A 288,358-nucleotide genomic window follows, 5' to 3' on the forward strand; every position below is an offset into this window, starting at 1 on the left:
ACCCTTGAAGCTGAAGTGACTTCTCCAAAGTCACAAAACTAGTGAGTGAAAAAGCAAGGACTTAAACCCAAGCCCTTTGACTCCAAAACCTGTGCTCCTCCAATGAAATGATGTTTTATTTAATTCCTAGTAAAGTGTCATTTACAAACAAATTAGTACAAAAAGTAAAACAGCTAAATAATATGTGCTGGGGGAACCTGAAACCCTCCCAGGGGACAGTAGGAAAAGTAGAGACCTAGCAGAGTTGATCAGCACTTCAGCAATATCCCATAAGTGAGCTGGACCAAGGCACTAGATCCCAGGGAGATAAACCAAAATGTTGCTTGGATCAATGAAACCAGAAATGTAGGGGGCCAAGCTGACAAGAATGAGCAAAACAGGAGATGAAACTAAAGACCACAGTCTGCTGGATGGATGTCCTTCTGTCACAGCCTGCCCTTTCTATATATTTAGGCCCCATGAAAGTCATGAAATGTAAAGATTCCATAGCACAAACAAACTAATAACTTCCTAACACTCCCAGAATATTGGCTTTGTAGTGTCCTGTGGATACCTTAACACTGGAATCTCCAGTTGGCAGCCAGTTTATCCATTCATCTCTGCCCACAGATCTTAGTTCTGTGCTAAGCACATATTGTAACTGTACTATGCAGCAAAAAAAACAAAAACAAAAAAAACAATCCCTGCCTTCAATAAGGTTATGATGTAATAGAAGAGACAAATCCTGGTCAGGTTTTTGTTTTATCATGAGGGTTTTTTTTTGGAGGAGGAAGAGAAAGAAGTGGAGGAGGAAGAGAAAGAAGTGGAGGAGGAGGAGAAAGAGGAAAAGGAAAAAACATTTATATAACACTTTAAGTTTGGCAAAGTGCTATACATAGATTATCTATCCTCATGACAACTCTGCGAGGTAGGTACCATTGTTTTTCCCATTTTACAGATGAGAAAACTGAGGTAGGCAGAGATTAAATGACTTGCCAAGGATTGTACAGACATTAAATATCTCAGGGAGGGTTTGAACTCAGGTCTTCCTGACTCCCAGTCCAGTCTCTATCCAGTAGCCACCCAAAAAGTTGCCTCTTTTTCACATCATTTGTAAAATGTAAAAGCAAACTGGATAAACTGTTTAGTCCCTTATAGCTCACAGTCCAAGGCAGCTAGGTGCCATATTGCATAGGGTGCCAGACCTGAACAATTCACTTTCCTCACTTCAAATCTAGCCTCAGATTCTTACTAGCTGTATGACCCTGGGCAAGTCTATTTGCCTCAATTTTTTCATCTGTAAAATGAGCTGGAGAAGGAAATGGAAAACCATTCCAGTATCTCTGCCAAGACAACTTCAAACTGGACCATGGAGCATCAGACATGATTGAAAAGCAACTGAAGTTCACAATTCTGTGATCCTACTTGCTACAGAGAAGTGGATTTTTATTTTGTATGAGGAATCACTTCCCAATATTTAGAGCTCTCCTTCAAATAAAATTGGCTATCTAACAAAGTAGTGAGTTCTCCCTCACTGAAACTGTTCAAAAAGGCAACTTCTGAGTTTTCTTCTCACTCTGAGATTCCATGCTCTTTGAAAGCAAGAACTGTCTTTTAGATATTCCATACCAACTAGGCCAGTGCTAAACTCACAAAATCTGAGAACTGTGGCATCAAAGACATTCAGAAGTCTAAAAAATATGTTCAAGCTTTTTATGCACAACAATCAATACTTCCAGAACAAGAAGAAAAGTTATTGATTGAAAAAAAAACTGTTCCATCACACATCTGTGATGAAAGTCTGCAATTCAAAATCCATAAAGAATTGACCCAAATATATTACTGAGTCATTTCCCAATGGATCATTGATCAAAGCATATGAATAAGCAGTTTAAAAAGAAAAAGGATGAAAACTGTCAACAATTATATGAAAAAAGTTCCACATCCCTCAAAAAGAGAAAAATATAAATTAAAAACTAATGTTTATACCTCATACCAATCAAACTGACAAAGATGATAGGAGGTAGAAATGGTCATTGCTAGAGGGGATGTGAGAATACAGGAACACCTGTCACTACAATGAAGCATCGTTGGTGGAATTTGAGATAAAAGATCAACTTTTGAAAAACAATTTGCATTTATAAAAGAAAAGTCACTAAACTGCTTATATCCTTTGATCCAGCATTTCCACTGTATTCCAACAAGCTTCTTACCAGTCATCAGAGGGCCATCTCCAGTAGTCCTGATTTGTATGAAATGGGTCTGGAGAAGAAAGTGAAGCTGGTCACTTTGCATAGCCCTGCCTCACTAAAATCCAATTCATTTGCAAGTCATGGTCTTCTTTGAGAACAAAGGATTAAAAAGAACAACGACCAGTCATCCTGCCACTTGATCCAGAGACCCTGGAGGACATCACCCTTTTACCTCTGGAACTCTCTTTCTGGGGCACCTGCTGTCCCGATTTGTGAGTGAGGCATGTATTGTAACTTGGGTTGTTCCAACCACGCTTCACTCTATACTCTGGCCAGCTGCTGACTAGCTTCCTCTGCTGACACAGAGCTAAAAGAGTGCAACCAGAAGAATAATATACATAATGACTAGAATGATGACAGTCAATAGACATTTATTAAATGCCTATTATGTGCCAGGCTCTGTTCTAAACACATACTGTCACTGTACTATGAAGCATACAAAAAAAAAAAAATTCCTGACCTCAATAAGATTATGATCTGATAAAGGAGACAGAATCCAAATAAATATGTACAAACAAGCTATATAAGTAGCTTTTATAAACAGGAAAAATGGAGGTTAGGTAAGAAGATTTTATGTGTGTGTGTGTGTGTGTGCGTGTGTGTATACATCTTCCTATAGAAGATAGAAGAAAACAAAGAGAGCATTAAATAAATAGACCCCAAGGTTAATACAATGACCAGGGAAGCTGATCTGAGAAATGCTTATTCAAGCATACTTCCTAACTTTCTTTTAAGAAATATTCATCCTTGAATGTGGGAGAGTTGGAACATTAATTCATTGTTGGTGAAGCTGTGAGCTGATCCAACCGTCCTGGAGAGCAATTCGAAACTATGCCCAAAGGGCTACAAAAATGTGCATACCTTTTGAGCCAGCAATATTGCTTCTAGGACTGTATCCCCAAGAGATCATAAAAATGGGAAAGAGTCCCACATGTACAAAAATATTTATAGCAGCTCTCTTTGTGGTGGCCAAAAGCTAGAAATCAAGGGGATGCCCATCAATTGGGGAATAGTTGAATAAATTATGGTATATGAATGTAATGGAATACTATTGTGCTATAAGAAATGATGAACAAGAAGACTTCAGAGAGGCCTGGAAGGACTTATATGACCTGATGCTGAGTGAAAGGAGCAGAACCAGGAGAATTCTGTGCACAGCAACGACCACAGTGTGTGAGAGCTTTTTCTGGTAGACTTGGAACTTCATAACAACGCAAGAACTTAAAAAAAATAAAATAAATTCCCAATGGTCTTCTAAGGCAAAATGCCTTCCACACTTAGAGAAAGAACTATGGAATTCATTCACAGAATGTAGCAGATCATGCTTGTGTGTGTGTGTGTGTGTGTGTGTATTATGTTTTGATTTGTTACATGATTTCTTCCATTTATTTTAGTTTATCTACACAACATGACTATAGTGAAAACATATTCAATAGGAAACTATGTGTAGGTCCTATATAGAATTGTATGCCATCTTGGGGAGAGAGGGGACTGGTGGGGGGTATGTAGGGGGGGAATCTAAGTTTTATGGTAGTGATTGCAGAACATTAAAAATTAAAATTAAAAAAAATTTAAAAAAAAGAATTGTTCATCCAAATGTTCCATGTGCTATCAGTCTTCTATTGTCTTAGACTATTTTAAAAGGGAGAGTATAGGGGAGGATAGCTGTTGTTTACTGGTGAGTAGTTGTTGTGTCTTACTTAACAAAATACATATTTTTAAAAATTAACACAAAAGTTGCCATTTTCAAGAAAATTAAGAACATATAATAAACTAAAAGTCATAGCTATGTAAAAGCCTTACAACTTGAAGTAGGTTAAATGTACTAATTCCTTTTTGTTTATACTTTATAATCATTTTTTCTTTCTTCTTTCATATTTTAACAGTCTTCAGTGTCAAAATATATTTTAAAGACAATAACAAAATATATGCTAAAACACAGTAATTTAAGGAAGGAGAGAGAGTATTAACTAAAGGAATCGCAGAAGGTTTCATGGAGGAGGTAATGTCTGAATAGTCTTGAAAGGAGAAGAGAATTCTGAGAGGTGGAGGAAAGAGTAGGATGAGGTGCAGAGTGGAGGGGGAGGAATATCATGAAACAAACAAACAACAAAAAAAACCAGGCAAGATTGCTCCAATTTTTCATTAGCCAAGCTGGAGTACACACTTGTTTAGAAAATTGCAAATACCCTGTACAGGAAGAAAGGAATAAGCATTTATATAGTACCTACTATGTGCCAGGCATTAGAAATACTATCTCATTTGATCAAATTATCTTTCATATATATATATATATATATATGTATATATATATATGTATGTATGTATGTATGTATATATACACATCAATGAACAGGTGTTAGGATATCTGTTAGATCCATATTTTCCCACAATGCACATCTTGTCAAAAATAAAATAAAACAAAAACACAAATCGCTATGGAGGTAAAGACATGAACATCAGAGTTACTTAAGTGTGGCTTAATTGAACTGGCTTCAGCAGCTGGACATCTTTCTGGAAGTAGCAATAGCTGGACAACATTATACAGCTTGAGACAAAAGACAAGACATTCCATAGGAGCTGAAATATATATTTCTTTATTTCAAGCCTCATGAAAAAGGGCAGTTTTAAAATAGTCACCTAAGCAAAGCTGACTTCTACACTGGCTTATACAAATACAAGAAGGCAGCACATAGAAATCTGAGTTCAAGTTTTGCACGAGCATATAATATATGAAGAGTTAATGAGAATATAAGAGGTGGCCCTGCATTGAAGTTCTAAGTGTTTACATGAGCTGGCTTCAGTCTTGGAGGGAATTCTTACAAATCCCTTCATTTGCCTCATGCCCCCATAAAGGATTTTCCATGGAAACCTCAGATTCATTTGGCTCATTTTATACTGGCAAGTGACAGGAATCTTATACACTTAATACATAGATGCAAATTGGATTGAATTATTCTATGTCTAAGTCTTGTCTCCTTAGACACAAGAATCCCTTCAGTCCAGAGCCTATGTCTTTTCCTCCCATCTCCCTTACAGTGAGATAAAGTCTCACACACATATAAAGGGAAAGAGAGAGAGAGAGAGAGAGAGAGAGAGAGAGAGAGAGAGAGAGAGAGAGAGAGATAAGTGGGACTAAATGGAATGAGAGGTAATACAGTATGGTGGAGAGAATGTTTAACAAGACATCAGGGTTCAAATCCCAGCTGTGTCATTTACTCACATTGAACCTCAGCTTCCTTATCTGTAAAATGGGAATGTTAGATCTGTTATACCTACCTCCTAGAGCTTTTGTGAGCATCAAATGATATCATGTATATAAAATATGGTGCAAACCTTAAATCATTTAAATAGTGCTATTTGTTATTATTACTTATCAATGAACGGTTTGTTGGATTTGTGGGGGTTTTGGAGAGAATTGAAGGGTGGGAGGGAAGAAAGGCTGGAGGCCAGAAAGCCAGACATGACGTTTCTATCACTTGACTACCTCCACTGTAGTTTATGGAGCCCTATGGCCATGGGTCTCATGGATGCCCAATCTCCTATCCTCCCATCTATACTTAAATTTCCAGCCCCTTTTCCAGAGGCTCCACCAAAAGAAAGCCCACATCTAGTATCATTTCCACATTTTAATTTAATTTCAGGGTCCATTTCAGATTAGTAATTAAAGACCCAAAAGCTGTTCAGTCTCACCAATACCAGTTCAGCTTTTTGGGGTCTAAAACTCCTCTTTTGGTCCTCTTCTAGTTACTGGTTCCTAACTTCCCCATAGGACATCATCTAAGAGCCATGGAATGTCAGGACTACAAGAAGCTTGAGAACACAGAAAGTCAGAGCAAGAAGGGTCCTACAACTCCATCTCTAGTTCACTCTCACTGTTGTGTTCAGTCATTTTTCAATCTTGTCTAACTCTTTATGACCCCATTTGGGACTTTCTTGGCAGAGATACTTGAGTGGTTTCCCATTTCCTTCTCCAGATCATTTTACAGATGAGGAAACTCAGGTAGAGTTAAGTGACTTGCCCAAAGTCACATAGCTAGTAAATGTCTGAGGCTGGAATTGAACTCAGATTTTCCCAACCATAGGCTGAAACTCTTTCTACTGTGCCACCTGGAATTCTGAAGGAACTGTATACAAACATTTTCAAGAATAAAGCAGTATTAAATAAAGTTTCAAATAAGCAGACAAGGTGTCAGCGTCACTATCCCCATTCTATTGATTCAAAAACCAAGTGGAGGAATGGGAGAGAGTTATAGAAAATGACTTTCCCCTGGTTGCTTTTGGCACCAGGAGCCCCATTTCATTGTTGTTTAGTCACTTCAGTCATGCCTGACTTTATGACTATCTGGGGTTTTCTTGGTAGAGACACCAGAGCAGTTTTCCATTTCTTTTTCCAGCTCATTTTATAGATGAGAAAACTGAGGCAACCTGAGTTAAGTGACTTACCCAGGGTCACACAGTTAGCAATTCTCCAAGGCCAGATTTGAATTCAGGTCTTCCTGACTCCAGATTCAGTGCTCTATTCACTGCTACACCTAACCTTTTCTTATAACAAAACCTTGCAAAGATTAAGATAGGGATGAAGTGGAGGCTTTTTTAGCTAACTATACAGTAGAGTTGTTCAGCTGTGAGCTCCTTAAGGAAAAGAATGGTTTTTTGTATTCTTATGTATTCCTAGCACTTAGCACACAGTAGGTAATATTGCTACTGGCACACAGTAGGCACTTAATAAATGGTAGTTCACTGATCAAGTCAGGGGTACCATTCCATTGAAAAAAATACTTCTCTTACTGACCTAGTACATAATAACTCCTTTTTCTTTCTTTCTTGGCCTAAAATTCTCACCTCTCTGGGGAGATGGTAAACAGTTCTGATGGTCTCCAAAGAGTTCTATGTCTTTGATATTAATTTATCATTTTATAGCACTCTCAGCTTTCTGAAATTTTTTCCTCAAAATAATCATCTGAGATACAAGTATAATTATTCCATTGTGCACACAGGAACAGAGAAGCTCAGTGACTCTCCTAGCCAGTCAGGTCAGTTAGACCCAAAGCCCAGGTCTTCTGACTCCCCAGACCACTGTTTATTCCACCAAATCACCCTGCTTCTGAAAAAGATATAAAATACTGAGCTCTGGGAAACGATGTGATCCTGAGTGCCTTGGGAGGATGACACTGAAATCTTCCACTCTATGTATTAGTTCATAAGGCATGTGAGGCTTCTCTTCTGTACCTGCTTCAGCAAAAAGACTAAGGGAAAATGCCTGAACCAAAAACCAGAGAGACCTGGACATTACAAGATAAAGGGATCAAGACTACCTTAGCTGGCACAGGTGGTAGTTACCATGTAGGGGAAACAAACAGCAGCAAGAAAAACACGCAAAAGGTCATAGGAAACAAATTCAATAGGGAAACCAGGCAGGAAATGCAGGACTGTAGTTGTTTATATACCAATGCACAAAGAATGGTTAGCCAGCAAACTGATCTAAGGTTCCTAATGCAAGAAGGTAAATTTGACCTCATGTTGAGACTCAGTAGGAAGAAACAAATGACTAAAATACAACCCTAGAAGGATAAATTTTTAAGAGAAACATGATAGGGAAAAGGAAGGGAAGAATTGTCTGTTAAGATAGTAACCATTAGAGGAAGGCAAATTGGGGGAAGGGGTTATCAGAGTGCACAGTGTCTTGAGGGGAGAGATGGGGAGAAAATTTGGAACTCAAAAATCTTGTGAAAATGAATGTTGAAAACTAAAAATAAATAAATAAATTTAAAAAAAAAAAAAAAGAATGAGCTCCACAATTCTGAACTTGTATAGAAACTATAAGCATCCCTCCAAGACTTCACTGAGGAACTACGACCTGAAACTTTTTACTCATCTGCCTTCATCACTAGAGCTGTACCTATCTATGGATGCCATAGCTGGGCTCATTACCCATGATTAGCAGTCCTGATCCTATTGACACTAAATTCCTATTTATGAAGGAGTAAATAATACCCCCACTACCTTCCAAATCTTGCTGCCTATTCTCTCATTTTCATTTACTTTGACCCTACCTTTTCAATGGTGCCCTCCATATCTAATTATCCTTTCCATTGTGCCCTCTGGAACTCATGTCCCATAAAAAACAAACTTCTATTCATTTTAGATCTCTTCCTCTTCGATTTTCAAGTGCTATAGAGACATGACATTTCATCTTTAGCTATCCTTTCTAATACTAGTTGCATACTCTACATGATGCTGGTCCCAGAAAGAATGTTGGAATGTTTCTTATTTCCCATTGCCATTTCTAGATTCTCACTCTACCACCATTACTTGGTAGCCTCTTCTCTGAAGTTCACTCCGTTTACATTCACTCCAGTTCAGATCTTGCTGACCATTATCTACTGTTCCATAGGACATTGTATTTCCTTTCTAAATGAGGTCAATGTCTGACAGTCTTCTTCTTCAACCCAACTCCTGCCCTTACACTGATGAACATCAGCATACATAGTGAAATGTTGTCAAAATTATTAACTTCCCAGTTCTTCAATCTATTCAGTTCACATGGACTACTTTTTCCCCTTACCTCACCTTTCTACAGGAATAGAAATTCCTTTGATCTTGCCATCATGCATAATTGTTCCATTTCCATGCTCAAGAACTCTCAAATTCCTTTATCCAATCATAATCTTTAACCATTCCATTATTTTTTCCTGAACTTTACTCTTCCTAAACCTATTGTTCACCTTCACTATACCTCCAATCCCTCTACCCCTCAGCATTTTGCCAAGGCCATTAAATTTCTTCTGACTATACTCTCCTCCCTTCCCATTCTTACCTTTTTAGTTACCATTTCCCCCTTGTCCTTAAACTCTGACCTTGGATTAATCTTACTCTTGTCTACCTCTTCTCCTACACATATGCTTCTGAAAAGAATTGGAGGAAGTCACATAGCTATGTGGACTGTATCCACTGCAAATTTTTGTGATCTAATCTCAACTGGGCTCTTGCTACAAGGCAAACCTTTTACTACTCTCTAATTATTTATCCTCCTCACCATACCAGTGATTACAATCCTTTTCTTCTCTCCTTAAGTCTTCAATAGCACTCTCCCCCTTCTCAGCTAAGGATCTCAATTCATATTTTACTGAGGAAAATCAAAACCATTGCTAGGACCTTTGTCCAACTTCACCAAACCCTGTGACATCATTTTTTATTATTTTCTGCTTTATCTCTGATGACAAGGTGGCCCTTCTTACTAAGGCCAACTCCTCTATATGAACCCTTTAGCAATCCCCCTCACTTTTGAATCTTTGGTTTCTCTCTTCCTCTGTCTATAAACATGCTTAAGTCCATACTTAAAAAACAACTATTTAAACCTTATCATCCCTCATTACTACTAGTTATACAGGATCTCTCTCTCCCTTTTTCAACTAAACTTGAAAAAACCTACCCAAATTCATTGCCTCCATTAATCCTCTCCTCTTATCTAATCTTCTGTAGTCTGGCTTCCAACCTCATCATTCAACTGAAACTGCTTTCTAGAAAGCTACCAATGATCTCTTATTTGTCAAATCTACTAGCCTTTTTTCTCAATTCTCATACTACTTGACCTCTATAACGATGAATTCTCCTCTCCTCCTGGATACTACTAACTTTTTTAAATAATAAATTTGTTTACTTTTAGTTTTCATTTCCATAAGTTTTAAATTTCCTCCACCTCCCTCCCCTCCCAAGACAGCATGCAATCTGATATAGGTTGTACATACACATTACTTCTAACTTTTTATACTGCATTCTTGTTTCTGTTTCTGCGTCTCTGACTACTCCTCCAGAATACACTTTATTGTATTCCATCTAAGTCACCCTCTAACAGCTTGTAGGTCTAGGATCTCTTCTCAGTCCTCTTCTCTTTTCTCTCTACACCCTATCACTCAATGACCTCTTCAGATCCCCTGAATTTAATTACCATCTCTGCACAGATAGTTCCCATATCCATGTATCTAGGCTTAACCTTTATCTGAAAATTCTGTATCATATCAACAACTGCATTGGAAATTTTGAACTGAATATCACATGAGTATCTTGAACTCAACACACTCGGAAAAAGGATTTATCATTTTCTCCTCAAAACTCAAATGAAATATCTGTAAAGCACTTTTTTTAAAAAACTCAAAAGAGGTTAAATGTATAAAACACTGTGTACAGTTCCTGGCACATAGCAAGTATTTAAAATAAATGCTTTTCCCCTCCCTTCTTCCAAACCTCCCTATAAAGGACACCATGTTTCTTATCATTCAAGGTTATAACTTTGGTATCATCTTAATCTTCTCAATCTCATTCACCCTACATATCTAAACAGTTGCCAAATCTTATTATTTCTACTTCTAAATATTTTATATATGCCTCCTCCTCTCAATTCACATAGCCACCAACCTAGTTCATTTATTGCTTGGTCTACTGAAATAACCTTCATCCAATCAAAGTAAACTTTTATCTGTTTTTTTTTATGTGTTTTGTATATATTGTACCTTACATATATATGTACACCTTCCTGGCCCAAATATGAGCTCTCTGAGTTCAGGAAAAGTATTTCTTTTGCCTTTGTACTCCCAGCCCCTTAGAAATGCCCAGCTTATGGTAAGCATTTAATGTATTAGCAATTGATCAACCAACTTGATTGATTGATGTACACCATTCATTGATTGAATAGCTTCTTAACTTGGTAATTTTATCCTTCAAAGGGTAGAAGTAACAAGTAGAAACTTGATTCTGGATCTAATTTTCACCAATAAATAGAAATTGGATGAATGGGAAGTTTGGGAGAAAGTGTACATTCTATCCTTGAGTTTTTGATAGAGGAAGAAAGAAAAATCAATGACCTCTATCCTAGATTTTGGTGAATAGATTACAAAGGATTTAGAGAAAGAATAGAGAGGAGGAGCCTATTAACCAAAATTCTATAAAGTAGGATGGCAAACTATCAAGAATGAAAGATGGGGGGCAATTCTGAAGAGGAGAAAAAGCAAAGATTTTTTTCTAAATAGAGAGATGTGATTGCATAGGGAACTCACTTGAAAAACTGATTTTAGGGAACATGCCATACTCCTGGGTACAGCAGCATTTTGTGGAATTTTATCTCCAATTGCTAGAATTGTTAGTTAAAGCTCTATAGACACCAAATCATTTTCTGATTCAGTCAACCCTGCAAAATATATCAAATGTTTAAAAATAGTACAAAATATTACGAGGTCACTTAAAGCTGGGACAATCAGAGAAAGGTTCAAGATGAAAAACAAAAAGGCATTTGATTTATCTGTTAAGAGTGGATAAGCTATGTCAACTCATAGCAATTAGGAAGGCAGGCATTCCAGACATGGGACATAGCATTCTACCATGATGTTATCCTTCAATTCACATCCTTGCTCGCAACTCAAGGTTTCCCATTTGCAAAAGTAAGAGTTTGAGCAACATGACCCCTAAAGTCTCTTTTCAGCCTGGAAATTCTAAACTTCTATGATTCTATTGGATTTCACCTGGGAAGGAATCCAAGTTACCAGCCATGCTCTTGAGGTCTTTATTAAAGAGTGTTGTTCTAGCTCTCTACCCTTCCCCCCAGCCTTCATTGTTATTCCAGCCCAAAAGGCTTTTCTTTTTCATTGTCCCTGAATGCTGCTCTTGCTTAAAGGGGTGGGAAATAAAGTAGGACCATATAGCAACTCAATTAATTCTGCATCTACCACTCTAACAAAATCAATTTAGAGCATAGGCATGCGGCAATGCTGACATCATAACACGGTAATTAGAAACAACTTTCATCTCACCGTTTCCTTTGAAGACTGTAATAGCAATTAATTAAACATGCAACACTGCTCTGAACTTTCCCATTGTTCATTGAGGAAATTGGATGAGACGCTAGAGATAAGGGAAGGGGAGTAAAGAAAGAAGCTGGGTTTGACCTCCAGTTTAAATGCCTGCAGAAATCAGTCAGGAAGCATATTCTTTGGGTAAGTCCTAGAGCAGGAATATTGTTTTCTCTGGGACATCATTGTATCTTTTTAAGATGTGAGGACAAAGTTTTCCAAAGTCTTGGCACCCTACAATGAGGTCCATTTTACCACTGGTGTTTTGCGATTTGGGAATGTCCAACTACTAAAAGACAATGGTTGACAAAGAGGAAAGATAACAAGAACCAGTCCTTATCCTCAGTTCTGCCTCATTCCGCAATCAAGGCCCACAGGGCAGAACCAGCATGGTGCAATATAAAGTACACTGACTCTGGAATCAAAGGACCTATGTTCAAATTCCAACTCTGGTACTAATTATCTGTATGACTTTGAGCAAGTCATTTGGTATTCCTGAGTCTTAGTTTCCTCATCTGTCAAATGAAGAGGTTGGAAGAAATGGTTCTGTGACCCCTCAAAGATCTAGACTGATGAGCCAATTGGCTGTTACTCTTGGAGACAGGTTAAGAGACTTTGCAAGTGACCACCAAGATTTCATCTTCCAAGCTTCTTTGAACTCCGTAACTGAAGTCCTGAGACCCATAACCTTCTCAGTCATTGATCATGCTTGGCTCCCTGAGTTCAAAGACTCAGTGGTCCTAATTTTTGATTACTCATCCTCCACTCCTGCCACCATCACTATGTCCTTTCCTAGCACTTAGTCATTTTTTTCCCTTCTAACACCATCTAACACCATTAGAAGTAAAATGGGACATTTTGAAACAAAAATACTGCACCCTTAATGTCCACTTCTAGGTAAATTTGATTTCTATCAAGAATATATTTTGTCAACTTGCTTTGTGGTCAATAAATTCAATTTGATTAATTTTACCAAACATATTAAGCATGAAGTATGTGCAAGGTACTAAACAAGATGCTGGGGACACAAATACTGCACCCTTGATGTCCACTTCTAGGTAAATTTGTTTTCTATCAAGAATATATTTTGTCAACTTGTTTTGTGGTCAATAAATTCAATTTGATTAATTTTACCAAACATATTAAGCATGTAGTATGTGCAAGGTACTAAACAAGATGTTGGAGACACAATGGCAGAAATGAAAAGTAGTATCTGTCATCAAGGATCCTGTATTCTCCTGGGAGACAAAACATGTAAATAGATAAGTACATAAGATAATTTGAGGAATAAGGAAAGACCTAGAGGCCTGACAGTTCAGAGCATTAGGAATAGATGGGCTGTGGAATGGATGGTGAGAACTGGTTTTTCTGTAAATGGGTGGGGAGGAGGGACCTTCAGCAGGTAGGTAACCCATTGGATAGAGCACTGGACCTGGAGTCAGGATAACCTGAGTTCACATCGAGCCATAGACACTTATTATTTGTGTGACTCTGGACAAGTCACTTAATCTCTGTTTGCCTCAGTTTCCTCTTTTGTAAAATAAGGATATTGATAGTACCTACCTCCCAAGGTTGTTGTGAGGATTACATTAGACAATAATTGTAATTAAATAAGATAATAATTACTAATATGCCAGTGCTTGGCACATAGTAAGTGGGTGTGTGGGGGTGGGTGTGTGGGTGTGTGGGTGTGTATAAATGTTAGCTGTTATTATTATCCACAGTAGCTGAAGGGCTGGCCCCTGAGTGGTTCATTATTTGCATGGATGAGATATAGTATCCCCAAACTTCACTACTTTCCCCCGCCCCATCTAGCCTGGAGGAATTGCCACACGTTAAAAAGGAACAAAGGCAAGATTTGATGAGAACCTAAAGGATTTTTTTTTGCCTGGGATAAGCACCACAAAATTTGTCAACACTTTGTATTCATTTATCTGTGTACGTGTTTCACAGTTTGTTGCTTGACAAATAAGGAAGTACAAAGAAGAACCCAGGGAAAGGAGCTCATCAAAGAAAAATGTGATCAAAAAAAGAAGATAGGCAAGAGCAAGGGAGAATGGATGAAATGTCCTGTTTGTGCCACTGGTAATCTCAGGATGTCAGAAAAAAATCAAAGCGGCCCCAACCCAGTATCCTGGGTAAGCTTTCTTCGTTAAATTTAGGGGAGGATATGTACAAGATGTACAAGCCAGCTTGATGGCTTGGTGGATAGAGCACTGGACCAGGAGTCAGGAAAACCTGAGTTCAAATCCAGCCTCAGACACTTACTAACTTGTGACCCTAGGCAAATCATTTAACCTGTTTCCCTTAAACCACTGGAAATGGAAATAGAAAATCACTCCAGTATATTTGCCAAGAAAACCCCATGAATTGTATGATCCATGGGGTCACAAAGAGTTAGGAATGACTGAACAACAACAATGGAAAAGAGTTGTGCAAGGTAGTCAGCATGAAAGAGCAGCTATCTACATGAGTGATGGGTTCATCCATCTCAGAGAACACACAGCCATTTAAGGAATTGAGGATTTTAGCGTACATATTATATCCCCTTCGGTAGAATGAAAACTCCCTTGAAAAAAATATCGTAATTATCATCAATTAATGCTCGCTATTTTTTAGCTGAAACCACTGGTGGGGCAATTGGCTCAGAGCGTCCCTTCAATGGTTGGTCAGGGTGAGGATGAGAAGGAGCAAGATGCTGCCCCAAGTGAGCAAAGCAGAGACTTCAGCACAAGGCCCTAGGGTGCAGGAAAGGTGGGGTGGGGTTGGGATGAACTCCCTCCAGCCTGCAGTCTGGTGGCTTCCTCTTTTAACTAATTTTTCTTGCCAGCTGATGGCTGAGTTCTGAAGTTAAGCTGCCAAGGACTAGAGATGCTGTGGGTCCATCTAAATCGAGACCTGGTGCCCTGGAACAACGCCACAATGACCCTGCTATCAGAATCCCTCCAATTGCTTGAGCCCTCCCATTCAGGTTACCTGGATTTGAACTGCTTTGTGCTTATTAAGTTTATATTTACATATATAGATATAGATGTACCTCTTCCCCTTTAAAATGTAAACTCCTTAATAGCACTCACATTGTGTTTTAAAGTTAGTAAAGTGCTTTATGAATAGGAGCTCATTTCATTCTCACAGTGCCCCTAGGAAGTAGGTGCTGTCATTGTCCTCAGTTTACAAATAAGGACAACTGTGTCACACAGTGGTAAAGTGACTTGCCCAGGGTCACAAAGCCAGGAAGTATTTGATGCCATATTTGAACTCAGGTCTTCCCAATTAGGTTCAGTTCTCTGTTCACTGTACCCGTCCATTGTCTGACCATGTTGGGAGTGAAGGGAAGTGGGAGAAGGAGGAATGAGGGACTGAGGGGAGGGGAGGGGTTGTTTCATTCTTTGTACTTGTATCCCTACTGCCTAAGATAATATCTGGAACTTAATCAATATTCGGTTGATTGACTGATCATAACTCTAGGCATACATAGCCAGATAAACTCAAGTAAATGAGTGACCATATCCACTTGGGCTAATTCTTCATGAAAAAGTGCTGCCAAATCCTCTAAAAATAATCCATCAAAGAAATATAGTCCATGCCAAGTCCTAACTTGTTGTCCCAAAGGAGTTGATTTCTTCTGGCAAGGTCTCCAGCTTTCATTGGAACCAGCTAATCTGTTAGACGGCAATCTCAAATTGGAATAAGACATCCAAAAGCTTCTTGGACTCCTCAGACTACTCTTTGACATTATCCAAGAACTTATTTTCTGTGAGGTAGTGGGTGGCCAAATGGGCAGCTGGACCTGCTAGATTGTATACCAAGAAGGCCACACTGTTAAGGTCTTGGGGAATCCTTCTGGGCTAAATAATTTTCAATGGGCTAAGGATACTGGGAGCTTCTTGCCAGGTAGGTGAAAGACTAAAATACACACAGGGCTAGTTAAAAACCAAGCATTGTAAATGGGGTTCAGATTCTAGCTGGTTAAAAGAATGAAAGACATCTATTAAGCTCTTCCTATGTGCCAAGCATTGTGCTAAGCACTAGTAATACAAATACAAAAGTGTGGCAAGTCTTGTCCTTGAAAAACTCATATGGTATTGGAGAAAATAACATTTATAGGGGAGCATTAGACAAGGGGAAAGGAGTTATGGTCTGGTGAGTAAGAGATGTTCAGCTATGAAACGCATTGACAGGAATTCCTGAGGCAATGGTAGCACTTTGGTTCTAGTTGTTAGAGAAAGAAGAGAGAGAGAGAGAGAAAGAGGGAAGGAAAGAGAAAGAGAGGGAGGGAAAGAAAGGAGGAGGGGGAAAGGACACATGGATGGACAGCAGCAGGGCAGAAAATGGCCAAAGTGAAGATGACATCTTCCCAGAGAGACCTGATCCACATTCCCCGGAAGTCTGTTTCATTTGTTGCTGAGACTCAGATGTCACCCAGAACCCTACATCAGGGAAGTGAGGTAAGGAAGAAGCTAGCAGGGTAGCAAATGTCTTTGCTGTCAACCTAAGGATGTAAAAGAATATACTTGAAAGGCATTGGCCAGTTCAGGTATAATCCCTGGACAAGTAGCTGAAGAGTCTGACTCATGCCAATGACTAGTGTCTATGACTCTTTGTAGGTCAACCCACATGTGTGTTTTCTTCCCACCTACAGTTAGTGTGGCACAGTGAGAAGAGCACCAAGAGAACCTAGTTCAAGTCCTACTTCTGACATTGTGATTCTGGGCAAATCACTTAACCCCTCAAAAGCTTAGTTTCCTCATCTGTAAAATGGGAACAATAATACCCATACAACCTATCTCACAAAGTTATGAAGTTGAAATGAGATATGGTACTCTTAAAAATGCAAACCTTAAAGCATTATGTAACTGTCCGATGCTCAGTGTCTGGCACAGTGTGAACACCTAATGACTGCTTGTGGGTGCATTCATTTATTCATTAAGCAAACACTTATTAAGTGCCTACTATGTGACTGCTATGCACTGTGGGCAGCTAGGTGGCACAATAGATAGGGTGTCAAGTCTAGAGTCAAGAAGACTCATCTTCCTGAGTTCAAATCCAGCCTCAGACACTTACTAGCTGTGTGACCCTGTCCAAATCACTTAACACTGTTTGCCTCAGTGTCCTTATCTGCACAATGAACTGGAGAAGAAAATGGTAAATCATTCTAGTATCTTTGCCAAGAAAACCCCAGATGGGGTCAGGAAGAGTTGGTCATGAAAAAAGACTGAACCACAGCATGTGCCAGGAATTATCTTGGGTGCTGGAGCTATAGAGACAAAAACAAAACTTTTCCTGCCCTCAAGGAGCTTTCTTTCTACTGCAAAAAGCCATGTGGATATAGATAAATACAAAATGCACACAAAGTATTTGGAGAGGAAGAACACAACCTTTGGGGGGTTCAAGAAAGACTTCACCTTAAAAAGTGGCCCTTGAGCCAAGACAATCCTAGAAGGAGCATTGAAGATTTTTGAGAAGGGGAGATGAAGAGGAAGAGTATCAAAGGCATGGGGGAGAAAAGTGCCAAATCAAGAGCAGTGTGCCAGGCCTAGGTCAGAATACATGTTTGGAAACACTTGAGATTTACTGTCATTTTCTTAGTCAATCAACAAACATTTATTAGGTGTCAACTCACCAACACTTATACCTGAGAAGTGACATCCAAACTCTACTCAGATGTTTCCAATGAAAAAAATTCATTGCCTTCAGGGCTAGCCTGTTCTCATTTGGACCTTTTCAAGGTTAAGAAGTTCCTCCAAGCCTTGCATCCTAATTTCCCCTGGGCCAAGGAAGGACAGGTACTACATCCTCTGCCCTCTTCTGCTCAACACACATTACAGCCACATTTGGGAGCTGTCTGATTGGCCTCTCTAAACCAAATGGATTAGACTCTTTTTTTCTATGCACAACTCACTCCTAGCCAATCAGGCAGCTGAGTTTGTTGAGTCGTCCTTGACTAACTAGAGGCTTCTCTAAATTGCCTCCCACCATCAGACAAATAAGCAATGCAAATCAATAAATCTGACATTTCCCATCACCTCACAATTAGAACCCTTCACCTAGACATAGAGGTCACCTCCAAGGTTCACAAAAACAATTCAGTCTTCATGAAGAACAATAACCCTTTCCAACTATGTAGGACTTGATAATTCTCAAAGAATTTTAACAACCATCCTCTCACTTGAGCCTCATAAAACCCCTGTGAGAGAGTCAAGACAAGGATCATTACATCCATTTGACAGAAGAGGAAATAGAGATCCCTGGAAGTTAGGATGGGTGTCTCATGTGAACCATGAAGGACTAGGGAAACCTAGCCCACCTTCCTTAGAGTACTGAGTGGGGGAAAGGGTCTTGTAGATTCCCATTGGAGAGGAAATTTACATTCTTGCTATCACTCTACATCCCTCCTAATTTCAACCTCTAGAAATTGTAGAATTTAAGAATGTCAGAGCTTAGAGATCATCTCGTTTCTTGTTCAGTCCCTCATTACCTCTCTTCTAGGCTATAATGCAACCCTCCTAATTGGACTCCAAGCTTCCAATTACTTCCCTTTCCTATCTATTGCCTACAAAGCTGCCAAACTAACAGGAGTCATATAATACATAATTCTTGCTCCTGGAGTGAACTCAGGTGGCTGTAGGGACAGACAATACAAAAGAAGACCATTATTGTGTGTGGTTGAAGTAGAGACAGAGGTCATAGAAGTCAAGAAAGTTGAGAACCTGGGATGCCCAAGTTATCCAAAAGAAGCAGGAGTTAGAACTAGAGACTAAACTTACTGAAGAGGAAGAAAAGCACCTGGAAGTCCATAAATGAACAATTCAAAGATCTGAGCAGGATAGAGGTGGGGTGATTGCTGAGTGGCAATCGCAGAATGGGTGTTTGAAAGAATTAGTGGGTAACAAGGAGCGGGGAGCAACTCCTTCCGGCTTTGAATGTCAGAGAGTTTGAGAGAAGGAGCAGTTAACCTTAGAAATGCATCTCTTTCCTCAAGAGAGATATGTCTCTAGGTTTTAATGAAGCCCCACAAGATGGAAAGAATGTGTAAGAAAGAGAGTTAGGATCATAGATTTAGAGTTTTAAATTTCCTTAGAGACCATCAAATCCAACCTCCTCATTTCACAAGGAAGGAAACTGAAGCACAGAAAAGTTAAGGGATTTGCCTAAATTAAATATTTGTCTCAACTAGCAAATTACTCCAACTTAGGTCCCTTTGTTCTAAATCCACTTTCCACTTCACCACAATAGAGGGGGTGTCGAGAGGATGCTGAAGAAATGGATATTAGGGGAAGATAGGAAAGGGATGAGTTCACAATTTGGAATAAGAGAAGAAAGGGGTCACTACAAGTGGCACTGATTCTAGATATCCTTATCCTCACCACCACCACTATTGTCATCATCATCATCATCATCACTAGCACCTATTATATGCCAAACACAGTGCTAAGCACTTTTACTAATATCTCATTTGATCCTCACAATAGATGCTATTATTATTCCCATTTTGTAGAAAAGGAAACTGATGCAAACAAAGATTAAGTGACTTGCCCAAAGTCACACAGTTCCTAAGTGTCTGAGGCTGAGTTCAAACTCGGGTCTTTCTGACTTAAGTACCCTAACCACTGCATCACGAAGACATCCCACAAGGTAATAATACACAGGCTAAGAAGCCTACTAGGTCTGCAAGACACCCAGATCCTGGTGAGAAAGCAGTTAGAAAGAAGGATATGATGACCGCACAGCCTGGAGCATGCATCTGAAGCAGATTAAGGGAGCTGATGAGGAAGAAAGCTAATGTTGTAAGAAAAGGCAGGAAGTAAGTTCCTCTGGGAGAATGAATCCCATCTTCTGGGATGTCAGAATCTTGGGAAGAACCCTGCCAACTTGCACCAAGTCTTGTTCTATCTAAAAAATGTATCTGTCATTTGCCCATCCCAAATTCCCAGCTATATAAGCATGGAATCAGACATAGTCGCATTTCTTCCTCTTTCATTTTCTCGAATGGATTCTCTACAAGACTTCTTCTAGAAGTGTCCACAAAATAAAAATCCCTGGGGAACATTGGAGCATTGAGTACAGACACACTCCAGTACATGCATTCTCCAGCCCACCAAGTCTCTATGGCAAAGTCTAGGAACAGGGAATGAGAAGGGAAGCCAGCTAAATTCAGGCTACACTAAGATCCAGTCTTACCCATCCAGCCATGGCAATAGCCTGAAGATCAAATCTACAACTCTCTGTCTCTTTCACGATGACTGGATTTGGGTTCCTTTCAGTCAGATCTATGGTTTCTGATTCACTCCATTAACTGTAACTGGAATCATCAGAGATTCTAGCATGGGGTTTGAATTCATTTCTCTAGTAGCAAATGGCCATTGGGATAGTGGCCTGGCCTTTGAAGTCAGGAGCTGCCAGTGTCATTTGATCTACCTAATATTAAAAGAGATTATCAGAGACCTTTTGGGTTTGCACAAGCCAGGAGTGGAATATGTTTGCCTTAATAAATCTTTTCAAAGGTCATTGGCTTTCTCAGGGTATCTGCCCGGCTCTGTAGTGAAACTATCAGCTGGATAAGGGGTGAAGGTCAGATGAAGGTAGTGAAACTCATAGAGGGGAGTGACTTGGCCATAGTCACACAATTAATAAGCAAATGAACAAAATCTCAAACTCTGGTCACTTAACACCCAAGTCCAGAGTGCCATCTACTATGTTGCACTGCCTGTCATAGGACCATAGATGTTCATATGTGTGTCTCAGTATCTACCTATGTATGTATGTTGGTATATCTATGTGCTCATCTGAGGCTGGTGAAATGGGCTTGTTAACCCCTAAGATCCCTTTAAACATCAAATTTTGTAGGATTCTATAATTCTGTGGCCCCCTCAGATGTCACTTCTTCATGCCCTGCACCCTTTCCAAACAACCCAATGTTGTTGTACACCATTTCTTTTTTTAAATGAGGAAAAGCAGTGAGATCCTCAACCAGAGGTTCTCCTGGTTAGGGTCAGCCCTACAAAGAGGCAACATATATGGGTAATTTGGGGAAGATGTCAGGGCTTGAAAGTTTCCCATGACCACAAAAGACCTAATCATTCTCTCAGGATCTTGAGAATCATCTATTCACCACAAACATTTATTAAGTGCTTACCTTGTGCCAGGTACTGTGCTGGATGCTAGAAATACAAATACAAGAAAAAATAATAATCCTTGCTCTCAACGAGCTCACGTTCTGATGGGGAAGCCAAGACATAAAAAGAAAATTCAAAAGGGAGATACCCAATGCACAGAGGCCATAATGGAAAAGTCTGGAGACGTACATGCTGATGAGAAATTATGCATTTAGAACTGCAAGCAACCTTGGAAATCTAATCCAACTCTCTCATTTTACAAATTAGAAAGCCAAGGCCAGAGAGGTTGTAACTTGTCCAAGGTCACACAGGTAATGCTGTTACAAATTGTCCAGTTGAAAATACCTAACATCATGGGAGGGACAACACATATAGTAGATATCAGTTACCAACTCTACAGTGAATGGATTTGTTCTCAGCCTTGGTCACCCAACATGTTCTTGAGGGATGGGTAAACAGTCGTTCAGGATAGAGTAAAAGGAGAGAAGAGGTATGAACCTGGGACACTTACAGTTGAGGAAGACAAGTGGATTGGTTGCCTTCTGATAGCACTGTGGATAGCCAGGGGATAAACACTGAATAGTGGTAAGGCCTCTGATCTACAAGTCCAAGAAGCTGGGCATCAGAAGACTTGAATTCTACTCTTGGCTGTGTTATTGTGACTGTTTCTTTTCCTTTTCCTTTTTTCCTTCCATTTTCATTCTCTGGGCCTTGGTTTCCTCTTTTGTAAAGTGAGAGACGTAGAGACTAATTATTCTCTAAGGTCCTTTCCAAGTCTTAACATTTTACGTTACTCTTTCATCCCTAACATTCTGTGATCTCTATTATAACATTCTATACTTTTAGGTACATTCCAGTTCTAATCTGTAACTCTGTGAATTTTTATAAACATGATGCAGGGAGTACACATTAGAAACATGAAGAAAGTCACGTTGGGATAACCAGGCTGCCTGAAGGAGGAAAAAATGGAAGGCCAAATAATTTTTTGGCACTCCTGACCCCAGGTGACTCCCGTCAGCAAAGTCCTCTGCATCAAACACCTGAATATTGCTACCCATCACCCTTAATAGCTTACTGTGCATCCTAACACAGACATTCAAAACTATGGAGACACCAAGTAGGGCTTAGAAGAGACTTGTCTCTCCATAACCATAATTCTGGAATAGACTCCAGGATCTCTCCACAATTAATTAAGATCTCAACACCCCACTCTCCAAATGTGATTAATAATCCCCCCCCCCAAAAAAAGGAGAAAGAAATCTAGAGGGGAAAACAATTTCTTTTGTGGAAGTTTCTTCTTTTGGCCCTAAGTTTGCCAGATTTCCTTGACTTTTGGCTCTAGGTAGGCTAAGCCCAGAAGAGGAAAAAACAACCAGTGAATTGATGTCCATGTAACAATAAAGATGGACTATTACATGACCCTGCAATTCACTCTCCTTTTGAGAATCCAGAGTATACAAGGGGATGAAGCCTTCCAGGAAAGCCGCTCCATTTTAGAGTAGAGAGAGCAATTGCTTGCCACGGCTATGAGAACATTTTAAAGTTGCTTTACACATGTGAGTTTCTCATTTGGTATTCACAACAACCCTATAAATTTTTGTTTTAGTTGCTCAGTCGTTTTTCAGTCATGTCCCACTTTTCATGACCCCATCTGGAGTTTTCTTGGCAAAGATAGTGGGCTGGTTTGCCATTTCCTTCTCCAGCTCATTTTCCAAATGAAAGACTGAGGCAAACAAAGTTAAATGAGTTGGCCAGGGTCACACAGCTAGTAAATGTCTGAGGCTAGCCTTGGACTCAGGTCTTCCTGACTCCAGTCTCAGTCCTCTCTCTACTGTACCACCTAGCTGCCCTAACTCTAAAAATTAGATGCTGTTATCATCCCCACTTAACAGATGAGGAAACTGAGGCTGAAAGAGCCATGTCTCTAAATCTGCACACCTCACATTTCTTTTGAGCTACTACAATTCTTATTTTGCTCATAGAACATAGTGTCTTTGATACAGGAATGTCATTCTGGGCGGTCTTGTACCAATGTCTCCTGTATCTCATAATCAATTCCAAAGGCCTTCAGTGGGACTTTGAGAGTGTCCTTTATAGCTTCTTCTGGCCTCCATGTGAGTACTTGCCTTGTGTGAGTTCTCTGTGAAATAGTCTTTTAGGCAAACATATATTTAGCCTTCAAATAACATAGCTAGACCTGTTCAGCTCCAGAAAGGACCTCAGTATTCAGTACCTTATCATGCCAGGTGATCTTCAGAATGTTCCTAAGACAATTCAGATGGGAGCAATTCAGTTTCCTGGAATGGCACAAGTATACAATCTAGGTTTCACAGACATACAACAATGAGGTCTATACAACGGCTCTGGAGACCTTCAGTTTGGTAGTCAGTCTAATACTTCTTCTCTCCCACCCTTTCCACATATGGATGATGCAGTGCTGACTGGTGGAGAACCTATGTTTTTCTGATGCTAATTGTCAGGCCAAAATCAGTTCAAGCAGCAGAGAATCTATCCACACTCTGTTGCATCTGGGCCTCAGAGGCTGCACTGAGTGCACAATCATCTGTGAGCAAAAAATTGCATGCCAATTTTCCCTCCACTTTAATCTTGGCTTGTAGCCTTTTCAAGTTAAATAATTTACCATCAGTGCACTGCTGACCATGATGATGCTGTTTTCATTTCATTGAAGGCATCTGACAACATCGCTGAAAACGTCATGCTAAGAAGCATGGGAACAAGTATACATCCTTGCTTCACTCCATTGGTGACTGGAAAGTACAATAGAATTGTCCGTTCTCCAGAACCTGTGCAAATATGCCATCGTAAAATTGACATACAATATTGACGAACATCTCCAGGCAACCAAATTTTGCCATGATCTTCCCCAAACCCCCATTATTGACTATATCAAAGGACTTGGTCAAATGGATAAATGTTGCAAACAGACCTCTGTTCTTCTCCTGACATTTCTCCTGGAGTTGCTGGGTAACAAATACTACATTAACTGTTTGCTCCTCAGTCCATTCTGAAGCCACACTGGTTCTTGAGTAGATGAACATCATCCAGGTGAAAAAATCAGCCTTTTGAGAAGAACTCCAGCAAGAATCTTGCCAGCAATGACTAAGAGAGAACCCTCACTGTGATTGTCACAGGACAAACTATTTTCCTTTTCCTTTTTAGAGGTGGACAATGGATGCATCCTTGAACTCCTGGGGAATAACCTCCTCTTGCCATATAACCCAGAAGATTTCAGTCAGCTTTTGTATGAGCAATGGACCCCATGCCTTGTAAAGCTTAACTGAAATAAAATTGGCACCAGGCACTTTGCCATACACGAGAAGTATAACTGCACTCAAAACTTCTTCTTCAGTAGTAAGTGACCCTTGCCGTTATTATTTCTAACTTCAGCACATCAGTGATGATGGTCTCCATGTCTTCATAAAATTTTTCTTTGACTTCATCAGGGTTTGTCATGGTGGGAACATACACACTGATGCTGGTGGTATGGTGCTTTCCTACAAGTGGCAATGACAAAATCAGAAGCCTGTCATTCACTCATCTTGGGAGGCATGCAAGCTTGTTGACTAGATTAGCTTTGATTGTGAAACCTACACCAATTTCATGGTACTTCCCATTGATGTGGCCACTCTAGAAAAACATGGTTCCAATTCCAAATTCAGTAAGCTGGCCTTTGTTTGCCAAACTTGTTTCACTCAGAGCTGCTCTTTGGTTGCAATACCTGCTGAGTTCTCTCACCACAATAGCTTTTTGTCTTTCAGGTCTACTGGATTTCATGTTGTCCAGAAGTATGTTCACATTTCATGTACCAATGGTGAGTGGAATCATTTTCATAAAAGTCTGCGTGTTTTGACCACAGGGTAGGATCCCTCCCTGCTGCAGTAAGCAGGACAGGGCTAAGTTAAGTAATGCAGACAATTTGTAGGGTACATTTTCTAGTCCCTTTCTCATGCCAGCTGGTGGTCCTTAAATATGGTCCCTAAAATGTGGTCCTTAAAAAAGACTGCTCAGACACCTAAAAGGCTGCCAAATCTCACTGTTCCTTCAGTCCAGTAAGAAAACAATCCTATAGCCTGGGCCATCTGTGCACAGGGTTGTGACTATGCTCCCAGTGTATCCACACCGGTTGTTTCATCACTTGCTTGTTGCCACGGGACTTTGAGTTAGATTAAAATGGTAAAATGGTATGGGTTATGTCTTTTTATTTGTGTATAAATTGGATTTAAGTAAGATAGAGTTGTGCAAATTCATCAGCCTCACTCTGTCTCCCAGAATCATTGGAGTACAGCATCAAGACAAAAGTCAAGGTGACTGGCAATGGGTCATGATGCAGTGGTAACCTTGATATTTTTAATGTCTAACAAAGCTCTAAGTTATCCACAGTGCTTGCTTCATCTGCCTTCATAACTGCTAGAATAAATTCTTCTCATCTGCCCATTCCAAGAGGGGAAGTCTTAACATAACTGGGATAAGCACTCCACTAACTCACTGATGCATTTAAGACCCTTTGGTTACTCTCAACCTGGTGTATCCCATCTGCCAAAATAGCATACCAAGGTGTGGCTGATGCTCATGCTATAGCCTCTTGGAACCTAGCTAGGGAAGGGCATCTTGGGTTCGTTGGAAAGCTTGGGTTGGAGCTCACTAGGTGTCAGTTAAAAAGATGATTATAAACACAAGGGGCCATGAATTAGAGCCAAGGGAAAGAGTACTATCAGCTTTCCTCTACTCAGACTAAGTCAAATCTCTTACCAACAGGTCTAGGAACATATCTATTGAATTAATGAATTAGTCAAATGCATTAAATTAATGTACATCTTATCCTGACCTTTAGATCATCTATAAACGAGCAAACCAGGCCAGAATTCAGTATCATTCCAGTGGTGAACCAGGATACAGTGGTTCCAGACAAGTGCTTGAAAAAGAATTGCTTGAAGGGATGAGAGGAATAAAGAAGAAAGGAAAGGGGTTTTGTCTTCCCTGCCCCTGACCTACCAGTCTTGACCAGAGGAGGTAGGAGTTTGTGATTTTTTTTTAAGGATATGAAGATATGACCTTTGCATCATGATCCCAGAAATGCCCCTAGGACAACAATGATTGGTGGCAGTGTCTGTATCATGATTAAATGTAAATGACATACTGAGGAAGGCAGCTTACTCTACAAGGATCCTAGCAAAAAACTAGATCACACTGAAGGGGAACTTCATGAGGACCCCAAAATGGGGTATAAAGCAGCAGGGTGAAATTCAAATAGAAATGAGGGGTCAGTAAATCCTACATAAAGATCCCTGAAGGTACCATTTTCACTTAGAAAACCACATATTAACATTATCTATGTTTTATTGTATTTTTTAGCAAAACTTTTTGTTAAATATTTCCCAATTACTTTTTAATCTGGTTTAGGTTGCACTCAGGAGTGTTGTTGCAGACTGTGTGTTTGACATCTCTGATGCTAAGGACTTCCAGAAGGTGTGTGTTATTCCCTTTGACTCACATGCTCTAAGTTTGAGCCCATTTTCTCCTGGACTCTGTAAGTACTTGTTGGAAAATTTATCCCCAATTTAGGGAAATATTTTGTTCCAACTCTCCTATCTATATGACCTTAGTATGTACCTGTTTCTAAAAGCTAATTAAGTCTGGCTAATTAATATCAACTAATGATAATCAATGGAAAAACACACCAATGAGGCCCATGAGCTAAAAACCTATCCACTTCCAGTCTTATAAGATTCCTTAGAATCCTGAAGAAAGCCCTAGCAACTTCCCTCAAAGGACCTAACCTGCTTGTAGTCTGCTCTCTGCCCTAGAAAGGAAAGTGAGGTAGAAGCCCAAAGCCTAGACCCCTACTCCCAGGATCCGTCCATCCTCTTGTCTATTGGCTAATAGGGTACTGACCTGCAGCACTTAAAGATTGAAATACTCCTAGGTAATAGGGTAGGGGAGGGAAAACTAGTTTCCTTTGCATTATTCCTAGACCCCTTAGCAAGAGATCTGGTTTCATCTAGGTGGGAGAGTGCCAATACCACTCTTCGCCTTAGCCCAGTGTCCTGACCCCTTGTGTTTATAAACATTTTGTAACAAAACCACTAGTGAGTACTGATCCCAGCCTCTCACCAGACCCAATATGCCCATGCACATTTCTATTCTACATTTATGTATATTAAACCCACATTGCCACATTTACCTGACCCCTCCAGTTATTCCTGAAGATGCCTACCTTCACACCTACATATACTCATGTCCTTCCTGAGACCTTCAGTCTACTCTGACCTCTCCCTGAGAGTTAGAGGAACATCAGCTCCTTTTCAATAGATTGGTGGGATTGGGAAGAAAAATGAGTTCTTATGTCCTATATTAAAGGATATATAATGTTGGAGTAGGTGGAGAGCCATCGAGTAGGAGGAGGTAGCAAGGTCCCCTCAGGCAAAACTGTCTGTCCCTTGATTTCTCTAAGTCAGTTTTTTTAAGGGATCCACCATTTTGCCATCCTTCACTTTGGTGAGAGTCATTCCATTTCCCTGAGTCTATCTCTGGTTGTGCCCTTGTTCTAAAATAAAGGGGATTATACTAAATACAAAAAAAAAGTTAGGTTGAACATCAATGCAACCAACCAAATATGCTGTAAAAACTATTTGCATTTTAATTAATTTCAATGCATAAATTATCATAACAATTTTTTTCTGTCATTCCCTTTACGTCCTCATTAGGAATCTTCTTCCAATCATTCTTATTCATTTTCCCACTTTTATGTTCATAGTTGTTGTCTACTCCATTCTTTCTTTTTCACTTTCCTTTATTTCACAAACACCTTTCCAGCTTTGTTTGCCTCGTACTTGTCCATTTTTGTAGCAATATTCCATTACCTTAATGGACCACAATTTATTCAACCATCCTCCTACTGTGTGACATTTAAGTCGTCTCCCAGGGGTTATTTTTACCATTACTTATGATGCTGCTAAGAAAAGCTTTGAACAAATAGCTTATTATCCGTCTTTATAACAAAACCACACATACCCATTTCTCTAGGTCTCTGACTCAATGTTCTTGTCTCATTACTGTCTCTCACTTTCTTTTCCTCAGTATCCCCATGTGTCTCTCTCTGTGTTTTTGTCTGAATTTATCAGTGCCTCAGATAAAGACATAGATGGCATTGTCTATGAAGTTTTCCAATGACACAAAGCCAGGAGGGACAGCTGACACATTGGTTGACAATCCGGATTCAAAAAGATCTTAACAGGCTTGAACTCTGGGCAAAATCAAACAAGCTGAAACTTAATGGTCAGAGAGTAAGTCTTCTGACAATAAAAGCTCACCTCTGATATACTGGCTGTGTGATCCTGAGCAAATCAATTGACCTCTCAGTATTCTAGGCAACCTATCTAAAATTATAAGTTGGAGAAAAGGTTCCATCCAGTATTGGTAAAAAGGAGTTTACTTACCAGGGAGGTTCCTACAGTATAGGATCCATGACAATGAAATAATTAACTATTTTCTTTTGTGTTATGTTTTGGTTTGGTTTGGTTTTTCTCATGGTTTCTCCCATTCATTTTAATTCTTCTATGCAACATGACTAATGTGAAAATATGTTTAATGAGAATGTATGTATAGAACCCATACAAGATTGCACGCCATCGTGGAGAGATAGGGGGGAGGGAGGGGAGAAAATTTAAGCCTTATGGAAGTGATTCTTGAAAAACTGAAAACAAATAAATTAATTAAAGCAAAGAAACAGTTAACATAGTCCTTATCTATACAATAAAATCTTACATTTAGTCAAAAAAATAACAGCTTCAGCATCACACTATGGAAAAGGTATCATCAGAAAGACATTTGTCTGAAAGCTATCTGGGAAAGTTTAAGCTTAACACAAATTAACAATGTAATGTGGCAACCAAGAAAACCATTGTGCTCTCAGGCTACATTAGGGCTAGATGATAGTGCTCCTGCATGCTGCCCTAGTCAGGCCACAAGCAGAATATGCTGTACAGTCCCAGTTGCCATATTTAAGAAAGCTGGAAAGCATCCAGAGGCAGGCAACCAGGATGGTGTGAGGACTGGAGAACATGCTCTACAAAAAAACAGTTGAAGGAACTGGGGATCTGTTAGCCTAAAGGAGAGAAGAAGAAAAATCATCTTCAAATATTGAAAGGGCTATTGTATAGATGAAGAATTAATTGTAGTTCCTATTGAGTCAAAGTGTCCTAATTGGAAGTGATTTCTCCTTCTTCAGTTCTTAATAGCACATTTTCTGCATTTCTAAACTAGTAGTTCCGTGGCACCAGGACTCTGTCTATATTCCTCCCTGGATCTAGCATAGAGCTCTGCTCATAGTAGGCACTTTCTCCATGTTTTACAATATTACTTTGTTGTTTCATAGCCATATTATGCATTGGGAGAGATCTGGGTTGAAATCTTATTTCTTAATCATATTGTCTTAATTCATTACATTTAATTAATGAATCAAGTCTATGAATTAATCACATTTAGGCTTGACCTCTGTTTCCTTATCTGTAAAGCAGAGATTGTAACAATAATCAAACTACTTCATGGCATTATTATATGGGTAAAATGAGCAACTGTGTTGTCAAGGACTTCGCAAACTTTAAATCCCGACATAAATGTGAGCTATAGAAACGTCTCATGTGTTATTAATTAACCTCACTTTCAGCCTTTACATACAGTTAATTTATGCCCACCTGATCTCCCTATCAGAGTGTAAATTCCCTGAAGGTCAGGGACCCTATTTCATTTATCTCCTTTTCTTTCTTCTCTCACCAATGCTGAACAAAAGTATTTGAACATAACAGGCGCTTTAAGGATTGGCTAGGATAAAGAATGCAAAGTGCTTTGTTAACCTTAAAGACTCATCAGCTGTTCTATATCATTGTAGTATCGAGTGATCCTAGTCAAATCAGAAGCGCATTGAAATTGATTTGTTGGCTATGGACAAAGATGGCAGTCTGTCAGATGACCCATTATGATTAATAATAGCTGACTTTTATATAGCGTTCACCAGGCACTATGCTAAGCACATTATAATTATCTTATATGAACCTCACAACAACCCTGGAAGAGAGGTGCTATTGTCACCCTTATTATACAGATGAGGAAATGGAGGTAAACAGTTTGCCTAGGGTCACACAGCTAGTAAGTGTCTGAGGTCATATTTTAAGTTCGGTCTTCCTGACTTCAGATCCAGTGCTCCATCCTCTGAGCTACCCTGCTGCCTGTCTTATTTTTCACCATCTCCAGCCTCACCTCACGTTTAACCCTATTGCCCAACCCCCTATCTCCATCCCTATCCCAGAGGCAGTTTTCCTCCCTCTCACTGTTCCATACAGAGACAGCATGGTGAAGTCAACCAAAGGCAGAACGCTGAGTCTGAAAGTTCTGTGTTTGAATCTTGTTTCAGATTTTTGCTAGCTGTGTGGCTCTGGGCAAGTCAACCAATCTTTGACCTTGTATTTGACATGGTTATTGTGAAAAAAAAAAATGAGATAATTTCTGTTAAGTGATATATCAATGTCAATTTAGTAATATTTAGCCTATTTTATTCCCTTCCTCTTAACATTCACCAGGACCATGTTATACTCATTCTCTTCCTAGTTCAAGTTCCTTTATAGTTAGGGCTCTATGCCTGTTGCCTTTGATTTGATCCTAATTCCTAATTCAGGTCAGAGCCTCAGCCCTGATACTGGTAATAAGATGATTCCCTAGGTCAGGCCCCAATGAACACTTTTCCTGACCCTAGACTGAGAGCCCTGTCCCTGGTCCTACCCTGTACCATGACAATGGCCCCACTCTGAGCCCTGATCAGGACCCCACTCTGAGCCTTGACCCCAACCCCTCTCTGAGCCCTGGCCCCGGCCCAACTCTAAGCCCTAACCGTGGCCCCTGTTCAAGGTCTGGCCCTAACCCCAGAATGAGTCTTGATCTCATAAGGACCTGCTCTAAATCCTTACCCAGGCCACAGATCAAAATCTAACCTCTTCACAAAGCCCTAACCAAACGTTCTTGACCACAATCTCAAACTGAACTCTAACCTCATAAATTGTCTTACAAACATGTATTATGAGTCACATGAGGGACTAGGTAGGAAAAATGTGTATAACTCTCTTCAGCACTTGCTAAGAGCTTATTCGTGGTCTAAGGATACCCAGATACTCTCCTGAAAGAACAGCAGGTGTGGTCCCACAAAGTCTGAATCTGAGTAACAGCTCTCCCTATTTAAAAATAAACAAAACACCTTTTCCCAAGCCACTCCATAAAAAAACTGGCACCCCTTCTCCCACCCAAGAGCTGTATCCACCTCTGCGTTTACTGGTTTCAAACCTGTCTACAGAGCTACAAGATGGATCACCTCTGGCAAAACCTAGCTTTCTGTTGCTAAGAAAAGATACTTTGAGTTCCCAAGCAGTCATGACTCATGGAAATTGTTGATTGGAATGATTTTGTCCATGACAGGTCACTCAGGCTCACAACAGGGATAGAAAGAATTATTCTCTTTCCTGAAAGGGCTCAGAGCTCCAGAGGAGAAGGCCCAGGGGCCCAAGCTTCTGAAGAAGGGAGACTGTCCATCAATCTCACAGTTCCCCCCATGGGGCCTGCCCACTCATCTGTGCTAACTCTTTCAGGAAATGGCAGTGATGGATTTCCACTGCACCACCTAGCTGCCATCCTCTATGAGGATGAAAAGACATGACTAAAGCCTGAGAGAGCCCAGATGTGGGAGCAATTTTGGGGGAAACTAACAATGGCTGATCATTGGAGATGATAGAGATGGAGTTTTAGGGAGAAGAGTTACCTGGGAAACAGAAGAGAGTAGGTTAAGACTGGACCTTGGAAAAAGGCTAGTCATAGAATCCTATCTCCTCTGATGCCTCATTGTGAGATGGAGGATACCCTGGCTTCTTCGATTATGTCAGCAGAATGCCAGCTCTGGCTGGTCCTACAAAGCTGCAAAGATTTCAAGTATGGCAAAGGAATCTGCATCGGTTGCCTAAGCACCAGCAGAGCTAAACTCAGAACGGCACATCTCCAAAGGGATGGCCAACAGATCTCTTTGTCTTGTAGCCGCAGTATCTACAAAAATCACAGTATCTACAAACATCGGCTGATATTTGGAGGAAGTTAATATGTGTTCCCATGGATGGAATTCCCACACTTATGAAATCATAACTCCCTGAACAATTACAGTAGAAACTTTGTATCCTAGGATCCCAGAGCTCGACGGGACTTCAAGGGCCATTGCGTCCTGAAGCAGCAACTCAAACCAAGACAATAAACTTATATTATGCATAGTATTGAACTAGATGATGGGGATACAAAAACAAAATGTTTTTTTTTTTAGATCTTGTCCCCTGGGAGCTTATATTCTACCAGATCACATCCCTAATATCTCACAATTGGTCATTCTCCTGCTTTAAAGGCCCCCTGCCATGGAGAACACACTGCCCCTCAGAGGCAACTGATTGTTTCAGGGAAGGAGAGTTCTGAATAGTAAGACGTTCCTTATACTGGGCTAAAATTAGTCCCCTGCATTTCCCTTCCTCCCCCATTATTCTGGTCTCTGGGGCCACAAATAGTTTATCAAATAATTCAACCCCAAGATAGCCCTTCAGAGATTTATGATCCTGTAATCTCCTTTCTTCTGTCTTTACTTCTCCAGGCTAAACATTCCTAGGTCCTTCCTTGGATGTGGCAAAACTTCCAGTGCTCTAATCATCCTATTTTCTTCCTGGATATACTCCAGAATCAGTGTGATCTGTCAAAATGTGGTGCCCAGAATTGAAAACAATGCTCCAGATGTGGGCAGATCAGGATGCAAAGACCTCCTCCCTTACTCTGAACACTGTGCCTCTGTATCTGTCTCTATCTCTATCTGTCTCTCTTTCTCTCTGTCTCTGTCTCTCTTTCTGTGTGTGTGTTTCTCTCTGTGTGCGTCTTTCTCTCTGTCTCTCTGTCTTTCAGTCTCTCAATCTGTGTGTATCTGTCTCTCTGTCTCTGTCTCCCTCTCTCTCTTCCGCCCCCCCCTCTCTCATCTTTCCCTCACCATTGCCCTCCAGAGATGACAAAATCTAATACCTTCCTAAGGATGAAAAGAGGCTTGCCTCCACTTCTTAAAAATTTGTTAACCTTCCTTTTGATTTTATCCTTCATGACAAACGTGGTTAACCATTGCATTGCTAACCCATGTGTTTCATTACTCAAATGCAGCTGAGAAAGGCCAAAAGGGAATTTCTGATAGAGGAGAGAAAGATTTTAATAACTGCAGTATTTTGACAGAGCATGATTTTTTTCCTATCTGGAGGCTTGGAACTGAAGAAAAGTGAATCACTGACTCATTTTTTACAATATCCCAAGGCAGAAGGGACACACACCATGATTTCTATCCAGGCAATCAGTTAGGGGTCTGGCTGAGATGTGAGATAGGGGATCTGTGCCTGTTAATGAAGATAGGACCTTTGCCACTTACCTTCTCATTGTTTTCCTCAGTCTGGAAGGAAAACCACTCCCCTAGGCTGTAGAAAATGAACCAAGGGAGTGTGTGGAGAGAAAGCCAAGCCTAGGCACAAAGAAGTAGATGGGAGGAGTAGCTTGACCCAAACAACAGTGGAATCAGACTTAAAAAGGAGTAACAGTCTTACTCCCTAGTACAACATAACATGATGGTACCTCACCACTACTAAACAAATCACTGATAAATACTTTGGGCTTAGTAGAACCAAGAATGAATCTCTAGGGAGATCTCTCCTCCTGGTTAACATCCATCTATTGATCTTTGGGTCTATGTGACCACTTCCATATCCACTTAGCTGAACCATCATTAATATCACAAAATTCAGCCAACATTTCCTGAGCACCCCATTCCCTTGGACACTGGGGAGACACTAGATTTTGTTTCTCTATTTTGTCCACAAAAATAAAATGAGCAATTTTGTCAAATGCATGATGACATCCAGTTATGTTATGTCTGGGCCATTCCTATGATCTACCAACCTCATCGCTATTTGGCTCCCCACCCAATGGTTTCCTTTGGTGCAATTGTGGGCCAAGAAAAAAACTGCAGTATTCCTTTGGTACATGTACCATTCAAGTGGTCACCCCAACATAATCAATCAGTGTCTTCTTGGCCCATCTACTTAGACTGTATGATGCTTTTTTCACCGTTAAATCCTCTTAAATCATTCAAAAATGAATATACTGCTCCATTACCAATGTCATCAAAAAAATTCCATCACCAAGTCCCATTTCCTCACAAGGAGTCCTTGTATTCTATCTATGTATAAACGGACCTTCATCACTCCCTTCCAAGAAAAAAGGCCTAAAAGTGAATGAGCAAATAAATATGCCTCTTACTCTTTAAATCTGAAGCTATCTCCACTGTGGAAATAAAGAAGAGTTTGAAGGCCTATCCAAAACAGGCCAAAGATCCCAGCTGGCTCGATAACCCCCCAAAATGGGGAGCTCGCTAGCTTTTGAAACAATTCATTCCTTTGTAGAAGAGCTCTTGATTAGAGTTCTTTCTATTGAACCAAAAACTCTCTCCTTGTAACTTCCCTGAGCTGGCTCTTGTAGGGACCACACAGACCAGCTCCCTCTGCTCTATGACAGATGGCAAATATTTGAAGGCTGCCATCAAGGATCCCTGAGTCTTCTCTGCACTAGCTCCAATACCCCATGTTCCCTGCACTAGCCCTCACAGGACATGGTTTTGTATCCTCTTCTCCATCCATCTGACCCTAACCTGAATAACTTGCCAATGTCTCTAAAATGCTCCTTCCCTGCTCAGGAAATGGTCAGTCCAGCAGAGTCCACTTATGGGTCACTGGTTAAATGCTGCTTTCGCTGTGGGTTGATGGAACTCTTGCAGAATTCCATGGAGAATTGAGATATACAGATAATTGAGTAACAATTGAATCTGTTTAATCTCTAACTCCTCTCCCATTAGCTCCAATTAGTGCATCGGAGTGAACTAATGGGCGTGCCATGGACTAACTGCCTCCCTTGTTACTCAGCATGCTTATATTTGTCTTTGGACAGTAGGGTTGGTATTTGATGTTGTTTTCCTTTCATTTTAACTTATGTGAGTCAAAGCCAAAACTAGGGAGGATGACTAGAGACTCACCCTAGGCCACTGGAATATAGAGGGCCTTGCCAACAGGTAAAAATTACAGTTTGCTAACAAGAATAATTAGTTCAATTAAAAATCAATTGGATCATCATCAGCTTTCTGGCCCACCTTTGCCCCAACAGCCACATCCCAGGTTAGCTCCTTCCCAGAGTGACTCTTCTCTAGTCTCTCTCCTAGTGGGAGATTCTCAAACAGTGGCTTCTTGGTGCCCAAGAGTATCCATCTTCTCCCCTCCTCACTCCATAGTCAGGATCCTAGAGTCTTTTCCCTTGATAGTGTTCTGATATTCAAGGTTTTCTACCCTAATGAATATCTTTAAAACATGATTTAAGAGTTAACTTGAGGTACATTGGGTAGCATCAGAATTGTTAGGATTCTGGGATGGGTTCTAACTCTCCCATCAACCCCAAAAGACAAGTGTTTCTTCAGATCAGGAACTCCTTAGAGAGAGAGGCTTTATCTCCGCTGTGGTACCAGAACTGCCTGAGATCAAGTACCAAATCACATGCCTCAGACCCCAAAATGCCTAAGGTCAAGGTAAGTGGTCTCCCCTTCAGACCAACTGATCCTTGAATAGGACTTCTCCTTCTTTCCCCCTCTACACCCCCTTATGTGATCATGACTGCTGGAAAATTAACAATTTTTAAAAGCTACAATGATTGAGCCATTTTCCAATCATTTCCCTTATGATCCAAGAGATATAAAAAAGAAACAAGGGACAGCCACTTCTCTGTAGAATTTTCTTATCTGTAAAAATAGGCATAATATTTGCTCTTCAAGGCTCACAGTGTTGTTGAAGAGAGAGTGACATGGAAATGGAAGTTAACAGAATTAAATTAGGAGAGACAAATCAAGACAGTGTGGGCCTTTAGAAGGAGAAAATAAGAAATCAGAGGAATCTGAACACAAAAGGAAGCACACTGACGTTGTGATAAACCTAGATGCTAAGAGGCCAGAGTCAAATTAAAGAGCTCCTGTTTTTAAGCTTTACAAAGCCAACCCTGGGAGGCGGTTAGTACAAATATTATTGTTTTCATTTTGTAGACTGAGGCTGGGTGAGGTGATGGGATTGGCCAATGATTACAGAGCTAGAATCCCAGCTCTGCCACTTCACTACCCCTGAGATCTTTGGTAAGTCAAATCACTTTGCCAAGCCCTAGCTTTCCTTGTAGAAGAAGGGGACCTTATTAAACAATCTGGTGTTTGAAAGGCTTTCTCATGGAGAAAGCACTAGACTAACTCTGTCTGGTCTCAGAGGGCAGAGCCAGGAGCAGTGGTTAAATGTTGTAGAGAGGTAAACATAAGCTTGACATCAATAGAGGAAATCTTGCTCAGTCAGAGGTGCCTCAGAGCAGAATGGACTGCCTCTGGAGGCTTGGGGTTTCCCCCTCCTTGAAGGTCTTCAGAGAGAAGAAGCTCAATGACTACTTATCATAGAAGGGATTCCCTTACATATGGTTTGGACTTGATGACTTCTGAGCTCCTTTCTGCTCTCAAATCTCTGAAGTCACTTTTAGCTCTCTAAATGGAATGATCCTAAAAGGATATGGAATGGGATTTGAATCCAGGTCTCTATTCATTTCAAATCTAGCTTACTTTCCACTACTCAGAGACTCAAAGTATGGGACCAGAAAGTCTTAGATCCAAATTGATACTGAATCTCATTGTATACCATTCCCAAGGGCAGGATTATTTCTTGGAGGTTAAGGGGGAGAGGGGCAGAGATGGGTTTGGGGAAATAAATTTTGGTTCAATATAAAGAAAAATTTTGTGAAACTCAGAGTAGTTCATCAACCAGATGATCTGCCTTGGGTAATAATGGCCTTCCTGTCATTGGAAGTGACCTAGCGGAAGATGGAAATTCTGGAGATATTATCTAGAATGAGATGGAAGGTAATGAAGAGAATAGGGGTTTCTAGTCTTTACCAACTATGATATACATACAAATTTCTATGGTGCCACAGAATTACCTCAGGTGGTCTACACTGCCAGATATGGTGCCAGCCCACCAGACTAGTGTATGATCTCAATAGCAAAAGAATATTTAAGAAGCAGCATGTTTAGATGTAATTCAGAGTCACAGAGATCCTGGGTTCGAATTCTGGTTCTGCTGCTTGCTCCCTGAGGGAATGATTGCCTGTCCTCAGTTCCCTTATCTGTAAAAGGAGGAAGTTAGACGAGATGATCTCTGAGGTCCTTTCCAGCTCTAACCTTCACTGTTACCAATTCCCTCCCCCCTCAGATATTCTAAGTTCTATGTTTTCCTATGTTCCAAGGTCCCATCACCTCTAATAATCTGTGTTCTTACATCTCTCTAAAGTTCTGGAATCTAAGAAGAGCTCTGGGACACAGTAGGGAGGAAAAATATTTATTCATTTTCCAGAAGACACTATCTCAATCTAGGCAATGCCTCTGCTACTCAGTGCTCTGGCTTAGACCAGTGGGGGCCCAGGCCTGGCCCCTTTCCCATCTGGGAGTCCAGGGGTAGGGAATTTATTGGGCCCTGGGGCTGGGGCCAGGAGGACCACTCCGGGGTGTGGGGTGGCCCCACTGCCTGAGTTGGCGTAGCTCAAGGCCAACTGTTCCAGTCGCCGCTTCAGTAGGAAGGCTTGGGCTGTTGCATGGAGAGGGCGGAGCAAGGCAGGTGGGGGTGCCCCAGGCCGCAGGAGGAAGTCAAAGCCTGTTCTGTCTTGGGGGTCATAGAAGAGGGGACCCCGGGCAGGGTCAGGTCCAGGTGGCCAGGAGTAAGGGAAGGGAAGTGTAAAGTCCTCAGTCAGCACCCGGATGGCGAAGTCATCCTCCTTGCCCAGTGCTCGGTAGGCACGACCAATGCCACGGAAGTGAGCCTCCCAGAGCTGGGCATCGCCACCATAAATGTCCGGGAATGGGGGTTCTTGGGGGGCAGCAGGACCTGAGGGAAGCATGGGTGGAGAGTGGAGTGTTGGCCAGGAAGGGAAAAGCTATTGATCCCCACAACCTCATACCCATTACAGAATGTTAGACTTTCATAGGATTCAGACCTGGAAAGGATCTCTAGAGATCATCATGCCCAACCCTCTCATTTATCAGAAAAGTAAACTGAGGCTAAAAAAGGGTACCCAAGGTCACACAGTTAGTAGCAGAGCCAAGATTCACACCTGGGTCCTCTGATTCCAAATTCAGGGCTCTTTTCACTACCCCATCTAAGTGCTCTCCCATCCATGACTTCATATGATCCTTGATGAAAGGGCTGAAGGATAGAGATGACTATCCCCATCTTACAGATGGGAAAACTGAAGCAGTAGGCTGAAGTGGGAGAGGCAGTGTGATGCAGGGAAAATAATGTGAAGTAGATGCAGAGAGACCTGAGTTCATATCCAGACTCTGCCACCAGCTGTATGACCTCGGGCAAGTCTCTTCACCTTAGTTTTTTTCATCTATAAAATGGCAGGGGAAGATGATAGCTGCCTTGCTCACTTCATGGGAAGGTGACCCAGATGAAATGGGTTTGAAGCACTGCATTTCTGTAACATATTCTTTTAAAATACTTTCCTCAAAACAATTGAAGAAGTAGGAAGGCCAAGGAGTAGTGCCATCCCTATTTTACAGATGAGAAAACTGAGGCTGGGCTAAATGGCTTTCCCATGGCTTCCCAGCTAGGAAGTGTGAGAAGCTAAACTTAAACAGAGATCCAAGGCCAGGGCTCTAACCATTTTGTTACACTTCCATTTATATAACTGCAAGAGTTATGCCGATGTCCAGCTGTGTTTTAATCTCCCACACCCTCCAAGAACCCTTCTTTTTCCTGCCCCCAGATCCCCCAAGTCTGTTCTCCTGGCCAGTTTCAGATGCTTCCAGCCACAACTGGCTTATATAATGTGATGTGAGGTCATGGCCCTGGGGCTTCCTTCCTCCCAGCAATTCAATGTAAGCTCCCCCTGCCTACCCACCCCAATGCTGTCTTAACCTGCATCTGCTGCCACCAAGCCTGGGATCAGAGAGAATCAGGCAGAGGTCACCTAATCCAACCCCTTCATTTTAGAAATGAGGAAACTGAATTCCAGAGGGGTGGAGTTACCTACTACACATGTAGTAAGAATTTAGAGCCAGAATTCAAACTCTGGTCTTCTGATTCTAAATTCAGTGCTCTTTCCACTATCCATAGGGAGGTTGTCTCCGGGAGGTTGTCTCCAGAAGGTCCTTGAAAATGCAGATGTGTTCCTTGGAAAGGGATTGAGGGCTGAGCTGGGAGAGAAGTCTAAAGTTGCCACTCTAGTCCTCTCCCATTAGCACATCAGGGTGGATCAGTATATCTGAGCAGAGCAGGTTGGGAGCCTGGTCTTTAGGGGATAAGATACTAACTTTGTGATCTGCACAACCTTGTCCAGAATTGGTCCTGCTTCTCAGCTTCCTTTTTTCCTTCCCTCCTCTCTCCTTCTTCTATTTCCCCTTCCACTAAACAACTGGGTAATTGTCAATGAGATACCTGCCCTTCCTGGCTCTCTGTAAGATGAGCCATTTGGGCCAGGTGGTCTCTAAAGTCCCTTCCTAATTAAATGTTCTGTGATTCCATGGTTCTATTCCCCCACACCCACTCCCAATGTGCCACATGCCCACCCTTCCTAAAGACCTGTCATACCCGGAGTGGCAGGAGGTGGAGGCAGCCGGCCAGGGCCAGGGTCTCCAGAACAGGGAGAGGCCATGTAGACAGGCAGAAGCCTCTTGGGGGTGGGGTGCTTCGGGGGGGAATCCCTGTTTACCTGGGCACCTTGGAGATGAGAGTGGAAGGGAATTCTGAGCCAAAGCTAAAAGAGAACTTCACAGTTAAAGAGATATGAGCCAATCTAAGAAACAAATCTAATACCTGCCTGTCTTTCCCCTTCATTGCTTCTTCAAATCCTTCCATCTTTTAAGGCTCAACTCCCCCAGGAAGCTTTCCTGACCTCTCACCACAGACCCTGCCCCAGGTCCAAGGATTTAGACAAGAATCAAATCTAGAGCCAGGCCAGACCTCAGAAAGCCAACAAGTCTAAACCCCTCATTTTACAGATAAGGAAACTGAGGTCTGGAAAGAGGGGAATAAATGACTTATCTAGAGTCATAGAGCTAATAAGTGTCTGAGGCAGGATTAAACCTTGTCCTCTGACTCCAGATCCAGCCCTAGGAACTAAAGTACTCATCTGGCCCTTGCTTGATATTCTATTCTATAAGAATAACACAGGCCATCCTTGGGCCTGGACCTGAAGCCTTTCCAGCTTGGTGGGACCTGCTAGGGCTTCTGCTCTGCTGATTTGATCTTCAAGAGTCCAAGTTCTCCTCCAAGGTGGGTAGGTAGGTCATCACCACTGGAAAGTGCACCACTTTGGGAAGCAGAGGACTTGGGTTCCAGCCCCAATTCTATTACTTAATACATGTGTGACCTCAAGCAAGTGCCTTCCTCTCTCTCTCTGGGCTTAGTTTCCTTATCTACAATGGAAGGCTTGGACTGGATGACCTCTAAGGTTTCTTCTAGCTCCAAATCAATAACCTTGGGATCTTATGTTCTCAGAGAGTTGCCTTGAGCATTGAGAGCTTAAGAAACTGCCCAAGGTCACACAGCTAGTAGGTGTCAGGGGCAGGATTAAGCCAAGCTTTCCATTCACTAACCCCCTCTCCCCTTCAACAAACATTAAAATGGCAAAACCTCACATTTCTCTGAAGTTGTATGATCTAGAAAAGACTAGTTTAGAAGAACCCTTTATGAGGAAATACAAATCTAATGAAGTGATTTGCCCAAATCCCATGCTGGGACTCGAACGCAGGTCTTCTGACTCCAAGTCCAGGTCCTCCAGAACAACACAAGGCCTCAGATCATGCTAATTATTCCATGTTTCCCCAGCTACATTGGCAGTTTTCTCACATCATAATGTTTTGTCTTGCCCATTGACCACCTTTGAGTTATTTTAAAAGTCTCATTCCCAGAGAGTGGAAGAGAAAAGCCTTGTATTATTATTTTTTTGGTGGTGAAAAATTACAAAAACAACATTAGGAAGGGGAAAAAAGAGCTTTTCGGAGCAGCCAATCAGGCTATTAGTCATGCTAAGATTATACATCTTGCCCCCTCCCGGTGACCAACAAGCAGAAAAAGAGCCAACAGACCTTTATAAGTATTTCTAAAGACATTTCTTATTTAGCTGACTGGTTGCTCCTGATTGGGAAAATGGAAACAGACTGCAAAAGATTTAGAAAAGAAAATCAAGAGAATTTCAGGGATAAAAGGGAACTAAGAGATCATCAAGTACAATCTCCTACTTTTATAGAGGGCTAAGATCACACACATTAGGTGCAAAGGCAGGACCCCTGCCTTAATTTAAATCAACAAATGTTTATTTGGGGGTCTAGTATGTACAGATCTCAGCTCTCAAAATTGTAGACAAATACAAAGTGGAAATAAGGCATAGTCACTAAGTGGAGGAAGCTAACAGTATTGTAGGGGATGAGAACTGAGAAAAACCCATTGGATTTGTTGATTTGGAAGGTCAGGAAACTGACACTTTTAAGCCTGGGTCCCTTTTTCCTGATTTTGAAAAAGAAAAACACAATATGGGAAGTGAATCATTAATTTCATAGAGGGTATTCAGGAAAAGGGTTTGATTCCCGTATCACAGCTTTTAATATCAGAAAGATGAATTCTTTCCAAAGAATGGAGAACAGATCACAAAGGTGGAGAAGAAATAAAATTGGCATGAAGCTCAGTGACCTATCAAATCAGGAGAGCTTTGAGTGGAATTCTAGGGGAGGTAGGAAAAAAAATCTCAAAAATAGAAAAACAAATGGAGGACAACTGACTAAGAAGTTTTCAGAGAATGAGATTTGCTTTCTGGACTAAGGATCAAGACATAGGAATGTTAGGTTCTTGACCAGGGATGGAGTACATCAATTGTGGTCCAGGAAGAAAGTATTTGCTCACAAATTGGCTTATCTGATTAAAAGAACTTTAATCTACAAGATAAGGAGGAGGAAGAAGAGTCTCCAGACACAGCTTCCAGACCAGATATCCATAGCAAGTAACAGGAAAGACAGAAGAGAAAAAAAAGAACAGTAAACATATTCACTAATACAATCAGTGATAGAGATGAGGAACAGAACTTTGGCAATTGATGGTTTTGACATCACTAAAAGTTTTAATTTGTCTGAGATAGTGTAGAGAGAATTCCTATTCAGGTACAGGTGGGACTAGGTGGTCTTTCATGTCTCTTCCAGCTCTAGGAACCTAAGATTCTGTGACCCTAGCTCATTAAGTGACCATGGAGAGATCACTGTCAGTAACACTGTAGGGTTCAGAGTGGGATTATAAGGGACCAAAGAACAGAGATAATGGTTAGAAGATTGGTGGTATCTACTACAGAAAACATGAATGGAGAGGAAAGAGATGTGACTTGAGCTGAAGGATCAAGAAAAAGCTTTCTTGGGAGTAGAAAGACAGACCAACTCTAGCTCTCCCCCCAAAGCCCATAAAATACCTGTAAAAAATGACTCTAAACAAATTCTAGAGCAGCAGAAGTCACAAAACAATACAGTGAAAGAGATTTCCAGCCCAAGACAGCATGGAAGGATCATATCATACTCAGAGTGGAGTGCAGACCACAGAGCACAGCCAAGCCTTGGCCATATGGCACCAGCAGGGACAGGACTGGAGCAGGCTTCAGGTCACTGAATCCCAGGCAGCAGCTGCGGTTCCCAGATTCCTCAACCCACAAATGCCAAAGACAGCTTCAAAGGTCAATGAGAAAGCCCTTTCACCTGGGTGAGAAGGGAACACTGTCTGGCCCTGGCCACAGGGCCTCAGTCTCTGAGGCAGTAGCATCCATTTTAGGAACCCTCAGCCTAAAACCCCTGGGGGTAACGAGAAGCTGATCTGGATCTCAGTCCTGAGTCCTGGCCCTGGGGTGAGGAGGAGCATTGGAGTGATGGAGCTGGAGGCAGTTGTGGAGAGGGAATTCTACTTGCAGATCCTGGGCAGAAAAGTTTGTGGCTGCCCCCAGACTAGAACATAGGCTAGGAGCAGGGTAAACTCCTCTCCCTTGACTGTGCCACCTTGGAGGAACTGAGAACTTACAGGTGCCTAGAGTATACCCACCACTTGACAAAGGACTCAAAAGTCAAGTAACTGGCTCAGAAAATGCCCCAAAAAGGAAAAAAATAGGACTATAGAAGGTTACTTTCTTGGTGAACAGGTACTTTCCTCCATCCTTTCAGATGAGGAAGAACAAAGGATACTATCAGAGGAAGAAACCAAAGTCAAGGCTTCTGCATCCAAAATCTCTAAAATAAATACACAATAGTCTCAGGCCATGGAAGGGCTCAAAAAAGATTTTGAAAATCAATAGGAGAGCTGTAGGAAAAATTGGGAAGAGAAATGAGAGAGATGCAAGAAAATCATGAAAAGTGAGTCAATAGCTTGCTAAAGGAGACCCAGAATAATGCTGAAGAAAACACCACCTTTAAAAATAGACTAACCTATATGGCAAAAGAGGTCCAAAAAGCCAATGAGGAGAAGAATGCTTTAGCTCAATGGAAAAGGAGGCTCAAAAGCTCACTGAAGAAAATCGTTCTTTAAAAATTAGAATGGAATAGATGGAAGTTAATGACTTTATGAGAAACCAAGAAACCAAGAAATGACAAGACAAAACCAAAAGAATGAAAATAAAGTATAAACATATAAACAACATATGAAATATATATTCATATATACATAATCATATATAAAAGCATACTTACATATAAAATACATAAACAACAAAGTATAAATACTATAAATACAAGGCAACCTGGGGGTAAAAGAAATAGTATCTGGAAGTGTCCGCACATCTTCCTGCAAAGATGGTATTTGAGCTGATCCTGGAAGGAAACTTGGGACTTCACAAGGCTGAGGGAAAAGAAGGCATGCCCTGCAGATGGGGACAAAGAGCTTTGAAGTTATGGAGAAGAAAGATGGAATGTCATGTAGGGGACATAGCAAGAATGCTAGCGTGGGTGGATCATGGTGTATATGAAGGAGAAAAACATATAATATGCCTGAAAAGGAAAATGGGAGACAGATTGAGAAGAGCTTAAATGCCAAACAAAGGAGTTTGTACTTGATTCTGGAGGCAATAGGGCTATACTGAGCTTTATTAAGAAGGGAGTGACATGGTCACTTCCCATAAAATTTAGGAAAACCATTTTGATGGCTCTTTGGAGGGTGGATTAGAGAAAGGAGAGACAAGCCTAGGAAAACAAATAGGAGGCCAATGCAATAGTCCAGATGAAAGATACTGAGGCCTGAAGTGGAGTGGTAGTTGGAGAAGTGGAGAGTAAGAGATGAAGGAAAGATAGCATGGTGCCCTTAGAATAATGATGTTCTATTCCCCATTTTTGGGCCTTAGCACTGACTGCCCCTATGCTTCAAATGCTCACCCTCCTCACCTCCACATCTTGGCATCCCTGACTTCCTTCAAGACATAGCTCAAATCCAGCTTTCAGGAGACCTTTCTAATCCCTCAAGTGCTAGTGCCTTCCCTTCTGGGATGAACTCCCAGGTACTCTATATGGACACCGAGGTGGCACAAAGGATAGAACATTGGGCTTGAAATTGGAAAGACTCATCTTCCTGAGTTCAAATTCAGCCTCAGACACTTACTAGCTGTGTGACTCTGAATTTAACAGAGTTTAACCCTGTTTGCCTCAGTTCCTCATCTGTAAAATGAGGTGGAGAAGGAAATTGCAAACCACTCCAGTATCTTTGCCAAGAAAACTCCAAAATGAAGTCATGGAGAGTCAGATGTGACCAAACAACAACATGATGCTTGTATGTTCCCTTTTATTTACATGTTGTCTCTCCCATTGGAGTATAATCTTCTGAAGAGCAGAGATTAATTTTTAGCCTTCCTTTATATCCCCAGTACTTAGTACAGTGCATGACACATAGTAAGTGCTTAACAGATGGACACTTATTGATGGTTTATTGACTAATTAGATATGAGAGCTAAGAGGGCCACCATCATTTAGTCCTGAGTAGGACTCCCAGGTCCTTGACAAGTGATGTTGATGAACTCTGAACTCCTGTGACAGGAACTCACCACCTCCTGAGGCAGCCATCACTGTAGAACAGCTCTAATTATTACGACATTTTTCAATTCCCTTAAACAAACATTTATTAAATGCCCAGTTGGAACCAAACCATCGTGCTCAAGGCTGCAGAAACAAAGATAGATATGACCCAGGTCAAAGGGATCTCTCTCTCTTCAGCATTCTCCTAAGACTTTGCCTGGATCCCCCTTCACATTTAGTTCCCTCTCCCTCCTGTCATAGATATATGTGTATTAAACGGTAAGCTCCTTGAGTCCGAGCTCTAGGCATCAGTCAACCACTCAGCATGCATTTACTCTGATCTAGGCTTCTAGGCTCAGCCTCAGAACCCAGTCCTGGGGGGAGGGAAGGAAAGAGGATAAAGGCAGATAGGAGAAGGAGACCTAGTCCTTGACCTCTGGAAACTCAAAATCTGGAAAAGGAGATTGGATACCCACTCAAGTGTGATGTGGTTAAAAGAGCATGGAATTTTAAGTCTAGAGAGCTGGGTTCCAGTCCTGACATGGTTACTTACTAGCTTTGTGATCTTAGACAAGTCACTGGACCACTAAGCCTCAATTTCTGCACCTGTAAAAAAAAGAGAAAAATACCTTCTCTCATTCCATCAGGGAATGGTATGTATATCTGGTACAGGGATCACCTTGCTAACAGTCTAGCACTTTTAATGAATCATTATTTGATTTGCAAATATCTCCTATCTGGGAGAAATCAGTTTGTCAGAGACCAATTCCTCCTCCTATATAGGGATTATTATAAGGTAAGCCCCCTCCCCTCCTATAAACCATAGAACACTATTCAGTGGCAAGCTATTATTTTGTTATTTCAAAATAAGAATAAGCTGAGGCTGCTAGGTAGCCTCTGTAGATTGAGTGCTAGCCCTGTAGTCAGGAAGACATGAGTTCAAATTTAACCTCAAACACTTATAGGAGGGTGACTCTAGACAAGTCACTTAAACTCCAGCTACCTCAGTTTCCTCATCTGTAAAATAGGATAATATTAGCATCCACTTCCCAAGGTTGTTGTGGCCATCAGAAGAGAAAATATTTGTAAAGCACTTATCACAGTGTCTGCCACATAGTAGGCACTTAATAAATGTTTTTTTCCTTCTACTCCCCTCCAGAAAATGGGAATTGTAATCCCATCTCTGTAATTTATCAGCTGTGGGGTCTAGGAAAAGCCTCTTGACCTCTTTGGGCTTCAATTTCCTTATCTATGGACTAGATGACCTCTAAGGTCCCTTTTCTCTGTATCCCACAGTCCTAAATTCCGTTGTTCATTGTTGACTTCCCGTTCCTCCTTGAGGCTCTCTTTCCTCCAGGTTTTGGGGCACCCTCTGTCCTCATTCTCCGCCTACCCTTCCATGTGCTTCTTCTCAGTCTCCCTTGCTGCATCCTCATCCAGATCATGCCGTCTCACTAGTAGGATCCCACAAAGCTCTGTCCTGGGCATTTCATATTTCCTCCATCAAGGAATCAGCTCCATCAGCTGAGAGTCTCCCTTTTCTTCCCATACTTACCTCAGCCTGTTTCCCTGCCTCAGAGTCAAGCTTCTAAAAGAAGAAAAGGGCTGCTTTGTTGTACCCCATCTTGTAAGGGAAATGATCATGTGCTGGGATCAAAAGGCAGGAAAGAAAGTGGAGAAACAGCCCAGATCATCCATATTAATAAGTAACAAGACAAATAAAAGAGATCTTGGAGCTCCAAAAGGCCAATCCCCTCCTTTTACAAAGGGGAAAGCTGAGGTCTAAAGGGTATGTGACTTTGCCCAAGGTTACACAGGCAGTTAATGGCAGGATGGGAATAGAACCTTAGTACTTTGATACTCAGCTCCAGTCCTATCCACTGTACCCCATGGACGCTATTCCAGTCTAATCCCTGTTGGAATGGGGTGAAGGCCTCCTGAGAGGCAAGGACTTTCTCAAAGCCTGGACTCTCTCCTTTAAGACAGTTGCGCATTTCCAGATTTGGTGCAGCTGTAGTCCCAACCCACTCCTCAACCTAGCCCTCTGTCACCCTTTCTCTCTGTCTTTCAGAGAAGAGTGAGGAATAAACCACCTGTATTTGACCCCTATCTTCTGCATCCACCACTGTCCAACCCACTCCAGGATTTCTCATCTCTAGCTAATCTGCTGAGGCTGTGATCACTCTGAAGGCTGCCAGTGACATCTACTGGAGACTGGGAAGATGAGCCTGGCTGATGTCCCTCCAGGCTGCTTCCTTCCCATGCTGGAGCTGTCAGCAGTCACTGGATGTCAGAACTAGAGAGAGATACAAAGACAAGCAAGATAGAATGATGAGGCTGAAAGGGGCCTTAGAATATAGACTTGGCATATCATAGCAGGAAATAAAAACTTAAATCATAGAATATCACACCTGGTAAGGACTTAGTTCCTAGAATGTCCAACATAGACATCTAATACAATCCCTTGAATTTAAGAAAGTAGGAAACCAGGGCCCAGAGATAGGCATTAACTTGCTTAAGGTCACACAGGAAAACAATGACCAATTCACGATTAGAATTGAGGTCTTAATGGAAGTGTAGGCTTGCCAGCCACTCATGACTCCAAAGAAACCAGGAAGGTTTCTCCGCCACCAAAATATCTTACCCACGGATCTGTCAGGGTACTTGAAATTCTATCAGAAATTCATTCCTTTGAGTTTATGTTTTTAATTAATGTTCAAGGACAAGAAATGGATGAAAGACAGGTTTGACATCCTACCATACCCACCCTAAGTCAGTAAGGTTAGGCCTGAGGGTTAGAGCTAGGTCTGGGTTCATAGCAAAGGTCTGTCTATGATAGGATCAGGCCTCAGGCTGGATCCATACTTAGGGCTTAGTCTGAGTCCATAGCTAGTTCTCAGTCTGGGGCCAGGGTTAGAATTTGATCTATGACCAGAATTAGGGATCAATCTGAACCGAGGGTCAGGATTCAGGCAGGATCCTGAGTCAGGGTTCTGTCACTATCTGATTCAGACGAGAGTCAGGACCTGGTTTCAGCCTGAGACCAGGCTCAGGGCCATGTTTCAGTCTGGGACCATAGTAAAGAGTTTCAGGGGAGTTCATTATAATAGATCAGATCCAACACTCTACCATCCCCCCAAACACACACACACACACACACACACACACACACACACACACACACACACATACATACCACTCCCAGTCTACCAATCTATCAGTTTGTCTCAGGACAGCACAAGACCCTAGATAAATCTGATGGGCTCAGATTGGGGGATGGGGATCTGGATCTCTTTGAGGGATTAGCTCCCTTTGAGGATGTTGCATCACCATAGCAACAGTGAGACTTTTTTTTCCCCTCAGGTTTCTCTGTGCCAGTTGCAACTCTTGCTGTCTTCTCCTGCCTTAGTAAAAAGAGCCAGTTCCTGTCAGATTCCATGGGATTCCCCCAGGGACTGAGACCCATGGCTATTTTCCCTCATTGCCCTTACCTCTTCAGGGAGGAGTATTGAGACATAAGGCAGAAGTCCTTCGAGAGAAGGAGATTTGGGGAACGCTTCCAGCAAACATCCCTGCATAACACTGAATACTTTGAACACTTTCAGGCATCCCCTCAAACCCCTAGAAAAGAGGCAGGACTGTGTTCATTGTTTCCATTTCACAAGTAGGGAAACTGAGGCCAAGATACAGGGAAATGATCACAGCTTCTCTCAGGATCCTAGGTCATGTCAAAATTAAGCTTAGAACTCAGGCATCACAACTCACCTTTTCTTTTATGTTCTTTCACATAAACCCTTTGCAGTTTCTCTCTTTTTTTCCATTTCATGTACCCCTTTGCTTTCCATGCTCCTCATTTGACATGCCTGGTGCTGGAGAAGCATCCTAGCAGAGGAGGTAGAGGGTCAGACATGAATTTGAATCAGGAAGGCCCGCATTCAAGTTCTGGCTAGGATACATATTAGTTGTGAAATCCTGAGCAAATCACTTTTCAGTGCCCCCTTCAATAAGATTATAAATTGCAGAAAATTTGAGGTCTGCAACATTTCACACTATATACCAAGATAAGCCAAAAAGGGATAAATGGTTGGGACATAAAGGGTGATATAAGTAAATTATGGGAGTGTAGGAAAATGCACCTGTCAGATATAGGGATAAAGGAAGAGTTAAGACTAAACAAGAGATAGACAAGATCATGGGAAGAAAAATGGATCATTTTAATTACATGAAATTACAAGACTTTTGTACTAACAAAACTAACACAGACAAAATTAGAAGGAAAACAGAAAACTGGGGGAAGAGGGATTTAAAGCAAGTTTTGTGATATATATCAAATATATATATTCTCAAATATGTAGGGAACTGAGTCAAATTTCTAAATATAAGAGCCATTTCTCAAATGATAAATGGTCAAATGATATGAACAGGAAGTTTTTAAAAGAAGAAATCAAAGCTATCAATAGCCACATGAAAAGAAATCATTACTGACTAGACAAATATAATTAGAATAACTCTGACATACCACCTCACATCTATCTGACTGACTAACATGACAGAAAAGAAAAATAACAAATGTTGGAGGGGTTGTGATAGAGTTGTGAACTAATCCAACCATTCTGGAGAACAACTTAGAGCTACACTCAAAGGATTATAAAACTGTGCATACGCTTGAATCCAGCAATACCTCTATCAGGTCTGTATTCCCAAAAGATAAAAGAAAAGGGGAAAGGACCTATTTATACAACAATATTTATAGCAACTCTTTTTGTGGTGGCAAAAATTTGGCAATTGAGGGGGGATGCCCATCAGTTAGGGAATGGCTGGATAAGTTCTGGTATATGATTCTGCTGAAATACTATTGTACCATAAGAAATGAAAAGGGGCATGGTTTCAGAAACATCTGGAAAAACTTTATGAACTCATGCAAAGTGGAGAGAGTAGAAGCAGGAGAATATTGTACACAGTGATGGCAACGTTGCAAGGATGATCAGCTGTAAAAGACTTTGCTATTGTGATCAAGACAGTGATCCAAAACAATTTCAAGGAACACATGGTGAAAAATACTCTCCATTTCCAAAGAATTGATCAATTCTGAATGCAGATTGAAGCATACTTCCTTTGCTTCACTTTTCTTGGGTGTTTTTCTCTATGTTTTCTTTTGCAGCATGGCTAATATGGAAACATTCTGAATGACTTTGAAGAGGTTTGGGGGTGCCGGTTTGGGGATCTGGGACCCCAAGAATACCGAAACAGAATCTACTGGAATGAATTCATACACTCAAGCCGAAGGGTACAGGTGTCTTTGAAGGCTATGGATGGAAAAGTGTAGGCAGTTTACCAGACATTAAAGGGATTGTCAGAGGCATGGACCTTGGAGATCTGGTGCCAAAAAGAGAGTCCTTGGGTCAGAATCCCCTATGTCTACTCTGACAAGGGAACTATAGAATCAGACCAGCAACAAGGGAAAATTTTCTTGGAGGTGGAGTGGCTAGGTTACTTTCAGAGACATAGTCTTAGGGCTTTCAGGACTCCAGGTCCCACCAACCCATCAGCTTCACATATATAATCAATATCATATTACATGTCTTCTCAAGAGTGGAGAGGCAGGAGGGAAAGAGAATTTGAAACTCAAAATTTTGAAAAATGAAAGCTAAAAAATATTTACATGTAATTGAGAAATATTTCATGAAATAAAATAAAATATTTAATGAAATAAAAATATGAAAAAGGAAAAAAATTGCCAGTTTGCATTTGCACAGGTAATTCTTTATACCAATGAAACCACAAGGCTGTTAAAAAAACTTGTAATCATGTAATCTTGTAACCTTTGTTCCAAACAGGCTATTACACACACACTCAGGTAAGATGTACACAGACATAATTAGTCTAGGATAAAGATTTTGTGAGAGCCAGGAAAACACATCCCATGTGTAAAATATGTAGTTTACACTTTGGATTTAGGTATGCATTTATGTATTTAGGACCCAAACCATGACAATTTATGACTGGAAGAGGTTTAAGAATTCTTCTGATCTGACCCTCTTCCCATGTTACATATGGAAGTGACTTGGACAGGTCACTCTAATAGAAAGCACACATCTGGGATTTGAATCCAGGCTTTCTAACTGAATCCTATTGGGTTGTTATAATTGAAAAAGAATTTAGAGATCATAGATGCAAATCTTCTCATATCACAGATAATAATTTTAGTAATAATAGCTAGCATTTCTATATAGCACTTTAAGATTTACAAAGAACTTTACAAGAGTTATTTCATGTTATTCACACAACAACCAGGGAGGTAGGTGCCGTTATTATCCCCTCTTTACAGGTGAAGAAACTGAGGCAGAGGTTAAGTGACTTTTCCAAGGTCACACACTGTAAGTAACTGGGGCTGAACTGAGGTCTTCCTGACGCCAGATTCAGGACTCTATCCACTGTGACACCTTACTTCCTCTAAATAAGAACCTCAGATATGAAAGAAGAAAAACGGAGAGGGACAGGGAAAAGAGTAGGTAGGAAGGAGTTTTACATCTCAACGCATCTCTTCCAAAAAGCTTTCTCAGATAAATCCCACTCTTCTCAGAACATTCCTTTTTACTGAAATTACCAGCAGCACTTAGGTACACATGCTGAATTGCATAATCCTCCTCTTGTAAACACATTTCCTTAGCATTCATGTCATAGAACCATAAACCATTCAATCTGAAAGAGTCCTTATAATTACTACTCCTAATCTCCCACTCTATTGATGGGAAAATAGAGGCCCCAAGAGAGAAAGAACCATCCCCAAGGTCACAGTGCAAGTTGGTACAAGAACTTGGACTCAGACTCTAGCTCCTAATTCCCACTCTGATGCCTTTGCTCTCAAATTCCCCTTGTGTGAGTTTTATTTCATGGGACCTGGAGTCAGGAAGATCTGTTTTCATATCCTTCCTCAGACACACTGACTAGCTACATGAACCTGGGCAAGTCATTTAACCTCTGCCCACCTCAGTTTCCAAATCTGTAAAATGGGCATAATAACAGCACCTACCTGCAAAGGTTGTTGCCAGGATCAAATGAGATAATACATAGGCCTTGTGAAACTTAAAGCTATATAAATGCTAGTTATCATTTTCACTATTATTAATATCATGTATCATCATTACTGTTGTTTTATGATAATTATTATTTTATCACCTAAGCCAGACTGGGAACATTCTGAGAGCAGGGAGTTTGTCTATACCTTCTGTTGCCTCCAGTGTATCTAACACCATTCTGGGCAAATAAGTGATTAATAAATGTTTATTAAATAGTATGAAAGAAAATGTAATCGGCGCATCCATATGAATTTATTAAGTACATTTTACAAAAATGACCTGATAACAGGAAGGGTAAAAAGATTAAAAATGGGCAGGCTCTGAATGAACTTCTATCAGGGAAGCTATGAAATATACACATTAAAGAGTTCAAGCTTCACATCATGCTTTAAAGTTTAAACAGGGACTTGCCTCAGGTTATATACCTACTAACTGTCAAAACTAATTTTGGAACTTAGAGATCTCTTCCCTACAGGTTCTTTCCTTCCTAATCTGCCATGTTTACTACCTCTCAGTGATTATCTGGGTTTTACAAATGAAGAAGAGGTACCATGATATCACAGAATCATCACTGGACATGAAATTAGGATACCTGAATTCATTCTCTGATTTTTCCTGTTCACAAGCTATCTTGACCTTGAGCAAGGAAGTCACTTTTAAGTACAGAACCTCAGTTTCTCCATCTGTGAAATGGAAGTGATAATCCTTTGGTAACCTACTCACAGGCCGGCTATGAATAAAGTACTTTATGAATATGGCAGCCAGCATGATTGAGTGGAAAGAACACCGGGTCAAGAGACGGTCCTGGATTCAGATCTCAGCTCTGACACATGATTTGGGCAAGCTTGGGCAAATCTCTTAACTCCTTTGAGACTCTGTTTCCTTGCCTATAAAAAGAGGGGATTGAACTAGAAAACCTCCAATGTCCTTTCTAGATCTGAAACTACGGTCTTCTAGACTTAAAGTACCATAGGGGTGTGAGTTGTTATTATTAATTGACTCACCCAAGGTCTCATGGTGACAAAGTAAGGATTAGAGCACTGGATCTTCTGACTTCAGGTTTGTTCTTCTGAAACACTGGCATTGTTTCCCATATGTAAACATGATTTATCCCCTCCTTAAAGAAGCCCTTGTTGTATCCTATCATCCATTCTAGCTGTCATCCTATCTCTCCTCTTCTTCTGGGTTAAACACCTGGAAAAAGACTTGGTATTTCTACTTCCTGTTGACTCACTGTCTTCTAAACCTATTGATGACTTAAATATCCAAATGATCTCTCTATTGCCAAATCTAATGACCTTTCCTCAGTCCTTATCCTGGAGTCCTCTCCACAGCCTTTGATGCAGTTGACTACTTTCTCCTGCAGGACAGTTTCTCTTTTTGGTGTTTTTGTGACACTAGTCTCTCCCTGGCTCTTGTCTTACCAATATGACTGCTCCTTCTTGGGCTCCTTTGCTTCATCTTCCTCCAGCTCTCATTCTAACTATAGAGAGATGATAGATAGGTAGATTGATAGAGAGATAAACAGATAGGTAGGTAGGTAGATAGATAGATAGATAGATAGATAGATAGATAGATAGATAGATAGATAGATAGATAGACAGATACACAATAGCAATATTTTTAAAGGCTCTTTCTAAGGCCCTTTTCTCTTTTTTATCTTCTTATTTGGTCATCTCATCAGTTCTTCTATGCCAATGATTATCAGATATATAGATGGAGATATTAGCCTTAGTTTCTCTCCTTAGCTCTAGTCCTACATCTTCAACTGTCTATTAGATCCTTTGAATTGAATTTCCCATAGGTGTCTCAAACCCAACATTTCCAAAATAGAACTCATTATCTTTTCTCCCCAAACCCTCCCCTCTTTGGATTTCCTATATTCTTGTCAAGGATAGTACCATCCTTGTGGTGAAACAGACCTATGATCTCAGTGCCATCCTCATTTCCTTACTCTTTCACTCCACCTCATTTGCCAAATATTACCATCTCTACCTTCATAAAGTCTTTTGTATGCTTCTCTCCTCTGACACAGAGACAACTCAACTTCTTTCCTGTCTGGTTATTTTCAAGTGCGGAGGCTGTGATTGCTGTAAACCTTTAGATAGAGTTGTGGAGAAAGATAGGAGAGAGAGGAAGAGAGAAGGAAAGAGAGAGGGAGAGAGAGAGACAGGGAGAGACGAGAGAGACCCAGAAAACTATTTTCCTAAGCTACATTGAGCACGTTACTACTGTTGATTCTGTCCTAGCTGTGTTTATTCTTCCTGTCATGAGTAAAGGAATATTGAAAATACAGGGATGTAACCTTGTTAATTTCAAAAGGTCGGGAGAGAATGAGGGGTCGAGGATGACTAAGTCCAGTGAGGAAAGAGTCCCCAAATGACCTCCCTGACCCAACCTAGCAAAGGATTTATACAGAGATGTCTTTAGCTACACTGTATTCTGAAGTGAACTTGGTGGAGGGAATTCTTTGAAGGAAGCATTTTAAGTTTTCGTTTTAGTCTACTTCTTAGGGACTGACATAAGAATTGAGATTGTGTTGCTGGCAGGGATGGGGCAGGAGATGTTTATATTTATGTTTCTGCCTTATCTTCTCAGTAAATAATCCTTTGTGAAAGTGAATTGATATTAATTAGCTAAAAGATAGTGGAGTTCTAATCACTGGTGATTAGTATTGGGAAGAACATAACAGAATGGGGACTAAAGCATTAGAAAAATACTCCCAACCCCTCAGGGGTACTCCTAGCACCCTAAGAAAAAGATATCCTTGCTCTAGGGACCCAACTTGGCAGCGAGAGTTGAGATAAGGACCATCTAGAGTTTATAAAGGCTACAATAAAATCATATAATCCCAGAATTGGAAGGACGTCAGAGACTGATTCAAATTCCACTAGAAGGATGTGAACATTCTTCATGGCACCCCAAAAAGTGAGTAGCCTCTATAACTATGCCTGCAAATACCTGTAGAAAAAGTCCTACCAATTGAAGGACAACTCTCAGGCAATCAATTCAGTGCCACAAAGATTGTTTATTTTAATTTCATAATGTGTCTCTTATTTGTGCCTTCCTTTCCATCTATGAAGCTGCCAAACCTAATTCATTGACCTTATCACCTAAACTATTGCAACAGCCTCCTGAGTGGTCTTCTTAGTTCTAGTCTCTTCCCTCTCTTCTCCTCCACATGGAAGCCAAAGTAATCTTTCTAAACCACAAGTGCTCCCCTCACTCCTCTGTTCAAAAACCCTCAGTTGCTCCCTATTGCATCTAGTGAGAGACGTTTCCTGTGAATATTTAACAAGTAGATCTTTGGGTGAGGAGAATATACATGACGTCTTTTTTTAAGTTTAATCTGTACTATTAAGCTTTCTTCATCATTTTATTTTTAAATATAGTTTATTTTTAGTTTCCAACATTCACTTCTACAATATTTCGAGTTCCAAATTTTCTCCCCATCTCTCCCCTCAACCAACGCCAAGACAGCATACATTCTGACTACCCCTTCCTCCAATCTGCCCTCCCATCTATCACTCACATCCCGTCTCTTATCCCCTTCCCCTCTATTTTCTTGTAGGGCAAGATAGATTTCTATACCACTTTGCCTGTTATGTCTTATTTCCCAGTTGCAGGTAAAAACAATTTTTAACATTCATTTTTAAAACTTTAAGTTCCAACTTCTCTCCCTTCCTCCCTCCCCACCATTGAGAAGTTAATGTAGGTTATATACGTATAGCCATGCAATACACTTCCATAACAGTCATGTTGTAGAAGACTATTTCCTTCCATCATATCCTGCCCCCCCCCATTTATTCTGTTCTCTCTTTTGACCTTGTCCCTTCTCAAAAGTGTTTACTTCTAATTAACCCCTCTTCCTATTTTCCCTCCCTTCTATCCTCCCCCTCCTTGTTTATACCCTTCCCCCCTACTTTCCTGTAGGGTAAAACATATTTTCAAACCCAATTGTGTGTGCATGTTATTCCATCCTTAAGTCAAATGAGATGAGAGGAAGGCTCACTCTCTCTCGCCTGCCCCCTCTTCCCCTCCATTGTAAAAGCTTGTTCTTGCCTGTTTTATGTGAGAGAAAATTTACCCCTATTCTATTTCACCCTATCTCTTTCTCCCGATATATTCCTCTATCACCCCTTAATTTTATTTTTTAAATATCATTCCTTCATATTCAACTCACCTTGTGTCTCTGTCTGTACATAAATAAAATCCTTCCAACTACCCTAAGACTGAGAAAACTCTCTTGGTTTGCAAATATTATCTTTCCACATAGAAATATAAACAGTTCAATTTTAGCAAGTCTCTTATGATTTCTCCTTCCTATTTACCTTTTCATGCTTTTCTTGATTCTTATATTTGAAAGTCAAATTTTCTATTCAACTCTAGTCTTTTCATCAAGAATGTTTGAAAGTCTTCTATTTCATTGAATGACCATTTTTCCCCTGATGTATTATACTCAGTTTTGCTAGGTAGGTGATTCTTGGTTTTAATGCTAGTTCCTTTGATCTCTAGAATATCATATTCTAAGCCCTCTGATCTCTTATTGTAGAAGCTGCTACATCTTGTGCTATCCTAGTTGTATTTCCACAATGCTCAATTTTTTTTCTTTCTGGGTGCTTGCAATATTTTCTCCTTGACCTGGGAATGCTGGAATTTGGCTATCTAGCAGTTTTTCTTTTGGGATCTTTTTCAGGAAACCATCAGTGAATTCTTTCTATCTATTTTACTCTCTGGTTCTAGGATCTCAGGACAGTTTTTCTTGATAATTTCTTGAAAGATGTTGTCTATGCTCTTTTTTTTGATGATGGCTTTCAGGTAATCCAATAATTTTTAAATTTTCTCTCCTGTATCTATTTTCCTGATCACTTGTTTTTCCAATGCGATATTTCACATTATCTTCTATTTTTTCATTCTTTTGGTTTTGTTTTATAATTTCTTGATTTTTCATAAAGTCATTAGCTTCTATCTTCTATATTCTAATTTTTAAGGAATTATTTTCTTCAGTGAACTTTTGGACCTCCTTTTCCATTTGGTCAATTCTGCTTTTTAGCACATTCTTCTCCTCATTGGTTTTTTGAATCTCTTTTGTATTTGGATTAGTCTATTTCTTTAAATTTCTTTATCTATTTTAGGTTTTCAACATTCATTTCCACAAAATTTTCCAATTTTCTCCCCATCTCTCCCCCCTCCCAATTGCCAGGCATTCTGATTGCCCCTTCCACCAAGGTGCCCTCCTTTCTAACATTCCTCCTTTCCCTTATCCCCACCTTCTCTCTTGTCCTATAGAGCAAGATAAATTTCTATACCCCATTACCTATATTTCTTGTTTCCCAGTTGTACGCAAAAACAATTCTCAACATGTGTTCCTAAACTTTGAGTTCCAACTTCTCTTCCTTCCTCCCTCCTCACCCATCCCACTGAGAAGGCAAGCAATTCAGTATAGGCTATATATGTGTAGTTTTGCAGATGACTTACATAATAGTCATGTTGGATAAAGCTAACTATATTTTCCTCCATCCTATCCTGATCACCATTTATTCTATTCTCTCTTTTGACCTTGTCCCTCCCTGAGAGTATTTAACTTCTAATTGCTCCCTCTTCCCATGTGCCCTCCCTTCCATCACTCCCCCCACCTTGCTTATTCCCTTCTCCTCTACTTTCCTGTCATGTTAGATAGATTTTTATACCAAATTGAGTGTGCATGTTATTCCTTCCTTGAGTCAAATGTGATGAGAATAAGCTTCACTTTTTCCCTCTCACCTCCCCCCTTTTCCCCTCCATTGGAAAAGCTTTTCTTGCCTGTTCTATGAGAAATAATTTGCCCCATTCCATTTCTCCTTTTCTCCTGCCAATATATTTCTCTCTCACTCCTTAATTTTACTTTTTTAGATAGGAGCCCTTCCTATTCAATTCACCCTGTGCTCTCTGTCTTTCTGTCTCTGTCTCTGTCTGTCTGTCTATCTATCTGTCTGTCTGTCTGTCTGTCTCTCTCTCTCTCTCTCTCTCTCTCTCTCTCTCTCTCTCTGTCTCTCTCTCTCTCTGTGTCTCTCTCTCTGAGTGTGTATGTGTGTGTGTGTGTGTATGTGTGTATGTGTATAATCCCTCCAACTACCCAGATACTGAGAAAATTTTCAAGAGTTACAAATATTATCTTTCTAGGTAGGAATGTAGACAGTTCAACTTTAATAAGTCCCTTGTGATTTCTCTTTCCTATTTCCCTTTTCATGATTCTCTTGATTCTTATGTTTAAAGTCAAATTTTCTTTTCAGTTCTGGTCTTTTCATCAAGAATGCTTGAAAGTCCTCTATTTCATTGAATGACCATTTTTTCCCCTGAAGTATTATACTCAGTTTTGCTGGGTAGGTGATTCTTGGTTTTAATCCTAGTTCCTTTGACTTCTGGAATATTATATTCCAAGCCCTTTGATCCCTTAATGTAAAAGCTGCTAGATCTTGTGTTGTCCTGATTGTATTTCCACAATACGCGAATTGTTTCTTTCTAGCTGCTTGCAATATTTTCTCCTTGACCTAGGAACTCTGGAATTTGGCTACAATATTCCTAGAAGTTTCTCTTTGGGGATATTTTTCAGGAGGTGATAGGTGGATTCTTTCAATATTTATTTTACCCTCTGGTTCTAGAAAACCAGGGCAGTTCTCCTCCATAATTTCATGAAAGATCATGTCTAGGCCCTTTTTTTGATCATGGATTTCAGGTTGCCCCATAATTTTTAAATTGTCTCTCCTATATTAATTTTCCTGATCAGTTGTTTTCCAATGAGATATTTCACATTATCTTCCATTTTTTCATTTTTTTGGTTTTGTTTTGTCATTTCTTGGTTTCTCATAAAGTCATTAGCTTCCATCTACTCCATTCTAATTTTTAAGAACTAATTTCTTCAATGAGTTTTTGAACCTCCTTTTCCATTAGGTTAATTCTGCTTTTTAAAGCATTCTTCTCCTCACTGGCTTTTTGGACCTCTTTTGCCAATTGATTTAGCTTATTTTTAAAGGTGTTATTTTCTTCAGCATTTTTGGGGGTCTCCTTTAGCAAGCTGTTGACTCACTTTTCATGATTTTCTTGCATCGTTCTCATTTCTCTTACCAATTTTTTCCACCTCTCTTACTTTATTTTCAAAATCCTTTTTGAGATTTCCCATGTCCTGGGACCATTGCATATTTATTTTGGAGCTTTTGGATGCAGAAGCCTTGACTTTCATGTCTTCCCCTGATGATAAACATTATTCTTCCTTATTGAAAAGATAGGAGAGAATACCTGTTCACCAAAAAAGTAACCTTCCACAGTCTTATTTTTTTCCCTTTTTCAGGCATTTTCCCAACCAGTTCCTTAACTTTTGGGTCTTTTGTCAAGAGTAGAGTATACTCTGGGGACCTGTAAGATTTTTAGTTCCTCCAAGGTGGCAAAATCAAGGGAGAGGAGTTACTCCTGGCCAGGCTCAAGGCTGAGGTTCAGATCAGCTGCTCAATTTCTGCAGGGGCTTTATCCAACAATTGATACTGACTGTTGCCTGCCTGACCACCATAGCCACCACAGCACACTGCAGCCTGCTCTTGCTGCTGCTGCTATTGCTGCCACCATCACCTGGAACCAGGGCTAGGGAAAAGCCTTCTCACTGACCTTTGAAGTGTCTTTGTTGCCTGTGGTTTGAGGGATCTGCAAACCTCCACTGCTTCCACACCTGAGGCCTGCTCTGCTCCTCCCAGTGCCATGCAGCCAAGGCAAGGCTGTGCTCTGCTCCACATCTGGTGCAACAAATCTTTTCTGTCAGCCTTCCAGGTCACCCTGGGCTGGAAATCTCCTCCTCTCCATCATTCTGTGGCTTCTGCTGTTCTAGAATTTGTTAAGAGTCTTTCTTTACAGGTATTTTATGGGCTGTGGGAGAAGAGCTACAGTGTGTGAGTCTTTCTACTCTACCATCTTGGCTCCCCTTGTTTTTCAGGGTTAGTCTATTTTTAAGGTGTTATTTTTTCAGCATTTTTGGGTACCCTTTAGCAATTACTTGACTTGTTTTTTATGATTTTCTTGCATGACTTTCATTTCTCTTCCCAATTTGTCCTCTACGTCACTTACTTGATTTTCAAAATCCTTTTTAAGGTCTTCCATGGCCTGAGACCAATTCATATTTTTCTTGGAGGCTTTGGTAGGAGGCTTGACCTTGCTGTCTTCCTCTGGTTGAATACCTTGATCTTCCTTGTCACTGAAATAATATTCTATAGTCTGATTTTCCCCCTGTTTTTGCTCATTTTCCCAGTCAATTATTTGACTTTTGAGCTTTTTGTCAAGATAGTCCTCTACTTCCAGTGGAGGTGGGAGTTGTACTTTCAGTCACTCAATCCCCCCACAGTCTATGGACCTAGAGCTCCTGAAACAGCTGCTGTCACTGCCATGAGCTCCTCCACCCCCTCTGCTGCCCTTCTCACACAGGCTCAATGGGTGTTTTCCACTTACCTTCCAATCTGTGTTTTGGGGTTGAGAAGTCTGGAAACCACCACAGCTGCCAGTGATTCAGTCCCCATGAGGCCTGCTCAGACCCTGTCTGTGCCGATATGGCCTACACTGGACTGTGCTTTGCTACCAGCATGGTATGATAGACCCTTCCCTATGATCTTCCAAGCTGTCTTGGGCTGAAGATTTTCTTTACTCCATCATTCTTTGAGTTCTGCAGCTCCAGAATTTGTTTAGAGTCATTTTTACAAGTATTTGGCTGGGTTTGGGGGAAGAGCGCTAGCTAGTCTCTGTTTTCACTCTGCTATCTTGGCTCCACCCCCTCTTCATCACTTTCTTAAGTCTAGATGATCAACAAAGCAATAAATCATCTTTACTTATAGAAGTTGCTGATTTTCAAAGTGTAAATGCTCACACTGGAAATTTAACAATCAGCCCTCTAGAGCCAATTCAAGCTGTCTCAAGCACACCTCTGCCTCTAGAATAAAATAGAACTCCTCAGTCTGACACTGAAGGCACTACATAGTCTGTTTGAAACCTGCCTTTCTAGAATTATTTCACATCATTTCCCTTCATGTACACAGTGTTCCAGGCAAACAGGATTATAAACTGTTCTTGAACTTTACAGTCTCCTGCCACCATAATTTATACAAATTTTTCCCATAATAAGGACAAACTGTCTCTTCATAACTGCCTCTTAGAATGTTTCTTTTCCTTCAAGACACAACTGAAGGACCAACTCCTCCATGGAGTCTTCTCTGATCCCCACAGTGATTAATGACCTCTGTCCCCCTCAAAGAATTACAAACAGTATTTAAAAGATGCAATCAATTACTCAATCCTGAGTATTTATTAAGTACCTAGGATGTACCAAACAACAACAACAACTATGTACCAGATGCTGTAGCCCAGAAGCTGGGAATACAAGAACAAAGAATGGAACAATCTCTACTCAATTACACTCTAATTTTGTAAGCTAATTGTGTTAAAATATAGATAGCATATAAAATGTAGATGGTATAAATATATTTAATAAATACAAAATTGACAAAGTAGTTAAATACTATTGTTTGTCCTTTGTTTTCAAAAAGAACCAATGTCAACATGAGTGATGTCTTGATTTGCACATGAATTGGATTTATGTGAGGCAGATTTAGGTGACGGTGTCAGCCTCACTCTCTCTTCTGGAATCATTAAAGTTCAGTGGCAGGACAGAAGTCAGGATGACTGGCATTGACCCAAGATTCAGTAGATGACCTTGATGTCTTTGATGTCTGACCAAACTCTACACATTCCACAGTACCTGCTTCAGTTATCTTCATGGTCATTGGGAAAAAAATGTTCTCATCCACCCATTCTACCAGAGGAAGTCTTCATATGCTTAGGGTAGACATCCCCCTAACTCACCAACAGGTCTGAGGTCCGTTGGCTACCCTCAACTTGGTTTAGCCCATCTGCCAGACAGTTTTACCAGGATGCAGTCTCTGAACATACTACAGCTTCTTGGTGTCGCAAATGAGAAGTCAGTGCCAAGGAGAAACCAAAAGTATATAAGCAGCCCTGAGAAAGGTTCAGCAAGCCCTCACACCAATGGTGCTGGTCCTGCTTTAACTCCCCATATACCCCTAGTTAAATACTAAGGACTTTAGGAGGAAAGGGAAAATTAGTTACTGGATCAGTAAAGGTTTCATGCAGAAGATGGTGTCTGAACTGTATCTTAAAGGAAGAGAGATTCTATGGGGCAGAGGTAAAGAAAGAAAGCATTCCAGGCATGTGGGACCACCAGTACAAAGCCAGAGAGAGAATAACATATGTGAGGAATAGTGAGAAGGCCGATGTGGCTAGACTGCAGAGTGCTAGAGAGGGAGTCAGGTCCATTGAACCTGAAAAGAGCTTTGGGACGGATTATGTAGGATTTTAGAAGCTAACCAGGGAAATTTATATTTTATCCTATAGATAATAGGAAGCCACTGGAGTTTTTTTTTGAACAGGGCAGTCATATGGTCAGATCTGCACTTAAGGAAAATTACTTTGGCACCATTGTATAGAATGAACAGGAGTGATGAGAGGCTTGAGGCAGGAAGACCAATTAAATGGCATTTACAATAATCTAGACTAGAGGTGATGAGAACCTGAAATGAGGTGATAGCTATGTAAGTGGAGAAGGAGTCAAATGTTAGAAATGTTATGAAGGTAGAAATGGCAAGACTTGGAACTATTTAATATTTGGGGTGAGGAAAAATGAGGAATCTAGGAAAATGCTGAGCTTACAAATTTGGGATACTGGAAATATAGTGGTAACTGTAACAGAAAAAAGAAAGTTTGGAAGAAGGTTTAGAGGGAAGGAAATGGGTTTAGTTTTGTGCATTTAGAGTTTAAGGAGTCTGGGATAGTGAATTTGAAATGTCTAACAGGTAATTGGTGATGCAGAACTGAAACTCAGGGGAAAGACTTCGTGTGTGTGTGTGTGTGTGTGTGTGTGTATGTGTGTGTGTTTATCTAGGTGATATATTTTTAACTAAAGTGGAGGGAGAGTTGGTGCATGTTTTTTTGTTCACAGATGATTGTGCACTCAATGCAGTCTCTGAGGCCAAGATGCAACAGAGTATGGATTGATTCTCTGCTGCTTGTGCTAATTTTGGCCTAACAATTAACACCAAGAAAACACAGGTTCTGCACCAGCCAGCACAACAGCATCCATATGTAGATCCATCAGTTACAGCAAATGGAGAAATTTTGAATACTGTGGATAACAAGTTCACTTACTTTGGCAGTATACTTTCCAGAGATGTCTATGTAGATGATGAAATTTATACATATGCTTCTAGAGCTAGAAAATTGTTTTGAGACTCTAAATTAAAGTATGAGAGAGAAAAGGTATTAGACTGACTACCAAACTGAAGGTCAGCCCACCTGTTGTGCTGACCTGCTGTATGCCTGTGAAACTTAGTATACCAACACCATGCCAGGAAACTGAATTGCCTCCATTTGAATTGTCTTAGGAATATTCTGAAGATCACCTGGCAAGATAAGGTACCGGACACTGAGGTCCTTTCTCAAGATCAACTGCCAAGCATTCAAACTCTGCTGCAGAGAGTATAGCTCCAATGGACTGGTCATGTTATTTCAATGCTAAATATATCTTTGCCTGAAAGATTGTTTTGTAAAGAACTCACACAAGGCAAGCACTCATATAGAGGTCAGAAGAAGTTATATAAGGACACTCTCAAGGTCTCTTTGAAGATTTTTGGAATCAATTATTAGACATGGGAGACACTGGCAGAGGACTGCCCAGCTGTATCAAAGAAAGCACGGTGCAATATGAGCAAGGCAGAACTGCAGTAGCTCAAAAGAAATGTGAAATGCACAAATTTAGAGATATCTGTACTCCAAATATTTATTTGGATTATTTTTGCCCCACCTGTGGTAGAGCCTTCCAAGCTCATATTGATCTAATCAGCCACAGTTGGATACCCTCTACCTTGACTCCAACAAAGTGATGTCGTCTTTTAGTCCTCTTTGAGAGCAAAGGACAAATACCAACCAACCAATTTTTCAAGTAGTCATCTAGATAGCAATGATTTTTAAGCCCATAGTATAGAGGATGAAAAGAGACTTGGACAGAATCTTGAGGAACACCCACAGTTAGGGATCATGAGAAAGAGCAATCAGAAAGGAGGGGGCAAACCAGGAGAGAGCAGCTTCCCAAAATCCCAGAAAGAAGAGACTATGCAGGAGAGATTGGTCCATGTCAAATTGGTGCAGTGTCAAATGTAGAAGACAAATCAAAATGGATAAAGATTAAGAAGAAACCAGTTGTGTGCTAAATGCTTAACAACCAGCACACATATTTTAAGTTTAATCTGCATTATAAACATTTTCCCTAATGCAATCTTAAGTCTAGATAACCAACAAAACAACAAATCACTTCCCAGCTTAGAGTGTTTGCTAATTTCTGAGGGATAATTGTATGAGTTGAAATTTTAACAATCAGCTCCTCTGGTACACCACTGGAAAAGTACTTAGGTTTTGGCATTCCCCATAACATTTCCCTCCAAATAACGTTGAAACAATGCCTCAATTTCAATCCTGGAGCAGCAGAGCCAATAAAAGTTTGGATGAAATATTTTTCCCAGTCAAGACAACTTAGGAAATCCACAGGAAGATACATGACATGGCAGCAGGAGTTATCCTGGAGCACACATGACCATAGCACCAACCGAAGGTCTTGGAAGTGGCAGCAGTTGCAGCAGCAGCAGGCAAATGCATTCAATAAGTGGTCAGAAAGAGATTACAGGGACCCCAAACTGGCACTGGGTTCAGAACTGGGTACTACTGGACAACTCTATTGCCCATACGCAGTTCTGAGTCCCATTTCCAGGGTAGAAAGGAGTGCTTGTGGTGAGTCACAAGGAATAGGGATTATAGTTCCAAGTCGAAGAGAAGTATTAGCAACTGCTAATTCTTCGACTTGGAACTCCCAAATTAAAGGAGCAGAGGGCTTAGAATATGATGTTCTGGAAGACAAACAAGTTAGGATTACAGTCAAAATAACCTACCCAGCAAAACTGAATATTATCATTCAGAGGATAAAATGGACATTTAATGAAACAGAGGTTTAATAGTTAGGCCAAAATTAGCACAAGCAGCAGAGCATCAATCCATACTCCGTTGCATTTTGATCTCAGGGTGCATTGAGTGCACAACCATCTGCCGTTTCTGTTTTATGGGTAAGTCCATCCCATTCCCATTCCCAATTATGATTATTGTATATTTCCTTCCATCCTATTTTCTTCCATTTATCCTTCTCTCTTTTTAGCCTATCCCTGATTTTCAGGCATTTCTGATGGAAATACTAGAGCTAAACAGAAAATCTGACATTCAAATACAAGACTCAAGAGAAGCATAAAAAGGGACATGTGAGTGAGAAATTATAAGGGTATAATAAGGCTAAATTGATTACACTACTATATGGGAAGATGATTCATGTAACTAGTAAGAACTTTATCATTACCAGATTGTTAGAAGTCTACATGAACAGAGGGCATGGGTATAATTCAATTATGTGCTCAAAAAATGAAAGAGTAAGAATGAGCAATATAAAAGAAAGGCAAGAAGGGAGAGGAAGGATAAGGAAAATCATCTCACATAAAAGAGGTATTCAAGGAAGAACTTTTACAGTGGAGGGGAAAATGGAAGGGTGCTAGGCAATGCTTCAACCTCACTCTCATGAGAATCAATTCAAAAATGGAAAATGTGTGTGTGTGTGTGTGTGTGTGTGTGTGCGTGAGAGAGAGAGAGAGAGAGAGAGAGAGAGAGAGAGAGAGAGAGAGAGAAACAGTTGAGTATAGAGATTCATTTTACCCAACAGGGAAATAGGAGGAGAAGGGGATAACAGAAAGGGGACATGATATAAGGGAAGGCATATTAAGGGAGGAGTAGTCAGAGGAAAAACCAAAATTTGAGGAGGAAAGGCTAAAAAGAGAGAAGGATAAATGGAAGAAAATAGGATGGAAGGAAATACACAATAATCATAATTGGGAATGGGAATTGGATGGACTTACACATAAAACAGAAGCAGATAGCAGAAAAAATTAGAAACCAGAATTGAACAATATATTAAGACACACCTAAAACGGAAAGATGCAAACACACAGAGTTAAAATAAGGGGCTAGAGCAGAATCTATTACACTTCAGCTGAAGTTTAAAAAAAAAGGCAGAGGTAGCAATCATGACCATAGACAATGCAAAAGCAACAATAAGCCTAATTAAAAGAGATAATCAGGGAAACTACAATTTGTTAAGTGGTGCCTTAGACAATGAAGAAATATCAAAAAACTTTTACAGGAAGTCCCTCCAATAAAAGCTTCATTTCTCAAACACATAGAAAACTGAGTAAAATTCATAAAGATAAGAGCCATTCCTCAAATGATAAATGGTCAAAGAATATGAATAGGCAGTTTTCAGAAGAAGAAATCAAAGCTATTGATAGACTATGAAAAAATGCTCTAAATCACTATTGATTAGATAAATGAAATTAAAGCAGCTCTGCGAGATACTTCCTCACACCTATCAGACTGGCTAACATTAAAGGAAAATGACAATTGCTGGAAGGAATGTGGAAAAATAAATACACTAATGCACTATTTGTGGAGTGTGAACTGGTACAGCCCTTATGGAGAGCAATCTGGAATTATGCCCAACAGGCTAAAAACTGAGCATACCCTTTGACCCAGCAGTATCATTATCAGGTCTGTATCTCAAAGAGAAATTAAAAAGAGAGAGGGAAGGGAAGGGAAGGGAAGGGAAGGGAAGGGAAGGGAAGGAAAGGGAAGAGCCTATATGTACAAAAATCATTTATAGCAGCTCTTTTAGCGGTGACAAAGAATTGGAAATTGAGGGGATGTCCATCAATTGAGGAATGACTGAACAACTAATAGTATACAACTATGATGGAATGCTCTAAGACGTAATATTTTCCAGAAAAAGAACCTGGGAAGTTCTACATAAACTGGCACAAAGAAAAGTAAGCAGAACCAGGAGACAGTTGTACTCAGTAACGGCAATACTTTAATAATGATCATCTGTGGAATATGTAGCTACTCTGATCAATACAATGATCCGATAAAATTCCAAAATATTCATGATGAAAAATGCAGTCCACACCCAGAGGAAGAATAATGAATTTTGACCATAAATTGAGGTATGCTTTTTTTAATCTTTACTTTTCTTACTTTTTTGCAACATGACTAATATGGAAATCGCATGATTTCACAAGTGAAATTGATATCATACTGTTTGCCTTCTCAAAGGATGGGGGAAGGGCTGAAAGAGGGTGAGAATTTGGAACTCAGTATTTTTTAAGTTAAAAATAATTATTTTTTTAAAAAAGGAAATATAGCTAAGAGCATAAACAAGTTCCTCAAGGGAATGTCCTAATTATTTAAGACAAGTTTTCAGGCACTTTCAAATATATTAAAAGCACTCATTTATTTACGAAAGAATTAATATGCTAGATACAAATCATTCTATCTATTTGTTAAAACAATTACCCTAAGGACCTAATTTGCTACACTTTGTAACTCTAGTTCTAGCTAAGGCATGTGTTTGAAAGTAATAAAATACTGACTATTTTAAGATAAAAAATATATATTAAGAGAGAGAGGATGATTGTGGATGCAATTTGCTGGAGAAGACAGGAGTGGATATGATCACATGCACTTTGGGAGATGGCCTCTGGAAGGATAATAACTATCTCTTTGTCAGAGACTTGGAGAAGGGAGATAAGACTGGTAGATAATATAAAAAAAAAAACTTTTGAGAGGAAGAGAGGAGGAGAGGAAGCCACATTAAATAGTTTTAATTTTCTGAATAATGAGACAAGGTCCTCAATTGAGTGAAGGAAGAAGTAGAAAGGTGAAATTGGAGGAGAGAAGAGAGAGTTTGGAATAGCTTCCACAGGGAGTGAGATATGGAGGAATGAAAGAGCTGTCTTGATATGGTGGGCACCCATTCAAATTTGGATAACATGAATTTATAATGTACCCAGTTACCAGAGTTGTGAGACTTCCTCCCATTTTGTTCAACAGCTGTTGGGTAGAGGGGGAAGTAGGTGGTGGTTAATCCAGAACTAAGATTTACATAGAGCAGAAGAGAATGTAGAATTGAAATGGCTAACTCTAAGATTGAGAACAAGATGAAGGAAAGTGAAATAAGAGCAGTTATAATGGTCTGAGAAAGTCCTAAGTGTTAGAGGGATTGGAGGTCTGAATGAGGCAGAAAAATGTGTTTAAGAGAGGTACAACGATAGGAGGCTGTGGTCACATTGGGGAATGATAGAGTTTCTTATTAAAGAAGTGAAATATTTATGGATGGATAATGGCAAAATCTAGGATGAAACTATCCCTATTCATGGCTGAGGTGGAATAAAGAAAGGTTATAGGATTTAAGGAGGCTGGAGGATTAAGAGGCTAGGGAGTCTGAGGGAGTAGCTAAGACAGGAGTTCTTAATTTTTTGTGCCATGAACCCTTCTATGCCAGTCTAGTGAAGTGCATGGGCCTCTTCTCAGAATAATATTTGAAATGCAAAAAATGCATTAAATTACAAAAGAAATCAAAGACTAGTGAAAGTAAGTATGTAAAGTCATGAATCCCCTGAAATCTATCACCAGATAAAGAATTCTGATCAAAGGAGACGTTAAAGCCCCCAAGCTGAAGGGCAGGAACCGAGGAGTAGAGGAAGATTGTGAGTCAGGTACTCAACTACTTGAGGAAGGGGAGAAAATGACCTGGGGATTGGTTTATCTCAGCTACTATCATTCAGAATAGGTGGGATATTTTTTAGTGTATTTCATAAGAGGAAAGATTGTTGAGTAAAGAAGGTAAAGAGAGAGTCTTGAAACGATGATGGGGAGCGAAGAGTATTCTAACTCCTCCTGCAGGAGCAGCATGTTGGAAGGGCTGGAAAGAGCAGGTCTACTTTGTGTTGGAGAGGAAAGCTGGAGAGGCAGTGGTGTCAGAGAGGAGTCAGGTCTTAGTAAGGGAATAATAAATGGAAAATGCGGGAGAAAAAGAATCCAGGAAGAGGAGTTCGTTCATTATGAACAGAGAATTGTTAATTATGGGATAAGAATTCCAGAAGGGGTGGGAAGGATTGGAGTGAGACTTGGGTGGGGTAAGGTTGAGGGTAATGGGGATAAGAAAACAGAAGGAAGGGGCTAGGGCAATTTTCTCCTAAATGGCTAGTTATAGATAACTAGATATGTGACCCTCTTATCATCAACAGTAATTAAAGATAACCATACCTGTAGTGCTAATGTGCCATGGATGGGGGAGTATCAAATTAGAGTGAAACAAGAAACAAATTAGAGAGAGAAACAAAAGAAGCCATTGAAATGGGAAGAATAGTGCCCTGTTGCTGTCCAAGATCCTACCCTCCTGTCAGTCACCTCAGTTGGTAACCCATATATCCTCCTTCACTCCTCACTCTCACTGTCCATATCTAATCTGCTGCCAAGGCCTGTCATTTCTATCTTAGCAACATCACTCATACACCTCCCCATCTCCATCCTAGCCACCAAACTGGTACAGGCCCTCAGCACTGCATAACTGGACTGTTAAAATAGCTTCCTGGCTCTTCCACCTGCCTCAATTCTCTCTCCACTCCAATCCATTCTCCATTCAGTTGATAAAATGTTCTTCCTAAATCTAAGGTCTGATCATGCCACACTTATATACACCCTCTACTCAATAAACTCCACTGGTTCCCTTCCAGTATCAAATTGTTTTAAAATATTCTATTGGGGCTTTTAAAGCCCTTCACAACATAGCCCTTCCTGATGTTTTCCAGTTTTTACTCCCATACATGCACTCTACAATCCAGTGAAACTGGTCTTCTTTCTATTCCTTCATCTTCCAGTTCCTTGCCTTCGCACTAGCTGTCCTTCATACCTGGAATGCCTTGTGTCCACCTCCTGGCTTCCTTCAAGACATAGTTCAAAACCTGTCTTCTGAAAGAGGCCTTTCCAGGTCCCACTTCATGCTAGTGTCTTCCCTCTGAGATTACTTCCAATTTCTCCTGTATATATCTTGTATGTACATAGATATTTACATACTGCCCCCACCTCTACACCTCATAAACTACTATGATCTCCTTGAAGGTAGGAACTATTTTTATTTTATTTTATATATATATATATATATATATATATATATATATATATATATATATATATATACATATATATATACACACATATATGTGTGTGTGTATGTGTGTATGTATATGTACACACATAAGTATATGCATAAACTCACAGTCTTTCAGATAGCATCTGGAATGTAGCAAGCACTTAATATATGCTTCTTGACTTGACTGGACTGGCAACAGTATTACAGATGGCAGATGATTACAGAAGCTCACTTTCACTGAAGGGTGTCCGAGAGGCAGCTAGCCTGGGCTCCTTCAGAAATGGACTGATGGAGGGTGGTGGGCAGATATCCTCCTGGCTAGTAGAGGGTACTGAAGTAGCTGGATAGCTGGTAGTTTGACTTTGACTAAGGCTTGTTGGATGCAGGTGCTCTTGTTGTTCCTTACTAGTAGAGGGTGGGGAAGGGTAGAGGTGGTGGGCAGTGAGCCCTCCAGCCCATAAAGGATACTAGTCACAGAATCACAATTATAATATTTAATAAATGAAAGGGACTGTAGCAACCACTTATTCCAACCCCTGCCCCAATGTGGTTATTCAACTTCTTGTATACAGCTTGAATCATCTTATAATGACTTGCCAGTTTACATGTTGTATTCCACTACTCCCTCACTCTGAGTGGAAAGTAAACTCCTTGAGGGCAGGTATTATTCTGGTTTTTTTTCTTCTTTGTATCCCCAGGGTCTAGTATAGGAGCTCTGGAAAGGGGAAACATGACCACTTCTGGTTAAAGGTTTAAACGGGAGCAAGACAGGAACACTAGTATAATTAAAGGTTAAATATGATATGGGTAAAGGAGAGATCCCAACAAAGAGCTCTCAAAAAAATGATGAGGGTGAGATTCTCTTTAACTAAAGGTGATCCAGGAGGGCTCCTGTGCTCAAATGGCACCTAAGCTGGGTCTTGAAGCAATTTAAAAGAGAGAGACAAGATGTAGGAGAAAAATTCGGTCATATCAAACTGAAATCATCTTCCCTCTAACTTCTACATTTCATCAGTTCCAAAATCAGAAATCCCATCTAGACAGGGGCTAACCCACTAGGTTTTAGAGGAGGCCGAACTGACTTTATCTTGATTTAATCAGTCTCTGAGTGAAAAGAAATATGGTGTAGTGGATAGGGAGTGAGCGTTGGAGCCAAGAAGACCTGAGTTCAAGTTCTCTCTCCACATGTTGACTGTATGACCCTAGGCAAGTCACTGAATCTCCAATACTATTTTTTTGGAAGCAATCGGGGTTAAGCAACTTGTCCAAGGTCACACAACTACTAAGAGTCTGCAGTTAGATTTGAATTCAGGTCCTCCTAACTCCAAGGCTGGTGTTCTAGCCACCTACCTGCCCCAATCTCTAAGACTCTTAAGTTAACAAGGTGAACAAGGTGCCAATTCACTTGGTAGAGGAAGATCCTTTATCCATCAGTTCCCAATGTCAATGAAATCAAAGATTCAGTCCCAGTTCCTATATTTCTCCTTGAACCAGAGTGAAAAACAGATAGGTAGAATAAGTAATTCATTTCTCAAAACCTTCACTCTGGGGTTTCTCCAAGGAGGCCCTGCATTTCTGCCTGTGATGAGAGAGTTATTAGAGTTTCTTTGTTTCTTGAGCATAGAAACTGCCTGGTCCATTCAGCCTCCAGTCCCTATTTCCTTATACTCATGCCTTTGGATCCTGCTGCTAATCTCTGTCTGATCCTTTTGTCCCAGACCTTGACTCCCTCCTATCTCTGGAATGAGACAAGTCAAACTGATTTCTTCCCAGCCTGGCTAGACTTCAGGGAGTAAATAGCCATATCATTCTGAGAGTATTCATCTGCAGTTTTGTACATCTGGAATGCAGCCCTCTGAGTTCAACATTTTATTAAATATTGAGGAAGCCAAACAGTGATGCGAGACATCAGCTAAGATCTTTGCATGGGGAGGGGGAGGAGGAGCAGGGGGAGAATCATCAGCTTTGTTTCCCAGCAGCCTAGTCATTCCTGGTTCTTTCATAGGAATGCCATGATTGGCAATTACAAGGTGACCTCAAGGGCGTTGTGGGGTGTAATTGACTTTTTCTCATTATGGCTCCAAATAAGAGCCCATCAGTAGTGAAATACGTGAGGGCTGGTAGAAATTGTGAATATAACTCAGTCTTCTACCACCCCTGGATCAACTCAGGCCCGGAGTTCAGTCTTCATCTCCAGGGGGTAAGAAGAATTTCACCAGGAATTCTTTTCTCAGCCAAGGATTAGACAGTGCTTTGAAACCTCCTCTCCTTCCTTTTTCCTTCTATACTGATCCTTTCTGCATAACCCAATTTATCTTGTATTTGTATCTTGCAGCATGGTGGTTAGAGTCCTGGGCCTGCAGTGAGGAAGATGAATTCAAAGCCAGTCTCAGTTACCCACCTAGCTGTGTGCCTCTGCTCAAGTAACAACCTAAGTTTCTTCAGTGGGGATAATAGTAGTACCCACCTCTCAGGGCTAATATGAGGATCAAATAAGATAATATTGGTAAAGCACTTAGCACAATGCTTGGAACATTCTAGGTGCTTAAAAATGTTTGTTTCTCTCCTTCTTTCCTTGTTTCTTAAACTGTGATGCCACTCCCAAAGTACCCAAAAAAAAGAAAGATAAGAGAAACCATTGTTGTTGAAGGGATTTAACGGCAATAATAGTTATTACAGATAAAAGCTTACATTTATGTTCATAGGATCATAGATATGGAGCTGAAAGGGACCTTAGATGCAAGCCATCAAATCCAAATCCCTCATTTTATAGATGAGAGAAACGAGTAAGTAACTTGCCCATAGTTACACATCTAGTAAGTGTCTGAGGCAGGATTTGAACTCAGGGTCTTTCTGACTCCATATCCACTCATTTACTAAACACCAGTCATGTGTTGAGTACTGTTCAAGGTACTGAGTGATATCGTAAGTTTAGATAAGACATAATCCTTGCCCTCTTATGGTCTCATGGAGGATATGACTTGTATGCTACATTACCCAATTACTTTATTATACAACATTGCCTTGTAAGTGCATCCCACTGAAATGGGGTAAACAGTATTATACAATGTCCTGGAGATCATTACCAGCAGGAGGAGATCAGAGATGGCTTCTTGGAGAAAGCAGCATGCGAAGCTTTAAAGAATGAGTAAGAATTCGATAAGAGGGGAGGGAGGACATTCCCAAACATCACATGATGCTCTTTAACCTTTATTCACAGGCAGCAACATTACTAATATTATTCCCATTTTCAAATAAGTAATCTGAGTTTGACGTACTAGGAGACTTGACTACGGTCATATAGCTTTAGGTCAAACAGACTTAAAGAACTATTCAACAGTGCAATGGGATGCCTTATAAAGAAGAGGTGAATTCCCCAGCTGGAAGTGCTCAGGCCAAGGCTATATATGGCTAATTGTCATGGACATTCTACAGAAGATTACTGCCTCCTTATAAATTGAACTGAATGACACAAGACAGCATAGGGTCTTGGGAAGGGTGCTAAATTTGAAGTAATGGGATAGGAGTTCCATTCTTAACTCTGGTGCTTAACTACCAAATGAGTCTGTGAATGAGTCATTTAGGATTCCTATACCTCTGTTTCCTTATCCATAGAATTAAGGGATTGGACTAGATGACCTTGAAGTTAACATCCAACTCTATGTCTATGATCCTCTGACCTTAAGGGTCCCTTCTTCCCATAGTATTCTTACACAACCAAAGATTGACAGAGCTGAAAGGGGCCTTCAACTCTACTAGGAATCAAAAGGCCTGACACAAACTAACTGTGTGATTTTGGGCAAATCATCTCCGCTGTCACTTTATAAAAATGGCAAATTCAGACTTAATGATCTCTTTGATCCCTTACAGTTTTAATAGCCTAATGCTCTCTCATGCTGCTGGTATTCCCATATCCTAGCCTGCCCCTGCCTTCGGAGCTGCTTGAATGATGTGTTCTCACTTCCCTGATTTCCCTGGCTGCCTCTCACCCATTCCCAATCAGTGTTCAGGCATTTGGTTTTCCTATCACTTCCATCCCAAGTTCCCAAAAGGTTGCAGATTCATTATTCATTCATTAATTCAACAAACATTTGTTTGAATGGGAAGCAGTGTAATTTGATTCAAAAGGTATTGAATCAGAGGACCTGGATTCTATCCCAGGTTTTTCGTTTACTGCCTATGTGACCTTGGGCAAGGAACTTCCCTCTGAGCCTCAGTTTCTACATCAGTAAAATAAAGGGAATGGGCTGGTAGACTTCTAAAGTGACTTTTCTAGCTCTAATTCCTATTATCTGTTAGTTTTCTCTTCTGCAATGCAACCACCCCAAGCACCTCCAATCATTCTTCATACTGGAGGACACACTAGTAACAGCAGCCCCTTCGGAAATGATATTTGCTAAGAAAGAAGAGGAAATCAGGTGAATAAAGCATCTAACCTGAGAATCAATCAAAGGTCTACAATAAGACCTTTAAAATCTTAATAAGTAATTGTAGGAAAGTCATCTCCAAGCATAAAATGCAGCAGAATTCCATTGATATGTCAGGATTCATTGATGTCATCAAAGAAACAATCATATTGATTCTTTTAAAAAATAAAATAAAATAAACTTTTGGAAATTGTCGAAAAAATCCCACTCTTAGAAAAGAACCTAGTCCATTAATGCTGCAAACTATCTCTGCTCTGGATAAATCCCTCTTCTAGCCTAATTCCCACTCTCCCTCCTCTGGATCACTCCTCTTGCCCCATGTCTGGAATCTTTCTCGTTAGAAACGTCCATCTTCCACACAAAGTTCATCTACTGATGCAAACCTGCCTATGAACTCAGAGACAGGAAGCCAATCAGAAAGTCATGAGTAAGAGTCTCCAGTCCTCTCTTTATAAAACACCCCTACTCAGCTTCCCCATTTCAGTGTGACCATATTGTGTGGGACTGCCTAGATGTCCCCACAGAAGATCTGGAGGAGCAACCAGGAAAAGAGACCCCTGCATAACTGGGCGATGTATTCTTGGTCCCACTTCCTGTCTTCCCTTCCCATCGTTCTTGCCCCTGAAGTTTATTGCCTTGCTATGGGCAGCAAAATCCACCCTAAGCAAGGTCATTATCCCCCTTTGATGTCAGCAGGTTAGTTTTCTTTTTTAAGACTCCTCAAAGCAGGGGAAAAAAATGAAAGCAATTACAAAGATCACATCAACTTCTAATGGACCTCAGAAGTCAACATATGGACCATCTAATTCAATTACCTCATTTTAAAAATAAGAAAACTGAGGCTCAGAGAGTTTGTTACTGTAACTGGAAGAGGCAAAATTTACTCAGCACTTTGACATCAAATCAAACACTTTATCTATCTCCTGCATGATACTGCCCACATCTATACTTGGGGATAATGAGGTCACATTAGCAGGAAGTGGCGGGTTTGAACCCAGACCCCATGACCTTAAATCCATTGCCCTTTTCCATTGTATTCTTATGACTCCCTGCCAATGGAACGTTTTCTTTGCCTTAAAAAAAAAGTAAAGCAAGTGGGTTGTATTAGATGAAAATTAAAGTCCACCATCTGCATCTAACACTTCAGACATTCTGATGTAGCAATGCTGAATAACGCAGCTTGTCAATGCGGTACCAAAAAGTAGAGCCAGCTCTGGAGGAGACTTAGTGGGGATCTGGAGGCAACTAACCTTATTCCTGTATTTCTTCTGCCCTCTGCTGGTGTTACTTGAAATTTCCATTTCCAAAGAGAAGTTTTTTGACCTCCTTTGGATTGATGAATCACTCTTTTTAACTTGGCTTTTATTGAGCACCGTCTGAGCACCTAGCCCTGTGTTAGCTATATTGAAGGAAAGCATGAGAAAGAAGAATGGCACAGACATCTAGAAAGAGGCTGGAAGACCAATAGGGAGGCTATTGAAAAAAGTCCAGCTGAGAGTCAAATATGAGGACAGCTATGTGGTACAGTGAACTGAGCATTAGGCCTGAAGTCAGGAAGACCTGAGTTTAAATCCAGACTCAGACACTTGCTAGATGTGTGACCCTGGGTAAGTCAATTAACTCTACTTGCCTCAGTTTCCTCATCTGTAAAATGAGCTGGAGGAACAACTGGTAAGCGATTCCAATACCTCCCAAGAAAACCACCAAAGCAGTCATAAAGAGTCACATGTGATAGAAAAATAACTGAAGTACAATAGCATCATTGATTTGGGTAAAGATATGGGACACAGGTGAGAGGTGTTGTGAAGGTACAATCGGCCAAGTGCAGCAAGATTAGGGAAGTTATGAGAGAGGAGAGGGAAGAAGAATCTGATTTACTGTTGAAAGTGGTGATTCAATTAATAGAAACATGAAGTTAGAATGAGGGTTGATTTGGAAGTTTCAGGTACTAAGGTGGAACAGTGGATAGGGCTGGGCCTGAAGTGATGAAGACTCATCTTCCTCAGTTTAGATCCAGCATCAGACACTGAGCAGCAGTGTTAAATGGGGCAAAACATTAAACCCAATTTGCCTCAGTTTCCTCATCTGTAAAATGAACAGAAGAAGGAAATGACAACCCACTCCAGGATCTTTGCCAAGAAAAACCAAAGTGGGATCACAAAGAGTTGGACACATCTGAAACGAACGAACAACAGATTTGAAACAAAAGAATAATGAGCACTGATTTAGACAATAGCTAGCATTTATATACAGCATTTTAAGACTTATAGAACACTTCACATTTTGTGGCTTGATATCAACAAAACAACACAGCAAGGGAGGTAGGGGTTATTGTCATCCCCTTTTTACAGAAGGGGAAACTGAAGCTGAGAGGTGGAGTGACACTGTTTCTGTAGAATTTGGGTCCTATTGACTTCAAGTTCATTATTCAGACATAATATCACCTAGGTGGGACATGCTGAGTTTGAGATACCTATGGAAAATGCAAGTGTGCAATCACTCTACTTGCTAGTATTATAAGATGACCAAGAAAATATGGAGAGAAATCACTAGGGAAAGATACCTGGCTCCTCTACTGGGGCTGGGAAGTCATGACTCCCTTCCCAATAAGGGAGAGAATAAAGACTGACATCTGACAGCGATGTCACGAAAACTCACTGAAGAAAGAAGGGTATGAGTATCAGAGTATTCAAAGAGGGGAGAGAGACAACAAAATAGACAATAGAATCAGGAAGTAAGATATGAAAAATGGTGTGGATATTGAATAGACATAGATGCCCAGTTGAAAGTGATCACTCTGTTCTGAAATGTTTCCTAGCACTTTGTCTAGATCTTTTTTTTTTGCTACAACCACCCTCACTTCTATAAAACGTAGTTATTCATTCATGTTGTATCTCCTAACTCGTCATTTCTGCTTGCTGTGACTCAGGCCCTGATAAATGGCTATACCACATGGATAGATGGATGGTAGATAGATAGGTGGATAGAGGTATGGATAGATGATTAGATGGATAAAAAGATAGATGTAGATATATACCTATGCATATACATAAAGCAGCTAGGTGGTGTAGTGGATGGAACACCAGGGCAGGAGTCAGGAGGACCTGAGTTCAAATCTCACCTCAGACACTTTGCACTCACTAGCTGTGTGACTTTGGGCACATCATTTAATTACAATTTCTTCATCCTGGGATTATAGGATGTAGGATGGCGCTAGGCCCATAGCAGTGTAAGAAAGGCATTACATAGTGGCTAAAGAGCCCCTGGGTGTCTTGGACTCAAGAAGACTTGTTTTCAAGTCTCACTTTCAACAGACACGACTTTGACCTGGGCAAATCATTTAACCCTATTTGCCTCAGTGTCTTAATTTGTAATATGAACAGGAGAAGGAAATGCCAACCCACTCCAGTATCTTTACCAAGAAAACCCTAAGTGGGATCACAAAGAGTTAGATACATCTGAAATGAATGAACAACAACAGGTTTGAAAGAAAAGAATAATGAGCACTGATTTAAACAATAGCTAGCATTTATACTTTGCACTTTAAGGCCCATAAAACACTTTACATATTGTGAATTGATCTCAACAAAACAACCCTGCTAGACAGGTATGGCTTATTTTCATCCCTTTTTTACAGAAAGGGAAACTGAGACTGAGATGTGGACTGACATTGTCCAATCCCTCTCCTTGCTCGTATTCTCCAATTAGAGGATAATCACAAAAATATGGAGAGAAAACACTAGGGAAAGCTACTTGGGCTGTTCTATTGGGGTTGGGGTCATGTTTCCCCTTCCAGTAAGGGACAGGTTAAAAACAGACATTTGAAAGTGTTGTCATAAAACTCACTGAAGAAAGAAGGGTATGGGGGGGGGGGCGGAGCCAAGATGGCGGGGTAGAAAGACGCACATACACATAGCTCCGAACCCACAACCCACAGAACGGCTACAGGGGAGTAATTCATGGCAAATTCTGCACCCAGAGGCCACGGAATATTGGAGCGAGGGAGATTTCTGTTCCGGAGGGACCTGCAAACCTCTCGCGGGGGGTCCTTCGCGCTGCGGACTGGGCGCCAGGACTGGGAGCAGAGGGCAGCCCTGCCGCAGCCACGGCACCGAGAGGAAAAGATCCGAGCGGGCTTCAGGGATGGGATCTCCAGCGGCCACGGGAGTCCCTCCACCCACAGAGGGACCTGCAAACCTCTCGCAAAAGGTCCATCGAGCTGCAGACGCGGAGCCCAGCCCAGCCCGGACCTGCTGCGGCCACGGCACCAAGAGAAACAGACCCGAGCAGGCTTCAGGGACAGGATGTCCAGCAGCCGCACAAGTCCCTCAGCCCACAGGTGACGGGGGTCGGTGAGAGAGTCTCTTTGGCGGGTCGAGAGGGGAGTGGGGTGCCCCCATGATTTGGGCCCCCCGGGAGGTAGAAGCTGAGAGGTGGCTGCAGACAGGGGCTCCCCAAGCGGGCGGGAGCCTGAATCCATTGTGGAAGGTCTGTGCATAAACCCCCTGAGGGAACTGAGCCTGAGAGGCGGCCCTGCCCCAACCTGACCACCTGAACATAATCTCATACTGAATAGCAGCCCTGCCCCCGCCAAAAGCCCTAAGGCGGGAAGCAGCATTTGAATCTCAGTCCCCAAACGCTGGCTGGGAGGATCAGGAGGTGAGGTGGGTGTGAGAAGAATATTCAGAGGTCAAGTCACTGGCTGGGAAAATGCCCAGAAAAGGGAAAAGAAATAAGACTATTGAAGCCTACTTTCTTGGAGAACAGGCATTTCCTCCCTTCCTTTCTGATGAGGAAGAACAATGCTTACCATCAGGCAAAGACACAGAAATCAAGGCTTCTGTGTCCCAGCCCACCCAATGGGCTCAGGCCATGGAAGAGTTCAAAAAGAATGTTGAAAATCAAGTTAGAGAGGTGGAGGAAAAACTGGGAAGAGAAATGAGAGAGATGAAAGAAAAGCATGAAAAGCAGATCAGCTCCCTGCTAAAGAAGACCCAAAAAAATGTTGAAGAAATTAACACCTTGAAAACTAGCCTAACTCAATTGGCAAAAGAGGCTCAAAAAGCCAATGAGAAGAAGAATGCTTTCAAAAGCAGAATTAGCCAAATGGAAAAAGAGATTCAAAAGCTCACTGAAGAAAATAGTTCTTTCAAAACGAGAATGGCACAGATGGAGGCTAAGGACTTTGCGAGAAAGCATGATATCACAGAACAAAGAGAGAAGAATGGAAAAATGGAAGATAATGTGAAATATCTCATTGGAAAAACAACTGACCTGGAAAATAGATTCAGGAGAGACAATTTAAAAATTTTGGGACTACCTGAAAGCCATGATCAAAAGAAGAGCCTAGACATCATCTTCCATGAAATTATCAAGGAAAACTGCCCTGAGATTCTAGAACCAGAGGGCAAAATAAATATTCAAGGAATCCACAGAACACCGCATGAAAGAGATCCAAAAAGAGAAACTCATAGGAACATTGTGGCCAAATTCCAGAGTTCCCAGGTCAAGGAGAAAATATTGCAAGCAGCTAGAAAGAAACAATTCGAGTATTGTGGAAATACAATCAGGATAACACAAGATCTAGCAGCCTCTACATTAAGGGATCGAAGGGCATGGAATAGGATATTTCAGAAGTCAAAGGAACTAGTACTAAAACTAAGAATCACCTACCCAGCAAAACTGAGTATAATACTTCAGGGGAAAAAATGGTCTTTCAATGAAATAGAGGATTTTCAAGCATTCTTGATGAAAAGACCAGAGCTGAAAAGAAAATTTGACTTTCAAACACAAGAGTGAAGAGAACCATGAAAAGGTGAACAGCAAAGAGAAGTCATAAGGGACTTACTAAAGTTGAACTGTTTACATTCCTACACGGAAAGACCATATTTGTAACTCTTGAAACATTTCAGTATCTGGGTACTGGGTGGGAGTACACACACACACATGCGCACACACACACATACATAGAGACAGAGTGCACAGAGTGAATTGAAGAGGATGGGATCATATCTTTAAAAAAAAAATGAAATCAAGCACTGAGAGAGAAATATATTGGGAGGAGAAAGGGAGAAATTGAATGGGGCAAATTATCTCTCATAAAAGAGGCAAGCAAAAGACTCATTAGTGGAGAGATAAAGAGGGGAGGTGAGAGAAAAACATGAAGTCTACTCTCATCACATTCCACTAAAGGAAAGAGTAAAATGCACACGCATTTTGGTAGGAAAACCTATCTCACAATACAGGAAAGTGGGGGACAAGGGGACAAGCAGGGGTGGGGGGCATGACAGAAGGGAGGGCATGGGGAGGAGAATGCAATTCGAGGTCGACACTCATGGGGAGGGATAGGATCAAAAGAGAATAGAAGTAATGGGGGACAGGATAGGATGGAGGGAAATATAGTTAGTCCTATACAACACAACTATTATGGAAGTCATTTGCAAAACTACACAGATTTGGCCTATATTGAATTGCTTGCCTTCCAAAGGGAAGGGGTGGAGAGGGAGGGAGCTAAAGAAGTTGGAACTCAAAGTGTTAGGATCAACTGTAATGTTCTTACCACTAGGAAATAAGAAATACAGGTAAAGGGGTAAAGAAAGCTATCTGGCCCTACAGGACAAAAGAGAAGATGGAGACAAGGGCAGAGAGGGATGATAGAAGAGAGAGTAGATTGGTCACAGGGGCAATTAGAATGCTTGGTGTTTGGGGGGGAGGGGAGAAAAGGGGAGAAAATTTGTAACCCAAAATTTTGTGAAAATGAATGTTAAAAGTTAAATTTTTAAAAAAAGCCATAAAATAAAAAAAAAAAGACCAGAGATGTTGCAAACCCAAAAAAAATAAAAATAATAATAATAATAATAATAATAAAAGAAGGGTATGAGAATCTGAGTATTCAAACAGGGGAGAGAGACACCAAAATACTCAATAGAATCAGGAAATAAGATATGAAAAATGTTGTGGGTATTGAATAGACATAGATGCTCAGCGGAAAGTGATCACTCCATTCTCAAATATTTCCTAGCACTTTGTGTGGATGTCTTTTTTCTACTATCACTCTCAATCTCAGCTAGAACATGCTGGGGTCTGGGTGCAAGAGGATAGAGAGGGAGATAAAGGTTTTTGGTCACAAGGGGCTTCAAATCCTATACTACTGGTGCTATTACCCGTTAATTCATAGACTACTGAACTAGAAGTGACATAGAATCTTTCTAAATCACCAGTATTTTCATTGGTCAAATTAAGTTCAGAGAGTAAGAATGATTTCCCCAAAGCCATATAGGTGATAGGTTGAGTAGATCCTGGTGTAATGAAGTCATTAACTGTACTCTTAAATAACTGTAATAATAGAAAGAAGGTGGAGGAGAATGACTCTCACACATCATGGTGTGTTTCCTCACTAAGCCCAAAACATAGCAGGGAGATACTATGTGGCTCAATGTATCCAAGATTGCCTATGACCTTAAAGGTAGTCACTGTGACCTCATCAGCATTGTCATAACAACCAGACTCAAACTAAAGGGAAACAGCTTCACAGTCAACTGATTCTGTCGTTATAACTCTTGAGTGAACAAATGTTATGAAATAAGACATGCTTAACTGTTCGAACCCATACATTGACATTCGCAGCGTTTTGTAATATATCCTATTCGGCTTTGGCAAGAAGGCACCCCAAAGAGAGTGCCATTGTCTGTTGACTCTTCCTGTGAAGACACAGTCCCCCTTGCCTCTGAATGTCTGATGAAAACAGGTAAATCTTCCTCTTCTTGGTATACTTCTCCACCAACTGATATTGAAAGAAGGGAGAGAGGCACTTAAGTAGTCTATAGAATCAGGAAGTAAGATGTGAAAAATGTTGTGGATATTGAAGACATAGATGCCCAGGTGAAAGTGATCACTCCATTCTTAAATCCTCTCTAGCACTTTATCTTGATCTCTTTTTTACTACTGCCACTATCACTTCCCTTGCTCGTAGTTATTCATCCACATTGTGTCTACTAACCCTAGTCATTTCTCCATGCTGTATCTCAGGCCCTGCTAGATGGCTACACCACATGGATAGATGGATAGATGGAAGGCTGAATGGATAGATGAATGGATGAAGGGATGGATGGATGGATGGATACATTGACAGATGATAAGATTGATAAAAAGATAGATGTAGATATATATATATATATATATATATATATATATATATATATATATACGTACATACAAGGGGCAGCTGGATGGTGCAGTGGATAGAGCACCAGGGCAGCAGTCAGGAGAACCTGAGTTCAAATCACACCTCAAACATTTGACACTCACCAGCTGTGTGACCTTGGAAAACTCACTTAACCCAGATTCCCTCATCCTTTGTCATCTCCCATCAACCTGATGAATATCTGATCAATGAATTCAGATGGCTGCGGAGGAGAAGTGAGGCTGGTGATCTGCACAGCCCTCACTCACTCAAAACATACTCCAGTGAAGCAATGGCATTATTTCTCTGATGGCATGGTCTTCTTTGGCAACGAAGGAAACACACACACACACACACACACACACACACACACATAGGAATAATACATATATACATGCATTTATATAGATACACACATATATACATATATGAGTATATTATATATGTATATATATATATATGTATATGGCATGCTGATCTATGAAAAATGCACCTAACTTCTACTTATTTATCCCAACTCCAACAATAGTGCTCCTATTTTGTTGTCAGAAAGATTGTTGGATATGAAGTTCCCACCTCTTTTTCCTAATGTTAAGGAGAGTGGAGACTTCAGGAGAGGGAGAAAAAGACAGCTGGAACATGCTGGGATCTGGAAGCTAGTGGATAGGGAGGTCAAGGTTTTGGTCACAAGGGTCTGCAAATCTTATACTACTGGTACTACTACTCATTTAATCATAAATTACTGAACTAATGGCGACATATAATTCTTCTAAATCGCCTATATTTTCATTTGTTAAAATAGCTTCAGAGGCCCAAGGCCATATAGGTGAGAGGTTGAGCAGATCTCGGTGTAATGAAGTCACTAACTGTACCCTTACATAACAGTAACAGTAGAAAGGAGGTGGAGGAGAATGACCTTCACACATAATGGTGTGGTTCCTCACAAAGCTCAAAACATAGTAGGGAGATACTATGTGGCTCAATGTACCCAAGATTCTCTTTGACCTTAAAGGTCGTCACTGTGACCTCATCAGCGTTGTCATAACAATCAGACTCAAAAGGGGAACAGCTTCAAAGTCAACTGAATCTCTCTTAAATAAGACAGGCTTAACTGTTCGACCCCATACATTGACATTTGCATCATCTTGTAATATATCCTCCTCGGCTTTGGCAAGAAGGCATCCCAAAGAGAGTGCTATTCTCTCTTTACTCTTGCTGTGAGGACACAGTCCCCCTTGCCTCTGCGTGTCTGACAAAAACAGGTAAATCTTCCTCTGCTTGGTATACTTCTCCACTAACTGATATTCATAGAGAGGAGAGAGACACCACAATAGTCAATAGAATCAGCAAGTAAGATATGAAAAATGTTGTGAATATTGAATAGACATAGATGTCCACGTGAAAGTAATCACTCCATTCTTAAACTTTTCTAGCTTTTGTCTGCAACTATTTTTTGATATTATCACTCTCACTTCCATTGGACAGAGCTGTTGAGTTCCCCAAACATCTTATGCCTGCATGAGATCTTTCTTCCAGGGACAAATGAATGAGGCAGGAGCAAGGATGGTATGCACTCCGTTTATTCTAAGCTAGCTCAGAGTTTAAATAGGCATTCTACTTCCATGCATGCAAGAAGCTAGCTTGTGTACACTGTGTGCTGAGCTGACATGCTTGACTGTTGTTGCTCTTGCTCAATATAATTGTGAAGGTCGGTTATTGCATAAGGGTGGTCCATCACATAAGTCATGCAAGGACATGATGTGTTAAGAGATTTCTCCTGAGGACACCATGACCCTGATAACCTGATAGTTCCAAACCCCTTACAATTCCCCCTTTTTGTTTTCAAGATGAGATTTCCAGAGAACTTGTGTGTTATGATCTAGCCTCTTAACCACACCTTTTAAGACCAAGCATGCAAGCTTAACAATAAATGGTAGGATACATAAAAGAACTAATAGGCACATAATAAAAGCAATTCCAGAATGAGCTGTATAACTGAAAATAGATGGAATAGATAAATGTTTAAAGAAATCTATAGTATTTTGTTCAGTTATATCGGGAGTTAAATCTTGATCTGCTGTGTCTTACATAGCTCGGGCAAGCTTATATAAATCCTCAATTTCCAGGGTCATATCCTGATTATCAATAACCCCATTCAAATGGTTTTTGATCCTTTGCCAATCATAATCTGACTAATTATACAGGTTGTTTGACACACATAGGAAGGTCCATAGATAATCACATACCAATCATTGATGAAATTCCAACCTATCCATCTCATCACCAACTTCTCCAATAGCACCTCTTAATTCCTTTAACATTGTATAAAAGTCCATTTTGTGCCAACTCTTCCATGAAGTTAGCTTGTACTCTTTCATTCTGTACTGTGGATACTGACATAGCCAAAGATAATGAGGATGTAATCAATGACATCAGTAAAGATATTCCTAAGATTACACAACTAATACATCTTTTAACCCTTGGTCCCACCCCAATCTCTATCTTCTGCTCTAATTCCCAGAAAATATGATCTGTTCTGAATCAATACCAACCCTTAGTCTTTACTGGCATAAGTACATATCTTTGTTGTGTTACAATGAACACTACACTGGAGGTTTTATAATCTATACACTCTGAAACCTCGCAGCTGAAGCAGGTGATGTTATAAATGTCCTTCTTAGTCCCTTGTAAGGTACCATTAACACTTTTTACAATAGTAACATTTTCCTTTTGTCCCCACATAAACGCATATTGTCCCCCCAAATATACTTGAGCTGTATAAATGTGGTTAGCTAACACCCCATTTGTCCTGTTCTTTTCAAAATAGGACATGGATCCTCGAACTGTCGCAAAAATCTTCCACGCCCCTGACATTGTTTTTCCATTGATCGTTGTCCAGTGTTGTGTTGGAAATCCCTGTGTCTCAGAATCATTCCTATCCTTCATAGTGGTATCATGCCAAGATTGTAATACATAACCTGAAATATTCAATGTCTGTCCCTCATTAGTATCACAGTCAATGAAGTTTGGCCAATGATATCCATGTATGATGGGTACAGTGATGGGGTGACACTCAAAAAATTGAGATTATAGATATGTCTGAATCTAGGATACACATAACTGGTCAGTGAATAGTAAATGTCATTATGACCCAGTACATAGACAGTTCAGTACATAGCTGGCAGTTGAGTTCTTTAGGTGCAGCTGACTACTACAGGAGGAAGGGAGATAATGGGTGTTGCTAGGGCAGCTGTGTCCTTGAGGGAGAAACTGCCTGAGTTAGTATTTTGAGGCTAGAGAGAAATATGATTTTTAAATGTGATTTTAGCATTAGGGCCCAAGTATATGCACCCAAACAACCCATCAATCCCCCCTTTTAAATAGATGAAACCCAGATATTTTGGGGGTAAGGGACGAAGGTCTGGGTTTCTGCAATTGCTTCCTGCTGAGAGTGGACATAGAGCTGTCCCTGTCTCACAGGGTCCTGACATTGGAGAGATCTGTAGCTAGTGTGACGCCAGGTCCAGAGGGTGATGGGTCATGGACAGTGGGTCATATAAAGCCAGAACGGTCATCTTTAAAGTGGAAGACACTCAACCTGGAGGAGACAAATCTGGCAAGGAGATTAAGCAAATAAAGGCTAAAAAATGACCAGAAGGGGTTAAACCTGGTAGTTACATCATTTTTCTATCTTCTGAAAATACTTCACCACACTTTCTCCACATACTGAAACCCTTCTGGAAGAAAAACTTTTAGAAATGAAGTTGTGAGTACATTCACACATGAATTTCAACTGTTGCTTATCAAAACAGCAAGATCTTTTCTGCTTCATAGATCATTACATATTAATTTTACCAATACCTTATCTTGAAAATGAAAATTTTAGTTGGTTTGGTTGGAAACGCTTCTTCCAGAAATATATCTTCTTCCTTTAAAACAGTTTAAATTTTATCCTGATTTTGAGAGTCACTAAACATTTATAAAGAAAATTAGTTGAAACCTTTTAAAATGATTGTTTTCTTTTCACTTTGAAACAAGAATAAACCTTATAAAAGTAACATTCATTAAAATTTTCTTGGTACAACGATGTCCTCAAGTAATATGAATTCCTAAAGTATTTGAACAAACCAAATTCTTAATTATTACAGAATTCCTAGATATCACAAAATGCTTTATTAAAAGTGCATAGTAGAATCTCACATTAGTAACAGTAAGAGACTGATTACAGAAAAAAAATTACTGCTTTTAAAATCCTTTTAAACAATGGGGACATCCTAAAATGATTCTCGTCACTTACATAAATTTCTGAACATGTTCCAATTTCAGATAAAAATAATATTAAGTTTTCCAGTAAGATTACACAAAAGGGCTCACCTGTAATACTGACTACTTGTAATTGATCATAGAGTTTGCTATAGAAGAAAAAAGTAGGGACATGTGATATAGCAAATATGACAGGATAAAACATCTTTGACTCTGCTTGAATTCAGAGAGAAGTGAAATTTTCCAATCATGCAGTATCTCTATTATAGCCAGACTCAGGAATAGTCAGATGAGAAACATTTCTTTTTAAAAAGACACAATGGGGAAACTGACCAGGAGGATCCCATCCTAGAATGAGTCCAGAACTGTCCTCTTGGTATTTCCTTTCCAGGTACAAACTTCACCTGTTAACAGTGAAGGATCACATTCCCTCTGAATAACTTGTGGTAGTTCTCTCATATGCTGATTTAATGCAAATAACTATACCCAAATTCAAACCTAAACAAAAATATTTATGGTCCCAAATCCTTTTACCTTAAACATCAAATTTCACTAATCATAACTTAAAGCCAAATACAGCTATTTGTATTCCCATGGAGTTGCAATAAGCAATGAAGATTAACAGGACTCACACACATAAGGGAGTCCATCAAAGATCCTTCCTTCTCAAATTTAAAACTTGTCCTGATATAAAAGTCAAATGTTAAAAATCTTTTCTATCTATTACAACTTTTAAGCAAGTCCCATTCATTTTTTATGAATTATATAAGCCAAACAAATTTCTTTCTTAAGACTGATGACCTTGTCCACATGGGAAAGGGGCCTTGGCAGTTTTATAAAATAAAAGGAATTGGCATGGATCCCATGCCTGCCAACCCCCAAACATACAGGAGGACTGTTCTGAATGCGCAGAACCAGTCTAAATAAAATTTTTACTCAGTTTCTTTCTTTCCACACACAATGAGCCATTGACAATGTTAGGTTTTAGCATTAAAGCAGTAACTTCAAAAACTTAGTTAACAATCTTATAACTTTTATAAATGATAACCAAATTGTTTTAGCTGTAACTTCTTTAACAGGCAAAGGTGAAAATACCTGATTTTCTAAATGGCAATTACAAAACATTATAAGATAAGGTTAGTAGGACTGATAAAATTTTAAATAACATAAGTTGCTTTACACAATTTTTCCAGCATCTTTTAGTTTCAACAAAATTCACATTACAAATTGCTTTCTCTAACACCACTTCTGGATTACAGAGTAAAATAAAAATCTTAATGGTTCTAACTTTTACTCAAGAAAATTTCACTAGAGAAAAAGCTGTGAAACTGCAAGTAGAAGTGAGGGAGACTCTGGAACAAGGTCCAGTGGCACCTAGTCCCCTCCTTTCCACTTGGGAGTTCAAAGCTTTATCTCTGAGGTGTCTTTTAATTCATTTTCAGATTTATGCATTTTCCCAATTTGCCTTATTGTCAAATAATACAACAAATTCTGAGCTGTCTTAAACATCCAATTAGGAGTGATATGTTTCACTTAAAATATGACCGGAATAATTACCTTTTAGTTGTATCCTGTTACACAAAAACTTTTCTCTTTTAGAAGAGGCATGAGATAATTAAGATGCTAGTCAATCTGCCTCTCTGATATGAGGGGAAAAATTTCCCCGATTTCTTCTTGTCTTTCTCTCCACCTTCACAACCTGGCCAGGGTTAGAAGGCAGAAAGAAAGAGAGAATTTTACCAACAATTTTCCAATAATTTTCAAAACTTCTATGCTTTCTAAGGACTTCATACCCATGTTGCTCTCCTAGTGGGCTTTGATTAAAGCCCCTTTAAAACTTCACATATTATTTCCTTGTATTTCTTATGTAAAACTGCATTTAGCAATCATATAAACTAAATAATATAAGATTAGTTTCTCTCTTTCTCTCTCCCATTCTTCTCCCTGATGCTGCAGTCATCAGAGAGAAGGGAGGAGGGGGAGGGAAAGAGATAACATTCCAAATTCCAGCTACAATGGAGCCAGCCATAATGCCGTAATAACTCACAAACACACGCACACAGAACATGTAAAGATAGAACACATATGCAGACAATTTTTTAAAAAATCCAAAAACTGAAAAAAAAATTGTCAGAAATTCTCTGCACAAATTATACTTTTGGCTTACTTTCTATCACTGTGTTCCAAACATAATACCAATGTTAGCATCATTTCCAAAAGTATTCCTTCTCCTCTTTAATTAAAACAGGCCGTATGGGAAGATTGAGTGTGTAAAAAGGACCCACTATAAAATTTCCCTTTGAAAACAAGCGCTTTCTTGCAGTGAGCGCTCCCCCTAAAGGCGAGCAAAGTCGCTTCACAGTTGTGCAGTAGCCGGGCTGACAGAAGGCAGTGTCTGCGCGACCATCCCCCGCTGAGTTTGAGGGGCCCGGGAGGATGGGTGCCAAGGGGAGTTTAAACGGAATTCTAAGGCCCAGTGACCTGTTTTTTTACACTTTGGGCAAGGTGATTTTGGCCTTTGGGCCGCTGTCCTTTGTGGGGTCGGTCTCCCTGGTTCCTTTTTGAAGTGTCCTAGCTTCCCATATTTCAAACAAGCTCCTTTTATGTTTCTTCCTGCCATGTATCCTCTAGACATGTATTCCTGGTGTATTTCTGCTGCGAAAACAGTAGACCCTACTCTCTCACATATTTGTATCATGTCCTCAATTGTCGGATTTTTTTGGTAGCCCTAACATTGCTTTTTTACATTCTGCCTTGCAGTTAGTTTGAACAATCCGCTGTGTTACTATCTCCGCCTCTTCTACAGGTCCCATAGTTCTAGCAACTGCCTCTTGTACTCTGGCTAGAAAATCCACAAAAGGTTTCCCATTCTTTTGTCTGATTTGAGTGAAAGGCTCTACATTTTGTCCTGCCACAGTAACTCCTTCGTATGCCTTCTCGACACATTGAGCAATTCTCTCATATATTTCTATGGGAAAATTAATTTGTGTATTATCTGTACTAAATTCCCCTGTGCCCAATATCTGTTGGAAATATCTCTGAGAATTTTCTGCATCCTGATGATGTGTTACTGACATCTGTCGACAAGCCTCAGCATACAACGCCTCCCATTGTACTGCTTGTCTGGGGGTCAATAAAGCCTGAATGGCAAGTTTGCAGTCACTAGGAGTGAGTACGTAAGTCATCAGTGATTTCAACTGTAATTTCACAAAGGGAGATTTTAAGCCGAAAGTAGTTAGGGTCTTCTTTATCTCTTTGATCAGAATGGGTTGTACTGCCTCATGAGAACGAGTGCCGTCCTCTGTCTGTAACACAGACATAACTAGACCGTCCTCACGCTTTCTTTCTTGTCTATTTCTCTCTGTCATCTGTTGGTACCCATTAGTTGGTGCTGGGGGTGCGGAGGGCAGCACTTCTTGCCATAATCCACTAGGTGGTGGTGTCATCTCTGTTTTCTTAACTTCCTCTTCAATGTTCTGCTCACAAGAGTGCGGTTCTACTTCCTTATTTTCTAACTTTCTCATTAGCATTCCTAAACTTGTAACCATACTGGCTAACTTGCCCACTTTTTGAGAAAGTTCATGTATTTCTCCTTTTTCCTCTGAGTATTCTCTAAGGGAAGGGTAAATGTTGTTAGTTACTGTCTCCTCTGTGGGTGGCGTGTCGGCCCTCGAGGGGCATTGTGTGCAAGTTTGAGTTTGAGCCTCAAAAGCACGCCTTTCAGTTAAGCAGAGCGGGTCTGTGAGCCCCGTCTTAACCTGACTGTAAATGATGAAAGTTTCTATAGGGACCTCCTCAGGCCTTTCTCTATGAAGTTCTGAAAGTTGCTCCCCTACCACCTTCCCTGATGCTACGTCACAAGAAGGATTATCAACCAGCCACCAGCAGGCTTTATACCCGGTTTCCAAAAATTCTGAAATCTGCGACGGGCGTACTGAGCAGCCCTGCATTTTTAGGATCTTACGTATGATTCCTTTTGTGAAGTGACTAGGTGTTGCCCTATGATAAGTTGTGTTAAAACGACGTTTACACAACTTACCACAGAAGAATTGTTCCAAAAAATCAGTTTGCCCCAGGTGCTTCCCGCTGCCTGTGAAACAATGAGTGACGGTCCTTCTTGCGGCTGCTCGATCCAGGTGCGCGCTTCCTGGAGCTGTCCGCTCCTCCAACTCTGGAACCGAGTGTCTTTTAGAGGAGCCCCACATTAGAAGCCAAAATGTTGAGTTCCCCAAAGATCTTATGCCTGAGTAAGATGTTTCCTCCGGGAGGAATCAATGAGGAGGGAGCAAGAATGGTATGCACTCCATTTATTCTCAGCTAGCTCAGAGTACACATAGGCATTCTACTTCCATGCATGCAAGAAGCTCTTCTACACTGTGTGCTGAGCTGATGTGCTTGGCTGTTGTTGCTCTTGCTGAAGAAAATTGTGAAGATCGGTTATTGCATAAGGGTGGCCCATCACATAAGTCACGCAAAGACATGACGTCAAGAGATTTCTCCCAAGGACACCATGACCCTGATAACCTGAGAGTTCCAAACGCCTTACACTCCACCTCCTTTCTACTGTTACTGTTATGTAAGAGTATAGTTAGTGACTTCATTACCGAGGATCTGCTCAACCTATCACCTATATGGCCTTGGACAAATCATTCTTACTCTCTGTAGATATTTTGACAAATGAAAATACAGGTGATTTAGAAAAATTCTATGTCCCCACTAGTTCAGTAATCTATGATTAAATGGGTAGTAGTACCAGTAGTATAAGATTTGCAGACCCTTGTGACCAAAAACCTTGAATTCCCTATCCTCTCACGTCCAGACACCTGAGTGCTCTAGCTGTCTTTTTCTCCATGTCCTGAAGTCTCTACTCTCATTTTGATCAGGAAAAAGAGGTGGGAGCTTCCTATCGAACAATCTTTCGACAACAGAAATAGGAGCACTATTGTTGAGGATGGGATAAATAACTATGTTAGGTGCATTTTTCATATTCCAGCATGTGATATATATATATACATATATTTTTAAATATTTATATGTATATACCTATATAATATACTCATATATGTATATATATGTCTATCTATATATCAGCTTGTATATATGTATTATGCATATATATGTGTGTGTGTGTGTTTTTCCTTTGTTGCCAAAGAAGACCATGCCATCAGAGAAATAATGCCACGACTTCACTGGAGTATGTATTGCAAGTGAGGGCTGTGCAAGTCACCAGCCTCACTTCTCCTCCAGAGCCATCTGAATCCATTGATGGGATATTCATCAGGATGATGGGAGATGACAAAGGATGAGGGAATTTGAGTTAAGTGAGTTTCACAAGGTTACACAGGTAGTAAGTGTCAAGTGTTTGAGGTGGGATTTGAACTCAGGTCCTCCTAACTTCTGCCCTGGTGCTTTATCCCCTGCACCACTTAGCTGCCCCTTGAATGTGTGTATGACTATATCTACATCTATCTTTTTATTTATCAATCAAATCACCTATCTATCCGTCCATCCCTCCCTGCCTCCATCCATCCACCCATCCTTCAATCTAGGCATCTATCCATGTGGTGTCACCATCTAGCAGGGCCTGAGACAGAGCATGGAGAAATGACCAGGATTAGGATATACAAGATGAACGAATAACTACGTCCAATGGAAGTGAGAGTGATAGTATCAAAAAATAGATGCAAAGTGCTAAGAAAGGTTTAAGAATGGAGTGATCATTTTCACCTGGGCATCGATGTCTATTCAGTATCCACAACATTTTTCACATCTTTCCTCCTGATTCTCTTGACTATGGTGGTGTCTCTCTCCCCTCTTTGACTATCAGTTGGTGGAGACATATACCAGGCAGACGAGGATTTATGTGTTTTCATCAGACCTAGAGACACAAGGGGACTGTGTCCTCACAGCAAGAGTCAAAAGAGAATGGCACTCTCTTTGGGATACCTTCTTGCCAAAGCCGAGGAGGATATATTACAAGATGTCGCAAATGTCAGTGTATGGGGTCGAAGAGTTAAGACTGTCTTATTTAATAACATTTGTTCACTCAAGAGTTATAAAGAAATATTCAGTTGACTGCAAAGCCATTCCCCTTTGGTTTGACTCTGGTTGTCATGACAACACTGATGAGGTCACAGTGACAACCTTTAAGGTGAAAGAGAATCTTGGGTACATTGAGTCACATAGTGTCTCCCTACTATGTTTTGAGCTTTGTGAGGAACCACACCATTATGTGTGAGGGTCATTCTCCTCCATCTTCTTTCCATTATTACTGTTATGTAAGGGTACAATTAATGACTTTGTTAAACTAGGATCTGCTCAACATATCACCTATATGGGCTTGGGCAAACCATTCTTAATCTCTGAAGCTAATTTGACAAATGAAAATACAGGTGATTTACAAAAATCCTATGTCACCTCTAGTTCAGTAGTTGAAGGAATATTTCATATCCCTTGAATAAAGTAAGTTCACTCTGTCCTTTTGGTGACCTCTCAAGGAACATAATGTGCGCGAGTCGCCTATGTATTAATGTTTTGGGAACTAGCCACTCCCGGAACACATAGATAATACTTGGAGGATCTGGCTAGTCCTCCCAGTATATGATTAATTAGCTTATATCTTGTGGCCCCCGTATGATATGTCCTTGACGAACAAACACCTGCATTCCCATGGCCATGTGCCTGACTAGCTTGGAACAGTGTGCGGAGCCGTTGGCAAAAAGCCTTCTTTGTCTAGGTCCCTATAAACTCCCCTCGCTTAGTGCAAGTCCTCGGAATCTCACCCATGGAGAGGACACTCTGCCTGGGACCTCTTTGCTCCCAATTCAGACCCTGAACGCTGTATCCTGGGATTCCCCAGCTGATGCAATTCAGGTGTTGGTGCTCCTCGAATTGGTGATGTTTTTCTATTTCCTCTTACATCTATATTAATATTGCCATAATTATATTAGTATTAGGCTATATTAATTATTTCTGCTGTAGCTCTAAACTGTTCATGCATTTGCCTTTTCTGTAAATCAATAAAATATCCAGCTTCTTCTCCTCAAATGTGTCTTATTGTAGGTGCGAATCTGAACCATAAATTTCCTTAATCATACATAATTGGACGAATCCAAACCCCTTTTGAAATCACAATACAGTAGTCTACGAAAAAGTAGGTAGTAGCACCTGCAGTATAGGGTTTGAAGCCAAAAACCTTGAACTACCTATCCTCTGGCATCCATATCCCAGCATGCTCCAACTGTCTTTTTCTCCCTGTCCTGAAGTCTCCACTCTCCCTTAGATTAGGAAAGAGAGGTGGGAGCTTCCTATTTAACAATCTTTCTGACAACACAAATAGGAGCACTATTGATGGGGGTGGGGTAAATAATTATTAGTTAGATTCATTTTTCATAGAACATCATGCCATACATATATATATATTTATACACTTACATAATATATATAATATACTCATATGTGTATATATGTGTGTATCTATATATCTGCATGTATATATGTATTATTCATATGTGTGTGTTTTTCCTTCGTTGCCAAAGACCATGCCATCAGAGAAATAATGACATGACTTCACTGGAGTTTGTTTTGAATGAGTGAGGGTTGTGCAGGTCACCAGCCTCACTTCTCCCCCAGAGTCATCTGAATCCATTGATCAGATCTTCATCAAGATGACTGGAGATGACTCAGGATGAGGCAATTGGGATTAAGTGACTTGCTGAAGATCATGCAGCTAGTAAGTCTCAAGTGTCTGAGGTGGGACTTGATGTCAGGTCCTCCTGACTCCTGCCCTGGTGCTCTATCCACTGCACCACCTAGCTGCACCCTTGTATGTGTGTATGTATATATCTACATCTATCTTTTTATCAATTTAATCATCTATCTGTCCATCCTTCCATCCATTCATCCATTCATCCATCCATCCATCCATCAATCTAGCAATGTGATGTAGCCATCTAGCAGGGCCTGAGACATGGCAAGGGGTAAGGACCTTGGTTAGGAGACACAGAATGAATGAATAACTAAGTCCAACAGAAGTGAGTGTGATAGTAGCAAAAAAGAGAATTGGACAAAATGCTAGGGAACATTTGAGAATGGAATGATCAGTTTCAGCTGAGCAAGTAGGTATCTTCAATATTCACATTTTTCATATCTTACTTCTTGATTCTAGTGACTACTTTGGCGTCTCTCCCCTCTTTGAATACTGAGATATTCATGCCCTTCTTTCTTCAGTGACTTTTCATGACATCGCTCTCAGATATCAGTCTTTATCTTCTCCCTTCTGGGAGGGGAGACATGACCCCCCATTCCCAGAATAGCAGGCCAAGTAACTTTCCCTAGGGTTTTCTCTCCATATTTTCTTGGTCATCCTGTAATCACAGCAAGTAGACTGACTGTACACTTGCATTAGCATAGGTACCTCAAACTCTACATGTTCCAGCTAGGTGGTATCATAGCTGAATAATGAACCTGAAGTCAATAGAACCCGAACTCTACAGAAATAATGTCACTCCACCTCTCAGCCTCAGATTACCCTTGTGTAAAAGGGGAATGGTAATAACCCTTACCTCCCTTATAGGGTTGTTTTGTAGAGATCAAGTCACAATATGTAAAGTGTTTTGTAAGAAGTGCTAAGTATAAATGCTACTTATTGTCTAGAACAGTGCTCATTATTCTTTTCTTGCAAACCTGTTGTTTTCATTCACTTCAGGTATGTCCAACTCTTTGTTTTCCCAGCTAGGGTTTTCTTGGTAAAGAGACTTGAGTGGGTTGCCATTTCCTTCTCCTGTTCATTTTACAGATTAGAAAACTAAGCCAAAAAGGGATAAACGGTTTGCCCAGGTCAAAGTCGTGCCTGTTGAAAGTGAGACTTGAAGTCTTCTTGCATCCAAGGCATTCAGGGCACTCTTCAGCCATTATGGTTTCCTCTGCTCTAAGCCTAGTGCAGTCCTACATTCTATAATCCCATGAACTTGGCACTTCAGACATTGTTTTATGCTGACAGTAAATTTCTGTAGGAACACTCTTTTCATAGAGCAGTTTGGATACTCTAGGGTGATGGAGAATCAATTAGAAGGTTGTTGGAGGAAGTTCTAGAAATCATAAGAGGCTGGGGCACTACAGACTTTAATATGTGCCTCCCTTCACAATCTTGTAGGATCTACCATGTTTTTTGGTTTTTGGTTTTTGGTTTTTTTGGTTGTCAATAGTAGGGAGTGAGGGGAGGGAGTGATATCAGTTGGTGGAGAAGCATACCAAGCAGAGGAAGATTTACCTGTTTTCGTCAGACACACTGTTGGAGGGCGGAATGTGTCCTCACAGCAAAAGTCAAAAGAGAGGGCACTCTCCTTAGGATGTCTTATTGCCAAAGCTGAAGAGGTATATTATCAGAAGACGTCGTGAAAGTCAGTGTGTGGGGTCAGACAGCTAAGCCTGTATTATCTAATAACAATTTTTCCCTCAAGAGTTATAAAGACGGATTCAGTTGACTGCAAAGCTCTTTCCCTTTTGTTTGAGTCTGGTTGCTATGGCAACACTGAAGAGGTCACTATGATGACCTTTAAGGTCAAAGTGAATCTCAGGTACATTGAGCCACATAGTATCTCCCTACCGTGTTTTGTGCTGTGTGAGGAACCACCCCATTATGTGTAAGGGTCATTCCCCTCCACCCTCTTTCCACTATTATTGTTATGTAAAGATGCAGGTAGTGACTTCATCACACCAGGTTCTGCTCAACCTATCATCCATATGGCCTTGGGGAAAGCATTCTTACTCTTTGATCCTAATTTGACAAATGAAAATACAGGTGATTTAAATAAATTCTACATCACCTCTAGTTCGGTAGTCTTTGAATAAGTAGGTAGTAGTACCTGCAGTGTAAGATTTGAAGCCCCTTGTGACCCAAAACCTTGAACTCCCTATGTTCTGGCATCGAGACCCCAGTGTATCCCAGCTGGCTTTTTCTCCCTGTCCTGAAGTTCCCACTCTCCTTAGGTTAGAAAAAAGAGGTGGGAGCTTACTATCCAAAAATCTGTCTGACAACACAAATAGTAGTACTATCAATGGGGGTGGAGGAAATAAGTATAAATTAGGTGAATTTTTCGTAGAAGAACATGCCTTGTATATATATCCATATATACATTTAAACTTATATAAACCCTTATGTGTGTATATATGTATGTATATGCATGTATATATGTATGATATATGTATGTGCTTTTTTTATCCTTCATCGCTGAAGAAGACCATTCCATGAGAGAAATAATGGCATTGCTTCACTTGTGTTTGTTTTGAGTGGAGGAAGGCTGTGCAAATCACCAGGCTCAGCTCTCATCCAGAGCCATCTGAATCCAGTGATCAGATATTCTTCAGGATGACTGGAGATGACTCAGGATGAGGCAATCAAGGTTAAGTGACTTGCCCAAGGTCATACAGGTAGTGAGTGTCAAGTGTCTGAGGTGAGATTTGAAGTCAGGTCCTCCCGACCCCTGTCCTGTACCAACAACTGCCCCATGTATGTGTGTAGGTGTTTATCTATATCTATCTTTTTATTTATTCATGTAATCATCTATCTATCCATCCATCCATTCACCCATACCTCCATCCTTCCATCTATCCATCTATCCATGTGCTGTAGCCATCTAGGAGGACCTGAGACACAGCAAGGAGAAATAACCTGGGTTAGGAGATATAACATGAATGATTTTGACTCAGGATTAAAGTCACACACACACACACACACACACACACACACACACACATATATATATATATGGATGCCTGGAAATGACCCAGGATGAGGCAATTGTCATTAAAGAACATGTTGATGATCACACAGCTAGTGAGTGTCAAGTGTCTGAGGTGAGATTCAAACACAGGTCCTTCTGACTCCTTCCCTGGTGCTCTATCCACAACACCAGCCTGTGTCCCTTGTATGTTTTTATGTATATATCTACATCTATCTTTTTATTTATCCATCTAATCATCTATCACTCCATCTATCTATCCATGCATCCACCCACGTATCTATTATATATCTATCCATGTGGTGTAGCCATCTGTCAAGGCCTGAGACACAGGAAGGAGAAATGACCTGGGTTAAAAGAGACAGCATCAATGAATGACTATGTATGTGACAGTGATATTAGCAAAAAAAGATCCAGACAAAGTGCTGGGAAGATTTCAGAATGGAGTGGTCACTTTCAGCTGGGTATCTATGTCTACTCAATATCGACAACATTTTTCATTTCTTACTTCGGGATTCTGTTGACTACTTTGGTGTTTTTTGTGCACTCAGATACTCATACCGTTCTTTCTTCAGTGAGATATCATGACATCACTCTCAGATATCAGTCTTTACCCTTTCCCTTACTGGAAGGGGAGACATGACCTCCCACTTCCAGTAGAGCAACCCAGGAACTTTCCCTAGGTTTTTCTCTCCATATTTTCTTGATGATCCTATCACACCAGCATGTAGACTGATTGGACACTTGCATTTTCCACTGGTGGTGGTGTATCTGAATAATGAACTTGAAGTCAATAGGATCCGAATTCTACAGAAACAGTATCAGTCCACCTCTTAGCCTCAGTTTCCCCTTTTGTAAAAGGCAGGTGATAATACCCCCTACCTCCCTTGCAGGGTTGTTTTGTGGAGATCAAAGCACAATATGTAAAATGTATTATAAGCCTTAAAGTGCTAAATATTAATGCTAGATATTGTCTAAAACAGTGCTCATTATTCTTTTCTTTCAAACCTGTTGTTGTTCATTCACTGCAGATGTGTCCAAGTCTTTCTGATCTGGCTTAGGGCTTTCTTGGTAAAGATACTGGAATGGATTGCCATTTCCTTCTCCTGTTCATTTTACAGATGAGGAAACTGAGGTAAATAGGGTTAAATGATTTGCCCAGGTCAGCGTTGTGTCTATTGAATAAGAGCATTGAAAACAACTCTTCTTGAGTCCAAGACATCCAGAGGCTCTTCAGCCACTATGGTATGCCATGGTTTCCTCTGCTATGAGCTTAATGCAGTCCCAAGTCCTATGATCCCATGAACTTGTCACTTCAGATATAGTTTTACAATGATAGCTAGTAAATCTCTGTAGGAACTTCTTTTCATAGAGTAGTTTGAATACTCTAGGGTGATGAAGAATCAACTAGAGGGTTGTTGGAGGATGTTCAAGAAATGAGAAGAGGCTGGGGCACTACAGACATTGATAGGTGCCTCCTTTCACAATCTTGTAAGGTCTACTATTTTTTTTTTTTTGGTCCCCAATATTACGGCGTCAGGGGAGGGAATGATGTCAGTTAGAGGATAAGCATAGCAATCAGAGAAATATTTATCTGTTTTGGTCAGTCCTGCTGTGGGAGGGGGGAATGTGTCCTCACAGTATGAGTCAAAAGGAAACTGCACTTTCATTGGAATGCCGTCTTGCCAAAGCTGAAGAGGATAGATTAGAAGACATTGCGAATGTCAGTGTATTGGGTCGAACAGCCAGAAATTATTATCTAAAAACACAAGAGTTATAAAGACAGATTCAGTTTTCTATAAAGTTCTTCCCCTTTTGTTTGAGTGTGGTTGCTATGACAATGCTGATGAGGTCACAGTGACGACATTTAAGTTCTAAGGGAATCTTGGGTACATTGAGCCACATACTATCTCCCTACTATGTTTTGAGATTTGTGAGGAACCACTCAATTATCTGTAAGGGTCATTTTCTTCCATCTTCTTTCTCTTATTACTGTTATATAAGGGTACAGTTAATGACTTCATTACACAAAGATCTGCTCAACCTATCACCTATATGGGCTTGGGCAAATCACTCTTACTTTCTGAAGCTAATTTGACAAATGAAAATACAGGTGATTTAGATAAATTCTATGTCACCGATAGTTCAGTAGTCTATATATAAGTACTTCCTAATCTAGTTCCTCCAGGGCAATAACCTTGGGGTGCACCTGCAAGGTTACCATGTTCTCATCCTTGAATATCAAGAAGTGGGATGGTGAGCCAATTTTCCTGATAATATCAGCCCTCATGTCAGTACAAATCTCAAGTAAAACCTGGACAATACCTCACATTCTGGACTCGGTCTGTACTGGCCCTCTACATATCTCTACAGCTCAGTATAAGCACAGTCATTCATAGCTTTCTATAAGAGCAGCTTAGAGGGGGTACATGTCCATCTATGAAAAGAATAAGAACTGCACTAGCTTTGTCCTAGTTTGTTCTCCAGGACATCTTGCTTACTTAGTCTACCAGGGTAGTTATACCATGTCCTTCTTAGGAGGGAAAGGAGCATTGGGAAGGAAATAGAAACAGAGTGGGGGAGGAGAGGTCAGAGGTTCCTTTGAACCTAGTTTTTCCTTTTAAATAAAAAAAAAGCAAGTAATTAAACAAAAACAATTTGGGAATAAGGATTGGGACACCTAACATATTGGGATACTTAACATATCGGGAGATCTAAAATATAGGGAGACCCAACATATCAGAGACCTAATATATCAGGAAACCTAACATATCGGGAGACATAACATAATAGGAGACCTAACATATAGGGAGACCTAAAAGATCGAGAGACCTAATATATCGACAGATCTCACAAATCAGGAGACCTAACATATTGGGAGACCTAACTTATAGAGGCAGGAGGAGGGTCTTGTGGGATAGGCAAGGTATTAGATCTGTTCATCCTTTTGGATATTTCATCGAAGTGGTTGAGGTACATGGTGGTAAAGTCTGATCTGGATCTTGCTTTAGTTTTTCCAGACCTCAAAGTGAGGAAAGCCCAGTAAGAGTTTTCCTGCCTTTGCCTTTACCCAGGGACCCACCCAAGCCATTTCCATGATCCTGGGCCCTGGATCTCTAGTCTCTTGCTCCCTGGGGCAAGGGCGAGGGTGGAATGCAACTGGCATTCAAAGAAAGACAAAAAGCCCCTTCCCTCCCCACCCAAGTTCAACCCATGTGTGTACACATACAGACATACACACATATACAGATATACACGCATATAGATGCATGTATGTATATGTGTATGTGTGTGTGTGTATATATATATATATATATAAATATGTGTGTGTGTGTGTTATGTGTGTGTATGCACACATATCTCCCCTCTACCCTCCAACCCATTTTAGGCAAGGGAGTAGGCTCAGTCTCAGAGCCACTAGTAGGCTGAAGCAGGGTCAAAGGGCAGCAGGGAAAGGGAAAGAGAATAGTGTCATCCTTTACAGTTGGGGTAAGGCCTTAATTCAATCACAGAATGGTAGAGCTGGAAGAGGTCACCAGTATAATTTGTAAGCCTATAGAGCTTTAGGGCCTTCCTTACATAGTATTTTTCTCACATGGCAAGGGGGTAGCCAGTACAAGTGCTGCTTTTCCCATTTTACCAGTTAGGTACAATTAGGAAGTGTTTAACAAATATTTGTTGAATTGAAGTGAACTATACAGATATATAGCTCATGTTCTCATGGTACTTCAAAGGTATATAAAGTACTGCCCTCACAACTATCTCCTGAGGTGATCAATGCATAATTACTTTAATTTTATGGATGAGAAAACTGAGACTTAGACGGGTAAAATAACTAACCAAAAGTCTCACAACTGAGCAGGTAATGGAGCTGAGATTTGAACCCAGGCATCTCAATTTCAAATTCACAACATTAAGGACTGGAAAAGACCTTAGAACGTAGAATGTCAGAACATAGACTATTTGAGCTACTGGGTACCTTAGAAAATGGGATGTTAGAACATAGAACGAACACTAGAGACAGAAGAAAACTTAGAACTCAGAAATTCAGAACATAAAACAGTAGAGAAGATACCTTAGAACACAGAAAGCTAGAACACAGAATGTTCTGGTCAGCAGGGACTTCAGAACATAGAATGTTAGGACATAGAGCATTAGAGATAGAACTTAGAGAATTAGAACACAATGTTTGAGCTGGCAGGTACCTTAGAACACAGGATGTCACATCATAGAACACTGGAGATGAAAGAGACCTTAGAACTTAGAAAGTGAGAACACAGAATGTTTGAGCTGGCAGGGACCTTAGAACATGGGATATTAGGACATAGAACACAAGTGATGGCAGAGATCTTAGAATTTAAAGACTATTAGAATATAGAATCTTAGAATTGGAAGGAACTGTAGAGTACAGAATGAAGAATATTAAAGCTATTCCTTATTAGTCATTTAGTTTCAATGCATCGTTTTACAGAGAAAGAAATTAAGACTTAGAGAGGAGCAACACATTTTCCCAAGGTCACCTAGAGAGATTTAGTGCCAGAGTCATGCCTAGGACTCAAGTTGAGTTGTTTTATACCTTTCAAAGCCTGTCCACTAGTTCTATTAGTTTACCAGAACATCCATCCCTTTGAAGTAGTTAGGGCAGGGATTATAATCTATATAAATAGATGAATGGGGGAGATCCAAGAGGGTCATGGTGCCTCATCCAATGTTGCACAACCTACGAGTGGCAAGGCCAGGTGGTTTGACATGTGAATATAAGATGAGAAGGAAGGATAAACTTTTTCTAAAATTTTATCTGTGAAGGGAAAAGAGATATGTTAATAGCTTGAGGGAATGTCAAGGTGAAGTGGAAGGATTTGGGTTTAGAGAGGGTAGAAATTGAGGAGACTTGGATATACTTGTAGGCAACAACAACAAAAAGAAGCTTTTCTGATTGCAGAGGTCTAGGCCCGGGCAGGAGTGAGAATAAGGTGATAGGGAGGAGAGAACAGTCTCCATGAATGGCCTTAAGATCCTTCGTATGAATCATTTTTTTAGGACTGGCTTCTGGTCCTGCCTACCATCTCTGTCAGCTTCCTCCCACCACCCTTGGGCTGTGTACAACTGTTCCTCCCTTTATGTCCTTTGCTGCTGAGGTCCTCTCCTGACAGGTCAGTTTGTTATGAAGTGAAACCTGAGAACCACTGTGGATCAGGAGTCTAATGCTGGCCTGATTTCCTTTTCTGGATCTCAGTTTCCTCCTCTGTAAAATGAGGGAGGCTAGAAAAGGTGATCACCAAGCCACTGCCAGCTCTAACTTTCTATGTTCCACAGTTTTAGATCCCCAGGGCTAGTGGAAGCCAAGCTGCTGGAAGGAGAGAAGCAGGGAGAGGAAGATGGAATGGGATGGTGACTGAGTGGGCATTCAGGAAAGGAAGGGGCTGATCCCAATTTGAGACTTACTGTAATAGAACAAGGCCAAGTCAGAATCACTTGCACCCTCGAAGATTGTATCAGGATAATAAGAGATGATGTAACCTGAATGGACGAAGAAAGAAAAGGGTTCATTGAGATCTCATTTCCCTGGAAGGAGATTGGTGAAAATAGAAATGAGCAACAGCCATAGGGCATGTTTGGCACTCCTCTCAGGGTAGGGGTGAAATCAGGATATAGTTGAGGGTAGGTTAAGGTATGGTCAGGAGTGGGGTGAGGAGAGGGTTGGAGGAGGATCTGTATTGGGTGTTTTGTCAGGGTTGGCCTTATGGGCATTTGGTTGGTTAGGTGCTTAGTAGATGGCTGGGGTTTCAGAGACTAACTTTCTATTTCATCTACAGCCAAAGTTGGTGCTGTGCTATAAGAAAGGGAGAGGAGAGGGGAGTAGAGGAGTAAAGGAAAAGACAAGAGAGGAATAGAGAAGAAGAGAAGGGAAAGAAACAGGAGAGGAGGAGAGAAATGAGACAAAGGGGGAATGGAGGAAAGGAAAGCAAGAGAGAGTAGAAGAGAAGAGAGGAGAGATGCAAAAAGGGGGAGAGACAGGATGAGAAAGCTAAGGGAAGAAGAGGGGAGGAGAAAAAGAAAGGAGAAGGGAGAGAGAGGAGTAAAGCAGAAGAGAGGAGACAGACATATAGGAAAGGAGGAAAACTGAAAGGCAGAAAGAGAAGAAAAGGGGAGAAAAGTTAGCCAAAATGGGGGTAATGAAGAGGGGAGAGGAGAGCATGCAACAAAGAGAGAGACAGAGAAGAGAGAGACAGAGAGAGAAGAGAGAGAGAGAGAAAGACAGAGAGAAGAGAGAGAGAGAAGGGAGGGAGAGAGAGAAATGAGGAGAGAAAAGCAGGAAAAAAGAGTTGGAGCAGAAAATAAAGGAGAAAGAAAGGGACAAAGGAGATCAACAGGACAGAAGAAGACAAGAGAGAAGGGAAGAGAGAAGGCTCAGAATATTCCAGCATCCCCCTCCTTACCTAAAAACAAGGCGACTGAAATTTTGAGGCCTTCCTGGGGACTGCGGAGATATTTGAGGGCCTACGAGATGTAGACCTGAAATTGTTCATCACGATTCTGCATCTGTGTCATAGAGATGATATTGGGGGCCCTTCATTTTATAGGCTTGGCTGCCCTTTCCCCAAAGGTTATGGGTCTTCTGTCCCAGGGCCACTGTATACTCTTTGCTCTTTGGATCCCTCAGGGGGAAGAGGGATCAACTATGACCCATGACTCCGGGCCCTTAGCCCTAACCTGGCCTCCACAGGCATGTTGTGTGTTTACTACACATTTTCTCAATCACTTATTAATAATGCACAATGATAATAATAGCTCTCATTTCTATAGGGTTTAAAAGTTTACAAAGCACTTTCCTTATATTAACCCTGTGAGATAGTACAAGAACTTTGAACTCCATTTTAGAGATGTGTAAATTGGGGCTTAAGTGAGGTTAAATGAACTTATTCATGGTCATGGCATGTTCGGCCTTGAGGCCAATGGGCTACCCGAGTCTTACCTTTCACCTGTCGCAGGTCTTTGGTGGCCAAACCAGATAAACGTATTGAGAGAAGAGACTTTCCAGAGTCGAACAAGGGTTAGGCTTTATTCAGGGTCTTGGGTACATGTGCAGGGTGAATTCTTCCTCAGGAAAGAGGAATCCTCCTCCTCCCAAGGAGCAAAGATCGTACAGGAAGAGGTTGGGAGCAGGAGAGGGGAGGGACCCTCTGCCCTCTAAGGGCCCCTCAGCACGAAGAGCGCCTTCAGGCTTTCCTGTCCCTACTTAAGCTCTCCCGCCGCATAGTTTGCACATGAATACCGTGCCTGCTCTCACCCCTTAGCTAGTCAACGATAGGTGTGCTCAGACCATGGGCCAATCTCAAGGGTGGGATGCTCTCCCCAGCAAGATTCCCATGGAGAAGAGGCGGAAATGCACGAGATAGCCCGTGTCTCACACCTCAATTCCCAGCTGTTCCCTGGGGGGCCTCATGAGAACTCTGAGGTTTAGAAGTCCTCACCTTTACATGCCCGAGACTATCCAAGTGAAACTGAGCTTACACCCCCAACAATGGCACAACTAGGAAATTTCAGAAGTGGGACTCACACCTCTGCCTTCTGAAACCCACTACTCCTTTCCACTCTCTTAACTGTGGAATCAGACATCAGACATTTACTGAGCACCTACTGCATTCTCAGTCCTGTACTATAGGATTTATGGGAGGGAAAGGAGGAAGTAAGACTAGATTCCTTGACCCTCCAGGAACTTAGAATACTGAAATACAAGGTAGAGAGGGCCAGGGATCATCTCTTGAGATGTGGGGTTCTCTGAGGACAGGCACTGAAGGGACCCTACCCCTTCAATAACTTTGCCTCTTTTTCTACTAATTTAGCTTACTTATACTTCAAGAAGGCTGCATAGGATGAACAGAGCAACAAGTTTTTAACATTGATTTTGTAAAAAAAAAAAAAAAAAAGACCACAAATAGTGAGAAAACAAACTGAATAGGCAAGGGCAGGAAGTAAAGAATATGAAAGTTGGAATATAGACCCTTCGAACATAGAATGGGGACTGTTGGACCTAGAAGAAAACAGAATGCTGGAATAGAGAACACTGAATATTAGAATTACGACCAGGGGTGCACTAGAGTCAGCATGTAAGGACTCCAAGGCACTGCTGCTAATTTTTCAGTGTGAGTATTCCAACCCTAGAAAGCAGCTACAAATCAAGGCTTAGTTTATTGTTTTGTTGATTGGCTAGACTTTTAAAAAAAAAAGGAGAAATCTTAATGTAGATTTAACTTAGAAGCATGTCTGTACATTTGTTTCTCCTGGAGAGCTGGTAGTTAAACATTTACCAGGATATCCCTTCTTGCTGGTCAGAGTAAGAAGCTGGAAGGCTCAGTAAAGAGGACCGCTTGGAATCCAAGAGAGGTCAAGTGACTGGCCCAAGGTGACACAGGAAAAATAGAGAGTTATATATACCTATATATACACACACAAGCATGTATGTATATAAATGTATATATGTATGTACATACATATACATATATGCATTTATGTATAGGTATATAAATGTATATGCCTATTACATACATACATACATATACAATATCTCACCACAGGCCACAGAATCACAAAATTATAGATTTGGAAGGGACCTCATCTAGGTTAATCCCTACCTGATAAAGAACTCCCAGTACAATATACCTGCTGTGTATTCCTATGCCCTCTCCTTGAAGGGGAATACACCACCTCTTGAGGAAGCCCAGTCAGCTTTTGGATGGCTGTAATTGTGACTGATCTTTCCCTGACATTTACGCTAAATGAGTCTTTTCTACCTCGTCTCCTTGCTCCTGGTTCTTCCATCAGGCACCACAAGGGGCAAGTCTGATCTCTCGTCAGTAGAGAGCCCTCAGTCTATTCTAACTCTCCTTTCCCTCTTCCAATCTCTTCTCTTCTTCATGATAAACATTCCCAGTTTCTTTAACTATGGGTAGCCAGTTGGTACAGTGAATCGGGCTCTGGGCCTGGAGTCAGGAAGACTCGAGTTCAAATTCAGTCCCAGATATGCTCTAACTGTGTGACCTTGGGAAAGTCACTTAACCATTTTTTGGCTCAGTTGCTCCAACTGTAAAATTGGACATAACATTCATTACAATCTTTGTGGCTTCTGTGTTTTGCCTTCCCATTGGAATTATTTCTCTGTATCTCTAGCATTTTCTTCCTGAGCATCTTCTATTCCTCCTTTGTAGAATCTTAGTTCATAAAATTCTATTTATCCTTCCCCTGAAATCTGTTTTCCCTTTGACATCTGCTTTTCCAAATCTAAAGGGTGCCTGGCTTTCCTCCACTGTATTATAAAATCTAAAATGGCGATGATGATGATGACAGTGATGATAAGTGGCATTCATGTATTTATGTAGCACTTTAAGGAGCAAAATGCTTTATGTATATTGTCTCTTTTGACTCTTACAACCACCCCAGGAGAAGATATATACTTCCATTAGCCACATTTTACAGATGAGGAAACTGAGGCAGAAAGAAATTATGATTGGCCCAGGGTCATGGCTATGTTTTGAGGTTTGATTTGAACTTAGGTCTTCCTGACTTCAGGTCCAGTCTTCTAACCCCTTTGCCACCTAAGCACAGTTGCCACTTGTGGTATAGTGTAGTTCCTTCTCCCTGAAGTTCCCAAAATTTCCACTTTGGCAAAACCAACTCCTTCTTATTAGTAAGACTCATAGCATCAGAGAATATCTAGTCTAGGTGTTCTTAACATAGGGTCTGTGAACTGTTTTTGGAAAAATATTTTGATAACTCTATTTCAGCATTTTTCAATAGATTCTACTTAATATAATTTTCTTTGTGACCCTATGTACTTTATTATTTAAAAACATTATTCCAAGAAACAATCCATAGCCTTCACCAGACTGCCAAACAGCTGGGGGAGTGTGTGTGTGTGTGTGTGTGTGTGTGTGTGTGTGTGTGTGTGTGTGTGCAGAAGAGATCATGATATAAAAAAGGTTACAAACCTGTCCTAGAGTCCAATCTTTTCATTTTACAGATGAGAAAACTGAGGCCTGGAGAAGAGTGAACTTACCCAACTAAGGTCACCCAGCTAGCTAATAGTAAAGCACTCTGGTTCCCTAATTCCTAATCCAGTAGAGGACATTCTTTCCTCTATTGCTCTAAGTTTGCTTGCTATTCTAAGGATCAGCTCTGAAGCTTAAATTTTAATGAACTATGAGGAAGCTTGGTTGGTGGAACCTATGATATGAACAGGAGGCTCTAAGGTTTACATTTCTAAAGGCGCAAGTCTGTCAGACACTAGAGCCTTGGCAGAGGGCACTGTTACCATTGCCTGAGTGATGGGAAACCTTCTTGTTTGCAATTAGAAACTCTTAGAGAAACAAAAATTCAGTCCATGTCGAGTCTCCTTCATTTTAAATTGGTTCAGGAAAAAAAGCAACCCCAAAATGTTGCATCTTTTGAGTGGAAAATTTTGAGAGGGAAGGTGGGTGTGAATTGAGAACTTGGAAACCTTTGCTCTACAACTTACTTTTTTTAAAAAAAAAAGATGTTGAGAATGCAGGTGTGAGTGTGAAAGACAGAGTGGGTAAATAAAGAAGGTGATAGATTGGCAGATTTAGGGACTGTCATAGTTGGAAGGGAGCTCCCAGGAGATGAATTAACAGAGGATGGGACTGAGACTTGGAGAGGGGAAGAAACTCACTCAGGGTCATACAGCCAGTGATTGGCATCGACAGAATTTGAACTCAGGTTGCTAAGTCCTAGTCAAATGCTCTTTCCGTTTCTTATTCAGTATTTTAGTACCTAAATTGAGACAGTACTAAACCATGTCATCTTAGAAATAGCCTCTTACGATATAGAGTAATGTGCCAGGGTTTAGCAAGTAACTTGTTGAATTAAATGGAATCAATAAGCTTTCTTTCTGTGATCTGCCCCAGGCAGCTTTTTCTCCTTAATAATACTCATAGAATCATAGACCAGAGGTGTCAGATGTGCAGCCTCACTGTGGTTACAGCACTCCCAAGTGTGTCTGAACAAGATTAAAAGCTAATTGGGAAATGTTTAGCAAAATAAAGAAAAAATAATAGAACAGAGAGAATGATAACGTTTAGTTTTTAAAGTCAGTATGTAGGTAGAGATCCTTACATATGTATGGTTTAATGACCATTTCAATTGGAAACCCACCACAGGTCTAGACTGCTGCTGTTGGAAGGGACCTCAGATCATGTAATATCTAGAGGCAGAGCAGGAAGGAACCTTAGAACAGAAAGTAAGAGGTGGAAGGAACCCGAGAAGTCACCTGTTCTATTTTTTTCTATATTATATGATTTATAGAAATAAAATTTTTTCTATAGAAGTCATATAAGCCACTTATGACTTTATAAAGGAGGCCACTAAGTCTCAGAGGAAAAGAGTTTCCCAAAGTTACCTCTAGAATTAGTGGGACCCAGTGGTCACAGCTTTCTACCAAACCACAAGCTGTGGCCCTTACCTCAGAGGGCTGGACATTGGCTCTGCCTCCTGTGACGTCTCATTTATCTTCGGTGGATCAGTTAGGCCAAGTTCAAACATGTAGTGCATCTGAGTAAGAAGGCCCAGGAGGAGCTGTGGGTACAGGAACTGCATGACTTCGGTGTGTTCTCTGCAATATTGGATCTCATAGAGCGCATTCATGGCCTGCCAGGAAGAAGACAAGGGAGAGTAGATCTTAGGGTGAAGATTTCTCAGAAAGGCAGGGCAGATCTCTTCTTCAGATCTTTCAGGTTTGTCCCTCCCTAGTCCCAGTCCTGTTCCCTTGTCCCAGGCTTTGAGCTAATATCTCACAATGGGCCACTGGACACATAATTAATTTAGAGTCCATCAACTTGATTTTCTAATATTTTGATAACTATATTTCAATATAATTTCCTTTGTATTTTATGCATTTGAAAGCATTATTCTGAGGAAGAGTTCCCAGGCTTCATTAGATATGGGATCCATGACACCAAAGGGTTAAGACCTCTTGCTCTAGGGCTCTGGTCCAACAATAATGAGCATTCCCATAGTGCTTGTAAAGTTTCTGAAACTTCTCTCACAAAAGTCTTCTCAGGTAGAAAGTACATGCATTATTATTCCCCTCTTATAGATGGAAAAACTGAAGCTTAGAGAAATTAAGACATTTGCAGGAATAGTGTCTCTGGGAGATTTGGAGTCCCAAGGATTCTTTGCACCCCAGGACATTTTTAGTTAGTAAGGGAGTGTCTCAAGACAGATCAATCCTAAGAGGTTGGCCTGGGCCCTCTATAACTTGTATCCAAATTTGTTTTTCTGCACATGAGCTTTGGAAGAGATCATAACCTCTACTCATCTCCATTATATTGTTGCACTCCATTATATTGTCACACAGGAACTCACAGATAGGCCACTTCCCTCCCTTTTCTCTATCCCGGTTTCTTTTACTGATATGAATCCCAGGAATGCTTGGACTCTAGCATTCTCCACAGTTTGCCAAAATTTCATCTCTCTGTCCCTTCCTAGAAACCATCTTCCTCTCCAGCGCTACTAGTCCACTCAATATCTCCTAATGTATACCATCTTCACCACCAGATTGTTCCATTCAAAATCTTCCACCAGCTTCATTTTCAAGCAAGGCTGATTGAGTTACTCTGCCTCTACCATGAACCCTCTTCTGTTGCTAGTCTGATTCTGTTATTGTCCCCTCCAAACACACCCTTTTCCAGTCCAAGTGTACTACTCACTGGTGCTCAACAATCCTTTCTCTTTTCCAGGCAGATTGTTCATTTTAATGTCCTTGAACATGCACCTTCCTATCAAGCCAGAATGATTTGGTCTGCTCATTGATCCTTCTATGGATCTCTATGGCCAGATAGGTCCTATTTTTTGTTTCTCAACTTTCACCATACCCATCAGCCAGAATGATCCACTCATTGTTCTCCAACATGTAATTTCATCACCAGTCAGATTGTTCCACCCACTTTTCCCCAACAGTCACACAACTCTTCAGCTTGACTGGTCTACTTATCTCCCAAAATACACCTTACTTCATAGCCAGTTGGGTACTTTGATGGTATCCCCTTACCTCTTCTCCCATCACAGAATTACACTCATTGTTCCTCAACAGTGTATCTTCCTGTCTAGTTGGACTTGTCTAGTCTCTGACAGCAACTATACATCCTTCTATCCATCCTGTCAATCAAATACTCTATATTCAGTGCTAAATCCACGACAAGACAAGGAATACAATAAAAGGTAAAAGAATGCCTATCCTCCCTCTCCCCTACAAAAACCTCACATTCTAAACAAGGAAATATCATGAAAATAAGTGGGATCAAGTAAGATAAATACAAAATAGATGAAGGAATTTCTAAGGGAAAGACACTAGTAGCTGGAGTGCGGAAGGGGGACTAGGAAAAGCCAGATGGATTCAGGTACTCATCAATGTCCTATATGCATTCTCTTCTCTATTCAGAGTTGTCCTTTGGTCTAGTGGCCTTTTTAAAAAAATAAACTTTAACTCCCAAATCATCTCATAGATGCAAGATACTCCTAATTATAAAGTATTAGATAAAAGTCCCAAGTGAGTGTTAATGTTTCCGCCATCCATTGCATATGGCACTAACATGCTTTAATGTCTGGAGGTCGGCTCTAGAAAATTGAAATTAAGAAAAAAAAATTCAGGCCAATAATGCATTTAATAACTATACTTTTTGTTTGCCATTTGCTCAGTTTGGATTATCTCATGAGCCTTGAGAAGTTTCTTATCCAAACTTCCAAGGGGCTGTCACTGTATGGACTATGCCCATCTCTGCAGAGCCTTGGGTTCTTGGACTCTGGGAAATTTATGGACAAGAAGAGTCACAGACTCCAACCGATACCCCTAAAAGAGTTCAATATATTTACAAAGTTAGCCAAGGGGTGAATCAGGCCTTCCCACCTTCCTTTTCTCCCTACTTCCCTTTTTTCAATTAATTCTAATTCTTAAAGATCCCAAAGGACAGATTTGAGAACAGAAGTAACAGATAATACCTTGTTTCCCCACCAATCATTGCCTTAGAATCCCTGGGAAGTGGTAAAACTAGTGAAACATCACGAACCCTCATCAGAGAAGAGACATATTGCAGGGAAATATGGGGAGCCCTTTCTTGCTACAGCTTCTCACCAACTGATCTAAGGATGCTGACACTGTGTGACACAGATAGTGGATATGGGACTTGATTTACAGCCTCACAGTGAGATGCAAACTTCCCAGAAATGCCTAGGAAAATTGTAGTACCTCATATCAAAATTGTAGTACCTTGCATCAAAGGTCTTTGTGGTCTCAGCTGGCTTTAAAAACATAGCCTTAAATAATCTCATAAGGATACCTATGTTTTGTTCCAGGGCAATATTTCATAGTTTTTGTGTTCTGCCAAATGGATGATCCAGATAACCATCCATTTAGGAGACATATACCATTACGGGGTGAGGCAAAGGCAGGAGAGATTGATTGCCTTTCCAAAATCCAAAAGTTAAGTCCTCTGGTCCTACAACATCAAGTCATTGGTTCCTTTATATGAACCTGCCTCTCTACATAAATTGTCCCATTCACTAACTGTTCCCTACAGGTACCTCCTTTGTAGCCACACTATTCTATTCACTTACCCCTAAATATGCACTCTTCTTCAACATGTTCCATTCACTGTCCAATATCTAAAACCTCCTTATCCAATCAGACTGGTCCATACATTGTGTCCCGCTGTGTACCTTTTGTTTACTCTAGGCTGAGCTATTCATTGTTCCTCAGTAATGCACTGCCCTATCTAGACAGCACAATACGCTCACTTTCTCCTAACTCTCAATAGTCCTTTCCAGTCAGACTGGCTTATCCTCTAACAAACAGCCTCCTTTTTAACCAAATCAGTTCCCTCACTCTCCCCAAATATACACTCCGCTCCAGAGCTAAGCTGGTCCGCTCAGTTTCCCCCAAATTAAATTCATACTCTCCAGTCAAACATATCCACTCATTGTCCCCCAGCGTTGATATTCTTCTCTTGCCAGACAAGTCCACTTGCTGTGTTCCAAGATGCACCCTCCTCTTCAGACAGTGTTCCTGTTGTTACCTCACATGTCCTTTCTTCAGCTAAATTACTCTTCATCACTGTCTTGCTGAAGTAAAATGCTCCTCTTCAGTCAGACTGGTCTACTCATTGTTTTCTAACACATATCTTTCTTTCTCTTTCCTTAACAATACACATCTCCTATTACAGTGGTCCATTTACTGTCCCTAACACATACCATCCTTCCAATAAACTAGTACACTCACTCATTGCCCTTTGAGTGAATATTCCTTTGCCATTTGATTCACTATTTGTCCCAGACGTACTCTTTTCCTGAATGATTCTCACACTCTCCATTCAAATGTGTCCATCTTTCCAGTAAGGTACGTCTACTCACTGTTGTCTAACACGTACCCCAATCCTTCCCCCCCAGCCCTTCTTAACTAGTCTCCTACTAATCAGTACCCAACTCTGATTACCTTTGTCCACTTACTGTGCTCCTATTTAGCCAAACTGACCTATTTACTATTGCGAAATAAAGACATTATAGCTAGACCACCTCAAAACTTGAATCCTCTTCTTCTGAAGACAATTTGGTTTAGTCATCTCCTTCCAAAATGCATTATTGCTTCATTTAACAAGTTGAATTCGAAATGCTTATAGGGCATGCAGGAAGAGAAATTCAGCAGTAGTTGATGATACTACGAATCCTAGCCTAGAATTCAGGAGATGGATTAGATCAGGAGTAGATATAGAGGTATGGGTATTGTCTACAAAGAGCTGACACTTGAAACTATGGGAGCTGATGAAATCTCCAAGAGAGATAAGTAGAGAATGGAAGGGAGGCTAGTAGTAGTAAGTGCTGAAAAATATCACATTAATAGGGAAAGTGATAGATGCTCATCCAACCAAGGGACTTTGAAAAGGATACAGACAAGGAAGATGAGAAGTGAGACAACAACTGCATAGAGGAAGGGTAAGGCTTATGAGCATATCAAAAGTTGCAGAGAGGTCAAGGCAGTTGAAGACTGAGAACTTAAGAGGTCATTGTGAAACTTGGAGAGAACAATATCAGTCAAATGGTGGAGTTCAAGGACAGTAAGAGGTTGAGAAGTGAGGGGATCATGAAGTTGGAAAGCAAACATGTACAACACTTTCTGGTCATTTGGCTGTGCGAGGGAGGAGACATACACAACAAGAGCATGAGGAGATGACAGAGTCAAGTGAGGGCTTTTTCAGGTTGGGGTAGACCAGGGCATGTTTGTAGCTAGGAAAAGAACCATTAGAAAGAGATTGATTATGAGACAGAGAGCCAATATTCAATGAGGCACACTTAGAAGAAATGGGAGGGAAAGGGATTAAAGAATAAAAGTTGAGAGGTTGTCTTAAAAACAAAAAAGATTACCTGTCAAGTATAGGAGTAAAGGAGATACATCTGGGTAAAGATATAGACTGTCAGGTGTGCAATAGGAAGCAGCAAGGGAGTTCATGAAGGACAGGTTCCATTTTCTTCAAAAAGGAGACAGTGATATCTATGGGGAATGGGGCAGGAGAGAACACTTGGTGGTGTGATAGGCTTGAGGAAAGAAGAGTAAGAGGGCTCAGCTAAGATTAGATAATATGGATTTGAAATAGATTCAGTTGGAACAGTGAGGTTGCTTCCTCCAGAAGTATTTGGGATTATGGAGAAGGCAAATGGTAGAGGTGAACCAGGTTTGAGGATTGGCAAGGGATGAATTGCAGTTAAGACTGAAGACAAGAGAGTTCAAGTGTGCAGAACAATGCTTTTGGTAACAGGATGGTCCATGATATGAACAGGGCAGTAGAGAAGCAAGGATGATCTTGGACAGGGGTGAGGAATCTATGGCCATGAGGCTACATGTGGCCCTCTAGGTCCTCAAGTGCAACCCTTTGACTGAAGCCAAAATTCATAGTACAAGATTTGTTTCTATTTGTTCTGTGATGTTTGGATTCAGTCAAAGAGGTGTACGTGAGGACCTAGAAGTCCACATGCGGCCTTGAGGCCACAGATTCCCCACCCCTGATCTGCAAGAAGAGGGAAAAATGGGGGAGGTTTGAGGATAAATTGAGGCGATGAAATAGGTTTAGGCATTTAGAAGGAAGAAGAGGAAGAAATAGAAGGGTAGGATATCACAGAAGGATGCTAGAATCATACATCTAGAATTTGAAGGGACCCCAAAGATCATCAAGTTCAATTCCTCATTTCATAGATGAACTATAAAGAACAATCAAGACCCTGGAGAAAGTAAGGAAGACAACAATCATTGAACAAAAGCACCAATTACATACCAGATACTGTGTTAAGTGTAAATATGTTCTCATTTATCTTCACAATCCTTGGAGGTAGGTGTTATTATTAGCTTCATTTTACAGATAAGGAAGCTGAAGCATACAGAACCTTTGATTTGCTCAAGGTTATACAGCTCATAAGTATCCAAGGCTAGATTTGAACTCAGGTTTTCCTGGCTCAATGCCTAGTTTGCTAAACCTCCCAAATACCGAAAACTTTTCTTTACCCCAATGGAATCTCATATCCCTCCATTTCTCTCTCTTCTCCTAGTTCATTCATTATGCTATCTAACTGATTCTAACACTGACTCCCAATTAAGGGAGAATGACTAGGGAATTTTAGCTAGTTGAGTATCATGGAAATGACATATATAAGAGATGTTGGTGAGTTCAAAGGTATGATCTACCCAGTGAAAGGCAGAAGAAGGGCAAAACTTTAGATGGTGGGAATGCAAGAGGTTGATGAACTGGGAAGGCCAAGGGGAGGCCAAGTATGAAAGGTGGGTTTGGAGAGACATACTATGCTCTAAGTACTGACCTCCTAAAGAAAGGAGGGAGAATGACATGGAGGCCAGCAGATCACTATGAAGATATAGACAGATGGTGTTAACCTCAAAGAAATAGAGGTGATTAAGTGACGATAGTAGTGGAAAAGGGAGTATATATCAACTCTTCCTCATGGTCCAGTGGATCAGAGGACACAAGAGAAAAAGAAACCAGTTTTAGAGAAGTTGGTCAGGTATGTGCATTGCCCTCTGGAGAGTGTCAAAATAGAATGTGAAGAGATGGAAAATGAAAGAAAGTTTGCCAACGGTCACATTCTACAGCTCACATGGAAAAGGAGATTTGAGGATATAAGGGGATGAGAAGTAGTAGGATTGACTTGAATTAGACAAGAGTATGAAGAAATAGCAGCATGGGAAGGGAATATTTCCCTCAGCCAGAGAGGGACTGAGTCACTGAGATTAAGAGAGGAAAAAGTATGAATTTATTAGTCATAGGTACCAGTTGTTTGGGGACTTTACCTTTCTGGGTCTTATGATGTTTAAGGTGCAATGTTCCATCTCTGAATGCTGTGAAGTTGGGGGAGGTGGCAGCAGAAAGTTCAGCTTTGTGGTCCATGCCTCCAGAGACTGGAATTCTCTCTCTCTCTCTCTCTCTCTCTCTCTCTCTCTCTCTCTCTCTCTCTCTCTCTCTCTCTCTCTCTCTCTCTCTCTCTCTACTATCTATCTATCTATCTATCTATCCATCTATCTATCTCTCATCACCAACTCATTAGTAATAGCCCAAGATGGAGGAGCATGTAACCACCACAGAAAATATCTCTCATGACAATAATTTTACCCAAGTGGGTGCTGCCCTTCAGTAACACATACCACAACCCCTCCACAACTTGTAAATGGCTTCTTAAGCACCTTGATGAAACAGAAAATGAATCTTTTTCCACTTAGCTAAGCAGGCCTTTAGCAAACTAAAAGCAATTTCATCTCTGAGGCAGTTAAGTGGCACACCAGATAGAGCACAGTGCCTGAATTCAGGAAGATTTGAGTGAAAACACGTCATTTAGAGCAATGAGATCCTGGGCAAATAACTAAATCTTCCTCAGCTTCAGTTTCTACATCTATGAAATGGGAACAGTTTGGAGGATCATTTGAGATAATATTGTAAAATATTTGGCAAACCTGAACCTTAGGCACTCTATAAATGCTAGTTATTGTTATTTGTTGTTGTCTGTATGACCATGTCACCACTTTCAACCTCAGTTTCCTCCTCTGTAAAATGGGTATAATGCATGCAATATTCTCACAGGGTGTTGTGAGGAAAATAGTTTGGAACACCATTACAATGCTAAAGAAGTGTTCATTCTTATTATTGTTGACATTATTAACCTTTTAGCTTGCTATGTACTCAGTTTTTCTTACCTGAATTAGCTGATCATGCCAGCGATCTCTCTGTGTGGGAGTAAGTAGTCTATCCCCTGTAGAAAAACAGACAAGATGCAGTGAGGACTAAGTCAAGGATTAGACCTGCCATAGATTCATTCCCATTTTCCTTGACATGCATCCATCCATCCATCTGTCATTATCCATCCATCCATCTCTCCCTCCCTCCAGTCAGTCACCATTTGTTAAGCACCTTCTGTACTGTGTGCAGTCATGTTAATAGCTAGTATTTACCTAGAACTCTAAGGTCTGCAAAGTGCTGTATAGATGTTGTCACATTTGATCCTCACAATGATCCTCACAGGTAGGTGCTATTATTACTGCCATTTTACAGATGAGAGCACTGCAGTTGAGGGAGAGTAAGTGACTTGTTCAGGGTCACACAGCTGTTAAGTGTCTGAGGCCAGATTTGGACTGTAATCTTCTTGAGTCCAAGACTAGCATTCTATCCATAATATCACCTGCATGTGTTCGTCCTTGGTTACAAAGAAGACCGTACCATCAGAGAAATGATGACATGACTTGCACTTGACTTTGCTTTGAGTGAGGGAGGGCTATGCAGGTCACCAACCTCTCTTCTCCTCCAGAGCCATCTCAATCCAGTGACCAGATATACATCAGGATGACTGGAGATGGCCCAGGATGAAGCAATTGGGGTTAAGTGACTTGCCGAGAGTCACGCAGCTAGTGACTGTCAAGTGTCTGAGGTGAGATTTGAACTCAGATCTCCTGACTCCTGCACTGGTGCTCTATCCACTGCACCATCTAGCTGCCCCCTAATAATGTCACCTAACTGCCTAATACACTGTGATTGACACTGGAAGGATATGGCCAAAAGAAAGAATCTATGGTTCCTGCCCTGATGTAGCATACAGTGTACTAGACGAGTTGGATCATGTACTTGAGGGGGCAACAAATGCCATTTCCTTGTACACCATTCCAGTCTCCTTCATGGACTTAAAGATTCTGTGCCCTGGAGTGTCTATTCTCTTCTTCCAATTTGACTCTGGCAGTTAACATAGTGTTTCAGTGGTAAAGATTTCACCCAAGGAGTCTCTACTCCCATGACACTATGGAGGGATAGTACAAAGGAGTGAATTCCTGGAGATTGGAGGTCTTCAAATGGCTTCATAGATGTTTCTTCTATAGGGCGGTGTTCATGCTTTAGGTGGAGGTTGGACTACATTCTCAAAAGACAGGCAGGAATTCCCTGTTTGTTCTGGTTGCCACATTTTTAGCAGAAACAAACTGGAAGTCAATCTAGAGGATGGCAACTGTGCCTGGAACTGGAGTGGCTTGGGTCTTCAGCCAAAGACCCAGGACTATCTCCAGTGGAGCTTCAGGTATCAGGTCAAATGTCAAAGGAACCAGGGTGTCAGATGACAGAATTGACAAAGAGCATGCTCCAAGAAGACTTCTGATGGATGTGCCTATTAGCATGCTGAGATATACCTAGAGTGTGAGCCCAGTACGATTTGGGGGAACTCAAATTTTTGGCAACAACTGCTTCCCCCAACCCTAAGCTCCCACATTTCGAGAGGGAAACACTTTTACCAGTGCTGTCCTCTAGCATCAAAGACTCCAACGCTAGCTATTTCTCCAGTTATGGTTATCAGATTTTTAGATATTGTACCCTTCCAAACCCCTGCCCATCAGAGTTCCTCTGTCTCCACAGGTGAAATTCCCCTATCCCTACCTGCCTCTCCCCATAGTCCTATCACTATATCAAATTTGACCCCACCACACTCTAGTTCCTCTCCTCAGACCTCCCTTTTGCACTGTATGCTTTGGAATCTGAATTTGTTCATTAGCAAATAACAATAGCTCCCATTTACATAGTGTTTTTTAAGGTTTCCATAAATTATGTAAGTGCTACTATTATCATTTCCATAAATTACGCGTGGTAAGTGCTACTATTTTCATTTCCATTTTGCAGAGGAAGAAAATGAGACTGAGTAAGATTATGTCACTTTTTCAAGGTCATATAGCTACTACATCCTAGAAAAGATCCAAACCTATGTATTGCCCAGGATCACATGACTGGTATGCATCCAAGAAGGGATCCAAACTTAGTTTTCTGATTCTAAGTCCATTCTTCTAATATACTGTGCCACCTTGCCTCTCCCTTCATTCTAGAGTTCTACTCTCCCCTTCTAAATCTATCCTTTGTTGCCAAAACCTCCATTCCTTTAATTTATCATCTCCATTTCTGGCCTCATTTATTCTCTTTGCAACTTTGACTCTAGAGTGGACCAGTTCAACTTCACGTTGTCTTACAATCTTGACTCCTTTTCTCTTCTTGTCCTCCTCACCAACAACCCCCCTCCCTACTTGTGCTGAACCTTTACTATCATCTGCCTTTTTCTGCTCATCCTACAGGTGCTGCTACATTTGCTCCTTTATTGATTGCATCCCCTATAAATCCAAGTTTATTGAATTGCAGTGGGACCCTCACCCTCATTGATGTAAGGAAAACCATTTATGCTTCTTTGCTTGCCCCACTCCTCTCAATAGCTGGTCTAAACCTTCCTCTTCCTCATCTCCTTAAACCTCCAATGTCACTCACACTTCTCTACCTCTCAACAGATGGCCTTGGCCTCTCACTTAATGAAGAAAATGGAAGCCATTCATCACAAATTTCCTCAACTCTATTCCATATCTCCAAGCCTCTCAAGATTTTCATCCAATCCTGTACCCCTCTAAGGAAGAAGTAGTCCTTCTCTTTCCCAAGGCTAGCCCCCTCTACTCATATAACCTCAATTCTTCTGAGATATGAGATATTTATACATGCGATAATACTGGTTAAACAATTAGTGGTCTTCTTGTTCCCCTTCTTTCCCCTTGCCCCTTTGCTCCTCTTCCCCCTTTCCTCTTGCCCTCCTCCTTCCCCTTCCCTCTCCCCCCCTTGCTTTCCCCTCTTCTCTCTCCTCTTCTCTACCTCTCTCTACGTTTTTCCTCTTATATCTACTGGCTCCTCCCTTACTGCCTATGAATATTCCCAAGGCCTATTTCATCCTTAATAACACCCTTAACTTGACCCTGCCATCACCTTCAGCTACCACCCTAGATCTAGCCCCACTTCCTTGCAGTGCCAGATTCTTGTAAAAAATTGCTCACACTTTCTGCCCCCACTTCTTTACTATTCATCACTCACTCCTTCATCCTTTTTTCAATCTGATTTCTGCCTATGCCTCTGTACTGAAATTTTCCTTCACCAAGGTTACCTGGGCTTTAACTGCTGAACCCAATGGCCTTTCTTAGTCATCCCCGACTTGACTTGCCTTTCTGTAGTCTGTGACACTGATGACTACTCCCTTCCTTTGGTTACTCTCTTCGCCCTTAGCTTGTGACACTACTTTCTCCTGGTCTTCCTACTTCCCTGAACATTTATTCTCAGTCTTCTGTTTCTGTGACTCTTCACCCATTTCTTGCCATCTAAGTATGGTTGTCCCTCAAGATTCTGTCCTGAGCCTTCTCTCCTTTATATTTATTCTCTTGAAGATTGTATTAGCTCCCAGAGAAGGTGATTCCCAAATCTGTATGTATAAACTTCATCATCCTCCTTAACTCCAACCTTCCATTGCCTCCTTCCTGACCGACATCTCCTAACTGATGCACCATCAACCTCTCAAAGTCAATAGGTCTACAATGGAATTAACTTCTCCCTTTCCTTCTTCCATGCTTCTTTTATCTTTTCTGAGGTAACACCATCCTCTCACTCATACAAGTTCATCCTTGTCTTTCTTTCCTATCTGTTACCACTCCTGTATCTTTCTAATAGCTACCATTTATATGGCACTTAATCTGTGCCAGGCAGAAACTATGATAAACATTTTAAAATTATCTCATTTGATCCTCAAAACAACCCTGGAAAGTAGGTGCTATTATTATACCATTTTACAGTTGAAGAAATTGAGGCAGACAGCAGTGATATGACTTGCTCAGAATCACTCAGCTGGTAAGTGAAGTCAGATTTGAACTTGGGTCTTCCTGACTCCATGCCCAGTGTTGTATATACTGCATTACCTAGTTACTATAATTAGCCATAATTCTACAGAGGGTGATTGACAATGGGACCCTATATTTTAGACGTGTTACCTTGTGAACTGAACATTGAACTTAGCACATTGGGGACTGCTAAAGTCACATAGGAAGAAACAAACCATTGAGGGTGATGATGCCCATCACATGGAGAAGGCTGCGATGGGGGAAAATGCCAGTTAGGAAATCTTCTTCGAGCTTGTTGTACACTAGACTCCAAGAGTGTTTGCACATAGCCAAGAGCACGTTGCTGGCAGCATCCTGTAAAGTATCTTCTAGTTCCTAGGGCAGCAGAAGGGGAAGGGGAAGCATGATTAAGATAAGCATGTGGGGCAGAAGTCTGATGAGGTAAATGATAGCTACTGAGCATCAAACAGCATACACAGTATTTTATATGGGCTTTATGTGTAGCACACACATCTCTGCAACCAAGTGACAAATACTTATTGAGCACCTACTATATGCCAGGCCCTGGAGACACAAGGACAAAAGTAAAAGAGTCTCTGCCCATGGGGAGTTTGCATTCTAAGACAGAGACAGCATGCACATATGGAAATATATACAGAACAAATGCCAAATAAGTATAAAATAATCAAATGTAAGGGTGTTATTGGGGAGGGAGGACATCACTGACATCTGGGGGAATCAGCAAAGGCTTTTGGTAGAATGGGGTATTTGAGCCTTTAAGGGTGCTTTGAAGATAGCTAGAGAACACAGCAGGCAGAATGCCTGGATTGGAGTTAGGAAGACCTGAGTTCAGATTCGGGCTCAGGTACTTACTAGTCATGTGACCTTGACCAAGTCACTTAAATTCTGATTTCCTCAGTTTTGTCATCTATAAAATGGGGATAATAACAGGTCTTACCTCCCAGAGTTGTCAGGAGGATCAAATGAGATGATATTTGTAAAGCATTTAGCAAAATGCCTGGCACAAAGTCAGCTCTGTATAAATGTTAGGTATTTTTATTATGATTATTCAAAAAGAGAGGAATTCTATGAGATAGAAATGATATATTATCACTACGTATATGATCCTTATCCCGAGAGACACTATGGCACAGACTTGAAGTCAGAGGACTTAGTTTTGCATCTCACATGTTGGCAGTATATTGACTGTGTAACTATGGGCATGCTGTTTAGACTTTCAGTGTCACAAGTACTTTTCTAAAACAGAATAGATGTAGAGAGAATTCTATCTTGGAGAGAGAATATCCTCATCAGAAGTTCCCAGTGCTAATGCAAAGGTCTGGACACACACACACACACACACACACACACACACACACACACATTTATTACTATTGTAGAGATGAGAAAATTGAGGCCCATGACCATGAAGAGGAAATCCTTTGCTCAAGAATACATTACTGGTACCAGTAAAGTAGCTATTGGGTCTCCGTTTTCTAAGACCAGCCACAGAGTGAGGTTTCTCCATCATTTTAATTTGCATCCAAATTGAAGGAAGGTATAGAACTCTCTCACTCAAAACAGAGCTGGTGGATTTGTGAGAAGAACACTGGTCAGGAAAGAACTTCTTGCATAGGACTGAATCTGGAGGTCACTTCCTTGTGGGAGGGCTGCAGTGTAGTGGAAAGGACCCTATAGTGTTCCGGGCTCGGAGAACCATTCATTCATGTATTGATTCTGATATATTTTGGGGTCATAAGTGTGATGTGGGAGTCATTTTACTTCTTTGAGACTCAGTCTCCTCCTCTGTAAAATAGGCAAATAACACTCATCTTATAACCTCTTACAGAATTGTGGTGGGGAAAATGTTTTGCAAACTGTAAAAGTATCTACAAGTGTGAATGACCATAATTATTACTAATATTACTATTATTAGATATTACTGTTACTACTACTACTATTTCTTGTTCAGTCCTTTCAGTTGTGTTTAACTCCTCATGACCCATTTGGGTTTTTTTTGGCAAAGAGACTGGAGTGGTTTGCCATTCCCATCCTTAACTCATTTTACAGATGAGGAAACTGAGGCAAGCAGGGTTAAGTGACTTGTCCAAGCTTATACAACTGATGTCTGAGGCTGGATTTGAACTCAGGAAGATCAATCTTCCTGGTCTGCAATTCTATCCACTAATCTACCTAGCACACCTACTACTAATATTACTCCTCCTCCTCATACTGATACTACTATTACTTGTATGTGATTTTAAACTAGTCATTATCTTTGGACCCTTAATTCCTCTTTGGTAAAATGAGGATAGTACTACTATGCTATCTAATTCACAGCACACTTGTTAGGGTTAATTTTGTGTGTGTGTGTGTCTGTGTGTGTGTGTGTGTCTGTGTGTGTAGGTGATTTATAATCTGCCAAGCATTCTTTCTCAAAGTAAGGAATAGTTGTAATTACTTAATTAAAAGTATTTATTGAGCTCCTACTATGTTAGCCAGTACAGGAGATAAAAAGCTTAGATAGGACATGTTCATTCTCTCATGGGGCTAGCTATATGATGGACGGTAAGACATCATATGTGGAGTACAGGATGACTATACTGCAAATTAATATAGGACAGGTGTGTTTGAAAGTTTCAAAGTGTTATCCAAGCTCTGAAGGGAAAAAGAAAAGTTGGGAAGGTTTCCCTGATGTTGGTATCTGAGCTGCGTTTTAAGGCAGGAGTGGAATTTCAGTTGGTGCAGAGGACAAATAAATTGCAAAGACTGAGAATAAGCTGAGCAAAGGTACATAAATGAGAAAGTGCACTGCAGTTAGGGGACAGAGGGTGGTCCAGGGAAGCAGACTATTGAGTATGGGGAAAGAAGAGAGTGATGACCCCAGTCTAGAAAGGTAGGGAAGCAGATTGTGGAAAATTTTGAATCTCAGGCTAAAGAGGGTTTGGGATTTCCTCTGTAATAATAGGGAGTCACTCAAAGGCTTTGAGCAGGGCAGTGACATGACCAGTAAATTTAGTCTGGCAGGATATGAAGGACAGATTGGAGGTAAAGGAGGGTGGAGACAGGCAGGCCTGCTGGGAAGGTATTGTAGAAAAGTCTAGGCTAGTACAAGAATGGTGACAAAAGGAATGGGGAGGAAGAAGGGATATTTGCAGAGAGATATGGCAGAACTTGGTAACTGAATGGATATGAGAGATGAGGGAGTAGGGTCAGTGATAAGATTTTTAGGATTTCCCCTCTGGTAGTCTGAGTAAACAGTGATGTCATTGATGCAAATAGTGAAGTGAGGAAGACCAAGTTTGGGGGCATTTAAACCAGACATTTAATTTGACACAAATCCTCACTTTGAATATCTTAAGGATTGTAATGTGGAGAGAGGATTCAAATTGTTCTTCTTGACTCCCAAAGGAAACAAGTCCAGGGGCTAAGGATGGAAGTTATGAGAGGCTCAATAAATAATATGAGTTGAGTTGGCTGTTATGCATAACTGGGTGTATGTAGCCAGAGGTTTTTATTGCAGGACTCCATTACCAATGAAGGGGGCAGGAAAAGAGAGAAGATTCCCTTCTGCTCCCATCCCCTTTGTTCAGTAATTCGTTCCTTCCCTGTCTAGATTACCTAACATTTCTGCAATGCTTTAAACTAGTTTAAACACCCATTTTCTCAAGTATCCTAATGGGGCATGTACTGTGGGTCTCATGATCTTATTTTACCAATTCTGGAGACTGAGGCTCAGAGAAACATTGTTAGCTCTTCGAAGTCATTTCAAACCAAGAAGTTGGAAACCTTCCTTCATTATTGCTCCTTGCAACAGTCTTTTTGGGACCTCACTCAGAATATATTTGTCATGTAATGGTAGGTATCAAGGATAGTAAGCTGCTGGAGAATAGACGTTTTCTTGTTTGAACTTCATATTCCAAGAGCCATGTTAAACATACAATGAGTTTCAGACCAGGTCTACTGATTATGAGTCTAGGGGTGTGTGTGTGTGTGTGTGTGTGTGTGTGTGTGTGCGTGTGTGTGTGTGTGTGTGTGTGTGTGTGTGTGTGTGAATGACTGAGTGTCTGTTTTAGATGGAGGGGAGGCTTTCTGTCTACCAAGGTCCTAAGTTAATCCTTCTTACAACAAAGATCCTTACCATGCTCCTGGTCATGTTTTCCAAAGCTAGTTCAATAAATCTTTCTGCCCAGTCATTGTTGATGTAGGAAGCTGCAGTGATGATGTTCTCAAGGATCTGGAGTAATCGGTACCTGTGCTTGGCAGCCATCTATAGGTGAAAGAGAGAGAAGAGTCACTAAAGAACAGAAATGTGACTTGACAGGAGGGAAATTGGAAATGACTTTAAACATCAGTGCCTGACTTCTGAGGAAGATTGGACGGGCTCTGGGGAAGGCTCCTTATGCCCCAAACTTCTCTCCCACTGGTTAGACATGCCCACCATTGTAATTTATTGAAGAGTGCTGGATTTGGTCAAGAGACATGGGTTTGAGCTCTATGTCTGATACTTGTGATTGAGAACTATGTTTCTTCATCTGTAAACTTGGAATAATAAGTTTAAGATGATGTGGAATAACTTTTTGTCATTAGTGGTCTGGACCTGTGATTTCATTGGTACAGGAAGGAAACCTTCTCTATCAGTGCACATTAGACATTTTTTCCATCTTCTAGGCTCTGCCTTCTCTAGTGAAAACAAGCATTAAATTCTTTTGGGGGAGTTCTAAACTCTTAGGTTAGTACTAGAGAGGGAAGGAGAATTATAATGACTCTTTATGGGTTGTTGTGAGTCCTTTAGTTTGCTTATATGTTCTGTAGTATGGAATTAAAAGTTGTCCTGTGGCTGAATGTTGTTAGCTGGAAGCTTGTATAGGACCTGAATGACCTTGTACCCATTTATGAGCCCTACCCATGAGTTATAAAGATTTCTATGGGCTACTCTGATTGGGGACAAATGAGCTAAAGAGTGCATTTTAAGAAACTCTCAAGACAGAACAAGATATGTATAAACCTAGAGTATAGGGCAATTGGCAATAGGTTACACATGACATGGGACACAGGCTGATCATACTTGATATGCCCACAGAAAGGAAAGAGAGAAGGAGAGGAAGAGGGAATAAGGGAGGAAGGAAAGGAGGGAAGAGGAAGGAAGGGAGTGGAAGAGAGAGAGAGAAAGAAAGAGAGAGAGAGAGAGAGAGAAAGTGATGACAAGACAACAGAATGATCCAGAGTAAATGGTGAATCCATTAAGAAGTAACCCTAAGCATCAAATATATTGTACCATCCTGGGCAGCTAGTCTTCTCTGGCTTCCTTATGATTGATGCATTCATTAAGTACATCTTAGTGTACTATTTGCTCTCAAGTATAAAGGAATGCACCTTCAGGCATGAGGAAACCAGTAGATGACTCACAACCAGACTTGTCCTACCTAAAAGGACCACTTTCTGATTTGAATTTACATGTACCATGGTATAAGGAGAAAAGTCAAAAGCATTTACGTACTGTGTGCCAACCATTGTGCTATGCACTTTACAAATATTATTGCTTTGATTCTCCCAACAACCCTGGGTGCTATTATTACCTTCATTTTGCAGCTGAGGAGACTAAGATGGACGGAGGTTAAGTGACTTGCCTAGAATCACAGAGTTAATAAGTGGCTGAGACATAGCCACAAGTCAAAACAGAAGACTACAACATAGAACAGCTAAGTCACAGAAATGTGAATGTCCTCACTATATCTTTGTTGGATATAAATAGTAGACTTGTTATGTCAATTCACTGAGAATAAGCCATATATTTCTCTTCTGGCCATTTTCCTTTCCTTTTTCCTTTCCTTTCCTTTCCTTTCTTTTCCATATCTGGTCCTTTCCCAAAACCTTAAGCCAACTGCACTCTGAAACTGGGGTGCCAATGGGATGCTCCCTAAGGGCTCTTCTGGACCCTCCTAGTTTTAGAGTGATTATCAATAGTAAGAAGTCAACAACAAACATTAGAAGGAGGTATCTATGCTGAGTCTTGAAAGAAATGAGGAATTCAAAGAGATGGAGGTTAAAAACGTGCCTCCCAGGCATGGGATACATCCAATGCACAGGTACTGAGACAGGAGAGTTGTGAGTCTTGTGCACAGAGTGGGTAGGGAAAGCTGGGAAAGTCAATAAAGGTTGCAAGGGAAGAATACAGAGACAGAATGTTAATATCAGAACCATGGACAGCACCAACCTTAAGGGTATGGGAAGAGAAGCCCACTAAAAAAATGAAAAAACAAAAGACAACCCTGAGACTTAAAAGAACTTAAGTGATTTGCTTATGGTGACCCAGCTAGTAAATGAGGAGCCAGGGTTTGGTCCACAACTTCTTTCTCAAAGGCTAATGATCATTCCATGAGTCACCATCTACAGGTCCCCCATCTAGATGATAAACCATGTGAGAACAGGGACTGTGTCTTTTTGCCATGTCCCACATAATACCTTACACATAACTTCATTCCGAATGTGCAAATGCTGACATGAAACTAGATTAATGATTACAGTTGGAAGAAAGCTTAAAGATTAAGTCACAGCTTAGGTCACCTGCCCATTTTTCAGAAACAAAACCCAAGACTCTTCAAAGGGAAGAAATTTGCCTAGGATCACACAGTGAGTCTGTCGTAAAGTTATGAGTACTATCTAGGTCTCTCCCAATTTTCCAAGCCTGGAGCTCTTTCCTCTGGGTCAAGCCACCTCTCTTAAAATGACTCCGTTTCAATGTTCCTACCTCTACATTGTCCAGGAAGTATTCACTGATGGTCTCTAGTACCATGTCCTGCTGTGTCTTAGCCATGTTGTAGATTTTCCTGGTTACTATTCTCACATGGGAGGTTTCGATATTCCCCAAGTCCCGGAGAAGTTTATAACACATGGCCGAAATGGACAAGACAGGATGGAAAGGAACAGGGTTATGATGCAACATGGGTGAGGATAGCTAGCTGACTCTTGGCATTTGGGTACCTTATCACTGACGCTAATTTAGGTGATCTTCCTTACACTCTCAAAAGTGAGTTTTTGCCTCTCTCTAAGCATGTCCCTTTCTGTCCTTCGATTGTTGAAAATTAATTTTTGTCTTTTTTTAAAAAAATTAAGTGTTATTTTGTCCTCCTTCTCCCCTCCTCTTCCCAAAAAGAAAGAAAGAAAAATACCTCCTAAAAAATATACATAGCAAAGGAAAACAAATTCCCACATTGGTCATGTCTCATTCTGTCCCTTATATCCATGCATTGTTTGGAGATGTTAATTCTATCCATTTTACCCAGCTAAACCATTACTAGGCTTATATCCCTCAAAGACAGAGCAAAAGCACATATCTGTACAAAAATATTACAGGAACACTTTTTGTGACAGCAAAGAACTGGAAAGTAAGAGAGTGCCCCTCACTTGGGGAATGACTAAACAAATTATGACCTATACACATAGTGGGATACTCTTGCACTGTTTTATTGGTAGATTCTTAGAGCTAGCAAGGACCATAGTTTAATGTTCTCCTCTCATAGATGGGAAAATTGATACACAGAGAAATGACTTGTTTGAGGTCACATAATGAGCTAGTGCTGAGACTAGAGCGCAGGTCTTCTGATGCCTAGAACTAAGGGCTCTTTAAACTACACTTTCCTGATTTCCCAGTTCCACATCAGGTTTAGAAGCTAAAACAGCTGTTGTTTACCCAGACCTGTCTGTCTGGTATTCTCTCATTCTTCCACATTTTGAGTGATTGTTCAACCACAGGCTCCCTTTACTATGCTTGGGCCTGTAGGAGGTGCTCAATTCCTGCACACTGTTGAATTGAACCATCATGGGGAAGAGGGTGGGAGAGCACTCTGGGTCCAGTGACCTACCCCCAAAATAACTCAAGACTAGTCACTGACCAATATTCCAGGTAGTATGTCCTAAAGAAATCAGTTTCCTCATTTGTAACAAGGAATGGAACAAAGTTTACATGATCTAATTAACCTTTGCTTAAAGATCAAAGGACAAGCCTGAGAATTAAGACCTCGCACATGGATCCTCTGGCACTTCCTCCTCCTCCCTCATGGGGGCCCTATGGATATGGACCTGTACATTTACAGTGCATGAGTTCAACAGAGAATATAGAAATTTGATTATGGAAATATTATGGTTTTAACACACACACAAAGAACAAATGAGATATCCTATAATAACTATCTTTTTGGCCTCAGAGGACACAAGAGATTTGTACAGGGAAAATGTAAATTTGGGCTCAATGTCGGGAAACAGTTCTCAACAATGAGAGCTCTGCAAAAGTAGAATGGACCATCTGTAGAAGTAGTGGGTTACCTCAGCAGTGCGAGTTTTTAAGCCAATGCTAGGTATGACCTCTTGTCTGGAATAATACAGACATAACATAGAGAGGATTTTTGCTCAGGAATGTGTTGGACCAGAGAGTTTCCCAAAGTGAGCAATACCGCTTCCTGGGGGGCACTGGAATGATCCAAGGGGTAGCCTACAATTGAGGGTGTTGAATAAAAATAAGGGGCAATGGAAGCATTAGGAAAGAAGGGAAGATAAAAAAAATTGAAAAGCCATTTGTTCATGTTTCATCTGTTGTAGAGCTGAGTTAAAGTCATAGTGATTACATTATTTTCCAAATAAACACACAAAATGTAAGTTATAACCAACCACTGGTCAAGTTCCCTGACAGGTAGCAACAAGCAAGTACTGGCAGGTGAACATGTTGCACGCTGTCAGAAAGTCCAGCATGCATTGACAGAAATATGTGGGTGTAATTTCTTGTTTACAGTAAGATTTTATATGGTTACATGATGCAATATTGTTTCATCCAAATTTCAATGCAGAGATCGATTTATAATTAATTATTAAATTTAAGATGCATCATTTGAAATATTCTATATTTTTTGAAATGATATCAATTTTTTAAAAAATTTAATGGGTTAAAGAAAGCAGATTTCCAAGGAATGCTGAGTACTTCCTTTTGAAAAGGGGTCAGTAGACCAAATAAGGTTGGGATGCTCTGGATTGCTAAGGCTCCCCTAGCTGTTACATTCTGTGAAATGTTTCATAGGTGTCAGGTATTATTCTTGTTTTTGTTGTTAATGTTATCATAATCTGTTATTAATAATAATTATTAATAACAGTCAAACACTATGCTTAGCACTTTAGCATTATTATCTCCTTTGGTTCTTACAACATCCCTGGGAGGTAATTGTGACTCTGACAGAGTACCACTTAGCTGCAACTAACTTCAATTCTGGGGATGAAATATAAAGACAAGAAGTTATAAGAATGAAACACGAGTCTCTGTAAAGTCTGGGGATGACAGGCTCAGGCCCTGCTTTGGGAGGTGATTGGAGTTGGAGTAGATGAGAAGACAGATAAGGCTCAAATGTATAAGATCAATTTGTACAGAAGCACCAATACCACAACTCTCCTCTCCCCTTCCTCCTGAGGATACTCTTTAAGGACTTCTTTCTGTCCTTTAAGAATGTTCTAGATTTTCACCTGAATGGAATGCAGAGGAGGTGAATACATAGAGACCTTTTTTGAGGTCTCTTTCAATGCTGAGATTGAGGGTGGGAAAGGCCCAAAAACCTTATCCTGTCTTTGGCTGTGGGCAGGAGGTCTGGGCTTGTCCCTGGTCTCTGGAGCTTGGTATTATGTGTGGCTTTGGCTGCTGCACATACCTCAAGGGGTTTTCATGGTATGTAAGCACTCCCTCGAGGCTGAGGATTCTGGGCAATAGCTTATATAGATTATTGCTAGGATGGAATTTGAAGAAAGTGCTCCAAAATTACTATTGATTAGAGAAATACAAATTAAAACAACTCTGAGGTAACACTCGACACTTATTAGATTGGATAACACGACAGAAAAGTGAAATGACAAATGGAGGGGACGTGGGATATTTGACATACGAATGTACTGTTAGTGAAGTGGTAGACTGATTCAGCCATGTTATAGAACAATTTGGAACTATTTCCAAAGAGTTATAAAACCATGCATATCTTTGACCCAGTAATGCCACTACTAGATCATTATCCCAAAGACATAAAAAGCAAAATGTATCTATATGTATAAAAATATTGATAGTAGCTCTTTGTCTGGTGGTAAATAACTGGAAGTTAAAGGGATGCCAGTCAACTAGGGAATGGTTGAACAGATTGTGGTATATAATAATGTGGGAATACTATTGTGCCATAAGGGTCATTCTCTTTATGAAAGAAATATTGACATGATATCACTTGAGTTTGTTTTGAGTGAGTGAGGGCAGTGCAGCTCACCAGCCTCACTTCTCCTCCAGAGTCACCTGAATCCAGTGACCAGATATTCATCAAGATGACTGGAGATGACCCAGGATGAGGCAATGGGGATTAAGTGACTTGCCGAGGGTCACACAGCAAGTGAGTGTCAAGTGTCTGAGGTGGGATTTCAACTCAGGTCCTCCTGACTCCTACCCTGCTACTCTATCCACTGCACCACCTAGCTGTCCCTTGTATGTGTGTGTGTATATATCTACTTCTATCTTTTCATTTATCAATCTAATCATCTATATATCCATCCATCCATCCATCCACCCATCCACTTATCCATTTATCCATGTGGCGCAGCCGTCTAGCAGGGCCTGAGACACAGCATGGAGAAATGACCAGGGTTAGGAGATACAACATGAATGAATAAGTACGTCCAATGGAAGAGTGAGAGTAGCAAAAAAGAGATCCAGACAAAGAGCTGGGAAAGATTTAAGAATGGAGTTATCACTTTCAGCTGGGCATTTATGTCACTTCAATATCCACAATATTTTTCATATCTTACTTCCAGATTCTATTGACTATTTGGGTTTCTGTCTCCCCTCTTTGAAGATCAGTTGGTGGAGAAGTTTACCAACCAGAGGAAGATTTACCTGTTTCCATCAGACATGCAGAGACAAGGGGGACTGAGTCCTCACAGCAAGAGTCAAAAGAGAATGCCACTCACTTTGTGATGTCTTCTTGCCAAAGCCGAAGAGGATATATTACAAGATGTCACGAATGTCAATGTATGGGGTCGAACAGTTAAGCTTGTCTTATTTTTCACTCAAGAGTTACAAAGACAGATTTAGTTGACTGCGAAGTTCTTCCCGTTTTGTTTGAGTCTGGTTGTTATGACAACACTGATGAGGTTACAGTGAAGACCTTTAAGGTCAAAGAGAATCTTGGGTACTTTGAGCCACATAGTATCTCCCTACTATGTTTGGAGCTTTGTGAGGAACCCCACCATTATGTGTGAGGGTCATTCTCCTCTATCTTCTTTCTATTATGACTGTTCTGTAAAGGTACAGTTAGTGACTTCATTAAACTAGGATCTGCACAATCTATCACCTATATGGGCTTGGGCAAAATATTCTTACTCTCTGAAGCTAATTTGACAAATGAAAATACAGATAGTTCAGAAAAATTCTGTCACCTCTATTTCAGTAATCTAAGAATAAATGGGTATTAGCACCAGTAGTATAACATTTAGAGCCACTTGTGACCAAAAATCTAGAATTCTGTATCCTCTCTCATCCAGTCCTTAGCATGTTCCAGGTGTCTTTTTCTTCCTGTCCTAAAGTCTCCACTCTCCTTTAGATTAGAAAAAAGAAGTGGGAGCTTCGTATCCAACAATCTTTCTGACAACAAAAATAGGAGCACTATTGTTGGGTTCAGGATAAATAAGTTAGGTGCATTTTTCATAGACCAACATGCCTTATACATATATATATATATATACACACTATAATATACTCATATATGTATACATGTGTATCTATATATCTGCGTGTATATATGCATTATCCATGTGTGTGTGTGTGTGTGTTTTTCCTTCATTGCCAAAGAAGACCATACCATCAGAGAAATAATGCCATGACTTCACTGGAGTATGTTTTGAGTGAGTGAGGGCTGTGCAGGTCACCAGCCTCACTTCTCCTCCAGAGCTATCTGAATCTATTGATCAGGATGATGGAAGATGTCAAAGGATGAGGGAATTTGGGTTCAGTGAGTTTTCCAAGGTCACACAGTTAGTGTCAAATGTCTGAGTCAGGATTTGAACTCAGGTCCTCCTGAATCCTGCCCTGGTGCTCTATCCACTGCACCACCTAGCTGCCCCTTGTATGTGTGTATGTATATATCTACATCTATCTTTTTTATTTATCAATCTAATCATCTATCCATCCATCCATCCATCTATCCATCTATCCATGTGGTGTCGCCATCTAGCAGGGCCTGAGACAAAGCATGGAGAAATGATCAGGGTTAGGATATACAAGATGAACGAATAACTACGTCCAATGGAAGTGAGAGTGATAGTTTCAAAAAAACAGATTCAGACAATGTGCTAGGAAAGATTTAAGAATGGAGTGATCACTTTCACCTGGACATCTATGTCTATTTAATATCCTCAACATTTTTCACATCTTATTTCCTCATTCTATTGACTATTGTGGTGTGTCTCTCCCCACTTTGAATATCTGCTTGTTGTATTTAATAACCCTTGTCCACTCAAGAGCTTTGTGAGGAACCAGAGTTGTTTTGCTTTGTTTCTTTTATTTTGAAAATTTTCACATATAATTCATATTTTGAAATTCTTTCAAACATTTTTGGCTCATATCCTTTGACCACTTTTTCATTGAGGACTAGCTTTTGGTCTTATTTATGTTAGTTTTCTATATATCTTTGTAAATCAGACAAATGTGATATTTTAACAATGAATAAGAAAGCAACTGATTTTTGAAAGAAGCCCATGCTAAGGGAAAGAACATTTTAAAAATGGATGTTTAGACATATTTCTATCTTTATGTGATTTTGTTGCCTAAAATGATTTGTTACCAATAAAGTCTATCTGTACACCTAAAAAAATAACATCTTGGAAATGGAATTTTCTAGTCCATTGTTCTTCCAAATGAAGATTTTCAGTGAGTTCTGAACCCATTTGTTGACAATATAAAAATATATCACTTTGCAATTAGTTTGCAAGAATAAGTGATTGACATCGGAAAATTTGAAAATTTGCTGGCCATATTTCAACAATAATCTCTTGTGTAATTGATGAAATAGATTAAAAAATGAGTGTCATGATTTAGTAAGTGAAACCACACATCTTTTTTCTTCCCATTTCTATTTGTCTTTTTTAGATACGATGGTAATTAAAATCAAATATTAAAATAAACTGGACTTTTAAAATAATAAATATATGTTTAATTTATAGATATTAACAAACACATTTTAATACATATATTGAAGGCACATGCCCTAGAATATGGTTCAAGAACAGGGATGCACAATCAAAACCAGGAATTTCTTTAAAATTTTTAGCTTTTTACAATTTTCTATCTTTTTTTAAAGGTTCAATTTGGGTGCCATTTATAACATGAAACTTTTGACTCTTCCAGTTTATACCCTCCTCCTCCTCCTAGAACTTTTTATTTATTTGTATTTTTGTATATCATATGTCCCTTTATGTGTCTCAAAATAGATATTCCTTGGGGTTCAAGTTAGTGCACTGGGGGATTCTGATGGCCCAAAGGGAGGTTGAGGGTTTTAACAGTGAACTCAAGAGTCTGGAAAGCCTGGACTTGGGGGAGGCTAGTAGAGAATAGGGGAGAGATGAGAGAAGCCATCATACTAGGTCAAAGCTAAATTCAAGCCCATTGAGGACAAGTTGATGCACTGGGGGACTCTGATGGCCCAAAGAGAGCTTGACAGTTTTAACAGTGTACCTAAGAGTTTGGAAAGCCTGGACTTGGGGGAGGATAGTAGAGAATAGGGGAGAGATGAGAGACCCATCTTACTAGGTCAAAGTTAAACTCAAGCCCCTTTTGAATGCTGAGAGACTGTGAAAGGCCTGGCCACGTCTACTTTTCTTTCATGATCTCTCAGCACTCACAAGTAAAGAACAACACTCGTTTATTATAATGAAGGTATGGGTTTATATAGTGTATTTACAGGCAAGAAAGCAGGTTTATTCCCATGAGAACATACAAGGTAGCAAGGTTATTCCCATGAGAACATTTTTAGTTTACTACTTACATTTCCTAATCTAGTTCCTCCAGTGCAACAACCTTGGAGAGCACCTACAACTGTTAGGATGTGCTCATTCTTGCATATCAAGAAGTGGGATGGTGAGCCAATTTTCCTGATAATATCAGCCCTCATGTTAGTACAAGTCTCAAGTAAAACCTGGAGAGTACCTCTCATTCCAGACTCAGTCAGTACTGGCTCTCTACATATCTCTACAACTCAGCCTAAACATGGTCATTCACAGTCTTGATAAGAGCACCATAGAGGGGGTCCATATCCATCTATGAAAAGAATAAGAATTGACCTAGCTTTGGCCTTGTTTGTTTTCCAGGACATCTTGTTTACTTAGTCTATCAAGGTAGTTTAACATGTCCTTCTTAGGAAGCAATGGAGCACTGGGAAGGAAATACAAACAGAGTGGGGGAGGAGAGGTCAGAGGTTCCTTTAAACCTAGTTTTTCCTTTAAAATAAAAAAAATGTAGAGTAATTAAAAAAAACTATTTGGGAATAAGTTTTGGGAGACCAGGTAAATGTTGATCTATGAAAAGAATGAGAATTGAGCTAGCTATGGCCTAGTTTGTTCTCCAGGAAATCTTGCTTACTTCGTCTAGAAGGGTAGTTATACCATATCCTTCTTAAGGAGAATGCAGCATTTGAAAGGAAATAGAAACAGAGTGGGGGAAGAGAGGTCAGAGTTTCCTTAGAACCTTGTTTTTCCTTTTAAATAAAAAAAAAGAGAGAGTAATTTAAAAAAACTATTTGGGAGTAAGGATTTGGAGAATGAGTCCATGTCCATCTATGAAAAGAATAAGAATTCAGCTGGATTTGTCCTAGTTTGTTCCCCAGGATGTCTTAGTTACTTCATCTAGCAGGATAGTTATTCCATGTCCTTCATAGGAGGGAAAGAAGTACTGGGAAGGAAATAGAAATAGAGTGGGGGAGGAGAGGTCAGAGGTTCCTTTGAACCTAGTTTTTCCTTCTAAATAAAAAAAAGCAGAGCAATTATACAAAAACCATTTGGGAATAAGGATTGGAGACCGGGTCCATGTCCATCTATGACAAGAATAAGAATTGAGCTAACTTTGGCCTAGTGTGTGCCCCAGGACATCTTGCTCACTTAGTCTAGCAGGGTAGTTATACCATGTACTTCCTAGGAGGGAAAGGAGCATTGGGAAGAAAAGAGAAACAGAGTGGGGGAGGAGAGGTCAGAGGTTCCTTTAAACCTAGTTTTTCCTTTAAAAAAAACTATTTGGGAATAAGGATTGGGACACCTAACATATCAGGAGCCATAACACAGCGAGAGATGTAACATATCCAGAGACCTAACATATCGGGAGATTTAACAAATCCAGAGACCTAAGATATAGGGAGACCTAACATACCGAGAGACCTAATATATCGGGAGATCTAACATATCAAGAGAATTAACATATTGGGAGACCTAACATGTCAAGAGACCTAACATATCGGGAGACTTAACATATTGTGAGACCTTACTAAGTAAGGAGTCAGAATTAAGCTAGCTATGGCCTAGTCTGTTCTCCAGGACATCTTGCTTACTTAGTCTAGCAGGATAATTATACCATGTTCTTATAAGGAGGGAATGGAGCATTGGGAAGTAAATAGAAACAGAGTGGGGGAAGAGAGGTCAGAGGTTCCCTCAAACCTAGTTTTTCATTTTAATTTTTAAAAAAAGCAAGTAATTAAACAAAAAAAAAATGGAAATAAGAATTGGGACACCTAACATATTGGGAAACCTAAGATATCAGGAGGCCTAACATCTTGAGACCTAACATATCCAGAGACCTAACATATCAGGAGACCTAATATATCGAGAGACTTAACATATAGGGAGATATAACATATTGAGAGAATTAACTTATCGAGAGAACTAACATTTCGGGAGACCTAACATGTCGAGAGACCTAACATATTGGGAGACCTAACATTTTAAATTTTTTTATTTATTTATTTTTGATATTTATTTATTTAACTTTTAACATTCATTTTCACAAAATTTTGGGTTCCAAATTTTCTCCCCATTTGTCTCCTCCCCCCATCCCAAAACACTGAGCATTCTAATTGCCCCTATCACCAGTCTGCCCTCTCTTCTATCATCCTTCCCTTCCCTTGTCCCCATCTTCTCTTTTGTCCTGTAGGGCCAGATAACTTTCTATACCCCATTACCTGTATTTCTTATTTCCTAGTAGCAAGAACAGTACTTGACAGTTGTTCCTAAAATTATGAGTTCCAACTTCTCTTCATCCCTCCCTCTCCACCCATTCCCTTTGGGAAGGCAAGCAATTCAATATAGGTCGTATCTGGGTAGTTTTGCAAATGACTTCCATAATAGTCGTGTTGTGTAAGACTAACTATATTTTCCTCCATCCTATCCTGCACCCCATTGCTTCTATTCTCTCTTTTGATCCTGTCCCTCCCCAAGACTGTTGATTTCAAATTGCTCCCTCCTCCCATTGCCCTCCCTTCCATCATCCCCCCCACCCTGCTTATCCCCTTCACCCCCACTTTCCTGTATTGTAAGATAGGTTTTCATACCAAAATGAGTGTGCATTTTATTCCTTCCTTTAGTGGAATGTGATGAGAGTAAACTTCATGTTTTTCTCTCACCTCCCCTCTTTTTCCCTCCACTAAAAAGTCTTTTGCTTGTCTCTTTTATGAGAGATAATTTGCCTCATTCCATTTCTCCCTTTCTCCTCCCAATATATTTCTCTCACTGCTTAATTTCATTTTTTTAAGATATGATCCCAACCTATTCAATTCACTCTGTGCTCTTTGTCTCTGTGTGTACGTGTATGTGTGTGTGTGTGTGTGTGTGTGTGTGTGTGTGTGTGTGTGTGTGTGTAATCCCACCAACTACCCAGATACTGAAAAAAGTTTCAAGAGTTAGAAATATTGTCTTTCCATGTAGGAATGTAAACAGTTCAACTTTAGTAAGTCCCTTATGACTGCTCTTCGCTGTTTACCTTTTCATGCTTCTCTTCATTCTTGTGTTTGAAAGTCAAATTTTCTTTTCAGCTCTGGTCTTTTCATCGAGAATGCTTGAAAGTCCTCTATTTCATTGAAAGACCATTTTTTCCCCTGAAGTATTATACTCAGTTTTTCTGGGTAGGTAATTCTTGGTTTTAGTCCTAGTTCCTTTGACTTCTTGAATATTCTATTCCACGCCCTTCGATCCCTTAATGTAGAAGCTGCTAGATCTTGTGTTATCCTGATTGTATTTCCACAATACTTGAATTGTTTCTTTCTAGCTGCTTGCAATATTTTCTCCTTGACCTGGGAACTCTGGAATTTGGCCACAATGTTCCTAGGAGTTTCTCTTTTTGGATCTCTTTCAGGTGGTGATTGGGGGATTCCTTGAATACTTATTTTGCCCTCTGGTTCTAGAATCTCAGGGCAGTTTTCCTTGATAATTTCATGAAAGATGATGTCTGGGCTCTTTTTTTGATCATGGCTTTCAGGTAGGCCCATAATTTTTAAATTGTCTTTCCTGGATCCATTTTCCAGGTCAGTTGTTTTTCCAATGAGATATTTCACATTATTTTCCATTTTTTCATTCTTTTGGTTTTGTTTTGTAATTTCTTGGTTTCTCATAAAGTCATTAGCCTCCATCTGTTCCATTCTAATTTTGAAAGAACTATTTTCTTCAGTGAGCTCTTGGACCTCCTTTTCCATTTGGCTAATTCTGCTTTTGAAAGCATTTTTCTCTTCATTGGCTTTTTGAACCTCATTTGCCAATTGAGTAAGCCTATTTTTCAAGGTGTTATTTTCTTCAGCATTTTTTTTGGGTCTCCTTTAGCAAGGTGTTGACCTGCTTTTCATGCTTTTCTTGCATCTCTCTCATCTCTCTTTCCAGTTTTTCCTCCACCTCTCTACCTTGATTTTCAAAATCCTTTTTGAGCTCTTCCATGGCCTGAGCCCATTGAATATTTATTCTGGATGTCTGGGATATAGAAGCCTTAACTTCTGTGTCTTTCCCTGATGGTAAGCCTTGTTCTTCCTCATCAGAAAGGATGGGAGTAGATATCTGTTCACCAAGAAAGTAACTTCCTATGGTTTTATATTTTTCCCCTTTTCTGGGCATTTCCCCAGCTGGTGACTTGACTTCTGAGTGTCCTCTCCACACCCACCTTGCCTCCAGTTCTGCCCAGCCAGTGCTTAGGGTCTGAGATTCAAATGCTGCTTCCCAGCTTCAGGGCTTTGGGTGGGGGCAGGGCTGCTATACAGTGTGAGATTAAGTTCACGTGCTCAGGTGGGAGCAGGACCACCTCATGGGGCTCAGTTCCCTCAAGAGGTTTATGTGGAGACCTTGAACTATGGATCCCAGCTCCTGCCTGCTCTGGGAGCCCCTGTCTGCTGCTGTCTCCACTGCTGCCTCCCGAGGGGGCCTGAGTTATGGGGACACCCCAATCTCCTCTTGGCCATCCAAAGAGACTCTCTCACCCACCTTTAGTGCCCATGGGTGGAGGGACCTGTGCAGCTGCTAGAGATTCCATCCCAGAAGCCTGCTCGGATCTGCTCCCCTCTGTGCTGTGCGGCCAAGGCAGGGCTGGGTTCTGCTCCGGGTCCAGGGCATGATGAATCTTTGGTGTCAGTTTTTCAGGTCCCTGTGGAACAGAAATCTCCTCCACTCCGTTGTTCTGTGGCCTCTGCTGCTCCAGAATTTGTTGGGAGTTCTTCTTTACAGTTATTTTATGGGCTCTGGGTTTGGAGGTAGCATATGTGTACCTTTCTACTCTGCCATCTTGGCTCCTCCCCTCGGGAGACCTAACATATCGAGAGACCTAACATATTGGGAGACCTAACATATTGAGCGACGTAAAATATTGGGAGACCTAACATACTGAGAGACCTGATCTATGAAAGGAATAAGTATTGAGCTAGCTTTGACCTAGTTTGTTCTCCAGCACATCTTGCTTACTTAGTCTAGCAGGGTATTTATACCATGTCCTTCTTAGGAGGGAAAGGAGCATTGGGAAGTAAATAGAAACAGAATGGGGGAGGAGATGTCAGAGGTTCCTTTGAACCTAGTTTTTCCTTTTAAATCAAAAAAAAAAACCAGATCAATTAAAAACAATTTGGAAATAGGGATTGGGAGATTTAACATATTGGGAGACCTAACATATTGAGAGACCTAACATATTGGAAGACCTAACATATTAGGAGACCTATCATATTGAGAGACTTAACATATTCGGAGACCTAACTTCTAGAGGCAGGAGGAGGGTCTTATGGGAGAGGCAAGGTATTAGATCACTTCATCCTTTTGGATATTTCATCGAGGTGGTTGAGGTATATGGTGGCAAAGTCCCCGATGATCTGATCCGGATCTTGCTTTAGTTTTTCCAGACCTCAAAGAGAGGAAAGCCCAGTGAGAGTTTTCCTGCCTTTGCCTTTACCCAGGGACCCACCCAAGCCATTTCCATGATCCTGGGCCCTGGATCTCTAGTCTCTTGCTCCCTGGGCGAAGGGCGAGGGTGGAATGCAACTGGCATTCAAAGAAAGAGAAAAAGCCCCTGTCCCTTCCCTCCCCACCCAAGTCCAACCCATATGTATACACACACACACACACATACATACACACACACAGGTATAAATACATATATACACTCATACAGATGAGTGTATGTATATGTGTGTGTATATGCTACATATGTGTATGTGTGTATGTGTGTGTATACACACACATATTTCCCCTCCATCCTCCCGCCCATTTTAGGCAAGGGAGTAGGCTCAGTCTCAGAGCCACTAGTAGGCTGAAGCAGGGTCAAAGGGCAGCAGGGAAAGGGAAAGAGAATAGTGTCATCCTTTACAGTTGGGGTAAGGCCTTAATTCAATCACAGAATGGTAGAGCTGGAAGAGGTCACCAGTATAATTTGTAAGCCTATAGAGCTTTAGGGCCTTCCTTACATAGTATTTTTCTCACAAGGCAAGGGGGTAGCCAGTGCAAGTGGTACTTTTCCCATTTTACCAGTTAGGTACAATTAGGAAGTATTTAACAAATATTTGCTGAATTGAAGTGAACTATACAGATATATAGCTCATGTTTCCATGGTACTTTAAAGGTATATAAAGTACTATCCTCACAACTATCTCCTGAGGTGATCAACGTATAATTACTCTAATTTTATGGATGAGAAAACTGAGACTTAGAAGGGTAAAATAACTAACCAAAAGTCTCACAACTGAGCAGGTAATGGAGCCAAGATTTGAACCCAGGTGTCTCAATTTCAAATTCACAACATTAAGGACTGGAAAAGACCTTAGAACACAGAATGTCAGAACATAGACTATTTGAGCTACTGGGGACCTGCGAACCCAGGATGTTAGAATATAGAACACTAGAGACAGAAGAAGTCTTAGAACTTAAAAATTCAGAACACAGAACAGTAGAGAAGAGTACAGAAGATACCTTAGAACTGAGAAAGTTAGAACACAGAACGTTCTGGTCACCAGGGACTTTAGAACAGAATGTTAGAACATAGAGCACTAGAGATAGAACTTAGAAAATGAGAACACAATGTTTGAGCTGTCAGGGACTGTATTAAGACACAGAACACTAGAAATGGAAGAGACCTTAGAACTTAGAAAGTGAGAAAACAGAATGTTTGAGCTGGAAGGGACCTTAGAACAGAGGACGTAAGAACATAAAACACTAGAGATGGAAGAGACCTTACAACTTAGAAAGCGAGAACACAGAATGTTTGAGCTATCAGGGACCTTAGAAAAGAGGATGCCAGAACATAGAACACTAGAGATGGAAGAAACCTTAGAACTTAGAAAGTACGAACACAGAATGTTTGAGCTGGCAGAGACCTTAGAACAGAGGATGCCAGAACATAGAACACTAGAGATGAAAGAAATGTGAGAACACAGAATGTTTGAGCTGGCAGGGACATTAGAACACAGGATGTTAGGACATAGAACATAAATGATGGAAGAGACCTTAGAACTTAAGGCTGTTAGAATATAGAATCTTAGAATTGGAAGGAACTGTAGAGTTCAGAATGAAGAATATTAAAGCTATTCCTTATTAGTCATCTAGGTCCAATGCATCGTTTTACAGAGAAAGAAATTAAGACTTAGAGAGTAGAAACACATTTTCCCAAGGTCACCTAGAGAGATTTAGTGCCAGAGTCATGCCTAGGACTCAAGTTGAGTTGTTTTATACCTTTCAAAGCCTGTCCACTAGTTCTATTAGTTTACCAGGACATCCATCCCTGTGAAGTAGTTAGGGCAGGGATTATAATCTGTATGAATAGATGAGTAGGGGAGATTCAAGAGGGTCATGGTGCCTCATCCAATGTTGCACAACCTACCAGTGGCAAAGCCAGGTTGTTTGACATGTGAATATAAGATGAGAAAGAAGGATAAAACTTTTCTAAAATTTTATCTGTGAAGGTAAAAGAAATATGTTAATAACTTGAGGGAATGCCAAGGTGAAGTGGAAGGATTTGGGTTTAGAGAAGGTAGAAATTGAGGAGACTTGGATATATTTGTAGGCAACAACAACAAAAAGAAGCTTTTCTGATTGCAGAGGTCTAGCCCCTGGCAGGAGCGAGAATAAGGTGATAGGGAGGAGAGAACGGTCTCCATGAATGGCCTTGAGATCCTTTGCATGAATCATTTTTAGGACTGGCTTCTTCTATTAGGGCCTACCATCTCTGTCACCTTCCTCCTATCAGCCTTGGGTTATGTACAACTGTTCCTCCCTTTATGTCCCTTGTTGCTGAGGTCCTCTCCTGAAAGCTCAGTTTGTAATGAAGTGAAACCTGAGAGCCAGTGTGGATCAGGAGTCTAATGCTGGCTTGATTTCCTTTTCTGGGTCTCAGTTTCCTCCTCTGTAAAATGAGGGAGGTTAGACAAGGTGATCACTAAGGCACTGCCAGCTCTAACTTTCTATGTTCCACAGTTTTAGATCCCCAGGGCTAGTGGAAGCCAAGCTGCTAGAAGGAGAGAAGCAGGGAGAGGAAGATGGAATGGGATGGTGACTGAGTGGGCATTCAGGAAAGGAAGGGGCTGATCCCAATTTGAGACTTACTGTAATAGAACAAGGCCAAGTCAGAATCACTTGCACCCTCGAAGATTGTATCAGGATAATAGGAGATGATGTAGCCTGAATGGACGAAGAAAGAAAAGGGTTCATTGAGATCTCATTTCCCTGGAAGGAGATTGGTGAAAATAGAAATAAGCAACAGCCATAGTGCATGTTTGGCACTCCTCTCAGGGTAGGGGTGAAACCAGGATATAGATGAGGGTAGGTTAAGGTATGGTCAGGAGTGGGGTGAGGAGAGGGTTGAAGAAGGATCTGTATTGATAATTTTGTCAGGGTTGGCCTTATGGGCATTTGGGTGGTTAGGTGCTTGGTAGGTGGCTGGAGTTTCAGAGTCTAACTTTCTCTTTCATCTACAGCCAAAGCTGGTGCTGTGCTATAAGAAAGGGAGAGGAGAGGGGAGTAGAGGAGTAAAGGAAAGGGCAAGAGAGGAATAGAGAAGAGGAGAAGGGAAAAAGACAGGAGAGGAGGAGAGAAATGAGATGAAGGAGGAATGGAGGAAAGGAAAGCAAGAGAGAGAAGAAGAGAAGAGAGGAGAGATACAAAAAGGGGAGAGACAGGATGAGAAAGTTGAGGAAAGAAGAGGGGAGGAGAAAAAGAAAGGAGGAGAAGTGAAAGAGAGGAGTAAAGCAGACGAGAGGAGACAGACAAATAGGAGAGGAGGAAAACTGAAAGGGAGAGAGAGTAGAAAAGGGGAGAAAAGTTAGCCAAGGTGGGGGTAATGAAGAGGGGAGAGGAGAGCATGCAACAGAGAGAGACAGAGAGAGAAGAGAGAGACAGAGAGAGAAGAGAGAGAGAGAAGAGGGGAGGGAGAGAGAGAAGTGAGGAGAGAAAAACAGGAAAAAAGAACTGGAGAAGAAAATAAAGAAGAAAGAAAGGGACAAAGGAGATCAACAGGACAGAAGAAGACAAGATAGAAGGGAAGAGAGAAGGCTCAGAATATTCCAGCATCCCCCTCCTTACCTAAAAGCAAGGCAGCTGAAATTTTGAGGCCTTCCTGGGGACTGCGGAGATATTTGAGGGTCTTCGAGATGTAGACCTGAAATTGTTCATCACGATCCTGCATCTGTGTCAGAGAGATGATATTGGGGGCCCTTCATTTTATAGGCTTGGCTGCCCTTTACCCAAGGGTTATGGGTCTTCTGTCCCAGGGCCACTGTGTACTCTTTGCTCTTTGGATCCCTCAGGTGGAAGAGGGATCAACCATGACCTGTGACCCTGGGCCCTTAGCCCTAACCTGGCCTCCACAGGTATATTGTGTGTTTACTGCACATTTTCTCAATCACTTATTAATAATGCACAATGATAATAATAGCTCTCATTTCTATAGGGTTTAAAAGTTTACAAAGCACTTTCCTTATATTAACCCTGTGAGATAGTAGAAGAATTATGAACTCCATTTTAGAGATGTATAAATTGGGGCTTAAGTGAGGTTAAATGAACTTCTTAATGTCATGGCACAAATAGGAAATTTCAGAAGTGGGACTCACACCTCTGCCTTCTGAAACCCAATACTCCTTCCCACTCTCTTAACTGTGGAATCAGATATCAGACATTTACTGAGCACCTACTGCATTCTCAGTCCTGTACTACAGGCTTTTTGGGAGGGAAAGGTGGAAGACCAGATTCCTTGACCCTCCAGGAACTTAAGAATACTGGAATACAAGGTAGAGAGGGCCAGGGATCATCTCTTGAGATGTGGGGTTCTCTGAGGACAGGGACTGAGGGGACCCTACCCCTTCAATAATATTGCCTCTGTTTCTACTAATTTAGATTACTTCATACTTCAAGAAAGGTACGTAGGATGAACAGAGCAAAAAGTTTTTAACATTGATTTTTTTAAAAAAGACCACAAATAGTGGGAAAACAAATTGAATAGGCAAGGGCAGGAAGTAAAGAATGTGAAAGTTGGAATATAGACCCTTCGAACATAGAATGCGGACTGTTGGACCTAGAAGAAAAGAGAACGCTGGAATAGAGAACGCTGAATATTAGAATTACGACCACGGGTGCACTAGAGGCACCTTGTAAGGACTCCAAGGCACTGCTGTTAATTTTTCAGTGTGAGTATTCCAACCCTGGAAAGCAGCTACAGATCTGGGCTTGGTTTATTGTTTTGTTGATTGGCTAGACTTTTTAAAAAAAGGGAGAAAATGTTAATGTAGATTTAACTTAGAAGCATGTCTGTACGTTTTTTTCTCCTGGAGAGCTGGCTATTAAACATTTATCAGGATATCCCTTCTTGCTGGTCAGAGTAAGAAGCTGGAAGGCTCAGTAAAGAGCACCCCTTGGAATCCAAGAGAGGTCAAGTGACTGGCCCAAGGTGACACAGGAAAAAATAGAGAGTTATATATACACCTATATATACACACACAAGCATGTATGTATATAAATGTATATATGTATGCATATACACATATATGCACATATGTCTATGTATATAAATGTATTTATGTATGTGTATAAATGTATGCATGTACTTACATATACACATATGCATTTATGTATAGGTATATAAATGTATATGCCTATCATATACATACATACATACATATACAATATCTCACCACAGGCCACAGAATCATAAAATTATAGATTTGGAAGGGACCTCATCTAGGTTAATCCCTACCTGATAAAGAACTCCCAGTACAATATACCTGCTGTGTATTCCTGTGCCCTCTCCTTGAAGGGGAATACACAACCTCTTGAGGAAGCCCAGTCAGCTTTTGGATGGCTGTAATTGTGACTGATCTTTCCCTGACATTTACCCTAAATGAGTCTTTTCTACCTCGTCTCCTTGCTCCTGGTTCTTCCATCAGGGACCACAAGGGGCAAGTCTGATCTCTCGTCAGTAGAGAGCCCTCAGTCTATTCTAACTCTCCTCTCCCTCTTCCCAGCTCTTCTCTTCTTCATGATAACCATGCCCAGTTTCTTTACCTATGGGTAGCCAGTTGGCACAGTGGATCGGGCTCTGGGCCTGGAGTCAGGAAGACACAAGTTCAAATCCAGTCTCAGACATGTTCTAACTGTGTGACCTTGGGGAAGTCACTTAACCACTTTTTGGCTCAGTTTCTCCAACTGTGAAATTGAACATCACATTCATTTCAATCTCTGTAGCTTCTGTGTTTTGCCTTCTCATTGGAATTATTTCTCTGTATCTCTAGCATTTTCTTCCTGAGCATCTGCTAATCCCTCCTTTGTAGAATCTTAGTTCATAAAATTCTATTTATCCTTCCCCTGAAAGCTGTTTTCCCTTTGACATCTGCTTTTCCAAATCTAAAGGGTGCCTGGCTTTCCTCCACTGTATTATAAAATCTAAAATGGAGATGATGATGATGACAGTGATGATAAGTGGCATTCATGTATTTATGTAGCACTTTAAGGAGCAAAATGCTTTATGTGTATTGTCTATTTTGACTCTTACAACCACCCCAGGAGAAGATATATACTTCTCTTAGCCACATTTTACAGATGAGGAAACTGAGGCAGAGAGGAATTATGATTGGCCCAGGGTCATGTTTATGTTTTGAGGTTTGATTTGAACTTAGGTCTTCCTGACTTCAGGTCCAGTCTTCTAACCCCTTTGCCACCTAAGCACAGTTGCCACTTTGTGGTATAGTGTAGTTCCTTCTCCCTGAAGTTCCCAAAATTTCCACTTTGGCAAAACCATCTCCTTCTTATTAGTAAGGCTCATAGCATCAGAGAATATCTAGTCTAGGGATTCTTAACATAGGGTCTGTGAACTGTTTTTGGAAAAATATTTTGATAACTCTATTTCAGCATTTTTCAATAGATTCTACTTAATATAATTTTCTTTGTGACCCTATGTACTTTATTATTTAAAAACATTATTCCAAGAAACAGTCCATAGTCTTCACCAGACTGCCAAAGAGCTGGGGGAGTGCGTGTGTGCGTGCGTGTGTGCGTGCGTGCGTGTGTGTGTGCATGCGTGCGTATGTGTGTGTGTGTGTGTGTAGAAGAGATCATGATATAAAAAAGGTTACAAACCTGTTCTAGAGTCCAATCTTTTCATTTTACAGATGAGAAAACTGAGGCCTGGAGAAGAGTGAACTTACCCAACTAAGGTCACCCAGCTAGCTAATAGTAAAGCACTCTGGTTTCCTTATTCCTAATCCAGTACAGGACATTCTTTCCTCTGTTGCTCTAAGTTTACTTGCTGTTCTAAGGATCAGATCTGAAGCTTAAATTTTAGTGAACTATGAGGAGGCTTGGTTGGTGGAACCTGTGGTATGAACAGGGGGCTCTAAGGTTTTCATTTGTACAGGCACGAGTCTTTCAGACACTAGAGCCTTGGCAGAGGGCACTGCTACCTTTGCCTGAGTGATGGGAAACCTTCCTGTTTGCAATGAGAAACTCTTAGACAAACAAAGATTCAGTCCATGTCGAGTCACCTTCATTTTAAATTGGTTCAGGAAAAAAAGCAACCCCAAATTGCTGCATCTTTTGAGTGGAAAATTTTGAGAGGGAAGGTGGGTGTGAATTGAGAACATGGAAACCTTTGCTCTACAACGTACTGTTTTTTAAAAAAAGATGTTGAGAATGCAGGTGTGAGTGTGAAAGAGAGGGTAAATAAAGGTGATAGATTGGCAGATTCAGAGACTGTCAAAGTTGGAAGGGAACTCCCAGGAGATCAATTAACAGAGGATGGGACTGAGACTTGAAGAGGGGAAGAAACTCACTCAAGGTCATACAGCCAGTGATTGGCATCGACAAAATTTGAACTTAGGTTGCTAAGTCCTAGTCAAATGCTCTTTCCGTTTCTTATTCAGTATTTTAGTACCTAAATTGAGACAGTACTAAACCATGTCATCTTGGAAATAGCCTCTTACGATATAGAGTACTGTGCCAGGGTTTAGCAAGTAACTTGTTGAATTAAATGGAATCAATAGTCTTTCTTTCTGTGATCTGCCCCAGGCAGCTTTTTCTCCTTAATAATACTCATAGAATCCTAGACCAGAGGTGTCAGATGTGCAGCCGCATTGTGGTTACAGCACTCCCAAGTGTATCTGAACAAGATTAAAAGCTAATTGGGAAATGTTTAGCAAAATAAAGAAAATATAATAGAACAGGGAGAATGATAACGTTTAGCTTTTGAAGTCAGTATGTAGGCAGAGTTCCTTATGTATGATTGGTTTAACGACCATTTCGATTTGAAACCCACTACAGGTCTAGACTATTGCTGTTGGAAGGGACCTCAGATCATGTAATATCAAGAGGCAGAGCAGGAAGGAACCTTAGAACAGAAAGTAAGAGGTGGAAGGAACCCGAGAAGTCACCTGTTCTAGTTTCATCAGTCTGGTCTCAGCCTATCTTTTCCACTTAATAATACAGCTCAGCTGTTATTGGCGCAAATAATGACACCCCCTCCCCATCGTGGCAAATTTACATTGCATATTTCCATTAGGTTGGAACCAGTAACTGTATTTTATATAACCTCACATAATGCAAATTTGAATAGATGTGACTATTTCAGGGGATTCATTATTTGCACTAATAGTAATGTAGGTGTAGAGTCAGAGAATTCTAGACTACTATAGTTGGAAAGGACCTTAGAACATAAAATATGTTGACAGTATATGACAGCAGATGATATAAGAGTTGGAAGGAATGGATTCCATCCATCCATCTATCCAAGCACCTTCAGTTTACAATGGAAGAAACCGAGTAACTCTTTTTGTCGTGGCAAAAATAAAGGAAACTGATGGGTATTTATCAACTGAGAAAAAAATTGAATAAATTCTGTATGGTATATGAAAGAAATGGAATGCATGAGGAAATAGATGATTTCAAAGACACATGGAAAGACTTCAATGAAGTGATGCAGACTGAAGAAATTAGAACTTGAAGAATTTGTTACATCAATAGTATAAAAATGAACAATTTATATTTATAAATTTACAATTTATATATATACACATTTATATATATACATATAAATTTATAATTTATATCCAACTTTCTCAACTGATGAAGCGTGACATGAGCAGAACTGGGGGAACAATATAGATAACAACAACAAACAATTAAAAATTGTAAGAACTATGATCAATCCAATGACCACCCATAATCCCAAAAGACTGCTAATGAAATATACTGTCCATTTCTTGGAAAATAGTAGAGGCAAAAGATTTAGAGTGCAGAATATATATATTGTGTGTATATATACACATACACTCATGTATATTTGTACACATATAAACATATATACACATACTCACACATATGTATATACACACATACACAAATATCTCACATAGGTATCATACATGCATATGTGTATATAAGATATATGTAGATATTTGTGTATAGTCAATGAGAATTTGTTTTAACTATGCATACTTATTATATGGAATTTGTTTTTCTTTTTTTTCCCCCAATGGGGAAGGGGGCCAAGAGGGAGAGAAGATAGATTTGTTAATAAAAATATTAAACCAAAGTGCTATAGCTGTGGAATGTCACATGCACTTTCACATGCAGTCATTATAGCATTAGTTTTACTAAGCTACCTCTTGAGGAATGGAGGTGATCTAGAAATGGGATGTAAAAACAAAACACATCAGTAAGATTTGTTTTGAAATGGAAAAACTGAGGCCCAGAGAGAAGGCACTTGTTCACAGTCAAATTGAAAGTTAGTGGCAGAGGTAGGACAAACCCAGGACTCCTGACTTCCTGCTATATACTGTTCTTTCTCCTACACAATGTTCCTATTATTCTCCTCTACATATCTTACACTTAGGCCAAGCTGTATTGTTACACTCATCTGTTCCATGCTTCCTGGCTTCTCACACATTACTCATGCTAGTACCCACACTCTCCTTAGTATATCTCTACCTCTTGCTGTTCTGCCCACGCTAGAGTAACCCGCACAAAGCTACTCCTCCCTGAAGCCTTCCTAGATCTCCAGGTCAAAAATTCTCTCTCCTTTCTGAACTGCTACCTTTCTCCTGCTTCCCCACCTCTTTTTCCCCAGTATCTTTTCCCTGTTTTATTACTCTCTCCTGTTTCTTTGTCTTGATATTTGGGCCCTTGCCTGCCTGACATCCCTTGCTAGGTTGTAAAGTCCAGCAGGGTAGAGATGCTTGCTTGAGTCTCCTTTGTGTCTCTCCCAGAACCAAAGACAGAGTTTGGCAATCAGTCTTTGTTGAATTAATGGGATTTCTTCAATGTGGTAACACAAAAGGCTCTTCCTTTCTGCCTAGGCCTGGTCATGTGCCTCCTTTGCTCAAATAGGAGTCTCTTCATCAATATCTTCATGAAGTTCAAACCCTTTCACTTGATATTCAAAGCCTTTCATAACCTTTAATTTCCTATTGCCTTTCTCTCTCCCCTTCCAAAGAGTTTAACTACATTAACTTTGTGCAAAAACTTTTTTAGTTTTGTATAATCAAACTTATCTATTTTATTTTCTGTGGTCTCCTCCTTCCCTTGTTTAGTTATATGTTCTTCCCCTATCCAAAGATGTATTAGGTATTTCCTTCCTTGTTCCTCTGCTTGGTTCATGATATGATCTTTTATTTCTAAGTCATGTATCCATTTGGAATTATATATGTACACACATAGACACATTACTAGATATTTACATACACACATACCTGTATATACACATGTATCTATATATACACCTAAATGTATATGCACATACATGAATGAATAACATATATATAAAATATATGTATGTATGTGTATATTATATACATATATATGTGAAATGAATAATGATTTCTTAATCTAAATATAATTTCTGCCAGATTACTTTCCAATTTTCCCAGATGTTTTTGGTCAGATACTGAGTCTTTGCCCCAATAGTTGGGGTCTTTGGGTTTATCAAACATGATGCTTCTGTGTTTGATTTTGTCTGTTATATACCAAATCTTGACCGACTTCTCTTAGCCAATACCAAATAGAAACTAAATCATTAAAAAAAAAATTTCTTTCCCTTTTCCCTCAGCCCTGACTCACTCACCAGATAGGACCAGAGAAAATGGCGGGCACTGAGGCTTTCTTCCCAGGCCAGTGTACTGAACAGTGTGTGGAGGAATTTCCACTTCAGGAACACAGCACAACGATACAAAGCTAATTTGCTTTCCTGCAAGGTAGAGATGGAGGAGTTAGAGCTGGTGGGTCTTCCTCCTCCTTAGCCCCCCAGGGTTCTCCAGATGTCCCCCCATCCTCCCCTGCATGAAGAACGCTGACCTTCAAGAGCTGGAAGCACCTTCAGAAAGTCATTGACCCGGGGTCCATCTGGTGAAATTATAATAATCACGACATCTCCCACTGCTACAGATGTATGAAGTGCTTTCCTTAAAACAGCCTCAAAGGCAGTAAGTACTAGCCTGAGGGATTGTCAGTCCTGGATTGTTGTGTCCTTTTGACACAGGTGGAAAGTGAAGCTCTGAGAGATTAAGCCATTTGCCCAGGGTAGCACAACTATTAGCTAATGAAGCCAGAATTTAAAGACAAGTCTCATTTTCCTGTACTGCTCTGCCTCAGGCGGGGGTCTGAGTCAATCAGTAAACATTGATTAAGAGCCTTATGAATCCAATCCATTATATAGCAGCTGAGCATATAAAAACAAAAATGAAACAGTCCTCAAAGTGCTTATATTCTATTGGGGGAAGCAATGTGTAGACCTTGATATAAAATATATAAAAATTAATATGAGGTAGTTTTTTGTTGAAAGGTGTTACTAACATTTTGGCAGGGGGTGGAGTGAGTGTGGGAGGAAGGTTCAGGAATGGCCTCAAGTAAAGAAGAGGGCACTTGAGCTAAGTTTTGAAAGAAGTTAAGGATTCTGTCAATCAATAAGCATTTATTAAATGCCTATTGCGTACCAGGAACTATGCTAAGTACTGGGTGCACAAATATAAAGAATGAATCAATCCTCTCTCATAAGAAGCTTATGTAAGACTAGAGAAACAAGAAATACATACATAAGTATATACTGAATACACACCGAAATAATCCGGATAAATGCAAGGTAGTTGGAAAGGAAGGGAATTAGCAATTGAGAGGATCTGAGACTATTTAGAGAAGGTGGTGCTTCACTTGGATCTTGGAGGAAGGGAGTGCTTCTAGAGGTGAAGAGAGAGTATATTTTAAGCTGGAAGGATGGCCAATGCAACCACAGAGACAGAAGATGGAGTGGCTGGAGTGAAGAACACAGAGAAGGCCAAGTTGGCAGAACTGTTGTTTGTCCTTTGTTTAAAGACCAGTGACATCCCAGGGTGATGTCCTGACTCATGCGTAAATCGGATTTAAGTGGTGCAGAGTTGTACAAAGTTGTCAGTCTCACTTTCTGTTCCAGAGTTACCAAAAGTCCAGTGGCAAGACAAAAGTCAAGACAGCTGGTGATAGCCTGGAATGCAGTGAGTGACCTTGGCACCGTTGATATCTGACCAACCACTAAGGCTCCACAGCACCTGTTTCAGCTGCCTTCATGGCTGTTGGAACACATTATTCTCATGTGACTATTGTGCCAGGATAAGTCTTCACACGCTTGGGGTAGATACTGCTCCCGTCCCCAAACTCGATGAAGGGCTTGAAGCATCTTGGTCTCTCTCAACTTGGTTTAGCCCATCTTCTAAGATGGTTTACCAGGGTGTGACCTCTGAGCATGCTACATCTTGAAACCACAAGAAAGAGTGCCAGATAAACACCAAAGGTGAATGAGCATCCCTGAAAAGGGCTTAGCAAGTCCTTACACCAGAGGCACTAGTCTTTCTTGAACACTCTATAAATTCCAGAACTACAGAAGGATGAGCTATTTACAATGAAGCTGGAAAGATAGATTGAGGCCAAGTTGTCAAGGGCTTTAAAAGCTAAAAGGGGTTTTTCTTTGATCATGGAGGAATAAGGGAGTAAAATGGTTAGATCTCCTCTTAAGGAAAATTACTTTGGCAACTGTTTTGGAGGATAGATTGGAGTGAAGAGAGAACCAAGGCTGAGAGACCAATGACAAAGCTGTTCTGATAATTTGGACCAGAAGAGTTGAGATCAGGAACTAAGGTAGAAGGTCTGTGAGTGGAGGAATGATAAAGAGGTAGAAATGGCAAGATCTGGCAACTGATTGGGTCCATGGGGTGAGTCAAACTGAGAAGTTGAGGTTGACTTTGATGTTATTAACCTGAAACACTAGAAAAATAGTGGTACCTTCAACAGAAACAGAAAGGTTAGGAAGGGGTGGGGTTGAGGTTGTGGGAAAAGATAATGAGTTTTCTTTTGAATATGTTAAGTATAAGATGTCTCTAGGACATGAAGTTTAAAAGTATTAAAAGATGATGATATGGGGCTGATAGAGAGAGAAATTAGGGCTGAATATATTGTATAGATTGGTCTTTTGTCAGCATAGAGATGATAATTAAATCCATGGAATGAAGAAAAGAACGGGACCTAGAACAGAATTTGAGGGAATGCTCATAGAACTAGTACTGTGCTTATTTATACTTACTAACAACTTAAAGGATGGCTTGGCTGACTTCAGCATGTTGACTGACCCTTAATTGACAGATCACCTAACTCCTCTGTCTGTCTGAATGGACCTGTGCAACAACCTGAATGACTGCCTGTCTCTGTGACTGCTTGTTATGATGACTGACAGGATGGTTGTCTGATTATTTGAATATAAGCTTCTCTGCTTGACTATTGAGTTGACTGACCTTTACAACAATGGGGCTATGGTCCTTCAGGTGAATGAGAAGGGGAACCAGGCTCAGGTGCACCTGTTGCCTCATTACACGATGATCCTCCTTTCCTTGCATGCACAGCACAAGTTCTCCAAACCCAGAGATGGCCGATGCTCTGACATTCTCTCGATGCTGAGGATAACATGGGCAGAGGAGCCCCCCCCCCCCAACCATCATCAATGAATAAATCTAAAAGCATTTATTAAATGCCTACTCTATCCTAGGGGTTGTGCTATGTCCTGGGGCTACAAAGAAAAAAATGAAGTCCTCCAGCAGCTTTTTACCACATTTTACTACTGCTTATCAGCCTTGATGTATGGCCCTGGGAATTCTTGGCAACAGCTGGCCCAATCTATATCATTACCTCAGACCAGAATCTCCCCTCAAGGGCAGGATCTAATTACTCTTCTTTTAGGCAAAAATTTTGGAAGGAGAGGACTTCTTTCTTTCTCAAATATGTATGCTGCTATGCACACATACAAGTGTAAACATGCATACAAGTGGACCCATAGAAAGTCTTATGCCTGTGAATGCTCACACATACCCACAATCCTCCTAACACACAATGATGTATACTTGTGCCCACATTGTCTCTCAACAAATTACTTTCTACATGTAATCCTGTTGTCTGGATCATGTGTTTTCTGAGTAGGAGAAAGGACTCAGAGGGTGCTGTGAGGATACAGCTCTCCCTGACTTCGAGTAATCATCCTATAGCTCTCAAGCCTCAGATTCCCAAATGATGCCAAGTTATAGCATAGTCTGGCATACAACACTTCCCCAAGCACAACATACAACCTGTGAGAACTACCCTGCTCTTCCATTAAGGGCTCTCTTGCTTACCCTTCCTGTCCATATACTCCACTCTGCAGCCAACATATAGGACATCAATTTTAGAGCTCATAACCTTGGGTTCTGGCTCTGCCTGATCTTATATATCACCCCTTGACCACTCCAGATGAGGAGAGAAGCAAGGTGCCATTTTTTGGGGAAATACTACATTCGAAGGATGTGTTCTTCATTATAGGAACATGTATGCACTTATAGATCCCTAAGGCCTAGACTTAGAAGGGACCTTAGAATCATATAAACCAAAGTTCCTATTTTACAGGTGGGGAAACTAAGGACCAGAGAGAATTAACTTGCTCAAGGTCGCACAGGGAGTTTCATAGACTCAAAATTCAAACTGACATATCCAGTGCTCCTTCCATTTCTCCATACCAACATGAGTGTTAAGATGGAATAAACTCTAGATTTAGGGTCAGGAACTCCTAACTCTGCCATTAGCTAAGCTGTGTGACCGTCGGTAAGCTTCTTTTTCCCCTCTTCGAGCCTCAGTTTTCTCTTATGTGAAATGAGAAGGTCTGAGTGAGAAGAGTATACTCCAAGCATATGCACAGCCTTAGAGCTCCCCAGCCTCTAAGAGCTCAGCCCGAGCCCCCTAGGAATCGTGTACAAGGAGAGGCACACATGGATATATGCAGGAGCCAGGTATTCACAGCCATACTCACATCATCAAAAAAGACACGAAATTCGAAGGCGATATCCTCACACAAGTCGCTAATATTGTGCTGGCTCAGGCTGTGTAAGGCATTAGACACCACGTTCATTGAAACGACGGTTTCCAGCTCACTCTCATGGTGGAAGCCACCCAGCAATCTGGGCAACTGGTTCTGGATGACGTTATCCTGAGGGAGAGAAAAACAATCTAGGCAAGGGGGTCAAATCTGAGGCCTGCCCAACTACACAACACTACCGAGGGTCACCAGAACCAGATCCAAACATAATTGGGAAATGTTGAATAAAATAAATAAAAATACAACATAGCTCATGTTACTTTGTGATTTTCTACGTCAATATGGGATCCCTTCCTATTTGAAATTGAAACCTCTGTCGTCTCCAGCACTTTAGCCCCTTCCTAGCTGGAATTAGTCACTCTCCAGGCTGGAAGGGACCTTGGACCACAGCTAGGCCAACCTATAAGTGAACGGGAATTCCTTCTGACAAATAATTATTGAGTTTTCCCCAGAGACCCTCTTCAGGAATGTGGAACCCACATATGAGATTGCCTGTCGTTTTGGAAATTGTGGAAACTTTGTGTAGGCAAATCTCACCAAACAGCACTTTCATCATGTCCTTCCCCAGTAGGAATTAGTGGGGAAGGCTCTGTCCAGACTTGGTCAGGACAACTAGGTTAGAATTCTGCTTCTGTCATTGACTACTTGGTGAATTTAGACTAACGGCTCTTCTCTGGTTTTCTTAGTTTCTCTGGATCTTAATTTTCTCCTCTTTGAGCCTTGAATCCTAGGATCTTATGCTCAGAACGGAAGATGGTTTCCCATTTGTGTTCTTCAACAAGTCTCAAGTCTGCCTAGCATTCAAAGCCATGAGGATACTATTTCTCTCCACCCCCTTCCCAACCCCCTCCCCTCTCCCCGACCCCGTTTACTTCTACCACTCCTTACTCCTTACCACATCTATCAATCCTCATCACACTCCCTCTCTTCTCTGGTCAGGCTCTTCTTACCCACCATGTGCCCATTCATGGATAAATGAGTGAGAATTGTATACAGATAACTGAGTCAATGTTGTTGTTGTTGTTGTGTTTGTCCTTTGTTCTAGAAGAGGACCATGACAACAGGGAATGATGACATGATTTGCTGTTGACTTTGATTTGAGTGAGGGAGGGTTGTGCAAAGTCACCAGCTCACTTTCTCCTCCAGGACAACTAGAGATGGCCCAGGATGCAATGGGAGACCCCGGCCCTTTCAGGCTAAGGTCTTTCCAGGTTCTCACTTAGAGTCAGGCAACACAGGGAATACGCCTCTTTAAGAAGTGACTCAAGAGATGGCCCCTTTAATAAAAAAAAATCAAACTGGTAGGGTTGCTGGCCAAGAGAAACAGCTACCATTTACTATTTACATTCAGTCTATGCTAGGAGGGCAGGGACTTATTATTGTCCAATCTTTGAGCTGCAGAGTGAAATAGGTTTAAAGCTTGGTCGTTGAGAAAGAAGTCTAGCCAGTAAACCTCAAGTTAACAAGATAGCTTTCCCCCAACAAAATGAATCTTCTTTTGGGCAGAGCAACCTCAGATAAAGGGAAGGAGAGGGAGAGGGAGACAATCAATGAATGAATAAATTGGCTGCTTTGGCCCTTTTTACCTTATTTGGGTCAAAGATGACATTCTTGAGGCCTTGCGTGCTGATCACTCGAATGAAAGGATCGGGGTCTTTCAGCCCTTGACAGAGGTATGAAGATATGGCCTGTTGAGGTAGCTCCTGCAGCATCACAGGGCTGTTGAGAAACTGAAGTGGAGGAAGGGGCAATGTCCTTCCCTGTCCCCTCTCTCCCCTCATGGGGATACTTCTCTGATAATGAGGTATGTGTAGATAGATGTGGTGCTGCATACTTTGAATAAAGGTGGCACAGGAGTGATCAGGGATGATCTTTCTAGAGCTGTTATCTCAGGGAATGGAAAGAGAACACTTCTACTTCTAGGGCTTAAGGGGCTAGACAAGGTCACAGAGACAGAAAACTATGAAATGTCAGGAGTGGAAGGAACCTTAGAGGCAGCTGGTAGAGCAATGGATAGAGCCCTGGAATCAGGAAGACCAGAGTTCAAATTGGACCTCAGACATTTACTTGCTGTGTGACCCTGGGCAAATTGCTTAACCTCTATTTGCCTCAGTTTCCTCAACTGTAAAATGGGGTTAATAATAGCACCTATCTTATAAGGTTGTTGTGAGGATCAAGTGAGTAAAGCAATTAGCACAGCACCTAGCACATAATAGGTATTCTATAAAGGCTTATTCTATTTCCTTGCCCATCTAGTCTTAGGTATACAAGGAATAGGGATAGTGATGTGGCAGGGGATAGTTTGGTTTCTTCTTCTGGGACTCAAGGGGACAGGCAGGTAGAGAGTCAGAAATTAAACTTGCAGTATTTCAGAGGTGGAAGGAAGGTGGAAGAGAACATCTAATTCTTCCTTCTTGTTTTACAGGTAAGGAAGCTGAGGGTCCAGTGATGGAAAAGGGACTTGTCAATCATCACATAGGGATTTGGTGGAAGAATTATTGTTTTTTCCATTTTGGGGAAGAATAAAAAGATTGACTTTTCTGGTTTTGCAGATCTGAGAACATCCAGAGCAAGCAGGTTTAATGGGGGAAAGCTAGGGTTAGAATGGAGAAGCTGACAGAGTGACTTGATCTCATAGGCAATGTGGAACCATAGACATTTCTAGGACAGGGGTCTGATATGACCATGTTTCAGTTCTACCTCTGGGATCTTCAAAGGGCTTTCTCCTCTCTTCTCAGGATGAAGAAGCCTCTAAATGAAGAATTTCCCCTCTAAAATGAAGAAACTGAGACCCAGAGAAATGAAGTCATTTGCCTAGTCCCAGCGGTAGAGCTGTGATTGGAACCCAGACCCCATGAATCGCAATCAAGTGTTCTCTTTCCATCATGCCACATTCCCTCCCCTCATTTGTCTTCTCATCATTGCCAAGCTCTCTTGGAAGGTCTAGTTAATTCATTATTTTTTTCTCATCTGACTTCAGGGAGTACTTAACCAGAATGACTATCCTTTCTTTCATTGGGATTTTTCTGTTTTCCTCCTTTGATTTTTATATATTTAGCCTAGTCCTGCCCAGCCCCAGGGCTCTGTGCCCCTTCCTCTCACACTAGGCTGTTGTACGTGCTTGGAATGTTCTCCTTCCTTATTTCTGCCTCTTGAATTCCCCAGCTTCCTTCTATTTTCAGCTAAAATCCCACCTTCTTTTTCAGGGGTATCCATGTAATTTTGTATGTTGATTCCATGTATCTCTAAAAGAATTACATTGTCCTGTGCCTTTAAGACTCATTCATGTGATTATGGTACATGTACTTTTATTTTTACAATGCTTTTGTGAGAAGGAAGCTCTTGTTAAAAGCTTTCCTATACTTCTTAGTATTAAAGTATTTCAGAGCATCATATAAATAAGTATGCCAGGTTTTCTGTATTTGTTTAATGTTAGAGATTTTTAGGCATTTAAACTGAGTTTAATGCACTTTTTTCTTAACATTAAGTCGTATTTTGCAAAAATAAAAACAAAAACCCAGCAAAAAAGGCTTTCCTGATCCCTTTTAACTCTCCATTTTCATCCTGTACATAGCCTGTTTGTGCTTAATTGTTACCATGTTAATTCCCCCATTAGATTGCCTGGCATATACAGCAGGTGCTTAATAAATGCTTGCTGGCTGATTGACTGACTTTTCCCATATAGCACCTGGGGTTTCATAATTATACTTCCTCCTCTCCATCATTCAGCCTCACCCTAGAGGTCCTGTCCCTGTTTTCTTCCTTAGAGGAACACAATCATTTGTCAGTGGCTCCTTAAGTCTACCACCCCAGGGAAATTTTCTCCAGCCTGTGGCAAATGCCCCACTCAGATGAAGCCCTGGTGGTCTACTTTAAGTTATAACTCTGCTTCTTGGGTCAGGGAGGGGAATTTGAGTCTTAGATTGCCTTCCTTCTGGTAACAAAAGGCCCTGTGGGGCTTTGCTCCTAGAGTGGGTCCCAGATTGAGCAGTGAAACAAGTCCTAGAGGGGGTGGGGAAAGTAAAACTTGGGAGAAAAGTTGTCACAAGGGACAATGAAGGATGTTTAATGAGGATTAGGCTCTGTCTCTGTGCCAGAAGGATGGCCTATCCTTTCTCAAACTTCTATGCCTAGAGCATTTGGCTTGCACTATGGGAATGTTTTAGATTTTTTTTTTGATCGGAAGGGACTGATAGCTGTCTTCAAGTATTTCAAGGACTGTCATGTCGGGGATGGATTAATTTGTTGCGCTTGGAACCAAAGGGCAAAAGTAGAATAAGTGAAAGTTGCAGAGAGGAAGACTTTGGCTCACTGTAAGCAAAAATGCCTATTAAGATGTATCCTTAAGTGGAATGATCTCCCCTTCAGCTGGAGTTAGGGTGACCACTTGTCAAGCATATTATTTACACATGGATTAGACTAGATCTGGTCTTTGAGGTCCATTTTACTTTGGGAATTTTGGGATTCTCTTTCCTGTTTAGTAATGGGATAGGAAAAGAAATATCCTTGAAGAAGAGACACAGAGTTTTCCCCCCTACCCTCAGAAAGTATCGTACCTCTGCGAAGAAGATGTTGGCCACCTTCTTGTCACGTTCTGGTTTGGCCTCCGTATTGGAGATGATTTGGTGAAGAAGTCCTTTGATCTGGCTGCATGAATTCTGCACCATGCTCCTGTGATGGAACAGGAGGGCATGAGACATACTTACAACCAAGACATACTATGCCAACATTTGGTTTTGTGAGTGGGTATTCGTTTCTCTGTGTATGGCATGTGTACAAGTGGTGAGTGCATTGTAGACAGGAAAGCCTTGAGTTCTGCTCATTGTGGTACTAGGTATCCTGGCCAAGTTGCTTAAAAATCTCCCTCCATGACAATGAAACTTACTCCTTGTGTTACCTTGGGCAGGTCATTTAAACTCTCAGACCCTACCCATGATACTTGGGCAGATCACTCAAACTCTAGCAATATACCTGAGAAAGTCACTTTAACTGCATGGGTCTCAGGTTTCTCATCTGTAAAATGGGTTTAGAAGCATTTGCTCTTTATATCTTATAGGGCTGCTGTGATGAAAGTGCCTTGTTAATTTTAAGGTACTATAAAACTGCAAGTTATTTTTAGGACAAATATTGAAACAAAGCCATTGGATGTAGAAGTTAAGAGATTATTGATACCCTTGAAAGGAATAACCCATCACTTGAGTGGTGGTGTTCAAAGTCAGATAGTGAGGAGTAGATGAAAGGTGGGAAGGCAAGGTGATGATTCCAGATAATTTTTTCCAAGTATCTATCTATGAAACAACATACTTCATAATCCTCCATGCTTTGGTAGCTGATCTTGATGTATTTACTTCTCTGGCCCTAAAACAACAACCAAATCTGTGTTCTCTGTTGATCAGTTCCATAGCACTTAGCTAGGCATTTGTATGCACATAGTCCATTGGAGGGCCTGCACTGAAATCTCTCCCAGCTTGGTAGGACCAGCTACAGTTTGGGCTACTAGCACTGCCTTGGAGAAGCCAGGATTGTTGACTCTTTTGGCATGGTGAGACATTGGAGGAGGATAATGGCAGAGCTGATCATTACTGTCATCATGTTGTGAGGATGACACATGGTAGGTGTAAGTAGGCTGTAGCATATATTTCCAAAAAAAGAAATGTGCAGAGGAAATGGCCCAAAAGAAAAGTGTCAGAAAATTATAGACAAAAAAGGAAGGTGAGTGGGTCATGCAGGGAAAATAAGGGGTAACTGATGAGTGACCTATATGCTTCATTGGCAATCATACAACATCAAAGAAAGGCCCTCCCTAGAGTGTTGTGTGAATTCCCTGGAGAGGACATGGGCAAGGGTTGCCCAGGCTGAGGACGTATGTATGGGTTGCAATCTATACCTTTGGAAGGAGTGTCCATCCACATTCTGAGATCACAGCTCCATCAGAGTGGGAGAGGCAGGGTGATGTACTAGAAAGACCAAGACTTGTGGCCAGGACACCTGGGTTCAAATGTCACTTTAGATGCTCACTAGCTTTGGGACTGTGGACCTGTCACTTGAGTTTTTAAAGTTATCCATAGGATGGACCTCATCGGATGTGCACTGCCTGTCTTATAAAATTGTTGCTATGAAAGCAACGTGTCAGACTTCTACATAAGTGAGAGTTATACATGTGTATTCTATATGCCTTCATGTATGTACAAATGCGCATGAGTCCCCAGATATTTCAGTGTTATATGCCTCCATGGGAATGTTCGCAAAGGATGAGGCTGGACAAGTAGAGTCCATGGAAGACTTAAACCACTTAAGACTTTTAGAATTAGTCTATAAAGGACTTTAGAGATGGATTATTTTTAAAAAGAGTCATTTGGAGACCCAATATCAGGAGACTTGTTGAGAGCTTACGAGTTAGGACCTATATGATAATGATTACAAGGGCAAAGGCAGGTCAGGAGAGGAGATTTCTGGGGGCTGAAGTGTTCATGGAAGACTTCTTAGGGGGAAGGAGAGTTTGAGGGGGTCAGTGAAGGAAAGTGCAGGGTTCAAATGGGCTGAGAAGATGGAGAGGGCATTATAGTGGTATGTGTGTTATAAGTACAAAACAAGGTTAAATCAGGTGTTAGACTGAGGCAATTTGGTGGTGCAGTGAATCAAGCACTGCCTCTGGAGTCAGAAAGAGCAGAGTTCAAATCTGGGCTCAGACAAGCTAGCTGTGCAACCCTGGGTGAGTCTCTCAGTCTCTGTTTCTGCTTCTGTAAAATGAGGCTACTAATAGTACCTATTTTCTCCATGTTGTTGTAAAGATGAAATGAGACAATATTTGCAAACCTTAAACTACTACTTAAATGCTAGATATTGATATTAATCTATTCGAGCGTTAAGGTATCAAGTCATATCCGGAACCAAAAAGAGAGAATGGTATCAGTCAGAACAGTCAAAGAAGTGTTCTTCATGGATGTAGGTTGTAGAGCAGTGAGGCCTTGAAGGTCATATAGAATCTCCAAGTTAAAAGAATTTTTTAAAAGGCCATTTTAAATATTTATAGCAGCTTTTTTGTGGTGGTTAAGAATTGGAAATCAAGGGGATGTTCATTAATTGAGTAATGGCTGAACAAGCTGTGGTATATTAATTGTGATGGAATATTATTGTGGTATAAGAAATAACAAGCAGGATGATTTCAGAAAAACCTTGAAAGATTTACATGAACTGATGTAAAGTGAAGTGAGCAGAACCAGGACATCACAGACAATAACATCGTATGATAAAGAATTGCTAATGACTTAGCTATTCTCAGCAATGCGACGATCCAAGACAATCCCAAAGGACTCATGGTGAAACATTCCATGTGCCTCCAAAGGAAGAACTGATGTTGTGTGAATGTATACTGAAGCACACTATGATCACTTTGTAATTTTGGGTTTGAGTCTTCTGTACTAAAGGAATAATATGGAAATGTTTCACACTATTGCACACGTTTAACATACATCAGATTGCTTACCAGGGAGGGGGAAAAGTGGGAGGAGGAAAAGGAGAGAGGGAAGGGAAAGAGGGATACAAATGGAAATTCATAACAAAAAAAGTTAAAAACTGTTTTAACATGTAACTGGGGAAAAATAAAATATTATTGTTATTTTTAAAAAGGTCATTTTAGTCTAACCTATACCTGTACTACAAAACCTGGGCTTCTATTTCCTTGGGGGTCCCTTCCAACTCTAAATCTCATGATTTAGCAGTGCAGTTAGTCAAAAAAAAAACCATTTAGTATAAGCAGTTACTGTGTGCCAAGCCCTGTACACAGTTGACTTCATTTTCTGAATGAAACCCAGAAAAGGGCATGGACTTTCCAAAAGTCACAAAATTCAGTCATTGGCAGAACAAAGATTAGAATTTCCAGGATGGGTGACCTTTCCACTGAACTGAGTGGATGGAACATAGAATATTAGAAACAGGTGGAAATTCAAGAGATAGAACACAGAATGTCAGAACTGTGTGAGACCTTGGGAGATAGAACATATTATGTCAAAACTGAGTGGAACCTTGGGAAATAGAATATAGAATGTCAGAACTGGATGGGACCTTGGTAGAATATAGGATTTCAGAACTGGAAAAGATAGATTATAGAATGTCAGAACTGAGCGGGACTTTGATAGAATATAGGGTTTCAGAACTGGAAAGGATCTTGGAACATTGAACCTGGAATGTCAGAGCTATGGAACATAGAATATAGGATATGTCAGAGCTGGAAGAGGCTGTAGAGATGATGTTCAGACCTTCCATTCTACATTATTGAACTCAATAATTCTGTACCCCTCTTCCTTCCCTTGTCCCACTTGCATGGCTTTTCCCAGTCCAGTACCTGGCAATGAGGGTGACCCCCTGTTGGTAGGTATCCAAACCGGAAAAGAGATCCCAAGCTCCTTGTAGCTCTAGCTGTCTATAGTCCTTCCAGTGGCCACTGGTTTGTAGAAGACTCTTCAGAGCATCCAGAGATGTTCTATGGAGAAGAGGAACCAGAGTCAGTTAAGGAATCCTAAGATTTTGGAACTGGAATGAATATTAGAGTCACCAAGGATTAGAGTAGGCAGGGACTTTGGAGATTATTTAGTTTTGCTATCATCTTAAATGATAGACACAGTAATTTTCTTTCTTAGGTTCCTAGTTGGTTCGTCAACAATCAATAATTAAGCGTCTACTACTACTACATTCAGGCATTGTACTAAGTGCTAGTGATACAATGAATGGCAAAAGATGGTCCAGGGACTGTCTCAAGGAGCTCACAATCTAAAGAGGGAGACAATAGTCAAATAACCATATACAAACAAGATGTATACATTGCAGATAATGAATGTATACATGGGAGATATGTATACAATGTATACATGGGAGATAACGAACAGAGGGAAGTCATTGATATTAATGAGGATTGGGAAAGACTTCTTGCAGAAGGTGGGATTTTTAGTTGGGACCTGAAGGAAGACCAGGTGGTGGAGATGAGGAAGGAGGGAATTTTAAGCCTGTAGGACAGCCAGTGCAAATGTTTTGAGTCTGAAGTTGGAATGTCTTATTCAAGGAGCAGGATGGTGGCCAGTGTTACTGGACAGAAGAGTTTGTGAGGCTGAATAAGGCAACTAGAAAGGTGAATGGGGAAAGGTTATAAAGGGCTTTGAACATCAAACGGAGAATTTTTAAATTTATTCCTGGAAGTGATAGGGAACCACTGGAATTTATTGAGTAGGGGACAGGGAGTGACATGGTCAGACACGCACTTTAGGTAGACCACTTTGACAGTTTAATGGAGAGTGGGCTGGAGTGGGGAGAGACCACTGGCAGGAAGACCAACCAGCAGGCTGTGGCATCAGTCCAGGCTTGAAATGACGAGGACTAGCATCAGGGTGGTGGTGGTGTCAGAGGAGAGAAGAGGTCATAAGATAGACAAGGCCTTAGCAAAAAGATTGGTTGTGGGGAAGTGAGAGAGTGAGAAGTTAAGGATGCCACCTAGGTTACCTGGAGCCTGGGAGGCTCAAGAGGATGGTACAAATAGGAACACAGAAGCCCTACATATAGCAAGGGCTAGAGTTGGAATCTGAGTTTGGGAATTACTGCTCCAAGTCCAGGGTTTCTTCCACTGCACGACAAAATATCACTTGGTACCAACCCTTCATTTTCCAATGTAAGAGTTGATGCAGAGAGTGGAAGCGACTTGGCCAAGATATATTACACAATGTGTCATGGGATCATAGATTTAAAGCTGGAGGGGACCTTAGAGCCATCTCATCCTGTCTCCTCATTTTACAGGTGAGGTAACTGCGGCCCAGAAACGTTACATAACCTGGGGAACTAACAAAGGGACAGGTGGACAGTACTGTAGAGATCATTTAACTGATTAGGAAACTGAGGCCCATATGAAGACGTGATTGGACCAAATTCACCCAAGTGATGAGTAACAAAAATAAATTTTGAACTTGGGTCCTCTGACTCCAAGTCCTAAGCCCTTTCTAAACTCCCATCTCTCTCCCCCTGCTTATCCCTTATGCTCTTACTTTCTCTTCCCTCCCCACCAGTGACTAAAATCTAATTCTGGAAGATCAATGAAATCTGAGATCTGGAAGAGAACAGTTTATTCTACGTGAAAGAAGTCAATCTATAGATCATGAAATGTCAGAACTCTATGGAAATTTAGAACATAAAGTCTTAAGCCTGGGAGGGGATTTAAACCTGAAAAATAAAAGGTCAGAATAGAAGTCATATAACCCACTTATGACTTTATAAAGGAGGCCACTAAGTCTCAGAGGAAAAGAGTTTCCCAAAGTTACCTCTAGAATTAGTGGGACCAAGTGGTCACAGCTTTCTACCATACCACAAGCTGTGGCCCTTACCTCAGAGGGCTGGACATTGGCTCTGCCTCCTGTGACGAATCATTTGTCTTGGGTGGATCAGTTAGGCCAAGTTCAAACATATAGTGCACCTGAGTAAGGAGGCCCAGGAGGAGCTGTGGGTACAGGAACTGCATGGCCTCGGTATATTCTCTGCAATATTGGATCTCATAGAGTGCATTCATGGCCTGCCAGGAAGAAGAAAAGGGAGAGTAGATCTTAGGGTGAAGATTTCTCAGAAAGGCAGGGCAGATCTCTTCTTCAGTTCTTTCAGGTTTGCCCCTCCCTAGACCCAGTCCTGTTCCCTTGTCCCAGGCTTTGAGCTAATATCTCACAATGGGCCACTGGACACATAATTAATTTGGAGTCCATCAACTTGTTTTTCTAATATTTTGATAACTATATTTCAATATAATTTCCTTTGTATTTTATGCATTTGAAAGCATTATTCTGAGGAAGAGTTCCCAGGCTTCATTAGATATAGGGTCCATGACACCAAAAGGCTTAAGACCTCTTGCTCTAGGGCTCTGATCCAACAATAATGAGTATTCCTATAGTGTTTATAAAGTTTCTGAAACTCTTCTCTCACAAAAGTCTTCTCAGGGAGGTAGCACATGTATGATTATTCCCCTCTTACAGATGGAAAAACAGAAGCTTAGAGAAATTAGGACATTTGCTCAATAATTCACCCAGAGCTAGTAAATGGAAGAGCCTCTGACTCCCAGGGCAGTGCTTTCCAATGCATCAGGCTATTTTCCAACTTTTAAGTCTGAAATGACTGTATTGGAAACACAGGGTGCTGGGTCACGAACTCCTAATGTGGTGATCTTCTCCCTGATTCAGGAGGCCATCTAGTTCAACCCCCTGATTTTACAAGTGAGGAAACTGAGGTCCAAGACAGTTGCCAAGGCCATATAGGTAGTGTCAGAAGTGGGAGCTGACTGCAGGCCCTTTGGTTCTGGCATTTTGCACGTATACCATCTCTTCTCCACCAAAGCCAGTTAATCCTGGGTTTCCAGCAGGGTGGTTAAAGGCCTTGTCTTTGCTTTGTGAAGAAGATAAGGAAATACCGAATGGTCCCTTGCTTTGTATATGCTTGATTGAATATATCTCTCCCATTAGACTGTAACCTTTCTGAGGGAAGGGACTGTCTTCTGCTTCTTTATGTATCCCCAGCACAATGCCTGGCACACAGGAGGTGTTTAATGAATGGTGATTAATAGATTGATTGGTGCCCGTCAGAGACTGGGGGGAGGCTAAGGGTCCCATGAGAATTGCTTGTTTACAGCTTACAGCTAGCGAATCCACATAGAGGTTAGCGTCGTTGGTATTGGTGAATTCATTTACACTCGGCCGCTCATGAAGCTTAAGCAGCAGTCCCTGCACCACCTTGGGGGATATCGTCCTCTCTACTCCCATGGTCCTCCAAATGTTGATGATTTCACTGTCAAACAAAGCCAAGAATCAGGGGTTGGCAATAAATTATGTGAGCTGACTTGGCCTCCACTCATATTCCTAACCCCAGCTCCCTCCTCACTGGGGCCTTCAGGCAGAGGCTTGTTCTAACCCTAAATTTATTCTAAACTCTTTGTCCTTTCCTCTGGGCCAAGGGAAAGTCTTTGGAGAGTGTTTTCCTGTATCTAATCTAAAGCTTTGAACTCAGATCTTTCTTATTCCAAGTCTAATCCTCTATACACTGCCACTAAATTAATGGATCACAGTATGTCAAGCCAGAAGAGACAGGGTATCTAATCTAGTTCTTTCATTTGAGAGATCCCAGAGCACTGGGATGAGACCAGAACATTTCCTGAACTTGGTCAGTGTGGCCCGGACTGTTTTTTGTTTTTTGTTTGTTTTTTTTTTTTATTACTCATAGATCAAATACAGAAAACCATAAGTGACCACACAGGTCCATTTAGCCCAACCCTCTCATTTTATAAATTAATAGAACTGAGGCTCAGAGAGGTCATGTGACTTACCTAACGTCACACAGTTTAAAAATGGTATTTTGAGCTCACTTTCTTTGATTTTAAATCCAACATACTTTTTTTTTACTGCACTATATTGCCTTCAAAGTATTTGACCTTAGCCTTGTTAGGGCAGCTAGGTGGTGAAGTGGATAGAGCACCAGTCAGGAGGACCTGAGTTCAAATCTCACCTCAGATACTTGACACTCACTAGCTGTGTGACCTTGGGCAAGTCACATAACCCCAATTGCCTCATCCAGGGTCATTTCCAGTCATCCTGATGAACATCTGGTCACTGGATTCAGATGGCTCTGGAGGAGAAGTGAGGCTGGTGACCTGCCCAGCCCTCCCTCACTCAAAACAAAGTCAAGTGCAAGTCATGTCATTATTTCTCTGATGGCATGGTCTTCTTTGGCAACGAAGGATGGACACACAAGCCTTATAACCCTGTTCTGTTAAATTCTGGGCCTATAGTAGGTCTATGACCAACTCTATTTTGCCTAAGAGATACAATAACTTTCAAAGATTTAACAATGGCTAGGGCAGGGCCATTCTCCACCACACCCCAAACAATGGGTTGAATTCTGTTGTTCAAATGCAAAAAGTTCAACATGGGAATTAGGGGGCTATCCCCTCAGTTATCCCCTCTTCCCACTATTCCCCATTGCTCAGTGACATCAAGGTTCTGAGATATAAATGGAAGCTCCTCACATTTATGTAGTCCTAAAAGTGTTTTTTATTACCCTTTCCCAATAAGGGTTGGGGGAACCCTTTCTTACAGGGTAATGTCCGAACTTTTTAGCTTGGCATTCCATGTTTTCCAGAACTGGTCACTCCCTACTCTTCCAGTTTTAGTGGCTGCTACTTTCCATCTCCAAGCCATGGTTCCAGCTAGACCTTGTGTCCTTATTAACACTTGAACATATACAGTTCAAGTGAGGTCATCTTTAGACATAGACAGACCATTCTCCATAATTCCAGATCCAAATCAAGAGCTACTTCCTCCAGTCAACTTTCCCTGACCACCGAGTCCCTTATCTTCCCCTTCTCCCTTTAATTCTTATCTTGTCATGATCTGGTCTGTACAAGCTACCTGGCTTTAGATCCTGGGTCTAACACTGGCAGTGTGACTTTGGGTAGCAAGTCATTCATCCTCTTTGGGAATAGGCTTCCTCATCTCTAAATAAGGGTGATGGCCTAGCTGAACTTTAAGATTCTTTCCATATCTAGACAGATGAGCCCTAGATCAATAGTATCAGTTTTCCATAGCTTTCAAATGGGGGCAGTTATGCCTATGCTCCTTACTTCACAGAGCAACTGTAAACTATGTTCCAAAAAAATGGAAGTGATTCTTAATATTACGGCACTTAAAATAATATTATTATCGTAGTACAACTGAAATGGCCCCATGTTACGTTACCTTAGACTATCCTGCTTTAATCTTGTCTTTTTTATCCTGTCTTATCTTCCTCACTAGACTGAAAGACCCTTGAGAGTAGGGACTGTGTGTTATAATTCTCTGTTAATTGCCCTTAGCTTCTACCAGAGGACTCTGGAAATTGGGATGGGAGGGGACATCATAGAATTTGGAAAGTGGGGCCTAGGAGCACTAAAGAAAATGATACCTTCCAACTGCTTTTCCATTCATTAATAATTAATTAAATTTAACTATTAAATTAAACTAAAATTGATTCATTAATAATTAATTCACTAAAAATCTCCTCTTTCTAGAGTTTTTAAGGTTTTCAAAGCCCTTTCCTTGCAACAAAAACCGAGGGGGAGGTGGCACAAGGATTATTGCCCCCATTTTGCAGATGGGTAAACTGAGGGACAAGAGAGGGACAAGTGCCTTGCCAGGTCATACAAGTATCCTGCTGGAGAGCCAGGCATCCTGATGGGATCCCACTACAGATTTCTGAATACTACTCCTATGCAAACTTTGCTAACTCCACAGCCTTGCTGAGGTTTGGGGGGGCTGGGATCCCTGAGATGACCCATTGTACCGGTCCATTGGGAGAGAATGCTCCAGATAGCAGTTCACTAATTCTGGGGTGTGATGTCTAGCCAGCATGGTGATGGACTTCAAAACTTTTTTCTTGACAATCATTGAGTCAGTGGAGGTCAGGAGGCCATAGAGGCTCTGGCAGATGTCTGAAACCTGGGAGGTGGGAAAAAAAACAGATGAAATAAGTAGTAGAGACATGGCAGAGACAGGATTGAAAAGACTTGTCAGGATGAAAGGGGTTGAAGAGGTCAAAAACAGTAGGAGGTTTTAAACATTGGTGGAGCCTGGAGCGAAAGACATGGTTGGCCAGTATTTATGGTTGTTCACTTGTTTCCAGTTGTGTCTGACTCTGTGACCCCATTTGGGGTTTTCTTGGCAAAGATATTGGAGTCGTTTGCCATTTACTTCTCCAGCTCATTTTTACAGAGGAGGAAACTGAGGAAAGCAAGGGTAAGTGGCTTGCCCAGGGTCCCATAGCTAGTAAGTGTCTGAGGCTGGTTTTGAACTCAGGTCTTCCTGACTCCAGACCCAGTGCTCTATCCACTGTACCACCTACTTGCATTTTGTAATGGGTGATTACTGTGTGTCAGACACTAACTACACTCAGTGTTTACAAATATTATCTCATTTGATCCTCAGAACAACTCTGTGAGGTGGGTGCTATTCTTTGTTTTTAAAACTTATTTTATTTTTAACCTAGGTAATAAAACAAGCATTTTTATAATGTAATATATTAAAAAAGATGATTACACATGAAACTGCAAATCTGTTATGTGCAATGGTGATGGTGGGTACTCTTCTTATCTTCATTTTACAGATGAGGAAACTAAAGGGGGCACAGGTCAAGTGACTCATCTAGGGTCACACAGCTAATAATTCTTTGACTGTATTGCCTAGCTGCCTCTATGGTAGCAGTATGAGCAAAAGTAGGGGATTCAATTCAACAAGTATTTCATAAAATTTCAGAATTTAAGTCTTTGAAGAGACCTTAGTTACCATCTAAGTTACCATCTACCATCTTAGTTACCATCTGTCCAATCCAAATATTATACCTAAAACCTTCAGCAAGCATTATATGCAATGGGGAAAAGCTAGATTCATTTCCAATAAGATCAGGGGTGAAACAAGGATGTCCATTATCACTACTATTATTCAATATGGTACTAGAAATGTTAGCTATAGCAATTAGACAAGATAAAGAAATTGAAGGAATAAGAATAGCCAAAGATGATATGATGATCTACTTAGAGAATCAAGTAAAGAGATTCGTAAAAAACTACTTGAAATAATAAACAACTTTGGGAAAGTTACAGGTTACAAAATAAACCCACACAAATCTTCTGCATTCCTATATATTAGCAACAAAGTCCAATAGCAAGAGATAGAAAGAGAAATCCCATTTAAAGCAAGGGTAGACATTATAAAATACTTAGAAGTTTACCTGCCAAAACAAACCCAGGGACTATATGAACACAATTACAAGACACTTTTTGCACAAATAAAGTCAGATTTAAGTAAGTAGAAAAACATCAGTTGCTCATGGGTAGGCTGAGCTAATATAATAATAATGACAATTCTACCTAAATTAATTTACTTATTTAGTACCATACCAATTAAACTATCAGATAATTATTTTCTAGAGCTGGATAAAATAATATCAAAATTCATATGGAAGAATAAAAAGTCCAGAATATCAAAGGACCTAATGAAAAGAAATGCTTGGGAAGGTGGCCTAGCGCGACCAGACCTCAAATTGTACTATAAAGCAACAATTATCAAAACCACTTGGTATTGGCTAAGAAACAGAAGGGTAGACAAGTGGAATATACTTAGCACTCAAGACACAGTAGGCAAGGAATACAGCAACCTCCTGTTTGGTAAACCCAAGGACCCCAGGTTCTGGGATAAGAACTCACTGTTCGACAAAAATTGCTAGGAAAACTGGATAACAGTGTGGAGGAAACTAGGCATAGACCCATGCCTGACACTGTACACAGGAATAAAGTCCAAATGGGTACATGATCTAGGTATAAAGATTGATGCCATGAACAAACGGGAGGAGCAAGGAATAGTGTATTTATCAGATTTATGGAGAAGGGAAGAATTTTTTACTAAAGAAGAGATAGAAAGCATTATGAAATGCAGGATGGATAATTTTGATTACAATAAATTGAAAAGTTTTTGCACAACCAAACCCAATGCAACCAAAATTCGGAGGGATGTAGTAAATTGGGAAAGAATTTTTACAGCTAAACTTGGGGATAAAGGCCTCATTTCTAGAATATACAGAGAACTGACTCAAATGTATAACTATACAAGTCATTCCACAATTGATAAATGGTCAAAAGATATGAACAGGCAATTTTCAGAGGAAGAAATTAAAAATATCCATAATCATATGAAAAAATGCTTTAAATCACTTTTGATTAGAGAGATGCAAATCAAAACAACTCTGAGGTACCACATCACACCTGTAAGATTGGCAAACATGACCAAACAAGAAAATGATAAATGCTGCAGAGGATGTGGGAGAGTTGGAACACTAATTCATTGTCGGTGGAGCTGTGAGCTCATCCAACCATTCTGGAGAGTGGTTTGGAACTATGCCCAAAGGGCTATAAAAATGTGCATACCCTTTGACCCAGCAATATCACTACTAGAACTGTATCCCCAAGAGATCATAAAAATGGAAAAGGGCCCCACATGTACAAAAATATTTATAGCAGCACTCTTTGCAGAAGCCAAAGAGTGGAAGTCAAGGGGATGCCCATCAATTGGGGAATGGCTGAATAAATTATGGCATATGAATGTAATGGAGTACTATTGAGCCATGAGAAGTGATGAACAGGAAGACTTCAGGGAGGTCTGGAAGGACTTATATGATCTGATGCTGAGCAAGGGGAGCAGAACCAGGAGAGCTTTGTGCACAGCAATAACCACAGTGTGCGAGAGTTTTCTCTGGTAGACTTAGAACTTCATACTAACACAAGAACAAAAAAAAAAATTACAATGGTTTTCTAAGGCAAAATGCCTTCCACACGCAGAGAAAGAACTATGGAATTCATTCGCAGAATGTAGCAGATCATGTGTGTGTGTGTGTGTGTGTGTGTGTGTGTGTGTGTATTATGTTTTGATTTGTTATATGATTTCTTCCATTTATTTTAGTTCTTCTACATAGCATGACTGTAATGAAAATGTATTCAACAGGAAAGTATATGTAAAACCTATACATATGTATGTATGCCATCTTGGAGAGGGAGGGGGGCAGTGGGGGGTAAGTGTGAGGGGGTTAAAATCTTAATTTTATGATAGTGATTCTAGAACGTTAAAAAATAAATAAATTAAATAAAAACAAAAACAAAAAAACAAAAACTTCACAGATAGGTCTCTTCCCTCCCCCCATCATTGTCTTTGAATTTTTCTCATCTGCTGATTGAGAAAACATGGAGGAGGAAACAAGGTAGTGATGGATATTGAAGTTCAGGATGTTATAAGAGACTGATGAAAAGAACTGAGAATGGTTAGAGCAAGGAGAGGAGATGCCTTAGGGGAGACATGATAGCTGACTTTAAATATTTCATGGGACCTTAGAGTAGGAAGGAAACCTAAAAGATTCTGTCAGATGGAAGAGGGATGGATGACATGTGCTTCGTGGGCTTAGAGGGCAGAATTAGAAGCAAAGGTAGAAGTTATAAGGATGAGAATTTAGGTTTCATATAAATGTAACCCTTCTTCTCAAGGGCATCGCCATGGAAACTTGGTGGAGTGGGAATGTTTGTGTGCAAGTTCATCACATTTTACTTGAGCTCCCCAGATTTCCAGGGGCTCTTGGCCTTGAGGAATGTCATTCTTCAAAGGAGCCACAGTAGGGCACAGAAAAAGGAGAAAAGGGTCATATTAAGAGGCATAGGGTTCCTGTGTCCTTTGTCCCCAGATTGGAACACATCTGGAATATTGCCCACACACTGGACTATTATGCTCAGCTCTGTGGTTTCCATTCACATTGATAAGTTGGGGACAAGATAGAATGTAATGGGAGGTGCGCAAACAGAGTGGCAATTGTGCCATCTCAGGAGAGAACACTGGCAGTCACCAGTATGAGCTCCTTGAGGTTAGGGATTTTTTTAAACATTCAGTTGCTGACAAGGCACTTGATAAGTGCTTATTCCTCTTATCAGATAAGATGAGTACTGGACCTGTGATCTTAGTGATAATGGAAATTCTTGGGTGAGGAAACTCCTTCTACCAAAATTTAGAGAGCTGACTAAAGGAGTGAGAGATTAAGAGACTTACCCAGTGGGACTCCAACCCAGGTCCTTCCTGTCTTCCAGACCAGCCCTATGTCCACTAAATCTTGCTACTTTCTTACTTAATAGGAATTTGATGAATTGAATTGAGGGCTCTTGAACTGGCTTTGTGAGCTCAGGCAAAAGGAAATGGGGATGTTTAGTTTGGAGAAGACTTACAAAAGAGGCCTGCTCACTGTTTTCAGGCATTTGAAGGACTGTCATATGGAAGAGGGATTCCATTCATTCTATTGGTCCCCAGAGACAAGTGTCAGAGAGGTTGATTTTGGCTTTATGCTGGAAGTACTTCCTAACGATGATAGTTGTCCAAAAGACCGAGTCCTAGAAGAGTCATGGGGTCCTTGGCAGAAGCTAGACGACCACATGCCAGGAATGTTCCAGAGTACTCTTTTTAAAGTACCTTCTAGGATGGAGATTCCTCTCCATGATTCCTCTACTATTAATCTCATATCCCTGTCTATATCATGACATGGATTGCATGTCCTTAGCATGAAGTGAGTGACCTCAACTTAGTAGGACCTTAGGCAAATGTTTTTTCGCTTAAGTTGAACTGAATTTATAAGAGCCTTTTTTTAAGGACCTAAAGGGATCCAACTCATAGATTAAGAGTCAGAAGGAAGATTGGAAACTGAGAACCAGAGAATGAAAATGACTTACTCAAGGTCACAAAAGTCATTAAGAACTAAGCTTGGAGTCTAGCTGAGTTCCCTCGGGATTCAGATCTAGTGCTCCTTCCGCTCCCCAGAGCTAATAAAGAGAGGTTTAAATTGGATTTCAGAAACCAGGGATTTGCAAACCTTCAAGTACTATATAGATATTATTATTATGATGTGGCTGGTGTCCTTCCTGCTTATTGGTCTGGTTTCCTCACATCTGTAATCAGAGAAGTAATTACGCTCACCGGAACTAATAAGCATAGAGTGTTACACTGAATTTCAGAGGAGAGGCATTTTCTTATAAAGTAATTTTAGTTTAAAGAAAATGAAGAAAACCTGGGCACAGTTGGTGGGAGGGGGAGGGGGAGAAGGATTGAATCTAGGCAGCTAGGTGGCATGGTGAATAACCCTCAGGACCTAGAGTTAAGGAGACCTGAGTTCAAACCTAGCTTCCGACATCCATACAAGCTTTATGATCCTAGGAAATCACTGAACCTTTCCATGCCTCAAGTTTCCTCAAGTGTAAAAGAAAGTATTACAGTAAAACAGTAACACCTACTTCGTAAGGTTGTTGTAAGATGAAAGGAGTGAACACACGTAAAGAACTTTGTATCTGACAGTGTTAGCTCTTATTATCATCTGGGCTCATGTCCTTCCTGCCAGGGGTCTGGTTTTCCCATATTTTCTCTGATTTTTCTGCTCCTTGAGCTTCTGTTTTCTTACATCGTTTCACCATTTAGCCCTGTGCTTGGAACAAAGCAGGTGCATAATAAATGCTAGTTGACTGCCTGTTCTCTTATAGTTTTTGATATTTGAGTGTTTTTCTGCCCAGTGGGACTGCAACCCCCAAACTTTGCCAGGCAGGACACTCTTCTGCACCTCCTGTCTCGCTTTCACTTGTAGCTGAGTGTGGGACTGAGCCCATGTGAGATCTCTGAGGGCAGAAACGGTTTAATTTTGGTCTTTGGATCCTCCATTGCCTAACACATAGTAGGCACTCATAAAATGCTTACTTAATGATTGATAGCAGGTCCAAAGTCAATGCTTAATTGGTTGGTAAATTCTACATTCCACTGAGGCAATAGTACTTGACTGGAGCCTCTTGGAAAAGTAAGCCTAATGTCCTGGGACTTATTTTGATGTAGGTCGTTCACCCTTGTAGATCCATCCAAAGGATGATAGGATTCATAATCAGATGGGATCTTAGAGACACAACTTTCTCATTTTGCAGAGGAAGCCCAAAGGTGGAAAGTGACTTCCCCAAGGTCCCACAAGTAACAAGTAGCAGAGCTTGGATCTGAACCCAAGTACTCTTGACTCTAAATCCAAATCCAGAGCTCTTTATGGTGTCACCTCCTCCAATTCACTGCCCCCCCATTCATTTGAGTACTTTATTATTTAGGATATAGACTGTGCCCCCATTCCTGGAGGTGGAAACTCTAGGCTCTTTATCTCAGCTCTGCCCTCTTTCATTCAATTCTTGCTCTTTCAAAGAGTCATACCTCCTCCACCTGAGCTCCAAAATCTTCTAGGACGGTAATAAGCATCTCTCCTGCACTTTCCGTTTTGTGATCCAGGGTACTCTCTAGACCCTCTATCACTGTCCAGATGAGATCTTGTATCTGGGGTGAAGAGAAATGCTTCACAAACTCCTAAAGACAAAGAGAGAAGAGCCACGCTGCAGTCAATACCCCATCTGGCCCTATGGGTGATGATGCTTAGTCCCTCTAAAGTCTAATCTCTTTCCCTTTGGGTTTAACTCTGCCTCTTTTTTACTAACTCCCTTATTCACCTTGCTCCTGTAAATGACTCCTGAAACTCCACCTTTTTCAGTACGGCTTCCTGAAATGATCATGTTTTATATTTGCAGGGCACTTTAAAATCTAGAAGAGTATTCATAGCCACATAGTTCCATAGCTTTGTGTCATTTGATTTGCAAGGAATGCAGAATAGATAAAGTTTGTTCTTGTGTTATAAAGGCAATGGAGGCCTAGAGAAATGAATGACCAACCAAAGGTCAAAGTCCTAGAAGATGTTATCTAACAATAAAAGGGATAATACATTTACATTGTGCTATAGCGTTTGTGAAGTGATTTAGAAATATTAACTCAGTTTATCCTCTCAACAACTGTGGGAGAAAGATACCGTTACGGTCCCCATTTTATAGATGAGGAAACAGAAGCTTAGGGAGGTTAAGTGATTGGCCTAGGGTCAGTATCTGAGGCTTGACTCCAGCTAGTACAGCACCATATTCACAGCACCATGTAGCTGCCCTTGGTTTACATTTGTATTTGATATTTCCAGTTCCTCACCCCCTACTCACTTCTCATTCCCTTGTGTATCCAGTTTCTTATTCCACTGCTCAATTGGAAATGCTTTCTCAATGTTCACCAATGACTTCTCAGTGACTAAATCCAATGACCTCTTCTCAGTCCTGATCCTTCTTGATTTTTGTATAGTATTTGACACCAATGACCACTCCCTAGGTACTCTTCCTTCCCTGGGTTTTCATAGACACTGCCCTCTTTTGATTCTCCTATCTTTCTGACTCTTCCTTCTCAGTCTTTATACTGAATTAACATTATCTTGCAGTACTGTCATTTTTTTTTTCTACACTCCTTCTATAGGTAACCTTATCAGTACCCATGGCTTCAAATTATCATTTCTCTGCATGTAACTTCCAGATCGACATATTCAGCCCTTATTTTACTCCTGAACTCAAGTCTACTGTTACCAAATGCCTGCTTGACATCTCCACTGGGTAGGTCTCATTGAAATTTCAAATTTCATTTTCTTTCCCCTCAAACTCAACTTTTTCTTTAACATCCTTATTTCTTTCAGTTTTTCAAATTTTCAGTTTCATCATCCTTCCAATCATCTAGATGGGAAACCTTGGAGTCATCCATGAGCCTTCACTCTCTCTCCATATTCAACCAGTTGTCAAATTCTTGTTGATTCTACCTTCATAGCATCTCTTCTATCTGTCCCCTTCTTTCCACTTACACAGTCACTGTCATGGTTTATTCTCTCTCATCATTTCTTAGCTGGACTATTAAAATGGAAACATTGAAGAGAATCCTAATTGGTCTCCTTGTATCTAATAACTAAAGTCTAGCCTCTCCTTTCAAATCTCTTCTCCATACAACTGCCAAATAGATATCTTTAAAGTGCACATCTGACCATGTTACTCCCCTCCGTAACAGGTTTTAGGGGCTTCCTATTGCTTCTGAGAGAAAATACAAGCTCTTCTATCTGGAAATGAAAGGGATTCCTAGTTTGGCTCTGACTTATATTTTCAAGCTGATCTCACAAAAATCTGTCTTCTAGCCAAATTGACTTCCTTGTTGCTTTCTGTACATACCATTCATTTCCTGTTTTTGTTCATTTGTAAAGACTGTTCCCTGTGCTTGGATTCCTCCCTTTCTTCACCAGCATGCCATGGAATCCCTATAATCCTTCAAGGCTTAACTCAAGAGCAACCTCTTCCAAGAAGCCATTCATAATCCTCCCAGTTGTTGGTTATTTCTCCCAAACAAATTACTGAGACTTTGCTTTGAATAGATTTTGTCTTCTCTGGATAGATTTTATTTTCCCCCAGTAGAACGTAAGTTCTTGGAAGGCCAGGGATTATTCAGTCTTTGCCTTTGAATCTCCAGTGACCAGTCCAGTGCCTAGCAACCTAGTAGGTGTTCCTAAGAAGCTTTTGGTAAATAGAATTGAAGGTCACATAAAAATTTGGTGTCAGGGCTGGAGTAAGAAACAAGATCCCTTGACTCAGTGCAGGGATTGTTTTAGTGAACTATGTCTTATGACCAGTTAATATTAGGGGTCTGTCTGGATGGTTAGATGGTAAGATGTTTAACATCTGGAGCCTCCCTGATTAGACAAAACAATTGTTTGTCCCAAAGCTAGGTAACACCATGGATAGAGTGCTGGGCCTGAAGTCAAGAAGACTTTAGTTCAAATCTGGCTTTAGACACTTACTAGTTGGGTAACAGTTTCAGCAAGAACCCCAACATACACAGGCGGGTCTGCTGTAGCAAGTTCTTAGATCTGCTTTTCTAAAAGGAAAGCAACTTTTGAGGGGTCAACAATCACTTTAATCACATGATAATCATATATCATTCACTCAGTTCAGGGGAAAAAGTCAGCACCCTGAACTTCAGAGAAAATACAAACAGAGAAACAAAAGATCAACAGACAGGGCTTCCAACTCTGTGACCATAAGCGATACGGACATCACATAGTAATAGACAGATCCAACTGTCTGACCATTTCATACATTCATAGTTACCAGAGAGAGAAGCACCAATATCTGGGTTTTCAAAGCTAGAGGGCTCCCAAGTGGCTGCCCAGAGCCTCCTCTGGCCATACAAATACTTCAGATGAGTGAGACCCAAAGTAAAACCTGAACTCAAAGTATTTATGCACTTTTCAGAGCCAGAAGGCATCACAACCCTTGAGAACGAGGGCATTAGAAGTTAACAAAAGGTGTGTGCCTCCCCTAATCAAACTTCCCGTAAGGGCAGGCCTACCTTTAACCCTCAGTAACCCTTGGTGAGTCAGTTAATTTCTTTCTTTTTGCTGTCTCCAACTATAAAATGGGGATGACAACAGCACCTTTCTCTCAGGGTTATTGTGAGGGTCAAATGAGATGTGCCTGACACATTTCTGTTGTGTCACTTTTCAGTCCTGTCTGACTCTATATGACTCCATTTGGCAGTTTCTTGACAAAGATACTGGAGTGGTTTGCCATTTCTTGCACATAGTAATAAATGCTTGTTCCATTTCCCCTTCCCCTAGTTCCTAGAACTGTTCATAGGGATATAGATTTAGAACTGTAAGGGACCTCAAGTATCACATTGCCTCTTCACTTGGACATATTTGGAAGTCTGGAGGCCCAGAGGGATAGAACCAGTTGCCCAGGGTCACACAGGTACATAGCAGAATTGAGATCTAAAGTCAGTTCCCTAGACTCCAAAAATTCAGTGCTCTTTTCACTCTAAGACCTAAAGTAGTAATAATGATAGTACTACTATTAAAAACAACTCTAAGCAGTAAAGGAAACAGACCTAAAATTGAACCTGAAGCCATTCTACCCAAGCTTTTTCCCTGCCTGCTAATAGATCTATCATAAAACTGACCCTGTTTGGTTTCTCTTAACTCAAGTGTGGGACTTTACAGAAATCCCTAATAAAAATGTACTTAATTGGATTTGATTCATCATTCAAGTTTGTGAGATATATCTGGATTCTGACTCTGGCATTCAATGTGTTATTGTAAAAAAGTATGTTGGTGTTGGAGTTTAGAGGGCCTGGATTCAAATTCCAGTTGTGTGACTTTTGACCTGTGTTACCTGGGGCACTTTGTTGCCCCTTTCTGGGTTTCAGTTTCTTGATGTGTAAAATTAGATCATTGGAATTGATTGTTTTGAAGTCCCCCCTCCAACTTCCTGCTCTAAATCTATGACACTGTGATCCCCTGAACTAGTCGTCTCTTCTCAATTTTATGTTGTCTACAAATTGGACAATCATGTACCTTATTATGATTTTTTTCAGTGATTTTCAGTCATGTCTGACTCTTTGTGACCCCACTCAGGATTTTCTTGGTAGTGATAGTGGAGTGGATTTCCATTTCCTTCTCCAGCTCATTTTACAGATGAGGATACTGAAGCTAACAACAGCTAGTAAGTGTCTGGGGCCATATTTGAAATCAAGATGATAAATCTTCTTGACTCCAGACCTGGCACTCTGTCCAATGTGCCACCTAGTTGCCCAGGTACCTTATTCCTTAATCCAAATCACTGAGAAAAACTTAAATAGAGCAGATCTCAAGCTCTCCACTAAATCCTCCTGCCAAATCTGTAATCTCTCCATTAATGACTACTTTTTGGGTTTGGGCATAAACAGTTTTAAAGCCTTTCTAGCTGTCAGCCATCCAACATACATCTTTATCCATTTTTGTTCTCAAGGACTATATGATTGTCAAATATTTTGCTGAAATCCAGGCATACCACACTATGTCTATAGAATTCCACTCTTTTACCAGGCTAATAACTCCATCACCAAAGACCATGACTTTTGGCTTACTTTACAAAATGACTTTTTTATAAACCACAATATATCTGTGCTCATCAAAGAATTAATAGCATTTTACTGATGAGGAAAATAAAGCCCAGGGAAATTAAGTGATTTCTCTAAGGTCACATAGGTAGTAAGTGATGAAAGTGAAGTGGGATTTGAAACCAAATCCTGTCCGGAAGACTCATTTTCCTGAGTTCAAGTCTGGCCTTAGATACTTCGATACTGTGCTGCCATAAGCAAGGCACTTCACCCTGTTTGCCTCAGTTTCCTCATCTGTAAAATGAGCTGGCGAAGGAAATACCAAACCACTCCAGTATGTTTGCCAAGAAAACCCCAAATGTGGTTACAAAGAATTGGACACAATTGACATGACTGAATAACAACAATCACTTCTGATTTTAAATCCAATATTCTTTCCATGTTACCTTTTACCCTTCTTTCTTCATTAATGACTGAGATAAGGCTTCTAGCTGACCTAGAAGAGATGGGAGTACCCTAGAAGATACAAGCCAACACCTCCCACTTCATCCTGCAAGTCCCTTGAGAGCTTTGACCTGAATAACGTGGGAGATGGGGTAGAAGACAACCTCCTGCGTGGCCATTGGATCTAACTCGTCATCTTGGACTTCTCCATATCGCCCCACAATTTTGAAAAGATCAGGAGCTACCAAACCTGATGAAGAGAGATGAGTGTAAATGGCTACTGTTTCCTAAAAGACAACTCTAGCGGGATCTGGTTCTACTTCAGAATCAGAAATAGAGTAATTGTCAAGGTTGGGCATAGTCAACTAGGAGCTAAGTTTGGGGATGTAGTTAGAGTTAGGGTGTGGTGGGTTAAGGGTGTATATAGGGCTACATATGAAGTTAGAGTTGGGGTCAGATTTGGGTCAAGTTGAGTCAAGATGGGGCTGTGTGCAAAGGTGGGATGTGGTCAAGCTTCAGGATTTGGTCAAGGTCAGAGAACATGATCATGAATGAATTAATGTTACAGCTGAATTGTGGTCAGGTTTGTAGTGAGTTCAAGTTTGGTTATTTGGTAAGGGCCATGGTGCAGTCAAAGTTGGGGACAAGGTCAGGGCCGAGATGCCATGGTCAGGGGTTAATTTTGTCAAGGCTGAGAGATATGGCTGATGTGGAGGATGAGGCTATGGATACTATGAAATAAAGTTATGGTGAGGCCAGAGTTGTGGAGGTGGGTCAGTGATAGGAATGTACTTAGATTGGGGGTGAGGTTAGGGTAGGGAGGTATTCAGTGATGGCAATGTGGTCATTTCTGGGGTGAGGTCATGGTCACACAGCATGTTGTCACAGAGATTACCATTTACAGTTGGAATATGGTCATTGCTCAGGGCATGGTCACTGTTGGGAGGTGAGTTTAGGATTGATCGTAACTCCATAGGAGGAGGTATAGAGACAGAAAGATGAGTCAATAAATGAAAGGTCCTGCCAGAGATCACCTTTCTGATAGAGCAGGACTCTGTGGAGAGCGTTAATTGCTTCAAACACCAGTTGCTGAACATCTTTGTTTGGATCCAGACATAATATGCCCAACATGCCCACAGCATGCCCATATCTTCCAAATTCCTCTGTTGTCTGGCAAGAGAAAATAAAGAAGAGAAACATGTCTGTGTAATTTCAAGCTACAGGGAACCTAAGCAATCATCTAACTCATTCTTTTTATTTTATAGATGAGGAAACTGAGGTTCAGAATTTGATCCAGGTTTTATGATGCTTTTTTCACAACTGACCTACTACTTTCTGGTTAGGGAATGCCTAGAGCTAGTTCTTTGTCCTAATTTTCCATCCTTAAAATGCACCTAAGCACCCTCATAGGACAAATCAACAAACATCTACTAAGTGTTTCCTATGTGTCAGGCATTGGGCCAAAGGCCTGGGATCCAAGTACAAGCAAAAAGACAGTGTCTGTCCCCAGGGAGCTTAATTCTGATGAGAGAAGATAACACATGAAATGGACTTGAAAACCAAGGAATGAAGGAATGGAGGGAAGAAGTACCTGAGCAAGGGCTTGGAGGTAGAAGCAGACCATGGAGAGGAAAGAATGATGACTGGCTAGAGCCTCCTTCCCAATGGAGGGTCTAGGAGGAACTACAGGGGTGGAGGGATTTACAAGGGTGAGAATGCATCTGAAGCATGGCAGAGAAACCCAGAAAGTAAGCAGAGCCAGGAAAGGAATGAAGGATGCCTAGGCTGGCCCATTCCTTAAAATGGAGGTCCTTAGAAGATCTCTCCATTAGGGGATGGTGGTTGCTTGGAGAGAAGAATATTCCATAATTCTCCCAAAGTGAGTTTCTACAGGGTCCTGTGTTTTTAATATCATACAATTGACTGAAAGGTCATTGCAAGTTTCTCCTATGTTTGATGATTATCATATTGGAAAGAAAGGAGGGTATTTGCTTGGGTAGAAAGAGCAAAATGCAGTTTTGAAAAAAGCTCTCCTCTAACAAAGTGTCTCCCACGTAGGTATTAGAATCAGAAAAAGATCCTTGAGAAAAGCAAACCCAGACATAACTTTGTTTAATGATTCTGATTATGAATGTTCAAGTCATTTTAATTCAATGAGCAATTTTTAAACACTTTCATATATGGTAGATGCTGGGTATAGAAAGATAAAATAGATAGCCTCTTTCCCCAAGGAATTTACATTGTACTGTGGGGGCTGGGTGAGAACTTGCATTTTAAAGGATGTAAATAGTATATGTTTACATACATAATATATAGCTGTATGTCTATTTATGTCTATATGACATGTATTATACATGCATGAATGTATATAGTGAACCCAATAATTTTAGGGAGTGAGGTAACATACTAGCAATTGAGGGATAAAATAGGGAGATTTAAAGTGTGGGCTATGGTGTAAAGTACAAAAAGAAGGGTGTCCTCTAGATAAAGGGCAGGCATCAATGGATGAAAATCTGTAGGATTTTGATGAAATAATAAGATAAGAGTGCCATTGGAGCTATCTCTATGTTCAAATCTATCTTTGGGTTTAACGAATATAAAGCCAATACTGAGAGCACTGATACTTATATTGGGTTTTTCACAAGGTAGTGTTGTGTAACCTTTCTCCAAGATTGTATACAAAGGCAGAGCAGGAAATGGTTGCCCCTCCCAAGACAGAAGCCAAGTCAAAGTTCCTGAAGGGTGAGAAGGCAGTGATGAAGGATGTCCATAGCCTCCAATAGATGCAAATAAAAATATCTCCCAGTGTCTGGCAATCCAAGGCACTTTAGCTTTAAAAACAGTCCAAGTATCCTCAGAAAAGTCCCCTGAGGATAACAGATTTGATCACCATGCTATCATCAAGTTTCCTTCGACAACTGACTCTGTTGTGAAGAAGTTCAAACACCCATCCCCCTGGTTAATCTTTATGAATGTTAAGGTCAACAAACATCAGATCAAGCAGGCTGTAAAGGAATGGTATGAAATCAGTTTGATCAAAGTCAGCACCGTGATCTGGCCAGATGGAGAGGAAGCCCTAAGGCTTTGGATATTGTGAACTCCAAACTTTCCAGCTAGCCTGCTCTATAGACAATGTGAGAGAGAGAGAGAGAGAGAGAGAGAGAGAGAGAGAGAGAGAGAGAGAGAGAGAGAGAGAGAGAGAGAGAGAGAGAGAGGTGGGGGGGAGGGGGGCAAAAGTATGGCATAGTGGGAAGAACAATAAATTTAGAGTTAGAGGACCTGAAGCTGGAAGCCTGCTTCTGCTGCCAGTGCCTCCTTCCACGGCTCCCTCCAAGCATGGTATCAGGTAATGGTGCTAATGAAGCTATGACGCTTATGAATCAACTTAGTAAGCATGAAATCTCTTTTTTTAGCAATAATTATGGGCAGACGCATCCTCTCCTTCAAATGTCCTGACAATAGAAGGAGATTAGGACTGCCTTATTTTCTAGGGTTTCTTTTAGACTACAATCTATAATGTGGAAGAGCTCACTTACATATCACCATGAGCAGTAGGGAGGGATGCAGTAAGGTGGGGTTGGGGGAGGAGTCAGGTGATGGTGGTACTCACATCCAGGAAGGTTTTCTGGGCCACAAACTTAAGGATACTGATACAGCTCCTAACTGCTCGCTTCCGCTCATGATCTTTCTCTGCAATCATCCAGGTGCGCATTTCCTGGGGGAGAACAAAGGAGCAGATAGCACAGACCCCTTGGGACCAATGGTACATCTATAAAGGGATACTAGCATCTACTCTACTACACTACAGGTTTTTTAAGGGTAATTCCAGGACTTTTCCCACCATTAAACTCACATGCGTTTGGATCCATGTGAAAGAACAAAATTTAGATATGTGATGTACCAGCACAAACTATGGGCTGCAGCTGGGTTTTACACAAACTGTACCTGGAAGAAAAAATGTACCCAACATGGGGATAATGTGGTGGAAAGTTCTATATGTACAGGTATAAAGGATTTTATTATTCCCAATTCTGTTTTATCCATGTCCTCAGTCTTAGGAATTGGAGCAGGCTTTGAGACCCCAGAGATCAAAACAAGACACAAGAGCGTCACTCGAAAGATCAGGTGATTGAGACTGTAAGAGTTTTATCATATTTAAGGAAAGGAGTGATCCCTTTTGCTTAGAGGAGTCAAGGAAACCTTCCTGGCAGAGGTCAGACTAAGTGCTAGGCCTTGAAAGATGGGTAGTATGCATCTAGGTAAATGGAGAAGAAGAGAAATCCTTTGACATATTTCATCACTGAGAACTGAGAATCACTTGTGCACTGGGGGATGTTGAATCCTAGGTTGGATTCTGAAGGGAGTACCCTTCCCTCTTGTGTGTGCTGAGCCTGGCCCTCATGAGGACAGTGGTGGTAAAACTGCTAGAGATGGTCCATAAAGCCAAAGTTCTTCAAGCTTAGATCTTCTTGTCCGTACCGACTTCCTTCTCAGTTTTATCTTTTCATTCATTATAGCAACAAACCCAACACTATATTTAATTAGGAGTTGATAAATAGTCTTATGTAAATGAGAATAATAACTATGAGGAATAAAATTGTTTATTCTGATTCTGATGATGGCAATGAAGATGATGAGAATGATAGTAATGGTGAATGACGTCATGGTAATGGTAAATATTGTGACAATGATGCTGATGAAGCTGATGGGAATGCAACGAATGATCGTGATCCTGGTGGTGGTGATGGGATTACAATGGTAAGAGTGATGGGAATAGTGATGGTGATGATGCTGATGGAAATACAGTGTTGTGGTGGTGATACTGATGATGGTGATGGGAATGCAGGGATGGCAATGATGATACTGATGGTGGTGATGGGAATAGAATGGGAATGTTTGTGATTCTGTTGGTGATGGGACTGGCAATGATAGTGAGGTTGCTGATGGTGACAGTGATGATTTAGGTAATGATTTTGATTAGAGGCTGGTATTAATGATGAGAATTACGATGATAATTGATGAGTATTTGTTGATAGGGCTGATGGTGGTGATAATTTATAATTTCTTGTGCACCCTCATAATGTTAATTTCCTCATACTTATACCTCCCACATAATTTTCTTAGTCCCTATTTTTTTGGTCTTTGTGTAGAATTTGGCCCCCACTCCTTCTGGATATTTTCATCTCATACTGGAACTATGCTTTGCCAGCATCTCTTTCATCTCCCTGATACTTCCCTTCCTTTCTTCTTCTCTTAAAAATAGACTTCCCACAGACTATGGATCTCAGCCCTCTTCTCTGTCTCCTTTGTACTTTGTAACCCTTTTCTGCTAAAGGTGATAGCTTCAGTGATCATCTTTATGTACATGACTACCAAAGGCATGTTTGCAATCAGGACCTCAATCCTAAATTCCATACCCATGTTGGATTTTGTGCTAGAAATTTATATCTTCATTTGCCACTGGCACATCAACTTGCTAAGTATGAAACACAAAAAATCCCTTTACTGCTTAAACTCGATCTTCTTCCTGACCTTAAGACCTGAGTTAATGTTCAGGTTCTGCCAATGTAACTATGGTCACACTAAGTCATTTTCCCTATCCAGGTTTTAGTTTCCTTCTCTGAACATGAGCGATTGCACTAGATGGAATGTTAGAGCCCCTCCAGCACAGCATACACACTTGCATTCTGTATTTTAGGATCTTTCTAGTTCTGACATTCTATGTTCTAAAATGTTTTTAGTACTCATATTCTATGTTCTAAGGTTCCTGTTAAAGCTACATTTTTGTGTTCTATATTTTAAGTTTATTTTGCCTTTTGCTCAATATGTTTGTCATTTACACAGTTCCTTTCAGCTCTGATACTCCCTGGTACGTTCTAAAGGACTTTTAAAAAGCTACAATATCTACATCCTAACTTTACATCCTACTCAAAATACAACAGTAATAGAACCTAGAATAACTTTGTGTTCTGATCGTCAGTCACACCCTCATCCCACAAAAGAATGAAAAAAGTTTATTAAGCATTTAATATGTGCCAAGGGCAGGTGATACAGTACTTAAAAGGTCAAGATACAGTCTCCGACCCTCATGGGTTCAGTGGATGGTATTCCATATAAACCCATTTCCCTCTGCCTCCCACCAAAACCTGGGTTACCTCTAGCATAAAATGAAGATCGTCTGGATTGTGATTTTCTGAGATTAAGCTCTGAAGAAGTCTATCTAAGGTGCACATAGTGTCCATGTAGAGTACCTGGAAGGGAAGACACACGAATCAAAGAGGTAAGGGAGTGCTCAGTTGTACAAAACTTAGCCTTGATCAGGGTCTCAGTTGGTCAAGGACTGAGGGGTCAGGGTTGACTTGAGCCAAATACAGGCATACCCCTTGGTTTTGCTGCTTTATGTTTTGGCCATATATTTATGATCTAGTGTCTCCCATTTGTACATTCCTCTTTCTCGTCTTTCACACTTAGGGGCCATTTTCAGAATATCCAAGGAGGGCAGTTAGAAGTGGTCATTGCTTAGGTTTCTTTTTGGTCTGATATTGTGTAACTTGTGCTTCACATTACAGGTTCAGTGATAGCTTTGTTTGTGAGAACACATGAAGAGTCCTTCCCTCTTTCTTAGGGTGTTTTTGTTCCAAAAGAGTTTGGACTCTGATGAAGGTGAAGGCAAGCCTTCTAATGCTGGATAGTTGGCCAGTTTCCTCTTTGGAAGCACAGGACTAAACCCAACAACACGTGAAAGTGTTTCACCTATGAATCATCTGGGGAATTTTTATACCATTTTTTTTACTCTTTAGAGCAGTTTCAGACTTGTTCATTCATAAGTTCTTTAAAAATACAAATTTATCTCAAAGTTTTAACTTCTTTTCTATCTTATCTGCTCAAAAGACAAGGCTTAGCAGAACTCTGCATGTATTTTATATAATTTGTGAGGTAAGAGTTTGGGGGCCCATAAACATATAAAAGAAAGAGACCTTTCCCCTTTCCCTCTTTGCACCAATGCTCTTATTGTCTGACTGAGCACTCAATGGGCATCAAGTCAGCCCACAACAGTTCTCATTGGGTATAATACCAAGAGCGACAGCACTAATGAAGGACAATGCCCATGATCTTTTCCCTCTCTATATCCTTTCCTGGTTTAATACAGGAAGGTAGTGCTGGGAAGCAGTCTGAAAATGAAGAATATCCAATGGTGGTTTGAAAAGGCTAGACTAGCAACAAGACATTACTGTTGCTTAGCAGCATGCCCTCACCACCTTGTAGCTAACTGTGGGTACGGTTCCAGATGGGGCCTAGGTGTATCTCCCAATGGACCAATCTCAATGTGGCTCATTTGCCAAAATTGATGTGGTTTGTTTACTTTCCTTATATCTTGCCTTACCACCCTCTGGTCATCAGTGAAGACATGCCCAAGGGAAGGTTTAGGAAGAGGGAAGAGCAGATTCAGTATAGATAGAAGGCTGTCAACAGAAAGAACACCCATCAGTAATGGAGAACAGCTGGTGGGATCACCTGTATGTTAGGAGGGTCTGCTAGTAGACAGGTGTGCCTCTCCAGAAACTCTAACAGGGGCAGTTTATACACACTTTGGCAGCAAGTGAAGAGGATCTTGGATTTCTTTTCATAGTTCAATGGTGGCCTCAGTTTGCTATGAGATTATCAAAAAACAACAAAAGAATGTGAGCACAATTTGAGCTACAATAATTTTTTTTTTTACAAATTTGGACTAAGAATCTGAGAGCTTTGTGCTGTAGCCCTGAGCACATCAAAGGATGTCTTTTACCATACTATCATACCAACAACCATCAAAAGAAGAGTCAAAAGGGTTGGGGGAAACATAAAAATTTCAAAAGGAACAAAATTCAGTTAAAAACTTGGAACACAAACAAAACAATCAATAGAGGTTGCTAACATTAGAAGGGAGAATGAGTTATTGGCCAGGGACCTGCTAAAGGCCACCCCTGGCCTCTCACTTGCACCTCTCCAATGCATCACTCCTCCCCTCTATGTAATGTGTTATTCTTATCTCTATTGATATCCAATCACAATACTAGCCTTCCTGCCCCATGAGTCTGAGAAATATGCCTTTGCTAAACTTTGCACACAGTTTGGTGATCCCTGACCATATTTGTTTCACTGGGAATCACTCTGAGAAGGATTGAAAGAGCTTACCAAAGTCCTGTGAGGGCGCACATGACCTGCTGTCGAGTTGTAGTACAGAGTGTGTCCTGGGGTTCCTTATTCATCAGCACCTGCAATTCCCCAAAACGTAGGATTAATCATAGGGCTAAGATCTGTAGGTCCCCTGTACACTAGTGAGCCAAGTCCTCACTTAGCCTCAAACACATATTTCCTCTCTCATTCCTTCTTCCCACCCCCATCCCAGCCAAGGTGGAGACTGCCCCTCCTTCCTCAAAACCTCCCAAGAGAGTTCTGAACATTCCCTGTTTTTGAGCAGGGTTTTGTCCTGGACAGGTGGGCATGTCTATTCCCCACTGATGTTCTCCATTCTCAAGGTCAGTTCCTACCAAATGATCCTCAGAGCGATCCCCTGTGAAATAAATATGCCCTGGGATCCTCAAACTGAAAAAGCCAAAGCTCAGTTAGGTAGAGGATAGGAAAGATTGGAGAATTCAAATTCATGTGTCACAGACATTTAGGAAGTACCTACAGTGTGCTAAGTAGCTAAGGCATAGTTCCTGTCCTCGTGACTGTCAGGAATCAGGATATAGGATCATAGATACTGGAACAGACCTTCAAAACCATCTCCTTCAACCTCCCATTTTACAGATGAGGAGATTGAGACATCCTAGGGAAAATTCTTGTTTAGGTATGAGACCCTTTGCAAAGAGGTTCCAAAGCTTCCCTCTTAGCAGCCTAGCTATTATTGGGTCATCACTAGGGGCAAGACACTGTTTCAGGAAAGGAAAGTGGTCCAGGTCTGAGAGTGGTGCTGAGTCTGGGAGGAGTAATGGGGAAAATGTGTGTGTATGTAGTATATATGCATGTCAGGTCCCAGGCTATTTGTACTATACCTAGAAGGATATTAAAAATCAGAGAGTGAGAAACAGCCTCAGAGGGCATCTGGTCAAACCTATACCTGTAAAAGGAATCCCTTCTATAACATTTTTGTTAAGTGGTCCTTTAGAAATTTCAGTTGACTGGTTGATTGGGCATCTAACCTCTGATGAAAGCTTCCAGTGATGGAATGATTACTGTCTTTGTCAAAGATATTTTCCTTAATATATTAGGACTTCTAGGACAAGGCATTCAGTTGGTTACCCAGAAATGTCTTTTGATTCCATTTATGCTTCCCAGTGTTAACTGGACCTTTGAGTTACACTTTGTAGGACTGGGTGAATACTGAGTTTGGGAACCATGGTTGTCTAGGTAGGATAAATAGACATTAGTAGAAAAACAAAATAGTGGGGGTGGCAGCCTATGTCAGGAGTGCTAGTGTATGTTCAGAAAGACCAGGTTTTCACAATTCTCAATCCTATTGAAAGCTAGCCCCCTGGGAAAGATGCAAATACCATAGGTTAGCGGTAAGGGTGATAGACTTGCAGTCAGAGAACTTAGGTTTACATTTCAGCTGTCCTGCTTAGGACACAGCTTTGTCATTTAAGACAAGAAGGGGTTGAACTCAATGTGTTCTATGGTTTCTTCCAATTCTAAATACTCTGATCCTTGGTCACTGCACACATTTATATAAGTTCAGGGGGCCAATCCCTTCCCCACTCCAGGGAACCTGTGTCCTAGTTTTCCCAGTCCCATGTTGATCTTCCATCTTTCTCCATACCCTTTCACTTACCAGTAGGCTGTCGATGAGCTCAGTCACCTGAGTGAACTCATAACTGTGGGCCCCATCATTCCTGCTGATGGCCCCCACCAACAATTGGGTGGCCTCTAGGAAGCTTTGTTTGAGGTTGTCATCCTGGTAACCCCAAGAAAAGGAGACATGGAACATTAGGTCAGAGAGTGAGTGAATATGAATAGGTATCCATTTGCTCCCTCTCAGAGCCATGCTTAATGTGTGTCAGGACAAGGGGTAGTGTCTCTGGGAGACTTGGAGTCCCAGGGACTCTTTGCACCCTAGGACATTTTTATTTGGTAGGAGGGTGTCTCAAGACAGATCAAGCCTAAGTGGTTGGCCTGGGCCCTCTATAACTTGTATCCAAATTTGTTTTTCTGCAGATGAGCTTTGGAAGGGATCTTAACCTCTACTCATCTCCATTATATTGTTGCACTATGTTCACACAGGAACTCAAAGATAGGCCACTTCCCTCCCTTTTCTCTATCCCGGTTTCTTTTACTGATACTAATCCCAGGAATGCTTAGACTCTAGCATTCTCCACAGTTTGCCAAAATTTCATCTCTCTGTCCCTTCCTAGAAACCATCTTCCTCTCCAGAGCAACTAGTCCACTCAATATCTCCTAATGTATACCATCTTCACCACCAGATTGTTCCATTCAAAATCTTCCACCAGCTTCATTTTCAAGCAAGACTGATTGAGTTACTCTGTCTCTACCATGAACCCTCTTCTGTTGCTAGACTGATTCTGTTATTGTCCCCTCCAAATACACCCTTTTCCAGTCCAAGTGTACTGCTCACTGGTGCTCAACGATCCTTTCTCTTTTCCAGTCAGATTGTTCTATTTACTGTCCCTGAATATGCACCTTCCTATCAAGCCAGAATGATTTGGTCTGCTCATTGTTCCTTCTATGGATCTCTATAGCCAGATAGGTCAATTTTTTTTTTCAACTTTCACCATACCCACCAGCCAGAATGATCCACTCATTGTTCTCCAACATGTAATTTCATCACCACTCAGATTGTTCCACCCACTTTTCCCCAACAGTCACACAACTCTTCAGCTTGACTGGTCTACTTATCTCCCAAAATACACCTTACTTCATAGCCAGTTGGGTACCTTCATGGTATCCCCTTACCTCTTCTCTCACCACAGAATTACACTCACTGTTCCCCAACAATGTATCTTCCTGTCTAGTTGGACTTATCTAGTCTCTGTACAGCAACCATACATCCTTCTACCTATCCGGTCAATCAAATGTTATATATTCAGTGCTAAACCTGTAACAAGACTAGGAATAAAATAAAAGGTAAAAGAATGCCTATCTTCCCTCTCCCCTACAAAAACCTCACATTCTAAACAGGGAAACATCATGAAAATAAGTGGGATCAAGTAAGATAAATACAAAATAGATGAAGGAATCTCTAAAGGATAATAGCTGGAGTGCAGAAGGGGGACTAGGAAAAGTCAGATGGATTCAGTTACTCATCAATGTCCTATAAGAGAATGTATTCTCTTCTCTATTCAGACTTGTCCTTTGTTCTAGTGGCCTTTTTTAAAAAATAAGCTTTAACTCCTAAATCATCTCATAGATGCAAGATACTCCTAATTATAAAGTATCAGATAAAAGCCCCAAGTGAGTGTTAATGTTTCCTCCACCTATTGCAAATGGCACTAACATGCCTTAAAGTCTGGAGGTTGGCTCTAGAAAACTGAAATGAAGAAAAAAAATTCAGGCCAATAATGCATTTAATAACTATACTTTTTGTTTGCCATTTGCTCAGTTTGGACTATCTCCTGAGCCTTGAGAAGTTTCTTATCCAAACTTCCAAGGGGCTGTCACTGTATAGATTATGCCCATCTGTGCAAAGCATTGGGTTCTTGGACTCTGGGAAATTTATGGACAAGAAGTGTCACAGACTCCAACTGATACCCCCAAAACAGTTCAATATATTTACAAAGTTAGCCAAGGGGTGAATCAGGCCTTCTCACCTTCCTTTTCTCCCTCCTTCCCTTTTTTGAATTAATTCTAATTCTTAAAGATCCCAAAGCACAGATTTGAGAGCAGAAGTCACAGATAATACCTTGTTTCCCCACCAATCATTGCCTTAGAATCCCTGGGAAGTGATAAAACTAGTGAAACATCACGAACCCTCATCAGAGAAGAGACATATTGCAGGTAAATATGGGGAGCCCTTTCTTGCTACTGCTTCTCACCAACTGATCTAAGGATGCTGACACTGTGTGACACAGATAGTGGATATGGGACTTGATTTACAGCCTCACAGTGAGATGCAAACTTCCCAGAAATGCCTAGGAAAATTGTAGTACCTCATATCAAAATTGTAGTACCTTGCGTCAAAGGTCTTTGTGGTCTCAGCTGGCTTTAAAAAATAGCCTTTAATAAATCTCATGAGGATACCTATGTTTTGTTCCAGGGCACAATTTCATAGTTTTTGTGTTCTGGCAAATGGATGATCCAGATAACCATCCATTTAGGAGACATATGCTATTTCGTGGTGAGGCAAAGGCAGGAGAGATTGATTGCCTCTCCAAAATCCAAAGCTTAAGTCCTCTGGACCTACAACATCAAATCATTGGTTCCTTTATGTGAACCTTCCTCTCTAGATAAATTGGCCCACTCACTAACTCTTCTCTACAGGCACCTCCTTTCTAGCCACATTATCCTATTCACTTACCCAGAAATATGCACTCTTCTTCAACATGTTCCATTCACTGTCCAATATCTTTAACCTCCTTATTCAATCAGGCTCATCTATACATTGTGTCCCGCTGTGTACCTTTTGTTTACTCTGGGCTGAGCTATTCATTGTCCTGCAATAATGCACTGCCCTATCTAGACAGCACAATATACTCACTTTCTCCTAACTCTCAATAGTCCTTTTCAGTCAGACTGGCTTTTCCTCTAACAAATAGCCTCTTCTTTAGCCAAATCGATCCCCTCACTCTCCCCAAATATACACTCCGCTCCAGAGCTAAGCTGGTCCGCTCAGTTTCCCCCAAATTAAATTCATCTTCTCCAATCACAAATATCCACTCATTGGGCCCCAGCTTTGATATTCTTCTCTTGCCAGACAAGTCCACTTGCTGCGTTCCAAGATGCACCCTCCTCTTCAGACAGTGTTCCTGTTGTTACCTCACATGTCCTTTCTTCAGCCAAATTAGTCTTCCTCACTGTCTTGCTAAAGTAAATGCTCCTCTTCAGTTGGACTGGTCTACTCATTGTTTTCTAATGCATATCTTTCTTTCTTTTTCCTTAACAATACATCTCCTGTTACAGTAGTCCATTTACTGTCCCTAACACATACCATCCTTCCAATAGACTAGTACACTCACTCATTGTCCTTTGAATGAATTTTCCTTTGATTCACTATTTGTCCCAGATATGTACTCTTTTCCTGAATGATTCTCTCACTCTCCATCCAAATGTGTCCATCTTTCCAGTAAGGCATGTCTACTCACTGTTATCTAACATGTACCCCAATCCTTCCCCCCCAGCCCTTCTTAACTAGTCTCCTACTAATCAGTACCCAACTCTGATTACCTTGATCCACTTACCGTGCTCGTATTTAGCCAAATGGACCTATTTACTATTGCCAAATAAAGACATTGTAGCTAGACCACCTCCCAACTTGAATCCTCTTCTTCTGAAGACAATTTGGTTTAGTCATCTCCTTCCAAAATGCATTATTGCTTCATTTAACAAGTTGAGTTTGAAATGCTTATAGGGCATGCAGGAAGAGAAATTCAGCAGTAGTTGATGATACTACGAATCCTAGCCTAGAATTCAGGAGATGGATTAGATCAGGAGTAGATATAGAGGTATGGGTATTGTCTACAAAGAGCTGACACTTGAAACTATGGGAGCTGATGAAATCTCCAAGAGAGATAAGTAGAGAATGGAAGGGAGGCTAGTAGCAGTAAGTGCTGAAAAATATCACATTAATAGGGAAAGTGATGGATGCTCATCCAACCAAGGGACTTTGAAAAGGATACAGACAAGGAAGATGAGAAGTGAGACAACAACTGCATAGAGAAAGGGGAAAAGCTTATGAGCATATCAAAAGTTGCAGAGAGGTCAAGGCAGTTGAAGACTGAGAACTTAAGAGGTCATTGTGAAACTTGGAGAGAACAATATCAGTCAAGTGGTGGAGTTCAAGGACAGTAAGAGGTTGAGAAGTGAGGGGGTCATGAAGATGGAAAGCAAACACATACAACACTTTCTGGTCGTTTGGCTGTGCGAGGGAGGAGACATACACAATAAGAGCATGAGGAGATGACAGAGTCAAGTGAGGCTTTTTCAGGTTGGGGTAGACCAGGGCATGTTTGTAGCTAGGAAAAGAACCAGTAGAAAGACAAGAGATTGATTATGAGAGAAAGAGGGGCAATATTCAATGAGGCACACTCTTAGAAGAAATGGGAGGGAAAGGGATTAAAGAATAAAGATTGAGAGGTTGCCTCAAAAACAAAAAGGATTACCTGTCAAGTATAGGAGTAAAGGAGATACATCTGGGTAAAGATATAGATAGATTTTGAGGTGTACAATAGGAAGCAGCAAGGGAGTTCATGAAGGACGGGCTCCATTTCCTTGGAAAAGGAGACAGTGACATCTATGGGGAATGGGGTAGGAGAGAACACTTGGTGGTGTGATAGGCTTGAGGAAAGAAGAGTAAGAGAACTCAGCTAAGATTAAATAATATGGATTTGAAATAGATGCAGTTAGAACAGTGGGGTTGCTTCCTCCAGAGGTATTTGGGATTATGGAGAAGGCAGATGGTAGAGGTGACCCAGGTTTGAGGGTTGGCAAGGGATGAATTGCAGTTAAGACTGAAGACAAGAGAGTTCAAGTGTGCAGAACAACGCTTTTGGTAAAAGGATGGTCCATGATATGAATAGGGCAGTAGAGAAGCAAGGATGGTCTTGGACAGGGGTGGGGAATCTATGGCCATGAGGCTACATGTGGCCCTCTAGGTCCTCAAGTGCAACCCTTTGACTGAAGCCAAAATTCATAGTACAAGATTTGTTTCTATTTGTTCTGTGATGTTTAGATTCAGTCAAAGGGGTATAGGTGAGGATCTAGAGGTCCACATGTGGCCTTGAGGCCACAGATTCCCCACCCCTAGTCTGGGAGAAGAGGGAGAAATGGGGGGGGGGGTTGAGGCTACATTGAGGAGATAAAATAGGTTTAGGCATTTAGGAGGCAGAAGAGGAAGAACTAGAAGGGTAGGATATCATAGAAGGATGCTAGAATCATAGATCTAGAGTTTGAAGGGACCCCAAAGATCATCGAGTTCAATTCCTCATTTTATAGATGAACTATAAAGAACAATCAAGACCCTGGAGAAAGTAAGGAAAACAACAATCATTGAATAAAAGCACCAATTACATACCAGATACTGTGTTAAGTGTAAATATGTTCTCATTTATCTTCACAACCACTCTTCAAGGTAGGTGATATTATTAGCTTCATTTTACAGATAAGAAAGCTGAAGCATACAGAACCTTTGATTTGCTGAAGGTTATACAGCTCATAAGTATCTGAGGCTAGATTTGAAATCAGGTCTTCTTGACTCAGTGCCTAGCTTGCTAAACCTCCCAAATCCTGAAAACTTTTCTTTACCCCAATGGAATCTCATTTCTCTCTCTTCTCCTAGTTCATTCATTGTGTAATCTAACTGCTTCTAACACTCTAACACTGACTCCCAATTAAGGGAGACTGACTAGGGAATTTTATCTAGTTGAGTATCATGGAAATGACATGGATAAGAGATGTTGGTGAGTTCAAAGGTATGATCTACCCTATGAAAGGCTGAAGTAAGGCAAAACTTCAGGTGGTGGGAATGGAACAGGTTGATAAACTGGAAGGCCAAGGGGAGGCCAAGTATGAAAGGTGGGTTTGGAGGGACATACTATGCTCTAAGTACTGACCTCCTAAAGAAAGGAGGGAGAGTGACATGGAGGCCAGCAGATCACTATGAAGATATAGATAGATGGTGTTAACCTCAAAGAAACAGAGGTGATTAAGTGACGATAGCAGTGGAAAAGGGAGTATATATCAACTCTTCCTCATGGTCCAGTGGATCAGAGGACACAAGAGAAGAAGAAACCAGTTTTAGAGAAGTTGGTCAGGTATGTGCATTGCCCTCTGGAGAGTGTCAAAATAGAATGTGAAGAGATGGAAAATGAAAGAAAGTTTGCCAACAGTCACGTTCTACAGCTCACATGGAAAGGGAGGCTTGAGGATATAAGGGGATGAGAAGTAGTAGGATTGACTTGAATTAGACAAGAGTATGAAGAAATGGCACCATGGGAAGGGAATATTTCCCTCAGCCAGAGAAGGACTGAATCACTGAGATTAAGAGAGGAAGAAGTATGAATTTATTAGTCATAGGTACCAGTTGTTTGGGGCCTTTACCTTTCTGGGTCTTATGATGTTTAAGGTGCAATGTTCCTTCTCTGAATGCTGTGAAGTTGTGGGAGGTGGCAGCAGAAAGTTCAGCTTTGTGGTCCATGCCCCCAGAGACTGGAATATTCTCTCTCTCTCTCTCTCTCTCTCTCTCTCTCTCTCTCTCTCTCTCTCTCTCTCTCTCTCTCTCTATCTATCTATCTATCTATCTCTCATCACCAACTCATTAGTAATATCCCAAGATGGAGGAGTATGAAACCACCACAGAAAATATCTCTCATGATAATAATTTTACCCACGTGGGTGCTGCCCTTCATTAATACATACCACAGCCCCTCCACAACTTGTAAATGGCTTCATAAGCACCTAGACTAAACAGAAAATGAGGCTTTTTCCACTTAGCTAAGCAGGCCTTTAGCAAACTAAAAGCAATTTGTCATCAGGCCTATACTCAAAAGACTTTATTTGCCATCTTCGTAAGGCCTAAAAGAGCTGGTTCTGTTGGTTTAGTCTTTGAGAAGGCAGAGTTCCCTCCAGTCTTTTCATTCTACAATGAGATGAGAGGTTTTATAATTTTGAGATTCTATGTCTCCATTATCCTATGATTCTAATATTTTACGTATAATGATAAGATTCTATGTCTCTGTGCTTTGGAATTTGAGATTCTAAGAGAGTCTGTGATCTTAATTTCTGGTTCTGTAAGAGCAAGCAATATTTTTCATACCCAGCAGCTGTTGCGGAAGAGGAAGACCATTCTTGAAGAGATGTTGTCCACCCAAGGAAGGATATTCTGTTTGGCCTTAACTGCCATCTGCCCATAGGACAGAAGAATGGTACTGCTGGCCCACTTCCACTTTAGATCCCCTTCCTCCTAGGGAGATAGGAGAAGGAAAGAACAATTAAATAGAGCCTTCAACATTGACTTCGTCAACAGGTATCACTGTTTTTGTACAGTGAAGCCCTGATAACCAGGTATCATAGGATCACGGATTTAGAACCAGGAAGAGGGACCTTAAGAAGTTAGTGAGTATAATTCCATCATTTTACAGATTAGGAAAGTGAGATCAGGAGAAGTTGAACTTCTTCCCCAGTATCATGGATATTAATAGGCAGAGCTGAGATTTGAACCCAGATCTTCTGACTCCAAATTCAGCACTTTTCCTTGGACAATATGGCTCACCAGTAAGGAACTTAGGTACAGTTCCTAAATTCTTCCAGGACAGGGAAAGAGGGGGAGCCCAAAAGGCCCATGCTGGAGCCCTTGTTTTCCCAAATTTATAAAATGGGTAGACTTTGAAAGTTTTCTCTCTTTTGGGTGAGTTCTAGGCTTGGGGAAGCTTATGTCATGGGTACAATCAGTACATGGTAGTCCGAATCCAAGCCCTTCTTGCCTGGCTGGCCATCCCTCAGCAAATCTCATTCATTGATCCACTTATTGCCTGACTGATTTAACAAATATTTATTGAGCATCTCCTAAATCTAGGGCCCTGAGCTCCGTGTTTGGGGAGATATACAATGCTTTCATACAGCTTAATCAATCAAGGAAGAGAAGACTTGACTTAGTGACATGTATTTACATACACAAACACTCCTTTCCTTTCTAATTTCTTCCAGGTTTTAGATTTCTCTTTGTGGCATTGGTATTATCCCTCTTCCTGTGCCCCACCCTGCCTGTTTATTCCATGCAATAATTTCTTTGTCTTTATAATCTCTTCTGGTTTCCAATTCTTTCCTCTACTGCTTGGAATCCCTACTGCTCATCCTCTGGTCCTTTCCACTTATCCCCACTTTTCTGTGCTGTTCCAGGGAGCAGTGACTGTCATAGGTCCTTGCATGACAAATGGCAGGTAACTAATTTGAGGAGAGTATTCCTGCTTGGAACGGGGAGGTGAGCATTGCAGGGAATCCTGAAGGAGAGATTTTGTGATATGAGAGATCCCAGGCTTTAGAGATCAAAGGGACTTAGGAGAAGAGCTAATACAAATCCCCTATTTTCCAGTTAGGCTCAGACAGGGAGAGATGGATGCTGAACATTAGGCAGGTTATGCATCATGGATTCCTTATTGTTCAATGTCCCTAGGAAAGAGGAAAGGGAGAAGTAGGGGCAGAATTCCTTTGTGGCCCCAAAGTGCAAATACCTTCATGCTAAGCTCGCCAAGAGTATGCTTTAAAGGTCCCTTCCGGCCAAACTGTTCCAGGACTGCCCAAGCATCATCCAGATGTCGTGCTGCTGTTAACCCTATGGTGATGGCAATTCCCTACAAGGGGAGAAGAGAAGCAGGGATGTTGGTAAATGGAGGGTTTCCAGGACAAGGCAGATTGGTCCAAGGTTCATGGAATCTTAGAGAAAAGGCCTACTCCACTGGGAAACTGAGCCCCAGAGAAGGCAGGGGACATCATTTCCGCTAGGTAACAAGTGAGTCACTGGGTAAATCAATCATACTCATATAGTACTTTTCATTTTACAATGTGCTTTCTCCTCACAAAAGCCCTGTGAGACAGGTTGCATAAATGTTTTTCTTTTTTAAGGATCATTGATTTAGAGATGGAAGGGCTCTTAGAAGCAACCTAGTCCAATCCCTCACTTGTACAGATGAGGAAACTGAGACCCAGGGAGGTGAAGTGAGGTGGCTAGGTAGAGTAGTAGTTAGAATGCTGTTTCTGGAGTCAGGAAGACCTGAGTTCAAATCTGGTTTTAGACAATTACTAACTGTGTGACCCTGAGTAAATCATTTAACCTTCATCTGCTTCAGTTTCCTCAATTATAAAATTTGGATAATAATAGCACCTACTTCCTAGGGCTGATGTGAGGAAAACACTTAGAGCAGTGCCTAGCATTGTAAGCACAGAGGAAGTGCTTACTTAATAAACGCTTGTCTCTTTCAACACCCTTCCCCTTCCTCTTTATAATTCTATACATGAAGAAATTAGGGCTCTGAATGGTGAATGATCTTCCCATAGTGATGTGGTGAAAAAAGGGCCAGGATATGACTTCACGTATTTTGAGTCCAAGTCTAGGATTCTTTCTACCATAACATATCATACTACAAGAAACTCAAGACTTTACTGATAGTGGAATCTTAGGCCTCAATGACTAGGTGGTTATCATGAGAAGGGGAATTTTATAAGGCAACAAAGGGTCAAATGTGAAACTCCTGCAAGAAATAGCAAATTGTTCATAATATAGTTATAGTTTCATGTGCAATCTTTTTTTAAAAAGTTAATTAATTCTTAGTATTCAACATTCACTTTTATAATATTTTGAGTTCCAATTCTGCTCCCTTCCTGCCCTCCTCCCAAAGAAGGTGCATGCAATCTGATATAGGCTATACGTGTACAACCATATTAAACATGTTTCCACATTAGTCATCTCATGAAAGAAGAATAAAAACAAAAGAAAAAAGCCATGAGAGAGAAAAAAAACAAAAAAGAGAAAATAATATGCTTCAATCTTCCTTCAGATTTCATAGTTCTTTCTCTGGATTTGGTTAGCTTTTTCCATCATGAGTCTTTTGGAGCTGTCTTGGATCATTCCATTGCTGAGAATAGTATATATAGTTTCACATAAAGGGGGATACTATAAGCACATTAGGAGAAGGAATAATGTACCTGTCAGGTATATGGAGAAGAATTTATGACCAAAAAAGAGATAGAGAACATTATGAAATGCAAAATGAATAATTTTGATTATGCTATATTAAAAAGGCTTTGTACAAACAAAGCCAATGCAACCAAGATTAGAAGGGAAGATGAAAGCTGGGAAACAATTTTTGTAGCAAGTGTCTCTGATAAAGACCTCGTTTCTAAAATATACAGAGAACTGAATCAAATTTATAAGAATACAAGTCATTCCCAATTGATAAATGATCAAAGTATATGAATAGGCAGTTTTCAGATGAAAAAATTAAAGTTATCTATAGTCATATGAAGAAATGCTCTAAATCACTATTGATTAGAGAAATATAAACTAAAACAGCTGTGAGGTACCACAACATACCTATCAGACTGGCTAACATGACAAAATAGAAAATGATAAATGTTGGAGATAATAAGGGAAAATTGGAACACTAATGCATTTTTGGTGGAGTTGTGAACTGATCTAACCATTTAGGAGAACAATTAGGAACTGCCAAAGGGCTATAAAACTGTGCATATCCTTTAATCCAACAATAGAACTGTACTAGGGCTGTATCCCTAAGAGATCATAAAAAAGGAAAAGGAATAAATTGTGGTATATGAATGCAATGGAAAATCTATTATTCCATAAGAAATAGTGAGCAGGAGGGTTTCAGAAGTGAAGTTGATCATCGCACAATGTTGCCATTACTGTGTACAGTGTTCTCCTGGTCCTGCTGCTCACTTCACTCAGCATCAGTTCATGTAAGTCTTTTCAGGTTTTTCTGAAATCCACCTGCTCAACATTTCCTATAGCATAATAGTATTCTGTTATATTCATATACCACAACTTGTCTAGCCATTCCCCAATTAATGAGCATCCCCTCCATTTCCAGTTCTTGGCCACCACAAAAAAGCTGCTATAAATATTTTTGTACATGTAGATCCTTTACCTTTTTTTATGATCTCTTTGGGAGACAGATATAGTAGTGGTATGCAATCATAGTTTTTTTAAAAAATATTGTTATGAAAATGCTTGTTTTATTCCATGAATTAAAAATAAAATTCAAAAAAATTTTAAAAATTTAAAAAAATCATTCTATGTAACTGACCACTTTCTAAGGATTGGGCACTCACTAGTTGGTTTGCCTATTACACTGGAGTATAGAGAAAACAGAGTATAGCGTAATGGTATAGAGAAAAAAATAGTGGCAAGAGTCCTGAAGGCAAAATCAGGAAACCTGTCTAAGGTAGCAAAATGCTTGTACCTCCCATCTCATGGAATCCCTTTGAAGAGAATCCTTTGTAAATCTGAAAACAGTACGGAGGCATGAAAAGCTTTTAGACCCTTTAGGTGTAACAATATGCCAAGCCTCTTGAGGGTAGAGGTGAACTAGTAAATGTTTAACAGTTGGTTCTCTAGGGGAAAAAATGTAAGCAGGGCACATGGTTACTATTCTCTCTGTCATTTTCTTAGGTCTAGATAATCAGCAAAAGAATAAATCCAGCCTCTGATTTGTAGTTTGCCTATATCTGAGGTGTAGATGCTCACACTGAAAATTTAACAACATAAGCTGGTAAGAACCATCTCCAGATACCTCTGTCGGAAAGTCAAATGACCCCGTCTGATACCTTCTATGTGAGGAAGTTGTCTGCACCCAGGAGCAGAAGATACGGGATAATGGATATGAAGTTAGATGACCATATGTGCTTGGAATCAAGCAGTGCTTAATTTCTAAGCTTAGACCAGTCTGTGGCCAGGGGTAGGCCTTGCTCAGTCTGTGGCTGTGGGGAGAGCTTAGTCTGGGGGTAGGGTCAGGCTTCAGCTTGGGACTAGGGTTAGATCTTAGTTTGTCCTGATGGTCAAGGTTGGTCATAGGGTCAGAACTCAGTCAGGGGTTAGGGCTTAATCTGTGATTGAATTTAGGGTTCAGGCTGTGATGGGAGTTTGAGGAAGTCATCTTAAGTTAGGATTAGGGTTTCAGCCTGTGAATGGAGCAGTATTCAGTTTTTGACTGAATATTTTGACATATCATATCTAGTATATCTCAATATCAGGTATATTTTGAGAATGTATGAATTATTCAGAGATCTTACAGGGTCAGATGTTCACTAGAACAGTCTGGGATAGCTCTTGATATAATCACCTCTCTCTGTTGCATGAACTGATGAGATGTGTCCAGAAGTAAAGTTAGGTGTTTCCTGATTACGGAGCTGTTGTTAGTTGCTCGGAGAATCATTCCATAGTATATGAAAACGAAAATCTGAAAAAAAGGTATAAAGTTAGAGTTGTACAGGGAAGTACCCCCTGATCCCTGGGCCAGAGTGAGGAGACAGATTGTAGAGTGAAATAAATTAAAGAGTGATAATCAATCAAGTATTGATTATGAGTCTACTATATACCAGGCACTGTGCTAGGGGCTGGGGATACAATTACAAAAAAGTGAATCAATCCTTAGTTGCAATGAATCTAGGTACATGTAAAAATATGTATATCTATCTATACATATGTGTGTATACATACATATATGCATACATACATATGCACAAAATAATTAAATACAAGGGCAGGTAAGTGGCTCAGTGGATAGAGTGCTGATCCTGGAGTCAGAAGGACCTGAGTTCAAATTCGAGCTTAAGACACTAGCTATGTGACTGTAGGCAAGTCATTTAACCTTGTTTATCTCAGTTTCATCACCTGTGAAATGAGCTGGAGAAGGAAATAGCAAACCACTCTAGTATCATTAAAAAGAAAATCCGAAATGGGATCACAGAGAGTTGGACATGACTGAAACTACTCACCACCACCTTCCTTCCCTGCACATACTGGAGCCTCAATAAACGCTTGTTGGATTGATCTGAAAAAGCAGGACATTCTAAGTGTCCTCTGAGTTACTATTGCTGATGCTTAATAATTGTAGAAGGATTCGGAGAAGGAAGAGATCAGGGTGGCGTAGAGTACCTAGTGAAATTACTGACTTAAGGCTAAAGCTAGGACTTGAAGATCTAGGTAGGTAAGATTCAGAAATGGTAAAGAGTGGGGAATGGCATCTGGGGAGATTCGAAGGAAGGCAACATTGCTTAGGCCAAAAGTATAGGGAAGGCCTTGCTTCCTTCTTTGGAACCCCTCCTATTCTCAACCTCCCCCTCCAAATGAGACTCACGAGAGCAGTGTGATCCAGTGGAAAGTGTACTGGTCTAAGAACAAAAGACAATCATTGAAGTATCTTTTTAAAACACGAAAAGACATGAAGACATGAAATATGCTGCCAGTCTCCAGATATAATGCAGACAGACCCAGAAAAAAGAATATTTTCTTTGTTTCTCTTTTCTTTTTTTTTGTTTCTATTACTTTCTCTTTTTCTTTCTCTTACTTTCTCCTTTCCCTTTCTCTTTCCTATTTCCCTTTCTTCCTTCTTTTTCTCTATTTCCCTCCCTCTCTTCTTTTCTTCCTACTTTCCTTCCCCTCCCCTCATTCTCTCTCTTTCTTTCTCTCTCCCCTCTTTCTCTTTCTTCTTTTCCTTTCTTCCTTTTCTTTCCTTCATTCCTTAGTTCCTGCCCTCCCTTCTACTCCTTCCTTCCTTCCTTCCTTCCTTCCTTCCTTCCTTCCTTCCAGATATGGTTAATGCAGGAATTTGTTTAGCGTGAGTATGCATATATGCAATTTTTTTCTTGGAGGGAGAAGAAAGCGGAAGACATTTCAGAACTGAAAACAAAATAAATTTGAATTAAAAAAATTGAAGAGGAGAAAACACACAGGAAGGTAAAAGGGATGCACACAGATTAAGAAGGACAGCTTTGAAAGTTACCAGTTGAATCTGCTTTAAAAGAAAAGCAAGTTATGCATTATAGAGGACTGTTATTTCATCTGTAATCCTCTTTATTTTGTTCCATTATGTACATGGAAATGCCCATTTTATATGGTGTTTATTAAATCAAAATTTTAATAAAAGGGAAAAAAGGGAAGGTCTATTATTCTTGTAGTCAAACAATTTGGATTCAAGCCTTGGCTCTGATAGTTCCTGGGTGTGTGACCCTGAGCAGGATACTTTACCCTCTCCAAGTCGTCTGTTTCCTCATCTATAAAATGTTGTTCCATCATTTCAGTCATGTTTGACTCTTCATGGTCCCTTTTAGAGGTTTCTTGGCAAAGTCATTTCCTTCTCCAGTTCATTTGACAGATAAGGAAACTGAGGCAAAGAGAACTAAGTGATTTGCTTGGGGTCACACAGCTAGTGTCTGAGGTCAAATTTGAAATCAGGCCTTCCCGACTCCAGGTCCAGAGCTCTACCCATTGTGCCACCTAGCTGCCCATCTGTAAAGTCGAGGACCATTTCTACATTACCCACCCTACAGAGAATTTATGAGCAAAGTATTTTGTCAAACCCCAAATGCTTTATTATTACGAACTATAATGATATAGCATGATGGTTCCTCTGTCAGAGGAGGTTCAATTGGAAGGTGGTCAATTGACTTTCCTTCCCAGGGTGGATCATGGCATTAGGTGAACAGAGTTGCCATGTCCTTAGATTGAAGAATAGAAGAAGGATTTCCTTGTAGGGTGGAGAGAAGCAGAAATCTATTAAACAAACCTTTTCTGGATTTTTCTCCATGTAAATTCGGTCAGATCTGGTGACAGCATGCATTAGTGATTTTGCCCAGGCATCTACTGTCAGGAACTTAGCAGATTTGGCTCCTATCTGTGGACAGATATGGAGATGGCAAATTTGAATCTCTCCCCTTTCTGAGTTGGGTGGGAGGGAATCACGAACTTTCTTTTTGTTCTGCCTCAACTAGCACCTAGATATCTCCTCTCAAGGTCAGGTTTTCAATGCCTTGAGTCTTCATATCACCTACTCTCTTGTCTTCGTACCCACATTTCTACCCTTTTATCTTTCAAATCCAAGTTGTTTTCTTTTTCTATTTAACCAAAGGAAAAAGCTTTCTCAGTTTCTTCACATCCCACTCACTGTCACAGTAAACAAATGATACTTTCTAGGTGTATAGGTATCCCTCTTCCAGTATTATAGAGACGTGAGGTTACTATGGAGGGGATAGCTTGCTTTCTACAGGAAATATAGGGTAGTACTCTCTTCATCCAGAGATGCAGTCCAAAGGAGTCCTGTGAACTAACTGGAGATAGATTATATTCTTTTCACATAATGGGGTAAGACTATCTTTGTACCAGACTAACTCCTGGATGGCACAACTTCTAGTGCAGATAGGAACTGTCTTACTTTTTGGGAGAGAAGTTAAAGAGTTAGTTTGCAGATATATGATAAGAGGTCCATGAGCTAGTTTGACCTGAGCAGTAGGTGAGGCATCAATTAGATTTTAGAGGGTATTTCCTCCTGATTTGTTTACTCTCTGCCTTTTTGCTGGCAAACCAGGAAATAGCCTGTGGGCTGTTTCCTTAGTTTTTCCCTTCTGTAGGGCCATAAGGGAGAAGTGTGACCCAGCCTTGCTAGTTATCTTAGATTTGCTTAGATCTGGAGTTAAGATTAGGAGAACAGGTTTGGTTGCAATTTTTTTCCTTCTTCCCCCTCTTCATCTCCTAATTTCCTCTGTCTCACCTGCCCCCACCCTTTTCTGTTTTTGTCTGTCTCTCCTTGTTTTTGTTTCTCTTTGTCAGTCTCATAGGTAATGGGAAGTCCACATGGTCTCAGGCAGGCTCTACTGTTTCTAGAATCGATATCATTACTAATCCATTGGCATCCTCTTTCCAGGAATTATTGTGATGTATTTATAGATTGTTGTGAGGGATTCTATTCACACTAAAAAATAATTATTTTTATAGACTGCTTGCTTGTTTGTGAGCTAACCATCCATGTTCTGGGTATTCCCATTCCATTTTTCTCTTTCTTGAGCAAAATTGTGGATTTATTTTGTAGAATTTAGTTTCCCAGTGTTCTGTGTCTAAGCCGTAAGATTCCAAGTCTTCAGTAGATTTCGGGTGTAGCAGACTCAGTAACAGCTAGTAGAATTTCTTTTTTTCTGTGTGCATGGGGGGAATTCTCCTCTTAAAGCCACAGCAACTATGAGAAGCTTCCTACTGGAAGTGTTCCTTAAAGGATTAGGTTAGGTAAAGTACCTGGAGGGGGATGGGACAAGGCAGGGCAGGGGCTAGGAAAAGGATGCCTATTTGGAATGGGAATCTGGGTTAGGTTACCACTAAGGTTCCTTTCAGCTATGAGGTTCTATCATTCAGTTATTGCTTCCCAAACCTAAGAGGAATGAGAAATGTGATAGAGGGAGATCTGGGGGAAAGCAGGTTTGAGAGGACAAAGTGGCTTGGCATATTGGTGATTCATTCAGACCATCCTTTTGGAGGGGTTTGGTCCAAACCTCCTGATCCTACTTATTGCCTCCCATACATGCTTCACCCTGATTGTCTCTAAAGCTTCTGTACCTACTCTGCCCACCCTGCCAGTAATGTTTCCTTCCTTCTTCATCCTCTACCAGATCTCACATCAGGCTTCATAGACTTTCATGTTTAAAGGCTAGAAAGAGAGCTTGGAAGTTATCTAGTGCAACACCATTTTTTAAATAGAGAAACCTGGGTGCAGAGAGAAGAAACTCATCAGGGAGAGAACTCTCTAGTAAAATTTGAACTCAGCTCTTATGGCCTCAAATCCCTCATCCTTTCTAACCACAGCTCCTCTTTCAAACTTTCAAAACTTTCAAATCTCTGCTCAGCACTCCCTTTGAACTCCAGGCCTTTTATTCAACCACTTCTTCCTCTAGAAAATTTTACCCTCTGCTCTCATGTCCCCATGTACTAATCTTAAAAGTTTGAAAAGTTCTTTACATATTAAATCATCTGATCGTCACAACCAACCTGGGAGGCCAGTGCTGTTATTATTCCCTCATTTGGAAACTGAGGCACATTGAAGTTCAGTGATTTCCCCAGGGTCACATAGCTAACAAGTTTATGACTAGCATTAGAACTCAGGTCTTCCGGATTCCAAGTTCATTGCTCTATCCACAATGACATCTAGCTGCCTCCTATTCACAAAGCAGACTTGCACTGTCCAGATTAACCAGCATAGAGATCTGAAAGCATCAAATGCTTCACAGTAGGTATTTTCTAGGTCCTTGGTCTCTGAAGGTCAGAAAATCATCCTTTACTTTCATGCACCCCCATGGTCAATATGCAATTGCTATCTCTCTTTGACCCTTGGAGCTATGCTTGATGGGGTTTCTAGGAGACTGTTTTCATCATGAAGTATCAGAAACAGCTCAGGATTCTATGTTAGAGAGACCAGGGTCCAAATTTCATCTCTGAGGCAGTTAAGTGGCACAGCAGATAAAGCACAGTGCCTGAATTCAGGAAGATTTGAGTGAAAATAAGTCATTTAGAGCAATGAGATCCTGGGCAAATAACTAAATCTTCCTCAGCTTCAGTTTCTACATCTATGAAATGGGAACAGTTTGGAGGATCAGTTGAGATAATATTGTAAAATATTTGGCAAACCTGAACCTTAGGCACTCTATAAATGCTAGTTATTGTTATTTGTTGTTGTCTGTATGACCATGTCACCACTTTCAACCTCAGTTTGTTCCTCCGTAAAATTGGTATAATACATGCAATATTCTCACAGGGTGTTGTGAGGAAAATAGTTTGGAACACCATTACAATGCTAAAGAAGTGTTAATTCTTATTATTGTTGACATTATTAACCATTTAGCTTGCTATGTTCTCAGTTTTTCTTACCTGAATTAGCTGATCATGCCAGCGATCTCTCTGTGTGGGAGTAAGTAGTCTATCCCCTGTAGAAAAACAGACAAGATGCAGTGAGGACTAAGTCAAGGATTAGACCTGCCATAGATTCATTCCCATTTTCCTTGACATGCATCCATCCATCCATCTGTCATTATCCATCCATCCATCTCTCCCTCCCTCCAGTCAGTCACCATTTGTTAAGCACCTTCTGTACTGTGTGCAGTCATGTTAATAGCTAGTATTTACCTAGAACTCTAAGGTCTGCAAAGTGCTGTATAGATGTTGTCACATTTGATCCTCACAATGATCCTCACAGGTAGGTGCTATTATTACTGCCATTTTACAGATGAGAGCACTGCAGTTGAGGGAGAGTAAGTGACTTGTTCAGGGTCACACAGCTGTTAAGTGTCTGAGGCCAGATTTGGACTGTAATCTTCTTGAGTCCAAGACTAGCATTCTATCCATAATGTCACCTGCATGTGTTCATCCTTCATTGCCAAAGAAGACCATACCATCAGAGAAATGATGACATGACTTGCACTTGACTTTGTTTTGAGTGAGGGAGGGTTGTACAGGTCACCAACCTCACTTGTGCTCCAGAGCCATCTGAATCCACTGACCAGATATTCATCAGGATGACTGGAGATGGCCCAGGATGAGGCAATTGGGGTTAAGTGACTTGCCCATGGTCACACAGCTAGTGACTGTCAAGTGTCTGAGGTGAGATTTGGACTCAGGTCCTCCTGATTCCTGCACTGGTGCTCTATCCACTGAACCATCTAGCTGCCCCCTAATAATGTCACCTAACTGCCTAGTATACTGTGATTGACACTAGAAGGAGATGGCAAAAAGAAAGAAGGTATGGTTCCTCCCCTGACGTAGTGTACAGTCTAGTAGAAGACTTGGATCATATATTTGATGGGGCAACAAATGCCATTTCCCTTGTCTACCATTCCAGTCTCCTTCACAGACTTAGAGAATCTGTGCCCTGAAGTGTCTATTCTCTTCCTCCAATTTGACTCTGGCAGTTGACATAGTGTTTCAGTGGTAAAGATTTCACCCAAGGAGTCTCTACTCCCATGACAGTATGGAGGGATTGTCCAAAGGAATGAAATCCTCGAGATTGGAGGTCTTCAAATAGAGTCATAGATATTTCTTGTAGAGGGTGGTGTTCATGTTTTAGGTGGAGGTTGGATTACATTCTCTAAAGACAGGCAGTATTTTACTGTTTGTTCTGGTTGCTACATTTTTAGCAGAGACAAACTGGAAATTAATCTAGAGGATGGCAACTGTGCCTCGAACTGGAGTGACTTGGGCCTTCAGCCAAAGATCCAGCGCTATCTCAAGCAGGGCTTCAGGTATTAAGGCAAATGCCAAAGGAACCAGGGTGTCAGATGACAGAATTGACAAAGAGCATGCACCAAGTGGAAGATTTCTGATGGGTGTGTCTATTAGCATGCTGAGATATAGCTAGAGTGTGAGCCTAGTACGATTTCTGGGGACTCAGATCTTTGGAACCAACTGCTTCCCCCAGCTCTTAGTTCCCACACTTAGAGAGGGAAACACTTACCAATGCTGTCCTCTAGCATCAAAAACTCCAAATCTTGCTATTTCTCCAGTTATGGTTATCAAATTTTTAGATATTTTTCCCTTCCAAATCCCTGCCCATCAGAGTTTCTCTGTCTCCACAGGTGAAATTCCCCTATCCCTACGTACCTCTCCCCATAGTCCTATCACTATATCAAATTTGACCCTACCACACTCCAGTTCCTCTCCTCAGACCTCCCTTTTGCACTGTATGCTTTGGAATCTGAATTTGTTTATTAACAAATAACAATAGCTCCCATTTACATAGTGTTTTTTAAGGTTTCCATAAATTACGTGTGGTAAGTGCTACTATTTTCATTTCCATTTTGCAGAGGAAGAAAATGAGACTGAGTAAGATTATGTCACTTTTTCAAGGTCATATAGCTACTACATCCTAGAAAAGATCCAAACCTATGTTTTGCCCAGGGTCACATAACTGGTATGCATCCAAGAAGGGATCCAAACCTAGTTTTCTGATTCTAAGTCCATTCTTCTAATATACTGTGCCACCTTGCCTCTCCCTTCATTCTAGAGTTCTGCTCTCCCCTTCTAAATCTATCCTTTGTTGCCAAAACCTCCATTTCTTTAATTTATCATCTCCATTTCTGGCCTCATTTATTCTCTTTGCAACTTTGACTCTAGAGTGGACCAGTTCAGCTTCACATTGTCTTACAATCTTGACTCCTTTTCTCTTCTTGTCCTCCTCACCAACAACCCCCCTCCCTACTTGTGCTGAACCTTTACTATCATCTGCCTTTTTCTGCTCATCCTACAGGTGCTGCTACATTTGCTCCTTTATTGATTGCATCCCCTATAAATCCAAGTTTATTGAATCCCAATAGGACCCTCACTCCCATTGATGTAAGGAAAACCATTTATGCTTCTTTGTTTGTCCCACTTATCTCAATAGCTGGTCTAAACCTTCTTCCTCATCTCCTTAAACCTCCAATGTCACTCACACTTCTCTACCTCTCAACAGATGGCCCTGGCTTCTCACTTAATGAAGAAAATGGAAGCCATTCATCACAAATTTCCTCATCTCTATTCCATATCTCCAAGCCTCTCAATATTTTCATCCAATCCTGTACCCCTCTAAGGAAGAAGTAGTCCTTCTCTTTCCCAAGGCTAGCCCCCTCTACTCATATAACCTCAATTCTTCTGAGATATGAGATATTTATACATGCGATAATATTGGTTAAACATTTAGCAGCCTTCTTATTCCCTTTCCCCACCCTCGCCCCTTTGCTCCCCTTTCCCCTTTCCTCTTGCCCTCCTCCTTCCCCTTCCCTCTCCCCCCCCTTGCTTTCTCCGCTTCCCCCCTTGCTTTCCCCTCTTCTCTCTCCTCTTCTCTACCTCTCTCTATGTTTTTCCTCATATATCTACTGGCTCCTCCCTTACTGCCTATGAATATTCCCAAGGTCTATTTCATCCTTAATAACACCCTTCACTTGACCCTGCCATTACCTTAAGCTACCACCCTAAATCTCCCCCTACTTCCTTGCAGTGCCAGATTCTTGTACAAAATTACTCACACTTTCTGCCCCCACTACTTTATCACTCATCATTCACTCCTTCATCCTTTTTTCAATCTGGTTTCTTCCTCTGCCTGTGTACTGAAAGTCTCCTTCACCAAGGTTGCCTGGGCTTTGACTGATGAACCCAATGGCCTTTCTTAGTGACTTCCCTGACTTGACTTGCCTTTCTGTAGTCTGTGACACTGATGACTACTCCCTTCCTTTGGGTACTCTCTTCTCCCTTAGCTTGTGACATTACTTCCTCCTGGTCTTCCTACTTCCCTGAACATTTATTCTCAGTCTTCTACTTCTGTGACTCTTCACCCATTTCTTGCCATCTAAGTATGGTTGTCCCTCAAGATTCTGTCCTGAGCCTTCTCTCTTTTATATTTATTCTCTTGAAGATTGTATTAGCTCCCAGAGCAGGTGATTCCCAAATCTGCTTATTTAACCTTGATCATTCTCCTTAACTCCAACCTTCCATTGCTTGCTTCCTGACCAACAGCTCCTAACTGATGCACCATCAACATCTCAAACCCAACAGGTCTAAAATGGAATTAACTTCTCTCTCTCCTTTTCCATGCTTCTTTTCTCTTTTCTGAGGTAATACCATCCTTCCATTCACACAAGTTCATCGTTGTCTTTCTTTCCTATTTATTACCACTCTTCTATCTTTCAAGGTCATATAGCTACTACATCCTAGAAAAGATCCAAACCTATGTTTTGCCCAGGGTCACATACCTGGTATGCATCCAAGAAGGGATCCAAACCTAGTTTTCTGATTCTAAGTCCATTCCTCTAATATACTACACCATCTTGCCTCTCCCTTCATTCTAGAGTTCTATTCTCCCCTTCTAAATCTATCCTTTGTTGCCAAACCCTCCATTTCTCTAATTTACCATCTCCATTCCTCCACTCCTCTATCTTTATAATAGCTACCATTTATATGGCACTTAATCTGTGCCAGTAAAACTTAAGTTTTACACTTATCTCATTTGATCCTCAAAACAACCCTGGGTAGTAGGTGCTATTATTATACCATTTTACAGTTGAAGAAATTGAGGCAGACAGCAGTGGTATGACTTGCTCAGAATCACTCAGCTGGTAAGTGAAGTCAAATTTGAACTTGGGTCTTCCTAACTCCATGCCCAGTGTTGTATACACTGCGTTACCTAGTTGCTATAATTAGCCATAATTCTACAGAGGGTGATTGACAATGGGACCCTAGATTTTAGACCTGTCACCTTGTGAACTGAACATTGAACTCAGTACATTGGGGACTGCTAAAGTCACATAGGAAGAAACAAACCGTTGAGGGTGATGATGCCCATCACATGGAGAAGGCTGCGATGGGGGAAAATGCCAGTTAGGAAATCTTCTTCGAGCTTGTTGTACACTAGACTCCAAGAGTGTTTGCACATAGCCAAGAGCACGTTGCTGGCAGCATCCTGTAAAGTATCTTCTAGTTCCTAGGGCAGCAGAAGGGGAAGGGGAAACATGATTAAGATAAGCATGTGGGGCAGAAGTCTGATGAGGTAAATGATAGCTACTGAGCATCAAACAGCATACACAGTATTTTATATGGGCTTTATGTGTAGCACACACATCTCTGCAACCAAGTGACAAATACTTATTGAGCACCTACTATATGCCAGGCCCTGGAGACACAAGGACAAAAGTATAAGAGTCTCTGCCCATGGGGAGTTTGCATTCTAAGACAGAGACAGCATACACACGTAGAAATATAGCAGAACAAATGCCAAATAAGTATAAAATAATCAAATGTAAGGGTGTTATTGGGGAGGGAGGACATCACTGACATCTGGGGGAATCAGCAAAGGCTTTTGGTAGAATGGGGTATTTGACCCTTTAAGGGTGCTTTGAAGATAGCTAGAGAACACAGCAGGCAGAATGCCTGGATTGGAGTTAGGAAGACCTGAGTTCAGATTCGGGCTCAGGTACTTACTAGTCATGTGACCTTGACCAAGTCACTTAAATTCTGATTTCCTCAGTTTTGTCATCTATAAAATGGGGATAATAACAGGTCTTACCTCCCAGAGTTGTCAGGAGGATCAAATGAGATGATATTTGTAAAGCATTTAGCAAAATGCCTGGCACAAAGTCAGCTCTGTATAAATGTTAGGTATTTTTATTATGATTATTTAAAAAGAGAGGAATTCTATGAGATAGAAATGATATATTATCACTACGTATATAATCCTTATCCAGAGAGACACTATGGCATAGACTTGAAGTCAGAGAACCTAGTTTTGCATCTCACATCTTGGCAGTATATTGGCTATATGACTATGGGCATGCTATTTAGAGTTTCAGTGTCACAAGTATCTTTCTAAAACAGAATAGATGTAGAGAGAATTCTATCTTGGAGAGAGAATATCCTCATCAGAAGTTCCCAGTGCTAATGCAAAGGTCTGGACACACACACATTTATTACTATTGTACAGATGAGAAAATTGAGGCCCATGACCATAAAGAGGAAATCCTTTGCTCAAGAATACATCACTGGTACCAGTAAAGTAGCTATTGGGTCTCCGTTTTCTAAGACCAGCCACAGAGTGAGGCTTCTCCATCATTTTAATTTGCATCCAAATTGAAGGAAGGTATAGAACTCTCTCACTCAAAACAGAGCTGGTGGCTTTGTGAGAAGAACACTGGTCAGGAAAGAATTTCTTGCATAGCACTGGATCTGGAGGTCACTTCCTTGTGAGAGGGCTGCAGTGTAGTGGAAAGGACCCTATAGTGGCCCGAGGTCAGAGAACCATTCATTCATGTATTGATTCTGATATATTTTGGGGTCATAAGTGTGATGTGGGAGTCATTTTACTTCTTTGAGACTCAGTCTCCTCCTCTGTAAAACAGGCAAATAACACTCATCCTATAACTTCTTACAGGACTGTGGTGGGGAAAATGTTTCGCAAACTTTAAAAGTATCTACAACAGTGAACGATCATAATTATTACTAATATTACTATTGTTAGCTATTACTGTTACTACTACTACTATTTCTTGTTCAGTCCTTTCAGTTGTGTTTAACTCCTCATGACCCATTTGGGTTTTTTTTGGTAATAGACTGGAGTGGTTTGCCATTCCCATCCTTACCTCATTTTACAGATGAGGAAACTGAGGCAAGCAGGGTTAAGTGACTTGTCCAGGGTTACACAGCTGATGTCTGAGGCTGGATTTGAACTCAGGAAGATCAATCTTCCTGGTCTGCAGCTCTATTCACTAATCTACCTAGCACACCTACTACTAATATTACTCCTCCTCCTACTCCTCATACTGATATTACTATTACTTGTATGTGATTTTAAACAAGTCATTATCTTTGGACCCTTAATTCCTCATTGGTAAAATGAGGATAGTAACTACCATGCTATCTAATTCACAGCACACTTGGGTTAATTTTGTGAGTGTGTGTGTGTGTGTGTGTGTGTGTGTGTGTGTGTGTGTGTGTATGTAGGTAGGTAGGTGATTTATAATCTGCCAAGCATTCTTTCTCAAAGTAAGGAATAGTTATAATTATTTAAGTAAAAATATTTATTGAGGTCCTACTATGTTAGCCAATACAGGAGATAGAAAGCTTAGATAGGACATGTTCATTCTCTCATGGTGCTAACTGCTGGGAAGGTATTGTAGAAAAGTCTAGGCTAGTACGAGAATGGTGACAGAAGGAATGAGGAGGAAGAAGGGATATTTGCAGAGAGATATGACAGAACTTGGTAACTGAATGGATAGGAGAGATGAGGGAGTAGGGTCAGTGATAAGATTTTTAGGATTTCCCCTCTGGTAGTCTGAGTAAACAGTGATGTCATTGACCCAAATAGTGAAGTGAGGAAGACCAGCTTTGGGGGCATATAAACCAGACATTTAATTTGACGCAAGTCCTCACTTTGAATACCTTAAGGATTGTAATGTGGAAAGAGGATTCAAATTGTTCTTCTTGACTCCCAAAGGAAACAGGTCCAGGGGCTAAGGATGGAAGTTATGAGAGGCTCAATAAACAATATGAGTTGAGGTGGAATAATTGGCTGTTATGCATAACTGGGTGTATGTAGCCAGAGGTTTTTACTGCAGGACTCCATTACCAATGAAGGGGGCAGGAAAAGAGAGAAGAATCCCTTCTACTCCCATTCCCTTTGTTCAGTAATCCATTTCTTCCCTGTCTAGATTACCTAACATTTCTGCAATGCTTTAAACTAGTTTAAAGACCCATTTTCTCAAGTATCCTAATGGGGCATGTACTGTGGGTCTCATGATCTTATTTTACCAATGCTGGAGACTGAGGCTCAGAGAAACAATGTTAGCTGTTCGAAGTCATTTCAAACCAAGAAGTTGGAAATCTTCCTTCCTTATTGCTCTTTGCAACAGCCTTCTTGGGACCTCACTCAGAATATATTTATCTTGTAATGTTAGGTATCATAGATTGGAGGATGCTTGAGAATAGACTTTTTCTTATTTAAACTTCCTATACCAAGAGCCATGTTCAGCATACAGTAGTTGCTTAATAAATGATTTTGAGTCCAGGTCTACTGATTATGAGTCTAGGGGTTTGTGTGTGTTTGTGTGTGTGTGTGTGCATGTGTGTGTGTGTGTGTGTGTGTGTGTGTGTGAATGACTGTGTTTCTGTTTTAGATGGAGGGGAGGTTTTCCATCTACAAAGGTCCCAGGTTAAACCTTCTTACAAAAAGGTCCTTACCGTGCTCCTGGTCATGTTTTCCAAAGCTAGTTCAATAAATCTTTCTGCCCACTCATTGTCGATGTAGGGAGCTGCAGTGATGATGTTCTCAAGGATCTGGAGTAATCGGTACCTGTGCTTGGCAGCCAGCTATAGGTGAAAGAGAGAGAACAGTCACTAAGGAACAGAAATGCAACTTGACAAGAGGAAGATTGGAAAGGACTTTAAACATCAGTGACTGACTTCTGAGGAAGATTGGAAGGGCTCTGGGGAAGGCTCGTTATGCCCCAAACTTCTCTCCCACTGGTTAGACATGCCCACCATTGTAATTTATTGAAGAGTGCTGGATTTGGTCAAGAGACATGGATTTGAGCTCTATGTCTGATACTTGTGATTGAGATCCAAGTTTCTTCAACTGTAAACTGGAATAATAAGTTTAAGATGATGTGGAATAATTTCTTGTCATTAGTGGTCTGGACCTGTGATTTCATTGGTAGAGGAAGGAAACCTTCTCTATCAGTGAGCATTAGACATTTTTTTCCAACTTCTAGTCTCTGCCTTCTCTAGTGAACCCAAGCATTAAATTCTTTTGGGGGAGTTCCAAACTCTTAGGGTAGTACTAGAGAGGGAAGGAGAATTATAATGACTCTTTATGGGTTATTGTGAGTCCTTTAGTTTGCTTATATTTTCTGTAGTATGGAATTAAAAGTTGTCCTGTGGCTGAATATTGTTAGCTGGAAGCTTGTATAGGACCTGAATGACCTTTTACATATTTATGAGCCCTACCCATGAGTTATAGAGATTTCTATGGGCTACTCTGATTGGGGACAAATGAGCTAAAGAGTGCATTTTAAGAAACTCTCAAGACAGAACAAGATACGTATAAACCTAGAGTATGGGGCAATTGGCAATAGGTTACACATGACATGGGACACAGGCTGATCATACTTGATATGCCCACAGAAAGGAAAGAGAGAGAAAAGGAGAGGAAGAGGGAAGAAGGGATGGAGGAAAGGAGGCAAGGGGAAGGGAGGGAGGGAGAGGAGAGAGAGAGAGAGAGAGAGAGAGAGAGAGAGAGAGAGAGAGAGAGAGAGAGAGAGAGAGAGAGAGAGAGAGAGAGAGAAAGTGATGACAAGACAACAGAATGAGCAAGAGTAAATGGTGACTCCATTAAGAAGAAACCCTAAGCATCAAATACATTGTACCATCCTGGGCAGCTAGTCTTCTCTGGCTTCCTTATGATTGATGCATTCATTAAGTACATCTGAGTGTACTATTTGCTCTCAAGTATAAAGGAATGCACCTTCAGGCATGAGAAAATTAATAGAGACTCACAACCAGACTTGTACTACCTGAAAGGACCACTTTCTGATTTGAACTTGCATGGGCCATGGTATAAGGAGAAAATTAAAAAGCATTTACCTGCTGTGTGCCAATCACTGTGCTATGCACTTTACAAATATTATTGCTTTGATTCTCCCAACAACCCTGGGTGCTATTATTACCTTCATTTTGCAGCTGAGGAGACTGAGATGGACAGAGGTTAAGTGACTTGCCTAGAATCACAGAGTTAATAAGTGGCTGAGACATAGCCATGAGTCAAGACAGAAGGCTGCAATTTAGAACAGCTAAGTCACAGAAATGTTCATGTCCTCACTATATCTTTGTTGGATATCAATAGTAGACTTGTTAGGTCAATTCTCTGAGAATAAGCCATATATTTCTCTTCTGGCCAGTTTCCTTTCCTTTTTCCTTTCCTTTCCTTTCTTTTCCATGTCTTGTCCTTTCCCAAAACCTTAAACCAACTGTACTCTGAAGCTTGGATGCCAATGGACCCCTGCCTAAAGGCTCTTCTGGACCCTCCTAGTTTTAGAGTGATTATCAATAGTAAGAAGTCAACAACAAACATTAGAAGGAGGTATCTATGCTGAGTCTTGAAGGAAATGAGGAATTCAAAGAGATGGAGGTTAAAAATGTGCCTCCCAGGCATGGGGTACATCCAATGCACAGGTACTGAGACAGGAGAGTTGTAAGTCTTGTGCACAGAGTGGGTAGGGAAAGCTGGGCAAGTCAATAAAGGTTGCAAGGGAAAAATACAGAGACAGAATGCTAATATCAGAACCATGGACAGCACCAACCTTAAGGGTATGGGAAGAGAAGCCCACTAAAAAAATGAAAAAAACAAAAGAAAACCCTGAGACTTAAAAGAACTTAAGTGATTTGCTTATGGTGACCCAGCTAGTAAATGAGGAGCCAGGGCTTGGTCCATACCTACTTACTCAAAGGCCAATGATCATTCCATGAGTCACCATCTTGAGGTCCCCCATCTAGATGATAAACCGTGTGAGAACAGGGACTGTGTCTTTTTTGCCATGTCCCACATAATACCTTACACATAACTTCATTCCCAATGTGCAAATGCTGACATGAAACCAGATTAATGATTACAGTTGGAAGAAAGCTTAAAGATTAAGTCACAGCTTAGGTCACCTGCTCAATTTTCAGAAACAAAACCCAAGACTCTTCAAGGGGAAGAAATTTGCCCAAGATCACACAGCGAGTCTATGGTAAAGTTATGAGTACTATCTAGGTCTCTCCCAATTTTCCAAGCCTGGAGCTCTTTCCTCTGGGTCAAGCTGCCTCTCTTAAAATGACTCCGTTTCAATGTTCCTACCTCTACATTGTCCAGGAAGTATTTGTTGATGGTCTCCAGTACCATGTCCTCCTGTGTCTTAGCCATGTTGTAGATTTTCCTGGTTACTATTCTCACTCGGGAGGACTCAATATTCCCCAAGTCCCGGAGAAGTTTGTAACACATGGCTGAAATGGACAAGACAGGATGAAAAGGAACAAGGTTATGATGCAACATGAGTGAGGATAACTAGCTGATTTTTAGCACTTGGGTATCTTATCATGATGCTAATTTAGGTGATCTTCCTTACACTCTCAAAAGTGAGGTTTTGCCTCTCTCTAGGCATGTCCCTTTCTGTCCTTCCATTTTTGAAAGTTAATTTTTGTCTTTTTTTCTAAATTTAAGTGTTATTTTCTCTCCCTTCTCTCCTCCTCTTCCCAAAAAGAAAGAAAGAAAAATACCTCCTAAAAAATATACATAGCAAACCAAAACTATTCCCACTTTGGTTATGTTTCATTCTGTCCCCTATAACCATGCATTGTTTGGAGATCTTCATTCAATGCATTTTACCCAGCTAAACCATACCTCCTCTCAAAGACAGAGCAAAAGCACATATCTGTACAAAAATATTATACTAGCACATTTTGTGGTGGCAAAGAACTGGAAAGTAAGAGAGTGCCCCCCAATTGGGGAATGACTAAACAAATTATGACCTATACACATACTGGGATACATTGTACTCTGTTTTATTGGTAGATTCTTAGAGCTAGCAAGGACCATAGTTTAATGTTCTCCTCTCATAGATGGGAAAATTGATACACAAAGAAATGACTTGTTTCAGGTCACATAGTGAGCTAGTGCTGAGACTAGAGCACAGGTCTTCTGATGCCTAGAACTAAGGGCTCTTTGAACTGCACTTTCCTGATTTCCCAGTTCCACATCAGGTTTAGAAGCTAAAACAGCTGTTGTTTACCCAGACCTGTCTGTCTGGTATTCTCTCATTCTTCCACATTTTGAGTGATTGTTCAACCACAGGCTCCCTTTACTATGCTTGGGCTTGTAGGAGGTACTCAATTTCTGCACACTGTTGAACTGAATGATCATGGGGAAGAGGGTGGGAAAGCACTCTGGGTCCAGTGACCTACCCCAAAAATAACTCAAGACTAGTCACTGACCAATATTCCAGGTAGTATGTCCTAAAGAAATCTGTTTCCTCATTTGTAACAAGGAATGAGACAAAGTTTACATGATCTAATTAACCTTTGCTTAAAGATCAAATGACAAGCATGAGAATTAAGACCTTGCACAAGGATCCTCTGGCACTTCCTCCTCCTCCCTCATGGGGGCCCTGTGGATATGGACCTGTATATTTACAGTGCATGAGTTCAACAGAGAATATAGAAATTTGATTATGGAAATATTATGGTTTTAACACACACACAGAACAAATGAGATATCCTATAATAACTATCTTTTTGGCCTCAGAGGACACAACAGATTTGTACAGGGAAAATGTAAATTTAGGCTCAATGTCGGGAAACATTTCTCAACAATGAGAGCTCTGCAAAAGCAGAATGGACCATCTGTAGAAGTAGTGAGTTACCTCAGCAGCGCGAGTTTTTAAACCAATGCTAGGTATGACCTCTTGTCTGGAATAATACAGACATAACATAGAGAGGATTCTTGCTCAGGAATATGTTGGACCAGAGAGTTTCCCAAAGTGAGCAATACCGCTTCCTGGGGGGCACTGGAATGATCCAAGGGGTAGCCTACAATTGAGGGTGTTGAATAAAAATAAGAGGCAGTGGAAGCATAAGGAAAGAAGGGAAGAAAAAAAATATTGAAAAGCCATTTGTTCATGTTTCATCTGTTGTAGAACTGAGTTAAAATCATAATGATTACATTATTTTCCAAATAAACACACAAAATGTAAGTTATAACCAACCAATGGTCAAGTTCACTCACAGGTCTTATCAAGCAAGTACTGGCAGGTGAACATGGTACACATTGTCAGAAAGTCCAGCATGCATTGACAGGAATATGTGGGTGTAATCACTTGTTTACAGTATGATACTATATGGTTACATGATGCAATATTGTTTCATCAATATTTCAATGCAGAGATTGATTTATAATTAATTATTAAATTTAAGATGCATCATTTGAAATATTTTATATTTTTTTGAAATGATATACATTTTTTTAAAAGCCTTTAACGGGTTTAAAAAGTGGATTTCCAGGGGATGCTGTGTACTTTCTTTTGAAAAGGGGGCAGTAGACCAAATTAGTTTGGGATCCTCTGGATTGCTAAGGCTCCCCCTAGCTGTTACATTCTCTGAAATGCTTCCTAGGTGTCAGGTATTATTCTTGTTTTTGTTGTTAATGTTATCATTATTATCTGTTTAATAATACTAATAATAACAGTCAGGCACTATGCTTAGCACTTTATAATTATTATCTCCTTTGGTTCTTACAACATCCCTGGGAAATAGTTGTGACTCTGACAGTGTACCACTTAGCTGCCCCTAACTTCAACTCTGGGGATGAAATATAAAGATGAGAAGTTTTAAGAATGAAACCCGAGTCTCTGTAAAGTCTGGGGATGACAGGCTCAGGCCCTGCTTTGGGTGGTGACTGGAGTTCGAATAGATGAGGAGATAGATAAGGCTCAAATGTATAAGATCAAATTTTAGAGAAGCACCAATACCACAACTCTCCTCTCCCCTTCCTCCTGAGGCTACTCTTTAAGGACTTTTTTCTCTCCATTAAGAAGGTTCTGGATTTTCGCCTGAATGGAATGCAGAGTAGGTGAATATATAGTATAATTTTCCTGAGTATCATTAATTCCTAGGATTAGCCATGGCTCTCACATCTACCTGAGATACTCCAGGTACTTCATATTCTATAGGAAGGACTGAGGCCTCTCACTCCCCCAGGATGTCCTGGGGTCTCTCATAAATCCTAAAGGGCACTTGCACCCTTTCCCAAAACTGTAACTAGAACGGGGAGACAGTGGCTTTAAAAGCACTTTAGAAATTTAGAGAGAACAGTTTCTGCGAGGCAACCTTCCAATCATCCCCTGTTCTTTCTCAGAAGATAGCCTTCCCAATAGCAGCCATACAGTGTACCGAGGTCCTGCTTCCCTCAACTTCCCCCACTCTTCTTCTACAGGATCTCTCTCTTGCCATGAGGTAATATCCTGGGCCTCTGCCTATAAAGCTAATGTGTGGGTCTCCCCTCCACCAGAGTTGGTCTTAGGACCCATCTGCCTGCTCCCTATACCATTTTACATTTTTTGCTTGCCACAAGGAGTTAAATTGTAAATGAGCCCTATTCCCCTTATGTCCCTGGGGCTCCTCACTCTCGGAGGATGATTTAGGACTGAGGTTGGTATAGTGTCTCCCACTCTATTACTATCTCCCATTCAGTTTCAGAACTTTGGGCACTGTACGTGGGGGGTGATAGAAGACATCGGACTCACCTGAACTGTATGCTTCCTCCATGAATATTTTGTAGTCGTGTGGTAGAAAGGTCACCTGATTACCTTTGCTCTTTTTCGGTGTTGCAGACGTACTGGGTTGGGACATACCTTCCCCTAAAATGACATCTTTATGTGTGGGTATTTTGGTTTTACTGGTGGTTCTTCTCCACTTGGAACGGAAATAGGAAAAAAATCTAAAGGAGAAAGTAGAACAGTGGGTGTGTTAGCATCATGAACAGGAGTGGCATAATACGTCTAGGCTGGGCATCAATGATGGACCATCAAAAACTTCTCTTGCTCCTGTTTTAGGGAAAGCCATCCTTGAGAGGAAGCATCATATAGCAGAAGCAGCATTACTCTTGCAGTTAGATGGCATGGGTAGCCCAGAGATCCCTCTGCTAGGCATATACCTCAAGAAGGTCAATAACAAAAAAAGCCATGGTGCTTCGCTGCTCCCACCAAAATATTAATAAAAATGCTTTTAGTGGTAGTGATAGTAAAGAACTGGAAACAAAGTAGAGCCTGATCCATTGGGTAATCATTAGAAAAAGAAACAATGAATATGACTGTTGGGACTGGAATCTCAATACCGTGCTGTTAGGTAACTAGGTGTGCTCCAATCCGGGACGACCTCGAGGGCAGAGAGACTCCACCCATCAGGTATCTCCGGGGGAGAGGCGGAAATACCTGAGCTAGCCGAGCTAGCTCGGTCTGACCTTCTCGAACCCCCGCTGTTCATGGAGGGCCTCGTAAGACTCTAAGATTTAGAAGTCCCACTTTTACCTGCCCGAGACTGTCCACACGGAATTGAGCTTCCAGTCCCAACATATGACAAATGGAGGGAAACACGGGCATACTTCCATGAACTGATACAAAGAAAAAGAAGCAAATCCAGGAAAACCATTATAGATTATGACAAATTCCATACAAATGGGAAGAGGAACATAAACAGCCAAAGGGGAATGCTGCAAAATTGTAATGACTGAGCTTGATCCCAAAGAATAGTTATAAGAAAGCATCTCCCTCTGCTCCTTTGCAGAGCTGGGCACTCATGGGTATAGGATAACAGAAATGATACCAGACTTTTAAAAAAGATGTTGTTTTTTTGGCAGAACTCCCCTCCTCTCCCACCTATTCTATCTTTCTTCATACATTTCTTACATGGAATGGCTCTTTGGGATAGAATGGGAGGAGAAAGATACCATTAAAAGTAGGGGTAATATTGGAACAAAAGCCATCAATAAAACCTTATTTAAAAAGAAACTAAATCCTGGATACAAATACTAACTCTGACCTTTAGTAGCTGTGGGGACTCTGAGCAAGTTCCTTAACTTTTTGAGACTGATTTTAATCATCTTTAACATGAGGATCATACTTGTCTTGCCAACCTTACAGGGCTATTATAAGGAAAGCACTCTGGAAAACATTCATTGCTGATGTACTGCATTTATGGTGAGACTGACTCAGCTTGGTGAAATTGTACCAGTTCAGTGTTTGACACATAAAGAGGACATGGCGAACCCTGCCATGCTCAGACCCAGGGCCGAGTGCTTTGACTACAGTTCTGGACAACGGATTTGAGGAAGGGCACTGACAAGTGAAGTCTGTTTTGAGAAGAGGAGATTTAGGAAGACTCCTAGCTGTTTTCAATCATTGGAAAAGCTTTTAGGGAGAAGAGGTATGTAACCTGTCCCACTTGGCCCAGTCAAAGAGTTAAAGAGAGAGCAGTGAAGTTGGCAGAGGGACATAGTTCAGCTCAAAATGTGGAAAAACGCCCTAATAGTAGAGGTATACTGAAAGGGGACAATGTTCTTTGGGAGGTAGTGAGTTTCTTATCACTAGGAGTCTTCAGATTGATGCAAAATGACCACTTGTGTATACTGTAGAGATATTTCTATTCAGGTATGAGTTGGACTTGACACTTGGTGCAGTAGAAAGAGTACTGGATATAGGGCCAAAGAATCTGGGTTCAAACTTTAGCTTTCTCTCACTACCCTTTATGATTCTGGGCAAATTGTTTACCCTTGTGAAACTTCTCAGGTTGCTCATCTGGAAAACAAGGGGACAGGGAAAAATGGCCTCTAAGGTTCATCTAAACTCTGGACCTGTGATCTTGTAATCCTTTTTTGAGGTCTCTTTCAATGCTGAGATTGAGGGTGGGAAAGGCCCAAAAAACTTATCCTGTCTTGGGCAGGAGGTCTGGGCTTTTCCCTGGTCTCTGGAGCTTGGTATTATTTGCGGCTTTGGCTGCTGCACATACCTCAAGGGGTTTTCATGGTATATAAGCACTCCCTTGAGGCTGAGGATTCTGGGCAATAGCTTATATAGATTATTGCTAGGATGGAATTTGAAGAAAGTGCTCCAAAATTACTATTGATTAGAGAAATACAAATTAAAACAACTCTGAGGTAACACTCCATACCTGTTAGATTGGCTAATATAACAGAAAAGTGAAATGACAAATGTTGGCGGGGATGTGGGATATTTGAGATACTAATGCACTGTTAGTGAAGTGGTAGACTGATTCAGCCATTCTGTAGAACAATTTGGAGCTATTCCCAAAGAGTTATAAAACCATGCATATCTTTGATCCAGTAATGCCACTACTAGGTCATTATCCCAAAGACATAAAAAGCAAAAAGGATCTATATATATAAATATATTGATAGCAGCTCTTTGTCTGGTGGAAAATAATTGAAAATTAAAAGGATTCCAATCAACTAGGGAATGGCTGAACAAATTGTGGTATATAATCATGTGGGAATACTATTGTGCCGTGAGGGTCATTCTCCTTATGAGAGAAATATTGACATGACATCACTTGAATTTGCTTTGAGTGAGTGAGGGCAGTGCAGCTCACCAGCCTCACTTCTCCTCCAGAGTCACCTGAATCCAGTGACCAGATATTCATCAAGATGACTGGAGATGACCCAGGATGAGTCAATGGGGGTTAAGTGACTTGCCAAAGGTCACACAGTAGTGAGTGCCAAGTGTCTTAGGTGGGATTTGAACTCAGTTCCTCCTGACTCCTGCCCTGGTGCTCTATCCACTGCACCACTTAGCTGCCACTTGTATGTGTGTATGTATATATCTACATCTACTTTTTATTTATCAATCTAATCATCTATCCACCCATCCATCCATCCATCCATCCATCCATCCATTTATCCATCTATCCATGTGGTACAGCCATCTAGCAGGGCCTGAGAAACAGCATGGAGAAATGACCAGGGTAAGGAGATACAACATGAATGAATAACTACGTCCAATGAAAGTGAGAGTAATAGTAGCAAAAAAGATATTCAGACAAAGAGCTAGGAAAGATTTAAGAATAGAGTGATCACTTTCAGCTGGGCATCTATGTTATTCAATATCCACAATATTTTTCATATCTTACTTCCAGATTCTATTGACTATTTTGGTGTCTGTCTCCCCTCTTTGAAGATCTGTTGCTGGAGAAGTATGCTAAGCAAAGGAAGATTTACCTGTTTCCATCAGACATGCAGAGACCTTGGAGGACTGTGTCCTCACAGCAAGAGTCAAAAGAAAATGGCATTCTCTTTGTGATGCCTTCTTGACAAAGCTGAAGAGGATATATTAGAAGAAGACGTGAATGTCAGTGTGTGGGGTGGAATAGCTACGCCTGTCTTATTTAATAACACTTGTTCACTCAAGAGTTATAACAACAGATTCAGTTGACTGAGAAGTTCTTCCCCTTTTGTTTGAGTCTAGTTGTTATGAGAACACTGATGAGGTCACAGTGACAACCTTTAAGATCAAAGGGAATCTTGGGTACATTGAGCCACATAGTGTCTCCCTACTATGTTTTGGGCTTTGTGAGGAACCACCCAATTATGTGTAAAGGTCATTCTCCTCCATCTTCTTTCTATTTTTAATATTATGTAAGGGTACAGTTAGTGACTTCATTAAACCAGAATCTGCTCAAACTATCACCTATATGGGCTTGGGAAAATCATTCTTATTCTCTGAAGATAATTTGAGAAAGGTAAATACAGGTGATATTGATAAATTCTATGTCACCTCTAGTTCAGTAGTCTGTGAAAAAGCAGGTAGTAGCACCTGCAGAATCAGATTTGAAGCCACTTGCGACCAAAAAACCTTGACCTCCTATCCTCTCGCATCAAGAACCCAGTATGTTCCAGCTGTTGTTTTCTCCCTGACCTGAAATTTCTACTCTCCTTTAGATTAGGAAAAAGAGGTGGGAGCTCCCTATCCAACAATCTTTTTGACAACACAAATAGGAGTACTATTGATGGGAGTGGGATATATAAGTATAACTTACGTTCATTTTTCATAGACCAACATGCCTTATGTACATATACATATATATACACATACATATATACTTATATAATATACTCACATTTGTATATATGTGTGCATCTATATATACATGTTTATATATGTATTATACATGTATGTATGTGTTTATCTGTCATTGCCGAAGAAGACCATGCCATCAGAGAAACAATGACATGACTTCAATTGAGTTTATTTTGAGTGAGTGAGAGCTATGCAGGTCACCAGCCTCACTTCTCCTCCAGATTCATCTGAATCCAGTGATCAGATATTCATCAGAATGAGTGGAGATGACCCAGGATGAGGCAATGGGGGTTAAGTGACTTGCCAAAGATCACACAGCTAGTGAGTGTCAAGTATCTGAGGTGGGATTTGAACTCAGGTCCTCCTGACTCCTGCCCTGGTGCTCTATCCACTGCACCACCGAGCTTCCCAATGAATGTGTGTATGTATATATCTACATCTACCTTTTTATTTATCAATCTAATCATCTATCTCTCCATCCATACATCCATCTATCCATCTATCCATGTGGTGCAGCCATCTAGCAGGTCCTGAGACACAGCATGGAGAAATGACCAGGTTTAGGAGATACACCATGAATGAGTAACTACATCCAGTGGAAGTGAGAGTGATAGTAGCAAAAAAGAGATCCAGACAAAGTGCTAGGAAAGATTTAAGAATGGAGTGATAACTTTCAGCTGGGCATCTATATCTATTCCACATCCACGACATTTTTCATATCTTGCTTCCTAATTCTGTTGACTATTTTGTTGTCTCTCTCCCTCTTTGAATACTCAGATACTCATCCCCTTCTTTCTTCAGTGAGTTTTCATGACATCTCTCTCAGATGTCAGTCTTTAACCTGTCCCTTACTGGGAGGGGAAACATGACCCCCAGCCCCAATAGAGCAGCCCAATTAACTTTCCCTAGGCTTTTCTCTCCATATTTTCTTGGTCATCCCGTATTACCAGCAAGTAGACTGGTCATACACTTGCATTTTCCATAGGTATCTCAAACTCAGCATGTCCCAGCTAGGTGGTATCGTATCTGAATAATCAACTTGAAGTGAATAGGACCCGAATACTACAGAAACAATGTCACTCCACCTCTCAGCCTCAGTTTCTCCTTCTGTTTAAGGGGGATAACAACTCCAACCTCCCTTGCAAGGTTCATTTGTCGAGATAAAGTCACAATGTATAAAGTATTTTATGAGCCTTAAAGTGCTAAGGGTAAATGCTAGCTATTGTCTAAAACAGTGCTCATTATTCTTTTCTTTCAAATTTGTTGTTTTCATTCACTTCAGATGTGTCCAAGTCTTTGTGATCCCAGTCAGGGTTTTCTTGGTAAAGATACTTGAGTGGGTTGCCAATTCCTTTTCCTGCTCATTTTACAGATTAGGAAACTGAGGAAAAAAGGGGTAAGTGATTTGCCCTGGTCAAAGTCGTGTCCGTTGAAAGTGAGACTTGAAAACAAGTCTTCTTGAGTCCAAGACATCCAGGGTCTCCTCAGCCACTATGGTATGCCTTGGTTTCCTCTGTTATGTGCCTAGTGTAGTCCTACATCCTATAATCCCATGACCCTGTCACTTCAGACATTGTTTTACAGTGATAGTAAATTTCTGTAGAAACATTCTTTTCATAGAGTAGTTTGGATAGTCTAGAGTGATGGAGAATGAGTTAGAATGTTATTGGAGGAAGTTCTAGAAATCAGAAGAGGCTGGGGCACTACAGACTTTAATATGTGACTCCCTTCACAATCTTCTAGGGTCTACCATTTTTTTTGTTGTCAATAGCACAGAGGGAGGGGAGAGAGTGATATCAGTTGGTGGAGAAGCATGCCAAGCAGAGGAAGATGTACCTGTTTTCGTCAGATGTACTGTTGGAGGAGGGACTGTGTCCTCATAGCAGGAGTCAAAAGAGAAGGGCACTCTCCTTAGGATGCCTTCTTGCCAAAGCCGAAGAGGTATATTAGAAGACGTTGTCAATGTTAGCGTATTGGGTCAAACACTTATGCCTGTATTATCTAATAACAGTTTTTCACTCAAGAGTTATAAAGACAGATTCAGTTTACTGTGAAGCTCTTCCCCTTTTGTTTGAGTCTGGTTGTTATGACAATGCTGATGAGGTCACAGTGATGACCTTTCAGGTCAAATGGAATCTTGGGTGCATTCAGCCACATAGTATCTCCCTACTATGTTTTCTGTTGTGTGAGGAACCACCCCAGTATGTGTAAGGGTCATTCTCCTCCACCCTCTTTGCACTATTACTATTATGTAAAGGTGCACGTAGTTACTTCATTACACCAGGTTTTGCTCAACTTATCACCAACATGGCCTTGGGCAAATTATTCTTACTCTCTGAACCTAATTTGACAAATGAAAATACTGGTGATTTAAATAAATTCTGTTCCCACTAGTTCAGCAGTCTATGAATAAGTTGGTAGTAGCACCTGCAGTATAGGATTCGAAGCACCTTGTGACCAAAAGCCTTGAACTCCCTACGCCCTAGCATTAAGACCACAGTGTGTTCCAGCTAGCTTTTTCTTCCTGTCCTGAAGTTTCCACTCTCCTTTAGATTAGGAAAAGGAGGTGGAAACTTCCTATTCAAAAATCTTTCTGACAACACAAATAGGAGTACTATTGATGGGGGTGGGGGAAATAAGTATACGTCACGTTAATTTTTTATAGACCAACATGCCATATATATACGTATATATACATACACTTAAAAATATATAATATACACATATATGTATATGTGTGTATCTATATATGTGTGTGTATATATGTTTTATATATGTAAGTTTTTGTGTTTATCCTTTGTTGTCGAAGAAGACCATGGCATCAGAGAAATAATGACATGTCTTCACTTGAGTTTGTTTTGAGCGAGGGCAGTCTGTGCAGGTCAGCAGTCTAACTTCTCCTCCAGAGCCATTTGAATCCTGTGGTCAGATATTCATCAGGATGACTGGAGATGACCAAGGATGAGGGAGTTGGGGTTACATGACTTGCCTAAGGTCACACAGCTAGTGAATGTAAAGTGTCTGAGGTGGGATTTGTAGTGTGTACCAGGTTTTTTTCTTTTTTGTCATTAGTAGGGAGTGAAGGAAGGGAATGATATCAGTTGGTGGAGAAACATACCAAGCAGAGGAAGATTTACCTGTTTTTGTCAGACACGATATTTGAGCAGGGACTGTGTCCTTACAGCAGGAGCAGCACTCTCTTTGGGATGCCTTCTTGCCAAAGCCTAAAAGGATAGATTAGAAGACGTTGTGAATGTCTGTGTATTGGGTCAAACAGCCAAAGATATATTACCTAAAAACACAAGAGTTATAAAGACAGATTCAGTTGACCCCTTTTGTTTCAGTCTGGTTGCTATGACAATGCTGATGAGGTCACAGTGACTGCCTTTAAGTTCTAAGGGAATCTTGGGTACATTGAGCCACACAATATCTCCCTACTATGTTTTGGGCTTTGTGAGGAACCACCCAATTATGTGTGAGGGTCATTCTCTTCCACCTTCTTTCTATTATTACTGTTATGTAAGGGTACAGTTAGTGACTTCATTATACCAGGATCTGCTCAACCTATTACCTGTATGGACTTGGGCAAATCATTCTTACTCTCTGAAGCTAATTCGACAAATGAAAATACAGTGATTTAGATAAATTCTACATCACTGATATTTCAGTAGTCTATATATAAGCAGGTAGCAGCACTTGCAGTGTAGGGTTTGAAGCCAGTTTTCACCAAAAACCTTGAACTCCCTATGCTCTGGCATCCAGATCCCAGTGTGTTACAGCTGTCTTTTTCTCCCTGTCCTGAAGTCTCCACTCTCCTTTAGATTAGGAAAAAGTGGGAGCTTCCTATTTAACAATCTTTCTGACAACACAAATAGGAGCACTATTGATGGGGGTGGGATAAATAACAATTAGTTAGGTGTATTTTTCATAAAACAACATACCATATATATACATTTATATAATATACTCCTATATGTATACATGTGTGTACCTATACATATGTGTGTATGTATTATACATGTATGTGTTGTGTTTTCCCTTCATTGGCAAAAAAGACCATGGCAACAGAGAAATAATGACTTCACTTCACTTGAGTTTATTTTGAGTGAGTGAGGGTTGTGTAGGTCACCAGCCTCACTCCTCCTCCAGAGTCACCTTAATCCAGTGATCAGATATTGATCAATATGACTGGAGATGACTCAAGATGAGGCAACTGGAGTTAAGTGACTTCCTGAAGGTCACACAGCTAGTGAGTGTCAAGTGTCTGAGGTGGGATTTGAACTCAGGTCCTCCTGACTCCTGACCTGGAGCTCTATCCACTGCACCACCTAGCTGCTCCTTGTATGTGTGGCCAGAACACATTTGTGAATCATCTTCAACCCTGCACTGTGGGTATGTGGTAGTGTGTGTGCACCTTTAAGGAATGACTCAAGACTTTTTCAGTGAATGGAGCAGTGTACAATTTGTAGGTATGTGAGTGTGTGTCCGGGGTGGGTGGGGAGAGAGGGTGGGGGTGTTTCTCTTAAACCAGTAATAGCCCCAAGGCGACTTCTTAGGATCTGACCCCCAACTCCCAATATTCTAGGAGCTGCCCATGCTCAAGTTCTCTCTGATTGGAAGTTACCCCCAGGGCTTTGAATCACATTCCAAGGAAAACTTACCTAGCCTTTGTATCTCCAGGGGTGGGAGAGGGAAGTATCTCTTTCAGCTTTATATTCTATGCTTTTCCTTGCCTTCATTTATTCCTTTCTCCTACACATGTTTTAGTGGCCCCAGTGGTAAGGTTATACATATCGATCAAAGAATCTCAGAGCTTGGAGATACCTCAGAAAACAAGTTCGATGTCTAGCTGGGTGGCTGGCCCCTTTACACAATTCCTGGCACGAGTTTGTCCATCCTGGCTGGGAGACTCCCAGTGGTGATGACACTTTGTCGAGAGGGGGTGGCCCGTTCTACTTTGGACAGTTAAATTCTTTAGCATCTAACTCCACCTCTAATTTCTCACCTCTGTAATTTCTCCCCTCTGTTCCTTGCTCTGCCCCTTCTCCCACCTTTGTTGAACAAGTCAGATCTCTCTTCCCCATGACAACCCTTCAAATGAAGCTATCAGGTTCACCCTAAGTGTTTTCCAAGTGAAACTCCCCTGGTTTTCAAGGAAACCTCTATAACATGACCTCCAATGCTGTCATCATCCTGAATATACTCTAATCTTTCCTAAAATATGCCTGGAACCAAGAATAAAACCTCTCTAATCTTGGACCCAGTGTTTGAGATGATCTTAAATGAATTTCAACTTAACTGTAACCTCCCCTGCCATCTTCTGTTTATAAGTTGATTTATTTTTAAGTTGTGAAGGCTTTACATTTATTTCTATCAATCATCATATTAGATTTGACTGTATTGTTTTAGCCTGTCAGCATCTTTTTTGGATCTGACTTTGAATGTTTGAACTCTTTCATATTAGAGCTTTGCATATTTGCAAATTGGATGAGTATAGCATCCTATTCAAGTACCAAATTTTTTTTTTTACTGGACCTGTAATTCCATTGATACAGAGACCCCTCAGTGAGAAATTCCCTCTACTTCCTACAGGTAGGAATGTTCTGTGCAGGTTATAGTCTTAGAATGTTGCCTGGGGAATTGAGAGGTCATGACCTACCAGGGTTGCACAGCCAATATATGTTAGAGGAAGGATTTGAACTTGAGTCTTCCTGACTCCAAGGCCAGTTTATGTCAAACATAGTGTTAAACAGCACAGCACCAAGCACAAATCCTTGGAATACTCCACTAAAGCACCACTTTGAACCACCAGTAGCTATATTCAACCAGCTCCAAAATCCACCAAACTAAACCACCATTTCATTTTATCCACTGGAATAACATGAGAGCCTTTATTAAATACTTTTCTCAAATCTAGGTAAACTATGTCTATAGGAGTCCTCTGTTTTACCAGTCTGTTAACCCTGTCAAAATTTTTTTAAAAAAATGAAATACTGTTGATTTACATGACGCGTTATTGAAGTCATGCCAACTTTTGTGGATCATCACTTCCTTTTCAAGAATGTCTCAAGCCATCTGTTTAAATAATTGTCTAGGATTTTGTCAGAAATTAAAGTCGAACTCCCTGGTCTATAATCTGCAGATTTCATTCTCTTCACTTTTTGGACAATTGAAACATTTCCCCATACCCACTCTTTTAGTGTCTACACTGTTCTTGACAGCCTTTCCAAGATCACTGATAGTGGTTCAGCAACAACATCTGTCAATTCTTTGTGTACCGTGGCTTATAGTCCTGTTCAGATCTGGTGACTTGAATTCATCAACAGAAGTTAGTGGCTCTCTTTTATTCCTGTTTTGCAATTTAGCTCTCCATTAGCTATTTTCATCCTGTCTTCTGGCCCAAAAGACCATTGTCTTTGGCAGAGAAAATCAGCAAATTAAAAATTAAATAACTGATACCTTATTCCACCAGTTCCAATCAGTGGTCCCTACTCCTTTTTTGAACCTCTTTTCCCTCATATTTAATTACAGTTCATTCTAAGTACCAGTGCTTTTTAACATTCTCATAGGACTGTGTAATACATTAGTACTATTCGTCCTTGAATAAAAGGATCTTGTCTTTAATATTCAGAGAGTCAGGAATGGATCATGTAGCCCAACCTCACCCTCATTCCAGAGAAGAGGAACAGACCTACTCAAGGTCACGCAGGTAATTCATGGTTGAACTAGGACCCTAAGTGCTAATGATTAGTGGCATGATTTGAGGTCAAATGACTCAGAGTTTATTGGTAAACATGACATGATCCCTGCCTTTCCTGTCACATAGGACTCTCCTAAGGAGTAAACGAGATGATGCGTGTGAAAGCACTTTGTAAAATCCACTTTGAACAGAAGATGTTATTGCTTCATTCCGGGAAAAAATATACCCACATGACACTATTTTCCTGTTTGACTTCAAAATCGGGGTCAGGGGGATTGTACTTTGCAATTATTCCAGGGTCCAATTGGGCTAAATTTTCAAGATGATCCCTCTTCCTGTAATGTATTTATCACATTCTATATCTATTCGATCCTAGATTATGTTTCACATATATTCATCTACATATCTTATTTTGCTGCTGCTTACCACTTCTCCCCATCTGCAGTAGCACTCACTGGACAGAACCTCCAGAGACTATGCCCCCTTCTCTGGAGGAATTACTCCATTTTGCTGAATTGTCCTGATTGATGCACATGCAGACTCACCTAACCTTATATCTAGACTACCCCAGAATATACTTCATTTCCATCTACCCTGGACCATTTTCCATCTGCCTAGCTATTCAAGGATACCCCTTCTTCCCCTCTACTTCTTGGTTTAGGAATAATTAAATCAATACAATTATTGTTTCTGGGAAAGAGATAGTAGTCAACAGTCCTATGTGCCATTCACTTTCTATGACTCCCTATGCCAAAAAGTCCTCCTAATCACTTCATATGTGCTGTATCCCCCATCAAAATGTCAGCTTATGAAAGGCAAGGGCTGTCTCACTTTTAAATTTGTACCCTCAGCATCTATCATAATGCCTGGCATACAAATGGCACTTAGTTGTTTCTTTTTAATTCATCTATATCCATCCATCATCCATGACCTCATCGTGCTCCATTTTTCCTTACATCTTTAAAAATTTGAATTGGAGAGCACTCAGGCAGAAGCCCTCCAAGTGCAGGGAACAGCACAAGTCAAGGTTCAGAAAGGACAGCATAAGGGAAAAGTGAATTGGTTGCAAAGAAGATACTCAGAGGAGAAGGTGGAAGTGAAGCTGGTTAGAATGGGCAGGGCTTTGACTTTATCTTGTAGGCAAAATTTCTTGAATGTCATGCACACATACATCAAGTCATAGGATCATAGGTTCAGAGGATGAGCCTAGAAGTCAACTAGTCCATTCTCATTTCACTGATGAGGAAACTGAGGTAAGGGAGGTTAGGGTGACTCATCCAGGGTCACAATGGAAGCAAATGGCAGAAACAGAATTAGAACCCAGATTTTCTGACTCCAAAAAAATCACCTACTGTCCCAAAAGATTTAGTGTAATTTTTAGCTTTAGTAAATTCAGAAGTATGAAATCTGCAGACTTGCAGAAAACATTTGAAATTCAGTTCATTTAAATTTCTTTTACACATGTCGTTTTGTGAATTTTGAATTTTATATTTTTCATTTTACTAGGATGATGTACCCTGTCATTGAGCACTGTAGTATTTGGCATTTTCTAGATGACACTTTCATAGAGCCATGGATTGGCAGAAGAGGCCCTCTTGCTTGGTTGCCTGAGGCACTTGATCTATCTCCATTAGACTTATTTTTGTGAGGTTACAAAAGCTGCCATGCAAGCACCAAAACCTCACTTTTTGGATGCTCTTATGGCCAGGATTACAAATGCAATCATTTCAGTCACTAACAGCAGCTAATGAAAGTTTCTCACAAAGTTTGAAAACAGGTTGAACAAAAATTTAAAGATGGAAATAATTACCCTTTCAAATGTAGCTCTTTAAAATTTGTAGCATTTACACTTGTGAAGTTATTAAAGTTCAAAACTGCACTAAAACTTTTAGGACACTCCTTATATGTGATAACGTGCACACGTAGCCACACATCTTACACATGATGTGCTGTACAAACCACAGTCACAAGGTGACTTTAAAGGCACACAGAACCACAACCACTCAGACCTACATGCAACAATCCCATACAGAGTATCACAGACATAACCTTAGATGCACACACATCCATGGCACTTTGCTTCCCTGTGTTTAAGTGTCCTTGTGTATAAAAAGAAGAGGTTGGGCTAAAGCAGATGGGCTCTGAGGATCCTTCAAGGCTTTCACTGACTCCCTCACCAGAGGATCTCCTCTGACCTAGCATGGTTCCAGATCTGTTACAGAGTGTGTGTGTTCCCCGATGACTGTCTGGGAATTGGAGCTCTCTTAGATAGGGCCACTGGTAAGATGCCTGGGCTCAGACAGGCACAGAACAGTGACCATGCAATCTGAAGGATGCCCATGGGGCACCTGGGGAGAAGGGGGATGGGTTACTTTTCCCTCTCCACTACTTGATTTTTCTCTTTATCCCTTCCCCTTCCCACCCACCTCCTTCTCTCTCTCTCTCCATCTCTTTCCCTTCCCCCTCCTCCTCCTCCCTATCTTTCCTTTCTTCTCCCCCCTTTCTCCTTCCTCTCCCTCTCTCCTTCCCCTCCTTTCTCTGTCGCACTCTCATCTGATCTCCCAAGGCCCATGAGAAAATAGCTCATCCCCACAGAAACAGAGAATACCCAAGCATGAAGAGACCTCACAAGGCATCTAGAATTCCCTCTTACAATCTCTCTGACAGGGGCTAATTCAGCCTCTTTATTTGTATTTCTATCAACAAGGAGTTCATTACCCAACAAAATGGTCTGTTCCATTATTGGTAACTCAGATTGTTAGGGAGTACATAGTTAGAGGACTAAGAATCAGAAGGGACTTCAGAAATCATCTAATTCAAATCTCTTCCCCTCCCCCATTTTCTGTCCCTCTCCACCTCCTGCCCTGTACCCATCCCCAGTCCTTGAGATTAAATATTTTATCCCAAGTCACACTCATAGTTAGAAGCCAAATTAAGACTTTAAGGATGGTCCTCAGACTTCATATTTGATTTTCTTTTCACTACGTTACTTTACCTCATTACACAACTAAACTGAAAGCCACCTTTCTGAGACTGTCCATTGCTCCCAGTTCCGTGCTCTGGTATCAGCAGGAAAGTCTCATCTTTCTTTCTGGTCCATGACCACCCCTCCCTGCCACATAAATCCTAAAATTCCTTCAATTCAATTCAACAAATATGTTAAATGCCTGCTGTTTGCCTGCTAAATGCCTGTTGTAAGCCCTAGGTACATAGTCCTTACCCACACAGAGCTGACTTTCTTCTAGACAGGATACAGGCTTAGAGATAAGGAAAACAGGAGGTAACTGAAAGAGGGATGGGGGGAGGTTAAATGAAGCCTTTATGGGCAGAGTGGCAGTTGAACTGTCTTAAAGAAAGGTTAGAATTCTGAGGGCTGAGGGAGAGAGAGGAGTCTGGGATGACTCCAGGATAATGAACCTGGGTGACATGGAGGTTGGTGCCCTCAACAGTAATAGAGAAGATAAGGGAAGAGGGAAGATGATGAATTTAATTTTGGATGGGTTGAATTTGACGTGCCGATAAGACATCAACATGAAGACATCAGGCAGGGTTTTGGCATTGGGAATCATCTGCAGAGATATAATTCAGTCCAAGAAAGTAGATGAGATCATCGAGCCAATAAGTAAGGAAGGAAGGTCTAGGACAGAGTCTGAGAGATATCCACTCCTGGGGGACTTTGCTGTTCAGTTGTTTTGTTGTCAATGTTGTGGGCCAGGTGTGAACTCCTGAAAATGAGTCTTTTGGATTCCAAATCCAGTGCTGTATGCACTGCACCTCCTAGCTGCCCATCCTCAGGGATAGCAGATGGCTAATAAAGCTTCAAAGTAAACTGAGGAGCAGTTAGACAGGTAGGAAGAGAACCAAGAAAGAACATCAGCTAAGCCAAGAGAGGAAAAAATATCCCAAAGGGAGGGGGAATGACCAATGGTATAGAGAGAAGTCAAGTAGAATAAAAAGCAAACCTAACCAGCCATTTGGCATTAGGAGATCACTGGTAATTTGTGAAAGACAAATTTGAGTGGAATGGTGGGGGTCAACCTTGGAAGCAGAGGGTCAACCTCATATGGTCTGGTCTTCTGTTTTGTTTTCCCTCTGTAAACCCTCAACTCCTCTCTTCCCTAAAATGTATCACCCAGAAATGAAACAATCCTTCAGAAATTGTCTGACCAGGGTAGAAGATTGTGGAATTATTACCTTTTGCTTCTGGACATTAATGTAACCTATGATTGAGTTTTATTGATCTCGAGTTTTCCCTGAAAAAAGACTTAGTGTTTTGAAAAAAATTCATATTTCTTGGTACAGGCACAATGAGGAAGTCATGGACAGTATTGGGCTTGGAGTCAAGAGGTATTGGTTTAAAGCTCTCTTCTAACACTATCTTTGTGACTGAGCAAATCACTTAACTTCTGTGTTTCTCAAACAGTTCCTTAAGACTTAACTAACTACGAAGTTGCATTGGTTGAGATCTGCTGGGGCAGAGAGTATAGGAGGTAGGGGTGTGTTCTCATGTTTCTACATCCACAACCCCCATGCTGATCCTTGGCTGTATGGCTGGGAATCTGAAGAATTAAAGTATTGTTGTTGTTGTTCAGTCATGCATGACTCTGATCCCATTTGGGATTTTCTTGACAAAGAGACTGGAGTGGCTTACCATTTCTTTCCCCACCTCATTTTACAGATGAGGAAACTGAGGTAAGCAGGATTAAGTGACTTGCCCAGGATCACACAGCTAGTAAGTGTCTGAGAAGCTGGATTTGAACTCAAGTTTTCCTGACTCCAGGCCTGGAACTCTATCCACTGTGCCAAAGTTTCTGGTCACCTTTAATTCAAAAGAGGATGAGACCCCTGCAAAACACTACCAACTCAGAATTGTGCAGGAGAAGCAGCATAAATGATGTGATCAGACAAATGAATAAGCAGAAAAGGAGGAAAACTAAGGGATGGTCTCATACTACTCTGCTAGCCGTGTTATATCTAGAGATCTCCAGGAAGGTCGCCAGAATGTTGGCTGGAAAGCTCAGGAAGATTTATGGAAAGATATGGAAAAGAGGTCCTGGGTATGATGCAGGCTTATGAAACAAAAACAAGGCAACTTTTTAAGCCCATTTGTTACACTGCTGTATTTCTCCAACACTTTAAGGTGAGGCTGTTTCTTCATAACAACTCTTTGAGGTAGGCATGTAGATATCATGATTCCCATTTTATAGATGGGAAAACAGGCCCCAAGATGGGGTGTGACTTTCCTAGAGTGAGCCATCATCCAATTAATATTCCCTGGAGATGAGTTTAGCTCTGTGACAAGCACAAATCACAAAAGATTTCAGGGCCTCAAGTTTCTCAGGTTTAAAAGAGTTTTTAGGATGATCAGGGAATGTTGATTACATTCTGACCAGAGCCTGAACATCTGAAAAACAACTAGTTAATTCAAAGTAAGAATTCTTGACCTTTTTTGGTCCCTCGGCAGTCTGATGAAGCCTATGGATGCCTTTTCAGAATCATGTTGCTAAATGCATGAAATGAAATGCTTAGAATTACAGATGAAAACAATTATATTGAAATACAGTTATCAAAATGTTGAAAAAACAAAACAAGCTCAAGGATCCTCTGTTCTCTAAGGACAATGGCAGGAAAGAGCTAGTGAGGCTATGTTGTAGTCTATAGAAGGAAAGGAATGGGAGAAAGAGGAAAGGAGACAGAGAGAGAGAGGAAAGAAGAGAGAGAAACAGAGACAAAGGAGAGAGAAAGGAAAGAGAAGAGAGAGAGGCAGAGAGAGGAGAGAGAGACAGAGAAGGAAGAGAAACAGAGAAGGAAAAGACAGAGGAGAGAGAGAGAGTGAGAGACAGAGAGAGAGAGAGAGAGAGAGAGAAATACAGAAGGACAGGAGATCTGTGGTAAGAAGGAAATTAACAGAAGGCCTTAGTATTGCTCTCACACCCCAGAACTTAGCTCCTGAATATGTATTAACCATTTTTTCCCTCATTTTTAGTTGTATGTATTCTTTAAACATCCTCAGAGTTTCCAACAAGCTCAGAGCTCTAAGGGTAGGGACCCTTTGTGAGAATTTCTAGTTCAGTCACTTTGTTTTGCTAAGAAGAAAACAATCTCAGAAAGGGTTGTAAACTGGGAGTAATAGGGCTCATTCCAATGTACTATATGCCTTTTTTTTGACTAAGGTTGCTTGACTCTATGGAAGCCACTGTATCTTAGAAGGTGTGCAACAAGCAGAGAGGTGCACTTCTACTGACCTCTGGGGTTCCTTCAAACTCTGAACTCCTATGACTCTTGCTTTCTTTGGGCCTCAGTTTCCACAGTTGTAAAATGAGGGCATTGGACTCAAAGATTGCCAAAATCATGTCCAGTTCTGAACATTTATGTTCTATGTTCAAAAGCTTTCTCTAGCTCTAACCGTCAATGTTCTAAGGTCCCTTTTTGCACCGATATTCTATGATTTTCATAGAGGACTTTAGTGTTTGAGTGTATTATTTTTTTAAGCCCAAGATCCTCTTTCTGGTGGCAGGGACCCGGGCTTATTTTGCTCTCTGTCCACTTGGTGGCGCTTGTGGTGCATATCCATACACCCAGTTAATCTGTTAATTTAGGGATCTTTTTCAGTTGGGAAACCATAAGAGGAGTTACTCGTTGGGTGATTCCAGTGTCTTGGCCCTGGTCAGAGCATTGTTCTGCTGAGTGGGCCAGGCTTGATTCCAGAAAGCTGAGCAAAGCTTAGACAGTCATAGGGTCAGAAGGGACTTTAGAAATCTCAAAATCCAATCTGTTCTTAAACAAGAATTTTTTTTCAGCATGCTAGAAAAGTGGTCATGCAGACTTTGCTGGAAGACTTCCAGCGTTGGAGAACTTATTTTTCTTCTGATGTAGCTTGCTCATCTTAATTATAAGGAAACATTTCTTTATATCTAACCTGAATTTGACTCTGGAACTCCTATGCATCTCCCTAGTTCTGCCGTCTGTGGCCAAGAAGAAGTCTGGGCTATCTTCCATAAGATAGCACTGAAGACACTTGAAGAAAGCCTTTGGATCCTCCCTAAGTTTTCTCTTCAGGCTCACCATTGCAGGTCCCTTCCAATGATCCTAGCATGACATGGTCTCTAGTACCCTTAACATTATAGTTGGTCTCATCTGAATGTCTTCCAAACCTGTCAATGGCCTTCCTAAAATGCACTTCAGAGAACTAAATAAAATACCCCAATTGTGGTCTGAACAAACCCCTTCACCACTTCAGTCACCTTTTTCTAGATACTTTCCAGCTTATCAATGTCCTTCCTAAAATGTGGTTCCTAGAACTGAACATGATACTCCAGTTGTGGTCTGAGCCAGACAGAGTGTAGTGGGGCTATCATCTCTTAAGTACCAGACACTGAATTTGTCTTACCTCAACCTAAGATCACATTGGCATTTTCAGCTGTGTTGTTACACTGACTTCTACCTGGAAACCAGTCTGCTTTTCTTCTTCTGTTCAATTCTGGGCCTGGTTGATTGTCAGTGTGCAGTCTCTATTCAAGGCATGTGTATTGATAGTTTAAAATACCCCACTGGTAGCCCCTAAAGGTTGAGAGATCTAGAGGAATGCCTCATGATGAATAGACTTCCTCTGGAGTATTTATGGGATGACATAGATGAGAAATACATAGGATAAAAAAGCATGGATGAGTGAAAGGAGTACATAACCATCAGTGAGATGACAGATCTAACCAATATTGAATGGGCAATATGTTAAAATTCCAATATATTTTTGATGTGAGTTGTTGTGTAGCCATATCTCATACTTGTGCGATTGATTTGGGGGATGTGAGTGTTGCTGTTCATCTATGTCCAGCTCTTCATGACCCCATTTGGGGGTTTTCTTGGCAAAAATACTGGAGTACTTTCCTCAGCTCGTTTTACAGATGAGGAAACTGAGGCAAAGAGAGTTAAGTGACTTTCCCAAGGTTACACAGCTAGTGTCTGAGGCTGAATTTGAATTGAGGAAGATGAGTCTTCCCAACTTTAGCCCCCATTCTCTGTTCACTAAACCAGATCACTCAATGCAATTCATTCTTCTAATCTGTCAAAATGAACTTGATTGATCCTGATTCTGTTTTTTGATTTGTTACCTCTCGTACCTATCCTAGTCTTTGACAAACGTGATGGCTGAGCTATCTTTGCCCTTATGCAAATTATTGATAAAAATATTAAACAGCCATGGGCCAAACATGAATCCTTGAGACACTCCACTTGGGCTTTCTTTTACCTCTTCTCCTTGACCTTCCCTTTGGCCCCTCTCATAGTCCTTGCCCACTTAGGACCAATTAGAGCTACTTAACTGCTCATATTGCTTGGATAAGATAGGAATCACCAGTTGTATTCCTTTTCATGAGATGGAGGACCATCAGGCTTTGCCATCTACAACACAATAATCATATACTGAATACCTACTATGTGCTGGGCACTGTGCTAAGTCCTAGGGACACAAATAACAAAAGCAAACAATCCTTGCATTCAAGGAGCTTATAATCTGAGGGGAAAGAACAACAAACAAAAGGAAACTGAAAAGGAGGGAGTGCCAGAGGGTACTTGGTGCATGGGCATGATGATGATGATGGTGGTGATAGACTCAACCAAACAAAGGCTGTCAGAGAGAGGAAGCATTACAGTCTAGGACTGCACTCCCCTCTGAAGAGGTTATCTGGCCATGAGAATGAGCCTGGCCTCAGCAGTAGGGAGTATTATAGTGCCCAGGGACTGAGAGAGGGCTGAGATAGGGCACCAGAAAGAAATCCTAGGGAATCTTTGATTAAACAATAGATGTAGGAAAGGGTACCATCTTACTGTTCTGTTGCTCACCAATAGTATTGGGTTGCAGATACAGGGTGAAGAGGAGCCATTGAGAGTGTTGGCTCTAGCTGTGACAAAGCACAGAACAAGTTTTGGGAAGCATATGGTAACTGTGTGGCTCTGAGCCCAGGAGCAGAGTACAGCATATCAAGCCAAAGAGGAGCGAGCAGTTCAATCATTCTGAACCTGCAGAGTCTCCCATTGGGACAATAGGGACTGAATCAAGTAATAGTGTTTTGAAACTCTTCACCAAAAACAAGCCATTGTTATCCAAATTTGTTTCAAGAACTTGCAGAACACAGACCAGGAAGGCAGTGACCAGAACTCTCCCTTTAGGGCCACTTTGGGGGCAATGAAAGTTTTCAGGTACCCAGCCAGAACTTTGGAAGTAGCAGAAAGATGTGATGACAGAAGTGTAGGCTAGACATCTCCTCTCTCTCTCTCTCTCTCTCTCTCTCTCTCTCTCTCTCTCTCTCTCTCTCTCTCTTCTCTCTCTTTCTCTCTGTCTTTCTCTTTCTCTCTCTGTCTCTGTCTCTCTGTCTCTCTGTCTCTCTCTTTCTTTCTGTGTCTCTGTCTCTCTCCTCCCACAAATGTTCAACATCCAGAATCAATATAAAATCAAAAGTCCAGAAAGAGATCAAATGAGGAAACAAACAGAAAGAACCCAACCATACAGAGTTATTATGGCTACAGAATACCTTAAGCCAAAAAGAAGAGAATGACTCAAAAACATCTACAACCAATGCCTCAAAGAAAAATGCAGCTTGGGCACAAGTCCAACAAGAATTCCTAGAAAAAAGTAAAGCAAGAATTTAAGAGGAGCTAAACATGACTTTAAAACCTAAATGAGAGCAGTAGAGGGAAGAATGGGAAAAGGTATAAGAGCTAGGGAAGACAGGAAACCGAATAAAGCAGCTGGTGGCAAATGAAGAGATGGCTGGAGCAAATTCAGCAAACTCAAAAGCCAGCAACTCCCTGAATTTTTATGGTACTTAGTGCATAAGATTTCCAAGCTAGACAGGACCTTAGAAAATACAATACAAAATACCAAAATTGGAAGAGCTGTTATAAAGGGAGGCTTAAGGAGGAGTTGTTTTTTTTTTTTTGTTCTACCCTGATTCTCTACCCTTCAGTCTCACTTATTTCCATTCTGCAGATGAAACTGAATGTTTTATGTGTTTTCTCCTTCCCAGTTAGAGTACGAACTCCTTTAAAGTAGGGATTACCTTGATTTTTAAGTTTGTATCCCCAGAGCTTAGCACAATGCTTGACACACCCTACGTGCTTAATAAATGCTTTTTAATTGATTCATTCATTCCACATTGATATAAATTAATCATTAACAATTATCCTTTGATTATTCAGCCAATTCAGATTCCACCTAACTGTACTCTCATCAGCATACTTCTTTTCATTTTGTTCACAAGAATACATGACTTTATCTAATACTTTGCTAAAATCCAGCTCAACCATTTCCACAACACTTCCCTGACTTCACAACCTAATAACCATGTCAGAAAAGGAAATGAGGCTAGTCTGGCATAACCTCTTCTTGGTGAAGCTATCCTGGCTGACTCTTTGTGATCCCTTCTTGCATTCATCAGTGCTTTCCTCCTTTAACAATACAGTCTAGAATTTGCCAGGAGTTGAAGTCAAACTCATTTACCTATAGTTTGCAGACTCTTCTTTCTTGCCTTTTTGAAAACTGAGGCATTTATTGTACTTTCATCCTGAGGCATGAGACTTTTTCCCTTCTTCCCATTGAGAAAAATAAAAAGGCAGCAATTACTTATGCTTTTATGGAACTTAGAACATAGAATGTCAGAGCTCGAATGGACCTTAGAAAATAGAATGCAGAATATCAAAGTTAGAAGACTATATAGCATAGAATATATAATATGATAATATAGAATATATAATGTCAGAGCTGGAAGGGCACTTAGAACATAAAATGTGGAATTTTAGAGCTGAAAATATCCTTAGAGATCATCTTCAGGGGTCTTTATTCTGAGATCTGTGAATTTGGTTAAATTTGTTTTTTGACAACTGTTTTTCAACATAATTGGTTTCCTTTGTAGTCATGTGTACTTTACTTTATGCATTTGAAAACATTATTCTCAGAAGGGGTCCATAGGCCTCACTAGATTACCAAAGGGACCAATGACACAAAATTGGTTAAGAACACTTGATACAAGTTGATTCCCTCTTTCTCTGGGGAAACTGAGGTTTAGAGAGAAGTGTATTCAAGGACACAGATTGACTCAAGGTCACACACTAGACTAGAACCTGTATTTTTGGATTCCTAAACCAGAGCTATCTCTCTATAAGGAAGCAGATAGTCAAAAAGCTGAAGAGATGGCTTGAGGGGTGGGGGTGGGGAGTGGAACAGAATTGTATCTTTGAAAAAGGAACAACTTTTGCTCTTTCTGCCTCTTTGCCCTGGCAATGATGCCACTTCACAATGGTTGAATGAACAGATAAAGTCTATTAATCTCATTCATTCCAATGCCAGGCTCCCCTGTGCATTCATTTCACTGAGCTGGGAAGAGAAAAACATTATTGCTGACAGGAACTGGGCAGCTCCTTTCTGAGGCAGCCAAGGTCTCTGTTGCTGTTGGAGCATTGGTGTGGTTTCCAGGGACAACTACTCAGGAGGTAGAGTGTGGGTGGCAGAGAATGCTGGCTTATGCCTGTGGATAGGCGTCAGGGAGTCACTGCCACCCCCAACTCCCTTTCTAGGTTTGATGTTATGGGAAACCATAATTCTAGTAATTCATTGGTGCCTTTTGTCCCCAATAGGTCTCTTAGCATATCACAAAGATTTTTTTAAAAAAGATAATTATCTCCACTTATCCTTGGGAACAAAGACAGTAAACCCAAGGACAGGAAAAATTAGCAAAAGGATAGTTCAGAAGCATAATCAGTTATTATGATGACTTCTTTGAGGAAATACTTTGTAAACCTAAAAGGACTCTGTAAGTATGAGCTATCATCATCATCATCATCATCATCATCATCATCATCATCATCATCATCATCATCATCATCACCATCATCACCATTATTATGGAGTACCTATCCTGTGCCTATCCTACCCTGGGTGGGTACAATGGGGGATATAAAGAGATACCTTAGAACACCTATTCTTTGATTCTAGTCATTAATTGAGGGCAATTGCTCCCTTTAGGGCTCTTTGTACATCAGAATGATTTTTCAATTCATTTCAAATAAACAAACACTTATTAAATGTCTACTACATGCAAAGCACTGTGGGTGTTTGTATGCCACATTTTCTTTAAGCAGAATACAATTGAATTCTACTTCCCCACCCCTTCCTGGTAACGTTAGCCTTCCAGATGCTATTTCAATATACAATTCATTAAGCTCTTATTAAACCTCTGCTATGTCTAGGGTTGCATGTTCAATCCTGGGGATGCACAGATAAAAAAAAACACAGTCTTTGCCTTTAAAGAGCTTAGCATCCATTTATGAAATAGGCAGAATATATATAAATAGGTATAATAAAAGTTAGATGATTATTACGTGCATAAGAAATGCCAAATGGATCATAAAATCAAAGATCTAGAGCTGCAAGGGACCTCAGAGGTCAGTTCACTCACCATTTTCATTTCCCATATGAGGAAACAGATCATGAAATGACTTGCTCAAATTCATACAGAGCTGGGATTTGTGTCTGGTCCCTTGACATTGCAGATGGGATACAGGAGGGAAATGGCAATGAGAAAAACTTAGGCTTCAAATAAGGAAAAATCTTCCTAGGATTACAGAGGCAAGTTATATAATGTGGTAGATAGGGCACTGGGGATGGAGTCAACAAGACCTGAGTCCAAATACAGCCTCTGACACTTACTAGTCGTGCATCCCTAAGGGTGTCCCTTAAGTGGATTTCCCCTTGGTGGAGGTCTTAAAGCAAATCTGTATGACTGATGCTCAGATATGCCTTTTTCAGAAACAAGTTGGAATAGGATCATAGTTTTAGAGCCAAAAGGGATCCCAGAGGCCATCCAGTACAACCCTCGTTGTGCACATGAGGAAACTGAGGCCCAGGGAAGTTGTGACTTGCCCAAATTCATAGAAGTAGTGAGTGCTGGAGGTAAGATTTGACCCTCAGTTCTCTGACCTTGTTAGAGTCGGTGTACTTTCCACTGCACCATGGTGCCTAAAGAGCCTTCTAACTGTCTAGTTCTAGTTGGACAGAGTTAAAGAAAGCATCGTTGGAGAAATGGCACCTGGATTGGGACATGAAGGAAAAGACAGACTGATGGGCATAGAGGACAGAGGGTGGTCTATGTATATGGACATCACGGGAGTGGGAGGGGATTTGATCCACCAGATTCCAGAAAAAGTGAGTACGTCAATTTGTCTTGAGGAACAAAAGATACATCATGTAAAGTGAGTCTGGAAAGGCAAATTAGGGTTAGATTTTAGATTGCTTTGAACACTGAGATCAGGAGCTTATCTTCATTCTGTGGACAATAGGGAGCTATTGAAATGTTTCGATAGGAGAGTGATATGGTCAGGTATGCTTTAGGGAGATTACTATGGCAGGATGGATTGAGAACAGAGAATGGAGTTAGGGAGACCTGTTCTGGGGCTGCAGCAGGGATGTGGGTATAAGGTGATTCGTGCCTGATCTGCAGTGGTCACTATTAGGGGAAGTGGTTCCAAAAGATAATGTGAATGAAAGAGGTGTCAAGACTCGGCAATGTAGAGGTCAGGGAAGAGAGAAGAGCAAAAGAGGACCAGGTTTTGAAACTGGGTGCTGGGATAGATGAGGGTGTCATCAACAGAAAGAGGGAAGTTAGGAGGAAGAGATTTTGGGTGAAAGACAATGAATTTCGTTTTGGACGCCTTGAATTGGAGCTGCTCATCAGACATCCAGGTGGAGCTGTCCAACAGGCGATTGGAGAGGTGGGCACAGAACCACCATGAAGAGGTGAGGGAGGGAGAAAAGATTGAAGCTAAAGGAATGTATTTTATTATTTTGGTCCAGACCCATGGTTTTATCTTGGGAGGAAAAATTTGGGTGTGTAAAATGCTCCATTGACACAGATCAATACCTTACTTGAATGTCATATTCTAAGAGAGTCATCTGAGGCATTGATAGGTTAAGTGATTTGCTCCTGGCTTCAAAGTTTGCATGTGACTAAGACAAGACTTGAGACTTGAAACTACTCTTTTCTGACTTCAGGGCTGTCGCTTCAATTTATTACATCATACATATTCCTATAAATCTATAGAGCTAGAGATAAATTGAAATAGATGTATAGATAGATATAAATATAGAGATGTATACTCATAGGCACATATACATGTATGCATAGGTACATATATACTATAGAAACATGTGTTTACATATGTTAATATACATATTAGTGGATAGAACATCTGTATAGATTGGGATTACAGCATACTGTAACCTGATTCCAACCTCCCTCTTCAGCCTTATTTCATGGGAATCCCTTTTCTGCACTCTTACTTTCTACCCAAACTGGACTAGGAGATAGCTATTTCCTAAGCTCAACATATCACACTTTCCTCCATGCACTCATATGGGAGAGGAGGATGTGATATCTCCTTCTGATCAGTTGAGGTTGCACTATGATGAGGTTTTAATGTGTTAATGAAGTGTAAAATCCTGCATTTTTTTATGAGTGGAAATGCCTGTCTGATTAAGTCAAGAAGTGACTGAGATTGGCTGAGCAAGCACATTAGCCACCCCCATCTTCACCCCTACTTTCCCCATGAAATAGCTAAACCCTGGGCAAAGTTGTGCAGTTTGAGAGTGGGAGAGTTTGCAAGTTGTGTAGAATATCCCTGCAGTCAAGGGGGAAGGAATTTTCTTCTCCTTCCCCTTCCCCACCCCAAGTCAGCCATGTAGCATTGAAGGGAAGATGCCAGATTAGTCAGAGATAATGCATTATCTGGGAGTAGAGACATGCCATTATGTTATATGTTATATATGCCATATGCTATTATAATCCTCTTTTACAGAAGGGGATACTGAGATTGAGAGATGGAATGACATTGTTTCTGTAGTATTCGGGTCCTATTCACTTCAAGTTGATTATTCAGATACGATACCACCTAGCTAGGACATGCTGAGTTTGAGATACCTATGGAAAATGCAAGTGTATGACCAGTCTACTTGCTGGTAATACAGGATGACCAAGAAAATATGGAGAGAAAAGCCTAGGGAAAGTTAATTGGGCTGCTCTATTGGGGCTGGGGGTCATGTTTCCCCTCCCAGTAAGGGACAGGTTAAAGACTGACATCTGAGAAAGATGTCATGAAAACTCACTGAAGAAAGAAGGGGATGAGTATCTGAGTATTCAAAGAGGGAGAGAGACAACAAAATAGTGAATAGAATCATGAAGTAAGGTATGAAAAATATTGTGGATGTTGAACAGACATAGACACCCAATTGAAAGTGATCACTCCATTCTTAAATCTTTTCTAGCACTTTGTCTGGATCTCTTTTTTGCTACTGTCACTTTCACTTCCATTGGACATAGTTATTCATTCATGGTGTATCTCCTAAACCTGGTCATTTCTCCATGCTGTGTCTCAGGACCTGCTAGATGGCTGCACCACATGGATAAATGGATAGATGGATTGATTTATGGATGGACAAATAGATGATTAGATTGATAAATAAAAAGATAGATGTAGATATATACATACACAAATACATTGGGCAGCACGGTGGTACAGTGGATAAAGCACCAGGGCAGGAGTCAGGAGGACCTGAGTTCAAATCCCAGCTCATACACTTAATACTCACTAACTGTATGACCCTCGACAAGTCACTTAAACCCTATTGGCTCATCCTGGGTCATCTCCACTCATTCTGATGAATATCTGATCACTGGATTCAGATGAATCTGGAGGAGAAGTGGGGTGGGTGACCTACACAGCTCTCACTTACTCAAAATAAACTCAAGTGAAGTCATGCCATTATTTCTCTGATGGCATGGTCGTCTTCGGCAATGACAGGTAAACACACATACATACATATATAAACACACACATATATATATATAGATTCACACATATATACAAATATGAGTATATTACATAAATATATATGTGTATATATGTATATATGTGTGTATGTGTGTGTACATATATATACATTATATATATATATATATATATATACCTAAAGCATGTTGGTCTATGGAAAATGGACCTAACTTATACTTATATACCCCACTCCCATCAATAGTACTCCTATTTGTTTTGTCAGAAAGACTGTTGGACAGAAGTTCTCACCTCTTTTCCCTAATCTAAAGGAGAGTGGAGACTTCAGGACAGGGAGAAAAAGATAGCTGGAATACACCGGGGTTTGGATGTGAGAGGACAAGAAGTCAAGGTTTTTGGCTTCAAGAGGCTTCAAATCTGATACTGTAGGTGATACTACCCACTTTTTCATAGACTACCGAACTAGAGGTGACATACAATTTATCTAAATCACCTGTATTTTCATTTGTCAAATTAGCTTCAAAGAGTAAGAATGATTTGCCCAAGCCCATATAGGTGATAGGTTGAGCACATCCTGGTTTAATGAAATCACTAACTGTACCCTTACATAGCATGAAGAATAGAAAGAAGATGGAGGAGAATGACCCTCACACATAATGGTGTGGTTCCTCACAAAACTCAAAACATAGTTGGGGGACACTATGTGGCTCAATGTGCCCACAATTCCCTTTGACTTTAAGGGCTGTCAGTGTGACCTCATCAGTGTTGTCTTAACAACCAGACTCAAACAAAAGAGGAAGAGCTTCGCAGTCAACTGAATCTGTCTTTATAACTCTTGAGTGAATAAGTGTTATTACATAAGATAGGCTTAGATATTCCACTCCATACACTGACATTCACAACTTCTTCTAATATATCCTCTTCAACTTTGTCAAGAAGGCATCACAAAGAGAATGCCATTCTCTTTTGACTCTTGCTGTAAGGACACAGTCCCCCTTGTCTCTGCATGTCTGATGGAAACAGGTAAATCTGCCTCTGCTTGGTAAACTTCTCCTCCAACTGACCTTCAAAGAGGGGAGACAGACACCAAAATAGTCAATAGAATCAGCAAGTAAGATATGAAAAATATAATGGATATTGAATAGACATAGATGCCCAGCTGAAAGTGATCACTCCATTCTTAAATCTTTCCCAGTTCTTTGTCTGAATATCTTTTTTGCTGCTATTACCCTCACTTCCATTGGACGTAGTTATTCATTCATGTTGTATCTCCTAACCCTGGTCATTTCTCCATGCTGTGTCTCAGGCCCTGCTAGATGGCTGCACCACATGGATAGATGGATAGATGAATAGTCTCCATTTTCAGACTGCATCCCAGCACTACCTTCCTGTATTAAATCAGGGAAGGATATGGAGAGGGAAAAGATCATGGGCATTGTTCTTCATCTTTGCTGTCTCTCTTGCTGTTATGGCCAATGAGAACTAATGTGGGTTGACTTGATGCCCACTGAGTGCTCAGTCAGACAACAAGAGCATTGGTGCAAAGAGGGAAAGGGGAAAGGTCTCTTTCTTTTATATGTTTATGGGCCCCCAAACTCTTACCTCACAAATTATATAAAATATATGCAGAGTTCTACTAAGCCTTGTCTTTTGAGCAGATAAGATAGAAAAGAAGTTAAAACTTAGAGATAAATTTATAGTTGAAAAAAATTTATGAATGAACAAGTCTGAAACTGCTTTAAAGAGTAAAAAAATGCTATAAAAACTCCCCAGATGATTCATAGGTGAAACACTTTCACATGTTGTTAGGCTTGCTCCTGTGCTTCAGCAGAGGTAAATGGCCAACTATCTAGCATTAGAAGGCTTGTCTTCACCTTCATCAGAGTCCAAACACTTTTGGAACAAAAACACCCTAAGAAAGAGGGAAAGACTCCACATGTGTTCTCACAAAAAAAGTTGTCACTGAACCTGTAATGTGAAACACAAGTTACACAATATCAGACCAAAAAGAAACCTAAGCATTGACTGCTTCTAATTGCCCTCATTGGATATTCTGAAAATGGCCCCTAAGTGTGAAAGACCACAAAGAGGAATGTACAAATGGGAGACACTAGATCATAAATATATGGCCGAAACACAAAGCAGCAAAACCAAGGGGTATGCCTGTATTTGGCTCAAGTCAACCCTGACCCCTCAGTCCTTGTCCAACTGAGACGCTGATCAAGGCCACATTTTGTGCAACTGAGCACTCCCTTACCTCTGATTTGTGTTTCTTCCCTTCTAGGTACTATACATGGATACTATGCTCACCTCAGATAGACTTCTTCAGAACTTAATCTCAGAAAATCACAATCCAGAAGATCTTCACTTCATACTAGTGGTAACCCAGGTTTTGCTGGGGGGCAGAGGGAATTGGGTTTATATGAAATACCATCCACTGAACCCATGAGGGTGGGAGACTGTATCTTGACCTTTTAAGTACTGTATCATCTGCCCTTGGCACATATTAAATGCTTAATAAACTTTTTTTATTCTTTTGTGGGATGAGGGTGTGACTGAAGATCAGAACACAAAGTTATTCTAGGTTCTATTACCATTGTATTTTAGTAGGATGTAAAGTTAGGATGTAGATATTGTAGCTTTTTAAAAGTCCTTTAGAACGTACCAGGGAGTATCAGAGCTGAAAGGAACTGTGTAGATGACAAACATATTGAGCAAAAGACAAAAATAAACAAAATACAGAACACAAAAATGTAGCTTTAACAGGAACCTTAAAACATAAAATATAAGTACTAAAAATACTTTAGAACATAGAATGTCAGAGCTAGAAAGATTCTAAAATACAGAATGCAAGTGTGTATGCTGTGCTGGAGGGGCCCTAACATTCCAGCTAGTGCAATCGCTCATGTTCAGAGAAGGAAACTAAAATCCGGATAGGGAAAATGACTTAGTATGAGCATGGTTATACTGGCAGAACCTCAACATTAACTCAGGTCTTAACGTCAGGAAGAAGATCGAGTTTAAGCAGTAAAGAGATTTTTTCTGTTTCATACTTAGCAAGTTTGATGTACCAGTAGCAAACAAAGCCATAAATTTCTAGCACACAATCAAAGATGGGTATGGAATTTAGGACTGAGGTCATGATTGCAAACATGCCTTTGGTAGTCATATACATAAAGGTGATCATTGAAGCAATAACCTTTAGCAGAAAAGGGTTACAAAAAACAAAGGAGACAGAGAAGAGGGCTGAGATCCATAGTCTGTGGAAAGTCTGTTTTTAAGAGAAGGAGAAAGGGATAGTTCCAGTATGAGATGAAAATATCCAGAAGGAGTGGGGGCCAAATGCTACACAAAGACCAAAAAAATAGGGACTAAGAAAATTATGTGGGAGGTATAAGTATGAGGAAATTAACATTATGAGGATACACTAGAAATTATGAATTATCACCACCATCAGCACTATCAACAAATAATCATCAATTATCATCGTAATTCTCATCATTGATGTCACCCTCTAATCAACATTGTCACCTAAATCATCACTGTCACCATCAGCAACCTCACTATCATTGCCAGTCCCATCACCAACAGAATCACGGTCATTCCCATTCTGTTCCCATCACCACCATCAGTATCATCATTGCCATCCCTGCATTCCCATCAGCATCATCACCATCGCTATTACCGTTACTCTTACCATTGTAATCCCATCACCACCACCAGGATCATGATCACTCGTTGCATTCCCATCAGCTTCATCAGCATCATTGTCACAATATTTACCATCACCATGATGTCATTCACCATTACTATCATTCTCATCATCTTCATTGCCATCCTCATAATCACAATTTTATTCATCATCGTTACTATTCTCATTTACACAAGACTATTGATCAACCTCTAATTAGGGTTTCTTGCTATAATGAATGATAAGATAAAACTGGGAAGGAAGTCGGTATGGACAAGAAGATCTAAGCTTGAAGAACTCTGGCTTTATGGACCATCTCTAGCAGTTTTACCACCACTGTCCTCATGAGGGCCAGGCTCAGCACGCACAAGAGGGAAGGGTACTCCCTTCAGAATCCAACCTAGGATTCAACATCCCCCAGTGCACAAGTGATTCTCAGTTCTCAGTGATGAAATATGTCAAATGATTTCTCTTCTTCTCCATTTACCTAGATACATACTACCCATCTTTCAAGGCCTAGCACTTAGTCTCATCTCTGCCAGGAAGGTTTCCTTGACACCTCTAAGCAAAAGGGATCACTCCTTTCCTTAAATGTGATAAAGCTCTTACAGTCTCAATCACCTGATCTTTTTGCATGATTCTTTTCTGCCTTGTGCTGATCTCTGGGGTCTCAAAGCCTACTCCATTTCCTAGGATTGACGACATGGATAAAACAGAATTGGAAATAAAAAAATCCTTTCTACCTGTACATATAGAACTTTCCACCACATTAGGCTACATTTTTTTCCTCCAGGTACAGTTTGTACAAAACCCAGTTGCAGCCCATAGTTTATGCTGTTACATCACATATCTAAATTTTGTTCTTTCACATAGATCCAAACACATGTGAGTTAAATGATAGGAAAAGTCCTGGAACTACCCTTAAAAAACCTGTAGTGTAGTAGAGTAGATGCTAGTATCCCTTCATAGATGTACCATTGGTCCCAAGGGGTCTGTGCTGTCTGCTCCTTTGTTCTCCCCCAGGAAATGCACACCTGGATGGTTGCAGAGAAGGATCACGAGGAGAAGTGGGCAGTGAGGAGCTGCATCAGTATCCTTAAGTTTGTGGCCCAGAAAATCTTCCTGGATGTGAGTACCACCATCATCTGACTCCTCCCCCAACCCCACCTTACTGCATCCCTCCCTACTACTGCTCATGGTGATATGTAAGTGAGCTCTTCCACATTATAGACTGTAGTCCAAAAGGAGCCCTAGAAAATAAGGCAGTCCTCATCTCCATCTACTTCCAGGACATTTGAAGGAGAGGATGGGTCTGCCCATAATTATCCCTAATGAGGGAGATTTCATGCTTACTAACTTGATTCATAAGCGTCATAACTTCATTAGCACCATTACATGATACCATGCTTGGAGGGAGCAGTGGGGGGAGGTACTCGAAGCAGAAGCAGGCTTCCAACTCCAGGTCCTCTAACTCTAAATTTATTGTTCTTCCCACTATGCCACTCCTTCCCCTCCCCCTCCCTCTCCCCCTCCTCCTCCCTCTCCCTCTCCCTCTCCCCCTCCCCCTCCCCCTCCTTCTCCCTCTCCCCCTCCCCCTCCCCCTCCCTCTCTCCTCCCCCTATCTATCTCTGTCTCTCTCATATTGTCTATAGAGCAGGCTAGCTGGAAAGTTTGGAGTTCACAACGTCCAAAGCCTTAGGACTTCCTCTCCATCTGGCCAGATCACTGTGTTGAGTTTCATTAAACTGATTTCATACTATTCCTTTACAGCCTGCTTGGTCCGATGTTTGTTAACCTTAACATTCATAAAGATTAACCAGGGGGATAAGTGTTTTAACTTCTTCACAACAGACTCAGTGGTCAAAGGAAACTTGAAGATAGCATGGTGATCAAGCCTGTTATCCTCAGGGGACTTTTCTGAGGGTACTTGGAGTGTTGTAAACCTAAAGTGCCTTGGATTGCCGCACAGTGGGGGATATTTGGATTTTCATCTGTTGGAGGCTATGGACATCCTTCATCACTGCCTTCTCACCCTTCAGGAACTTTGACTTGGTTTCTGTTTTGCAAAGGGCAACCATTTCCTTCTCTGCTTTTGTATACAATCTTGGAGAAAGGTTACATAATACGACCACTTGAAAAACCGAAAATAAGTATCAGTGCTCTAAGTATTGGCTCTTTCTTGGCTAAACCCAGAGATAGATTTGAACATAGAGATTACTCCAATGGCACTCTAATCTTATTATTTTATCAAAATCTGTAATTTTGATCAAATGATGCCTGCCCTCTATCTAGAGGACACCCTTCTTCTTTTTGTACTTTACACCATAGCCAACACCTTAAAACTCTCTATTTTATGCCCCAATTGCTAGTATGTTACCTCACTCCCCAAAATTACTCTGTATTCACTATATACATTCATGCATATATATAAAATGTATCATGTAGACATAAATAGGCACACAGGTATGTATTATGTATGTAAACACATAACTATTTACATCCTTTAAAATGCAAGTTCTCACCCGGCCCCCACAGTACAATGTAAATTCCTTGGGGAAAGAGGCTATCTACTTTTATCTTTCTATCCCCAGCATCTGCCATATATGAAAGTGTTTTAAAATCGCTCCTTGAATCAAAATGACTTGAACATTCATAATCAGAATCATTAAACAAAGTTATGTCTGGGTTTGCTTCTCTCAAGGATCTTTTTCTGATTCTACTACCTACATGGGAGACACTTCGTTAGAGGAGAGCTTTTTTCAAAACTGGATTTTGCTCTGTCTACCCAATCAAATATACCTTTCTTTCTTTCCAATTTGGTAATCATCAAACAAAGGAGAAACTTGCAATGACCTTTCAGTCAATTGTATGACATTAAAAACACAGGACCCTGTAGAAACTCACTTTGGGAGAATTATGGAATATTCTTCTCTCCAAGCAACCACCATCTCCTACTGGAGAGTTCTTCTAAGGACTTCCATTTTAAGGAATGGGCCAGCCTAGGCATCCTTCCTTCCTTTCCTGGCTCTGCTTACTTTCTGGGTTTCTCTGCCATGCTTCAGATGCCTTCTCACCCTAGTAGATCCCTCCACCCCTGGTACTTCCTCCTAGACCTTCCATTGGGAGGGAGGCTCTAGTCAGTCATCATTCTTTCCTCTCCATGGTCTGCTTCTACCTCCAAGCCCTTGCTCAGGTACTTCTTCCCTCCATTCCCTCATTCCTTGGTTTTCAAGTCCATTTCATGTGTTATCTTCTCTCATCAGAATTAAGCTCCCTGGGGACAGACACTGTCTTTTTGCTTGTACTTGGATCCCAGGCCTTTGGCCCAATGCCTGACACATAGGAAACACTTAGTAGATGTTTGTTGATTTGTCCTATGAGGGTGCTTAGGTGCATTTTAAGGATGGAAAATTAGGACAAAGAACTAGCTCTAGGCATTCCCTAACCAGAAAGTAGTAGGTCAGTTGTGAAAAAAGCATCATAAAACCTGGATCAAATTCTGAACCTCAGTTTCCTCATCTATAAAATAAAAAGAATGAGTTAGATGATTGCTTAGGTTCCCTGTAGCTTGAAATTACACAGACATGTTTCTCTTCTTTATTTTCTCTTGCCAGACAACAGAGGAATTTGGAAGATATGGGCATGCTGTGGGCATATTGGGCATATTATGTCTGGATCCAAACAAAGACGTTCAGCAACTGGTGTCTGAAGCAATAAACATTCTCCACAGAGTCCTCCTCTGTCAGAAAGGTGATCTCTGGCAGGACCTTTCATTTATTGACTCATCTTTCTGTCTCTATACCTCCTCCTATGGAGTTACGATCAATCCTAAACTCACCTCCCAACAGTGACTATGCCCTGAGCAATGACCATATTCCAACTGTAAATTGTAATCTCTGTGACAACATGCTGTGTGACCATGACCTCACCCCAGAAATGACCACATTGCCGTCACTGAATACCTCCCTATCCTAACCTCACCCCCAACATAAGTACATTCCTATCACTGATCCACCTCCACAACTCTAGCTTCACCATAACTTTGTCTCATAGTATCCCTGGCCTCATCCTCCATATCAGCCATATCTCTCAGCCTTGACAAAACTAACCCTTGACCATGGCATCTCAGCCCTGACCTTGTCCCCAATTTTGACCGCATCATGGCCCTTACCAAATAACCAAACTTGAACTCACTACAACCCTGACCATAATCCAGCTCTAACATTAATTCATTCATGATCATGTCCTCTGACCTTGACCAAATCCCGAAGCTTGACCACATCCGACACATGGGGATGCACACACCTCCTTGCACACATCCCCATCTTGACCCAACCTGACCCAAATCTGACCCCAACTTCAACTTCATATGTAGCCCTATACACACCCTTCCCTCACCATACCCTAACACTAACTACATCCCCAAACTTAGCCCCTCATTGACTATGCCCAACCTTGACAATTACTCTATTTCTGACTCTGAAGTAGAACCAGATCCCATTAGAGTTGTCTTTTAGGAAACAGCAGCCATAAAATGGGGACAGTAACAGTATCTTCCTCCCCGAGTTGTTGACAGGATAAAAGGAGTTAATATTTCTAAATCACTTCACAAACCCTATAGAACAATGTAAATGTATTATCCCTTTTATTATTAGATAATATCTTCTAGGACTTTGACCTTTGGTTGGTCATTCATTTCTCTAGGCCTCTATTTCCTTTATAACACAAGAACAATCTTTATCTATTCTGCATTCCTTGCAAATCAAATGACACAAAGCTATGGAACTATGTGGCAATGAGTACTCTTCTAGATTTTAAAGTGCCTTGCAGATATAAAACATGATCATTTCAGGAAGCCATACTGAAAAAGGTGGAATTTCAGGAGTCATTTACAGGAGCAAGGTGAATAAGGGAGTTAGTAAAAAGAGGCAGAGTTAAACCCAAAGGGAAAGAGATTAGACTTTAGAGGGACTAAGCATCATCACCCATAGGCCCAGATGGGTTATTGACTGCAGTATGGCTCTTCTCTCTTTGTCTTTAGGAGTTTGTGAAGCATTTCTCTTCACCCCAGATACAAGATCTCATCTGGACAGTGATTGAGGGTCTAGAGAGTACCCTGGATCACGAAACGGAAAGTGCAGGAGAGATGCTTATTACTGTCCTAGAAGATTTTGGAGCTCAGGTGGAGGAGGTATGACTCTTTGAAAGAGCAAGAATTGAATGAAAGAGGGCAGAGCTGAGATAAAGAGCCTAGAGTTTCCTCCTCCAGGAATGGGGACATAGTCTACATCCTAAAAAATAAAGTACTCAAATAAATGGGAGGTGGGGGGCGGTGGATTAGAGGAGGCAATACCATAAAGAGCCCTGGATTTGGATTTAGAGTTAAGAGGACCTGGGTTGAAATCCAAGCTCTGCTACTTGTTGCTTGTGGGACCTTGGGGAAGTCACTTTCCACCTTTGGGCTTCCTCTGCAAAATGAGAAAGTTGTGTCTCTAAGATCCCATCTGATTATGAATCCTATCATCCTTTGGATGGATCTACAAGGGTGAACGACCTACATCAAAATAAGTCCCAGGACATTAGGCTGACTTTTCCAAGAGGCTCCAGTCAAGTACTATTGCCTCGGTGGAATGTAGAATTTACCAACCAATTAAGCATTGACTTTGGACCTGCTATCAATCATTAAGTAAGCATTTTATGAGTGCCTACTATGTGTTAGGCAATGGAGGATCCAAAGACCAAAATTAAACCGTTTCTGCCCTCAGAGATCTCACATGGGCTCAGTCCCACACTCAGCTACAAGTGAAAGCGAGACAGGAGGTGCAGAAGAGTGTCCTGCCTGGCAAAGTTTGGGGGTTGCAGTCCCACTGGGCAGAAAAACACTCAAATATCAAAAACTATAAGAGAACAGGCAGTCAACTAGCATTTATTATGCACCTGCTTTGTTCCAAGCACAGGGCTAAATGGTGAAACAATGGAAGAAAACAGAAGCTCAAGGAGCAGAAAAATCAGAGAAAATATGGGAAAACCAGACCCCTGGCAGGAAGGACATGACCCAGATGATAATAAGAGCTAACACTGTCAGATACAAAGTTCTTTACGTGTGTTCACTCCTTTCATCTTACAACAACCTTACGAAGTAGGTGTTACTGTTTTACTGTAATACTTTCTTTTACACTTGAGGAAACTTGAGGCATGGAAAGGTTCAGTGATTTCCTAGGATCATAAAGCTTGTATGGATGTCGGAAGCTAGGTTTGAACTCAGGTCTCCTTAACTCTAGGTCCTGAGGGTTATTCACCATGCCACCTAGCTGCCTAGATTCAATCCTTCTCCCCCTCCCCCTTCCACCAACTGTGCCCAGGTTTTCTTCATTTTCTTTAAACTAAAATTACTTTATAAGAAAATGCCTCTCCTCTGAAATTCAGTGTAACACTCTATGCTTATTAGTTCCAGTGAGCGTAATTACTTCTCTGATTACAGATGTGAGGAAACGAGACCAATAAGCAGGAAGGACACCAGCCACATCATAATAATAATATCTATATAGTACTTGAAGGTTTGCAAATCCCTGGTTTCTGAAATCCAATTTAAACCTCTCTTTATTAGCTCTGGGGAGCGGAAGGAGCACTAGATCTGAATCCCGAGGGAACTCAGCTAGACTCCAAGCTTAGTTCTTAATGACTTTTGTGACCTTGAGTAAGTCATTTTCATTCTCTGGTTCTCAGTTTCCAATCTTCCTTCTGACTCTTAATCTATGAGTTGGATCCCTTTAGGTCCTTAAAAAAAGGCTCTTATAAATTCAGTTCAACTTAAGCGAAAAAACATTTGCCTAAGGTCCTACTAAGTTGAGGTCACTCACTTCATGCTAAGGACATGCAATCCATGGCATGATATAGACAGGGATATGAGATTAACAGTAGAGGAATCATGGAGAGGAATCTCCATCCTAGAAGGTACTTTAAAAAGAGTACTCTGGAACATTCCTGGCATGTGGTCGTCTAGCTTCTGCCAAGGACCCCATGACTCTTCTAGGACTCGGTCTTTTGGACAACTATCATCGTTAGGAAGTACTTCCAGCATAAAGCCAAAATCAACCTCTCTGACACTTGTCTCTGGGGACCAATAGAATGAATGGAATCCCTCTTCCATATGACAGTCCTTCAAATGCCTGAAAACAGTGAGCAGGCCTCTTTTGTAAGTCTTCTCCAAACTAAACATCCCCATTTCCTTTTGCCTGAGCTCACAAAGCCAGTTCAAGAGCCCTCAATTCAATTCATCAAATTCCTATTAAGTAAGAAAGCAGCGAGATTTAGTGGACACAGGGCTGGTCTGGAAGACAGGAAGGACCTGGGTTGGAGTCCCACTGGGTAAGTCTCTTAATCTCACACTCCTTTAGTCAGCTCTCTAAATTTTGGTAGAAGGAGTTTCCTCACCCAAGAATTTCCATTATCACTAAGATCACAGGTCCAGTACTCATCTTATCTGATAAGAGGAATAAGCACTTATCAAGTGCCTTGTCAGCAACTGAATGTTTAAAAAAATCCCTAACCTCAAGGAGCTCATACTGATGACTGCCAGTGTTCTCTCCTGAGATGGCACAATTGCCACCCTGTTTGCGCACCTCCCACTACATTCTAACTTGTCCCCAACTTATCAATGTGAATGGAAAGCACAGAGCTGAGCATAATAGTCCAGCGTGTGAGCAATATTCCAGATGTGCTCCAATCTGGGGACAAAGGACACAGGAACTCTATGCCTCTTAATATGACCCTTTTCTTGTTGTTTTCTGCCCAACTGTGGTTCCTTTGCAGAATGACATTCCCCAAGGCCAAGAGCCCCTGGACATCTGGGGAGCTCTTAAGTAAAATATCATGAACCTGCACACAAACATTCCCACTCCACCAAGTTTCCATGGCGATGCCCTTGAGAAGAAGGGTTGCATTTATATCAAACCTAAATTCTCGTCCTTGTAACTTCTACCTTTGCTTCTAATTCTGCCCTCTTAAGCCCATGAAGCACATGTCATCCATCCCTCTTCCACCTGACAGAATCTTTTAGGTTTCCTTCCTACTCTAAGGTCCCATGAAATATTTAAAGTCAGCTATCATGTCTCCCCTAAGGCATCTCCTCTCCTTGCTCTAACCATCCTCAGTTCTTTTCATCAGTCCCTTATAACATCATGAACTTCAGTATCCATCACTACCTTGTTTCCTCCTCCATGTTTTCTCAATCAGCAGATGAGAAAAATTCAAAGACAGTGATGGGGGGAGGGAAGAGACCTATCTGTGAATTTGTTATATTATAGAGGGAACCTCATGTAGATGAAAAAGTTGAGTATTCAATGTTCTAGCCTGTATTACTGGTGGTCCTATAATGCCTTCAAGTGGGTTCTTCCCCTTTCCTGAAATATTTTCCCTTCTCACCTCCATATTCTGGGAATCTTTAGTTTCTTTCCATGCTCCTTGGAGTCCTACCTCCTATAAGGCCTTTCCTCATTCCTACCTCCATCTCGTGCTGTTAGAACCTGGAAATGACTTCACATTTCCTTTGTAGGTTCTTTCTATCAGCTAACAGCTGCATGCGCATAGTTCCCCCCTTTAATCCCTAATGCCACACAGAAAGAAAGTTCCCCGAGGGCACAGACTGTTTCCACGTTTGTGCTCCTCCCTGCAGAGCCTAGCTAGCACAGTCTCACGCACACCAAGCCCTGGATAATGCAGCATGATGAAGGACTTTCAGTTCATGTCACGAAAGGATTGCCGGAAGGAACTAGGGGTGTTTATTTTAGAAAGAGAAGATTTAGAGAGGATGTGTTAGTTGCCTTTAAATATCTAAAGGGCCGCCATAGGAAAGAGGGGGTTCTGTTTGATCCCAAAGGACAGAACCAGGTATGACAGTGGAGGTTAGTTACAAAGTAGGCAAATTTAGGCTTTGAAGTCAGAAAACATTTCTTAATCATCATTAGAGCTGCCCAAAAGTGGAATGAGTTGCCCCAGGGGTTGGTAGGTTCTTCCTTTTAGGAGGTCTTCAAGCAAGGCTGGATGCACACTCAACTGGTATATTAAAGTCCAAATTTCTTTAACATTTGTATTAAACAGATGGTAACTAAGATGGTAGATGGTAACTTAGATGGTAACTAAGGTCCCTTCAAAGACTTAAATTCTGAAATTTTATGAAATACGTGTTGAATTGAATTCCCTACTTTTGCTCATAGTGATACCATAGAGGCAGCTAGGCAATACAGTCAAAGAATTATTAGCTGTGTGACCCTAGACGAGTCACTTGACCTGTGCCTCCTTTAGTTTCCTCATCTGTAAAATGAAGATAAGAAGAGTACCCACCATCACCATTGCACATAACAGATTTGCAGTTTCATGTGTAATCATCTTTTTTAATATATTACATTATAAAAATGCTTGTTTTATTACCTAGGTTAAAAATAAAATAAGTTTTAAAAACAAAGAACAGCACCTACCTCTCAGAGTTGTTCTCAGGAAAAATTGAGATAATATTTGTAAACACTGAGTGTAGTTAGTGTCTGACACGCAGTAATCACCCATTACAAAATGCAAGTAGGTGGTACAGTGGATAGAGCACTGGGTCTGGAGTCAGGAAGACCTGAGTTCAAAACCAGCCTCAGACACCTACCAGCTATGGGACCCTGGGCAAGCCACTTACCCTTGCTTTCCTCAGTTTCCTCCTCTGTAAAAATGAGCTGGAGAAGTAAATGGCAAACGACTCCAATATCTTTGCCAAGAAAACCCCAAATGGGGTCACAGAGTCAGACACAACTGGAAACAAGTGAACAAACATAAATACTGCCCAACCATGTCTTTCGCTCCAGGCTCCAACAATGTTTAAAACCTCCTGCTGTCTTGGACCTCTTCAACCTCTTCCATCCTGACAAGTCTTTTCAATCCTGTCTCTGCCATGTCTCTACTACTTATTTCATCTGTTTTTTTTCCCACCTCCCAGGTTGCAGACCTCTGCCAGAGACTCTATGGCCTCCTGACCTCCACTGACTCAATGATTGTCAAGAAAAAAGTTTTGAAGTCCATCACCATGCTGGCTAGATATCACACCCCAGAATTAGTGAACTGCTATCTGGAGCATTCTCTCCCAAAGGACCAGTACAATGCGGCATCTCAGGGATCCCAGCTCCCCCAAACCTCAGCAAGGCTGTGGAGTTAGCAAAGTTTGCATGGGAGTAGTATTCAGAAATCTGTAGTGGGATCCCATCAGTATGCCTGGCTATCCAGCAGGATACTTGTATGACCTGGCAAGGCACTTGTCCCTCTCTTGTCCCTCAGCTTACCCATCTGCAAAATGGGGGCAATAATCCTTGTGCCACCTCCCCCTCGGTTTTTGTTGCAAGGAAAGGGCTTTGAAAACCTTAAAAACTCTAGAAAGAGGAGATTTTTAGTGAATTAATTATTAATGAATCAATTTTAGTTTAATTTAATAGTTAAATTTAATTAATTATTAATGAATGGAAAAGCAGCTGGAAGGTATCATTTTCTTTAGTGCTCCCAGTCTCCACTTTCCCAATTCTATAATGTCCCCTCCCACCCCAATTTCCAGAGTCCTCTGCTAGAAGCTAAGGGCAATTAACAGAGAATTATAACACACAGTCCCTACTCTCAAGGATCTTTCAGTCTAGTGAGGAAGATAAGACAGGATAAAAAAGACAGGATTAAAGCAGGATAGTCTAAGGTAACATAACATGGGGCCATTTCAGTTGCACTACGATAATAATATTATTTTAAGTGCCGTAATATTAAGAATCACTTCCATTTTTTTGGAACATAGTTTACAGTTGCTCTGTGCAGTAAGGAGTATAGGCATAACTGCCCCCATTTGAAAGCTATGGAAAACTGATACTATAGATCTAGGGCTCATCTGTCTAGATATGGAAGGAATCTTAAAGTTCAGCTAGGCCATCATCCTTATTTACAGATGAGGAAGCCTATTCCCAAAGAGGATGAATGACTTGCTACCCAAAGCCACACTGCCAGTGTTAGACCCAGGATCTAAAGCCAGGTAGCTTGTACAGACCAGATCATGACAGTACAAGAATTAAAGGGAGAAGAGGAAGGTAAGGGACTCAGTGGTCAGGGAAAGTTGGCTGGAGGAAGTAGCTCTTGATTTGGATCTGGAATTATGGGGAAGGGTCTGTCTAGGTCCAAAGGATGACCTCACTTGAACTGTATATGTTCAAGGGATAATAAGGACACAAAGTCTAGCTGGAACCATGGGTAGGAGGTGGGAAGTAGCAGCCACTAAAACTGGAAGAGTAGGGAGTGACCAGTTCTGGAAAACATGGAATGCCAAGCTAAAAAGTTCAGACATTGCCCTGGAAGAAAGGGTTCCCCCAACCCTTGTTGGGGGAGGATAATAAAAAACACATTTAGGACTATGTAAATTTGAGGAGCTGCCATTTATATCTTAGAGCCTTGATGTCACTAAATAATGGGGAATAGTGGGAAGAGGGGATAACTGAGGGGATAGTCCCTAATTCCCATGTTCAGCATTTTACATTTGAACAGCAGACTTCAACCGATTGTTTGGGGGGTGAGGGAGAAGGGCCCTGCCCTATGCATTGGGAAATCTTTGAAAGTTATTGTATCTCTTAGGCAAAATAGAGTTGGTCATAGACCTACTATAGGCCCAGAATTTAACAGAACAGGGTTACAAGGCTTGTGTGTCCATCCTTCATTGCCAAAGAAGACCATGCCATCAGAGAAATAATGACATGACTTGCACCTGACTTTGTTTTGAGTGAGGGAGGGCTGGGCAGGTCACCAGCCTCACTTCTCCTCCAGAGCCATCTAAATCCAGTGACCAGATATTCATCAGGATGACTGGAGATGACCCAGGATGAGACTATTGGGATTAGTGACTTGCCCAAGGTCACACAGCTAATGAGTGTCAAGTGTCTGAGGTGAGATTTGAATTCAGGTCCTCCTGACTCCTGTACTTGTGCTCTGTCCACTTTGAAGGCAACATAGTGCAGTGAAAAAGAGTATGTTGGATTTAAAATCAAAGAAACTGAGCTCAAAATACCATTTTTAAACTATGTGATCTTAGGCAAGTCACATGACCTCTCTGAGCCTCAGTTCTATTAATTTATAAAATGAGAGGGTTGGGCTAAATGCACCTGTGTGGTCACTTATGGTTTTCTGTAAATGATCTAAGAGTAATAATAAAAAAAAAAAACAGTCCGGGCCACACTGACCAAGTTCAGGAAATGTTCTGGTCTCATCCCAGTGCTCTGGGATCTCTCAAATGAAAGAACTAGATTAGATACCCTGTCTCTTCTGGCTTGACATACTGTGATCCATTAATTTAGTGGCAGTGTATAGAGGATTAGACTTGGAATAAGAAAGATCTGAGTTCAAAGCTTTCGATCAGATACAGGAAAACACTCTCCAAAGACTTTCCCTTGGCCCAGAGGAAAGGACAAAGAGTTTAGAATAAATTTAGGGTTAGAACAAGCCTCTGCCTGAAGGCCCCAGTGAGGAGGGAGCTGGGGTTAGGAATATGAGTGGAGGCCAAGTCAACTCACATAATTTATTGCCAACCCCTGATTCTTGGCTTTGTTTGACAGTGAAATCATCAACATTTGGAGGACCATGGGAGTAGAGAGGACGATATCCCCCAAGGTGGTGCAGGGACTGCTGCTTAAGCTTCATGAGCGGCCGAGTGTAAATGAATTCACCAATACCAACGACACTAACCTCTATGTGGATTCGCTAGCTGTAAGCTGTAAACAAGCAATTCTCATGGGACCCTTAGCCTCCCCCCAGTCTCTGACGGGCACCAATCAATCTATTAATCACCATTCATTAAACACCTCCTGTGTGCCAGGCATTGTGCTGGGGATACATAAAGAAGCAGAAGACAGTCCCTTCCCTCAGAAAGGTTACAGTCTAATGGGAGAGATATATTCAATCAAGCATATACAAAGCAAGGGACCATTCGGTATTTCCTTATCTTCTTCACAAAGCAAAGACAAGGCCTTTAACCACCCTGCTGGAAACCCAGGATTAACTGGCTTTGGTGGAGAAGAGATGGTATACGTGCAAAATGCCAGAACCAAAGGGCCTGCAGTCAGCTCCCACTTCTGACACTACCTATATGGCCTTGGCAACTGTCTTGGACCTCAGTTTCCTCACTTGTAAAATCAGGGGGTTGAACTAGATGGCCTCCTGAATCAGGGAGAAGATCACCACATTAGGAGTTCGTGACCCAGCACCCTGTGTTTCCAATACAGTCATTTCAGACTTAAAAGTTGGAAAATAGCCTGATGCATTGGAAAGCACTGCCCTGGGAGTCAGAGGCTCTTCCATTTACTAGCTCTGGGTGAATGATTGAGCAAATGTCCTAATTTCTCTAAGCGTCTGTTTTTCCATCTGTAAGAGGGGAATAATCATACATGTGCTACCTACCTGAGAAGACTTTTGTGAGAGAAGAGTTTCAGAAACTTTACAAGCACTATAGGAATACTCATTATTGTTGGATCAGAGCCCTAGAGCAAGAGATCTTAACCCTTTGGTGTCATGGATCCCATATCTAATGAAGCCTGGGAACTCTTCCTCAGAATAATGCTTTCAAATGCATAAAATACAAAGGAAATTATATTGAAATATAGTTATCAAAATATTAGAAAATCAAGTTGATGGACTCCAAATTAATTATGTGTCCAGTGGCCCATTGTGAGATATTAGCTCAAAGCCTGGGACAAGGGAACAGGACTGGGACTAGGGAGGGACAAACCTGAAAGATCTGAAGAAGAGATCTGCCCTGCCTTTCTGAGAAATCTTCACCCTAAGATCTACTCTCCCTTGTCTTCTTCCTGGCAGGCCATGAATGCACTCTGTGAGATCCAATATTGCAGAGAACACCCCGAGGCCATGCAGTTCCTGTACCCACAGCTCCTCCTGGGCCTCCTTACTCAGGTGCACTATATGTTTGAACTTGGCCTAACTGATCCACCCAAGACAAATGAGACGTCACAGGAGGCAGAGCCAATGTCCAGCCCTCTGAGGTAAGGGCCACAGCTTGTGGTTTGGTAGAAAGCTGTGACCACTGGGTCCCACTAATTCTAGAGGTAACTTTGGGAAACTTTTCCTCTGAGACTTAGTGGCCTCCTTTATAAAGTCATAAGTGGGTTATATGGTTTCTATAGAAAAAATTTTATTTCTATAAATCATATAATATAGAAAAAAATAGAACAGGTGATTTCTCGGGTTCCTTCCACCTCTTACTTTCTGTTCTAAGGTTCCTTCCTGCTCTGCCTCTTGATATTACATGATCTGAGGTCCCTTCCAACAGCGATAGTCTAGACCTGTGGTGGGTTTCCAATTGAAATGGTCCTTAAACCAGTCATACATAAGGAACGCTGCCTACATACTGACTTCAAAAGCTAAACGTTATCATTCTCTCTGTTCTATTGTATTTTCTTTATTTTGCTAAACATTTCCCAATTAGCTTTTAATCTTGTTCAGACACACTTGGGAGTGCTGTAACCACAATGCGGCTGCACATCTGACACCTCTGGTCTATGATTCTATGAGTATTATTAAGGAGAAAAAGCTGCCTGGGGCAGATCACAGAAAGAAAGACTACTGATTCCATTTCATTCAACAAGTTACTTCCTGGACCCTGGCACATTACTCTATATCGTAAGAGGCTATTTCTAAGATGACATGGTTTAGTACTGTCTCAATTTAGGTACTAAAATACTGAATAAGAAATGGAAAGAGCATTTGACTAGGACTTAGCAACCTGAGTTCAAATTCTGTCGATGCCAATCACTGGCTGTATGACCTTGAGTGAGTTTCTTCCCCTCTCCAAGTCTCAGTCCCATCCTCTGTTAATTGATCTCCTGGGAGTTCCCTTCCAACTTTGACAGTTTCTGAATCTGCATATCTGTCACCTTTATTTACCCACTCTGTCTTTCACACTCACACCTGCGTTCTCAACATCTTTTTTTTAAAAACAGTAAGTTGTAGAGCAAAGGTTTCCATGTTCTCAATTCAAACCCACGTTCCCTCTCAAAATTTTCCACTCAAAAGATGCAGAATTTTGGGGTTGCTTTTTTTCCCGAACCAATTTAAAATGAAGGTGACTCAACATGGACTGAATCTTTGTCTAAGAGTTTCTCATTGCAAACAGGAAGGTTTCCCATCACTCAGGCAAAGGTAGCAGTGCCCTCTGCCAAGGCTCTAGTGTCTGAAAGACTTGCACCTATACAAATGAAAACCTTAGAGCCTCCTGTTCATACCACAGGTTCCACCAACCAACTCTCCTCATAGTTCACTAAAATTTAAGCTTCAGATCAGATCCTTAGAACAGCAAGTAAACTTAGAGCAACAGAGGAAAGAATGTCCTGTACTGGATTAGGAATTAGGGAACCAGAGTGCTTTACTATTAGCTAGCTGGGTGACCTTAGTTGGGTAAGTTCACTCTTCTCCAGGCCTCAGTTTTCTCATCTGTAAAATGAAAAGATTGGACTCTAGGACAGGTTTGTAACCTTTTTTATATCATGATCTCTTCTGCACACATGCACACACACACACACACACACACACACACACACACACACACACACTCTCCCCCAGCTCTTTGGCAGTCTGGCGAAGGCTGTGGACTGTTTCTTGGAATAATGTTTTTAAATAATAAAGTACATAGGGTCACAAAGAAAATTATATTAAGTAGAATATATTGGAAAATGCTGAAATAGAGTTATCAAAATATTTTTCCAAAAACAGTTCACAAACCCTATGTTAAGGATCACTAGACTAGATATTCTCTGATGCTATGAGTCTTACTAATAAGAAGGAGTTGGCTTTGCCAAAGTGGAAATTTTGGGAACTTCAGGGAGAAGTAACTACACTATACCACAAAGTGGCAACTGTGCTTAGGTGGCAAAGGGGTTAGAAGACTGGACCTGAAGTCAGGAAGACCTAAGTTCAAATCAAACCTCAAAACGTAGCTGTGACCCTGGGCCAATCATAATTCCTCTCTGCCTCAGTTTCCTCATCTGTAAAATGTGGCTAATAGAAGTATATATCTTCTCCTGGAGTGGTTGTAAGAGTCAAAAGAGACAATATACATAAAGCATTTTGCTCCTTAAAGTGCTACATAAATACATGAATGCCACTTATCATCACTGTCATCATCATCATCTCCATTTTAGATTTTATAATACAGTGGAGGAAAGCCAGGCACCCTTTAGATTTGGAAAAGCAGATGTCAAAGGGAAAACAGATTTCAGGGGAAGGATAAATAGAATTTTATGAACTAAGATTCTACAAAGGAGGGATAGAAGATGCTCAGGAAGAAGAGATACAGAGAAATAGTTCCAATGGGAAGGCAAAACACAGAAGCTACAGAGATTGAAATGGACATGCATGTCCAATTTTACAGTTGGAGAAACTGAGCCAAAAAATGGTTAAGTGACTTTCCCAAGGTCACACAGTTAGAACATTTCTGAGACTGGATTTGAACTTGAGTTTTCCTGACTCGAGGCCCTGAGCTCAATCCACTGTTCCACCTGGTTACCCATAGTTAAAGAAACTGGGCATGGTTATCATGAAGAAGAGAAGAGCTGGGAAGAGGGAAAGGAGAGTTAGAATAGACTGAGGGCTGTCTGCTGACGAGAGATCAGACTTGCCCCTTGTGGCCCCTGACGGAAGAACCAGGAGCAAGGAGACGAGGTAGAAAAGACTCATTTAGCGTAAATGTCATGGAAAGATCAGTCACAATTACAGCCATCCAAAAGCTGACTGGGCTTCCTCAAGAGGTTGTGTATTCCTCTTCAAGGAGAGGGCACAGGAATACACAGCAGGTATATTGTACTGGGAGTTCTTTATCAGGTAGGGATTAACCTAGATGAGGTCCCTTCCAAATCTATAATTTTGTGATTCTGTGGCCTGTGGTGAGATATTGTATATGTATGTATGTATGTATATGATAGGCATATACATTTATATACCTATACATAAATGCATATGTGTATATGTAAGTACATGCATACATTTATACACATACATATATACATTTGTATACATACATGCTTGTGTGTGTATATATGGGTATATATAACTCTCTATTTTTCCTGTGTCACCTTGGGCCAGTCACTTGACCTCTCTTGGATTCCAAGCGGTCCTCTTTACTGAGCCTTCCAGCTTCTTACTCTGACCAGGAAGAAGGGATATCCTGGTAAATGTTTAACTACCAGCTCTCCAGGAGAAACAAATGTACAGACATGCTTCTAAGTTAAATCTACATTAAGATTTCTCCTTTTTTTTTTAAAAGTCTAGCCAATCAACAAAACAATAAACCAAGCCCAGATCTGTAGCTGCTTTCCAGGGTTGGAATACTCACACTGAAAAATTAACAGCAGTGCCTTGGAGTCCTTACATGCTGACTCTAGTGCACCCCTGGTCGTAATTCTAATATTCAGTGTTCTCTATTCCAGCATTCTGTTTTCTTCTAGGTCCAACAGTCCCCATTCTATGTTCGAAGGGTCTATATTCCAACTTTCATATTCTTTACTTCCTACCCTTGCCTATTCAGTTTGTTTTCCCACTATTTGTGGTCTTTTTTAAAAAAATCAATGTTAAAAACTTTTTGCTCTGTTCATCCTATGTACCTTTCTTGAAGTATAAGTAAGCTAATTTAGTAGAAAAAGAGGCAAAGTTATTGAAGGGGTAGGGTCCCCTCAGTCCCTGTCCTCAGAGAACCCCACATCTCAAGAGATGATCCCTGGCCCTCTCTACCTTGTATTTCAGTATTCTAAGTTCCTGGAGGGTCAAAGAATCTAGTCTTACTTCCTCCTTTCCCTCCCATAAATCCTATAGTACAGGACTGAGAATGCAGTAGATGCTCAGTAAATGTCTGATGTCTGATTCCACAGTTAAGAGAGTGGAAAGGAGTACTGGGTTTCAGAAGGCAGAGGTGTGAGTCCCACTTCTGAAACTTCCTAGTTGTGCCATGACCATGAATAAGTTCATTTAACCTCACTTAAGCCCTAATTTACACATCTCTAAAATGGAGTTCATAATTCTTGTACTATCTCACAGGGTTAATATAAGGAAAGTGCTTTGTAAACTTTTAAACCCTATAGAAACGAGAGCTATTATTCTCAATGTGCATTATTAATAAATGATTGAGAAAATGTGCAGTAAACACACAATATACCTGTGGAGGCCAGGTTAGGGCTAAGGGCCCAGGGTCACAGGTCATAGTTGACCCCTCTTCCCCCTGAGGGATCCAAAGAGCAAAGAGTACACAGTGGCCCTGGGACAGAAGACCCGTAACCCTTGGGGAAAGGGCAGCCAAGTCTATAAAATGAAGGGCCCCCAATATCATCTCTCTGACACAGATGCAGGATCGTGATGAACAATTTCAGGTCTACATCTCAAAGGCCCTCAAATATCTCCGCAGTTCCCAGGAAGGCCTCAGAATTTCAGCTGCCTTGTTTTTAGGTAAGGAGGGGGATGCTGGAATATTCTGAGCCTTCTCTCTTCCCTTCTATCTTGTCTTCTTCTGTCCTGTTGATCTCCTTTGTCCCTTTCTTTCTCCTCTATTTTCTTCTCCAGTTCTTTTTTCCTATTTTTCTCTCCTCGCTTCTCTCTCCCTCCCCTCTTCTCTCTCTCCTCTCTCTGTCTCTCTCTTCTCTCTCTGTCTCTCTCTGTTGCATGCTCTCCTCTCCCCTCTTTATTACCCCCACCTTGACTAACTTTTCTCCCCTTTTCTACTCTCTCTCCCTTTCAGTTTTCCTCCTCTCCTATTTGTCTGTCCCCTCTCTTCTGCTTTACTCCTCTCTTTCCCTTCTGCTCCTTTCTTTTTCTCCTCCCCTCTTCTTCCCTCAGCTTTCTCATCCTGTCTCTCCCCCTTTTTGTGTCTCTCCTCTCTTCTCTTCTACTCTCTCTTGTTTTCCTTTCCTCCATTCCCCCTTTGTCTCATTTCTCTCCTCCTCTCCTGTTTCTTTCCCTTCTCTTCTTCTCTATTCCTCTCTTGTCCTTTCCTTTACCCCTGTACTCCCTTCTCCTCTCCCTTTCTTATAGCACAGCAGAAGCTTTGGCTGTAGATGAAATAGAAACTTAGACTCTGAAACCCCAGCCACCTACCAAGCACCTAACCAACCAAATGCCCATAAGGCCAATCCTGACAAAACTGCCAATACAGATCCTTCTCCAACCCTCTCCTCACCCCACTCCTGACCACACCCTAACCTACCCTCATCTGTATCCTGATTTCACCCCTACCCTGAGAGGAGTGCCAAACATGCCCTATGGCTGTTGCTTATTTCTATTTTCACCAATCTCCTTCCAGGGAAATGAGATCTCAATGAACCCTTTTCTTTCTTCGTCCATTCAGGCTACATCATCTCCTATTATCCTGATACAATCTTCGAGGGTGCAAGTGATTCTGACTTGGCCTTGTTCTATTACAGTAAGTCTCAAATTGGGATCAGCCCCTTCCTTTCTTGAATGCCCACCCAATCACCATCCCATTCCATCTTCCTCTCCCTGCTTCTCTCCTTCCAGCAGCTTGGCTTCCACTAGCCCTGGGGATCTAAAACTGTGGAACATAGAAAGTTAGAGCTGGCAGTGGCTTGGTGATCACCTTTTCTAGCTTCCCTCATTTTACAGAGGAGGAAACTGAGACCCAGAGAAGGAAATCAGGCCAGCATTAGACTCCTGATCCACACTGGCTCTCAGGTTTCACTTCATTACAAACTGAGCTTTCAGGAGAAGACCTCAGCAGCACAGGACATAAAGGGAGGAACAGTTGTACACAACCCAAGGCTGATGGGAGGAAGGTGACAGAGATGGTAGGCACTAACAGAAGAAGCCAGTCCTAAAAAATAATTCATACAAAGGATCTCAAGGCCATTCATGGAGACCATTCTCTCCTCCCTATCACCTTATTCTCCTCCCTATCACCTAGACCTCTGCAATCAGAAAAGCTTCTTTTTGTTGTTGTTGCCTACAAATATATCCAAGTCTCCTCAATTTCTACCCTCTCTAAACCCAAATCCTTCCACTTCACCTTGACATTCCCTCGTTATTAACATATCTCTTTTTCCCTCACAGATAAAATTCTAGAAAATGTTTATCCTTCTTTCCCATCTTATATTCACATGTCAAACCACCTGGCCTTGCCACTCATAGGTTGTGCAACATTGGATGAGGCACCATGACCCTCTTGAATCTCCCCCACTCATCTATTCATACAGATTATAATCCCTGCCCTAACTACTTCACAGGGATGAATGTTCTGGTAAACTAATAGAACTAGTGGACAGGCTTTGAAAGGTCTAAAGCAACTCAGCCTGAGTCCTAGGCATGACTCTGGCACTAAATCTCTCTAGGTGACCTTGGGAAAATGTGTTGCTCTTCTCTAAGTCTTAACTTCTTTCTCTGTAAAATGATGCATTGGAACTAAATGACTAATAAGGAATAGCTTTAATATTCTTCATTCTGTACTCTACAGTTCCTTCCAGTTCTGACATTCTGTATTCTTAAGTTCTTAGGTCTCTTCCCTCACTTGTGTTCTGTGTCCTAACATCCTGTGTTCTAAGGTCCCTGCCAGCTCAAACATTCTCTGTTCTTACTTTTAAAGTTGTAAGGTCTCTTCCATCTCTACTGTTCTATGTTCTGACATTCTAAGTTCTAAGACTTCTTCTGCCTCTAGTGTTCTTTCTATGTTCTAACATCCTGTGTTCTAATGTCCCCAGTAGCTTAAATAGTCTATGTTCTGACATTCTATGTTCTAAGGTGTTTTCCAGTACTTAATGTTCTGAATTTGAAGTTGAGACACCTGGATTCAAATCTTGGCTCCATTACCTGCTCAGCTGTGTGACTGTTAGTTAGTTATTTTACCCCTATAAGTCTCAGTTTTCTCATCCATAAAATTAGAGTAATTATGAATTGATGACCTCAGGAGATAGTTGTGAGGGCAGTACTTTATATACCTTTAAAGTACCATGGAAACATGAGCTATATATCTGTATAATTCACTTCAATTCAACAAATATTTGTTAAACACTTCCTAATTGTGCCTAACTGGTAAAATGGGAAAAGTAACACTTGTACTGGCTACCCCCTTGCCATGTGAGAAAAATACTATGTAAGGAAGGCCCTAAAGCTCTATAGACTTACAAATTATACTGGTGACCTCTTCCAGCTCTACCATTCTGTGATTGAAAACCTCAACTGTAAAGGATGACACTATTTTCTTTCCCTTTCCCTGCTGCCCTTTGACCCTGCTTCAGCCTACCAACGGCTCTGAGACTGAGCCTACTCCCTTGCCTAAAATGGGCGGGAGAGTAGAGGGGAGATATGTGTGTATACACACACACATAACATACACACATATATTTTATATATAAAATATACACATATGCATACATACATGCATCTATATGTGTGTATATATGTACATATATGTGTGTGTACACATATGGGTTGGACTTGGGTGGGGAGAGAAGGGAAAGGGGCTTTTTCTCTTTCTTTGAATGCCAGTGGCATTCCACCCTCACTCTTGCCCCAGGGAGCAAGGGACTACAGATCCAGGGCCCAGGATCATGGAAATGGCTTGGGTGGGTCCCTGGGTAAAGGCAAAGGCAGGAAAACTCTCACTGAGCTTTCTTCTCTTTGAGGTCTGGACAAACTAAAGCAAGATCCAGATCAGAGCATCGGGGACTTTGCTACCATGTACCTCAACCACCTTGATGAAATGTCCAAAAGGATGAACTGATCTCATACCTTGCGTATCCCACAAGACCTCCCTCCTGCCTCTAGAAGTTAGGTCTCCCAAAAATGTTAGTTCTCTCAATATGTTAGGTCTCCCAACATGTTAGGTCTCTCAATACACGTTAGGTCTTTCAATATGTTAGTTCTCTCAATATGTTAGGTCTCCCAACATGTTAGGTCTCTCAATACATTAGGTCTCTCAATATGTTAGGTTTCCCGATATGTTAGGTCTCCGGATATGTTACGTCTCTCAATATGTTAGGTTTCCTGATATGTTAGGTTAGATATTCATTCATGAAGTCATTCTTGATGCCTTATGATTAACCTACAAGTTAAAGAGTCCAGGGCCCTTCAGTGCCTCCCTCCAAACTCTTAAAACCGTCAAGCTCCCTTTGGGGCATCAGAATCCCCCAGTGCACCAACTTGTCCTCCATGGGCTTTAGTTTTGCTTTGACCTAGTATGATGGCTTCTCTCATCTCTCCCCTGTTCTCTATTAGCCTCCCCCAAGTCCAGGCTTTCCAAACTCTTGGGTCTACTGTTAAAACAGTCAGCCTGTCTTTGGGCCATCAGAATCCCCCAGTGCACTGACTTGACCCCCATGGAGCATCTATTTTGAGACACAGAAAGGGACATAAGATATAGAAAAATACAAATAAATAAAATGTTCTATGAGGAGGAGGAGGGTATAAACTGGGAGAGTTAAAAATTTCATGTTATAAGTAGCACCCAAATTGAACCTTTAAAAAAAGATGGAAAATTGTAAAAAGCTAAAAATTTTTAGAAATTCCATGTTTTGATTATGCATCCCTGTTCTTGAACCATATTCTAGGGCATGTGTCCTCAATATATGTATTAAAATATGTTTGTTAATATCTATAAATTAAACATATGTTCATTGTTTTAAAAGTCTGGTTTATTTTAATATTTGATTTTAATTACCGTCATATCTGAAAAAGATACTTAAATCCAAATAGGAAAAAAAAAGGCGTGTGGTTGGTTTCACTAACTTAATCATGATACTCATTTTTTAATCTATTGATTTTTTAATCTATTGCATCAATTACACAAGAGATTATTGTTGAAATATGGCCAGCAAATTTCCAAATTTTCCGATGTCAATCAGTTATTCTTGCAAACTAATTGGAAAGTGTTATATTTTTATATTGTCAACAAATGGGTTCAGAACTCACTGAAAATCTTCATTTGGAAGAAAAGTGGACTAGAAAATTACATTTCCAAGTTTTTTTATGTGTAGAGATAGACTCTATAGGTAACACTTCATATTAGGCAAGAAAATCACATACAGATAGAAATATTTCTAAACATCCATTTTTAAAATGTTCTTTCCCTTAGCATGGGCTTCTTTCAAAAATCAGCTGCTTTCTTATTCATTGTTAAAATATCACATTTGTCTGTTTACAAAGATATGTAGAGAACTAACACAAATATATAAGACCAAAAGCTAGTCCTCAAAGAATAAGTGGTCAAAGGACATGAGCCAAAAATTTTTGAAAGAATTGCAAACTATTAATTATGTATGAAATTATTCAAAATAAAAGAAACAAAGCAGAACAACTCTGAGATTTCACCTCACACCCATCAAAATTACAAATATGAGAGTGGTCAGCGTTGAACAGGTTGTGAAAAAACAGGCACACTAATTAGTGGAGTCATGAATTGATCCAACCATGCTAAAAGAAATTGGGAATTACGATAAAACAATGAGTAAAGTGTTCATATCCTTTGATCCAGAGACCATACAGTTAGGCACACATGCCAAAGAGGTCAAAGATAGGAAGGCCCGATATTCACCAAAATATCTGCAACAGTACTTTTTGAAGTAGAAAAAGTTGGGGAAAAGTAGATGATCATCATTTGGCAAAAGGCTAAATAGATGGTGGTGTGACAGATTATTATTACACCAGTGAAGACCAAAAGGAGCCATGGGAAGGTTTATATGAACTATGACAAAGTGAAGTAAACTGAACCAGGAAACAGAATGACCACAAAAATGTAAACGGAAAGAATAACTGAAACTGAACACGGTGTGATTATAATGAAGTTTGGTTTCAAAACTAAAAATGTATCTTCATTCTTTGCAGAGTATGACTAGGAATGTTAAGCACTGAATATATTGTCAGACTTGATTGATGGTTGGTTTTGTTGTACTGTCTTTTTATTCCTTTTTTGTCTTTGTTATAGAGGATGGTTCCTTGGGTGGGGGGAAGGTATTGTGATGTATTGGAAAATTAAGGTGATATAAAAGCAATTTATAACAATTTAACGTCAACTCTACCTCAGAGACAATTTGAGAATACTTTTTTTTTAACATCTGCTAGGTTTCATTGTACTGATAGACATTTGTCATAACAAAATAGATTAGTAAATTTGGAACTTTTTTGGGAAAATATTCATAACATTAAATTCAGTTACTCTAATAAGTACTTTTTCAGGAAATAGAGATAAACAGTGAATGTCTTTGTGGGGATAATGTTGGCATTCATACATAATGCAGGGAGGGGAAAGATTTTTGGAGGGTTGGTTTTTTTGTTTTTGGGGGATTTTTTTTGCCTTTTTTGGTATCATCTATCAAACACTTCATCATGAAATTTTTTTCCAATACCTGAGTCTAGAAATCTACAAATGTTTTTGCAATATATCTTATACTCAAATATACATACCTTCCTCTTCCTATGGCTTATTTCATGGCTGTAGAGATTCAACTAAGTTTGTAGGATTAAAATCAAGCACATAGAACATGGATCAAATAACAAAACTGATGTGTGATTCCATCAATTTAGCCAATGATCAGTCAACAAGCATTAAATGCCTACTACATTTCAAGGGGAAAAAGTACAACTTTGACAATTGATTGGATATGTGGGTTCCAGTTTGGGGCTGAGGATGACATCAAAGTTGTAAATCTAGATGACTAAAAGGATTCTGGTGACAGAAATGGGAGTTTGGATGATAGATGAATTTGATGAGAAAGATAATTGAGATTTTTTTCAATGGTGATTATGCTTACCCAATCTCGTGATATATCTCAACTTGGTACAGCCACAAGATGAAGTAGGGAATGGAGAGTGGGTAAGTTAGGAAGGGAAAGGATTTTGCCAATTCCATATATATAGCTGCAGAGGGCACCTGGATCATGGTTAGGTTACAACAGCTTAGTACAAAAGGAGAGTTTAGAAAAACTTGCCCAGCAGGGGGAAAAGACAGTCTAGAAAAGTGTTTGGGGAATAACAGGTGAAAGGGTAGAGTAGTCATGTTGCATTGGAGACACAAGGGGAGGATATGTCCCAGATTCCCACCAATCAGTTGGTCTTGGATGACCAACTGTCATCTCATAGACCCCTGAGGATGCATGGTCCCTGATTTGGATACTACTGTTCTAAGAGACTAAGGTGAGGAAAGAGTACATTTCAGGCATGTGGGGATAGCCTATGTGGAGGCACAGAAATGGAGGATGGGATGCCTAGTTTCAGGAGCAGCTACTAGACCAAGTTGACTAGAAGACTGAGGACATAAGGGAAACAACAGGAACTAATTCTGGAAAGGTGGGTGGGAATCAAGATTGTGGGTGATATTAAATGCCAGGCTGATGGATTTGTCTTTTTTCCTAGAAGTAATAGCCACTAGAGGTAGTTTTAACAGGTAGTTGTCATGGTCAGGCATGTGCTTTGGAAAGATTATTTCAATAGGTATGTAGGAGAAAGATTGAAGAGAGGAGAGACTGGAGCAAGGACACAAGGTAGAAGACTAGAGATGATGAGAGTTCAAACTAGGATAGTGGCATCGTGAATGGAGAGAAGCTAGACACAAGAGTGTTGTGAAGCTAGAATGGGCAAGACTTAGCAACTGAGTGCATATGGGCAGGGAATATTCAAAGATGACTCTGAGGTTATAAACCTGAATAACAAGAATTGTAGTGCCCTTGACAGAAATGGGTAAGCTGGGAGTATTTGCAGGATCAAGCAAAGAAAATACTAAGTTCTGTTGTTTATACGTTGAATTTTAAATGACAATAGGACACCCAAATAAAGATGTCTAGCAAACAATTGGCAGTGAAGGACTTGTTTGTCCTTCATTTTTGAAGTGGACCAATGACATCAGGAGGGTAATTCCTTGACTTGCAGGTGAATTGAAGTGAAGTAGAGATGCAAAAAGTCATCAGTCTCACTCTCTCCTCCAGAGTCATCAAAGTCCAGTGATAAGACACAAGTGAAAATGACTTGCAGTGACCCAGAATGCAGTGAGAGACCGTGACCTTTTTAAGCTAAGGTCTTTCTCAGGTCTCAGTTTGTCCAAGGCAATGTCAATTCAGTGATTAAAGGCTAGGTAAAAATTAAGAATAAAAGATGGCCTAGTTTGCTTCAGTGAAGGACTAGAATACAAGAGAGAGTAGAACTAGATAAACCAATCAACCAACAAGCATCTAGGAAGTGTCTTTGATGTGCCAGGAGCTCTGCTAGGTGCTGGAGATACATAGGCAAAAATGAAACAATCCTTACCCTCAAAATGTTTGCTTCCTGTGAGGCTGAGAGAAGAGATAGCAGTTTACTTATCTGAACTGATGGGAGTTGATGAAATAACTAAAAGAGGCTATAAAGAAGTGAGAGTTGAGGACAAAGCCTTGAGGAATACCAACAAGTAAATGGGTAGAAGATGGTTGACAATCTACCAAACGAATTAGTCAGTATGTGAAAGAGCATCAAATAAGCCAGTGGAGGAGAGCCTATACAAGAGGAGTATGTGGTCTGCGGCATCAACATTTTCAGATGACTGAGAAGCAATTAAATGCAGCAGCTAAGATGACACTCGTAAGTTTAGAGGGAGCAGTTTCAGTCTATTCGTGGAGTCAGAAGCTAGATTACAAAGGTTTGACAAGTGAATATAAGATGAGAAAGAAGGATAAACTTTTTTCTAAAATTTTGACTGTGAAGGGAAAAGAGATATGTTAATAACTTGATGGAATGTCATGGTCGGATAGAAGGATTTGCATTTAGAGAGGACAGAAAGTGAGGACACTTGCATATATTTGTAGGCAACAACACAAAAAGAGGCCATTATATAAGGACAGATTTGGGATGAAAGAGGAAAGAAATTATGTAGGAGGCAGAGGCTGATCAGAAATGTGTTACTATAACATTGACAGAATAAGAATGATGAGAAAGGGAACCAGATGATGTCTGTAGTCCTTTCTGACATTCTGTGGTCTAAGGTCTTTTCTAGCTTTACAACTATAGGTGCTAATCTCTCTTCCAGCTTTAACACTTCATGTTCTATATTTTAGGGTTCTTCCAAATTTAATATTCCATGTTCTAATGTCACTTTCAAGCTATAGCAAAGCGGAAAAACTCACAAAACGAGGCAGGATACAAAAAGTACCAAATGTGTGACCCAGACAATAAGTGCTAAGAGTTTCTGAGGAGGAAAAGATCACTTCTGACTGAGTTCACAAGTAGAAACCTATGCATTAAATTATGAAGACAAAGATGGGGGAGGCAGGGAAATTGTCTGAAGAGACTTATGGAGATTGCAGGAAACTCACCAGCCAACTTAGATTTTTAAAAGATATCTAGTGAAGATGGAAGCAAGGGCAAGTCAGCAACAGAGAAGGAATAAAAGGCATGACAAGATACTATCAAAAGAGTCCCAGAAAGAGTCAAGACCAGCCAGGAAAGCTTAGAATGACCAAAAAAAAAAAACATTTAAGTCATTAACAAGGAAAAGAGGAGGATCAAAGAAGGAATAAGAATGCTCTTTGGGATAGATGGGATGCTAACTGGCAAGAGAGAAAGTTTAGGGAATATTCACTTGTTTTATCCCAAACAGAATGATCTTTGTATAATCAGTAGGTGGCAAGAAAGGCTGCTTAACCTACCAAATTGTTCCCTAAGCTAAAGGTATGTGAAGGAACTCTTCACATGAGTAAAGTGTCCCTACAGCTCATTATTCCTCTCTTATACAAGTTTTTCAAACTGCAAAATAGCAACCCCCACCTACCATGCTCATTCTTGTGGTTCTTTACTAGATTTTAGCAGGAGTACCTCAGTCTCATTTTTTGTACCAGACAAACTATAAGATCATCCCCCAGGTTTTTCAATAGTTCTAGAATGGCTGAGAGCCCTCAGTCTAATTCAGCTAGGCAAAATGTCTCTCTGCAGAAGAGGGATTCCACTGTCCCCTGACCCTACTCCTTACCTTCTCTCTATTTGTAAGCCCGAAATTAAATACAACACACAGCTTAGAATTTTTGGTGCCTTAACAAGGTTTTGCTCATAGATTACCAGTTTAGAAACAATGGCAAGACAGAGTCAAGACAACTGGTGATTGCCCAAGATACAGTGGATGATGTTGGCCCTTCTAAATTAAGGTCTTCTCCAGGTCTCAGTTTGTCTGAGGCAATGCCCACTCAATGACTAAAGGCTGGGTCAGAATTGAGACAAAAGTTATTAAATGCCCATGGAGACATTTAGTTATCTTCCTCCTGGAAGAGAGAGGGAAGAGATAGGGAATGACTTTGTCCCTTATCTCTCATCCCAGTCAGCATCTATTAACAGGACAGATTTCACCCAGAACATAGTTTACCCTTAGTTCATTCTCATCCCTCAACCCACTACCACCACAGCCCTACACAGAATTCATTATAAGTATTCAAACTGACTAGAGCCTTACCTTTGGCTCCTTGTGGCCCCATACTCAAGCCTCCTCCTTGTGAAGGCTTTCTCCCTCCCATGTACCTGGCTTCAGGGTGGTTCTACAAACAAGCCCCTTTATTAAGGGTTCAGAGGGATTTGAGCTGGGCCTGGGAGTCTGGGAATTATCATATCCCTTCTCCTAATTCTTCCCACCTTTTTTAGATGTGATCAAGTTGGGACTCCATTCAACCTCTAAAACAATGATCCTGCACTATAATCTTGAACCCAACATAAGAGACTGACCTTGATGAACTCATCAGCACTGTTGCAGATGAGCTATATCCTTAACTACCAAAAGGATTGATAGGAGAGAATGCTAAACTACTGACAGTGTTATGTGAAAGATGGTGGTATCTGCTCCAGGACTTTTTTTAAGGAGATGGAAGACTTGGCAAACTATAGGCCAGTAAACTTGAATTCAGTTCCAGGTGGAATTCCAGAAAATATTTAAGAAATAATTAGTTATCATTTAGAAAAGGAAACAGTTTTGTTAGATCTCATCAAGCTGAACCAGATGCAATTGGTAGAAATTGGCAAGAAGCAAATTTAGATTTGATGTCAGGGGAAAACTACTTAAAAATTAGAGAGATCCATTGGTAAAACAGGCAGACTTGGGAAGCAGGAGATTGACTCTCACAGGAGGCTTTCAAACAAAGGCTGGATGAACATCTAATTGGGTAGACTGTAGACGTGCTTTTTTTCCCTCTGAATGAGTTGGATTACAACGCCACAGAGGTTACTTTCCACCCTAAAATTCTATTATATTGGTCAGGAAGAGTTTCCCTGGAGTGCTTCATTTGCATGTTAACCCTGATGGATAAGGCTCTATGCCCTAAAATGGGCAGAAATGGGCAGGGAACTCCTCCATGCCTGGGAGGATAGCATAAGGAACACCTTGGACAGAGGAGAGATTGTGGCCTGAATGAAGGCTAGAAAAGCCAGGGAAAAAGTAGAGAGGAAGATTGAAGACACAAAATGTCTCAATGTTTCCTTTGCTCTCTTCTCTGTCTACCAGACAGGTAAGAAAGCTGTGAGATTCAGCTAATACATGGTCTCTTATGTAGACGTGTTTTAGAATGAAAGGAATGTGAGAGCTTGAAAGGACTTGAAAGTTCTCTAGCCCCGACTCCATCCCTTCCTTATAGTCTCCCATCAGTCTCCGTTTAAATCCCATTAATGGCAGGGAACCCACTATCTGTCAGGGAAACCTATTACACCATGGGACAGTTTTAGGGGCAATTTTTCCTGGCTCCTTCTGGTACGCCTAATGCAAGAGGAAGAAAATAGAAGAAGTTTCTAAGAGATGACACCATTGATTTCATTGGCTATAGACAGGAGACAACTTGAGCCTTCACACAGTCCTTTAGGTGCAAGCAATCTTTTCTGTGATTTGTGGAATGGTCGTTTTCTAAAGTGTCCCGACATGTACTTGAAGGCCCTGCCAGGAAGTATGAACAGCAACCACTGGTTTCAAGTACAAGATACTGCTTTCACCCAAAATATCCAGCAAAAAAAAAAATCCCTGATCCAGCCCAGGAACATATGATAGCCATAGAGAAGAGCTGTGTTCTTGGATCTGAGTGTTAGCTTTGCTCATCACATACGGTGTGATTCTGAGCAAAGTCATTTTCCCTTGTAGGAACTCACTTTTCAACCTCTTTAGAATGAGGGGATAAGACTAAATGACCTGGTCTCTTCTAGTACCAACATTCTCTGAATGGGATCTAGGACACTACCACCATTCTGACCAGCCAAATTTGAAGCCTCATTGTCCTCAACTCTTCCCTCTCCCCTGGTGTATCCAATCTGTTGTCAAATCTTATTTCTGTCTCAACAACCATGCCTTTCATGTGCCTCCCATCTCTCTATCCACACAGCCACCACCCTAATTCAGACCTTCCTCACCATTCTTCTAAAGTCTTACAATAGACTTCTATTTGGCCTCCCTGACTTGAGTATTTCTCCACACACATCCTCCACATAATTACAAAAGTAATTTCCCAAAAGCAACACCACACCCCATTAGAACATAAGATTATTGAAAACAGGGACTATTTCCTTTTGGTTTATGTATTCCCAGAACCACCATGCTCTCTCCCCTACTCAGTAAACCCTGGTTGCTCCCTGTTACCTCTTGGAACAAATGTAAAATCCCTTGTATAACATCCATAACTCTTTAAAAGCTAGCCCTTCTTACCTTTCTTATATTCTTAACTCCTCTCTAAGCACTCTGTGGCCCAGGTATGACAGCACACTTGCTGATTCCTACATATAATACTTCATCTCCCATCTGTTTTTCCACTGGCTATCACCCATTCTTGGAAAGCTCTTCCTCCCTAACTCTGTTTTAAATCCTCAGGTTTCTCTCAAGACTCAGTTCAAGTGCCACCTTCAGCTAATTGCTTGGTAGATAGAGTGCTGGACCGGGAGTGAGGAAGGTCTGAGTTCAAAACCAGCTTTAAATAATCAGATGCTTACTAGCTATAGGACCCTAGGCAAGTCATTTAACCTCTATTTGTCTCAGTTTCCTCAGCTGTAAAATAGGGATGATAATAGTACCCACCTCCCAACACGGTTACAAGGATAAAATTGAGATGTTTGTATAGCATTTTGAAAACCTTAAACTGATTTATAAATGCTGGCTATGATAATTACTTTCTACAGGAAGCCTTTCTCCTAAACTCATACCTTCTAGTACCTTTTCCTCTAAGGTTTACCTTTTATATGTATGTACATTTTGTCTCCTCCAATTCAGGTAATAAGATAATAGATTTAGAGTTGGAACTTACCTCAAAGAGTATCTAGTCCTCCTCTTCATTTTACAGAAGAGGAAAGTGAGACTTGAGAGAAATTAAGTGACTTACAAAGAGTCACATGGTATGCATCAGAGTCAGAATGTGATCTCAGAACTTCCTGACCCCTAACTTCAGCACTTTATCCACATTACTACTCCTAACACCACAAGAAGTAGAATGGAAGCCTCCTAAAAGCAGAAATTGTTTTATTTTTGTCTTTGTCTCTCTGATGCCAAGCATGTAATCTGACATATAGCAGACATTTAAGAAATGCTAATTAATTGAGTCCCTACTCCCTGTCACATGGCCTGAAATTCCACCATAAACACATTCAACCATTTAGTTTAAAGCATTGTCCATGACCCCATTCTCTGCCTCAGTTTGTAAATAGAGATTGCCAAGACAGAAGTATAACACAAAAACCAGGTGTACTGCACATGAGCTGTATCCAACATGTGTTTACTAATCATGCTGAAGAGGTGTGCTCCTGGTTTCTCTTTTCTTCTCAAGGTTAATTTGCCTCTTAAACAGCTCCTTCCCTCCAGTCTCAGAGGATAAAGTATCTCTCCTCCTACCCAGAGCTAACTCCTCCACCTATGTCTCTGATCCTGCATCTTCCTCCTCCTGAGATCCCCCAGTATGCCTGCAGTGCACATCTCTGTTCCCAGATAATGCATCATCTCTGACTAATCTGGCATCTTCCCTTCAATGCTACATGGCTGACTTGGGGTGGGGAAGGGGAAGGAGAGGGAAATTCCTTCCCCCTTGACTGCAGGGATCTTCTACACAACTTGCAAACTATCCCACTCTCAAACTGCACAATGCTGCCCAGGGTTTAGCTATTTAATGGGGAAAGGAGGAATGAAGATGCGGGGAGGGGGGGGGTGGTGCTGATGTGCTTGCTCAGCCAATCTCAGTCACTTCTTGACTTAATCAGACAGGCATTTCCACTCATAAAAAAATGCAGGATTTTACACTTCATTAACACATTAAAACCTCATCATAGTGTAGCCTCAACTGAGCAGAAGGGGAAATCACATCCTCCTCTCCCATATGAGTTCATGGAAGAAAGTGTGATATGTTGAGCTTAGGAAATAGCTATCTCCTAGTCCAGTTTGGGTAGAAAGTAAGAGTGCAGAAAAGGGATTCCTATGAAATAAGTCTGAAGAGGGAGGTTGGAATCAGGTTACAGCACGCTGTAATCCCAATCTATACTGATGTTCTATCCACTAATATGTATATTAATATGTGTAAACACATGTTTCTACATTATATATGTATGTATGCATACATGTACATGTGCCTATGAGTATACATCTCTATATTTATATCTATCTATACATCTATTTCAATTTATCTCTAGCTTTACAGATATACAGGAAAACGTATGAAGTAATGAATTGAAGAGACAGCCCTGAAGTCAGAAAAGAGTAGTTTCAAGTCTCAAGTCTTGTCTTAGTCACATGCAAACTTTGAAGCCAGGAGCAAATCACTTAACCTATCAATGCCTCAGATGACTCTCTTAGAATATGACATTCAAGTAAGGTATTGATCTGTGTCAATGGAGCATTTTACACACCCAAATTTTTCCTCCCAAGATAAAACCATGGGTCTGGACCAAAATAATAAAATACATTCCTTTAGCTTCAATCTTTTCTCCCTCCCTCACCTCTTCATGGTGGTTCTGTGCCCACCTCTCCAATCGCCTGTTGGACAGCTCCACCTGGATGTCTGATGAGCAGCTCCAATTCAAGGCGTCCAAAACGAAATTCATTGTCTTTCACCCAAAATCTCTTCCTCCTAACTTCCCTCTTTCTGTTGATGACACCCTCATCTATCCCAGCACTCAGTTTCAAAATCTGATCCTCTTTTGCTCTTCTCTCTCCCCTGACCTCTACATTGCCGAGTCTTGACACCTCTTTCATTCATATTATCTTTTGGAACCACTTCCCCTAATAGTGACCACTGCAGATCAGGCACGAATCACCTTATACCCACATCCCTGCTGCAGCCCCAGAACAGGTCTCCCTAACTCCATTCTCTGTTCTCAATCCATCCTGCCATAGTAATCTCCCTAAAGCATACCTGACCATATCACTCTCCTATTGAAACATTTCAATAGCTCTCTATTGTCTACAGAATGAAGATAAACTCCTGATCTCAGTGTTCAAAGCAATCTAAAATCTAACCCTAATTTGCCTTTCCAGACTCACTTTACATGATGTATCTTTTGTTCCTCAAGATAAATTGACGTACTCACTTTTTCTGGAATCTGGTGGATCAAATCCCCTCCCACTCCTGTGATGTCCATATACATAGACCACCCTCTGTCCTCTATGCCCATCAGTCTGTCTTTTCCTTCATGTCCCAATCCAGGTGCCATTTCTCCAACGATGCTTTCTTTAACTCTGTCCAACTAGAACTAGACAGTTAGAAGGCTCTTTAGGCACCATGGTGCAGTGGAAAGTACACCGACTCTAACAAGGTCAGAGAACTGAGGGTCAAATCTTACCTCCAGCACTCACTACTTCTATGAATTTGGGCAAGTCACAACTTCCCTGGGCCTCAGTTTCCTCATGTGCACAACGAGGGTTGTACTGGATGGCCTCTGGGATCCCTTTTGGCTCTAAAACTATGATCCTATTCCAACTTGTTTCTGAAAAAGGCATATCTGAGCATCAGTCATACAGATTTGCTTTAAGACCTCCACCAAGGGGAAATCCACTTAAGGGACACCCTTAGGGATGCACGACTAGTAAGTGTCAGAGGCTGTATTTGGACTCAGGTCTTGTTGACTCCATCCCCAGTGCCCTATCTACCACATTATATAACTTGCCTCTGTAATCCTAGGAAGATTTTTCCTTATTTGAAGCCTAAGTTTTTCTCATTGCCATTTCCCTCCTGTATCCCATCTGCAATGTCAAGGGACCAGACACAAATCCCAGCTCTGTATGAATTTGAGCAAGTCATTTCATGATCTGTTTCCTCATATGGGAAATGAAAATGGTGAGTGAACTGACCTCTGAGGTCCCTTGCAGCTCTAGATCTTTGATTTTATGATCCATTTGGCATCTCTTATGCACGTAATAATCATCTAACTTTTATCATACCTATTTATATATATTCTGCCTATTTCATAAATGGATGCTAAGCTCTTTAAAGGCAAAGACTGTGTTTTTTTTTTTATCTCTGCATCCCCAGGATTGAACATGGAACCCTAGACATAGTACAGGTTTAATAAGAGCTTAATGAATTGTATATTGAAATAACATCTGGAAGGCTAATGTTACCAGGAATGGGTGGGGAAGTAGAATTCAAATGTGTTCTGCTTAAAGAAAATGTGGCATACAAACAGCCAC

The 288,358-nt window shown here is 40.8% G+C and overlaps 3 protein-coding genes across 9 annotated transcripts; 1 reads left to right on the plus strand and 2 right to left on the minus strand.

Annotated features, from left to right (window-relative positions):
* Positions 1-16,729: 16,729 nt before the first annotated feature.
* On the minus strand, positions 16,730-43,936 carry C4H8orf90 (chromosome 4 C8orf90 homolog). The gene is made up of 2 exons (XM_072602939.1): positions 39,963-43,936; positions 16,730-38,255 (listed from the first exon to the last, which is right to left on the minus strand). Exons 1-2 carry the CDS (start codon positions 40,024-40,026, stop codon positions 37,777-37,779), a joined length of 543 nt encoding a protein of 180 aa, XP_072459040.1. The 5' UTR covers positions 40,027-43,936; the 3' UTR covers positions 16,730-37,776.
* Positions 43,937-45,289: 1,353 nt separating this feature from the next.
* LOC140500393 (maestro heat-like repeat family member 5) lies at positions 45,290-239,071 on the minus strand. 6 transcript variants are annotated; one of them, XM_072602917.1, is made up of 38 exons: positions 237,418-239,071; positions 230,635-230,721; positions 223,154-223,347; positions 219,715-219,860; positions 217,062-217,190; positions 213,654-213,813; positions 209,235-209,290; positions 206,113-206,220; positions 203,668-203,784; positions 200,044-200,163; positions 198,630-198,776; positions 191,478-191,600; positions 189,839-189,918; positions 189,179-189,314; positions 187,819-187,914; positions 185,274-185,378; positions 182,698-182,833; positions 181,795-181,913; positions 176,660-176,809; positions 170,193-170,347; positions 167,516-167,666; positions 166,226-166,410; positions 164,206-164,343; positions 160,418-160,532; positions 157,448-157,591; positions 155,796-155,972; positions 154,258-154,416; positions 151,566-151,688; positions 125,610-125,738; positions 121,684-121,843; positions 117,500-117,555; positions 109,724-109,908; positions 104,685-104,787; positions 103,690-103,764; positions 49,160-49,276; positions 46,788-47,690; positions 45,948-46,000; positions 45,290-45,538 (listed from the first exon to the last, which is right to left on the minus strand). In XM_072602917.1, exons 3-33 carry the CDS (start codon positions 223,257-223,259, stop codon positions 104,685-104,687), a joined length of 4,014 nt encoding a protein of 1,337 aa, XP_072459018.1. In that variant the 5' UTR covers positions 223,260-223,347; positions 230,635-230,721; positions 237,418-239,071; the 3' UTR covers positions 45,290-45,538; positions 45,948-46,000; positions 46,788-47,690; positions 49,160-49,276; positions 103,690-103,764. The 6 variants fall into 6 exon arrangements, with proteins under 6 accessions (XP_072459018.1, XP_072459017.1, XP_072459019.1 ...); XM_072602916.1 differs by having other exon boundaries at positions 45,948-47,690; XM_072602918.1 differs by lacking the exons at positions 45,290-45,538; positions 45,948-46,000; positions 46,788-47,690; positions 49,160-49,276 and adding an exon at positions 95,286-100,003.
* Positions 239,072-250,723: 11,652 nt separating this feature from the next.
* On the plus strand, positions 250,724-276,356 carry LOC140500397 (maestro heat-like repeat family member 5). Of its 2 annotated transcripts, XM_072602940.1 has the most exons (11): positions 250,727-251,057; positions 252,319-252,414; positions 254,749-254,853; positions 257,340-257,475; positions 258,767-258,916; positions 263,702-265,667; positions 266,334-266,484; positions 267,589-267,773; positions 272,118-272,220; positions 273,116-273,190; positions 275,403-276,355. In XM_072602940.1, the coding sequence occupies exons 6-9, from the start codon at positions 265,594-265,596 to the stop codon at positions 272,218-272,220; spliced, it is 513 nt and encodes a 170-aa protein (XP_072459041.1). In that variant the 5' UTR covers positions 250,727-251,057; positions 252,319-252,414; positions 254,749-254,853; positions 257,340-257,475; positions 258,767-258,916; positions 263,702-265,593; the 3' UTR covers positions 273,116-273,190; positions 275,403-276,355. The 2 variants fall into 2 exon arrangements, 1 of the variants encoding a protein (XP_072459041.1); XR_011965719.1 differs by having other exon boundaries at positions 250,724-251,057; positions 263,702-264,821; positions 266,334-267,773; positions 275,403-276,356.
* The last annotated feature ends 12,002 nt before the right edge of the window (positions 276,357-288,358 follow it).

This window comes from Notamacropus eugenii, chromosome 4, assembly GCF_028372415.1.
Source record: "Notamacropus eugenii isolate mMacEug1 chromosome 4, mMacEug1.pri_v2, whole genome shotgun sequence".
In the NCBI taxonomy this organism is placed as follows: Eukaryota; Metazoa; Chordata; class Mammalia; order Diprotodontia; family Macropodidae; genus Notamacropus; species Notamacropus eugenii.

Coding starts and splice junctions, on each gene's coding strand:
- C4H8orf90 (XM_072602939.1), bottom strand. CDS start 40,026: ATGGCCTCTCCCTGTTCTGGAGACCCTGGCCCTGGCCGGCTGCCTCCA. Junction 38,256..39,962: donor TCCACCTCCTGCCACTCCGG/GTATGACAGGTC, acceptor TGCTTCCCTCAG/GTCCTGCTGCCCCCCAAGAA.
- LOC140500393 (XM_072602917.1), bottom strand. CDS start 223,259: ATGTCCCAACCCAGTACGTCTGCAACACCGAAAAAGAGCAAAGGTAAT. Junction 166,411..167,515: donor TCTATGTGGATTCGCTAGCT/GTAAGCTGTAAA, acceptor TCTTCCTGGCAG/GCCATGAATGCACTCTATGA. Junction 154,417..155,795: donor TTCGTGTCTTTTTTGATGAT/GTGAGTATGGCT, acceptor TGTTATCCTCAG/CATCGAGAGAATGTCAGAGC.
- LOC140500397 (XM_072602940.1), top strand. CDS start 265,594: ATGACCCAGGATGAGACTATTGGGATTAGTGACTTGCCCAAGGTCACA. Junction 265,668..266,333: donor ATGAGTGTCAAGTGTCTGAG/GTGAGATTTGAA, acceptor TTTGTTTGACAG/TGAAATCATCAACATTTGGA. Junction 266,485..267,588: donor TCTATGTGGATTCGCTAGCT/GTAAGCTGTAAA, acceptor TCTTCCTGGCAG/GCCATGAATGCACTCTGTGA.